Below are 250428 nucleotides of genomic sequence, written 5' to 3' on the forward strand. Positions count from 1 at the left end.
GTGTCATAGTCGGTTGACTCTACCTTTTGGTCTATCAGTGGGATACCAACCTCGCCGAATTTAAGCCCTTGCACCTTAATCAGTCTATTGTCTTGGCTTAGGTTGTTCTCTCTAATCTCTAGGTTTGTGGTGGATGTGACCTCCAGTCTGATCTTGTAACTAGGATTTTGTGCCTGCTCGACGTCGCTATAGAACTCTAGTGTTTGACCGACTGATTTGATCATTGCCGTCCGGGTTGCATATCGTGTCTCTGATACTGCGTTTATCGACTTAACCCATTTGAAAGTGAAGATGACGAGATCACATTTTGTCATGTCAAAGCCTATATTGATGGCGCCACTCACACTCCAAACATCTGTATCAACCTGACCGACGACGATGGGTTTGTTACTTCCTGAGCTCCCGTCCCTACCAAGCGCACCTGGCGGCCCTTGCTCGCCCCGAGGGCCTTGGACACCAAGATTCAAATCTTGTGCATTGAATATTCCCATTATAATAATACGTAATACTAAACTCGGCCGTAGAAGTTTCTGGCTATCTTCTTGTCTGGTTTACTCACATGCAAGAATGAGTATGGTTTACTCACTGATTTACTGTATTGTTCCTTGCTAACGTCAAGCTCACGAGTGATCTGTCCTCTTTTTATTCGTTGATGGGAAGTCGTATACACAAAAGTGACTACAATTTAACCTGACGTCCTTTGGTGTCTCATAGTATGTCTGACTTAGGTATATTACGCTGCAGTTCTTATGCCGACCCCGAATGAAGTAATCGATAATTGGCGCCTGGTTCTTTTCACATACGAAGTCGTCGAAAATGATTATTTTTTGTGTCTCCTCGTCTAGCTCCCCCACGGGGATGACGTCGTCGCTACTACACTCGATAACGCTGTAGCCCACTTCGTGACTGATGTAGCTAAATGTATGGATGAGGTCTTGATATTTCGACTGCTCTAGGTTCTTTGCGTACAGGTAGATCTTGTCGAAGTGGATTAGGGGTGTTACTAGCATATGGATGAGGCAGTTTGTCTTTCCCGACCCTGAAGGGCCTGATATCAAAAGTCGGAAGTTGTCACTAGGCATGAATTTGTACAGCTGCTTGTACTTTTTGTTCGCTCCAGTGTTAGAGTCGTAATTGGGGATGCCCATTTGTATACAAGTACCGTAGATATTTTGAGATAAGTTGGGATAAGTTCAGATAAATTTGTGTAACGTATAAGTATACGGACATTGCCAATGCGAGGAAGCATATTATCCCAAAGATTGAAGCTGGGAAGATGGTTAAGGTCGTCCGTGAGGCCATTAAGGAAACAGGACGTATCAAGCAGGATGAGTATGAGGGCCAAAAAGAGGCGTTCAAGCCCTTGGTTGAGAAGTTAAATAAGGAGATAGAGGAGATAAGCGATCTTAGATAGAAGTATGTAGACTCTATGAGTAGACCAATAGTGTATCCAGAGAGGCCGGCTATCACCGATGGGAGCGAGGCCGCCCCCAAAGAGGTGTATGTAGATGTGGACAATGACTTCACCAACGATGATAGGAAGATTCTGAGTGACGCTGATCCCCCTGTACCAAGTGAAGTGTGGAGAATGCAGATGCGTGATAATACGACAGTTGGGAAGATATTGGATATAAGGGGTGAAATGAATAAGGCGCTAGGGTTGAAGAAGAGGAGTCTCTCTGGTACTAAGAAGTCTGAGGGGGAACATGCTGATGCGATAAGTGACCTCACTTGGAGAATCGAAGTGAGTAGGAGGTATAGGGATAGGTTAGGGAGTTTTGGGGAGGGGGAGAAGATGGCCAAGTCAGGGAAAGGATTATATAACCAACCAAAACGGAATGCGTATAAGATATCACAAAATGGACGATATGGGACTTCAAAGATAGACGTGCCGAAGCTTTATGGGTCACCTCAAACTGATAGACCATAAGGACGGTCAGAAGGTGTATGACAAGAGAGTCGACTTCAATACGATAGATATACTCACAAAGCGTTCCAATAGTATTAAAAAGTATAGCGACCTCTCTAGAATGGTATTCAACGAGCTGAATGAGCTAGGTTAGCTCCCAATACATAGAACCTAAAAGAAGTATTCAAACATTGATTTAGGTGTGGTGTACTATAACAGTTGACATGATATTCTCCCTGAGGCAGCTTCAGGAAAAATGCCGCGAACAGCAAAGACCCCTCTTTGTCGCCTTTATCGATCTAACCAAGGCTTTTGACTCAGTCAGCAGAGACGGTCTGTTTCACATCCTACCTTTAGTCGGCTGTCCTCCGAAGCTCCTTAACTTTATAAAGTCATTCCACGATGGGACCCGTGGCACTGTTAAGTGTGAGAGCAACTCGTCCGAGGCATTCGACATAAACATCGGCGTTAAACAAGGATGTGTATTGGCACCAACACTCTTCAACATCTTCTTCTCCGTCCTTCTGAGACATGCATTTGGCTCTGCTGATGAAGGCATCCTTCTACGTACTCGCTCAGACGGGAAACTATTCAATCCAGCGAGACTACGTGCTAAGACCAAAGTCCGCAAGTGCACGATACGCGATCTTCTCTTCGCTGACGATGCTGCTTTGGTTGCACACAGTGAGAGTGAGCTACAGTCCCTTTTGGACCGTTTCTCGAACGCTTGTGCGGACTTCAGTCTTGCAATCAGCCTTAAGAAGACGAAAGTGATGCACCTAGGCTCTGAAATTGCGCCTACTTTTACCATCAACGACTTCACCCTAGATGTTGTTCCTCAGTTTACCTACCTTGGCTCCACCACCTCCGCCAACGGATGCCTCGATGTCGAACTCGGCAAAAGAATCGGTAAAGCAGTGACAACAATGACAAAGCTTTCCTCTCGAGTGTGGGAAAACAAGAAACTTACCATTTCGACGAAGATCACCGTATATCGCGCCTGCATTTTGAGTACTCTCCTATACGGAAGCGAATCTTGGACCACCTACGCGCGGCAGGAGAAGCGATTAAATACCTTCCATATGCGATGTCTTCGCCGCATCCTCGGTATCCATTGGTCGGATAAAGTTACGAATAACGAGGTCCTCGAAAGATCAGGTTTACCGACGCTTTTTACCCTACTTCGTCAACGCAGGTTGAGGTGGCTAGGCCACGTTTGTCGAATGGAAAATGGCCGTATTCCCAAAGATCTTCTTTACGGCGAACTTGCACACGGATCAAGACCTGTAGGACGCCCGAAGCTCCGCTTCAAGGACTCATGCAAGCGTGATATGCTCGCAATCGGCCTCGACGTGGACAACTGGGAGAAGCTTGCCGAGGATCGCAGCAGATGGAGGTCTGAATGTGCTGCCGCACTCAACTCAGGGGAGTTAGAGCTGAAAAGAGAGGCCGAAGAGAGAAGGCAGAGGAGAAAGGCATCCGAAATTCGAACTGGATCAAACCCATCTCCGACGTCTGTCCTCGTTTGTCGTTCATGTGGTCGCACATGTGCTTCGCGCATTGGGCTTTTTAGTCATGGAAAGAAATGCCAACGTTCATCGCGCTGATGTCATGGACACTGACTGTCCGAAGACTGCCTACTACTATAACCACCCCAAAGACCTTCTATTTAGGTTGGAATTACTTGGTGGTTCGATTCAAGCGGGTAACGACTCAGTCAAGGGTGAGTTCTCCGAAGTCGCTCATGTGCTAAGGAGATTGGGTGTTATCTCGAACGACCAACTTGGAGAGCTTTTGTCTAACTATCTTGTATAGATGCAAAATATTGTAGAGAGAGCTGTGTACATCTCATCCCGTGATCGCGAGGCACGTGGCGTCAGCCAACCCGATGATTTCACTATCAAATTGAACCCGTCATTACGGCTTTCTTACGACGCCAGACACGAGATCGCCGTCGACAAGATATCGATGACCTACAGCTGGCATAACATCAACCCTGAGTATGGGAACGATGGTGTCAAGTACTCACCTGATAGTGGGGCGACTTGGACAACCGTCACCTTTCCAAGTGGGATGTACTCATACCATGATCTGCACGACTTTTACATCAGGACATGAAATCGAACGGTCATGTAGGGGTTGCTGATGGTAAAGACAAATTCTATATCGACATTGTATTCGTCCTCACTACCTACAAAGTCGTCGTCATAGTCAGCGATGAATATCAGCTTGACATGAGGGGGACAAAATTCGGCGAACTCATAGGATTCGACCCAAAAGTCATCTCGAAGACTGAGTATGGATCTAAATTACCCAACATCACTGTTTAACAGCCTGGCTGCCAATTTAAATAGCAGTATGAGATTCTACGTCGTGGATTCTATTGGTCGTCCTATCAATATCAACGGTATCGAATGGCACATGACTCTAATCCTGAGGTCGATATGTTAGTCTAACCTAATTGTATATGAGTTCTCAACATGAGTATAAGAGGAGATATGACCCCGATGTGGGTAGATACGTTTTGAAGCATATCTACGGCGGGGAGGTTTTGAATCGATAACTAATCTCGGCAGAAAGGTATTTGGAAAGACAGCAAAGAAGGCTGTAAAGGATGCGACTAGTAATGCAGTCTCAACCGCTATAAGCAAAACTGGTGATTACGCTGAGAATAGAGCAGGGGATCAGATCGTCAAGCTCTTACAGAAGAACAAAAAGGGTGCCCAACCCACTGTTAGCCCAACACCAACCAAAGATGCTTCGTTAACAGACTCTGAGATCAACGAACGTGTCCAGCGTATATTAAACGGATCTGGAAAGGTGCGAAGCAAAACAAAACGAGCAACAAACTTTCACAGGGTATCGTATCGTGGCCGACAACAGTGGAGAAATCGCGCCTCTCGATTGGTACAACGCCCGTTTTGAGGTTAATTTCAAAGTCCAATTGCTAGCGGATGGTGGAAAAATCGTTGTCGACGATCACAATGGTATTGTAAATGGTATTCATTCGCTGATCAAAGAGATATCCGTCAAGGTCAATGGCATTCCAGTCTACGGCAACACACAGGCGGATCACGCCGTCAATGTCAAGAACCTACTTGAGTACGACACTTCATATGCTCAAACGACTGGAACAAACGAATTTTACTTCCTAGACACTACTAGGTCTGCTGAAGAGAGAGCTGGTCAAGCGGGTTATAATATGGGTTTTGCTGCTCGAAACGCTTTTGCTCGGCCAATCTAGAACTGTTAACACTGAAATACCTCTCAATAGATACTCTTTCTTCGAAGCGTTCGAAGAAAAACTTTTAAGCCTAACACAAAAGTTGAGATACAGGTCACTCGGAACAGTGACGCGACTCTGATATGGCAAGCAGGAGCGGATAGCCGAGTCGATTTAATTACATTCAAACTGTGGGTGCCACGAATCATCTTCAACCCAGGGGGTGATATGAGTAAATATTTAGCTCCCTATAAGTGGACTTACCTAAGGGAGATGGTCGAGCGCTCGAACTCAGGAAGAGCCCAAACAGGGAGCTTTAAGATAACCAGTGGAATCAATCGCCCTAGACATGTTTTCGTGTGGATATCCAATGACGCCAATGAGGATTCTCAAACAGTAAATCCATTCCTACATAACACATTTTCGGTGGCTAACGAAAGGACGTTAACGAGTTGTCATCTAGAGGTAGGGACTGGTAACCAGTATCCAGAGAGTGAGTACCAGGTTAGTTCTGAGAAAAACGTTTTTTTTATAACGTATTAGTATAGATGTCGTATGTCAAAAATACCATGTCAGACTCCAGGTCAAAAGGGGAAGTTGCTCAAGTCATATGAGAAGAAAGCACCAATAACTCTTCGACTAAAGCATAGCCAACTGTCAGGTTCAGATACTGTGCTCTTGACAAAAAGCCAGATTAATCGAGTTGAGAAGTAGAAACGGGATAGGACAGGGACTGACATAAAAATCAGTAAGACTCAGATTAGAAATCAGGAAGGTGGATTCTTGGGCGCTCTATTGACAGCATTGCCCGCCTTGGGTCAGCAGCACTACCATACCTATCTAAGGCCGTCGCGCCATTTGCCACGGATGCTCTTAGTGGACTAGCTAGTTGGGGTGTCAATAAGGCCTTCCCTAAGACTGGCTCTGGGCTATTCAGTGTCCTGCAGGACAAAGTTGACAAACTAATAAAGTATAAGGGCTACCTTACGCAAAAACAAAAGGAGCAAATCCCACAATTTAAACTAACTAGAAAGCAACAGGAAGGGGGTTCCTCGGGGCGCTGCTTGCTTCGATCGGGGTGCCCCTGCTTATGTCAGCTCTATCGGTAAAGGTCTCCAAGTAGACAACCGGCCTCAGAACTACCTTCAAACGTACAGAATCCCCCCTCCACCTAAGCCTAAGGGCGGCCGCCTAAGCCAAAGACCACCTCCATTTTACGGTCAGTAGGATGACCCAACGATTGGTATGGAGCTAAACCAAAGAGAAGCAAAAAAAGAAGAAAAAGGCAAGAGGGCCACTGCTAGGCAAAAACAGCCCGTTCAACGGTATCCCACTACTCGGAGCTCTGCTATAAGGTTTGTTGATATACCACTTTCAAACATCGACCTTCTAAAATGGGTCACCAAGCTTGGCATAGAACACTTCAGTGGTGTACATAGTCGCGATGATCTACCCAAGCGGATCCATAAAAAGGAATGTAGGATAGTCAACTTCGACGATAGTAGAGGCGCTGGAACTCATTGGGTCTGCTACCGAAATATAGACGACACGTACTGCGAATACTTCGACAACTTTGGAATTGGAGTGCCACATGAGGTTGAGTGGTACCTCTGGAAAGGCGCTTGCTTATTCAGGGGATGAGATCCAAGAGAGGCTGTCAGTACTTTGCGGCTACTGGTGCTTGTACTATCTCCTAGAGAGACAAAAGGGGGTCTCTATGTTCGACGCTATTCATAATGACTCAATCAGTCTAAATGACCAAGGGGGAACCATAGGTTCCTCATATCATACTTTAGTGTACTCTATTGATATATGAAGTCTTACTGCATCAAGGAGAAGAGAGTCACTGATTGCATCCCAGACTCTGAACGGTACGAGAAAACTAAAAACGGACGTACGATGCTAAAGTGTACTTGTTCATCATGTGGCATAACTAAGAGCAAATTCGTCAGCGCAAAGGAAGGTGGTAAACTAGATATCCATAAAATGATCGGCTACCTGCCTAAGCCCAAGGGCGGGTTCACACCTGGGAGCTATTTATAAATATATAAGGCCATACAACCCGCTTGAGAAACAACTCGTATATGACAAAGAGACTGGCCAAGTGACTGATTGGAAGGTCACACCGCTGAATAAAGTAGACGAGATCGCGGCGTACCATAACATATGCTATGACATAGGGAAAAGCAAAGGGGAGTGCGACGGAAAAATGGTCGAGTCGCTTGATCGAATACCGTATGGTGAGATGCCTAAGTGGGGGTCAACCGCACGCTTCCTTATCAATGCAAAACGAAAACTCGGCCTCGGTGTTAAAAAGCCAAAAAACGGAAAAAGCCGTCGAGTGAAGTAAACTGGCAAGAAAAACTAGCTGATGAACTACACAAGCCAGTAAAGAAGAAACTGGAAATTGGACTTAGGAGGTTTTTATAGTTGATAAAATACAATACACTAATCCAATCACTTACAAAATTAAGGATCTAAATAATGAAGACATACAAGGTAGTTTCTACGAACCTGAACTACTAAAAGCCAAGCAGGATGTTTTCCGCATTGATAAAGTCATTCGGAGAGATGACGAATTTAACAGTTGGATACCATTCAGAGATTTAAACGCACTATGAAAACATTTTATATACTACAAGTATATGACACAGTATATCCCAACCGACCTCACTGTACTCAGGCACACGTAGACTACCTTCGACCGTGTGTAAGGTGGCGTAAAAGTATCGGTCGGCGATGGGACTCTCGACGCTGTGAATAATATCCCCCCTATTGTATGTGCACTAATCTAGACACCTTCATATATGACAACACGAGGATCGACGTCATCAAGAAGTGCGACGAGATCTGGCTACGGGCTAAGGCGGTTGCCAACGTGTTAGGGTATAAAAATACTAGAAAGGCTATAAGAAACCGTGTTGACCTAGAGGATAGGATCACTCTGGGAGAGCTCAGACCTAGGGGGAACGAATCGTTCCCCCAAGCAATTAATGAGCAGAGCAAGGGACTTCAAGAGGTTGGTCACTAGCGAAGTAGTGCCGTCTGTGAGAAGGATAGGGAGGTATGTACGAGCGTAAGACTTGCCAGATACTCTTTTTCAGCATTGAAACTTAGTATGATCTGCATAAGAAGGTAGTCAACTTCATCACGAACCGCCATCCTAGAGCCATCTAAAGTGCATCACTGGGTGAGAACCAAGTGAGTAGCGATATGAGAATAAGATCATATAGTATGGGCTATCAGAAGGGCTCACCAGACTTGATAATTCAGGATCTGCTCAGGCTTTGCGATCAAGTTCAAGAGCCCCAAGGAGAGCGGTAGGCTATCGGACGACCAACAGGTGATGCTACAAAGTAATAAGGACAACAACTACAAGGTGATGGCAAGTAACGACTACGATGAGATTATAGAAGAGCTCGTCAAGTACTTCGATAGGGTGAGAGTCCAGTGCGCGCGCTGCTCTAGGAGGTACAAGACTGTAGACACTCTGGGAAACCACCTGAGGTACATCCACAGACATTTATAGAAAAAAGGTATAGTAGTAGTATATATGGAAGTCAAGAGAGAACGAAGGCGTCCCCCTGTACATAAGACTGAGGAGGATAAAGCGAGAGCTATAAAAGAATCCAAGACCAGGTACATGCTAAATAAGGAGCTGTTCAGCGTGTGGGAACGGCAAGAACTACACGTTGGCTGGAAAGACTAACCACATGAACACGAAGAAGCACCAGAGGAACCAAATAACATGCAACATAATCGATGTGCTCACCAAGACACCCTAGGAAAACTAAAAACATATAGAAGCAAACAATCCGACGGGTCCACCACGGACCACTCGGATTTAAGGAAAGCGCATTCAACACTTAAAAATGAATTGTATAGAAAATGTATATATGAGCGACTCACAGAAAATGTCTAACCCTAATATAGAGATGAATAAAAATCCTTAATAAACTGAGTAAGTCCGAACTCATCGGCTTACTGCTAAAGCTACATGAGACGAAGCCTCTGCCAGCACCTAGGACACACAGATGTATGATGTTACATCCAACTACCGGTAGGACTACGAGATAGAGGGTTGGTCAACATGAAGAATGAGGACAACGAGTGTTTTAGATGGTGTCACATCAGACACCTAAACCCACAGGATAGAAACCCCCAGCGAGTCAAGAAATCTGATAAGGCATTTGTCAACGAATTAGACTACCTAGGTGTTGAGTTCCCAGTGACTGTCAAACACTATAATATTAATATAAATGTGTTTAGCTACGATAGCGAACAACCGTACCCAATATACGTATCAAAGGAGAGGTTCGAAGACCATATGTAGCTTTTACTAATCACTGAGGGGAGTAACAAGCATTACGTACTCATCAAAGACTTCAACAAATCCATGTTCAATCAGACGAAACACAAACATAAGAAGCACTTTTGCATGAGCTGCCTCCAGTGTTTCTGCTCTGAAAGAGTACTAACCAATCACGTCGAGAACTGCCTCGAGATTAATGGGACACAGGCGGTCAAGATGCCTGACAAGGAACACAGCACATTCACAGCACACTAGACAATAGCGACTACCCAAAGAGCTCCACATACTTCAACGAAACCAACAAGAAAGTCATCGGCAAGTTCAAAGACGAGGCTGCAGGAATCCCCATCTGCGAGTTTGTCGGACTGCGATCCAAAATGTACAGCTATGTGAAAAGCGACCAATCAAAATGAAAGACAGCAAAGGGAATCAAAAAAATGTAATTAAGAGTAATATAAAGCATGAAGACTATAAAAAGACATTAATGGACGAAAGACAGATGAACCACAAGATGAAAACGGTCAGAAGCCAAAACCATAAGTTAGGAAGCTACGAAATAAATAAAGTGTCACAAGCTGTTTTGTTGATAAAAGGTATATATCAAAAGACGGAATCAAAAGTTTAGCCTACGGGCACTATAAGATCGGACAATAACCCCGATCACCCATTTGACAGATAAATCTTTATTTGACACATACTGGCATCCACTAATTTGGAGAAGGTATACCATCTTAACGCACCAAAACTATTTAAAAATAATTTCTAGTATAGTAGTATACTTACATGGAAATTGAACGATTGGTAAGAAAGTAAACATTCGTCACTTACAACGACAGAGGAGAAGAGACCACACTGTCTGTGGAGGTATACTACGACGGTGAGGAGCATCCGTATGCGGCCTACGGTATGCAGATCTATAAAGACCCAAAGGGCGAGATGCACAACAACCTCGGCAGGTTCTTCGTAGCGACAGACCGCGAGGAGTACAGTACGGATCCGGCCGAATCGAAAACGCCACAGACTACTTCTTTTCACAAAATCGGACAAGACTACAAAAAGTCAGGCGTTGATAAGGCGAGGAACGAAGTAGTCACGACATTCAAATACGCAGACCGAAGCAGGAAAGTGGTTGAGAAGGTCAACGTCACTCGCATGGGTGAGATCGTGGAAGACGAGAGCATGGAGAGGATGACGATCTACCCCAAGTAGGAGCCGCTCGTGGATCCGGAAGCCAGGGAAGGGCAGCCCGGAGGGCGAGCCCAGGCGAATCGAGCCTGCGCTTTTTTGCACCAAGTCTGGATGACTAGGAGGCATACCCAACATGTACGAGCCAACGTCTATGACATGATTGAACCCGCACACACCGCACGGATTCCACGAAATGAAGAAAGCATATAGTTCCAGTAATTTATTCATAAGCTGACACCAAAATCTTGTATCATATAGTCTCACCACAATATTATACCATATAGTTTCACCTAAATGTTTTATAATATAGTTCCACCAAAATGTGATACCATATAGTTTCACCAAAATCTTTTATCATATAGTTTCACCAAAATGTGATACCATATAGTTTCACCAAAATGTGATACCATACGACAGTGAGTAGTATAGACTTGGCTTGGTTGGAGCACATCCCATAGGAATGTACTGAAACCACCAAGTACTATAATACTCCCTAAATATATATATATATGTTAGCACTGCCAAAAAGGGGAGCTCCATAACTGCTTATTTTTGTTCAATAATTGAAATAGAACGCTTTACGACTGCTTGCGACGCTACTGATTACGTCACACATCAGGTGACTATCTCCTTGAGCTACATGACATCTAAATTAGCAAAGACGTTGAAAGAAACCACCGGACAGCCTCTATCTGCTGGTGTGTTTCGGACCTTTTAGTCTGCGTCGACAGTTGATTAATTAATAAAACCTTTAAAAGAAAAAGTCGACAACAACGCAGATTTTTTTAACGATATTTCGGCAGGCCAATACCTGATAAATGAGTTACAATGGCATGTTACAGCTAGTATATGTACAAAGTTCATTGATGATTAACTAACAAAGGATAAAAATAGTAAATAAGTAAGGAGTAACTTAAAGAAAATAGCGGGTGATGATAAATAGGGTGGTGTGGATTACTAAACGCTTTCTTCACGTCGGTTGAGGCCACCGAGTTCAAGAGTGCCAGCGCGAGCTATTAGTGTGGCTTCTCTTGCTTTGCGGATGGAGTCGCGGTTATTTTTTGGTTTTTGAATAGGTATGAGCTCTGTGTCAGATGAGGAGTGGTGAGGTTGCAAAAAGTGTTCAGCGGCGTGGGTCGGTGTGGATCGAGATGATGAGTCTATAGTTCTGCGGTGGTCATTAAAGCGTTCTTTTGATTTGCGTTTAGTTTCCCCAATATATTGGAGGTTACAGCGGTTACATATAAATTACGTTTTTAGTATTGCAGGTTATGTGGAAGGTTATAGGTCGTGTTTCACCTGTTGAGAAAAAATGTGTAGCTTCTTAGGCTCTGGTTCTTAGGTTCTGGTATATGGGCAGATTAGGCCGTTTTTTCCGCAACGGAAGGCACCGGGAGGTTGGTTGGTGGTAGAGCGGTTGGAGGGTAGCTTGGCTTTAACGAGGATGTCGCGGAGGTTAGGTTTTCAAAATACCAAATCCGCCTTTATGTCGACTTTGTCTTTTAAAGGCTGACGATGATTCTACCATCGATGACGTCACGCAACACTTGCCCATTTTGTTTTATATTCACATGACGCCTTTACATTCACATGACGTCTTCCAATTTTATTTGGTTTACAATTTTTATATCACAAAATTTGAATATTTTTGCTTCCTTTTTTTTATGACGGCATCGCCTCGTCACACATCACACGCCTATCTCGCTCCAACCCCTTGTCACATATATATTAGCTACCAAGTTTGGTTGTCATATGAGATATTTATATTCTTGTTCTTAATTAAATCGGAATAATTTTGCACGCATCACGTGACCACATCTTTGCACTCCCTTGACAAATACATGACACCTACCAAGTTTGGTGATCATACCTGATAATATGGTCACGTGATATTTTACGCTATCAATGACGTCACATAAATAAAAAGAAATGCTAAGGTCATTAAAACTAAAAATTATAATCAAAAAGCCAAAAAAATTACCATATCTTTTAAAAGAAACATCGCATGGCAACTAAACTTGTTATGTGTCATGTAGATGTCAAAGGTGGGGGGAAGGGGGGGGGGGGTGCAAAAAGATGGTCACGTGATCTTTGAAGTCGATACGTCATCAAAAAATTCCACATATCGAACGAATGAACGAAAATATCCACATCACTCACCATTGAAACATCTTCAGACAACAAGGCTTAGGATAAGTTATGAAGGCGTCATCTTCAGACAACAAGGCTTAGGATATGTTATGAAGGCGTCATCTTCAGACAACAAGGCTTAGGATATGTTATGAAGGCGTCATCTTCAGACAACAAGGCTTAGGATATGTTATGAAGGCGTCATCTTCAGACAACAAGGCTTAGGATATGTTATGAAGGCGTCATCTTCAGACAACAAGGCTTAGGATATGTTATGAAGGCGTCAAGGGGAGCTAGCAGGATAGTCATATGGCGTGCGATGTAATACGACGTCATCAAAAACATATATTTCGTATTTCATGAAATAAAAATCTTCAACTAATATTGTGAGACTTCATGTGTCTTCAGTGTCAGAGGGGTGAAACGGAATGGTCACGTGCTGTTTGAAGTCATCTTCCTTTTGTTTTGGTTTGGAGCTTTGCTTTTAGGCAATGTTAAAACTATTATTTTCAAAATACAATGTCTTTTCCTCTAAAGTGTTTAACAGTGCATATCAGTGGTCCAGCAAGGCGTTTCTTTACACCTTGTACAACAAGAACGGGTACAGCCCGGCCAAGCTACCGCTGAGAGGAATATCTGATCAATATGCCATTTATGACCACGTATGGTACGGTCCAACGTTTGGTGTTGGCCATGACATCCATATCAGCAACGAAGCGGGAAGTAATACGAATTCTTACACACTCAACGACACGTACGCTGCTCCCCAGGGCTGTAGACCAGGCGATTATTGTGACGTTCTGGCGGGGACCTCTCGCTTCAAACCCGATAATGTGGAAGTTTTCTATGAAGTCGTAAACTAAACGTAAAATAAACACCAATAAGCAATGAAATTAGATATTAGATAATAATATTTGCAGTTAATTTTAATAAAATAGCAACATCTTAGAGAATGATCACTATAAATCATTATTGTAGATGATAAACCTATTATTAGTAATCAAAATTTACGCGATACCAAGACAAATAAACTTTACCGTTATCGGGCTATCTTTCCTGTGTATTTTTATAGAAAAAGATAAACATAGTGATAATTCAGCTACCCGCCAACCCATAGCCTGGAAAATAATAACTACAATACAATGTTAGTTCTCTAATGAGGTTCTGCACATCGATCAGAGTATAGTATTTTAGGTGTTGATATAACAGAAATATTTTTACGATAAGAATTGTGTATCATCCCAAAATCTTATACATTACCTCATAAATGATACTTCTGCTCAAACTATCAGGGGGCCGTTGTGCCGCCATTGGTAAAAAAAAAAAAAAACTCTTGGTGTGCTCTAACCCCCAGATTTCGCATATCAATCAATGGCTGTCGTTTTTCTAAATGGTCTAAAAGAGCTTGGGTCGAGCGAGCGAAAGACCTGTGAATTCTAAAACGTAAGGGACCAAGCTCCATTTCCAAGATGGCTGTCAGCAAAATCGTAGTAAACACGAATTCCTGCAAGTTTACGTGCGAGCTAGAAATAACGACAGTTAAAAAAAGGTTTTACTCATATGTGTAACGATATCCGGTTTATACAACTTCCGGTGACGTCACACACCACGTGTGTAGACACGCTTGTACGAGTTTCGTAGACTTGTAGTTGTTGTTGTTCTTTGAGATAAAGAATATAGTCGTCTCATATGTCTCGGTGTTCTTTCTTCGTTCTTCATCGTTCCTTCAGCTAAGAAACGATACATGGTGTCAGAAATAGAGGATTCACAGTCTCTGTAAAAGAATACAATGAGAAGAGAACCCAAAACGCCAGACGAAAGCGGAGAGTCGACGAGTGTGCCTGGGTTTGTACAAACCAACCTCCAACTACCTCAAAAGTTAGAGACGAGAGGCAACTTAGCTAACAATTGAAAGACCTTTAAAAGGCTCTGGATAAACTACGAAATAGCCTCGCAACTGGATAAACAGAGAATGGAGCTGAGAACGGCTACTTTGATTTCATGCATTGGTCCCGAAGCACTTGAGATCTACGACGGTTGGCCCTTTGCAAACGAAGAGGACAAAACAAATATCAATAGCATTATGGAGCTCATGGAAACGCACTGCGTTGGAGAAACGAATGAGATCTATTAAAGGTATTTGTTTAACCGAAGAAACCAGGAAAATGGTGAGTCAGTAGAAAGCTTTATCGCTGCACTTAGATCACTTGCTAAAACTTGTAATTACGGCGAATTGCAAGATGGAATGTTTAGGGACAGAATCGTAGTCGGAATAGCCGACAACAGTATTATGAAGAAATTGCTGGCGGAAGCTAAACTCACCTTAGCAAAGTGTGTTGATATATGCCGTGCAAATGAAGCTACTGCTAAAAGGCTAAAGGAAATGTCCGGGCAATCCGGCGAAATAAGCGCTATTACCACAGGCCCCCCGCGCAGAAAAACAGGGCCAAAAGGGGGTAGAAGGCAGGAACCCAGAAAACCGCCACATACGGATAGCAGCAAATCAAATCCCCACCCCAAATGTAAATTCTGCCATAGATTACACCCTAGAGCTAAAGAAAAATGCCCTGCTTGACAGAAAACATGTGATACATGTGGAGAACTTAATCACTTCTCAGTAGCATGTAAGGCTCTAAAAGCAAGCAAGAAGGGTAAGAAACCAATACACAATCTTGATTATGAAAGTTACAATGACTATGGTGCATTATTTACTGTGGAGTCTGTGGACACTCTGGACACAAATCCACTCAGCCCTAAGAAAATTTATGCACACATGCGCCTTCGTAATGAGCTAATCAAGTTCCAATTAGATTGTGGAGCCACAGTCAATATCTTGCTAGAAGATTTGTATAAGAAAGTTTTCAATGACCCAAAATTGAAACGCTTACAGAAAAGCAGCGCAACACTAGTCATGTTTAACAAGTCAGAGCTAAAACCGCTAGGGGTGGTCAACATAGAAACCCTCAACCCAAGGAATAATGATCTACTGCTGACGAAGTTTGCAATAGTCCCTAGAGGCTACACCCCACTGCTAGGTGCACAGTCCGTGCAGAATTTCAAGCTAATGACAGTAAACAGTGAGAACATTATGTCTTTGTCAGACTCAAGCCCAACCTCAGACCCAGTTAGTGAATTTCCAGATGTGTTTAAAGGGGAGGGAAAACTAGATCAAAAGCTACACCTAGAGCTCGATGCAACTGTTCCCCCTGTAATCCTCCCAGTCAGGAAGGTGCCCCTGGCAGTACGAGAACCACTCAAGAACGAAATTGATCGGTTAGTGGGGTTAGGAGTCCTTCAGTCGGTAGATGTTCCCACAGAATGGGTATCCTCAATGGTTGTTGTCAAGAAGCCTAACGGAAAGATAAGACTCTGCATAGATCCGAAGCCCTTTAACAAAGCGTTAAAGAGGAATAGATACCCTCTACCAGTGATTGATGACTTACTTCCGCAGCTTACTAATGCCAAGGTGTTCAGTGTTGTAGATGCAAAGAACTGATTCTGGCATATACAACTGGATGACAAGAGTAGTTTCCTGACTACATTTGGCACCCCATGGGGAAGGTACAGGTGGACGAGGATGTCGTTCGGTATCGCCCCAGCCCCCGAAGAGTTCCAGAGGAGATTGGAACAAGCACTAGAAGGCCTGGAGGGTGTCAAACCAATCTTCGATGACATCCTTATCTTCGAAAAAGGTGACTCCAAAGAAGAAGCCATCAGAGATCATGATGCCAAGTTGAGATCCCTCCTCGAGCGCTGTCGCCAAAAGGGTATCAAACTCAACAAGGAGAAGCTGGAGCTGCGTTGTGCTGAAGTCAAGTTCATGGGTCACGTGGTATCGACAGACGGGTTGAAGCCAGACCCCGACAAGTTACAGGGTATTGAAGAAATGCCTACACCAACAAACAAGCAAGATATCAAGAGGTTGCTTGGTATGGCAAATTACCTCCAGAAGTTTGCACCGAATCTCTCAGAAGCAGCTGCACCGATGCGCGAAGTGCTCAGAGAAGAGAACCAGTTCCACTGGGACGAGCAAGTACAAGGACAAAGCTTCAAGAATGTGAAGAAAATTGTTTCACAAGCACCAGTTCTGAAGTTCTTCGACCCACACGAAGAAGTCGGGCTGCAGTGTGATGCATCAGAGAAAGGGATGGGAGCCTGTCTAATGCAGAAGGGACAGCCCATCGCATATGCGTCACGTTCTCTAACAGAAACCGAGAAGAACTATGCTCAGATTGAGAAAGAAATGCTGTCCATTGTATTTGGAGTGGAGCGCTTCGAGCATTATCTGTATGGACGGCCAATAAAAGTTGAAACGGATCACAAACCTCTTGAAAGCATTTTCAAGAAAAGCCTCATTAGTGCCCCCAAGCGCCTACAAAGAATGATGTTGCGACTACAGAAGTTTGACCTGCAAGTCAACTATAAGAGAGGAGCTGAAATGTACCTTGCAGACACCCTAAGCAGTGCCTTCCGAGGGCAGAAGAAGATTTCTAGTCGAGATGATGTAGGAGATGTGATGCTACTAGGAGAGATGAGAGGTGCGACTGAGCGAGAAGTAGAAAGTATTGACATGATACAGTTTCTACCTGTCTCCGAAGCTACCCAAGCATCACTACGACAAGCTACAGAGCAGGACACAGCTATGAGAGAGCTGAAGTCTATAATCCGACAAGGCTGGCCAGAGGTGAAGGATGACGTTCCTGTGAGCGTCAGAGATTACTACTCTTTTAGAGATGAGTTGTCACTAAAAAAAGGCCTGGTCTTCAAAAGAGAGAGGTTAGTGATTCCCAACAGTTCCAGAGTAGAAATGTTGGCTAAGATACATGCCAGTCACATAGGGATCCAGGGATGTCTCCGTAGGGCTAGAGAAGTCCTATACTGGCCTGGAATGAATAAAGAAGTAGAAGAGTATGTTGCCAAATGTGAGATTTGCAACAGTCACTTATCAGAGCAAGGCAAAGAGCCAATCATATGCCATGAAATCCCCAACCGCCCATGGGAGAAAGTAGGCATAGACCTGTTTGAACTGAATGGGAAAGACTTTGTACTAACAGTTGATTACTATTCAGGCTTCTTTGAGGTTGACAGGTTGGAAGGCAAGACTGCAAAAGAAGTGATGAGGAAGATCAAACCACATGTGACCAGCTCCCCAGGCTATGCCCAATCCAATGGAAAAGTAGAGAATGCAATCAAGACGGCAAAGAATCTGATGAAAAAAGCCACAGAATCAAACAAAGACCCGTACTTGGCTCTACTGGATTGGCGGAATACACCAAGCGAAACAGTTGGTTATTCACCAGTTCAAAGATTGTCCAATAGGAGAACCAAGACACTCCTACCAACTCTTGAAACCATCAGTGCCCAGAAATGTACGCCAGAAGCTCACGCTACAGAAGGAAAGGCAAAGCCTGAATTACAACCGTGGAGCGAAGGAGTTAGAAGAGCTGAAACAAGGAGATGTTGTGCGTCTACAACCTACAAAGACAGTGGGAAGGGCCAAGCAATGGAAGCAAGCAAGAGTTGAAGGGAAAGTTGATATTCGATCATATCAGGTACGTACTGAAGACGGACGGGTTTACCGACGAAACAGACGACACCTGCGGAAAACCAGAGAGCAGATGCAGCCACCGGAGCAAGAAGAGATAGAAATGCACTGCCCTTCCCCAAGCAGACCTGCTAAACCGGCGATGCCTACGACACACAAGCAGCTGCAGCAGGAGAAACAACCTTCAGAGAAAGCCCCTGAGAATACTGCCCAGGATGTCCCCGATGTCCTAGCGGAGCAACGCACGCGTTCAGGAAGGGTTGTGAAATCGCCTGTACGTTTTCAATAGTTTTATTATCCAGGACAGTGACATTTTGTTAGTGTATTTTTTTAAATTTTTGGAAGGGGAGATGTAACGATATCCGGTTTATACAACTTCCGGTGACGTCACACACCACGTGCGTAGACACGCTTGTACGAGTTTCGTAGACTTGTAGTTGTTGTTGTTCTTTGAGATAAAGAATATAGTCGTCTCATATGTCTCGGTGTTCTTTCTTCGTTCTTCATCGTTCCTTCAGCTAAGAAACGATACAATATGTACTACAACCACCCCCAAACCCCACCCCCCACGTGCGTTGTTGCACCCGGTTTGAAAAAGTTTATTGTACTATAAGAATTTCGAAAACAAATACACACAGGCTACTAATCTATAGTTTAATTATCTTAGTTTTTGGATACAGAGAGCTTACACACAACTATATAGCTCTTATCATCAGCTTATAGATGAGAACTATAAACTCAATAATTTCCCTATTTCAGAATGCCTGAAAAAGAAAAAAAATCCAAGCTCCATGTGCCCGCAACGGAAGAAGCAATCAATGACAATAAAATATATCTATCAAGAGCATAGCACATTGTGACCGCAAAGTATGCCTTAATTCCAGCATACGGGGATGTATACAGAACACTAATCAACTAATAAAGCCTGCGCAGCACAGTAGCTATGTAATAAACTACCTTATTAATAAAGCTGGCTCAATGCTTTTCAACAATCGCTTAAATAATAAAATACTATGGTTTTTGAATCAAAATCTCTATAACAGACCTTCATTAAGAAAGCCCGCAATATAACGGACATTGATCAAGGAAACCCGCAATATAACGGACCTTCATTAAGGAAACCCGCAATATAACTGACCTTGATCAAGGAAACCCGTAATATAACGGACCTTGATCAAGAAAACCCGCAATATAACTGACCTTGATCAAGGAAACCCGTAATATAACGGACCTTGATCAAGGAAACCTGCAATATAACGGACCTTCATTAAGAAAGCCCGCAAGATAACGGACCTTCATTATGAAATTTCGCAATATAACGGACCTTCATTAAGAAATCCCGCAAGATAACGGACCTTCATTAAGAAAGCCCGCAATATAACTGACCTTGATCAAGGAAACCCGCAATTTAACTGACCTTCATTAAGAAAGCCCGCAATATATCGGATTTTCATTAAGGAAGCCCACAATATATCGGATTTTCATTAAAGAAACCCGCAATATATCGGATTTTCATTAAGGAAGACCGCAATATATCGGACCTTCATTAAGAAAGCCCGCAGGATAACGAAACTTCATTATAAAATTTCGCAATTTAACGGACCTTCATTAAGAAAGCCCGCAATATATCGGATTTTTATTAAGGAAGCCCGCAATATGTCGGATTTTCATTAAGGAAGCCCGCAATATATCGGATTTTCATTAAGGAAACCCGCAATATATCGGATTTTCATTAAGGAAGACCGCAATATATCGGATTTTCATTAAGGAAGCCCGCAATATATCGGATTTTCATTAAAGAAACCCGCAATATATCGGATTTACATTAAGGAAGACCGCAATATATCGGACCTTCATTAAGAAAGCCCGCAGGATAACGGAACTTCATTATGAAATTTCGCAATTTAACGGACCTTCATTAAGAAAGCCCGCAATATATCGGATTTTTATTAAGGAAGCCCGCAATATGTCGGATTTTCATTAAGGAAGCCCGCAATATATCGGATTTTCATTAAGGAAACCCGCAATATATCGGATTTTTATTAAGGAAGACCGCAATATATCGGATTTTCATTAAGGAAGACCGCAATATATCGGATTTTCAATAAAGAAGCCCGCAATGTAACGGAACTTCATTAAGGAAGCCCCCAATATAACGGATCTCTAGCTTTCAGTAAGCGAAAACATTTTTATGTATATCTAAAATTGAAAATATATGCCAGCTATCCAAGTGTACGTATGTCAAATGAAGGTTCCATTGTACTCACCTTCACTGCGGACTGGACAATATTCTACGCCAATCAGAGAGCGTCCTTCAGCCTCACCTTCACTGCGGACTGGACAATATTCAACGCCAATCAGAGAGCGTCCTTCAGCCTCACCTTCACTGCGGACTGGACAATATTCTACGCCAAACAGAGAGCGTCCTTCAGCCTCACCTTCACTGCGGACTGGAAAATATTCCACGCCAAACAGAGAGCGTCCTTCAGTCTCACCTTCACTGCGGACTGGAAAATATTCTACGCCAAACAGAGAGCGTCCTTCAGCCTCACCTTCAATGCGGACTGGAAAATATTCCACGCCAAACAGAGAGCGTCCTTCAGCCTCACCTTCAATGCGGACTGGAAAATATTCTACGCCAAACAGAGAGCGTCCTTCAGCCTCACCTTCACTGCGGACTGGAAAATATTCTACGCCAAACAGAGAGCGTCCTTCAGTCTCACCTTCACTGCGGACTGGAAAATATTCTACGCCAAACAGAGAGCGTCCTTCAGCCTCACCTTCACTGCGGACTGGACAATATTCCACGCCAAACAGAGAGCGTCCTTCAGCCTCACCTTCACTTCGGACTGGACAATATTCCACGCCAAACAAAGAGCGTCCTTCAGCTGATATAGCATCCACCATCATCGTCATTTGCATCTCTGCCTTACGAGAGGATAACTTATCCCTTTTTTCTCTTCTAATTTTCTTCCGGTCACGATCACGAAGAATAAAATAAAACAGAATTCACGTAACGATGAGACATTCTAAAAAAGCAATTTAAGCACCCTAAAAATATGTCATATAAACTTATCTTGGATTGTACTCTGGACTTTTCCCCGGACTGATCGGACTGGTGTCATATTTCCGAGACTCGAGACTTCCACTTACAGCTCGATCAGTGCGGGAACACCAGAAATATGCATGGAATATTGTTCCGACCAAACACTTGCGAGATATTCTAACAGTCAACTAGAAACATGTCTCTACAAGTGTCTGAATTCTCGCGTCTGATTCGTCAGAAGACAATAAACATTCCACTCATATTTTAGATGTTCGAGGTTTTACTGGTTGCGCTGTAAATACAGCATTCATTCTGGGTGATAGTTTCTCTCTATGCATAGATAAGAAAGATCAGGTTTACCGACGCTTTTTACCCTACTTCGTCAACGCAGGTTGAGGTGGCTAGGCCACGTTTGTCGAATGGAAAATGGACGTATTCCCAAAGATCTTCTTTACGGCGAACTTGCACACGGATCAAGACCTGTAGGACGCCCGAAGCTCCGCTTCAAGGACTCATGCAAGCGTGATATGCTCGCAATCGGCCTCGACGTGGACAACTGGGAGAAGCTTGCCGAGGATCGCAGCAGATGGAGGTCTGAATGTGCTGCCGCACTCAACTCAGGGGAGTTAGAGCTGAAAAGAGAGGCCGAAGAGAGAAGGCAGAGGAGAAAGGCATCCGAAATTCGAACTGGATCAAACCCATCTCAGACGTCTGTCCTCGTTTGTCGTTCATGTGGTCGCACATGTGCTTCGCGCATCGGGCTTTTTAGTCATGGAAAGAAATGCCAACGTTCATCGCGCTGATGTCATGGACACTGACTGTCCGAAGACTGCCTACTATGCATAGATAACAAACCTCAAAGCCTCAGTCTGCTAATCTTGAAAAATGCGTTGACTTCAAAACATTTGGCATTTCGGTAATTATTTCTCTCTGTAGATAGATAAACTGCATATAAGCGTGCGTGATCTCACCTCAACTGTATGCAATATGGGTATTCGATATGCGATTTGATGTTTTTTACTTTTATCTTGTTTCGCCGCAGTGCAAATTTAGTTGTTAAGCCAAATGGTTAGCCGCACTCACTGTATCCATTCTGTTTGGAAATTTTAGACAAATTATAACTAAAGAGCTGTTGATCATTTTTTGAATCCGGATAGAAGGCTACATGATTTGAATCTTATCGCATATCATCTCAAAGACCAAGACAATATGCACAAGTTCCGCATAGAAAATCGGAGAGCAATGATCACATTGCTCGTCATCACTTCACTCTGCTATCAAGCGAAAAGCAACAGATCATCTCCTGCAGGGTAATGTGAGTCATGTGAGACGTGATGGGTTCTCCTTGGGGGCATCGGTTTGTTAAACAATCCGCTTCATGAATTGGGATTAATGCCAGCCTGAATCTAACATACATCCCCCATGAACCATTCCCGCTCACTAAAAAGACTCGTGATTTTTGTTTACCTTGCGAGGACTAAAAGACACGTTAGAATCCTTTGTGAAAACTAAAATGTTCAATTGTTAAAATGAAGCCCCTTTAAGCCTACAGCCTGGAAAAAACACTCTTAGATCTATCATAACTTTTCCATGGTGGGCTTCTTCCATGGTATTTTCAATCTCAGACTCTGTGCACTTTGTCTGGGTTCTGAGAAATCCATGCCATGGATTGATTTTGTTGAAAAATAAAATCCATGGCAAGGATAGTGTGGTTTTTCAAGCCACTGTTGATATCGTATCTGCCTGCGCTGGTAATATCCGGGTAGTTGGATCTTTTATCGGAAAACATATGTTAGGTGGCGCTCATACGCCCTTCACGAATATCAATTGAATTATCAATTGAATGCTTTATAACGCAAACGAAATGACATTCTTTCAACGTTGCTGAGCTAGCGCAACTAGCTGATAATTCGTACTTGAAACCGTAAAATAACTAGTCTTTAGGAAGACTAGGAATTAAAGCCTTTTGTTCAATGGAATTACTTCATCAATTCTTCTTGGTAAATCGAGTTAGAAATCATTTCACATCTTTCTTTCAAAGTTTTCAAAGTCGCAACATCAGCGTCACGGAAGTCCAATAAAGGACAACAAAAATAGCAATTGAAGAACTACTCAATTATAATTTTTCCAAAAGATTATATATTTGTTTGTAGTTTCGTAGCTTGTTGGTGTAAACAAACTTACTTATGTCGCCAGCATCCGTGGTTGACATTTGTGCTGTTGGACTTTGTGCTGTTGGACTTTGTGTTGTTGGAAGTTGTGTTGTTGGACTTTGTGTTGTTGACATTTGTGCTGTTGGAAGTTGTGTTGTGTTTCCTCTAACTGTGAAAGAGTATAAGTATATTGCAATTTAGATGGATAAATGGACAGGTGTTTAACAGTATAATGTTTACTCGCTAAAATTAATAATAACATTGATTGGTTGATTTGGTATACTTTTATCGGAAAACATATGTTAGGTGGCGCTCATACGCCCTTCACGAATATCAATTGAATTATCAATTGAATGCTTTATAACGCAAACGAAATTACATTCTTTCAACGTTGCTGAGCTAGCGCAACTAGCTGATAATTCGTACTTGAAACCGCAAAATAACTAGTCTTTAGGAAGACTAGAAATTAAAGCCTTTTGTTCAATGGAATTACTTGGATTGTTTTTGAGCTTTTTTGTTTCACCAAATCTTCATCAATTCTTCTTGGTAAATCGAGTTAGAAATCATTTCACATCTTTCTTTCAAAGTTTTCAAAGTCGCAACATCAGCGTCACGGAAGTCCAATAAAGGACAACAAAAATAGCAATTGAAGAACCACCCAATTATAATTGCCCCATAAGATTATAAAAAGTAAGGATTCTTTGCTTGTAGTTTCGTAGCTTGTTGTTGTAAACAAACTTACTTATGTCGCCAGCATCCGTGGTTGACATTTGTGCTGTTGGACTTTGTGCTGTTGGACTTTGTGTTGTTGACATTTGTGCTGTTGGACTTTGTGTTGTTGGCATTTGTGTTGTTGGAAGTTGTGTTGTTGGAAGTTGTGTTGTGTTTCCTAAAACTGTGAAAGAGTATAAGTATATTGCAATTTAGATGGATAAATGGACAGGTGTTGAACAGTATAATGTTTACTCGCCAAAATTAATAATAACATTGATTGGCTGATTTGGTAAGATGGTCGCTTTAGTATCTTGGTGGTGTAGGGATTGCTAGGTCAGAAAGAGCAAAAGTAAATGGATAGACGAGAAGGAAAAGGAATAAGGGTGCTTATCATTTTGGGGTTGTCTCGTTCCCATACCTGTACAATTAGAAACATCACCACCTTGGCAGGACTCTTTTCCCACTAAGAAAAAATAATGACAATGTAACTGTTTGCAGATAGGCAAGTGGTGAGGTATGGAGGTATGTCGGTTGGTTCAATGGGTTCAATCGAACTATACATTTGATTTAAAAAGAAAGCGATGCTTGACTAGAGCCACAGAGAATAAAGGTCTCGGAAAACATTAGTAAAGTTCACATAAGCTGAACCACCTTTGATAGTGGTAATTAGATAGGTGGATAGGTAGGTGGGCTGGTAAGTCAGTATATTTATATGGGTTCATTAGCTGGTTTCATGTAGGTGGATAGGTGGTTGGGTGTGCGGGTAGCTAGTTGGGAGATGGGTGATTAGGTAGGCCGGCAGGTAGGTCGGGAGGTGGGTGGGTGGGAGGGTGGATAAGCAGGACGTTGGGGAAGTGGGGGAGGTAGGAAGAATATTTAAGTAGATGAGTACATTAGCTGGTTCTCTTACCAACACAGTAAGCCATTGAGCATCCAAGTGGAGGTCTAAGGTAGTAAACAAAAAAATCCTGCTTCGCACTTCTCCACACATATATCAATCGTCCTAGCACATCCTTCTTGCACATTCGCAAGGTTGATGCACGCGGTTACATTCATAACCATCCATGTGCTATTTGGAAGTGTCCCTCTCATCCATATTGGAGCTACAGTTCCACATGAGTTTGGCTCTGGCTTAGATGTTGGAATTTCTCCACCAGTTTCACCCGTGAAACGATACCATCCCGACTGGAGCATGTAATCGCAAAGTGCGGTTGCGCCCGGGTTTAACTTGTTTGATACACTTCTTTGGGTGTTGTTAATCTCGGTGTAGCTTAGGCAGGGGTCCGCCGGCCGCGGGCAGCCGATTCCAGAACATGACGGACTGAAGAGAGCTACAGCAGCCAATAGAGGAATAAAGGATTCCATTCTTGGATCAAAAGCATGCATTTAGTAGGAAATGGGATAGTGCATCAATCAATTAGGCCCCGTAGTTTTTTTCTGCGTTTCTTCGGTGATGCTTATGATGCAATTGCGTGATTCCAGAATAAAAAAATATCACTCATCCCAGGAGGGGGAGGGGGGGGGGGATAAATGGAGGAAAAGACCACACAAGCCCCCATTTTATTCTCTAATTTCCATCCCCTGTAACCAATGCGCACAGCTCATTAATTCTTCCCCTTCTTTTCCGTGAAGGTATGGAATTATTTTTGAGTCACGCCTATATTTACCTTATATTTTCGGATAAGATCTTGTGCTGTTTCTTTATTTTTCCCTGCTTGATTTGCAAGCGAAGGGAACTGTTAGTACGTGGCTGCCTTCCTTGCACATCCTATTTGTTCAAAAAGAAAAACATATTGACACGGACGATGACCGAAAGCGACGCAGCTTTAAAACGCTACCCAGAGTGCATTAGTTAAAGAATTCAACTAGGACGGCAACTGCAGGAAGAAAGTGTTGAAACTAGTTTTGATAAAATTCTATCGTTTTTGTAGTCCAAAAACTATAGAAAAGCCTAGAATCTTAGTTCTAACATGGCGATCAAGGTTAGTCTATTTTTCAGAGCACACGTTCCTGTCCTCACTAGCCTGTGAAGGAAAACGGTTGAAATGTATCTGACAGAATCAAATTCAGAGTACATTTCATGTCTGGCTCTTTGAATCTGCCATATAGTTCGCGTTGCTCTCGTCGTTGTTGTTTGAGGCTCGTTAGTAATTCTTTATAGCGGAGCTCCCACGCGGCATCATCAAAATAAAAAAAATATATTTCACGAAGGAAGCATCATATGGCAACCAAACTCGGTAGGTGTCATGTAGGTGCTGTGAAAACCAAAAAACATTCATATCTCTTGAAAGAAACATTGTATCACAACCAAACTCGGTTTTATGTATGTGTAAAAGTGGGTGCACCAATATAGTCAATTTATTGTGACGTCATCAATGACGTCACTAGAAGCAAAATATCCTGATGTCATCCAAATAGAAAACATTCATATCTCGTGAAAGATAGTGATTGTATAACAAGCAAACTTGGTAGGTGTCATGTATGTGTCGAGGGCGGTGCAAAAATATGATGTGTGACGTCATCGATGACGTCACTATCCCGAAAACTATCCGGATGTCATATCAAGAGACCATGATATAAGAGAATGAATCCCTGTGGCCCATGATGTCGTCCATGGAAGCTATTTTTAGATTGCGCGAGCTTGTCAATCATAGCATCCATACATGGTTCGTCGCGCCATATTTGTTTATGGGCACCACGAACCAGTACAATTTTACACCAAATTTTTCCCTCTGCACTTCTTTACTTCGTTCGCCACCTGTTTTTATCCTTTTAGCTGTTCATCAAGGCTCATGATCACAATGCTACTCATGGGGTGGTGTCCTGTTATCTGTTTAGTTATCTAACGTTCAGTTATGTAAATATTATATAAATAATTGAACGGGAAGACGCCGAGGAGACGGTGAATTTGGAGTTCATTCAAGATGCATCGTGAAGACTCCTAAAAAGTTCTTTGTCTCTGCAATTCGGTGAGATAGAATACCTAGGCATTCTCAGAGTCTATGTTAAGTATTTTAATACAAGAAGGCCTTTATATTTCTTTGATTCATAACATTTTTAGATGAATTAACCTTTTTACGGACGTCATCATTGGAACATACGGGGGGGATTCGTTCTCTTACATCGTGGTCTCTTGGTCATATCTATATTCATAATCTCCTAAACGAAACATCATATGATAACCAAACTTGGTATGCGTCATGTCTGTGTCAAGGGGGGTGCACCAATATAGTCACGTGGTTGTGACGTCATCGATGACGTCACCAGAAAAAAATTGCTGACGTCATCAAAATAAAAAATCTTTATATTTCACGAAGAAAACATCGTATGGCAACCAAACTCGGTTGGTGTCATGAAGGCGTCAAGGGTGATGCAACAATATGGTCACGTGTTGAGTGACGTCATCGATGACGTCGCATAAAGCAAAAGGCATGATTAAAAGCAAAAACATTCATATCATATGTATGTTTCAAGTGGGATGCAATGAGATGGTCACGTGACGTCATCGACGACCTATATTGGAAAGTTCATAAAATACTGGTCTGTTCATATGTTAAATAACATTAAATCAGTTACCGATCAATAAAATAAAACAGTTCACATCAAATACGGATGATTAAATATTATCCTCCGAAAACATGAATGACATCGTACGAGATTTGAGACTACTAGACGTCAATTTTATAACGAGTAAATTAAAAAAAAATGCTATAAAGAATTACTAACGAGCCTCCTTAAATTCCCTATTGTAAACGATACCCATTTGGCGCCGTGTAGACGGACAAAAACGGAACCTTTCGAAAACGACGACGTGACTCAGCATGCGCGATGTGAACAGGCAAAATAATGAACATACACATGCGCAGTAGAGAGTGCCATCTTTGTTTACCTTTTCTGCGTGTTTGTGTAGCTTAGCCAAAGACGAGCCTTTTCGAAGTAAATACCCTTCGTATTGCGTGTTAAATTCCAAACTAAAAGGCTGCGTCTTCGAACTAAAACGAATGCATGTTAACGGGGTGTTATATAGTATGCAAGTTTGTATTTTGTATCTACACCTTCCCCGGCCCTTTCTGATCTACAAAAGAAGAGGAAAAACTCAAAGTAATAGTATTTTTCATAGCCGTTATTACGATATCATTCATCGCATTAATGGTGACTTGTTATTCAATGATAGATAACGAGCTTCACGAAGTTTTACAACCATAAGTGTTGCCTACCTTATCCGAAAAGACGAGGGACTCTCAGTTCACAATGAAGAGGGCCAGATTTCTACACCTGAACCTAGACCTCGAATCCTTGGGTTTATCGTTTATTGACACGATCTTATCGCCAAATTCGTTGTTGCGCGACCTCCCAGAATCCAAAATTCCTTTCTTCGTTTGGGAATAGCGCATAATCAAACCAAACAATTAAAACCAGACAAACCGCCCCCTAAGCTTTTATCTGACTACGTGCTATGGATTCGCCGTGATCGCGCAACAACGAATTTGGCTGTGATGCTTTAGCCTCCAATGTTTTAACCGTATTAAATTCGGTGTATTCGAGACATAAATATATTTAGGCTAGTATAGACTATTACAGGCGCTTGTTTTAATTGTTTACTTTACGGTACTAGAGTTGCAAATCCATTGAAGAAATAAGCACAATAGCTTTAAAATGATGCAAACATCCGCGAAGACATAACACAAATAATACAATTCCAGAATATGGAATGATATTTGAGGTGATCTTAAACCAAAGAAAGTGTGGCTATAAAACCACAAAATATCGTTTGTAATCACGGGCGGAGGTGTCTAGCGTATTCATAATGCTAAGTCAGGGAGTTGTGAAACTCCCAGAGTTATCAATAACGTAGTAAGATGGCATTATAATTACCTGTAGCCAACGAAAAGCATTCAAGTCCTAGACACGCAGTTATAACAACCAAAAATGTTGTTGTTTCTGGCTACTTTCGTGACCTAGGTTTGATAGCGTGACTAATGTTCGTAAATACGGAAGTAAGTGTCACACGCGCTAGGTCCGATCCACATACGTCGCGCTCCTGCCGTGCCGAATCTAATAGTACTTTTTTCAACACAAGTAAAATGGGCTCAAATGTGATTCAGACGTCGAACTAAATGCAATGCGTAGCCGAGCTTGGGGCCGTGCCAAACCTGACTCTGCCGTGCCGAAACTAGGCGATTCAAAGGGCGAACTGTTCATGTGCCAAATCCATATAATTAGATTCGACAAGGCAAAGGCGCAACGCGTTAATCAGGCCATGATTATTATGCCAAATAACTAAATAACTAAAAATTTAAGTAACTAAATAAATATAAATAACTTATTATGGCAAATAACTAAATAACTAAGTAACTAAATTAAATATAAATAACTTATTATGGCAAATAACTAAATAACTAAATAACTAAGTAACTAAATAACTAAATAACTAAATAACTAAATAATTGAATAAATGAACAAATGAATAAATGAATACATCAATAAATCAATAAATCAATAAACAAACAGACAAATAAATAAATCAATAAACAAATAAATCAACCAACCAACCAATAAATAAAAAAATAAATAAATGAAAAAAATAATTAATAAATAAATAAATGAATAAATGAATACATCAATAAATCAATGAATCAATAAACAAACAAACAAACAAATAAATAAATCAATAAACAAATAAATCAACCAACCAACCAATAAATAAAAAATAAATAAATAAAAAATAATAAATAAATCAATAAAATAAAATAAAATAAAATAAAATAAATAAATAAACAAACAAATAAATAAATAAATAAACAAATTTATTATGGCAAATAACTGAATAACTAAATAACTAAGTAACTAAATAACTAAATAACAAAATAATTGAATAAATAAACAAATGAATAAATGAACAAATGAATAAATGAATAAATAAATAAATGAATACATCAATAAATCAATAAACAAACAAACCAACAAACCAACAAATAAATAAATCAAAAAATAAATAAACAAATAAATCAACCAACCAATAAATAAATAAATAAATAAATAAATAATATAAAATATAATAAATAAATAAACATACAAACAAACAAACAAATAAACAAATAAACAAACAAACTTATTATGGCAAATAACTAAATAACTAAGTAACTAAATAACTAAATAACTAAATAATTGAATAAATGAACAAATGATTAAATGAACAAATGAATAAATGAATAAATAAATAAATGAATACATCAATAAATCAATAAACAAACAAACCAACAAACCAAAAAATAAATAAATCAAAAAATAAATAAACAAATAAATCAACCAACCAATAAATAAATAAATAAATAAATAAATAAATAAATAAATAAATAAATAAATAAATAAATAAATAAATAAATAAATAAATAAATAAATAAATAAATAAATAAATAAATAAATAAATAAATAAATAAATAAATAAATAAATAAATAAATAAATAAATAAATAAATAAATAAATAAATAAATAAATAAATAAATAAATAAATAAATAATATAAAATATAATAAATAAATAAACATACAAACAAACAAACAAATAAACAAATAAATAAACAAACTTATTATGTCAATTAACTAAATAACTAAGTAACTAAATAACTAAATAACTAAATAATTGAATAAATGAACAAATTAATAAATGAATAAATAAATAAATGAATAAATGAATACATCAATAAATCAATAAACAAGCAAACAAACAAATAAATAAATCAATAAATCAATAAACAAATAAATCAAACAACCAACCAACCAAACAACCAATAAATAAATAAATAAATAAATAAATAAATAAATAAATAAAAATCAATCAATCAATCAATAAATAAAATAAAATAAAATAAATAAATAAACAAACAAACAAACAAACAAACAAACAAATAAATAAACAAACTTATTATGGCAAATAACTAAATAACTAAATAATTAAGTAACTAAATAACTAAATAACTAAATAAATGAATAAATGAATAAATGAATAAATGAACAAATAAACAAATGAACAAATGAACAAATGAAAAAATGAAGAAATGAACAAATAAACAAATGAAAAAATGAAAAAATGAAAAAATGAATAAATAAATAAATAAATGAATAAATGAATAAATGAATAAATGAATAAATGAATAAATGAATAAATGAATAAATGAATACATCAATAAATCAATAAACAAACAAACAAACAAATAAATAAAACAATAAACAAATAAATTAAAAAACCAACCAACCAATAAAAAATGAATAAATGAATAAATGAATAAATGAATAAATGAATAAATGAATAAATGAATAAATGAATAAATGAATAAATGAATAAATGAATAAATGAATAAATGAATAAATGAATAAATGAATAAATGAATAAATGAATAAATGAATAAATGAATAAATGAATAAATGAATAAATGAATAAATGAATTAATGAATAAATGAATAAATGAATAAATGAGTAAATGAATAAATGAATACATTATCAGAAAAGATTAAAAATTAAGCCTTTACCCACGACCAAAATCAGCGTATTATTTCTGAAATAAACCCTCTCTCGTCCCTCAGCAACCATGTTCTTTTTCAATAATAGAATATAATAGAAATAATAGAAAGCATAGGCTTGGCCTCTTTAGAGGCCTGTGGTTGTGGAAGGGTTAAGATAATGGTAAAGGGAAAATGTCAATAAATGCCATTTCAAATTATTTTCATTATTCTCATATTTTTTTCACCAAACCTTTCAAGTTGAGTCGATTTCCTTTATTTCTCCTCTCCCGTCGATTATTTTTTAGTCAATTGATATTCTTTGCTGTTTCCTCTCTACCCCAAACATAGATCAATGAAAGGGTTTAGTTTGAAATTAGAAGTTAGCATTTTAGCACTGTCAGTGATGTCTTAGATGTATTTTTTTAGGGTTTGCTTCCAAAATCAATCTGTTTTTTCTCCATTGCATTCATTTTGGAGTAGGCCAACAACAACAAGGCCACTATATGGTAAAGGGTGGGTGCACCAATATGTAATGCATTGAAGGAGATACATTTGTGGATTTTAATTTCCAGACATTTTTCTGAATATTTAGTCCAATAAAGGAGAGAATCACCACTAAATTGATACCTTCAAATTACAGTATGGCATTTAAACAGTCTAAATATATTATTTGGAATCTTTGAAATGCTATTACATCAATGACATATTCTGCACAAGGGAAAGCTTGTCGGAGTATTGTTTTGATTATAAGAATATTCATAATGGAACTTCTATGGTGGGGAAAAAAGAATTTACCATTAGATTTTTGACAACTTTGACAGCCATATTTACACCAGGAATTGTGTTTGTTAACTTTGATGTACTTCATAATTTAAATTATTGAATAAGGCCTGCATCCATTTGGTTGGTCCAATAAATCTCAGTAAAGAGCAGGATCTTAGATCCCCCCAAAAAACTTCGATCAGTCAATACAAAAGGTGTTCAATGCTGGCTCCGCTTTTAGGCAGTGCCTAAATCTATATATTGACCTAAGATCATTTGCATTGCACTCATAGTACCAGCCGTGAAGTAGAGAACAATCGCGCACATTCTTGTTTAGTTTGGCCTAGTTTAAACGCCGTTCTTTTTATGTGCCGTTTCTAATGCAAATGAACGTAAAACAATTGTTTCATTTACATTCATCTGCATTCGGAACGGCGGTTCCAATTCTACCTTTTTTTTATTTTTTTCCAAAGAAATTAAAATAAGCTTTCGACATTTTGTAGAAGAAAATACAATTTTTATATGTTTTAGAGAATATAAATAGATGGCGAAAAAACAAGATGGCGGCCATTTCAGCACGAGAAAAACACGTTCATTTTAAACAGTTTACACCAACTGTGAATTTTATTTCGCTCAAACCATTGATATTACCATTCTTAACAACTTAGCGCATGGGATTTTTAATTTTTGAAGAAATAAAAAAGTTATTACCAAAAATGTGGTTTTCGAAGAACAAAAATTCGCCATTTCCCGTGGTATCAAAATTTCGCAAATCGGATGCGTGAAGTTATCGAGAATAATGATGTTAGAATATTTCTGCGAAAAAAAAAAAGATGTAAGATTTGAACAGTAGCTTCTCCGACACGTTTTTCTGTCACGTGACCATGGAAGGGGTCAGATGAAGTCATCACCTGTGTTATGGTAAACCTGTTGAATTTGCTAGTTACCAGGCCATGCGCAGCAGGGCTTTGCTTTTAGTCAACGGAACACTAATGAAACATGGTGTAAGAACGGGATTTTGCACACCAAAAAGGCCCCCCAGAAAGCCAAGAGGGCAAGAATACTGAGATAAGTGTTCAATTCATATGCAACGGGCAAAGATTGCTACAGAATTCAGAGAAATTAGGTGAGGAATTCCAGTCCAAATTATATATGTGAGGTACTTGTACTTTTGCACTGTACAAGAGCCCAGTGAAAGTTTCTTGAAGAGAATCAGGGATCGCATTGCCAAATGCAAGTACACTACTTTTGAGAAAGAAATGTTAAGGGACCGGATTGTATTTGTCGTACAAGTGAAATATGGCAGTTAGACAGCTTCACAAAAATGAAGCCAACAAAGACCGTCCACTATACGAAGCAAAACAAGTCCAAATCATAGCCGAGGCAGATCACAGAATGCAAGTATTGTGGTGACAGCCATGCCGCTGGAAAATGCAAAGCATTTGGGCAGGTCTGCAGTAAATGCAGCAAGAAGAATCACTTCGCTAGAGTTTGCATGTCCACTCGTCAAGATCATAAGGCGAGTCAGCCTCAGCAGAAGCCAGAAAAGCAGACTAGAAGAGGTAAACAAGACGTACACCAACTAGAAGTAAGCTCATGCAGTGACGATGATGATGAATTCTCCAGCAATGACAGCCTGTATACGATTCAGTCAAACCAGAGGAAAAGGCAATATTTTGCACAAGTGTTAGCTGTGACAGGAGATGAGACGGCCAGGCAGTCAATCAAATTTTAGCTCGATACCCGAGCAACATGCAGCACACTATCCCTTAACGACTACAATAAGCTGACCAAGAAGCAACCCGAGCAGTCCCAAACTGGGCTGCGAGCCTACAATCAGTCAACCATCAAACTCATGGGGCAAGTCAAGCTTCACTGCACAGCAAATGGGATCACAAGAAAGGTTCACTTCCAGATAATCAAAGGCACCAACCTCATTACTCTCGGGCAGAGTCTGCGAAGCACTTAAGCTTCTTGAATTCGATGAAGAATGTGTCCACCAAATCGAGCCAGGTCCAAAAGAACCCCTGACAAAACAGCATATCTTACATGACTACAAGGATGTCTTGTGGACTTGGAAGGCTGCCGGGTACATAACACATAGAAACAGATCCAACTGTGAAACCCAAGCAGAACAATCACAGGCGCGTCCCTATTCCAGTACAGGATGAGTTGAAGAAGAAGATTGAGGATCTTGAGGAAATCAGTAAGTGATAAGTAGTGGGGGAGTAATAGTAACTACCCCAACACCATGGATAAGCAGCATGGTGGTAGTCCGACAGCCGAACAAGCTACGAGTATGCCTAGACCCATCGGAGTTGAACAAGGCCATAATCAGAAACCATTATTCAACTCCAAGTTTTGACGAAGTGTCACCCAAACTGACCAATGCCAAGGTATTCTCAGTAGTCGATGCAAAAGATGGATTTCTGCAAGATGTCTTGGACGAGCCATCAAGCTACCTCACAACATTCTGGTCTCCTTATGGCCGTTAAAGGTAGTTGCGAATGCCATTCGGGATCAAGTCCGCCCCAGGAGAGTTCCAGCGCAGAATCAATGAATGTATTGAAGGCCTTCCAAACATCGCAGCAGTCCATGATAACATCATCATCTATGGAACGGGTGAAACAGAAGAAGAAGCAATGGCATGTCATGATGCAGCTCTCAAAGACCTACTAGATAGATGCAGAGAACACAACCTGAAGCTCAACCCAAAGAAGCTCAAATTCAAGTTGGACAGGGTGACCTACTTAGGACATGTCCTTAGCGCAGACGAAATCTCTGCTGATCCAGAAAAAGTGAAAGCCATTTGTGAGATGCCGCCGCCTGTTGATATTGTAGGCGTCAAGCGCCTCATTGGTGTTGTCACGTACTTGTCCAAATTCCTTCCTCAGCTAAGCACGGTTACAGAACCTCTCCGACGTCTGACTAACAAGGAGGCAGTGTTTGACTGGCCGCCACAGCACCAGGAAGCCTTTGAGAAGATCAAGATGATGATCATCAAAGCACCGGTATTACACTATTATGATGTCAACAAAGAGGTAACCATTGAAAGTGACAGCTCCAACGTAGGCTTGGGGGCAGTCATCACACAAGAGGGACACCCCATTGCCTATGCCTCTAGAGCTCTCACTCAGACTGAGCGCAACTATGGTAGATAGATAGATAGATAGATAGATAGATAGATAGATAGATAGATAGATAGATAGATAGATGCCTTTTTTTAATGAGGGATTCACTTAATATCACAATGATAATGTATGCATGGCCCTCAACAGAAACAAAATAAATAAAAGCTATTTACAAATCTGTTTACAGCAAAATCTTTGACGAAACTATTTACAATAACAATCCTTTGCTGATTTATAAACTTATTTACAGAGTTGTGATGTATTTTCTTAGTTTTGCGGAGAAGGCGGTGATTGACTTGGCTTCTTTGATTTCTAGTGACAATGCATTCCACCTTTTAGCTGCTACAAACTTAAAGCTGTTTTTTGCTAATTTAGTCCAAGCCTTTGGAAGTACTAAGTTATGGTTTGCTGCATTTTAGTGTTCATGTTATGTACATCACTACACTTAACGAACATATCTCTGATATAGCATGGGGTCATATTGTTCATTGCCTTAAAGAGCAAAACAAGTTGTAGGTACATTATTCTTTTGTCGAAGGGGACAATATTTAGTTCTTCAAAAAGTGGTTTTGAAGGTGCATCCCATTTCTTATCGAGGATAACCCGCGCACATCGTTTCTGGAACTTGACCATATCGTCGATGTGTTGCTGTTTGGTCGAGCCCCAGACGATAGCACCATAGTCCAATATTGGCTGTATGAGCGAATGGTAGAACAGGGTTCTTGCTTTAAGTGACAGGAATTTCTTTGTCCTTTTTATCAAGCCTAGTCGCTTGGAGATCTTATTGTGAATGTACTTGAGGTGGTTGTATGAGGTGGTATGCTCAAATAGAGAAAGAGTGCTTAGCAATCATGTATGCAACTGAACCACTACATTCTAGGCAAGAAGAATGTCAGTCCTTACAGATCACACGCCCCTTGTCACGATTTTCAAGAAGCCCATCCTTACCTGCCTTAAGAGTCTGCAGCAAATGCGAATACGTCTACAGAAATTCTCGCTTGCTGTAGAGTACAACCCTGGGCCCTCAGTGATACCCTATCCCGCGCATCACTACCTATCAGATTTTCCAGATAAGTGAAGAAGAGAAGATACGAGAAGAAATAGAAGATATCGGCATGCAGGAGTCGCCGTTTGTGACTGACGAACGACTTGACAACATCAGACGAGAGACAGCCGAAAACCCCTCACTCCAAACCTTGATGACAGTCACCCAGCAAGGTTGGCCAGACAACAAAGCTGAAGTTCCCACGTGTATTTTCGAATACTGGCCATACAGAGATGAACTATCAACTCAGAACGGACTTGCCTTCAGGGGAACCAGGATCGTCATTCCTGCAACAATGAGAACCGAGATGACAACACGAGCACATGCGTCACACCTAAGTATCCAGTACACTACAAATACAGCTAGAGACATCATGTATAGACCAGGCATGTCAGCTGACCTTACAGAAGCAGTACAGCGATGCTCCACCTGTCAAGAAATGCAACCAGCACAGCAGAAAGAGCCAATGATGACACATCCCATACCTCAGCTACCATGGCAAGCAGTTGCCAGTGATTGCCTGGAAGTGCAAGGCGAACACTACTTGGTCCTAGTAGATCTGTACTGTGACTACATAGAATTAGTTCAGCTTACAGACATGTCATCTAAAACTCTCATCCAGCAGATGAAACCGATATTTGCAACCAACGGGACACCAGCAGTTCTTATATCAGACAATGGAACCAACTACAGCTCACAGGAATTCCAAGAGTTCACCAAGGCATGGGAAACATATCACGTAACTATACATCCTCATCACCACAAGTCTAACGGGAAGGTGGAGTCGGCAGTGAAGATTATGAAGAGAATCATCATCAAGGCCAGGAAAGACGGCTCAGACCTGTGGAAGACACTATTGGAATGGGGAGACTCACCAACTCCAGTGGTTTCCATGGCAACAACGCCAAGCAGTTACGTTGTACAAGTCAATGGCAGGACGTATCGCAGAAATCGGGTAAATTTGTGAGACGCTCAACCTGACCTATCAGCTGCACAAGACCATTCTGCTGCAGGGCCGAGCCATGATGCAACAAAGTCCAGCACCAGAACCAAGTGGTCCAGGTTCATTAGACGCCACGGCACTTGTACTTACAGAACCAGTAGTCACACGATCAGGACGAGTTGTGAAGCCTCCACAAAGGCTGATCAATGCTCAGTCATAGTTTACAACTTAATGACTTTTAAATGCCAGTCAACTTTGTTATTTGAAACTGACTTATAGTTATAGTTGCTGTGTAGTCTACAATTGTGTTTAATGTTTGTTGTCCCTAGGGAGATGTTATGGTATAACTGTTGAATTTGCTAGTTACCACGCCATGCGCAGCAGGGCTTAGCTTTTAGTCAACGAAACACGAATAAAACACTTATGTCTAAAACACGTATGTTGAAAATTCCAAAAGATTTGACAAAAAAACAGAAGCTTTTATAAAACACAAATTTCCCTTGCAACGGACTCAAAAGATAACATACCATAGGCCCTTAAAGACCCGCGTTTTACGCTCGCGAGTTTGCATACGATTCAAAGTTGTGAAAACGACTTCCACTTAAATTGGAAGATTCAATTGAATGGTTTAACATTCACGATACGCGATCCGTGTGTTTGATTCGTAGACACGGAATCTAGACAGCCGTGTCAACGGCTTTTCAACTTTTTCTAAACGACTTTTTTACCGCTTGCCCACGTATTTTCCTTCCGTGCCAACGGAAAAAAAGTACAGTGACCACGGGAAAAAAATCCGTGTCGATGGAAAATAAGGAAAAGAAATCTGTTTAAACGGTGGTTCAACACCCGTGCACACGAGATTGAAAACCCTAAGTGTACGTTTTCCCGTGGACAGTCACATACATACTTGTCTCAAATTCACGGAAAAGCTTTGGTTTGGGCATTTTTTTCCAGAATAAATTATCTATTTCTCAGTTTTATAATATTGGGGCTTATAAACAAAAGTTTTTGGAAAGTAACTTACAACTTCTGGTTCCTGCCTCGTTTCCATGACATATTTAGATACAATATTTAGGTATGACATTTGTTTAATTAACTGAATTTTGAACAACCATTGTCATATAATTGATCGTCGCTTTCTAGTCGAACAAGACATCATGCAGGCGCGTTCTCAGGATTGGGGGGGGGGGGGGGGGAGGGGGTTGCGCAGTGTGCGCGTGTCATGGTCTCTTACTCGGATTGATCGTAGCGGTGATTTCTTTCATTGAACTCTCTACAGACAAAGTACTAGAAATTCACAAACATACTTCTCTTGAATATGGATACGTTATGCAGCTAAGCTCCTCTCGAGACAATTTGCTATCTTTTATCGCAAATAAAATTTCAGCAAAATTCTTTATTCACTCATTACGGCGGGGAATTGTCATTACACAGGGAGTTTGAAACAAAATCAAATGGAATGTAAGAAATGCCATGTTCATGTTAAGGTCGGTAATATCGGCCGTGAAAAGCAAGTCATTTTACACATCGACTGTTCCAAAAAGGGCTTCTTTTTTCACTAATGTAGACCTACTCGCCGCGAGCCGTGGGTTACCTGTGAAAAAACTTCCCGTGCACATGTATACTATCTACAGTGAAAGTCCTGCATCAAGCGAAATTACTGCCGAATCGTGATTGGTTGTAAGGTATCAATCTCACGTGATTTAAACATGTTTGATTGCAGCATGAACCCTGAATTCCATACATGCCAGTGGATGTAAGCTGTACATAAACTCATCCTGTAACATGCCGCTGGCCATGTGTCAAAATTAGTCTGCGTGCTCCCTCTTGATCTCCAGCTAAAAATCAACCCAATATTCAAGGAACTGACGGCCATTGTAATAAATCGTGGCTTCTTTAGTATTTTTCCTCAGTGCTCAGCGCGAGGTTTTTCAGTTTAGTATAGAACTATTTTTTTTAGAACAGTTTTTTAAAATAATTTTTAGGGGCAAGGCACAAACAAGGCAAGTTGACGATTGCCGCTAACGGTATATTAAAGTTGAACTGCCGGCGAAAATCACATTAAAAAAAGCGAGAAAAAGAATGTTTGTCGCCTTAAATAGTGGTGAGCTATGGCAAGAGTATCAGGGTTGCTATGACAAAGCTTGGGTTTGAGTGAAAGTTCCTTCCGGTACCTTGTTTTGTTAGTCTCTGACCCCGCTCTTGAAGAGAAGGATTTGTCGAGACAATAGTTACTTGTTGTTGTACATCAAGATATTTAATTAAAGCTAGAAATGGTACAAAATTTAGTATCCCACAGCCAGATTACTTATAATAGCATTACGAGTTTCGTTTCCAAAAGATATCCCTTCAAGCGGATTTCTCTGGAGACAGGCTGTGGAGAAATTTAGAGCAGAAAAGAAAGGGCGCGAAGCTTGTGTGATAGAGACCTCATTTTAGGGCTAAATCTTCTCGTTGGCAATTGTTTTTAAAAATTCGTTCAAATTGAATCCCGATTAGAAGCCCCTTAAAAGCGTGTGATCGATCTGATCTTTGGCGAACATAATAACCAATGCTTCTAGTCTGCAAATTATGAAATAAAAATTAGATATTAATAATCGGCCGAGGAATCGATTCGGTGGTCCACTTTTCATAAGACATCAAGTTGAACTGAAGCAACGGGTTTCATAATTTGATTTTTTTTTATAAACAACAACGAGATGCCTCGATTTGTTTTTGTCTTTTGGGATTTTTTGTTCCGCCAGTCAAATTAGTCTAAGCCAATCAGATTCTTGCCATCTCTCGCCTAGTGCAGTTGCTTGGATTTCTGTCGCGACACTGAGGTCAAATCAGACGAAGCGAGTTACTTATATCACATTACTTGTCTACAGAACGCGCACTACAGGAAGAGCTTCAAATCCACACCGAGTTTTCAAGGTAATTACCATTCGCGTTTGCAATATTCAAAGTTTCATGTGCTGCACAATTTGCATTGAACGATTGTTGGTCCAGCTCATTACAAATCGTTATCATTTTTGAACCATTGTTTAAAAAAAATGTCAGCACATTAGCAGATCAGCATTTACTTTGCTTTGGTGCATACACCAGTGGATAACATATTTAACAGTACTTCATACTTGAATTTTTTAAGCTCCTGCATAACGGTCGGTCTAATCAGTGACGAAAATAATCATAATTATGAGAGATGAAAAATCAAAAGGGCGCGAAGCGTGTGTGATAGAGACCTCATTTTAGGGCTAAATCTTCTCGTTGGCAATTGTTTTTAAAAATTCGTTCAAATTGAAACCCGTTTAGAAGCCCTTTAGAAGCCAATCAGATCTCTCGCCTAGTGCAGTTGCTTGGATTTCTGTCGCGACACTGTCTAGTTTTCGTCCATAGGGAAGCCAGGGAAGTGCACAAAGTGGACATTCGTACGGATCCGCACTCCGACTAGAAAATGTTTGCACAGACATTTCAAAAATTCTTATTTTTTAGCGTTGTCGCTGTAATTTCTCTAGTGTTCAATGTTCTAAATTGTATAGGAACATAAAGCGCTCCATAAACTTTAAATGGATTTTGGTTGTTGTTGTGTGTGTTTTTTTTGCCACCGTAGAAGATAGGGTTCCATCTGGAACATTAAGATCGCCGAATACAATCGTCGGTGATGAGAGTGCAAAGAAATTTCCGAATAACCCAGAATGAGAGCCGGCTTGCAGGCTACTGTAAAGTCATATTTCATTTTTCTTATATTGTAAGCATCAGCACCACATAGCTTAGTTCTACTAAACGCCAAATATCCGGGAAACATTTGCTGAAAAATTATATCTTGCTTACGGTTAAGTACCAACAAGGAAATTCCTTGATTGGTTTGTAATGCCATTTGAAATGAATAAGTTCTAGCTCCTCAAACAATGCCATTATCAGGATTAGACTTTTTGTTTATCGAAGTTATTCTTGATATTATAAATTAGACAATTTTCCTAACTTTTAGCAAACATCCTCCGACCGGTTAGAAATTAAATTTGTGCCAAGATAATACTTAACTTAACTTAACTTTGGACAGGGCATCGTCACGGCAGTTGACAGAGTCATTTACTAAGGTAGCAATACAATTATGTGTGAGGCAATTAATTGATTTGCCAATTACTTAATTAGATACTTAATCCAACTTAAACTTATGATTTTAGTTTTTGAACAATGTGCATTAATGGTCACATGAATAGTTTTGTTCAAGTTAAGTATGTATTTTGATCACTGAGTAACAGCACCACGTACATTTTGCATAAAAAGGTGCTCAACCAATTTAAATGAAAATAACTATGTCTTTTTTCTATCAAAGTAGAATTGATTGGTTGTATAAATGCAATTGCTTAATAAATAACTATGAATACAAAAGAATTTGTGAATTATATGGCATGGGCTAGACTGTTTTGAATTATACTATCACTCGCTCACTTACTCATTCATTTGTTCATTCTTTTTTTATTTATTATAGATGTTATCTATATTTTTTCTTTTATACAATCTAGTATATTATATTCCAATGTTTTACTCTGTCCCTTTATACTGCCCCTTATATGTAATGTACAGGTATATATATATGATCTAAGGATCCATTGTGATACTGACTTGTCTTATGCTTGTTGTAGTTTCATTTTATTTCATGTTGGTTAGGTTACAATCCCCTGCTGCTGTATAAGTGTGAATTGGTAGCAAAAAAAAAAAAGATATATTTTTTATATTGACACAAATTGTGCTTTATATGTGACTTTATAAGCATTTTAGACTAAAATAATTTGGAATACTAGGTCATTGATTTTTTCTAAAGTCGCCCAAAGTCAATAACTTATCATTGGTAAAGTCGCTCAAAGTCGCGTCTTGTAACCTTAGGTTTTGCCTATAGTCGCCTAGAGTTGCTGAGAGTCGCCCAAAGAATCGACGAGTAGGCCTTAAGTTGTCCAATAGGGATTCTGCTTGGTTCTCTATCACGATAAGGTACAGATTTGGGTTTGTTCATTGACCATTCCATGGCACACTCAAGAGCAAAAAGGTATGCAAATCCAGACCTCAGACAATGTTTAGAGATAAAAATTGCACTGCATTGTATTTACATCAACGGCAAACTTACAGCTTTTTCAAACAAATCACAATATCGTTTTCTAACGACATTAATAAATTGTCCATGGACTACTGTAGTCTAGCATATAGTATACAAGCGACACGAGCGCGATAAGACTAATGATTACAAACATGCTAAATACAATCGCCTTTCTTTTCAACAGAAAAACGAAAAAAATATCTCCAAAAGACTTAGTGACATTAAAACAAATAATAAACTAGTAGATAGCACGAAAAAGGTAATCATTATATTGTCTTCACGACTTACAAAGTATCGAAGGAACAGATTGTTTTTCAATATGACGGAATTCTTCAAGCTCACTTCTTCTTTCAGTTCGATCTATTGCGGTTCGGGTCTATCGCGGACGGTGTGTGCATTTGTGTGAGTAGTGAGCGTCCCCGTATTAAAATCAAACGATAGAGACTTTCGCGAACGAAAAGAGTCTTCCACAAAAGCCGCCTCGCTTTCAGGCAGAGCATACCGCAGACCTCTGAGCATCGCAGGCTTACACGTTTTCGACAACGTCGATAGATAGATAGAAAACCGAAACCTAGGCTCGTGCTACCACAGGTAGCCCGAGTAAAAAGCGAGATGGAGAAAAAATCACCATATTCGAGACTCGAAGCAGCTACATTCTAGCTAACAGGCTAATGATCTGACCACTACAACTACGGAGATCTTATGTAGATTTGGTCTAGAAACCACTTGTATATCGCTTTCTTCTTTGTATCGTTTATGTTATAGCCGAATTCGTTGTTGCCCGACCTCCCAGAATCCAAATTTTGTTTCTTTGTCTGCGGGAATAGCGCGTAGTCAATCAAACCAAACAATCAAAACCAGACAAACCGCCCCCAAAGCTTATGTCTGGCTACGCGCTATTCCCAAACGACAAAAAGATTTTGGATTCGCCGAAGCCGAGCCACAACGAATTTGGCTGTAAACATGCCAAATTTTAGCTCGAAATAGAGCGAGTGAAAATTATACAATCTGTTTTAAACTTTGTTATGAAGCGAATTATGTAGGAATTGCTTTGACAAAAATCTCAGAGTTTTCCTAATGGTCGCGGGTCACGGGTTCTAAGGTGCGGGTGCGGGTGCGGGTTATCTGTTAGGTATAATAGAAAAAAGGCTAGATTAAAGCATGATTACGAAACTTTGGTCTTACATAGCGTAATTTGTAATACTAGGTGTTTTATGGATTAAACTATGTGAAAGGTCTCGTAAGTCTCGAAAGAACAAATATGCGAAGAGTCCGTAAAATTATCGGTCGAAGGTCGAAGACGTGCATAGACTTTTCCATTGATAATTCCTCGGCATACATCTCAAAAAGCTGAGCCATTTTTTACATTTCGTCCGAAAACCATGCAAAAAATTGAATGTTGGATTATATCGAGAGACTGAACTAAATATTCGACTATAGTAAAATTAAATAGTACAATGTACAATGCAATAGTACAATTAAAAAAAGATAAAACTATAGTACAATGCTATACAAGTACAACTGGATTGCGTATTGGCGACAGATCGTAACCATGACTGCCTGTAAGGGGATCTGTCATCAACTTACAGAAAATTGCCCGCTTCCCCGCTCTCTGGTGTTTTCTTTTTCGGATATTTAATTTTCGCGCGCCAAAAGATATATATTTATGACAAAACATCCCCCACCCCCTAAAGAAAATCAAACGCGTAGCTTTTTCAAACCTGCACCCTGGAAACCCGCAACCGCGACTTGAAACCCGCGACCAATAGGGAAACTAAAAAATTTAAGCGCTTTGGATCCTTAGGGACGGACCATTATTATTATTGTTTTTTTGTTTTTTTTTTTTTTTGGGGGGGGGCTGGTATAATTTTTTCAGGCAAACATTTGTTTTCCGGTATCCCTTTTGCAAACAATTTTTTTTAGCTTTTAAATTGTCAATTTTTCGACTGTTGACCCTAATCGCCATTTGTGATATTCGCAGTATTTTATTAAGCGATATTGCAGAGGTTTCGCGAAAATGGTTGTTTACATTAGCGAGAAAAGTCCCCGTGACATTCGCAGCACGTATAAAATGGAAATTACATTAATCTCGGAACAAAATAAATTTACATGTTAAACTCGTGTATAAAGCGGTAAGAAACTTTACTTTGCGAGTGTATATCGACTACATCTCGTGAATGTCACATGACGCACGAATGTCTTATCATCCTACTGCAGCTCTAAACCAGCAATAGCTAAGCTCTACAGCTACAAGCCCTACAGCTCAAGCTTAAGTCGACGATTGCTCTATAGTTGAAAATAAGGAGGTTCTTAAAAATGAGCTTAGTGGGATGGTTGAGAATAAGGTTCTTAAAATGGATGAGCTTAGTGAAATGGTTGATAATAAGTTCTTAATGACGGATGAGCTTAGTGAAATGGTTGATTTAATGATGGATGAGCTTAGTGATGTGGTTAGCTTTAATTTGTCTGAATCAGAGTCAGACTCAGATTTTGACTCTGATGAATCAGAGTATCAGAGAGGGTCTTTATCAGCCTCCATTTTGACACTAAAGCAACCACTCCTACGGAATGTGCTCAAATCAAGTCTATACTACTCACCTGTCTGAATCAGAGTCAGACTCAGATTTTGACTCTGATGAATCAGAGTATCAGAGAGGGTCTTTATCAGCCTCCATTTTGACACTAAAGCAACCACTCCTACGGAATGTGCTCAAATCAAGTCTATACTACTCACCATTGTATGGTGTCATATTCTGGTATGATTGTATGGTATCACATTTTGCTGAAACTATATGATAAAAGATTTTGGTGAAACTATATGGTATCCCATTTTGGTGAAACTATATGATAAAAGTTTTGGTGAAACTATATGGTATCATATTGTGGTGAGACTATATGGTACAAGATTTTGGTGTCAGCTTATGAATAAATTACTGGAACTATATGCTTTCTTCATTTCGTGGGATCCGTGCGGTGTGTGCGGGTCTCATTTTATGTTCACGGCTGTTGCGTGACTTTCTTGGAATTTTAATTCTTAGGAGCGAGTAAGGGGAACCCCCCGCAGGCAAGTATAAATATGTCTATATTGTATTTAGGAACTTTCCCGCTGGCAAAGTGGAATGTCCTAGATTTGCTTAGAGGCATGGCAACGCAATAATATTTCATTTCCTAGGAGTGAATCGCGGGCGAGTTGTCCAGACTTGGTGCAGAAAAGCGCAGGCTCGATTCGCCTGGGCTCGCCCTCCGGGCTGCCCTTCCCTGACATCCGGATCCACTGGCGGCTCCTACTTGGGTAGATCGTCATCCTCTCCATGCTCCCGTCTACCACGATCTCACCCATGCGAGTGACGTTGACCTTTTCGACCACTTTCCTGCTTCAGTCTTCGTATTTTTATTACTTGAATACTTCGTTCCTAACCTTATTAACGCCTGACTTTTTGTAGTCTTGTCCAATTTTGTGAAAGGAGTAGTCGGTGTGTCTATCAGATCTGCCAGATCTGATCTTGTACTCCTCGCGGTCTGTCGCTACGGAGAACCTGCCGAATTTGCTGTGCATCTCGCCCTTTGGGTCTTTGTAGATATGCATACCGTAGGCCGCATACGGATGCTCCTCACCGTCGTAGTATACCTCAACAGACAGTGTGGTCTCTTCGCCTCTGTCGTTGTGAGTGACAACTGTTGACTTTCTTACCAATCGTTCAATTTCCATGAAATTATTTTTAAATAGTTTCGGTGCGTGAGGATGGTATATCTTCTCCAGATTAGTGGATGCCAGTATGTGTCAAATAAAGATTCATTAGTCAAATGGGTGATCGGGGTTATTGTCCGATCTTATAGTGCCCGTATATATACCTTTTATCGTCAAAGCAGCTAAGTGACACTTGATTGATTTCATAGCTTCCTAACTTATAGTTTTGGCTTCTGATGGTCTTCATTTTGTGGTGCATCTGTCTGTCGTCAATTAATGTCTTTCTATAGTCTTAATGCTTGATGTTACTTTTGATTACATTCTTTTTGATTCCCTTTGCTGTCTTTCCTCCTGATTGGTCGCTTTTCACATAGTTGTACATTTTAGATCGCAGTCCGACAAACTCGCAGATGGGGATTCCTGCAGCCTCATCTTTGAACTTACCGATGACTTTCTTGTTTGTTTCGTTGAAGTATGTGGAGCTCTTTGGGTAGTCGCTATTGTCAAAGTTGTCTTTGTCGTTCCAGAAATCTTGATACACGTCTTCTGCCTCTATCTCATAGGTCAGACTGTCTGTATCTGTGAATAGTAGCCTTGCCCTGTCTCCGTACTTCACTTTGATGTAGTTGTAGTGGAGGTCGTACCTAGTACCTTGCTGAGGTCTAGGATGCACATACCCACATAGGCTGGCCTGTTTAGTGTCAGCGTCTCCTTGATCTTGTGGACAGCCACTAAGTCCTCGTTGAATATCTTACTACTCACATAGGCGGGCTTGCTTGTCATTTTTAGTAGTTTCTTCTCATCAGTCACCAGTCGGACGTATACTTTTTTTCCTAGGTTCTCCATGGTCTTTCCGAACAGGCTGTTGTTCATAAATTCGAAGAAGTCTTTCTCGAATGAGTTTTTGGCGTTCTTATGTTTTTCAGTGTTGAGGTCTATGTACTGCTTTAGCCATGGTGATTGGTCGAACTCTAAAACTCGGTGGACTTTTAGGCCTAGGTCTGTGTATAGCTGGAGATTTCTATAGTGTAGTACGTATTACTCTTTGTCTATTAAGGTTGGGATCAGCTTTGAGACTTTACTTGTTTGTATGCCGTATTTTGTTGCTATCTTGTCGCAGTACTCTGATAGCATGTCCTTTGATACGTTTACTCTCTCCGCGGCTAGTGGGTAGGCTTTTAGGGTACTCTAGGTCGACTTCTAGTATCAACCCCTTTTTACTACTCTCGCTGTACTTAGCTAGGTTTAGTTTTTCGATTCTCTTCTCTGTCATCCATCTGAATCCACCATTTGGTAGATACTGACTCAAAGCCCATCTATACAAGTTATTTGCCTCCAAATACATAACATACTTCGAGGGCGCCGTCTCGTCGAATGATTCCATGTACTTATTGTTGGCCTTGCTGTATCTGTTGGCTATGTATGATATGCCACCTCGCATATCCTTCTCGATAAGTTGGAACATGTCGATTTCTGTCATTAGTTCTAGTTGGATGTCAGTCATTTTTAACATGGCGTCCCATACAAGACCAGATGTTCAAAGAGCTGAAAGTGCTCTTTGAACATTGCGTTGATGTTAATTTGCTTCTCTTCACCCTTGCTGTTCACATATGTGTGCTTCTTGACTATAGCTCCAATCTCTTGCATTGTGAAATGGCTGTCCTCCTCATAGGTTGTGGAATATGACGGGTATCTTTATTTTATCAGGGTCGACTCTAAGTTGTAGGTTTAACTCTCGGTGTGCCGAGCCTCTGTACTTACCAGTTATGTCGCAGTGGTCTCGAGCTCGAGTGTCCTCCTTAGTATATTCCTTGTCGCATATGTGGCACTCTTGGGATTTTTGGAATCGGTCCTCATCATACTTCGATATTGTTAGTGCATTATTGAAGTGCTTCCTCATGATGCTCATGCAGCATTTGACTTCCTCCAACATCTTCTCCATAAACTTGTACAAGGCTTTCTGTATAGCCGCGTTTGCTTTGAGTACTTGTCGTCGTAGGTGCAGATCACTTCATAACCGAACCAACAGTCTGTGTGTCTCTGGTAGGCTCCAGTGTACGACTGGCTGTCGTTAGGTTGGCACCCATTGATTTTCTCAGTTATAGCTTCAAAGTCGGCGTAGATGACGAATGGAACTAGCGGTTGTTTGTCGTGGTTTGTGAACTTGAGTGCGTTGTGCTCTTTGTCAGGCATCTTGATCGCCTGTGCCCCATTGATCTCGAGGCAGTTTTCAACATGGCTTGTTAGTACTCTTTCAGAGCTGAAACACTGGAGGCAGCTCATGCAAAAGTGCTTCCTATGTTTATGTTTCGTCTGTTTGAATATGAATTTGTTGAAGTCTTTGATAAGTAGGTAATGCTGGTTACTACCATCAGTGATCAGTAGCAGTACCATCAGTAGGAGCTCCATGTGGTCCTCGAACCTCTCCTTTGATACGTATATTGGGTATGGTTGTTTGTCATCATAGCTGAATACATTTATGTTAATGCTGTTCTGTTTCTCGATCCTACTATAGTGTTTGGTAGTCACTGGAAACTCAACACCTGAGTAGTCTAGTTCGTTGACGAGTGCCTTGTCGGATTTCTTGAATCGCTGAAGGTTTTTACTTTGTGGGTTCAAATGTCTGATGCGACAACATCTGAAGCACTCAATTGTCCTCGTTCTTCACTTTGACCAGCCGTCTGTCTCGTAGTCCTACCGGTAGTTGGATGTATGATAACCCTCTCATCGGCTGGTATTTTACGATATTGAGGTACTGGCCATCGACTTTATCTATAGCCCAGCCAGATCCTTTAGATACCCATTGGGATATCCTATTCAGGATTTGCTCATAAGTGTTCTTCAACTCCTCGTCAATCTCGGTGTTATTGATGATTGTTTGGGGTGTACTGTTAAAGAAGGCGGTCTTAAACTCTAAGTTGTCGCCGGCACTCTTCCTGAATGTGATCTATAATGCTGAGCCGAATTTGAGGCCTTTCATAAGTTCTAGCGTCTTTGTGATGTGGTAGTTCACGGCCTTGTCCGTGCTATGCAGTTGTGCTAGAGGGCCTCTACCATTCTTTGTCCCAACTTTGAATGACATGGTGTAGCTCCTCAAGGCGCGCTTCGTCTGCGTTATTTTAGTCTTAGGTATTGGGACTGGCCTACTGGTCTTAGGTGTGGGGACTGGCCTACGAACCCTAGCTGTAGAAGTTGGTCTTTAGGTCCTAGGTGTAGGAGCTGGCCTGTCTTGGAACTCTGGAGGTGGTAGTATTATGTGTTCTTCATACTACTGAGCCACTCTTGCATGGTGTGGGCACTGGCGGTCTTGGTTTATTGGTACGAGGTTTAGGGATTGGCCTATTACTTCCTAGCTTCAGAAGCAATTTGATGAGTTCAGACTTACTTAATTTATTAAGGTCTCTCTCATTCATATCTATATTAAGGTTTGATATTTTCTGTGAGTCGCTCAATAATATACTATACTATACAATTTATTTTAAAGTGTCCAACGAAATTTCCTTTAATCCGAGTGGACCCGTCGGATTGTTCGCTTCTATGTGTTTTTAATTTTCTAGAGTGTATTGGTAAAAACGTTGATTATGTTGCATGTGGCCTGTTTTTTCTGATGTCTTTTTATGTTCGTGTGGTTATTTTTTCCAGCTAAGGTGTAGTTCTTACCGTTCTTACACACTGGGCAGTACCACTCCTTGTTTAGCATGTGTTTGTTCTTTGATCGTCTTATAGAGTCCATTCTTTTTTCATCGGTTGCATACACTGGGGGCGTCCTCTAGCTCTTTTGACTTCCATATATACTTCAACTATATCCCTTTTCTATAAATGCCTGTGGATGTACCTCAGGTGGTTCCCCAAAGTGTCTGCAGATTTGAACCTCCTAGAGCAGCACGCACACTGAACTCTCACCCCTTCAAAGTACTTAACAAGCCCTTCTATAATCTCATCATAGTCGTTACTTACCAGCACCTTATAATTGTTTTCCTTATAATTTTGTAACATCACCTGTTGTTTGTCCGATAGTCTGCCAGTTCCTTCAGGGCTATTAAACTCGATCGCAAAGCCTGTGTAGTCCTTATGTAGATTTTGGATTATCAATTCTGGTGAGCCCTTTTGATAGCCCATACTATATGATCTTATTCTCATATCACTGCTCACTTGGTTCTCACCTAGTTATGCACTTAAGATGGCTAGTGATGCACTTAAGTTTCAATGCTGTAAGAGAGTATCTGGCGGGTCTTACGCTCGTACCTACCTATCCTTCTAACAGATAGCAGCACTTTAAAATCTTAGGTAGCATCTCTAAATATTGCGTATTACCTTGAACAGTAAACTATCTCCACATTTTAGTAATAATTGTTCTATTCCATCGTTCGCAAACACTGCTCTTTTCTTCATTCTCAGTCGAATACATTGTATATAATTTTTTTCTAGTATGTCTTTCAGGTGTCTGTTTCTTTACCTTTAGAATTCTTTACCTTTATCGACCCATACATACACTGGTTTTCTTCCTTCCTTGAATATTGTTCTGAATGCTTCAGTAACAGTTTAACCCTTTTTTGTCTTTTAACGGTATGATACAACCATACTTACTAAATACATCTAAAACCATGAGTAGGTATCGAAAAAGTATTATTCCATTTGCTAAACTGTTGCATCTCAGAACACCAGTCTGAAGTCGGAACACCATATCTCATCTGTACGATAAACTATAACGCGCCGTCGGGTGAATTTCTTTTTTACTGGCTTGTGTTATTCACCAGCTAGTTCTTCTTGCCAGTTCTCTTCACTCAACGGCTTTGTCCGTTTTTTGGCTTTTCAACACCGAGGCCGAGTTTTGGTTTTGTATTGATAAGGCAACGTGCGGTTGACCCCCACTTAGGCATCTCACCATACGGTATTCGATCAAGCGACTCGACCATTTTTCCGTCGCACTCCCCTTTGCTTTTCCCCATGTCATAGCATATGTCATGGTGCGCCGCGATCTCGTCTACTTTATTCAGCGGTTTGACCTTCCAATCAGTCATTTGGCCAGTCTCTTTGTCGTATACGAGTTGTTTCTCGAGCGGGTTGTATGGCCCCATATATTTATAGCTCCCAGGTGTGAACCCACCCTTGGGCTTAGGCAGGTAGCCGATCATCTTATGGATATCTAGTTTACCACCACATGATGAACAAGTACACTTTAGCATCGTACGTCCGTTTTTAGTTTTCTCGTACCGTTCAGAGTCTGGGATGCAATCAGTGACTCTCTTCTCCTTGACGCAGTAAGACTTCATATATCATTAGAGTACACTAAAGTATGATATGAGGAACCTATGGTTCACCTATGGTTCCAGCCGCAAAGTACTGCCAGCCTCTCATCCCCTGAATAAGTGCCTTTCCAGACGTAGCTAGGTACCGCTCAACCTCATGTGGCACTCCAATTCCAAAGCTGTCGAAGTATTCACAGTACGTCTATATTTCGGTAGCAGACCCAATGAGTTCCAGCTCCTCTACTATCGTCGAGGTTGACTATCCCACATTCCTTTTTATGGATCCGCTTGGGTAGATCATCGCGACTATATACACCTCTGAAATGTTTTATGCCTAGCTTGGTGACCCATTCTAGAAGGTCGATGTTTGGAAGTGGTTTATTAACAAACCTTATAGCAGCGCTCCGAGTAGTGGGATACCGTTGAACGGGTTGTTTTTGCCTAGGAGGAGCCCCCTTGCCTTTTGCTTCTTTTTTCTGCCTTCTCTTTGGTTTAACTCCATATCCAACCGTTGGGTCATCCCACTGACCGCTAAATGGTGGTGGTCTTAAGCTTAGGCGGCTGCCCTTATATGGGTGGATTCTGTACGTTTGAAGGTAGTTCTGAGGACGGTTGTCTACTTGGAGACCTTTACCCGATAGAGCTGACATAAGCAGGGGCACCCCGATCGAGGCAAGAAACGCCCCGAGGAACCCACCTTCCTGTTGCTTTCTAGTTAGTTAAAACTGTGGGATAAAAGACCCAGCTTGGAGGGCTTAAACGATTTGCTCCTTTTGTTTTTGCGTAAGGTAGCCCTTATACTTTATTAGTTTGTCAACTTTGTCTTGCGGGACACTTAATAGCCCAGAGCCAGTCTTTGGTAAGGCCTTATTGAGACCCCAACTAGCTAATCCACTGAGAGCGCCCGTGGCCAATGGCGCGACGGCCTTAGATAGGTATGGTAGTGCTGCTGACCCAAGGCGGGCAAGTGCTGGTAATAGAGCGCCCAAGAATCCACCTTCCTGCTTTCTAATCTGAGTCTGACTGATTTTTATGTCAGTCCCTGTCCCATTCCGTTTCGACTTCTCAACTCGATTAATCTGGCTTTTTGTTAACAGCACAGTATCGGAGCCTGAGAGTTGGCTATGCTTTAGTCGAAGAGTTATAGGTGCTTTCTTCTTATATGACTTGAGCAACTTCTCCCTTTGATCGTGATATCAACTTGGTGGTACCATCTTTAATGTCGGCCTTCTGGTTCCTCAAGTTGAAGTAAATGAATGGGAAAATGCTGCCGAAATTTATTCTAGTCAGTAGTGTTCCTCCTTTGTAGTCATTAATGGAATTGACGCATTCTAAGACGTCTCGGAACACTCTGGACATCGCAGAATTAACCTGGTACTCACTTTCTGTATACTGGCTACCAGTCCCTACCTCTAGATGACAACTCGTTAACGTCCTATTGTTAGCCACCGAAAATGTCTTACATAGGAATGGATCTACTGTTTGAGAATCCTCATTGGTGTCATTGGATATCCACACGAAAACATGTCTAGGGCGATTGATTCCACTGGTATCTTAAAGCTCCCTGTTTGGGCTCTTCCTGAGTTTGACCGCTCGACCATCTCCCTAAGGTAAGTCCACTTATGGGGAGCTGAATATTTACTCATATACATGCTCTCCCCCCTGAGTTGAAGATGATTGGCACCCACAGTTTGAATCTAGTTAAAACGACTCGGTAATCCGCCCCTGCTAGCCATATCTTTCGCAGAAAGAGTATCTATTGAGAGGTATTTCAGTGTTAACAGTTGTAGATGTCCCGAGCAAAGCCTTTCGAGAAGCGAAACCCTTATTATAACCCGCTTGGGCCGACCTCTACTCAGCATATCTACTAGTGTCTAGGAAGTAAAATTCGTTTGTTCCAGTCGTTTGAGAATATGAAGTGTCGTACTCAAGTAGGTTCTTGATATTAACGGTGTGATCCGTAGACTGAAATGCCATTGACCTTTTCGGATATCTCTTTAATCAGTGAATGACTACCATTTACAATACCATTGTGATCGTTGACAGCGAGGTTTCCAACATCCGCTAGCAATCGGACTTTGAAATCAACCTCAAAACAGGCGTTGTGCCAATCGAGAGGCGCGATCTCTTCACTGTTGTCGGCCACAATACGATACCCTGTGAGAGTTTGGTGCGCGTTGTTCGCGACGTTCAAAACTAGCGGAGTTTCTAGATCGAACGACACGTCTTCATAGCGTTGTACGTACTTCGGATTTCTATACATTTATATAATAAGGTTAGATAATACCTCACACTCTCAACCTTCGCACCCTTCCAGATCCGTTTAATATACGCTGGACACGTTCGTTGACCTCAGAGTCTGTTAACGGAGCATCTTTGGTTGGTGTTGGGCTAACAGTGGGTTGGGCACCCTTTTTGTTCTTATGTAAGAGCTTGACGATCTGATCCCCTGCTCTATTCCCAGCGTAATCGTCAGTTTTGCTTATAGCGGTTGAAACTGCTTTACTCGTCGTATCCTTTACAGCATTCTTTGCTGTCTTTTTAAATACCTTACGGCCGAGATTAGTTATCGAGTCAAAAACGCCCCCGCCGTAGATGTGCGTCACCACGTATCTACCCACATCGGGGTCATATCTCCTCTTATACTCATGTTGAGAACTCATATACAATTAGGTTAGACTAATATATCGACCTCAGGATTAGAGTCATGTGCCACTCGATACCGTTGTGATTGATAGGACGACCAATAGCATCCACGACGTAGAATCTCAGTTTGCTAATTAAATTGGCAGCCTCGTTGTTAAACAGCGTTCTGGTTGGTTGGACTGAGAACGGGTAGCTCCGACTCAAGTTTTCTGTCGGTATGACAAATAGCGTGTTACTAGCGCGACCTCCTACAATGCTGTCGTTTATTAGATCAGTGTTGATGTGGAGCGTTTCGATGCTGTTCGTGATGTTAGGTAATTTAGATCCATACTCAGTCTTCGAGATAACTTTTTGGGTCGAATCCTATGTGTTCGCTAAATTTTGTCCCCCTCATGTCCAGTTCATATCTATCTCCGACTATCACGACGACTTTGTAGGTAGTGAGGACAAATACGATGTCGATATAGAATTTGTCTTTACCGTCAGCAACCCCTACATGACTGTTCGTCTGGCGTCGTTAGAAAGCCGTAATGACGGGCTCATTTTGATAGTGAAATCATCGGGTCGGCTGACGCCACGCGCCTCGCGATGACGGCATGAGATGTACACAGCTCTCTCTACAATATTTTCCATCTATACAAGATAGTTAGAAAAAATCTCTCCATGTTGGTCGTCCGAGATAACACCCAATCTCCTTAGCACATGAGCGACTTCGGAGAACTCACCCCTAGCCGAGTCGTTACCCGCTTGAATCGGTCAGGTTGATACACTTTTGGAGTGTGAGTGGCGCCATCAATATAGGCTTCGACATGACAAAATGTTATCTCGTCATCTTCACTCTCAAATGGGTTAAGTCGATAAACTCAGTATCAGAGACACGATATGCAACCCAGACGGCAACGCTCAAATCAGTCGGTCAAACACTAGAGTTCTATAGCGATGTCGAGCAGGCACAAAACCCTAGTTACAAGATCAGACTGGAGGTCACATCCACCACAACCCTAGAGATTAGAGACAACAACCTAAGCCAAGACAATAGACTGATTAAGGTGCAAGGGCTTAAATTCGGCGAGGTTGGTATCCCACTGACAGACCAAAAGATTGAGTACTACGACTACGACACTACCATATCAAGCGGTCAATTAAACCATAAGTTTAACAGTCTAACCGAATTGGTCGTTTTGTATGTTCAACTAACACGGACAACTATGGGTCGTTCACCGTGGTACAGTTCCCAAACGTTAAAAACGCGACCTTCGCTACGGAAATCGGTAGGTTCGAACTAAATGACACCGGCTTCAACTTCACACGGACACTATTAAACGTGACAATTAAACTACGAACTTTTGAGGAGTTCACTTTTAAACTGTACCCTAAGCACCAAGGCTTCTACCTAGTAGACAATGTCCCAAATGGGGCACAAGAAACAATAGCCATCTCCATACCTATCGATAACACTACCGGACTAACAGCATCTAGAGGCTACACCATTCGAATCGAGTGCTACTGCATAGACACAAATGTGATGCTCACGATGGGTACCATCAACATCCAAACTGACGGGTGGGGCTTCCGTGGGGATAGCATTAAGAGAGGCGCTATAGATGGGAAACCAGGCTACCGATTTACTAAGGCTGTAATCGACACAGGCAACTTCATAGGTAATATCACTTTTACCGTCTCACATAACTCACCACAGCCCCCCAAAAAATCCAAGTGTATGCCTTCGGCATCGAAGGCGAAACAGCGGCAAACTATCAAGTGAGTGAGTCAGTCGCTGACTATATAGGAAACAGTTCCCGTATAGCCTCATACAGGGCGAAGCACATACACCAAGCCCAAATATTACTCGGCAACGATTGTTGGAGAGAGGTAACTGATTTTGACATCAGCCTAGGATTGAAGAACAGCCAAAACATAATCAAACTAACTGCGAATCTAGTCCTATACTGCACGGAGATCATCGGCGTGTCCACCGACCCGAGGTTCTACTTCGTCTGGAAGCGGAGCGTTTGGGGCACCTCTTATCAATTCATTGGGCGTTCTAGCGTCTAGTAACCAAGTAGGCGCCTCTTGGGTTGTGACCATGCCGAAAAACCACCTACACACGAGCACTGGTGTAGCATTCGATAACCCTCAGACACTTTCAGCTGTGAGGTACAGGCTTTTCGCATGGGGTGCTAATGGAACCGTCCTACACATTAACACCGAGACGGCTAACCCAACGCTTTTCAACAGCAACGTAATATGCGAGGAGCTATCCGGCGATGTCGAATACATGTACGATAGTCAAAAACAAGAAACGTACATCGAGATTATCTAACCATCTAATATAATGGACAACATCTACGAAGCAAGACCACATGAGAGATGTGGCCAAATTTACCCAACCATCCCAACCGAGGAAGACAATGGTAAAAGTTTCAGACTACAACAAATCTGCTCTATTAAGAACTCTATTAGCGCAAACCTCGAACACCACCAAAGAGTTAGGAAAAAAGTACGCGAAGTCCCGGTCGATTACAAATAAAATAGCTATCGGATCAGGTTCTCTCTCAGTAGTCCTACCGGCTGGTGCATTGGGGACTGGGTTGACTGGGGTTGGGATCCCTGTGGCCGTACTTTTAGGAGTTCTGTCAGGTGTTAGTTCTATTGTTTCAACAGTGACGGCATCAGTCTCTAAGAGACTATCGAAAAATGTACAGAAACACGCAGACATCGTGATGCTAGCTAAGTCTAGATTGAGTACAATCGATGACCATATTAGCAAAGCATTGACCGACAACCAAATATCCTCAGACGAATTCTTTATCAAAGAGGCTCAAAAGTATAATGAAATGAGAGAGTCGATACGGGAAAAGATATATAAACGCTCACCTCAGGCTCACTACCATGAATGTACGTCCATCCTAGATGATCACAAACCTGCTTCCACAACTTCTCATAATATCTCAGTGTCCTAGGACTGATATTTTATGCATTGTCTCATACTCTGCTTCTCATCTTTCAATTGAAACAATTTGTAGAGAACGAACTTTATCTGAATATATCGTCTCCTAGTAAATAATCTATTCATAGCCGTCTCAACTCGCTCGAATCTCCTGAGTAGGTCATGCTTATTACCTTCTAAGTCAAAATCAAACAACACATTTTCTAAATGGTACTTCCGATAGTACACTGACTTCCTACGTATCCTGTACATATTCTCGTAAAAATCAACATACTCGACGGCATGATCGTATCCATGGTGAACACCACAATTTCTACACACATTAGCTCCATTGTCATTTACCGTATCATGCCTACCACAACATGCCTCGAACCTCGCCGACTCTCCCTTAGTTATGTACTCCCTTATTTTTTTATCACAAAATGGACAATCGAAATATCCATCCTCCTCCAACGCTATATGAATTCCTGCGTTACAATCCATCCTATATGCTAATACAGGAGATTATATTTTTATGCGACGTCATGACACAGCTGTGTTGCCACTTTGCCAGCGGGAAAGTCCCTAAATACAATAGACATGTTTATACTTGCCCGCGGGGGGCTCCCCTTACTCGCTCCTAAGAATTACAATTTCAAGAATGTCACGCAACAGCCGTGACCATAAAATGAGACCCGCACGGATTCCACGAAATGAAGAAAGCATATAGTTCCAGTAATTTATTCATAAGCTGACACCAAAATCTTGTATCATATAGTCTCACCACAATATGATACCATATAGTTTCACTAAAATCTTTTATCATATAGTTTCACCGAAATTTGATACCATATAGTTTCACCAAAATCTTTTATCATATAGTTTCACCAAAATGTGATACCATATAGTTTCACCAAAATCTTTTATCATATAGTTTTACCAAAATGGGATACAATATAGTTTCACCAAAATCTTTTTTCATATAGTTTCACCGAAATGTGATACCATACGATGGTGAGTAGTATAGACTTGGTTTGATTTGAGCACATTCGGTAGGAGTGTGCTGAAACCGCCAAGTCTATACTACTTATTTTCATTGGCTGATTTTCAGTAATGAGAACATTTTTTTGTGTAAATCGAAAATGAATCTTTGTTTTATGATTATTTCAAGTAACAAATAACAAAGGAGTGGCAGATGATATGGGCACTTTAAACATATGGCTGCTATTTGTTGCAGAGTTTAATTGCAGTAGAATCTTTTTAATAGAAGTGATTGTTATTATACATAAACAAGCGAACACTAAAGATAGCAAAGAACCTTGACAATGGTATGTTGCTGAAATGTTGGTGACAAACTAATTTATAGTTTGCCTGTCTATGTATTTCTAAATCATTGTTGATTAGAATTGTTATTGTTTGTAAAAAAAAGTAGCTTCGTCTGGCATGGAGTGATGCTGCCTATCATGTAGCCTACTGTTTTCAGGTTTAGGCTTTCTGCAAACTATTTATTTCATTCCTTTTTTCCTTGCAAACAATTTGTTTCAGTGGTATAGCTTCTGCAAACAATTTGTTTCAAAAAATTTTAACCCCCCCCCCAAAAAAAAAAAAAAAAAATTGTGGTCCGTCCCTTAAGAGAGAAGTGCTATATTAGCATCATCATTATCATCATCATCATTGTTGTTGTTGTTATCATTTTTTATTTTAAAGTAGTTCTAACAGGGTTTTCGAAGTAAACATAGCCCAAAGTGTTCCCGAAAGGTAATTTTTTCATGATGGGTGTATTTTTAATTACTTTTCTTTTTTATGGAGGTGATGACATAGTAGCTACCGCACACCAAGTGCAGTAGCTACAAAAATCCATCGTGGCTACAGATATGAAATATAAATATCGTTTTGAATAAAAGCAAACGCAAGAACAGCTCATCTAATTTGCGAAGAAATGTTGACTCCATTTTTTTTCAAAGCGCCTACCCAACTTATTGCACACAAAATAAAACTAGAGCAATGCAACGTGACCCAACGAAACGCAATGCGATCAGGAATTGTTGATTAGTATAAATTGTCATCACTTCTGTTGCTTTTATTTCGTGTAGGGGAAATGGAGAAACTTCCTGCTGTCATTCTGATCCTTTGCACTTTTACCGAAATCTTGGGTAGTAGCCGTGCAAGTTGTCCTGTTCGAAATAATGGAGATCCATGTACTAATGCAGGAAAAATAGACAACCAGTATCGAAGTATACGTCACAAGTACGATCGAAGGTCACCAGCTCTATGTGACTACCTCCTTCAGCCTGGCTGGTATCGCTTCACGAGTTGGGTGGGCGGTGAGATTCCGACATCTGCACCCGCACCGAACTCTTGTGGAACAGTTGCACCGATATGGATGAGAGTGGATAGAGGGACCCACCCAGACACTATTGGGGTAAACGTGCCAGCTACAGCGTGCGTTAACCTTAATAACTTGGCAAATGGGTGTTACCAAAGCATCGACATATGTTTGAGAAAGTGCACCGGGGATTACTACGTCTACTACCTTTTGCCACCCCAAGGGTGTTCAATGGCCTACTGTGCCGGTGAGTAATAACATTAAATGTATAGTATTTTTGCTAGTGTATACCTGCCGTATACGTTGTGGTGTGCGACAGTAATCATAAAATGCGACGAGAAAGCCGCCTTTCAAGTCTGAAATTTAAAATGATATATTTAGGCCAAGCTTATTCTTCTTCACATATTCTTGGTTTGCAAATACTTGACCTAATCGTATGCAAATTAGCTAGTTTGACTGGGTTCCCTGTGGATGGAGGTCTAACAAAAGTTCAATATGGCGTTTATTATCAGGAAAAAATTAGTTCAAGTGATGAGAGCATACCTGTCAACTCTCCCGCATTAGGCGGGAGTCTCAAGATTTTGGACCCCTTCTCCCGCTCTCCCGCGTTGAGCACCAAATCTCTCGTAGCGCAATTTATCTTACACCCTCGTAAAAGCTTTGTATACGGCAAACGCCTGTAAGGTTAAACCCACTTCTCCCCCCCCCCCCCCCACAAAAAAAAAAATCTCAAGCCTTGAGATTTTTGGAGGTTGACAGGTATGGGAGAGAGCCATAAAGGAAAGAAGCATTATATGTTCCTCACCCATCTGTACTAAAGTTTCAGATTTGCATGATACGTTTTCCTTGTTTTCCTGTGAACTACGTGTTACCGGACATTATTTCTCTGTAAATAAAAATGTAGGTTTAGATTACTTCTTTATCGCTGAGACACACAGAAGATAGAGGCTACTTGAGATAAATTGTTCTTTTGGCTTTAGTAGATACATGTGGGTGGTTAAATTTTTATTTACTTTGTTTTCAAGTTTTTTTTCGCCGCTGCCTCTACTCTGGATCAATGGGTAAACAGGATAGCTTTTAGCAACTTAAATAATATACTTTCCTCCGATAAATATGGATGTAATTTATTTGCAAAATTTTGGCCTACTTTGATATTTAGATGTGTGTTTTTATTGTAATTTATCTGTGTAACTCTATTTGATATCGGAGCTAGGTAAACTAGGCTTCTCAATTTTTGTGGTCATGGCGTCATATGTCAAGGCCTGCTAGCTATCTGCCCCCATTCACGTGACTAGCCCATGCGACCGCGCCAGCTTATTGATTGAATCGCTCTAAACCAATGAGAGACTAGTTCCAACAAGAACCGGGGGGGATTTGGAAAAGACGGGGGGGGGGGGAAGTTACGCCTACTCTGACTTTCGAAGTAAAACGAAAAACGGGCAGAAACAAATTGGACAAAAAAAAAGTATTGTATTGTTAAAATTCGTCTGATTAACCAGTTTCAAATGGCCCGATTGAAAATGAGATTTTGAAGGATATATCTTTCTAAAGAAACTGCTTTATACACAGAACGGCCAACTGTTATTCTTCTTCACCTGTGCGGTGGTTGATTTTAGATAAAGGAAAAGGCTACAATACCAGCAGCATTTATAAGGGAATAGTCGAGTCTAGTCTCTCTGAGTTACTATTCTCATTAACTATTCTCTGTAAAACATAGAGCAAAATCAAAGAAGAAAAGCTGTATTTATGTTGCTTAAAAATACGGAATTGTCGTCAAAACAACAAGCGAACACAAACCAAGCGAACAACATGGACAGTCAAGGTGAGTTCCGGACGAAGAATTTCTGTCATCGTGTCGATTTGGGTTTCCTGTGGAACAAACAGTCGCCTTCTTGGAAACGAAATCTCACGTCCCCTTCCCTCATCGTCAATTAGTAGTCTATGCGTTGCCTTTCCAGCTTCGATTTGGACGGACTCTGTGGAAACCAAGATTTGGGCTACCTTTGGCAATCCGCGATTCACCAGGATTTTTCGCACTTACCTTGTGTTTCCGATAAAGTTGAAAGCTTCTTCTTCGATTTATACCGCGAATACGATGGCGATATCAAGAATTATTTGGTAAGTATGACGACTTATCATCCGATGTTTTACGGGGTTTGCTTATCATGGCTTTCGAAGTTTGTCATTTGATAATAAAAGAACTCGGATAATAAAACTAGCCCCTCACCTGGAAAAGCAAAGGGTATTCAAACAGCCCAAATCCCATTGCCTGGCGTTTGTACTATAAGGCTTTGTTTATAAATGCAACTTTATGAAGGGAAGACAAACCAACCGAATTCCTAAGATGACGGGTACATAATAAGCATTCAGTAGATCTCTGCGTTATTTGATGAGACTTTCGCATAAAGAGAAATGTAAAATCAATCCAAAAAATCTCATTTCTCTGCCCTGCTTCTCGGCCCTTCTAATATCAGACATTAAATTGCTTTATTTTACTTGATACTGGGTTTGCAGTTTTTTATGTTTTGAGTCTATTTTTCCACAGCAATGTCCAGTCCAGAACTACTATGATTGCAAATCATTGCCCAATAAAAAAAATGGATTGCTTCATTATTTTAAACCAAGGCAAACACAGCCACGGAGGAGACACAGAGATTCTTTAGAAATCAGTGGGCTCCAGTGAATACTGCAGTGTACTTACATGCAGAAGCTATTGTTAGGGATAACCAGGAGATCATAAATTCTGTATAGTTCACTATATGTTAATACATGAGCAGTAATCTTTTCAGTAGCTATTATAATGGCCACCACTTAGACCCAAATAGCTTACTGCGTATGTACAGGCATGAAGCTCGGGGTGGGCACACGGGTTGTGCCCCTCCCACTCAACCACCAAAAAGCAGTCTTTTTTTAAATATAATTATTTTCCATAATATCTATGACTGCACATCCCCTCCACAGCTAATCAGATTGTCCATTACGGTTATCAGACTTCACCTTTCCTTTTCTAGACATACAATGCAGATAGACGCTTTAGTGGTTTTTACCCATGCTTACATGCGGGCTTGTCGCGTAGTCGCGAAGCCGGTTGAGGACAACCTTTTGTCAATCGACTGTAAATAAAACCACCATTCCCGTCCTTTTCCTTTCATACGTAATGCTTTTTTGTTTAAATATCACTGAAAATAACCCTCAAATGCGACGATTTTCTTCGCTTTACAACTTCTCTATTTTGGCGCGCAATCTTAATGGCTTCCCAGTTCTATAAGAATCGTAAAAGAAGCTTTTCTTCTCAAATAAAATGCATCTACAAATTAAGGATTATCTCAATTAGGCAAGAACGACTTTGACTTACTCATGTAAACACAGTTTTGTCAGTAAAACTATGTATCATTTAGCTAATTCAATTGAGAAATTGTTTTTTATAAAAAACCTATTTCGCAATCATCCTTGCAAAGTCTTTCTCTTTTTCTTATTACCTGTTAGGTTTTCACAAATTTTATTTTCAAGATACAGAAACTTCAAAATGTCCCTTTTTTTCTCATGAAATATTGATTTGCTAAATCTGTTTTCTTTTGGTTAGGATACTATTACTACTATTTCTATTTTCATCTATCTTTTTCTCTTTCATTGATGTCTTTGAAATGACAAGGAATTCTTTTTTCTCTTATTCAGGTAAATCAATGTAAGACTGAATGAAGACATTGATGAGCAGCATTTGTAAAAATGTTCATTTTCCTTTCAATCGATCTGCATTACTCCCCTCCCCTTTTGTGTACTTAAAATCAGAATCACCAATTTCAATAAAAACTGTAATTTCTTTTTCCTTTTTAAGCCTAAGAGCCTTTTAATTATTTTTTAGGTTTCAAATTACTTATGGGAGGCAATAAATTGATTCAATATTGAAGTGTGCATTAAAAATATTATAAAAGATACCCTCATGTTAATTGAGAACCTAAAAATATTTATGGCATAGAGCAAGATCATATTTAGTTACATTTTTGTGTCTACACCATAGCTGCTAAAATTCATTTTATTTCTTTTATTAAATGCTCTGTACTCTTGTGGCATAGGCCTTTTGCATATCCAGTGGTGTAGCCAGGATGTTTAACAGGAGGAGGCCCAAAAGGCACTTTCAAGGCATTTTCTCCTGTATTTTAGATAATGTCTCATACATTTACTGTATTTTAGGCTGCTAGGAGGGAGGGCCCGGCCCCCCTAGCCACTCCCCCCAAGGCCACTGATATCTTTATTTACGAAGTATGTGAGTAGGGAAACCTTACAATATATGTGAGCAGGGAACACTTACAGTGTGTGAGCAGGGAACACTTAGTATGTGTGAGTAGGGAACACTTATATGTGAGAGCAGTGAACACTTATCTTATTAGTATGTGTGAGCAGAGAATACGTATAGTATGTGTGAGCAGGGAAAACTTTTAGTATGTGTGAGCAGGGAACACTTATAGTATATGTGAGCAGGGAACACTTACAGTATGTGTAAGCAGGAAACACTTATAGTATATGTGAGCAGGGAACACTTACAGTATATGTGAGCAGGGAACACTTATAGTATGTGTGAGCAGGAAACACATATAGTATATTTGAGCAGGGAACACTTATAGTATGTGTGAGCAGGGAACACTTATAGTATATGTGAGCAGGGAACACTTACAGTATGTGTGAGCAGGGAACACTTACAGTATATGTGAGCAGGGAACACTTATAGTATATGTGAGCAGGGAACACTTACAGTATATGTGAGCAGGGAACACTTATAATATATGTGAGCAGGGAACACTTATAGTATGTGTGAGCAGGGAACACTTACAGTATATGTGAGCAGGGAACACTTATAGTATATGTGAGCAGGGAACACTTACAGTATGTGTGAGCAGGGAACACTTATAGTATGTGTGAGCAAGGAACACTTACAGTATATGTGAGCAGGGAACACTTATAGTATGTGTGAGCAGGAAACACTTACAGTATGTGTGAGCAGGAAACACTTACAGTATGTGTGAGCAGGGAACACTTATGGTATGTGTGAGCAGCGAACACTTATAGTATGTGTGAGCAGGGAACACTTACAGTATGTGTGAGCAGGAAACACTTACAGTATGTGTGAGCAGGGAGCACTTACAGTATGTGTGAGCAGGGAACACTTATAGTATGTGTGAGCAGGAAACACTTATAGTATGTGTGAGCAGGAAACACTTATAGTATGTGTGAGCAGGAAACACTTATAGTATGTGTGAGCAGGGAACACTTATAGTATGTGTGAGCAGGGAAGGGGTTTCAGGTTGACAGGGGTTCATAAATAGGGGTGGGAAGCAGGGAACACTTACATGTATGTATGAGCAGGGTCACCGCCAGGATCAATCACCCTTGTCATAAGGCCGCCATCAGATAAACCTCGCGTCCCGGCATAAAACCCATCATCTTTTTAATAATGTGGAAGATAATGTGGAATTTATTGAATTAGCTACTACAAATCATAAAAATCAACTCTGTTTAGCATTTTTCTTTTCAATCAGTAAATGTTCTATGCTTTTCTTGGATATTAGGATTTTGAAGTTGATATTAACAAAAACACATCTGTTTTTTATCTATTTTTTGTTTGGGGGGTGGATTCTGAGACTGTAATTCACCTTCTGTAGACTAAAATATGTGTCAAATACCACTTTTATTAGTAAATAGAGGTAAATACAGTACTCCAATAAGCATTTCTTTGAGAGACTATGGGCATATATCATAACCACATAGAAATTATTAATTAGATCAGAGAGAGCTACATCACATTTCCCTACCCAGTGCATTTGTTTTTCTACTTTTACTTACAAGATCTTACAAAAAATATTCTACTCTTACTTACAAAATCTTACTTTAAAGCTCACTTTCATCAGAAAATTAATACACATCCTATAACCAGTACATTTCTTTTTTATTGTTTTTCTAAAGAATATGATGTTATTCATTCACAAATAGTTTGTACAAATGACCTCAGGGTACAAAGAGTTCTTAGCAGAGTAATAAAAGGCTAAATTCTTTGTTCTTCACCAGCTATCTCCTCAGATGAAAACAATTAGATCAAAGAATCAGTGTTGCAGGCATCCAAGACACCAGGGGCTGATTCAGGATGTCTTGAAATGGGTGTGGGAGGGGGCATTTGGAGTGTTATGCCTGGCGCACACTAGTGACATAACGAGATCTGTGCGCGCATTTTGTTAAGCCCGACATAACAACATGGACATAACAACATAAGTTTTTCCACTTATGTCTTTATGTCCATTTCGTTATGTCTGGCTTTTATTAAAATGTCGAACCATTCAAACTTGAACATACGAGGATAACAGTGCGTGAACCCATGTCGTTATGTCACTAGTGTGCATCAGGCATTACTAAAAAGCCTTATGATTAAAGTGCTTATAACTTTTATTAGCTTTTTATCTTTTTTTCTAAGAATGAACTTGGTTTAAGCTTTCCCGCCAAGACAAAGGATTGTGACCTGGTCACGCGGAAAATCCGCTACTGCGTCATCAAGCACATCATTTAGGGCGCGGTCTTGAGTGGTAGTGGAATAAATGTTTAAAATTATATAATTTATTCTGGTTTAATCGAAATGGACTCTGTTATCATGGCAACTGGCAGTCAATTACCAAAAGCAAACAATTTACCATCAATTGGGAATTATTTTCCTGGAGATTTATTGCTGTGAACTCCACAATTTTAAAATGAATTGCTCATTGATTCAAGCTCTTTAGATTGAACATTTGCCCTGCTTTACATCCTAAATTTTTTGCCACCTTTTAGATGCAAATGATACCTTCATAGGTCAGGTCTCCATTTATCGAATTAGAAATGCATTTTCTCGGCCCGTGCGAAAGGTATCGCTCTGAAACTCCCTATGCAGTTGTGAAAATTAACTGTGCAGCCGCTGCCGGTAGAATTTTTCGGAGAGCCTTTTTTTATTTTTTGCGCTGAGCTCGTTCGAAGCTGGGGTTGGTGAAATCGATTATTTAATAATTCCAAAATCCTTTGTCATCAATAGGGCATACGTATGGGTAATATTTTTGTACAACTATAACATAAGTACAACAAAACGCCTCTTTTGTCTGTTTTTGATGCGTTTGTTATCAAAGTTTCGTTTGCGCTAGCGCGCCGAAATGTGTTTGGACCTCTAACATGGCCGCCATGCTAATGAGTGTGACTTCACGTGTAAACCAAGAATAACGCGTTCTACGACGTATAATAAAAAAAGAAAAAAGGAAATCAGGTGTTTTGTCACGTACGCGGCAAAGTAACGCAAAGTAACGAAACATGCTATTTTTGATAACAAGATATTTTATACTAATTACCTGCCAACTTGTCGGACTAAAATCATTTTGCTCAGCTTACCTAGCGTGTTTGACAGGAAAACATCAAACGGTCACAAGAAATTGCTTAGGTTAAGCAGTTTCTAAATCTAGGGGTTGACCTCTAGATTGGGCGTTGTCTGCACATTTTTGAGTGGTACTTTAAATTCCGAAATCGAGCACCTATTCTTGCCCTGTATTGCAACTTACGGTAGAAAGCTGGATCTGAATTCACGAATCGGTTACTGTAAGTATCACTCAGGTCTGGAATAACTCTGGTGTAGCCAGATGGTAGTTTGAGTAGAGCGAGAGCAAAAATTGTTGGAAAAGTTCTCAATCATTGTTATCACGTGTGAAGCTTGCCATGCGCACTACCTCAGCAAGCCTTTTGTGGGGTCATCATTGAAGTCAGTAGTAATCAGTAAACATTACGTGAGTCGCGACATAGAAAAGTCACATCTCCTGAACCCATTGGCTACTTATCTTAAAAAACTATAAGCTTTTATAGATGTCATGTCTATGGTTACCAACAGAACTCTCCATTAACTAGCAGATATACAAATTTACTGGAAGCAAAACATTTATATCTAAAAAAAATTAGGCCGGAAAGCAAAAGGCAAACTTGAATCATAGAAATAAGATAATTATACATATATGTATAGTTATCACCTGAAAAATAGGCACGATGTATCCCGCCACTTGAAAAAAGCTCGGCTCTGACACGCACCTATTATTGATTTGGTTCAAGTTCGGTTCGACGTATGCCTTAAGCCTTATGCAGTATTAGTAGAATTCTGACCTGTTATAAATGCTAACATTTCTTCTTTTTTCTTACTCAAGGAAACAAAGAGCCCTGCAAAAGAGGCTTCAGTGGACCCAACTGTACAGGTGAGGACAACCCCATCCACCGAACCATTTTTTTAAAATGAGTTTTTAAGCGATCGATAGCTGAAAGTGACATGTTTGAGAAGACGTCGACTAGAGCCAATTCGTATTGATAAAGAAAGAAACGAAAAGAGAAAAAGAAGGAAAGTAAGAGTTTCCCGCGATGTTAAAAGGAGAACTGCAAGCTTAATACAACCAGGGCTTATATTTAGATGCAAAAACAAAAAAATACGCTTACTATTGGTGTTTTCGCGCGGTTATTATTATTTTTTAGAAATTCGACGTTATGAAATTACTACGTACTGTCTTAACAACCATTTGGTTTCTTGCTAAGGGCCCGGTTTACCGCTGACCCCGCTAGCAGCTTCGAATAATTTTCTTCGTATTTCTTCAATATGAATAAGAACTCCGGTTGAACCATTAAAGTTTGAGCCTGAGCTAGATGGAGATTGTTCGCAATCAAGCGAGGACGAGAGTGATGGACAGGTGAGGTTGGAGATGAGGACAGACGTGTGGAAAGCGCGTGTACTTGTGGCATTGCCAACAACTGCCGAGCCCCTGTGTTGTTGGCAATCAGTTGTTTTGAATGGCAAATTGGTAAATTCAGGTCAGATGAGCGTTATTTTTTTACCAATACGTTCATTTCAGTTATTTCTTAATTAATGTATTTACTTTTCTGGATTCAAGATGTGGAATGTATTACAAATCATTTTAAATTCGCGATCATTGCACTGGACAAAGATGATTTAGAAACTTCGATCGTGGGAATCTGGCATGCTAGGTGCACTCCTGTTACACAACCGTAGCACAACCGTAGTCGCGATCCTTTTACTATGGTTACTGTCAATTTCTATTACTCAATTGATGTCTCCTTTTTTCTTCTGATTGTCTTTAGTTCCCCCTCTTTCCCTTGCTTAGCCCCCATAATGGTTTTTGCGACGCTTAAAAATTCCTTACTCTGCAACTGGCTGAAAAATACATGGTCTTTATTCAATGTCTTATTATCCATTAAGCACTCGCGTATAAGAACCTAGAATTTTCAAGACCAGGCAAAATAGGTTCTTATAAATAGGCTACCTTGATAAATCGGGCTGTTAAGGTTCTTAAGGTAAGAATCAACACAAGGTTGAAAAGGTATGTTAAACGCCTCTGTAAAACAGAGTGGTTGCGCTGACGTTTCGAGCGTTAGCCCGTCGTCAGAGCAAAAGAAACTAGATAGAATTGGGGAGTGGTATTTATAGTATAGTGTGCGAACAATGGGCAGTCAGGCGGTGCCGCGCGCGCGGTCTGACAAAGGAACAAAGGAGGCAATTAGAGAGGGTTGCGCCAAAGAAATCGTAATTAGCTATGCAAAGGACAGTCTTTCGTTTATACCTAGGGGGACTCTACAGCCAAGAGAGAAAATAATTCTGTTCTCTTTCTGGATGCGAGAGTCATTGGGACCGTTGTGTAAAGAAACTCCACAAATAGACAAGTGGTGGACAGATTACCCTGGGAGGTTAGAATGCCTAGAAACTGGTTTGAATGTACGACGCTTGATTACATCGTTGCGGTGTTCACAAAAACGCGTGCCGGACATGCGACCGGTTTCTCCGATGTAGATCAAACCGCAAAGTTTACAAGAAAGGCAATAAAGAAATTGCTAAGTGCATGTGATATGGTCCGTGACAGAGGACGACTCTCCATTACCTTTTCTGTCTTGTTACCAACCATCAAACAGAAATTTGACAAAGCCAACATGCCCACCAGGCTGATTCGGTTCTTATAAAAGGGTTTAAAATGCTAAAATTTCAGCCTGTAGGTTCTTAATCTCTAGGTTCTTATACACGGTTGTTTATTGTATATGGGTTGCCTGTCTGATTTTACAGAAGGCACCGAGGCAAAGGAAAATTGAATTCAAATTTTTATCTGTTTTTGATTTAAAGTTCTTCAAACCTTTCCTTATATCAATCTAGCAAAAAAGCATAGATAAACTTTCAAATTCTGAAAAGGAAAGTTAATTTGATTGAAATTTGAATTTTCTACAGATCATTTTCCTGGCCGCGCGAAAGGAGATTGAATCGAGTGAATATTTCTAAGTTTTGGCGTGAAAATCAGAAGCAACTTTTTTTCCTTAAATCTGTTAAAATTCAGAGACTGCAATACCACAAAATATTGGCGAATTGTTTTCTATTGCAATCCTACCCACAATGAAGCGAAGAATAATTCGAGAATTGTATGCAAAAAAAAGAAAGTATCGTTTTGTTGTAGGTTTCAAAAACAGCGCGCGCTCGTGAGAATGTCGCCATTCTTGATTGCGAATGCAGCGCGCGCACACAATGCAAAAACAATTCAAAGACTAAAAAATATCTGCGAAATTTTTCAAATTTGTTTCCTTGAGTTAAATGATCATTTTACTACCATGATAAAATATAAAGATGACGGTAAAAGTTGTAAAAACACAACGTTCTTCAACAATAACTAAGAAGACATGAAGACGGAAACCAGTTTAGCGCGCGCATTAAGTTTTCTCATGTAATTTGATTGACATCTCGATCTACGTCACAAATGACTGGACCCGGGCCTTTCAGTTCACTTCCTTTTTTTCGAATAGAATCAAAAAGCCCAAACTGTCGCGATCTCGTACCAGAACAATGAATATAATACACCAAAAACTGGAAGTCTGCCCTGAAGAAGTCTTATTAAAGACGAAAATTTGGCAGAGTCGATTTCCAGTTTTTGGTGTATCCTTTTTTTCGAAGGTTGACCAAAATACCTCAATATTACAGATTTGAGTTATTTGCGCGATCGCGTGTTTTATAGGGTCCATACGAACCACATACCATTTGGAAGATAAAAATATAAAGAACTGACAAAGTCTATCAACTCTGAAAGGCAATATGGACTTTAAGTCTTGATGTTCAAATTTCTTCACCTTTAAGGTGCTCGTTCTAGACACTATTGCCTTGTCAGTTTGGAGTTAGGAGTAGAGAACAGGGCGGTGGTGAGGAGCTACATGACTTCAACCGTTCCCAAACCTAGTTGTCATGATGGCAATCGCAGACCTCTTGTCTGGTCGTGAGGTCCCTGCTATATTGGCAGGCATGTCGACGGAAAATCCTGGAGTTCTCTCTTCAACTGCCTGTTGCTTTCGCTGCATCACTGTATCAACTATTTTATGTAGGTGGTTTTTTGACGTGGGATCATAGATTGGCTTTGTTACCCATTGTTTACTGCGCTTTGTGAATGATAGCTTGAAGCGGAGATCTCCGGAAGAGGTTGAAGCTTGCTGGCGTCCAGCATTAGCATTGTGGTCGAGTGCTGCTAATTGTGTTCTGTCGACCATGCCACGTTGTGGTATGACTCCAGGGACCCTGTGTGGCTGCATAGGTTAAGCTGCATGATGTCATTGAGCAGACGAGCATTTAGCACCACATACTTCAAGGCCTAATGTGCTTTTGGCCCAGGATTTAAGCATCTGCTTACGCCGGCTCACGTCTGGCACACTGGTGGTACATGGTGGCTGTATCCAAAGAGTGGATGCTAGCAACATGGGGCACAACAGATAACCACATCTCTTTTAACAGCTCGCTGCTTCCCTCGCATGCAGATGCGCAGCACCACATGTGATGGATTGATTTGATTCATATGAGCAGGTCGTTGGTGTCTTCCTTTTTTGCAACCTCAGTTTGCCATGTGCCACACGTCAAATGTTTCAGTTTGCCATGTGCCATACGTCACTGGTGTTGGCATTCAGGGTGGTTCTTCTTCAGATCCTATCTGATACCCATCCGCCGATCAGTGCATGCTCTAGGATCCAGCGTACTTTGCGGGCGCTCCCAAAGGTCACTACCGCAGAAGAGCCGCTGGAAAAGTTTATAACAATTTTGTGCTGTGATTGAGCCTTTTTAGGTGTAAAAAAGGCCCAATCACAGCACAGCAGTGTTTACTTGTAAATCCATATTAAAAATTAATAACGCTTTTTTATGTTTTGTACAATAAGAGAAACTCTGTAGCCAGAACAACTGCTTGTGATACAGTCGTATTTAGTGGAAAAGAGCGATGTTTTTCCTCAGCTACCTACAGGCTTCGGTAAAAGCCTGGTATTTCAAATCTTGCCACTTCTTTTTAAAGAAGCCCGCAAAATTGGTGACTCGAATGTTCCCGAGAACACTGTCGTTGTGGTCGTTTTCCCGCTGAAGTCGATCGTCCAACTGCAAGCGAAGAAGCTCCAAGCGCTTCGAGATCAGATCTATATTAAGACGAATTCTATCTTGAGTTCAATTAAACTTACTGGAGCTTAGGGCTGCAGCATGAAAATAACGTAAACAAAGGCTGAATTTTCTACATTTTGCCAGCGTTTCTTCCCAAAAAAAATCGAATAAATATATTTTGATTTCTTCGGCTGTCATTTTTAAATTGGCTTAAGCTTCCGACGTGTCACGCCCCAAGAACTAGTCTTACTAAGAAACTTTTCCGGCGGCTATTTTGCGGCAGTGACCTTTGGGAGTGCCCGCAAAGTACGCTGGATCTTCGAGCATGCGATCAGTGGCGACTACCTTGACCACATTTCCAATTTTTTGATTTATCATCCACGCGGTGCTGAAAGCCAAGACGCTCCATCCCACTGCTGCTACCAGCCTCTGTCAACTGCAGACACAGTACAGTAGACATCACCACTGCAGATCTTGTCTCTACTTTGCATTATGTCCAGGGCTATCGCATCGTCCATCACCTGAGACCCACATGTCACTACCACACTCACCTAGAACTCTTCTCTGCTCTGACCCCCAGAACTCATTCACAACTGGAAGCAGCAGCTCATCTTGAATATGATAAAATGTCCTTGCTGAGATAAACTGAAGGTTAAGAATATATGCAAATGATGCTAACTTTGCAAATGTTGAGCCACTGAATAACAAGCAAATTGAGACAAGGAAGTTTCCTGCTGGCATGCCGCCAAGGACTTGCTAGCTATTCCAGGATGTGTCATGCCCATGAATGCAACCGGCTGCCACCCGCAATATGCTTCCCTCTGTTGAGCTCTCACTCGACATGACACTTGCCCCGCACTGTGTACACCACATCAACAGCTTTTTTTTAAATATTTTCAAATAAAATGAATTTTCTGTTGTCCTAGAGTAGCGGGCACGATTAGTGTTCAGAATCCTCACTTCCCTGTTACTGGTCGCTGATTGGATTGGATTATCCATTGACCTCCTGCCCATCCTTGTCATTCTCTTCCTCCTCCATCCTCCTCCTCATCACCATAAGTGCTGCTATTCACAATGTTTTGGCATTGTGTGGCATCATCTTTCATAACTCTGTTTAAGTAGCCGGGTAATTATCAACAGTACAGTACAGTACAGCGCAAGTATTAATCTGGCAGCCTATCGATGTAGTTGTCTTGGCTGGAATATTGCACTGCACAGATACATTCCTTACTCTTGGGGTGTATACATTGGCTGTATAGATTGGGAGAAGGGTGGGATTTAGGCAAATGCTGGAAAACAAGCCAAAACCAGGTGTCAAAACAACAACAAAACCAGCATTTTTTTATAAATAAAGAGTTAGTACCTGAAATTTGACCATGCCATCTATTCTATGGTTGGCACAGAACAGCAGGTTCAATTCAATTGATCATTTTAAATACTGGATAACTGCATTTTACTTGTTTTTGTTTGTTTATTCGACAGCTCGTAGAAGTTCTTATTGTGATAATCAGCCCATTATATTTTCCCCTGCTACCAGTTCATAGTTTTTTTAACTATTTGACAGAGTATGGCCCTGGCCGATTAACTTCTTCAATAAGTATATTCCCTGACATTGCATAAATTCCAGTTCCCAAAGGGGTATAGGGCAAAGATAGGATATTTGATAGGAGGGGTCCAAAGGACCCTTTATACGACATTTTCTCTATGTTAGATAGTGTCCCATACATTTACTGTATCTTTAGCTGCTCTAGAAAAAGTCTTTTAATAAGAAATGACCCCCCTTAGGTGATCTAGGTGGTCCCTTTTAACAGAAAATGACCCACTTTTTGAGGTCTGGAAGGGAATCCTAGTTACACACCTGCTCTTTGCTTGGGATCATCATACCCCACCCCCTGGCATGTGCTACCTTTGGTATGAAAAAGCATGAAGTATTCTTGTAAGGGTGTACTGATTGCACATTAAAAGTTCAGCAAGAAAATATAAGTTTGTGGAGACTTGTGCCGAGGTGCCCAACCCCTTCACCTTGAAATTATCTAATGGCCCATAGCTATTGCTGGATTGGAGGGGGGCAGGATAAAGTCATTAAACTATACAAAAGGAGTCATTCTATATTCAAGGGGGTGGTAAATTATAATGACAGGTCTTTTGTTTTTTACTTGAGCTTTCTTGAACCCGAAAGGTTGCTAATAAATTTCACATTCTTTGTTAATCCTTGAAATCTGAGCAAAAAGGCTAAGAATAGGTCGTACATTTAGAAAAAAAAAACTAATTCATTTCAGTAGCGGGACTTCGGAGGAGGGGGAAGGTATCCTCAGGAAATATTCAAGACTGAAGTTAAGGAGTGTATGTTTTTAAATTTGATTTTTATCGCATGGCCAAAAGAGAAATAATGGGACAAATATAGTAAATAACATGGTAGTAAACCACGTAAGAGTCGCGCGTTAATATTATTGGCAAAAAAAAAACAATGTGTAAACATACCATAATTTTCAAACCGAACGAACTATCGAACGATACAGGTATTTCTTGCTTTCGGCAGACTTTTAGATTACAGATACTATAGATATGCATGAGTCAGTGGATGGTTGTTATACAAGAAGATGGTTAAGAAAACAACACGTCTTCATGAAATCAGGCCCGAGTCTGAAAACGACTAAGCACTGATATTTCGCGTGTAGAAGATGATAGTTTTGGACGATCGGTTAGTGGCTTGCCTAGTCAAGTGCATTTGTCAATCGAATGAAACGTTCATTAATACGGATTAGTGGGCTTATATTTTGGATGCTAAAACCACTAGAATTTGGCCATTGGTTGATGTTTACGGCAGTTACCGACAGAGGTAAGAAGATTTTTTCTATCATTTTTCAATACGCAAGTTCAATGTGCTAAAAAATTGATCGGTAATTCAAATTATTTGCTTTGGACTTAAGCATTTTCACTAACTGTAATAGCTTAAGTGTAACCTGTATCTAGTGATTTTGATGAAAATTCGCACCGGAATAAAAACAAAAAGTTTAGAAAAAAGAATAATAACGAAAGTTATATAAAGCTTCAGTGACTCTAAGTTATATTATCATAAGTAAATTATTAGTTAATTTATGCACAAGGTTTTCATGATGATAACAGAATGCAGACAAAATAGGTCTTTATTATACCCTCTCAATAAGAAAGTTAACCTTCCAGCATTGTTTAATAATAATATGAGAACCGAACTGCCATAGTATTTGGCCATACTTCTATCATTCTCTTAGTTTATTTTTACTTAAAAGTAAAGTACGTCGGTTTGTAAAAAAGCAAACAACTCGTATCAGTGTTGAAGTGTTAGCTAAAGCATCAATTAACAAGCATTTTTTCGAGTATTTTTCTTTCATCACATGCTAACAATGCTAGTTTGAAAATGAATAGCTATTGTAAGTAGTGGCGCTGCACATAACTTTAAGCGTGAATTTCATCCATAAACAAATATGAAACAAATATGAAACAAATATGAAAGTTTGTAGGTTTTTCGTGGAACGTTTATAAAATAAGAGGTTGCGCTGCGCATGCCACAAAAACATGAATAAAAAGTCATGAATAAAAAAGAAATTCAAAACGCAAAGAGTAATTTTTTTGAGCGCCAGGTAAAATTAGTGTCCGAGCATTCAACCCTAAGTAAAGAGGTAACCTTTTGAGACTAAATCAATTGATAAAGTTGTGCGGTAATAAGATAAAGCGTTGCCTAAAGTACTTGTAAAAGTAGCAGAACTTTCGCAAAAAAGGTTACGGAAAAGAAGAGAAGCATAAAATCATATTTGACAAATTTTCACCTGTTGTTTATTTGACGAGGCTTTTGAACATGGCTCATGGCTTGGCCTTTCCATGTTTGGGACCGCAGTTTCTCTAAGACGTCACTGCGCTTTGCCTTCCATTAACTCTTCTCGTAAGTTGCGTTTGTACGAATTATTTTAGAAATGTTCCGAACAGGCGCAGTATTTGGGGAGATCGGCGAAGTCTTATCTTAGTGACGGTTCTTGGGGGAAGCGGTGAAAGATAATTACTTGTGTTTTTAAATTGAATTTAATTCCTTGTGTTTTTCAACCGGACAGCGCAGTTAACCATCTTTCTAAATACAAATTTCCCGCCGGGCAGAGCCCGCGATAAAAATATTATATCATATTGCGTGAAAGCCTTAGCGACAAACCGAGTGGATGTTCAGACAGTACGCAATAAAACGAACGGTGAGAGTTTTTGCGCTAACCAGCAAAAATCCAAAATGGAAGCGAAACGTCGAATTTCTTAAAAAAACGAATAATAATCGCGCGAGAACACCCACAGTAAGCGTATTTTTTGTTTCTTTTTACGACTAAATATAAGTCCTGGTTGTATTTAGCTTGCAGTTCCCCTTAATATAAAATTACAAATAAGGGCCGAGGGTGATCCTGGAAAAATTCAACGTGGTGTTGATTAGGGCTGGTAGCGCTAGGAAATTCACTATATATTTTGTTTGTTTTTTCGTTTGCAGCGCTAATAATTTTGTAAAAATACAGACGCGCTCAAACTAGATGAATTTCAAATCAACATTGAGTCCAACTACAAATTGATGTAGTTTGAGAGCTTGCAGTTTGTTTTCCTCACGCATTTTAAATACACGTGCGCTCAATCTTTCATTTGCTTTAAGACACTGATGAAGAGGTAGAAGCCTCGAAACGTCTATATTTTTACCAAATTATTAGCGCTGTCAATAAACATTTGAACAAATTTCTAAAACTGGTTACTAAAACTTCTTGATTACTAAACAGTTACAAATTAGTTTCTAATGGCAGGGGGGTAATTGTCAATAACAGTAAAGTCTAAATTAACTATTTTCTGCATAGAATTCGAGAGTACGTGTACATAATTGTTTTTACAGTAATTCTTGCGCTGAAAACGTTGAGAAAATAAACTTAGTCTTCTTACTACTTAAAACCTTCTTACAGATCACAAGCAATCCGGTGCTTGACTTGTTGTATTATAGACTGTTTCATCTCATATGTGACCATGTGATTATATGATTTCAAGGTCGAAAACATTTCATACATTATTTGCACTATTCACGGTTTTACTGGTAGAGCTGTAATACATTTGCCGTTTTGTTTACAGCCGATGTAAAAGCTGTGTTCCATAGCTACATGCTCCCCAAGCCTCTTGTAAATGCGACGACGCACAGCAATAAGGCGGTTATGGAATGTCACTTGCAATATATGGCAAGATTCGATTTCCCAAATTGGAAGAATGTCTCGTACGAAATCAAGTGGTACAAGCAAAATAAATTAGCCAAAACAGGAGAAAAGCAGTGCATAACCAAAGAGTCTGAGTGTGCTTACCAGCCGCAGAAAATTCATTTAGAAGCTGATCCAGGAAGCACGGTGAGTTGTTTGTTATAGTTTGTTATATGTGCACATTTCTTAATCAGACAATAGCACCGTCCGTAACGTTTTATTGGTTTCCTATATCCAAAACAAAAACACATAGAGTACAAGAGTACGATCACCGTAAGTACTTCAACACCTTTTAAAAAAATCAATAGCTTAATATGGTATCAAACTCATTAAATACAACCAGTTTAGCTTGGACGTCTAGCTGTGTAACACATTTCACGCGTTTGCTTTTCTTTCAACTCAGGCGAACAGATTATGCTAAATACGTCTAAAAAGTCCGGGGTCAGATTCTTGAACATAATTATACAACATAACGGCATTTTGAGGAGGGCCTCAAATTTTAAACAGGGTTAAGGGGGGGGGGGCTTATATTCTGAACAGGTATTCTGATGAATTCACGAGCCTCCTAATAGCCTGGAAATAAAATATTTTCTGGGAAGAGCCCCAGACCTCTACCAAATAGTTAAATGAATGTGATACGCCTTCTGCTTGCACTTTCATGACTTGAGTTTCGGTGGCGTTGAAAACCATTATCCCCTAAAATGTGGCTTCTAATTCATGTCAAATTCCCCCTACAAACTTTTCAGATTGGTGGTATGAAAAGATATGTAAATAAGATTTCAGTTGGGTGTAGAAGCTAAGGATGTTATTTTCCATTTAGGTTTTAAAAATAATGCATTTCACATATTTGAAAATGGCAAAATTTTCACGGGAGAGCATGCCCCTAGACCCCCTATACAAAAGCATTAACATCCCTGAAAAATGGGCTCGAAACAACCTTTGTCCTGGTTTGAGGGGTTTAAGGCCAGCTCCGCCACTCGCTCACACACAACAATTTAGCATGCGAGGGGAGGTGAAGGTGTCTGACTTTCCACAATTTGAATTTTAAACGGCGACATTCAGTTCATTGGCAAAGTGCCCAATATCCCCTTTATTTGTTTGTACTGCACAGATCGGTTGTTATTACAATTGTGGGTTTACTACAACTGTGGGCACCTTTTATTACAATTGTTGGTTTCTAACATTGTGCTTATTACATTTGTGGGCTCTACACTCATACGGTTATACAATTATTTATGAGTTTACAGAAAAATTATTCGGACTATAGACCAAATGCCCTAAGAGCATTAAGAGCACGAAACGAGACTTAATATGGAAATGTGCTTTGAATGGCGGCCATGTGACCTTCGCTCCGCGAACTTGTTTACAGCTTTTTTCTTCAGGTTCACGCCTTTTTCGCATGTGTATGTTCACATTTCTTTTCAATTCAATAGAACTATTTACAGTTGACAGATGTAGGTTGTAGTGTATTAGCACACTTTACTTAGGTATCATATAACAGAGATGACGTTATCGATAATGATTATTTGTAATACCATATAAGGTCATGGCGTATGCCATAAGTTGTAAATACTGTGATTAAAGATCAGTCTATATTTACAAACCAAAGCGTGCGGTTGTGTTAACTGACTCCAATGAATATATAGCGAAAGACACTAAATAGGTAGCAGATTTCTAATTTTTTTTTTCGGAATGGAGTGACTTTACCTTCGTTTTATGCCAAACGTCGAGGAACGCTTCACTGCTATCTGGTACTTAAAAGTTAATGGTTGCTTACCTTCGAGATGATTTGTCTTTATTCATATATCCCCATTAAGGTGGGCACGACATAGAAATGCCGAGTTTGGTTTCTTCGCTACGTAATGTTTGGTTCCCTTCGTATTTACTGATTTAGACTTTGTTCTGTCATTCTGTGAACTAAAAAGCGCACACAGGCTATTACAAACGCAAATGTGGTCTAATTATTATTCCGAGAATAATGATCTTTCCCTAAGCAGATAGATGCTAAACTACAAAAGATCTTCCTCTCGTCCAGCTTTTTATGTGCTGGCTTGTCTTGTCTAGTTTCTTCTTCTTCAGTGGGCCCACCTCCATCTATTAGAAGCTTCTGTGAGCATAGAAAATTCTTGTAATCTTAATTCCGGACATTCACTTTCAATGGCTTACAGTACAATATCATTACAATACCTCCGGACAGTATTCCACTTCAAAGAATTCTGGAACTCTCGTTGGAGTATAAAATTTAACTAGCTTTTACCTTATTAAGGGTTGGGAGGGGGGGGGGGGGGGAGGTTGACGCTCAACTTTGGATTACAACTCCCATTCAGGCGACAGGCGTCGTTATTATTTATTATAGACTTTTTCTGGTCATTGTAATATATGTAAGCCATAAAAGTATCTTCTTTATTAACAGTTTTTTTTTGTCTTTAAAGTGGCACTCGCACGCTTGTTTTAAGAATGTTTAATAAAATATGAAAAAGTGTGTAACAAAACAAGGTAAAATCTTACTTATTACTTCGCTCAATCGTATTAAATAGAAATGAACAAATTCTCCGTAAAAGCGATTTCATGCGAAGGATTTTGTTGGTTTATTGATGCAATGTCAAGGCTTGAGTAAAGGTACAGCCTGTTCCGAAACCTAAAAGTACTATTTTCAATCCATTTCCATCCGCTCGATGTGAGAAGTTCAAACCGGAATATTGAATTTATCTGAAAGATCAAAGGTCATTTAAAAAAAAAACTTGATGGTTATTTGAAGTATTCCGCATGATACTTACTGTTTTTTTAGATTGCCTAAATGACGCTATTAAATCACTCTTCAACGTGATAGTGCCCCTTTAAGGGGCCTACTGGAAATACAATCACACTTTGGAGTGGAAAGTAGTATAGTAGTTGGCGGTTCCAGCGCACTTTCGCGAAAATGCGCTCGAACCAAGCCAACTGCTGTACACTGCCGTGTGACGGAATCCACTGTGTGGAAACTGCCGATGGAATCCACTGTGTGGTGACTGCTGATCGAATTCATTTAATGGAAACTTTACATTTTTTTTATTTTATGGAGACTATATGTTAATTTTAGTTTTATGGATACTATATAAATTTCGTGCGGTGTGTGCTGGTTTCATTTTATGATACAATCCTATGGTTATGGTTGTTGCGTGACATTCTTGGGCTTTTGATTCTTAGGAGCGAATAAGGGAATTCCCCGCTGGCGAGTCTCGGCATGTCTATTGTATTCAGATATAGGGACTTTCTCGCGGACAAAGTGGAATGTTCTAGACGTTCTTAGAGTCACGGCAACGCAATAATATTTTAATTCCTAGGAGCGAATCAGGGATCCCCCGCGGGCGAGTGTAGACTGGCACAGCTGTGCCGTGACGTCATAGAGGAATGTAGTCTCTTGTGTTAGTATATAGAATGGATTGTAATATATGAATCCATATGGCGTTAGAGGAAGATGGATATTACTGTCCATTTTGTGATCTAAGGATAGCGGAGTACGTAACTAAGGGAGAGTCGGCGAGGTTCGAGGCATGTTGTGGTAGGCAGGATACGGTAAATGACAATGGAGCTAATGTGTGTAAAAATTGTGGGTTTCACCATGGATACGACAAATAGATTTGTGTAACGTATAAGTATATGGACATTGTCAATGCGAGGAAGCATACTATCCCAAAGATTGAAGCTGAAGAGGAGACAAGAGATATTAGAGAGAAGAATGTAGACTCTGTGAATAGGCCAATAGCATATCCAGAGAGGCCGGCTATCACCGATGGGATCGAGGCTGCTGGGCCAAGATGGCGGGTTTTGACAGTGGCTTCACCAACGATGATAAGAAGATTCTGAGTGACGCTTGGCTTCCTTTACCGAGTGTAGTGTGGGATAGGCAAATGCGTGATGGTACAACAGTTGGGAAGATGTTGGATAGAAGCGGTGAAGTGAATGGGGTGCTAGGGCCGAAGAAGGGGCGTGTCATTCGAACTAAGAAATCTAGGGAGAAACATGCAGAGGTGATAAGTGAATTTGCTAGAAAAATTGATACGATACAGAGGTATAGGGCGAGGTTAAAGTCTTTTAAGGAGAGGGTTAAGTCAGGGAAAGGAGTATATAACCAACCAAAACGGAATGCGTAAAAAATATAACAGAATGGACAATACCGGACTTTAAAGATAGACGTGCCGAAGCTTATGGGTCACCTCAGACTGATAGCCCATAAGGACGGTCAGAAGGTGTATGACAAGAGAGTCGACTTCGATACGATAGATATACTCACAAAGCGTTCAATAGTAGTAAAAAATACAGCGACTTCTCTAGAATGGTATTCATTTGTTGTTTAAATTAATTCATTTGTTCATTTGGAGTTGAATGAGCTAGGTGAGCTCCCAATACATAGAACCTCAAAGAAGTATTAAAAAGTTGGTTCAGGTGTGGTGTACTATAACGACCCCAAAGACCTTCTATCTAGGTTGGAATTATTTGGTGGTTCGATTCAAGCGGGTAACTATGGCGTCAGAAACCGTTCAAAATTCCCTTGGGTAAAAGCGTCGCCGGTAATTGGTTTTCACGGCACCGGGTTTTATTTTGACGGTGCCGGGTTTTCTAAAAGCCCTGACAAAATTACCCGGGGAAAAATAGTCGCCGGCAATTGGTTATCACGGCACCGGGTTTTATATGACGGTGGCGGAAATTTGCCGAGGTAAAAGCGTCGCCTGTGCCTCTTTTAGTGACGTTATCGATGACGTCATGCCCAGGTGACATGTCTTCGCACCCCCCCTTGACACCTGCATGACATCTGCCAAGAAAGACTGGCTTATGATGGTTCTATGACGAGATATGAGTATTGCCGTTTTTAGTGACGTCATCGATGACGTAATGCTCAGTTGATATATCGTTGCACCCCTTTTGACACCAACATGACATCTGCCAAGTTTGGTTAACAAATATTTTAGGCATTGTTTATCTGGTCTAATTTGGCAGCAAAAAAGAAAGAAATAGCTACGCTAAAAAAATAGGTTTCTAAGAGGCTAAAAGAACTCAAATGTTATGTGAAATCCCTACGTTTTAAGTCAAAGCAAAAACAACATTTTTTTCGATCGAGGAAACTGACAATGGACAATTAATACATGACAATTAATACATGATTTACCTGCCCTTTTTTATATTGGATAATGAATGAACAACCTAGCTGATTGACTAAGGTACATATAACATCCGCTCTTGGCTTCAAGTGTTTGGAAGTATAAAGTAAGCCTACTTGAGTGCTAGAATGTCAACACATGGAGTAGTTTTCATAGCTCCAAAGATAAGTTAACGAAAAAATAAAGTCTTACTTACCTCCTTTTTCCAAACCCATGGTTTGTCCTTCCGTCCGTCGTTTATACGTCCTTTTAACATTAAAGTGTCCCGATTTTCACATATTCGATCTTTTTCACCAAAAAAAAATAATGCTAAAAAACATTGCTAACAACATTCACTGTTTTAACCGCGAAAAGTAAAACACGCAAAAAAAATTGACACAGGTTAGGGTTCCCGCGAATGTAGATAAAAAATAAAAACTACTTAAAACCAATTTTTTTTGCCACTTTCGGGATTTAATAAGCATTCTCTGATATTGATTTATATTCTTGTATAATTATTTTAATGAGGTGACGTTTTGCAAAGTTATTATTATGGCTGGCCCTACGGGCAGGCGATTGATCAGTGGAGAACACCAATTGCTAACTGGACTCTGTATTGGACTTACAGGTTTTCTGTCAAGTTCGGATGAAGTTTACTACGCATCCAGATAACGTGTGGTCTTCTTGGAGACGAAGTAACGATTACTATGTCGGAATAAAAGCAAGTATCACTTGTTTACTTATGTTGGTGTTATAATCAATTTGACATGGTAATTAGCTTTAAAATGATTCGGGTGATTCGGGTATTACGGTCGGTACTAACACGAACAGCTGAATGATGACCGATTTGTTTGACAATCGAAGCAAAGTAAACATAGAAAAATGAGTAAGTCGATATCGGTGATGTAATGACCATGGCACATACAACAAAACTTACAAAAATCAACGAGTCGCCAAACCTGCACCAAAACGTTTTTGAAGCAAACCTTAGTTTTCAATTGAGCCAAGTCTCATCTCAATGGTTTGAGAATTTTTTAGGTTTTAGCCTTTTTACCATCGGCTGTCGAATTTGCCATTTGCGGCAGCGTTGAGCGCTCACTACTCGGCTATTCGTTGCTAATTCGACTTCGGAGAGCCTGTGGGAAGGTTGACGACAAACTTCAATATTGATTCGGCCTGGAAGGGATCCAATTTTGGTACAGTAAAGCACTCTGAAGCGAACGCTCGGCCATGTTTACGCGCCTGCGAGGGAGGCTAGTATTGGGGTTTGATTAAATATTGTTATGTGGAAGCATTGATACAATCTTTGGTTTGGCCAAAATCAAAATTGCATTAACAAAGTTCATAGCATACAGCTATAGCTTATCTTAAGCGTGTTCCTGTTAAAGTGTGCTGCCAGCGGGGAAATACCTATCAACTAACTTAAGGAACTCTCTTCCTATATTAGTGCTCACGTTTTAACGTGGGTGAATGTTTCTTTGTCTGCTGCGCCGCTGCGCAAAAGGCCTACAGTCGATTGAGAAAAGTTTTCCTCAACCGGCTTTGCTACTACGCGGTTGACGACAACATTTTGTCAATCGACTGTGTGTGTGCTGTTGTCTGGAACTTAAGCTGGTAATCCTAACCGATTTGGCGCGTTCTGGTATAGGGGTGCGGAGTTCTTGTCATTCTTGTTTCCTCGTCATACGATATTTCTGACAGTCTTCTATTTATTGTTCTGGTATTTGGAGGGTGGTTGGACTTGCCATGGAAATTTTGTGGTATGTTCCCCGGCTTGGAGTATTTCTTTGATCAGGTTTATTGTTTCATCGAGGAGGTTCACGATCTTCTTTTTTGATATTTACGTTATTTACATTAATTCGACACGATAGGTTGTTAGGGACCAGCCTGCCGCTTGTGTTTCTTTACGGTCATATAGCATATAGATACATTTTATGTATTATATATCGTTTTAATATATATTCTTTTATTTACAGGTTCGTCCGGCTCACTTCAAAATTAGCCACTGCAATACCCCCTTCAACATCGTCTTAACGACGACGGTGCCTATCCATATTGATGATGGGCTCTTTTTGCCGATAAACATACAGACTGCACATATAAATTCTAATGGACAACAATTTGAAGGTAACATGCCTATATTCGAAAAATGTCGAAATAAAGCTTTTAAAAACAGCGCTAGTGCTGGGACAACATACAACATCAAGGTTCAAAGTGTGTGTGACACCATGAACAATTTCAACAAACTTTTAATCACCATGAGATCAGGGGCTGACACTGATGCTATATGGGGAGACTACATTTTGCCATCTGTTAAGGTAAGTCACTCATAACCGTATTTGATACATTGTATTGGGCACGCACAAACAAACACACAAACACGCCAATAAACAAGCAAGTAGACCGACAAGAAATGATTATTTCTCATTCTCGATGCTCACCCTTAAAACCGTCATTTACCCGCAATATACACACAAGGTTATTTATTTGAATAGTTTTCCATGTCAAAAAACAGGCTATTTCTGTGGATACTGTACTACTGGCCTAGATATGCCTCCCCCTCCCCCCCCCCCCCCCCCCCCCCACACACACAGATACACCCAGCCCTTTTCTGGTCCAATAAAGCTATTACGTCTTCGTCGTGACGTCTGAGTTGGAAACTAATCTTCCTGAGATATCACTTTGTCCCCCCAAAGGAAAATTCCTGGTTACGCCCCTTAATCTTTATTGTACCGAGAAGAGAGACCTGTGATTTTCCTGTGAAAAAAAAACTGTGAATTGAGACAACCTGTGAAAAACAAAACTTCTTGCCAAAAACCTGTAAAAACCTCTAAAATTCTAAACCTGTGAAAATTGACCTGTGATTAAACCTGTGAAATCCTAAACCACTGAAAAAAAACTGTTAAACTTACTTAGAAAAATACCTGTGAAAAAAATCTGTTATGTCACAGGTCGAGAATTCCTTTGAAAAACCCGTTAAAATGTAGGTATAGAAATTGGTTAAAACCAGGCGAGTCAACTTTTGTCGTCAATGACGTCATGTCACACGCTGTCAGCTATCTGCCCTCATTCACGTTACCATGCAATGCGACCAGGCCTGCGTGAGGACAACTAGACGCGATTGGTCTAAAGAGTCTCGTTGATGATTGGCATGGGTAGCTGACTTGATTTTATTATTTCAAGCAACATTTTTGCAGGAGGGTTAGTACGCAAATTTCGCTTCGTTAAAAAAAAATCTAAGTACTATAAATTTTCCGCGAGGAAATTTTCCTTTTACTCAAGACATAATTTTACATCCAATAATCCATAGTTCATCTCCCCGGAAACAGGGAAACCTATTCAGAAGGCGTGAGAAAAGGTGAGATTTGTTGTTTATTCTATAAAGTAGATTTTTTGTGTTACTAAGTGTTTTATGAGTACAAGAAAATAAGTACTTTATAAGTACTTATAGTTACTGTGATATTATTGATAGCTTTGACTCGAAAATAACATAAATATCAACACACCTATCATAACAACTTATCTCTATCAATGAAACATTTTTCAGCTATTATCACATATCATATTCGCTTTTCAAATGTGGCGAGGAACCTTTCTTCCTCCATGCAAATACTAGTACTGCTAGTTAATGTTTTATTCAAATGAGAATAGGAAGTCAACTTAGTTTTGTATTATCCTTGAATTTATAGACAAGCGCGTGTTAATAGCTCTAAATAACAAACGCTTCTTGCATCGGAATCGCTTTCAAGCTTTTTATCAATACTACATAGATCAAACGGATAGATATGGTTCATAAGGCTATTTTTTATTATAAACGAAAAACATACGAGTATTTACGTTATGAATTGATTGATTGGTGTAATCAGGATGCATTAAACACTTTTAAATCACCTCCCCTATGTTTCATTAAGAAACCAAGAAATACAATTGTTGCATAGGATATGGTCTCTGATACAAAGCAAGAGCTTATTCTTTATTGAGTTCCTATTTACCATCTATACTCTCTACACTTAACTTGACTGTAAGTATTAAACATATTCAAAAGACACGGTTGCTGATATGTTTTCACTTTAGGGGAGAACAGTACTAGTGGCATCGAAGGCATTGTCATAACATTGTCAACTTAGAATTCTCCTGGTAATTATAAAACTTTACAATAATTACGCAGCCAATAGCTCTCCAAACACACTGCCAATTAAAAGTGCTGATGTCAGAAGATATTAAAATTTCTTTTATTACCTTCCATCAGTGACAACAATTATGAAGAACATATTTTAATTCATTATGCAAATTTTCTATTACTTTTTTTATGTGCTGTGGAGATATAGCAATCAATGCTGAACCATAGTGAAGCTGGCAGGCAACTCAGCAGGCAACTCGGTGAAGTTAGCAGGCAACTCAAATGTGTTGATTTGTGTAATATCTCGGCAGGTATTTGGGCGATTGTCACGAAATTTTGACACGATTGTACAAAAAGTACTACAAACATATTCATGCATGTATGATATCAAATATTATTAATCACGTGACTGTGTGACGTTGAATGTTCCAGCAGGCAAGTCGTTACATCACAATTGTCTCAATATCTACGTCCCATTTTCACCGATAGTCATCAAACTTTAACCTAAGTGTACAAATGTAATAACGAAGACAACGCCGTATTAGTTATTCTCATGACGTCATCAATCACGTGACCGTGGGAAAAAACATTTTCTCGAGTTCCTATTGAGAAAACATTACGAAACTTTCGAAATATGACAAATAGCACATGGGATTTTACAATCACGAACTTTTAAAATATGACGCCATCAATCACGTGACCGTGGGAAAAAAATCGATATCTAAAGTTCTGACTGAAATAACAGTGAAATCGAAGTACGACAAATTATGTATGTCGTTATTAAAGCCTCACTTTTTTGGAATGTTTTCGTAATTTACTTTAATAAAAACATATAGCAGGCAACTTGACAGTACAGCAGGTAACTCGTGATACACTGGGAATATCGTATTCGTCGTTATTAAAGCTTCACTTTTTTGGCATTTGTAAGTGATTAACTCGAATAGAAACATATACTGGAAATATCGTATTCGTCGTTGTTAAATGTTCACTTTTGGCACTTGCACGTGATTTACACATCTTAACCTGCACTGTAATTCCTACCGTTTCTCTGCCGTATCTACGCGTATTATTTTCGCTCGATATGGGCCATCGCTTAAGCTCATCGATTATCAGTCACTAACCTAGAGCGCGAATCCTAACAAACTCTCTCTCTACACGACACAATATAAAAACCCATACTCAAGGAGCCAACTGTCCAATACTTATATAACCACTATCTATCTTCTATTTGCCATCATTGGTTTGTCCCCTGCACGCTTTCAGATATTATTCCTCACCGGTCTTGTTATTGACTTGATTTTTCACAAGCTCACATTACACTCACAGGAAATTATCAACAGGTAATTATCACCCTCGTTCAAAGGTCAAATACACTGTTCTGCCCTAACTCCAAGCCCGTTTCTACATTTCATTTATAGCCACAACTCTTAACTAACATCCCCAATGCAATACACCATATATAATAGCCATAATTGCACACTTTAACCCACGCACTAACGTCTATCACCATACATTTTATAACCCCACACAGCCGCCTCGGTACGAATACCAGATTTAAATGTTCACTTTTTGGCATTTGTACGTAATTTACTCGAACAAAAACATATAACAGGAAACTCGACAGTACAGCAGGTAACTCGTTATACACTGGGAATATTGTATTCGTTGTTGTTACAGCTTCACTTTTTGGCATTTATACGTGATTTACTTTAATAAAAACATATAGCAGGCAACTCAATAGTACAGCAGCTAACTCGTTATGCGCTTATCGTATTCGTCGTCATTCAAGCTTCACTTTTTTGGAATTTGTACGTGATTTACTTTAATAAAAACATATAGCAGGCAACTCGACAGTACAGCAGGTAACTCGTTATGCGCTGGGAATATCGTATTCGTCGTTGTTAAATGTTCACTTTTTGGTATTTATACGTGATTTACTTTAATAAAAACATATAGCAGGCAACTCGACAGTACAGCAGGTAACTCGTTATGCGCTGGGAATATCGTATTCGTCGTCATTCAAGCTTCACTTTTTTGGAATTTGTACGTGATTTACTTTAATAAAAACATATAGCAGGCAACTCGACAGTACAGCAGGTAACTCGTTATGCACTGGGAATATCGTATTCGTCGTTATTGAAGCTTCACTTTTTCGTATTTGTACATGATTTACTTTAATAAAAACATATAGCAGGCAACTCGACAGTACAGCAGGTAACTCGTTATGCACTGGGAATATCGTATTCGTCGTCATTCAAGCTTCACTTTTTTGAAATTTGTACGTGATTTACTTTAATAAAAACATATAGCAGGCAACTCGACAGTACAGCAGGTAACTCGTTATGCGCTGGGAATATCGTATTCGTCGTCATTCAAGCTTCACTTTTTTGAAATTTGTACGTGATTTACTTTAATAAAAACATATAGCAGGCAACTCGACAGTACAGCAGGTAACTCGTTATGCGCTGGGAATATCGTATTCGTCGTTGTTAAATGTTCACTTTTTGGTATTTATACGTGATTTACTTTAATAAAAACATATAGCAGGCAACTCGACAGTACAGCAGGTAACTCGTTATGCACTGGTAATATTGTATTCTCCGTTGTTTAAGCTTCACTTTTAAGGCAGTTGTAAGTGATTTACTCTAATAAAAACATATAGCAGGCAACTCGACAGTACAGCAGGTAACTCGTTATGCGCTTTGAATATCGTATTCGTCGTTGTTAAATGTTCACTTTTTGGTATTTATACGTGATTTACTTTAATAAAAACATATAGCAGGCAACTCGACAGTACAGCAGGTAACTCGTTATGCGCTGGGAATATCGTATTCGTCGTTGTTAAATGTTCACTTTTTGGTATTTGTACATGATTTACTTTAATAAAAACATATAGCAGGCAACTCGACAGTACAGCAGGTAACTCGTTATGCACTGGGAATATCGTATTCGTCGTTGTTAAATGTTCACTTTTTAGTATTTATACGTGATTTACTTTAATAAAAACATATAGCAGGCAACTCTACAGTACAGCAGGTAACTCGTTATGCGCTGGGAATATCGTATTCGTCGTCATTCAAGCTTCACTTTTTTTGGAATTTGTACGTGATTTACTTTAATAAAAACATATAGCAGGCAACTCGACAGTACAGCAGGTAACTCGTTATGCGCTGGGAATATCGTATTCGTCGTTATTGAAGCTTCACTTTTTCGTATTTGTACATGATTTACTTTAATAAAAACATATAGCAGGCAACTCGACAGTACAGCAGGTAACTCGTTATGCACTGGGAATATCGTATTCGTCGTCATTCAAGCTTCACTTTTTTGAAATTTGTACGTGATTTACTTTAATAAAAACATATAGCAGGCAACTCGACAGTACAGCAGGTAACTCGTTATGCGCTGGGAATATCGTATTCGTCGTCATTCAAGCTTCACTTTTTTGAAATTTGTACGTGATTTACTTTAATAAAAACATATAGCAGGCAACTCGACAGTACAGCAGGTAACTCGTTATGCGCTGGGAATATCGTATTCGTCGTTGTTAAATGTTCACTTTTTGGTATTTGTACATGATTTACTTTAATAAAAACATATTGTGTCGCAGATTCGAACCACAGGCTCCAATCACTGGTCAACCTGAAGAATGAAAGTAAGTTTCCTCTAAACGTCGTTTTTTAGTGTATTACTGTTACATGCTACGGAGGATGACTTGCGTATTTATAATAATTATGAAATGAGATTTATAGCCTAATATTCTACTTCTATTACATATCCAATCGAGTAGTCTTCTGGTTTTAATTTACGGTAGTTTAGTCTAGGGATTCTGCATTAAACATAAATGTTAAAAATAGATTACCTTCTTCTTGACCCCATATTGATAATCAATTGTTGCATCGCTATAACGAACAACAGAAAGCTCCCCTGTAAATAGGAATGAATGCGTAAGTGGAAACATGAAAAAAATAATGGTTGATTTATAGAAAATTCACTTTCACGGCAACGAAATTTTAGCCACACTTGTATAAGAAATGAGAAACGAGAAAAATAGTTCCGATAAAAGCATTCAATAATTCAAAAAAGTGAAGCTTGAATGACGACGAATACGATATTCCCAGTGCATAACGAGTTACCTGCTGTACTGTCGAGTTGCCTGCTATATGTTTTTATTAAAGTAAATCATGTACAAATACGAAAAAGTGAAGCTTCAATAACGACGAATACGATATTCCCAGCGCATTACGAGTTACCTGCTGTACTGTCGAGTTGCCTGCTATATGTTTTTATTAAAGTAAATCACGTACAAATTCCAAAAAAAGTGAAGCTTGAATGACGACGAATACGATATTCCCAGCGCATAACGAGTTACCTGCTGTACTGTAGATTTGCCTGCTATATGTTTTTATTAAAGTAAATCACGTATAAATACTAAAAAGTGAACATTTAACAACGACGAATACGATATTCCCAGTGCATAACGAGTTACCTGCTGTACTGTCGAGTTGCCTGCTATATGTTTTTTATTAAAGTAAATCATGTACAAATACCAAAAAGTGAACATTTAACAACGACGAATACGATATTCCCAGCGCATAACGAGTTACCTGCTGTACTGTCGAGTTGCCTGCTATATGTTTTTATTAAAGTAAATCACGTATAAATACCAAAAAGTGAACATTTAACAACGACGAATACGATATTCAAAGCGCATAACGAGTTACCTGCTGTACTGTCGAGTTGCCTGCTATATGTTTTTATTAGAGTAAATCACTTACAACTGCCTTAAAAGTGAAGCTTAAACAACGGAGAATACAATATTACCAGTGCATAACGAGTTACCTGCTGTACTGTCAAGTTGCCTGCTATATGTTTTTATTAAAGTAAATCACGGACAAATTCCAAAAAAGTGAAGCTTGAATGACGACGAATACGATATTCCCAGCGCATAACGAGTTACCTGCTGTACTGTCGAGTTGCCTGCTATATGTTTTTATTAAAGTAAATCATGTACAAATACGAAAAAGTGAAGCTTGAATGACGACGAATACGATATTCCCAGGGCATAACGAGTTACCTGCTGTACTGTCGAGTTGCCTGCTATATGTTTTTATTAAAGTAAATCACGTATAAATACCAAAAAGTGAACATTTAACAACGACGAATACGATATTCCCAGCGCATAACGAGTTACCTGCTGTACTGTCGAGTTGCCTGCTATATGTTTTTATTAAAGTAAATCACGTACAAATTCCAAAAAAGTGAAGCTTGAATGACGACGAATACGATAAGCGCATAACGAGTTAGCTGCTGTACTATTGAGTTGCCTGCTATATGTTTTTATTAAAGTAAATCACGTATAAATGCCAAAAAGTGAAGCTGTAACAACAACGAATACAATATTCCCAGTGTATAACGAGTTACCTGCTGTACTGTCGAGTTTCCTGTTATATGTTTTTGTTCGAGTAAATTACGTACAAATGCCAAAAAGTGAACATTTAAATCTGGTATTCGTACCGAGACGGCTGTGTGGGGTTATAAAATGTATGGTGATAGACGTTAGTGCGTGGGTTAAAGTGTGCAATTATGGCTATTATATATGGTGTATTGCATTGGGGATGTTAGTTAAGAGTTGTGGCTATAAATGAAATGTAGAAAACGGGCTTGGAGTTAGGGCAGAACAGTGTATTTGACCTTTGAACGAGGGTGATAATTACCTGTTGATAATTTCCTGTGAGTGTAATGTGAGCTTGTGAAAAATCAAGTCAACAACAAGACCGGTGAGGAATAATATCTGAAAGCGTGCAGGGGACAAACCAATGATGGCAAATAGAAGATAGATAGTGGTTATATAAGTATTGGACAGTTGGCTCCTTGAGTATGGGTTTTTATATTGTGTCGTGTAGAGAGAGAGTTTGTTAGGATTCGCGCTCTAGGTTAGTGACTGATAATCGATGAGCTTAAGCGATGGCCCATATCGAGCGAAAATAATACGCGTAGATACGGCAGAGAAACGGTAGGAATTACAGTGCAGGTTAAGATGTGTAAATCACGTGCAAGTGCCAAAAGTGAACATTTAACAACGACGAATACGATATTTCCAGTATATGTTTCTATTCGAGTTAATCACTTACAAATGCCAAAAAAGTGAAGCTTTAATAACGACGAATACGATATTCCCAGTGTATCACGAGTTACCTGCTGTACTGTCAAGTTGCCTGCTATATGTTTTTATTAAAGTAAATCACGAAAACATTCCAAAAAAGTGAGGCTTTAATAACGACATACATAATTTGTCGTACTTCGATTTCACTGTTATTTCAGTCAGAACTTTAGATATCGATTTTTTTCCCACGGTCACGTGATTGATGGCGTCATATTTTAAAAGTTCGTGATTGTAAAATCCCATGTGCTATTTGTCATATTTCGAAAGTTTCGTAATGTTTTCTCAATAGGAACTCATCAAGGGTTGGCAGGACATATCTCTCTCGCTTCACAGATTCATTTAGTCGTCTCAGATCAACACAAATCCTGACCTTCTCATTACTCTTTGCGACTGGAATCATAGGCGCGCACCAATCAGTAGGCTCTGTAATTTCCTCAATTATACCTTCGCGCTTCATTCTATCCAGCTCACTCTCGACTTTAGGTAAGAGTGGGAACGGTATTTGTCTGGCGGTATTGACGTGATACGGTTGTGCACCCTCTCGTAACTCGATTTTCACTGGCGCACAATTAAGAAGACCAATATCTCCGAATACGTCAAACGAAACTTCTCCAACTCTCTGTACTAGACCCATTTTACAAGCAGTGTCCCGTGCTAGTAAATTGTTCACTTGCTCTCCTGCAATAACAAAAATCTTAACCTGGTATGTCTCCCCATTTAGCTTAGCTTCAGTCAGAAATTGTCCTTTACAGATCAGTTTTCCTCCTGGACTTGAAATATCAGCGCGCTCTGGCTCTAGCTTTGGAGGGTTTGGGAGATGATTATAAGTCGATTCCGACAAAACTGTAATATCAGCCCCCGTGTCAATCTTGAAATTAACAGGTTTCTGGTCGCTTAACAAATCAACTGTCCATGGATTCTTTGTCTCTTCCGATTTTACATCTCCTAAGAAAAATCGCTGGACTCCCTGTGGTTGTGTAACCTCATTAGCATTCATAGGTGGCGAGTGACAAGCTGCCGCAAAATGATTGTGTTTATTACACTTGTTGCACGTTTTTCCTTTAGCGGGACAAACATTATTAGCGTGTGTGCGGGCGCACCTGTCGCATTTCTTATCTCCTGTTTTTTTTTCTTGCCCCTTGTTTTGTTCTTTGAACTTCCGGTTTCTACCCTGCGTGCGGGAACCCTGTGGTTTATGGTGAACTTCTTCGAGCAATTTGTTTGGACTTTGGTCTGAAATTTGAGATTTGATCAAATCGGATTGTCGAGCCATTTGTATTGCTGAATCCAGGTTTAAATCTGATTTCATTTGTAACTTCTTAGATAGTTCTTTATCTAGAGTTCCAATGACAATTCTATCTCTAATTTGCTCGTCCTTTAGATCCCCAAATTCACAATATTCAGCTAATTCGTACAGGTTTCTTATGAATGATTCTGCCGATTCTCCCGGTATTTGAGATCTCTGATGGAATTTCGCTCGCTCATGAATAACATTTCTCCTTGGAATAAAATAATCATCATATTTCTTTAGGACTTTCTCTAAGTCTTTCTTGTCAGCTTCTGACCCAAAATCAAAGGACTTGAGAATGTTTTCCGCTTCAATTCCCATTGAATAAACGAGCGTGCTCACCTGTATTTCCCCTTCTTCTTTCGTAAGTTTCGTAGCAATCGCGTATCGCTCGAACTTCTGCTTCCATTCCGGCCACTTTAAAGGCTTGGTGAAGTCAAGAAACTCCAGTGGATTCAGGAATCTCGCCGCTGCCGCCATGTCTTGATTTTCTAGATAATATTTATTAGAAACAACAACGTAGTTTACAAGGTCCGAGCTGTGTCAGCCATGCTTTCATGAGTCCTCTCTATTCTAAGTGACGTCACGTAAAACTAAAAGAGACTGTCAATCAACTATCGTGACAACAAGTGTAAGAACCTGGCTGTCCTCATTGCTGATGAGCGACGTACGAACGTACGTTGGACGTACAATGCTAGGCTGGTTGGAGCAGCATATGAGGTACAAACCCCAAAGAATAATGTAGATGATGATAGTTCTTATCATTGACACTTTAGATCATTAGCTATTTTTGTCATTTTAAGGTATGTTATGAACGAAGGAGCATCTTCCGAGCAGATATTGAGAGGCATCCCTGTGGTAGTGATTATGGGGGATGATGTGCAGTATCCTTCTCATCTCGACACCCCAACATACATACCTGACTCTCGCAGTGCTCCCTCCAACCTGATGTGGACGATGTTCGATGCTGCCGCTGAACTGACGCGGATAATAAGGCAGACAGAGTCGGAGCGTCAGCTGAGAGATGTGCTGATGTCACTGCGAACGTACTCCACCACAAGAGGGCAGGTGCACTGGCTCCAACAGTTGCAGTGGCATAACCTTCGCCGGACACATGGTGACGAGCTTCTTCAGAGAATGGAAGATGATGGTCTGTTTGTCTTCCCACCCATCGCCTAGAATGGGTCAGGAACAATAAAAACGCATCAAACAGACCCCCAAAAACGATTCACCTATATGTGAGCCTTAAGTTGACCTACGGATCGTGGCAATCGGGAGAGCGTTCGAATAGTTATAGCCGTACGCACGCCGAAGGAGCGAATTCACTATTGTTGTTCTAGTGTCTTTGTAAAACAGCGACATGTTTATATGTCGCCGGCGACTAAAATATTCCGGTTTACGCTCGCTCATAAACAAGCGCATCAAACAGACCCCCCGAAAAAGATTCCTTTATATATGAGCTTTAATTTGACATAAAGATCGTGGCAATCGGGGGAGCACTGGAATAGTTATAGCCGTACGCACGCCGAAGGAGCGAGTTCACTATCGTTGAATAATTTTTACTATCGTATAAGCAACGACATGTTTATATACCGGTTTACGCTCGCTCACAAACAAGCGCATCAAACAAAATCAGGCAGAATACCACATAATCTGACATAATTCCACTTATGAGAGCTATATTTTATGGCGAAAAAGAATCCCACATATCTGAGTTGTTTTTGCCATAAAGATCGTTGCGATCGATAGAGTGTTCCATTAGTTTTGATTTTTCTAAAGCAGCGCGATATACGTTCGAAAAAATGTTTTCTAATGAGAGAGACCGAGAGTAACCCAGAGTATTTTTATCCGTGGGCGAAACACCTTGATGCGTGGGCGAAGCAACTCTTGATGCGTGGTCGAAACTACTCTTATAGACGTGGGCGATACAACAACGTTGGCGAAATTACCTTTTACCACCTTTTCACCTCGCTTGCTCGGTCCGTAATGAGAAATTTCAGTTCGCGGGCTTTTTGTACAGAACGAGGCCGCAGGCCGAGTGAGCAAAATAGGGTCTACAGGAATTATTTGACTTGTCACTTTCCAAAAGTTTAAATAAAACCTAAGGAAAAATCTGCAAGTAAGTGTGATCCAGCCTTGAGATGACATTCTACAACTACATTCGGTGAAGGGTCCAGCCCTAAAAGTAAACTCAATCCAAGAATATCCTTTGTTTTGAATAAGGTGTGCTGATTTAGAATGGAAAGAGTTAACAAGAACATAAAAAAATCAGTCTATTTGAGGTTTTAGCGGGTGAAGTGCAAAACACTCTCAAATAACAAAATAAGAATTTATAAATATATGAGAAAGAGTGGGCCTGAGGTTGATAAATTGCGAAAAACGGCAAAGTAAACTCAGAATTAAGAAAGCTAATAACTAAAACTAAAGTCGATGGATTTTGAAGAACATTTATTTAAGTCTATATTAAACATTTTGTTCTTTCAGGATTGATAATTCAATGAAAAAAAAAAAAGAAATTGTTACTCATTTCATTCTTGCGGATATTCGTCCTGACACACATCTTCGAGAAACAATGGACGCGCACGAGAATTCCTCCCTTCAAATCAGAAATCGCCAGTTGCCATTATGTCCTTTGGCTGAAAAATATCCGGTGATCACAGATCAATAGTACTCGATCCTCTGCCGAAATACTATCGGCTAAAATTCTCATTTAGATATCAAATCTATATTCATCCCCTCGACCCCCGTTATACGCTCGAGCCATCTCAATTACCGACTACATGCCAGCGAAAGAGCCTCACAGAAACTTTAATAACTTAAAAAGCTTTAGGGTAGACGTGCTGATTTTCAAGATACATACACACAAAAGCATAAAAAAGAAAATGTCCATGAAAGTTTTGCTTGTTTGTCTATTTTGATAGGCTATTTTCTCCTGTTTTGCTCGATAGCTTTGTCAATTTGTGAAAACAGGAAGACTTACGGGAAAAACAGGTTTTCAAAAGAAAAACAATGTAATTTTCTTTTTCAGATACAATATTTGCGCTGCTTTGGTGGTCTGATTTCAACGCACGCGCCAATAGGAGGTGCATTGCTTACAGAACGCGCCATCGGTTACCGTGGAATCGGAATGCATTCGAAAGTGGTAATTTCGAAATTTGCGAACATTTGAAAGTGCCGACTTCGTGCGCCCGCGAGCCCACCTATTTGAGTATTCGTCTGGTGCACCAGCTCAAACGTAACTCTCGGGTATATGTAGTAACAGTAAACATTATCTTCCTTGTATTTAATCTTACTTTGTTACAATACTTCAATTCTTTGTTAACACATTGACCCCTCAACCGGCCTGTACCGGCTTTGAGAAATACCCACAACCAACAAAATTCATAAATGCAAAATAAACACAACAAGATGAAGATACTCAGGCATCAGTCTAAGGGATAAATGGTCTTGAAGATATGCATACAACCAAGGTGATAGCTACTACTCTTAAGCCAAATAATAGCACAGGTACTTTGACAAATTTTAAATCGAACAAGGAAAAACAACTGAATCAACCCTCTTAACAAAACGCTCAAAATACCACACAAGGGTTAGAGATCAGCAAACACAGCCCGAGACACAAATAGATACCTTTATTCTGACCTTCCCGGTTAATTTCAATGGCCTCAAAACACAATGTCTACTCCTTGAAGGCTTGTAAAACCACTTGGATGCCATTACGGATTGCAAGGCATTCTGGAGAATCCAGGGAAAAACTCACGAGTGGAGGGACAGTCAACACTCCTCTCCGCAAAGTTAGATGTTTTTTTTTTTAAATAATTTATGGTATTTTCACCCCGAAGCCAAACAAATCAATTCCCTGTCATACAGGCTCAGAATAGCAGTGTAAACAATTTTGGAATCAATTTGGTCTCAGAAAAGACACCATTTAGGAGAGCTGGGGTGATTTATCAGAAAATTATTTTCTCATCCGGGCAAAGCCAAACAAGAAAAAATCACCATGAATCAACCTCTGCTTACAAATATCCATAAGCACAGCACTCAATTATGTCCCAATAGACTTTATGATGACCTAGGACACTCTCCTAATATGCTCATAGCTGTTTTTTGATGGAAAAAATACAAGCAACCATCAACTTGTGCTTGCCTTAGTGAAGCGATAAGGTATTAAAAGTAGGGACCGCAAAGAACTGTTGGAAAGCTAGGATACCGCTGACTAGGTGCAGCAGTGTTTGACTTTGACGGGCTGTAAAAAAACTCAAAATAGGGGGGGGAGGTATCTGTTTTCAGTCTTCAGTTTTTTTTTTGTAAATTCAGCTCAAAAATAGCCAGGAGTCAATGGGTGAAAGTTATAATTTTGTGGTGAAATATTGTTCTTAGGAGAGAAGGAAACCCGTGAAAATACTTGTGAAAATAACCTGTGATTATTTTTAGAGGTACTTTCAAAGGTTTTTCACAGGTTGTTTTCACAGGTTCTTTCACATGTTTGTCAAGATAAAACCCTTTTTAATTTTTTGGCTTTTTCTGTTGCTCATCAAGGATTTTTATTTTTTTTCAAGTATTTTTAAAGGTATCAAATCCTATGAAACCATTTCACAGGTTTTATTAAAGGAGTCTTTTCACAGATTTTTCACAGGTTGGTTAAATGCTGAAACCTGTGTTTTTACCTGTGATTTTCTGGGCATTTCTACTGCTTTTAACAGGATTTTTCACAGGTATTTTCATGGATATTTTCACAAGCATTTTTACATGCTCTAAGCATGTAAAAACAACCGTCTTCTTAGGTTTTCAAATTTATTAAAATCTTGTGTTTTATCACAAGAAAATCACAGGTCTCTCTCCAGTAGGCACATTTTGCACTGCTGTTTTCACAGGTATCAATAGAGCACACAGAACACAAGACATGCTCATGTGTAAACGACCCACATTTTTTTACATTCGACGGAAGGTAAGTAGGTCCGCCTTATTTTTACTCAAAATATAATTCAAATCTAAGCTAATGAGAGTGGGAAACTTTGGTGTTTGACATGATTGTCTGCAAAGGTGTAATGATTTGTCGTTATTTACGTCACTAGAACTAAATAGAACTGAATTTTTATTTTATTTTGAAAACTTATTGTTAATAGAAGCTAATAATTTTTAACATCGTTATTGGTTAAACGACTATATAATCACGATACAACACTAACTCTACATTAAGGACGTAAAGCGGATAAAATGGCACGCGTATAGTTACCAAGATGCATAGCAATGAGATACGTCCATGGACCCTTAACACATTACAGATTTACAAAAAAAAAAGGTCATATCGGCCAAAAGGATCAGCAGGAACAGCACAGCCATACGGGGTGCTGGCCAGTCATCAAGAACTATATAGACCAAGTTATGAAATAGTTTCACTATATAGCATTCTTTTTCTTGTGCGGCTGTGACTAAGGAGAAGAGACGACGAAGCTGCGTACATTGAGGTCAGTTTGTGCTTTAGTTCTCTGTCAAAATTAAAAAAAAAAAACAGAGTTAGGAGTTTATCTTCTCATGGCTCTAAGAGAGTTCGCCAACGCGGGTTCTTTGAAAGGCTCTTTGTTGTACTCGCTCGATCCTGGCGTTTTAGTGCTATTAGCCAGAGACCAGACTCTGGTTCCGAAGCAAGGATGGGACTTGACGAGAAAGAGGTATAATGTTCGTCACGTCACGCCCGTCAATAACGGACAAGTACGCTTCCAGCACGGGAGCTAGGATAGTCTATGTCTTTAACTATCTGTTTGAAAATTGAAAAGTAATTGAAAGTACCTTTCTCACCTCTAAAATGATCCCAATAAGCCATACAAACCTTTGTATTTTTTGCACGATATGGGGTGTGAAAACTCGCTTCAAAATGCCATTTTTTACGAAAATATCGACCAAAGTTTAATGCAATCTCAACCGATAGTAAGGCGATGAGCCCCTTTGGTTCTTTGGAGCGGCCAGCAATTATAAACAACCAAGAATTTTGGCTTATCGCGCTATTGACAAAGCGACTAGAAGACGGCATTTTGCAGTACTGTATGCGGCTTATTCCATGATTTATCGAGACTGTTTATTCGGATATCAGAGAATAAGACCCACATTTAATCACACTGAGGAGAAAAGTTTGTATCGTAAAGCATACATGAATATCTCTGAGTTTTGACTAAAGAAAGGGCATACAGTGTTGTAAACATGGCGATCGTAGAAGAGGGGTTAATCGACGGTTTCATCGTTCATCGCTCGCCGCTGAGTCAATTTTTGTATAATAAACACCAGAGAGCTATTGCTTTAATGTATCATGCCGTAACGCTGCGTGGTGAAGCTGCGTATTTTACGTTGCCAAAGGTGCAGGATCGAAAACCCAACGAACTTCGTCTTCAATGGGTATGTCAAAAGGCCAGGAAACGTATGTGTAGGCTCCTCCCGGGCCTATGGACAACTCCTTAGAGAGTTAAAGTGATATTCGCGGCAATTTTATCGATGAAAAAATAGCGAAGCAATGCGGGACGAGGTAATCAGTCCAAAATACTTCCTTTTCTGAAAAAAACTTTTTTGACATTTGAAACATCAAAACATTGAAAAAAACCAATCATATGCCTGCCCAATTGTAACAATATTTAATCCAAAAATAAAAAAGGTTTAAACAAGAGCAATTTTATATTTGATTTAAAAAATGTTGAAATAAAATATTTGAAGCTGTTTACTTTTTGATTGATGATTGAAGCAAAAGCCCGAAATAAGTGTTGAAACTTGTGATATTTTTTTGTTTGATTTAAACAAAGAAAATATGGTTTAAACATTTTAAGATTTTGATGTTTAATTTTAACAAATAAATATGGTTTAAATTTGGCCCGTCCGGTTTTGTCGGTCGATCATGAATATTTAGTATTCATATTGCCTTGTGCAGGCGCTGTTATAGCTGAATGGGGGTCTAGAATTTTTGGATCACTTCACCTATCTGGAACACGTAGGACGATATCATCGTCCTACGTTATATCGTCTTACGATTTACGTTATCGTAGTCGATGTTCGTTTATTCTACGATTTAACATCGTGGACGATTTACGTTTACAAATTGACTCGGGATTTGGATCTACAGTTTCGATATCATCTACGTTGACGATTTATCTGATGGCATCAACTTTTACCACTTAACTGGTTAGGGGGACCGTTATAGGGGAGATGTTCAGGTTCTGTGGCTTTGTATTGACCGCTTTTTGCCCCATGCGGTGAAAGAACAAAATATATGCCGTGATACGCATGGTACTCATTCATTCATTCAAGCTGCTGGAATTTCGATAAAAAATCAGATAATGAATGATGGCTCGATTCGAAAATCATTGCATGGATTAATTGTAGCTGATAATACAACTGTATTTTTCTTGATATTTAAAAAGGTATCCTTTACCTCGAAAAGAGGTAAGTTTTACACTATAAAAGACTAATTTAGATTTTATTTTCGGATCTGCGCTTGTGTAATTTGCTTGAGAAAAAAAGGAATTTTGAAGTCCATTCATTATTCATTTTTGTTGCGAAAATACTTTTTTTGCTTGTGATGGCTCCATTTGACAACAAAACCACACCTGGACCAGCCACTGCAGAAAATGCACTGGGAGAAAATGACTTGACACATAAAGTATTTCATATTTGTTTTAATGACTTGATAGTGATAAAAGCTTAAATCATCTCATTTCCCCGCAAAAAGCATGTGGTAAACAGAATACAAATTAAAAAAAAGAAGAAACATATAAATATATATATAACTCTTGAATTTAGATATTTGACAATGTCCCTTTAGAATGAATGGGCTATGACTTGATAGCCAAAGACTGAATGGGCTTAGGATTCATATGCCTTGAACGTTCGAGTGATAATTGCCCAGGGGTGGGTGGACAGGAGGAGAGTATTCAGGTATAAACATGATGGAAAGGTCCAACAGAGCTCAAAATGTCATACACCCAAAAAGAATGGAAACCTGCCACCCCAAAAATACAAAAGCCTGTTTGTAAAATGTTCCCAAAGAAATACAGTGGATAATATAATAATCGTACTCCTATAGTAGTCGTACTCCTGTAGTAGTGGTATTTCTATAATAGTCGTACTCCTATAGTAGTCGTACTCCTATAGTAGTCGTACTCCTATAGTAGTCGTACTCCTGTAGTAGTCGTACTCCTGTAGTAGTCGTATTTCTATAATAGTCGTACTCCTATAGTAGTCGTACTCCTGTAGTAGTCGTACTTCTGTAGTAGTCGTACTCCTGTAGTAGCTGTACTCCTGTAGTAGTCGTACTCCTGTAGTAGTCGTACTCCTATAGTAGTCGTACTCCTATAGTAGTCGTACTCCTATATTAGTCGTACTCCTATAGTAGTCGTACTCCTGTAGTAGTCGTACTCCTGTAGTAGTCGTACTCCTGTAGTAGTCGTACTCCTATAGTAGTCGTACTCCTATAGTAGTCGTACTCCTATATTAGTCGTACTCCTATAGTAGTCGTACTCCTGTAGTAGTCGTACTCCTGTAGTAGTCGTACTCCTGTAGTAGTCGTATTTCTATAATAGTCGTACTCCTATAGTAGTCGTACTCCTGTAGTAGTCGTACTTCTGTAGTAGTCGTACTCCTGTAGTAGCTGTACTCCTGTAGTAGTCGTACTCCTGTAGTAGTCGTACTCCTATAGTAGTCGTACTCCTATAGTAGTCGTACTCCTATAGTAGTCGTACTCCTAGTCGTACTCCTATAGTAGTCGTACTCCTGTAGTAGTCGTACTCCTGTAGTAGTCGTACTCCTGTAGTAGTCGTACTCCTGTAGTAGTCGTACTCCTATAGTAGTCGTACTCCTATATTAGTCGTACTCCTATAGTAGTCGTACTCCTGTAGTAGTCGTACTCCTGTAGTAGTCGTACTCCTGTAGTAGTCGTACTCCTGTAGTAGTCGTACTCCTATAGTAGTCGTACTCCTATAGTAGTCGTACTCCTATATTAGTCGCACTCCTATAGTAGTCGTACTCCTGTAGTAGTCGTACTCCTGTAGTAGTCGTACTCCTGTAGTAGTCGTACTCCTGTAGTAGTCGTACTCCTATAGTAGTCGTACTCCTGTAGTAGTCGTACTCCTATAGTAGTCGTACTCCTATAGTAGTCGTACTCCTATAGTAGTCGTACTCCTGTAGTAGTCGTACTCCTATAGTAGTCGTACTCCTGTAGTAGTCGTACTCCTGTAGTAGTCGTACTCCTGTAGTAGTCGTACTCCTATAGTAGTCGTACTCCTGTAGTAGTCGTATTTCTATAGTAGTCGTACTCCTGTAGTAGTCGTACTCCTATAGTAGTCGTACTCCTATAGTAGTCGTACTCCTGTAGTAGTCGTACTCCTATAGTAGTTGTACTCCTATAGTAGTCGTACTCCTGTAGTAGTCGTACTCCTGTAGTAGTCGTACTCATATAGTAGTTGTACTCCTATAGTAGTCGTACTCCTATAGTAGTCGTACTCCTATAGTAGTCGTACTCCTATAGTTGTCGTACTCCTGTAGTAGTCGTACTCCTGTAGTAGTCGTACTCCTATAGTAGTCGTACTCCTATAGTAGTCGTACTCCTGTAGTAGTCGTACTCCTGTAGTAGTCGTACTCCTATAGTAGTCGTACTCCTATAGTAGTCATATTCCTGTAGTAGTCGTACTCCTATAGTAGTCGTACTACTGTAGTAGTCGTACTCCTGTAGTAGTCGTACTCCTATAGTAGTCGTACTCCTGTAGTAGTCGTACCCCTGTAGTAGTCGTACTTCTGTAGTAGTCGTACTTCTGTAGTAGTCGTACTACTGTAGTAGTCGTACTTCTGTAGTAGTCGTACTCCTATAGTAGTCGTACTCCTGTAGTAGTCGTACTCCTGTAGTAGTCGTACTCCTATAGTAGTCGTACTCCTGTAGTAGTCGTACTCCTGTAGTAGTCGTACTCCTATAGTAGTCGTACTTCTGTAGTAGTCGTACTCCTGTAGTAGTCGTACTTCTGTAGTAGTCGTACTTCTGTAGTAGTCGTACTACTGTAGTAGTCGTACTCATATAGTAGTCGTACTCCTGTAGTAGTCGTACTCCTGTAGTAGTCGTACTCCTGTAGTAGTTGTACTCCTGTAGTAGTCGTACTCCTGTAGTAGTCGTACTCCTATAGTTGTCGTACTCCTATAGTAGTCGTACTCCTGTAGTAGTCGTACTCCTATATTAGTCGTACTCCTATAGTAGTCGTACTCCTATAGTAGTCGTACTCCTATAGTAGTCGTACTCCTATAGTAGTCGTACTCCTGTAGTAGTCGTACTCCTGTAGTAGTCGTACTCCTATAGTAGTCGTACTCCTATAGTAGTCGTACTCCTATAGTAGTCGTACTCCTATAGTAGTCGTACTCCTAGTCGTACTCCTATAGTAGTCGTACTCCTGTAGTAGTCGTACTCCTGTAGTAGTCGTACTCCTGTAGTAGTCGTACTCCTGTAGTAGTCGTACTCCTATAGTAGTCGTACTTCTATAGTAGTCGTACTCCTATAGTAGTCGTACTCCTGTAGTAGTCGTACTCCTGTAGTAGTCGTACTCCTGTAGTAGTCGCACTCCTGTAGTAGTCGTACTCCTGTAGTAGTCGTACTCCTGTAGTAGTCGTACTCCTGTAGTAGTCGTACTCCTGTAGTAGTCGTACTCCTGTAGTAGTCGTACTCCTGTAGTAGTCGTACTCCTGTAGTAGTTGTACTCCTGTAGTAGTCGTACTCCTATCCTCTGTGACGACTACTACAGGAGTACGACTACTACAGGAGTACGACTACTATAGGAGTACGACTACTACAGGAGTACTCCTATAGTAGTCGTACTCCTGTAGTATCATCAGAGAGGCCGTTGGTTATAGAAAAGAAACTTTCCTTGAGGTAACTTAAAATAAATTCCAAGCTAACCCAAGGGTCAAGCTGTCTTTTTTTGCTGTAACTCGCGTAATGCGCACGTTACAGATATCATATTCTTGGAACACATAACGAAATATCGAAATATAATATATCAAACATTTCAACATAGCTCAGCGAAACAAAGACGAAATAACACCTGAAGACCATGGTTTATTTCTCTCGGGTCTGCAGAGAGTACTTTTTTGTGTTTCGCCGTTGATTTGTTTCTCGCTTCCTCTTTTGTGACTTTTTTCTTACTTTGTTTCTCCGATTATGGCTTTTTTTAACCGCGCGCTTCGAGTCTTGCAGCGATGATTAGAATTTCAACAGAGCCAGAAATCTACAATCCTCAACAAAAGTAAGTGGGACACTTCCCATACGAACAACCGCCAACCCTCTCCCCCCGATTAATATTGGTTAGAGGCGATTTTTCAGCTCAAAACACAAGCAGTAGCAAGGTGATTATTTGCCCTCCAACATTAGGGAAGGGGGTGGGGAAGTGTCCCATTAGTTTTGTAACAGATTGTAGTTATATTCGCACACAATTGATCCGTCAGTATTGACTAATGATGTTGATCACTTAGACAATGGCCTTCGACGAAGATATTATTTTAATTGTTTTACATTTAATGATGTTGATTTGCCATTGGTATCTAGTATAAAAGCATTTAAAAATATCTCGTGGCAGTGTTAACTTTCTAAGAATGTTAGATAATGACCACTCGTGTTCTATGGAATTTAGGGCTCTCATTAAAAAAAATATCAATTTTTGGGGGTTAATTCGTGTCCTAAATCCCATAGAACACTCGCGTCTATTATCTAACCCTTACTTACAAAATTGAGAAAATGAAAGAAAATTAGCCTGATATATTAATATGATTCTTAATTCATTTCTGTAATGTAAATCTTCACCAAATGTTTTTTCTTATTCTTGTAGGGATTACACATTCTTGAAGCTTGGAGATTTCATGTTATTTAAAGATAATGAAGCCTCTACCGAAGTAAGTTTTTTAAACCTAATGAACTTACCTTACATAAGTATGAAATGATCTTGGACTGAGAAAAGGGCTTATTCTTTTTCGTCTTGACATTTGAGCCACGATGTTATCTTCTTTTCAGATACACACACGCATGTGGACATGCAATGAATCGCCAACTGCTAGCTGCACCTGTGGCGTAGCTATACGAGAAAAAAATGATGTGCTGATATTGTCTACATGCAATTCTAAATTAGAATGGAATAGTGATGCACGTGCTCCTTTGTCGATTTGTAGACCAAGGGGGTATCTGCTACAAGGCTGGCACATAACAAAGGATACCAGTTCATCATGTGAGACGATATTTACGGTAAGTAAATATATGGGTTCCGATTCATGCAAATGATTGGTTGTACACCCTCCTCCCGACCAAGGTAATTAAGAATGACTAAAGCGTTTTTGTAGAACCAACCTAATTTATTCTCATTAGAAAGTGTTATAGAGCACTCTCTAGCTTTTCCAGCTTATTGGGCGCAAATAGAATTCATACTTATACGCTACTGCATTATTTTTCGTATTTTGATTTGAAAAGCTTTATTGTGAAACGTGCTAGTTAGACTGAGATAAACTCATAGTTTTGGGGTATCTTTGGCAGGACCTAAGATAATAATAATAATAATAATGATAATAATAATAATAATAATAATAATAATAATAATAATAATAATAATAATAATAATAATAATAATAATAATAATAATGATAATGATAATGATAATGATAATGATAATGATAATGATAATGATAATGATAATGATAATGATAATGATAATGATAATGATAATGATAATGATAATGATAATGATAATGATAATGATAATGATAATGATAATGATAATGATAATGATAATGATAATGATAATGATAATGATAATGATAATGATAATGATAATGATAATGATAATGATAATGATAATGATAATGATAATGATAATGATAATGATAATGATAATGATAATGATAATGATAATGATAATGATAATGATAATGATAATGATAATGATAATGATAATGATAATGATATGATAATGATAACGATAACGATAACGATAACGATAACGATAACGATAACGGTAACGGTAACGGTAACGGTAACGGTAACGGTAACGGTAACGATAACGATAACGATAACGATAACGATAATGATAATGATAATAATAATAATCTTTATTATCTTAACTTCAGAGACTAAATATATACAGAATGCTTACATATACTTATCGAAATTAGCATGCCTTAAATGAAAGGACTCTGACGGGACGCTTCTAAACTGGTGACGAACAAAGGGTGTACAAAACATCTAGTAAAACAAAAATTCTGAGTTTCGCAAACTGCTAAGTTACATTAAATGTTTGAATGCAATTCGGTTGATAAAAGTGTTCTTAAATCGTTCAGTTTTTACATTTGGTGTTATATAGCGCGTACCACGAAGATTGTATTTGGTTTCTTTTATAGCGGGTAAGTATGAATGTAATGGGTGGTTTGGAATGGCTACAGCTTTTTCATACAGTTTACAGTCTTGCTTGGTCAGTATATCGCTTATACAAACAGGTGTAGATACGAACCGGCTTTTATAACACCTGTCTAAGAATGACTGAATGATATTTAGATCTGAGCCGCAGGCCCCGTAAACGGATAAGCCGTAAGTGATACATGGCAACACCAGGGAGAAGAATATATGGTCTAAGAGATAGCAGAATCAGAAAAAAACATTAAACACCCCCTGAAGAAGGACTGAATAAAAGTCCGAGATGTTTTTGGTCTCCATTTTAATCCTCACACCCACTAAGACATCCCCGTAACGAATAGCAGTTGGTCAAAATTGTATAAATATAGAACGATCACCCCCGTCTTCTGACTTCCCCCTACCCTCCCCCCCTGGGGGAGAAGTTCTCGAGAAAATAGTGGCGGCAGATAGGGGGACTGTGCGTTCTTGTACATTTATTGAACTAAGAGCTTTTTCAAGAATTTTGTAGTTACCAACCCATAACTAAACATTTCCTGCGGCTGCCAAGGAGTGACAATGTCAAAATGTTCTAGTAATTACAGAGATCTATACCTAGCCTTTGCATTACAAAAAAGCTTCGACAATGTCTTCTTTAGAGAACTTGCTGCAACCAACAAAGCATGAACTCTCTATTTATTCAAAACTTATACAAGACGGGTATAGATCCGACACATTTCAAAAACTTTCTTAACATTTACCTCTATACCTTATTTCGTCCCTTTCTCGCTTTTTCATTACTCTTCACAATACCTTCCATGATTTTTCCTAAAAAAATATAAAAAAATATATTTTGCTTGTTTGCCTTTAATCATTCTAAATTATCAACCAAGTTTATCGGATCGCCTTTTAACCTTTACGCTAAAATCACTATGTTATAGCCCACACCACTACGCAGCCCTCTCTCTTCTTTTTTTGTGGTTTTCAAAATACGGTGAAACAGAATGTAATTGTTTAAGTGTATAGTCATGCCAGAACAAAAGAGAACAAAGACATTACAGTATATTTGTACTAAATAAACTAGATAGTATTTCACAGGTTTTTGAGAACCACTCTACTTTACCTCTACAACTAATATCCTTCTCTGTCTCCTTTCTGTTTCCTTTCACACGTAAACGCCCTACCACAATCTCCCTATTTATCCTCCTATTTAACCACTCTACTCTACCTCTACAACTAATATCCTTCTCTGTCTCCTTTCTGTTTCCTTTCACACGTACACGCCTTACCACAATCTCCCTATTTATCCTCCTTTTATCTCAAGCATACACACACTCCCCACACACTTCACCGCATCTAATACTATAGTGTGCAAGCAATATATCCGTGAAACACTAAATAAACACCCCTCTGTAAGAGAACCGGAGAAACCCGACCCAAAGGTAATTTCCGGCCTGCCCGACGAGCTTTTAGCCTCCCCGGCACCCGGTGAAAATTCTAAATCAACCTGAACAGTTTCTTTCTTACCTGACGAGTAAGTTGAGTGACTGGAGGTAAATAAAAAAATAGCACACCCGGGGCCTGAAAGCTGCTGTAACAGATGAAGCTGGTAGAGCTGGTGTAACAGAAGCTATCGAAAATAATTAAGCTGGAGTAGCTTCAATCCCTACTTTATCTTTTTATCATCCCTCAACCGTCAATGCTTATCAACCTTTATATCACAGTTAATATCCAAACCCACTCTTTCCACCATCAACTTTACCCCCTAAATTCAGTTCAGTTTACACTATCAACATGGCTACTCCATCACCCTTCACAATTACTGACCCACACCACTGTCATCCTACCATATTTTTAAGCCCCTGCGTCATTGCGGCATTAAAGGCTAAATTGGGGCTCAAAATAAGTTTAGATGGAAGTGCAGGCGCATAGCTCATATATTCATAAATGATATTTATTATTTATAGTCTTTTTATAAGAAAAAAGCCGCCTTTTTCCCATGGACTGTTACGCATTTTTTTCTTATGAAGAAACGGTATTTTGAAAAAATATATAATTGCTACTGCTTTTTCATATCATGAAGCAGCTTTTTAGATATTGTCGAATTAGCGTTTCTGTGCTCTTTTAAGAGCACAGAAACTATTAAAATATTAAAATAGTAAAGGACGGTATTTTGCACAAATTTGACCGGTTTTTCATGAAAAAGCGGTCACGATGAACACTGAAGCAAAAAAAAGCTTTTACAGTCCCTAGAATTCTTATCATCCCCTTAAAGTCCATTACGAATGTTAGAGCGAAACTCAGAATTTTTGTTTTACTAGATGTTTTGTACACCCTTTGTTCGTCACCAGTTTAGAAGCGTCCCGTCAGAGTCCTTTCATTTAAGGCATGCTAATTTCGATAAGTATATGTAAGCATTCTGTATATATTAGTCTCTGAAGTTAAGATTTATTTAGTTCGTCCTCTCTGTCGTCTACTCGTCTGCATATTGTCATCTGGCTATGTGCATGATGTTGGTACACACTGGCGTAACAAACGTAGATTTTGCCCGGTGGCGCCAACTGTCGTCCGTCGATCGCCATATAAATGTATTTAACGCTTGCTGCAGGCTTTACAAATTTATTGAAAATACCACAAATGGCTAAACACAAAAAATTTGAAGTTGGACGATCTTGAACGCGGACTTTTAAAACCTACCTAACCTACACAGAATACGTGACACTTGAATTAATTTAGTTAGTCACCTCACGGGACTCCGTGTACCGCTGCACATTTGAGTAAACTTATCCGTTTGGTAATGTATCCGTTTTGTGTGTCCTTGATATATATTTAGTATAGTAAGAAAACAAATGTGTTCGCCAGTTAATTTAAGGGACAAACTCAACACCAGATCGTGTAACAAAGGCTTTTATAGAACCGGAACGGGGGGACGGAAGACCAAACAATATGGCGGTCCGATAACACCAGAGCGAGCCAGATCTCTGCGCGCGCATACATAACTAAGTCAGCACCGCTGGCTGGCCCACCTTTGGGGTCTTTATATGTTGTATAGCCGTACTCTAGGAAAGGTGCGTCTTTGCAGTCTTTGTAGACTTCTACTTGAGTGTTTGTGAGTTCACCATTGTCTTTGTACATTACTGTTTCTACCGTCCTCTCTACTCGTCCAGTTTCTCTCTTGTCTGTCATATGCTACTATACTAGAACTTTTTTCGAAATAGTTTCAGTGCGTTAAGATGGTATACCTTATTAATGGATGCCGGTATGTGTCAAATAAAGATTCTTCTGGCAAATGCGTGATCGGGGTTATTGTCCGATCTTATAGTGCCCGTACAGGCTAAAATTTTGATTCCGTTTTTTGATATATGCATTTTATCGTCGAAACAGCTGAGTGACACTTTATTGATTTCGTATCTTCCTAACTTATGGTTTTGGCTTCTGATGGTCTTCATTTTGTGGTGCATCTGTCTGTCGTCCATTAATGTCTTTTTATAGTCTTAATGCTTGATGTTACTCTTAACCACATTCTTTTTTATTCCCTTTGCTGTCTTTGCTCCTGATTGGTAGTCTTTTATGTAACTGTACATCTTTGATCGCCTTCCGACAAACCCGCAGATGGGGATTCCTGCAGCCTCGTCTTTGAACTTGCTGATGCCTTTTTTGTTGGTTTCGTTGAAGTATGTGGAGGTCTTTGGGTAGTCACTATTGTCGAAACTGTCTTTGTCGTTCCAGAAATCTTGGTACACGGCTTCTGTCTCTATCTCGTAGGTCAGACTGTCTGTATCTGTGAATAGTAGCATTTGCCTTGTCTCCGTACTTCTCTTTGATGTAGTTGTAGTGGAAGTCGTACATCAGTACCTTGCTGAGGTCTAGGATGCACATGCCCATATAGGCCGGCCTATTTAGGGTCAGTGTCTCTTTTTGATTTTGTGAACGGCCACTAAGTCCTTGTTGAATATCTTACTACTCATATAGGAGGGTTTGAGTAGTTTTAGTAGTTTCTTTTCTTCAGTCATCATTCGACGTCTACCCTGTTTCGTAGGTTCTCCATAGTCTCTCCGAATACGATGTTGTTCATCAGTTTGAAGAAATCTTTCTTACGTTTTTCAGTGTTGAAGTCTATATACTGCTTTAGCCATGGTGAATGGTCGATTTCTAAGACTCGGAGGACTTTAGTTACTTTTAGGCCTAGGTCTGTGTATAGCTAGAGGTTTCTGTAGTGTAGTACGTACTTCTCTTTGTCTTTAAAGGTTGGGATCGGTTTTGAGATTAAACCTGTTTGTATTCCGTATTTGGCTGCTATTTTGCTGCAGTAGTCGGACAGCATGTCTTTTTGCACGTTCACTCTTTCAGCGGCTAGTTGGTAGTCGTTGTGGAGGTCGTGGAGGCTTCTAGTATAAACCCCTTTTTACTATTCTCTTCGTACTCAGCTAGGTTTAGCTTGTTGATGTTCTTTTCTGAATCCACCAGTTGGTATGTACTGACTCATAGCCCATCCGTACAAGTTGTTTGCATCCAAGTACATAACATACTTCGAGGGCGCCGTCTCGTCGTGTGATTCCATGTACTTATTGTTGGCCTTGCTGTATCTGTTGGCTATACATGATATACCATCGCGCATACCCTTCTCGATGAATTGGAACATGTTGATGTCTGTCATGAGTTCCAGTTTAATGTCGGTCATTTTTAGCATGGCGTCCCATGAAAGACCGGGGGATGTGAAGTAGTTGCATGGATCTAGCTTATAGTATTCTAGGCACGTTTTCCTAAAGTTCTTAAACAGGTCAGCCAGCAGAAGTATGCCAGACTCGAGGTATAGGTCGTGGTAGTCGCCCATGGTTTTAAGGTTAAACTTCTTCCACACTTTTTTTAGCATGTTTGTAATCGTCCTCTGAGATGTGTTGGTCGTACATAGTGCTATAGAAGTCCTCCTTCGCTGGTAGCTTGTCGTTGAACATCTCAAAGCTGTCCATGTAGTCGTATGGGTATACACCCTTTCTAGCCATAAGGTCGAGTTTCTCACCTTTTAACCTCTTGGAGGTGTATTTCAATGACTCCCTAGGTAGGTTGCCTACCAATCTCTCAAAGCTGGAGCTCATGAACTGGAAGCTGTCGATGAATGTGAGGTGGTTGCCAAGCATAAAGGCCATTTACTTCTCCATGTTGTTCGGTATAGTGTTGATGTTCATTTGCTTCTCTTCACCCTTATCGTTCACATATGTGTGTTTCTTTACAATGGCTCCGATTTCCTGCATTATGAAATGGCTGTCGTAGCCTCTTAGGTTGTGAAATATAACGGGTACCTTTATCTCCTGAGGATTGATTCTAAGTTTCAGGGTACACTCTTGGTGCGCCGAGCCTCTGTACTTACCAGTTATGTGGCAGTGGTCTCGAACTCGAGTGTCCTTCTTAGTGTATTCTTTGTTGCATATGTGGCACTCTTGGGCTTTTTGGAATTGATCCTCGTCATGCTTTGACATTTTTGGCGCTTTATTGACACAGCTTTCTCACCCCTGTAAAGCTGCGTTTGCTTTGTATACTTGTCGTCGTAGGTGCAGACTACTTTATAGGCAAATCCACAGTCGGTATGTTTTGGTAGGCTCCAGTGTACCCATGGATCTTTTCAGTTATAGCTTCAAAATCGGTGTAGATGACGAATGGTACTGGTTGTTTCTTGTGGTGGTTTATGAACTTGAGTGTGCTGTGTTCCTTATCGGGCATCTTGACCGCCTCTGTTCCATTAATCTTGAGGCAGTTCTCAATGTGGTTGGTTAGTACTCTTTCAGAGCTGGAACACTGGAGGCAGCTAAAACAAAAGTGCTTCTTATGCTCGTGTTTCGTTTGGTTGAACATGAATTTGTTAAAGTCTTTGATTAGTACATAGTGCTTGTTACTACCTTTAGTGATTAGTAGAAGCTCCATATGGCCTTCAAACCTCTCCTTTGATATGTACATTGGGTATGGTTGTGCGTTATCGTAACTGAATACATTGATGTTGATCCGGTTTTGCTTCTCGACTTTGTTAAAGTGTTTGACAGTCACCGGGAACTCAACACCTGAGTAGTCAATTTCTTTGACAAATTTCCTATTAGGCTTCTAAATTCTCTGGGGGGCTTTACCCTTTGGGTTCAGGTGTCTGATGTGGCACCATCTTAAGCACTCTCTGTCCTCGTTCTTTATGTTAATCAACCCTTTAGCGCTATTTCGTAGTTGGATGTATGATGATCCTCTCATCGGCTGGTATTTTACGATATCGACATCGACTGATTCTATTGTCCAGCCAGACCCCTCAGATACCCATTGGGCTATCTTATTCAGGACTTGCTGCTGGGTGTTCTGTAGTGCCTCACTAATATCGGTACTATTGACTATTGTTTGAGGTGTAATGTTGAATTAGGCAGTCTTAAACTCTAAGCCCTCGTCAGACTCCTTCGTGAACGTTACCTTTAATGCTGTAGCGAATTTGAGGCCTTTCATAGATTGTAGTGTATTTGCGATATGGTAGTCGGTGGCCTTAGCCGTGCTTTGCAGTTGTGCTAGTGGGTCTCTACCATTTTTTATCCCAATTTCGAAGGACATGGTGTAACCGCTCAAGGCGCGCCTCGTCTGCGCTATATTGGTTCTAGGTGTCGGCGCTGGCCTACGAGCCTTAGTTGTAGGATTTGGCCTACGAGCCCTAGGTGTCGGCACTGGCCGACGAGCCCTAGGTGTAGGAACTACTCCGGTGGTGGTGGCATTATTTTGTCCTCGTACTCCTGAGCCATCTGCTTGACGCTCCTGCGTGGTGTGGGTACTGGTGGTCCAGTCCTAGGTGCTGGTACAGGCTTTGTCCCCTGTAGCTTCAACAGTAAACCGTTAAGTTCAGACTTACTCAGTTTATTGAGGTCTCTCTCATTCATGTCTATATTAGGGTTACATATTTTCTGTGAGTCGCTCATATATACACTTACTATATATTTTATTTTGAAATGTACGAACCAAACTGGTTCGTGACGAACCCGTCGGATTGTATGCTTCTGTATGTTTTTAATTTTTCTAGAATGTCTTGGTGGTCACATCGTTTGTGTTGCGTGCATTTTGGTTCCTCCGGTGCTTCTTAGTCTTAAGGTGGAAGTCTTCCCTGCTAGCGTGTAGTTTTTACCGTTTCCACATATTGGGTAGTACTCTTTATTCAGCATGTACCTAGTCTTGGATTCTCTTACAGTTCTTGTTCTATTCTCCTCAGTCTTATGTATGGGTGGGCGTCCTCGTCCTTTTTTGGCTTCCATATTTACTAGTACAATACTTTTTTTCTACAAGTGTTTATAGTGCGTTTAAATCCCTAAATAAAATCCAATTGCTAAATTCGTCACTGTACCCCTTCCACTATAATCGCTCCAAATGACTTAATCAATGCGGAAAACATCCTGCTTGGCTTTTAATAATTCAGGCTTTTAATAACTACCTTGTATGTCTTTATTATTTAGATCCTTAGTTTTGTAAGTGACTGGATGGATTAGTGTATTGTATTTTATCAACTATAAAAACTTCCTCAGTCCAATTCGGTGTGTAACCCTTGTAGAACACATTTCGTTTATATTTTCTTATACTAGCCTTATCAACTATTTTAGTTATGCCACATGATGAGCAAGTACATTTTAGTATCGTACGTCCGTTTTAAGTTCTCTCGTACCGTTCAGAGTCTGGGATGCAATCAGTAACTCTCTTCTCCTTGACGCAGTAAGACTCCATATAGCATTAGAGTATACAAAAGTATGATATGAGGAACCTATGGTTTCCCCCTTAATGGTCATTTAGACTGACCGAAGGAGAAGTACAAGCACCAGTAGCCGCAAAGTACTGACAGCCTCTCTTGGATATCATCCCCTGAATAAGCAAGTGCCTTTCCAGACTCTGATTCCAAAGTTGTCGAAGTATTCGTAGTACGTATCATCTATATTTCGGTAGTAGACCCAATGAGTTCCAATGTCGCTACTACCGTCGAGGTTGCCTATCCCACATTCCTTTTTATGGATCCGCCCGGGTAGATCATCGCGACTATATACACCTCTGAAGTGTTCTATGCCTAGCTTGGTGACCAATTTTAGAAGGTCGACGTTTGGAAGTGGTTTATTAACAAACCTTATAGCAGCGCTCCTAGTAGTGGGATACCGTTGAACGGGCTGTTTTTACCTAGCAGGAGTCCTCTTGCCTTTTGCTTCTTTTTTGCCTTCTCCTTGGTTAAGCTTCATATCCAATCGTTGGGTCATACCACTGACCGAAAAATGGAGGTGGTCTTAGGCTTAGGTAACCGCCCTTAGGCTTAGGCTAAGGTGGTGAAGGGATTCTGTACGTTTGAGGGTAGTTTTGAGGCCGATTGTCTACTTGGAGACCTTAACCTGATAGAGCTGACATTGGGGCACCCCAATCGAAGCAAGAAACCCCCGGAGGAACCTTTCAGTTAATCTTTCGAGTTTTACATTTCCCATCGATAAACACTCAAAAGCATATGCATGAGACATGATAGCTTCTATTTCATGTAGACACAAGAAATCAATGTTCCATTCATCGAGGGAGAGAACTCTCAATAGAGTTATTCAGTGCTATCTCCGTCTTTTACACCAAAGGGTGAGGGAATGCATAATATTTTTGATCGAAAAAAGCTTTAGATTTTTACAAGAACTTCGTTCGGCAATGCTATCAGTAGAAAAGAAAGCACTAATTGATAAAGGAAACGCCGAGAGGGCTAAATAATGACTAAAATGTTGTGGCATTTGAAAATACCAATGCAAACAACGGCCGGTCGTAGTAAAACACTTGGCACGCATACAAAAATAACATTTTGGTATTAAAATACCTGTTATCAAAGGCCATATCAGGCAACACTGAGCAACAGGGACTCAAAACCCTATATAAAAAATTAAAGCACAAGAAATTAAAGCAAAAGTTTTGATCATGTTCAGGGGTGCGCTGATGGCCCAATCGGCCCTAGGTTTTTTGCTTTTAATCGATTGATGCCGGGCTGTTTCTTTCTGTTGGGAGGAAACGGGCCAGATTATTATTAATCGAATCTAAGGAAAATGAATAAATAAAATAAACAAAAGATGGCTTTTAACTAGAATGATATTTTAGTGAAAAAGAGCAAGGAAATTGTTAAATTTTCAAAGATTCATTAGTTGGACAAAATCTGAGAATTGAGAATTCATTCACGAAGGTTATTTCATTCCAAGTAAGTGGCGACTTTCAATTTTTTTTTAATGTTTTCATTGACGAGAAGCTTCGTAGTGGAACAGCTCCGAATTATTCTCTAGACCACATCTTCCAAAACTCGGCAAAAGCTGCACTAACACAAAACATTCTGTCTCTTGATTATGTCAGGTTTTTATTGTGGCTTCCCAATAAAAGGGCACAGAAAAGCGACTGAAAAGCGAAAAAAAACCCGCCGGTAAAGCTATATGTAAGAGTTCATGAGTTATGAGAAATGCGTTCAGGAACAGTTCAGATAACTTCCTTTTCTGGAAACACAAATGTGGCGGCCTAAACGGATTATGACGTCATCATTCAAGCCCCTCGGCTTTTACCGCCAGGAAGATATATTTTTCGCTTTAAAAGCTTTTTCCCATCGATTTTTGGAATTTATAGAGCAACCAGTGTGTTCGATTCGAAGTTTTCGAAGAGCGAGTCAAAACATGGAAGATAGTGAGTATTTACTTCGAGGGGATTGGCGCTCCCCAGCGCCATTTTTGACCGATTTCGAACCCAAACACATGTAGAAGTTTGCCAAGACCACTCTACAAAATTTTTTCTGGGATAAGAAAAAGTTGTTCTCAGAATAAGGAGTTATGTAGCTTTCGAAATCGGTATGTCTCTATATGGGACGCGACGCCTGTTGCTCGGACGTTTGGTTTATTTAAACGATTTCGTGTTGACCTCTGCACATCTCCAACATAAGTATAGGAAACAAAGGAAGGTTGTCAAGTGGACTGCCTCGTTTGATAGCTAGCCTAGCCGTATTTATTGATTGCTATCATTTTTTTTCGCTTTATTGGCTTACAGCGCTGCCAAGGTTTATTACTTTATAGCTAAACTGAATAAAAATAAAATAAAATTGTGTGTGAGGCTGTAGTTTCAGTAGGCTCCTCTGCAATAAGGCCACCATTAATAATCAGCTACTGTAATCTATAAATAAAATAGAAAAGAAACCCCTTCTTCTTTTCTAAATATAGTTGTTACAATTTAATTAAGGTATTGACCATGGCAAAGAAGAAGAAGATAAGTAAATATAAGGATGGACAGATGGATCATTTAATTTTCTCCTTTGTATGCCACTCTTAGTGATAACTTATACTATTCTTTTTTTCTAATAGTTGTTTTATTTGTTCATTGTGTTATTGACTATTACACTTTAACAGTATGGTTACAGACTGACCCTCCAGTTCTGTAGCACTGTGGAGAAAAAAGGGGGGAATGGGGGACCCCCTTCATATTAACAAAGACAATGCTTGAAGAACACTGCTTGGTGGACAAATGGTTTGAGATTATTTGGTTTTCAATGTTATTTGAGATATGCGCCGATGCTTCTGCTACGGCCCTGCCCCTGGTTCATGGACCCCTTGTTGAAAATAGGTTTTCTAGTAATAACATGTTTTCTAGCGAGGGAAGGTTGTCTATTTCTAGTATGAAAATGGATGAAGGTTGGTTAAAAAGTTTCTATGTATTCAACCCCCAGAGCTAACACAGTATTATACTTCTGGGATTTTTTAATTCGCACTAAAACATAAGATGAGACACTGCATAATGTGAATTACAAAGGTGTAGTAGGCTTTTGAAATGAGAGGGTATCTATTAATTTCACATCACTTTTGTATATGGTGTTTGATTGTATAAATTGTAAAATTGTATGATTAGACAAATTGTGTAGACTATTCTCCCACTTACTCTGACTGAAAATTTTCTACCAGAAAGAATTCAAATCATTAGAACTCTGTTGGAGTTTGTTTAGGAGAAGAATAATAAGCTCATGATTTTTTTTGTTTCATTGAAATATTGCATTATACATATGCTTTAAATAACATTTTTTGTGTCCACTTGGATTGAACATTTTACCACCAGGCTTGTGTTATTTTGTGGGTGGTAAGTTCCCATCTTTTTTGAGTGTATGACATTTTGAGCTCTGTTGCCCATCATGTGTATACCTGAATACCCCCTCCCCCCCTCTCCCACCCACGCCTGGGCAATTCTCTAGCCTGTCCTCTAGCCTTCAAGGCATTTAAATTCTAAGCCCATTTAGCCTTTCGGCTATCAAGTCATAGCCCATTCATGCTCTAGGGACATTGTCAAATATCTAAATTCAAGGGTTATATTTTAAGATTTTAGATTTTCCCACCAAACATAGCCATTCGAAATATGAATTTTTACCACATCTTTGCGCCCAAAGGCTTTTCTTTCGAGTTTTAATACGTCTAAATCCCCCTAAAAAGTTACTGTTTTGTCAGTTTATGCTCTCATTCTCGTCTCTCTGTGGCCGCCATGTTTTTTACTTAGTTCCTGCGAGTGTGTTGACGTCATCTTACAATTTGATCTGTGATTGCTTGTTTCAATGTTTTGATGTCTCAAATGTCAAAGCAAAAAAAAGTGTTTCCAGTAAATGAAGAAATCTGAACTGAGGAAAGCCCAACGAGGCAGGCTGGCAAAACTCGACAAAAACTGGTACACTCCTCTCCTCCAAAAACACAAGGGCGGCTTGAGTACAGGAAGTACAAGTCGCCTGGCTTTGATCTGGGCCCTCCCCTAGATCCGCACCTGATTTTCAAGAGAATATCGATCAATCGGCCGCTAACCTTTGTAGTAGACCTCTAGGCTCCATGTACCCGCGGTCCTACAAGCAAACAAGAATAAAGCAAGAAAACTCTCCGTTGAAAATAGTACAAAATCGCCAGCTAACGCAGGCTATGCTCGGGGCAGATCTCTAAACGCTCTAACACGACGTCTAGGGCATAATAATAATAATATCAATAACTTCATGTCAATGTAGATTTGTAAAACTATTATAATTGCCTTTTCATATGATACATATTGGATATATATCTCGAAAAAAATCTGCGGTTTCATATAAAAATACCTTATTTTCATATAACAAAAGCTGCCTTTTACGTATGGACTGATAACCTCTTTTTCCTTATGAAGAAACTTTATTTTGCCAAAATATATGTTGCCACGGTTTTTCTATTCCGCCAAGCCAGAAACAGAAACGCGACCGAATTTAGAAAAGCACGTATGGAACCTTAAAGACAACAATATCGAAGACCTTATTTCAGAGCGCATCCTATCATCTCACTCCTCCTACAACAGCTATAGCAAAAGATTCTCTGCCTCAAAGAATAAGAAAAAAAAATCAGAGGATTGTTCATTTTATTTTGTCCGCAGTACCCCGGGTTCTTATTTCCACCAATTTTATTATTATTATTTTGCAGCTACTGTACTTAAAGTGTGGTAAAAAAATACATATCTTTGATATGTTCATATTCTGTATATACTTCTATGTTTAACTAGAAAAATACATTAGCATTCACAAGTTGGCTCACAGAGCAATTGATTGTTTTAGGTGATCCTTCCGTCCGGGACAAAGGTTAAAATAGTAAGAAGGTCATGGGGCTTAAAAGTCTATGTGACTGCTTTCAAAACCAACCAAAGAGCAAATAACTACAGAGGTCTGTGTGGAAACTTCAACGGTGACGGGAGTGTCGAGGACGAATTCAACGATGGTGGCGATAGCAATCATTATACAGACTCAACTAAATTCGCAGAGAGCTGGAGGTTAGTCTCAGGGGCGTAGGCAGGATTTTTATAAGGAGAACCCAAAAGGAGACATACATATAAGACATTTTCTCCAGAATTTTGAGAACGATGCATACATTTTCTGTATATTTGGCTGCAAGACGGGGGGGGGGGGGGTGCAGCCCCTTGGGTTTTTCCTGTGGCTACGCCCCTCAGTCATTTAACGTAAACGACAAAAAGCCACATCTATCTAGCGCTTTAAGACATAAGGATCTTATTTAAAAGGTATTATTTGATGCCTATTCCTAATCTCTCTAAATAATGTCCATCAACCACTTCAATGTTATTGTTTTAACTGACAATATAGCTAGTCTAGCGCCTAGGGGGGTTCCCATGCACCCCCGGGAAATATGCTTCTAACTAGCATTTTGGAAAGTTCAGGAGGAGTAGAAAATGAAATTCCGTGTTAACAGGCATGCAAAATGTCCCACGTGCCCTTTCTATGCTAATTGTATGCTAATGAGTGCCGCCATTACACCCATGTTTGGGGGGGGGGGGTCAAAGGTGACACGCTTGACCCTCGTCTTTGCTCCCCCCTGACTGATGTGTGCATTTCCAACACGCTCTCGATTTGCATACCGCTGTGTGGCGTGAAATGAACAACCCCCGCAAACAAAGCGCTTCTATGTAGTCTAATCGATCAGAGTAGTTGTCTAAAGGACCGAACTTTATCATTGACAAATATCTCTAAAATTCCACGGTTGATTGTTGAAATATTTGCGGAAAATGTGTTTTTATCAGTTTTGCGGAAAGATGTTCTAAAATGGTAGTGTTATTCAAAATGTTACAACTTTCTTTCTATTGAACCCAGCCAAACCAAATTTGACATAAACGCTATTCGAACGGACTGAACTTCGCAATTTTTCGGGTCGAAATTCTTAATATATTTCAAACTTTTTTTCTCTTTCACTGATTCTTTCTAACTTTCACAGAGGCTTTATTACCACATATTGAACTGATTCTGGTAGTGTCGTCAAAAAGCTAACGCTCAATTTTGCGTCAGTCTCAAATAAGTGCAAAACATGTTGTTTACTTTTTATGTGCTACTACATTATTGCGTGTTAATACAAATACAATTTTTAAATGTGTCCACTCTCCATACATTGAGTCGTCTTTGGTAAAAAATCTAGTGCAATCGCATAAACATTGACGGTTCTGTGCGAAGTTTGAAATTGATAACGCCCCCTGTTTCTGATCTGTTGATTAACTCGTGAGCGACTTTAAGTCCGCTGGAGAGGTAACAAGCGAACGAGCTAAGATGTCTCAATGACAGCCTGTGTCAATGACATCAAGTTTTGGATGCTAGCTAACAACCTTAAGCTAAACAACGACAAGAGAGAGCTGCTGGTAATCCATTCGAAGCATCGCCCCCACCCACCACTTCATGAGGTCTCCGTCCGTCGCAGGCACTCCAGTCACTACATCTGATCATGCACGGAACCTTGGCGTGATATTTGACAGCACTTTTGAACTATGAGACTCAAGTTTGTGAAACATGTAAATCAGCTTTTTTATCTTATAAGAAACATTTCACAAAAGAGGAGCTAGTTCATGCTCTTGTGGCATCAAGACTAGATAATAACAGTGCTCCTTTGGTCGGTCTGCCAGACTATTTCATCAAGCGCCTCCAATATGTACTCAATTCAGCTGCACGACTCATTACTTTTACGAGGAAATACAATCATATAACGCCAGTTTTAAGGCAATTACATTGGCTCCCTGTGCAGCAGCGTATTAATTTTAAGGTTTTACTTCTTACACATAAAGCTATTCATGGCATGGCTCCAGAATTCATCAGTGATCTAAGATGTCTCTACCAACCTAAGCGAGCACTTAGGTCCGCGAGTCAACTTTTATTGGAGCAGCCGGCACATAAACTCAATTTTTAAGGTGTGGGGGCCTTCTCGGTGTGCGCGCCTAGCCTATGGAACAAACTACCTTTTGATATTAAATACTGCACATGAGATAGATAGATTTGTTTATTAAATACCCCTTGCAGTTAGAAACTGAATTACAGGTAATTAGCACATACAAGCTAAGCATTACGACTTTACATTACCAAGATACTTAACAGTAACAAAATTTGACAAGCGATTAGTGTTGCATATTTTCGGTTTAATGGAAGCAGATCTTCTTAGAGTGTACTGGTTGACTCCCTTGACCGACCTACTAGTGGGTAGGCAATTTAAAGGGTTTTCCTTACACAGGGAACTCATGAATTGTTGACAAAGCATGAATCGTCTATTTTTAAGCGAGACAAGACCGGCTTTCTCCAGGGCATCATTGTAACTATTGGATGGGAAGATTATTCTAAGCGCTCGTTTCTGGATACGCTCTAGACCATCTGAAAGAAACGCAGGCAGGTCAGCGTACACCGCGGCACCGTACTTTATGACTGATCGTATTACAGAGCAATAAACATTGACTAAGTCCAGTTTTTAATCGCCGCACTTTTTAAGTAAGCGCAGGGCATATAGCCTACGATTTGACTTTTTGCAAACGTGGTCACAGTGGACATCCCATGTGAGGTCGCTAGTGATGTGGATATCGAGAAGTTTGAACGACTTGACACATTCTAGCGTGGTACCTCCGACATAGATTGGGCGCCACGTACAAGCACGGTATTGCAAAAAATCAATGTCCATGATCTAACATTTGGACGGATTTAGACACATGTTGTTCTTTATAGCAAACTGGTGTATATCGTTTACAATGTAATCTAATACAGAAGGAGAGTTTCTTTGTACAATCTCGACGACAGTCAGATCATCCACGTACTTTACTCTAGGTGCCCAGGAGGTGACGAGATCGTTTACCATCACGGCAAAGAGGATTGGGCCGAGCCGGGTACCCTGTGGTATTCCTCCATTTAGCGCAAGTGTTGATGAAGCCGCTGACTCGATTTTCACGAACTGAGATCTACCGTGAAGGAATTCCGCCACCCATCTAAGCAAAGAATGGTGAATATCGAATTTGACTAATTTACGCAAGAGGATGTGATGGTCAATTAAGTCGAACCCGTTGCGAAAATCGGCAAAAAACAATCTTGCCGCACAGGAAAATGTAACAGACGGCTTGTGATGTGGACTTTCCTCCGACCGCGAACTGCTTGGGATCCGGTTTAACTAGGATCCGCGGAAGGAGCCGCACGAAGGTAAACCGTTCCAATACTTTAGCTATTTGACAAGTCAAAGAGATTGGGCGAATATGGTTTTCAATGACTGAGGCAGGACGCTCTTTAAGAATAGGGTTGACAGCTGCGCATTCCAAGAGCCAGGGTATGCGACCTTGACGGAGGGAAGAGTTATACAACTCGGCGACAAAAGGTGCAAGTTCGAAAGCAAATAGGGACCACACCTTGTTGGGGATCCTGTCCGGGCCGAGAGCCTTCCTTAGCTTGATGGAACGTAGTGCTGCAGTAGCTTCCCGCGGGGTAACAAATAGATCTTCGGGAATCTCAGTGACAGATATCGCGTCGACGTAGTTAGTAGACAAGTGGGCGAACTCAGACGTAAGCCATGTGAAAAAGGTGTTAATATTTTTACATAACTGTTAGATGGTAACAATGTTAGTCCCGTCAATTAACTGGTTGAACCATTGATTGTCATTTCGAGACATCCCTGACAGTGACACCTCCCTCCACCACCTTCCAGGGTTGGACTGTTTAAGTGTTGCGACCTTGGCATTGTAGAATCTTTGTTTGCAGTCCTTAATATGCACTTGGACTTTGTTACGCCAGTAACGAAACTGCTGAGAATCTTTTCCGAACAGCGACAAGCATTTCTGTCTCTTAGAAATCATAGCTTTGATGGCAGAGGACAGCCACGGCTTGTTGTTTCCATGGATACGACACACCTTAGAGGGAAGGAATGTGTTAATAGCGACAGATAGTGTTTTATAGATGAAATCCCACTTTTGCTGGCAAGATTCTAGCGTGAAAAGGTAGTCCCAGCTAAAACTTGTGGTCCAACGACCAAAAGCAACCAGCGCGCTGTCTCTAGTGTCGCGCTTTGTGACCGACTTTTTTATGGCCTTGGTTGAATCTATATGCGGTCTATCAAAACACAAAAATGGTCGCTGGAACCGAGCTTAGGAAGTTGTTCGGGGGACCCCAGTTGATTGGGTAGATTTGTTAAGCACCAATCAAGAGTTCCCGTGTCACGTGTTAAAACTTTGGTTATCTGGGAAAGCCCGCACGCTCGGTTGAACACCACTAGGGAAATTTTTGTAGAGTTGGGATTAAAATCCCTGGTGACGCAAACCAAACAATCAGGATGGCTGGCCTGATAATCATCGACGACACTCTGTACATAATTATAAAAGTTGTCGTTGTCCTTGGCGGTAGCTTGTGGAGGGTGGTAGAACTCCGATCAGAAGGGGTAATTGGTCTCGGTAAACGCCGCGGGCGGAGTTGGAACCACAAGGTTTCGGTCAATCTCTTATAAGGAATAGATGAGTGAACGTACGCCGCAACTCCACCAGCGCGACTCGAACGATCGTTCCGTATAAAATTATACCCAGAAATTGCTACTGAGGCATCTGATATTTGGTCGGAAAACAAGGTTTCCGTAATGCATAGAACACAGGCAGAGTTCTGTACCGCGATCCATTCCAGTTCATCCACTTTATTTGTTAGTGAGCGAGCTTTGCAGACGATCAGCTATGGAATTGCCGGGCGAGACGAATTTACATACCGTAGCTCTGTTGCCGGTTCTGTAGGACTGTTTACATCGTCATGCAAATCGTCAATGGGCTCATGTTCGAGAGGGCGATCAAGGGTGGATGATGACCATTGTTCCTGTGCTAAAGGGCTTTGTACGCGGTCAGCCAGTCGTGGGGCGTTTCTCCCCGTTTCGGATGCGACATTTGCATATCGAGAAAAACAAGAGGATTCGGACGATAGCGAATTTTCACTACTTTTTGATCTCTTACCGGCCTTTTTGCCACGGAAGCGGAAGAGATTGTTCGATTTCAGGGTGTTGATAAGCTCGGAGGTCAGTACGTTTCTGTCTGCAAATCGACGTAGTCGCTTAAGTTGACTTCTTGAATGAGAGAGTGGTGTTGTGCTGGAATGGTTGGTTTGGCGAATATGCAAATTCCCCTCCAAAGATGTACTCCTAGGGTCCAGTTGATCGGGACCGGGGTTAGAGGAGACATCAACAAAAACGGTAATGTCGATCGGTGGATCATGCCCCGGTACTACCAAAGATGTAAAGCCATGCTTAGACTATTTTTCAATAGGGATCTTCGACTTTAATGTCCAGGTGGTGTGAGAGATCGATGTTTAGGTACTAGAGCTTGACCGCCTAAGAGAGTGAATTCTCTCTGTAAATATACATGAGAGGAGCCTCAGATAGGGTGAGATTCCATTATTAGGTTGTGTAGTAAGGTTGCTTAAAACCACTAGATATGATAATCGCAGAGCAAGCAAAAACGTGTCCGCCATATTCAGCGCCTGCGCAGTTTAGTCTGCGAGTTAAAGCGCGTCCTTTAAGCACTGCTTATATTAGTCGTAATCTCTTTATATATTTATATTTACATTTTATCGTCTTTGGATGGATCTTTATATGTTATAATATTTATTAATAAATAGTTTATTTTTGAAATGAGCTATATAAATATCAAAATTATTATATTATTAAGTGATTAGCTAAAACAAGTGCGTGATTTTAACCCGTCAAAAATTAATCATTTCACCAAACCTAAGAACAAACGAAATTGTCGTATTTCTCATTTATTAATCTTTTCAATGACATATAACATAAGCAAGGTCCATTAAATCTGACGCGCGTATCGAGATTTTTCCTCGGAACTTTGGTATTTTCTGCGTCCCGCTGGCCGAAGGCAACCCGTAACCATCTATGTTTCTTAGCGCATGCTAATTAACAGTCACTGTCATGCTGTTCCAGTAAAACGGCAAGGTGGGTTACAGGGAGAAGTTTCTCTTCTGTAATAATTAAATCATTGTTATTGTTTCAGATTAAAACGACAAGAAAGTTTTTTTCATAGTCTACCACCAGACACTCCGGAAAGTAACTCTGCAAAATACTGTGAGTGTAAAGAAAAAGATAAAGATGAAGATAAAGTCTGTGGAACCCCGCAAAACAACGCTATTCATAGACCCCCACCACCGGGCAATCCAGTTTCCTCTGAAAATCTGCCGGAATACTGTAAAGAATTTTCCGACTCTACGAATCTACGCGCTTTGCAACGCGCTGAGGATAGAATTCGTAAAAGAAGGGAGGCACAAGAATATACAACTGAAGAAAGAAAAGAAAATGCGACACGTATTTGCAAAGGTTTCATTGAAGATTCAGTAGCTGGAAAAAAATGTAGCGCCTTATCAAACATGGAAACCGCTTCGTATTTGGAGAGCTGTATCTTCGATGTAATGGTAAGTTTTATATCCATGAGCATTCTGGGACGATTTTAGGGAACACTAGCGCTTATGAATATTAAAAAATAGCGGAGTAGGCGCCATTTTGTCCTAGTCGTTATTTAGGGATAAGCTTTTAGAGCTGTTAAAATGGAAAAAAAAAACGTCAAACTAATACTTCGTGAAATACTTCGTGGAGACATTGTAAATTGTTCATGTCAAATGGGTTTGATGATCGAAGCAAACTATATTGGAGAAAAATCAGTCAGAATTAATCGATTGGTGATATCATGGCCATGGCGCCAGAACCGCCGTTCGTGGGGTTGCAGACCTGGATATGTGTGCGATTTATTTATTTATTTATTTATTTGTTTGTTTGTTCGTTTGTTTGTTTATTTATTTATTTATTTATTTATTTATTTATTTATTTATTCAGTCATTTATTTATTTATTTATTTATTTAGTCATTCATTTATTCATTCATTTAGTCATTCATTTAGTCATTTATTTATTCATTCATTTATTTATTCATTTATTTATTCATTGGATCTCCGGTCGTTTCTGGGGTCACGATTTTCGTAATCGTAAACAAACCACAAGCTCGTACTTCGTAGTTCGATTGTTCGAGTTCGTAAGATCGAACTTCGATCGTTCGTAAGATCGAAAACTCACAAGTTCAAAGGAACGTAAGTTTGAACGATCGTAAACTCGTTATTTGACAGATTCCAAGGATCCAATTCAAATAAAAAGATTGGACCGGGGGACTCGTAAAATCCAAAGACAATTCGAGAGTTGTGATGCTAGCAAAGACTCGACATATTGCACTCCCCATTAAATCCTAAATTTCTCGCTCTGTTTGAATGAAGAGCACTGGTATCCCAATTATTTTACTTTAACTTAAAAAGAAGGCGATAAGGTTTTTATTTTTAATTTCATGAGGTCCAAATAGTTATTTTTTTAGTAATCCAATAGTGATTATAATGGGAGTTATAAAGACCGGAAAGTGATCAGGTGTAAATTCAATGCGTCTTTATAGAGCGAGATTTGGTAACAAGAAAATAATTTATCCTTTTTATTGCAATGTCCTTTGTTTCGAATTGTTTTCCAGTTTAGATTTTGGGTCACTACCCTTCGCGAAATAGCGCGCAGGCTGCGAAACAACGACAATGCCGACTTGGGAAAATGGAATACGTTTTTCGGCTTCGTGCTGGTAAGAGAGTGGGAGAGAGCACGGTGTATTGCGCGCCCTGGCATTTCAGTGTGAATTAGAATGTGCCCTAGAAAAAGTGCATAATTAATTATTATTTGCAACAATTCAATTATTTTAAATAATTCTAATCGGCGATAATAAATGATAGTAGTAAAAATGACTAACAAGTTGAAGTTTAAACAAGGGAGCATAAATAAGAGATGGAGTTCTATGTATTACCCCGGTGCTATGTCGATTCCTATATTTTCTATCTTGATTTTCACTTACCACAGCTCGCGCTTTTTGATTTAGATAGCACCTAATTCAATGAAAGGACTCGAATTTGCGCTATAGCATCAACAAATTCCTTCTTACATCAAGGGCATGGGCAATACCCAACTTCGAGGCGCGCAGGTCGTCGAAGAAAGTCTGGAAATAATGCCAACAAATATAGAGCGAAAATTGACTAGCTCAAGCACCACTTCGTTTTAACTTGGTTCTTCTTTGTACCTTCACGACATTCGTTCTCTTTCCAGGTTGAAATGCAGTGTATTTTTATGAATATCTAGGAAAAAGCAGTCCTCAGGGGCGGAAGGTTTTTGCTAAAAGTGGGGGGGGGGGGGGTGGCTGAGGAACAAAGGGGGATGGGGTAATTTCTGTGTATGGCTTTCTGGCTGTCCCCCTAGATCCGCTATTTGTTCTTGTAACGAGAGGATGCATTTTTCTTCATTATTGGTTATGATGTTTAAAACCTGTGAGGAAAAAAGACGGAGATATTACCCTCTTCGGTTTTGGTTCTTGGTATTACAATAGTCCAGACCTGGGACTCTCTTTGCGCTCGACATTATGGCTCGCGTGAAAGAGTGTCCAGTATTTATTGCATGCGCATGCGCGAACATGTACCAATCAGCGATCTTCACGGTAAAAGTTGAAATACCAGCGCGCGCAATAACGGACGTGCCTAAGGAGGGCCGATTCCCGCTAGACCTTGTCGAGTGCAGGGCTCCGAAAATCGATCAACGCTAAGTTGAAAAAAATGTTTTGTACATGTGAAGGAGTATCAGCGAACTGCTTGGGATTTGTTTTCTATAAAGACGCGATAAAAATGTGATTGAAAATCAAATTCCAAAAAAGCGCGCGTTCGTTTGGAATGACGCTATTGCCTAAAGCGCGCGCGTGTTAATAACAAAAAAGGAAAAGCTCTTTGATTGATATATTTTCCAGACTCTAATTATCATCTGTCCTGTTCTCAGAAAAGATTGAAAATCAAGTATATTTACCCACGACCAAAATAGCCAATCAGGAAAGATAACAGCCATATGGTCCCACAAATGTCCCACAAAAAGTCGGCAATCGACGGCGAAAAAGATTGCTTTGACCTATTTTTCTGTGAATCTTGACAAGCTAATAAGCATTTTCCGTTCAGCATAGAAAGTGCTAGCCTTTTTTTTTGACCGGCCACATTTAGTGTAGAGTTGGGACTCAAATTGTAGAAAAACACGTAAAATGTACTACGAAGAAACGAAAACCAAAAAGCAAACAAACCACTTACAAGATCAGTTCAAGTCCTACCATTAAACTTGTTTTTGATATTACCTAAGTTACTTCATTTACAAATATGAATGAGACTGCCGTTTGTAATTTTGCTGTAAATCTTGACGTTTGCGGATAAAAGGCGTAAACAGCGAATTCGGCTTTCTTTTCTACTTTTTCCCGCACTTTAATCCCTGCAAGTTTTCAAAAAATAGCTTTGAAGACACATAGACACGATGTACCTACCGAAGAGAGCACCGCTTCATCTTATCAACTCCAAATCTTTTTATTTCGAGCTGGATTCGTTCTACTTCCATTCAACAACCGAACTCGTAGTTATATATGCTTTTCTACAAGATTTTCACCAAGTTTGGACGGCAAGACAAGTTTCCATAATCTTAGGTGACCGTGGTTCTTTTCCAAGTCGCAGAAAAAAACCTACAAACATCTGTATTTTAGATAAATTCGAGCAGGACTCACTGTCTGCATCCGACATGTTGTACAATTTGTGGGACTTTTGTGGTACATTTGGGTTGCACTTCGCTGGCTTCTATTTGCTGCTTTTTGATTTGATATTCGTGCGCGCGTCGGATCTATGAATAAATAATGGACCCTCTTTCACGAAAGCCAGAATGTCGAGCGCAAAGAGAGTCCCAGGTCTGGACTAGGTATTACAACTGTGCATTCTACATCGCTCGTGACTAATTTTCTCCGTTATTATGACATCGATTTGCTATACAATTAACCAAAAAGTCAACCATTTAAAGGAAAGCTCCGTGTAAGAACTAGGCAACCCAAAGGCAAATGCACGCTGGCATGTCAAAAATGCCTTTGTTTATTCTGGAAATTTGATTGAATTATAGCATAAGGGTATATAGCAAAGGACATGCACGGAATTTCTTCAAAATCTTACTATCTTCTATATGTCCTGCATGCATGTTTGGTATGAAAAAAGATCCAATGTGGGAAAGCTATAATAAATATTTTTTTTGCAGGACAATGGGTATTTGCCTAGTTCTTACACGGAGTCGAGAAAATGATAAATGCGATATATTGTTAAAGAAGTATGCATTTGCATTCGATATCAGACGATAACACTCTTTTGCCTTCTGTTCCCACATGGTCTTGAATCTGTGCAACTAGCATTTCGTGATCAGAACGCGGATATGTCGATTCCCGTTAGCCGTAGGTGGTCGTTTCGCTAACTCTAAAGCCCGGTACAAATATCTCCAGCAGCCGCAAGCATTGAAAATTGATCTGCTCATAACAAAGGCTTTTTAAAAGGAGAAATGAAATTGCGAGAAATAGAGTTACATACATACATACACACATACTTTATATTTGGTCCTTATACAGATATAAACAGATTGTGTACATGGGATGAGTTCCAAATAAAATTAAGATAGTTTGACATGCGATGAAGGACTACAACGTTAATGTGCTTCGTAACGCAGTGATTTTGGCAATAAATTTTGCTATTATTTTTTTAAAGTTTTGTAAGTGGATTAATGATGGGAGGAAGAGGTCATTTCCTGACATTCGATGAACATTTTTGTTAGCATTTGAATGTTTATGAAGAGTTCGACTCTTTCATCACAAAATTTGGGGCATCTTGTCAGTCTCACCGGTAGCGCAAATAGGGCATATCCTCTCATTTGCTCTTTTGTAAGGTTTTCGATAACGCGCAGCTTCGATTTCGAGCTTATGATTGCTAATTCGCAGTTTTGTCAGCGCGATTCTGTGGTTTATATTGGTGACCTGGCTGATATATGTTTCAAATTCGTATGTTGTTTTGAATATTCTATAGGTTCTAAGTTTGTTTGGGGGGGGGCTCCGAAATTTTTTAACCACCAAAATGTCCGAAAGGAAAATAAAGAAAACGTCCTTGAAAGGGGGGCCCCTGAATTTTTTAGGAGTTGTACTTTTCAGCTTTTATATTTTACTGTTATGATCTAGTTTGTAGCACAAATACACATTAAATATAAAGTCAAATTACCAATATGTATTTAATACGTTCGTCTTTATAAACCATTATGTAGATACTGTTTTCACAGTATATAACAATTGGATTTACCGACGCATTCTATTATCAGTTAAGTGGAGGACCCCATAGAAAAAAACTCCTAAACAATGCTGCAGCATGCAAATCCATAAAACGATATACATACAATATTATATACGTTGGACATTATTCCTTTTTATACAGAAATATTCTTAACGAAAACAAAGATATACAAAGGGGTGGAGCATTTGACTTTTGAAGGCCTTTTGAAAAGAATCCTGCAATTGATTGAGGAAACAAATCCCTATCGAAACCGAAAGTAGTGAAGAAGAGATGTCTGAAGACTATGAAATAATGATGAACTTGACTGAATCATCAACTCGGATAAGGGCAACTTCGTAGTGTCCATTTTCCAGATTTAAAGACGTTTTTTTTTTTTGAGGTCGTAAGGGGGGGGGGGGGGGCTCTGAAAGTGGGGGTCACCAAACAAAATGTACACAATGAAGGCGGGGCTTTGAAATTTCAAGGTGTCTTGAATAAAAATACCCCCCTCAGTGTATTTAATGAACACTCTCTTAGTATCGACATTCAGAGCCTCTAGACCTAATTTTAGCACTATGTTGCCATTCTGATATTGATTAAAGGTGTGAGTTAAGAGCCAACTCTGTAGCGGTCAAGCCCAAAACTTCCCCTTGTATCAATGCTCTCTATTCAATAATAACATGTTTCGGATAAGAACTAGACAGCTTGATGTGGATGTCCTTTTTTATTTAAAATCTTTTATAGATTTGACATCCTAAGCTAAAAAAATCAAACTAAAACAATATATCTATAAATGAAAACTAGTGCTAAGAAAACTGGGGTTTTCTTAGTGAAAAAAATACTATGCTTTCTATATAAATCATGTTAGACGCCCTTTTTTTTTTTTTGCATACCGCCTTTTTCGTCGGCGCAACCTCTTGCCAGCTCCATATGTCCTCTGTCCATCTCCATCTAAAAAGAATACGAATAAAGAATAAATTCATATAAACTGTTCATTGACGCATAAATCTTAGTAAGGCCAATTTCCACTTAACGCTTTTAGTGCCATTGGTAATTCCGATCTAACTCTTATTATTAGTATGTATCTAATGTCATTTCCAATTTTCTGTAAGCCAATCAGCGTTCAGTAATACTGCACTGAATTTACCTTTTTTCTGCACTGAAAATTGCAATGCTTTTATCCAATCAGAATCGAGTAATTTGCCATGTATATTATAATATTGATAAAATTTTCGACGAAATTCAAACACTGTTGCTTACGTTCAATTTTTTTCACATGATTTTTGCTTGAGTGTCCGTATGAATCACAGATTGTGCTTCAATGTGTTATCCATTTTTTACCTTCTTCGATTAACGTATCTTCGTCCCCTTTTTCATTTATTCCATCTCCATGGAGATAACATAATCATCGTAGCGGGCCTTACACGGAGTGTAGGAATACCAAAAAGATTTTAATTTTCTCCTAATGTACTCAAGCACCCGACCATACATCCTATAATGTGATGCTAAAATTAAAAGAAAATTTTCAAGCTGCATCACCGGCTTATACAACACGATTTTACGGTTGATCGCCATTAAATGAGAAATAACTAAACTGGTGAATGGAAATTTCCGTTGCTTATATAACAAATTTCCACTAGTTTTCCGTGACATGTACTCTTATACACCACGATATTCGTCATCTCATGATCAAAATGTTGTGGAGTCACGAGGCGCGTAGTGTGTGTGTTGCTTTCTACAACACAAACTACGAAAATAGTATTTCCGCTTCAGTGAATCTGCAAGGATTTCGTGTGATGACGAATCCCGTGGTTTTTCCTCCGATTTACCATAGCTAGTGGAGCTAGTGTTGTAGATCTTTAACCAAGTGTTGTAGATTTGCTATAACCAACAACCAAGTGAAAAAGAAAAAAAAATTAAACACTCGATTCACCTTTTATGTTTTGAAGAAAAAAAAAAGTTTTATCATGTCACATACCTCGCTATCCTCATCTTCTTTGTCGCTTTTCTCGTCGTCTACGTCGTTTTCCTCCTTTTCCCTGTTAACCTCTCCATCATCGTCCCCGTTATAGTCTTTCCATCTGTCATAATTTACATGTGATGAGACATTGATTTAACACAGCCCATTTTGCCCCCCAAAAAAATCTTAATCACTTACGCAAAAGGAGCTACTTTCACAGCATCTCTGACTGCTTCAATCGTCTTCTCATATGAATTCTCGATATTCATAGCCATTCATAGAATATCAAATTAGACTCCCAACACTAATCTGACCCGCCCCAGAGCCATGACCAATGGACTCGCGACAATGAAACTTTTTAGTAAATGTTAAATTTATATTCTTATTCTTACTATTGTCATTGCTATTATCATTATAAATATGATCATTGCTATTATCATTATAAATATGATCATTGCTATTATCATTATAAGTATGATCATTGCTATTGTCATTATAAATATGATCATTGCTATTATCATTATAAATATGATCATTGCTATTATCATTATAAATATGATCATTGCTATTATCATTATAAATATGATCATTGCTATTATCATTATAAATATGATCATTGCTATTATCATTATAAGTATGATCATTGCTATTATCATTATAAGTATGATCATTGCTATTGTCATTATAAATATGATCATTGCTATTATCATTATAAATATGATCATTGCTATTATCATTATAAATATGATCATTGCCATTATCATTATAAATATGATCATTGCTATTATCATTATAAATATGATCATTGCTATTATCATTATAAATATGATCATTGCTATTATCATTATAAATATGATCATTGCTATTATCATTATAAATATGATCATTGCTATTATCATTATAAATATGATCATTGCTATTATCATTATAAATGATATGTGGTTGGGTGGTGGCGGCTGAATGTGGTCGTGGTTGGGTGTGGGCAGCTGAATGTGGTTGTGGTTGGGTGGTGGCGGCTGAATGTGGTTGTGGTTGGGTGTGGGCAGCTGAATGTGGTCGTGGTTGGGTGTGGGTGGCTGAATGTGGTTGTGGTTGAGTGGTGGCGGCTGAATGTGGTTGTGGTTGGATGTGGGCAGCTGAATGTGGTTGTGGTTGGGTTTGGGCAGCTGAATGTGGTTGTGGTTTGGTGTGGACAGCTGAATGTGGTTGTGGTTGGGTGTGGGCAGCTAAATGTGGTCGTGGTTGGGTGTGGGTGGCTGAATGTGGTTGTGGTTGAGTGGTGGCGGCTGAATGTGGTTGTGGTTTGGTGTGGACAGCTGAATGTGGTTGTGGTTTGGTGGTGGCAGCTGAATGTGGTTGTGGTTTGGTGGTGGCGGCTGAATGTGGTTGTGGTTGGGTGGTTGCAGCTGAATGTGGTTGTGGTTGGGTGGTGGCGGCTAAATGTGGTTGTGGTTGGGTGTGGGCAGCTGAATTTGGTTGTGGTTGGGTGTGGGTGGCTTGATGTGGCTGTGGTTTAGGTGCTGTTTGTCGGGGCTGGTTGTATTTGGGTGCTGGTGATGGGACGTGCTTGTTTATGATATTGGGCTGCTGTGTGCGTGTTTTGGTTAAGATTGGGTGCTAGTGGTTGGACGTGCTAGCTATCGGGTTGTGTGTTGCTGTGTGGGTCTTGGTTGTGGGTAGTTGCTGGGAAGTGCCTTGCGATGGGCTGTTGGCGGAGTTTCGTGTTATGGTCGGGCTCTTGTCTCTTGATGCTGTCGGTCCACCTGAGAAAAGGGTGTTTTAGCAAGGCGGATAATTTATAGATTCTAATATCTTATATTCTAATGTCCGTTCGAATTGTAAGCATATTTAGCCTTTTTGGTATAAACACTTCTCTACGCTCTTCGTATACGCGACTATCCGGGAGCCCCCCCACCCCCCCAACTCCAGCAGCTACGCCCCTGCACGTGACCTCGGTTTCCATGGTTACAAAATACATAAACATATGGTTACAAAATACATAAACATCTTTAATTCACAAACCCTATCGACGATAGGTAAATTTTGTGTGGTTTCCCGGAACAATTCCTTGTACAAAGCCTTGTCTTAGATATTGCCCAAGCGCAAATGAATAAGTTAAAAACGATCTGATAAGATGCTAGAAAATTACTCCCATCTCGAAGTAGACTAATCAGCAACTGAGTACTGATTACAATGAATTATAACTGGACGTTTCATTCGGTAATAAGATAACTAGGACATTAAAATCAAACGAACTTTAAATTTGAAATTGTAAACATAGGACTTAAACTAAGTATTCGACAAAAACAGGCTATTGGACCTAACAAGGCTAAACTGTATCATAAAGTGCACGTGTTTTCCAACCTACTTGGAGTTTTTCAAGTGTAAGTTGAGATGAGTCTTCTTGAACGCGTCATATATTTCTTGGCCTGCAGGGAGGCCATTACGTCCATCGAATGCAACCTGGTGACCGCCGTTGCCGCGGACCCCACACTTCAGAAACTCAAGCCTGTAATCACAATAATCAAACACAGGATTGTGTATTCAAAAGCTGGCGAGATTTTGGTCAAATTGATACAAAACAAGGGCACGTCAAAACGCAAATGGTCAACTCTCGTTAACACAGATACCGTAACAAACCATGCCTTTTCGGTTTCTCGTCGGGTTTTTTTCTGTGTAGAAGGTGGCGGTGGTCCGTAAGGCGATAGTTGATTTCATGAAACCATAGATAGGTAAACCTGTAAAATTGATAAGAACAGTTTGTTAAGAAGTTGGTAGAGCAACAAAGAATTGTAAAAAAAAAAAAAGGAATACGCTATGTTCACAAAGCGACTAAGGTGTGCTACTAGTTTTCAATTGCGGTCAAATCTTTTAACTTTTGTGTATGGCTATTACGGCGCTATTCTATCCTTTGCTAGGGAACGAATAGCTAAAACATAGTATCGAATTATATGAGGTAGTCCTGATGCGTTCTAAAATGCAGAATTAAATTGTGCTTATAGTAACAACCTCATATATTATTGCTATTTATCATTAGTGTAATTCCCTAATAAATCATCATTGAGCATTATATACACTAAAATTTAAGAACATATTCAGCCTTAAAATGCCACAAAAAATAAAAAGGGCCCAGCCTTAACTGAAAATTAGACGTTCTTATAAAAATGTGTGTATCTTGAAACTGCGGCCTTTGACTATTGCGGATATCAGTACTGTGATTGTTTGCCCTCATAGGCGGTTATATACCCAGGGACTTGACGAAAGTATGAGCAGCTTTAGATCCTGCATGGATTCTAAAGTGAGGTCCAAAGCGATTCCAAGCCCTGCAGTTCTTCAATGCCGATGAAGTTTAACTGAATATGGATCTTCAGGCTGAATCGGAATAATCCCTCCCTATTTATTCATTCATTCATTCATTCATTCATTCATTCATTCATTCATTCATTCATTCATTCATTCATTCATTTATTTATTTATTTATTTATTTATTTATTTATTTATTTATTTATTTATTTATTTATTTATTTATTTATTTATTTATTTATTTATTTATTTATTTATTTATTTATTTATTTATTTATTTATTTATTTATATATTTATTTATTCATTTATTAATTAATTAATTAATTAATTTATTTATTTATTTATTTATTTATTCATTTATTTATTTATTTATTTATTTATTTGTTTATTTATTTATTTATTTATTTATTTATATTTATTTATTTATTTATTTATATTTATTTATATTTATTTTTATTTATTTTTATATTTATTATATTTATTTATTATATATTTTTTTTCCACCCGCCCACCTCAGCTTTGTCATTTCCGCTATCACTGGGCTCGCCAGGCTCCCCCATAACTTATCTGAGCACAATGGGACCAGTGAGAATGTATTACTGTCCCGTCATAAAATATTTGACTGCAGAAAGCAAGATAAATGATTGGCCACGTTGGTATGATTGATCACGCGCTATTCCAAGACGAGAAATTCATTTGAATTCTCGACGGTCGCGCAACAACGAATTCGGTTCTCAAACTAGATGAAGGCAGGCTGATGATTGAGATATTGAGCCATATACCACGGTTGACTGACAAAGCCACGGCTGTTTCATATGCTCGTTTGGTGGACATTAGGTTCTAGGTCCCTCCGCGCGCTCACATACGCGGTATGCTAGCATGAAAGCGAGGCGCTTGTTTTGAAGACACCATGGTCAACCAGAGAAAAAAGCTCTTGTAAACAGCTGAATTCTCAGCTGAATTTCCTCCTTCATTTCTAAAACCACATCGAACAATGTGTGAAGCACATTCACAAGGCAACATGTATGAACTGTATTTGCACTGTTTGGTGAGATTCGAGAAGAAATATGGGTAAAACCGCTCGGCAAATTTTTACATTTCGAAGATGGCATCAGCAGAAGTTGGATTTTTCGTGAACTTCACGGCGGGATATGACAGGGACTCACACTTATTCCTTCAATTCGGTAAGTCAAGTTTGTTGTATTTGACTATTTAGCTTACCAATATGATGTTTCTACAGGTGTACCATTTTTTTAAAAGTAAATTTGTCTTACCTAGGAATCCCGACATTTAGCCTAATTGATAATCGAAGGAAGCGAACTCCGCTTCGACATTCCACAGCATTTGTTTTATTGTTTCAAGGGTTTCTTTTCAAGCGGATAAATTTTGGTATGCTTCTTTTATGAAACTCTAACAACTGTTTCCACAGTGTCATCACCTGGAATTATTTACTTACTTTTGACAAGCGTGAAATATCTGTGTAAGTTATTTTCCATTTTTTGGCCAATATTTTTTTGGTTATCTATTTTCCCGCCTTTTTACGACACGCGCGTGGTACATCCGGCAATTTTTATTTCGTCGTGATACTAAAGGAAAATGGAGGACGAAACCCAATTATATGAGAGGGTTGATGAGGAGGAGGAGAAGAGGAAGTTGAGGGAGAGGAGGGAGAAGACGCTAAGGCTAAACGCACATATTTGGCGGGCAGAGGCAGAAAGAAAGTTTGATTTTGTTTGCATTCATTGTTTATTTTTGCACCTGAACTCAACCTTGTTTTGTTTTTGTATATTTTAGGAGAAGGATGACAGCAGAATTTAAGAAGAAAAAAAAGATGGAGAATGGAATTTCGTATGTGGATTTGTAAGTATTTTTGCTTAATTTTTTTTGCTTATTGAAACAATGAATACAAATTGGAATTAAGTTATACTTATAATAATAATAATTTAATATTATTCAAACAAAGCTCTAAAACTATGTGTTATAAAGTTCTAAAGCGCTAAATAAAATGAAACAGAAAACAAAAACTTACCTATAGAAATGAATTATGACTAAACTTTCTTATGGATGAAATTTTCAAAGTATCTTAAGCTTAAGCTTATGTTTTTTTTTTAAATATTGATTTTGACTATATATGTCGACTAGAGAAATGTATGTGCATGCATGCTAGTATTGCCATGGGAAGATATAATATTTTGTTAATTTCTATTATTATATTCTACCAATAACTGTCAAAGTTGTTCACTGTATTATATTTTGACATGTAAATCATTTTTGTATTAATTCCCCTCAACCAGTGTATGCTGTTTTCCAAAGACCTACTTGTAAGTTATTATTTAACTTTTGGTTTTCTGTTGTAATATCATTTCCTAATAAATATAGTTTAATTAAACTGCCTGATTCTGATTATGTGCCTTTTTTCAGGACTGAAGAGGAGGAGAGCGCAGAGAAGGAGAAAGCTCTGAGGAGGAAACAGGAATTAGAAGAAAGACTAAAAAGGGAGAAAGAGAAGAAAATGATGAAGAAGAGAAAGTTTTCACTTTAATTTATGTTTCAATGTTTACAATTTGTATTCTTTACAATATGTACATTATTTATTTATTATTTACGTTAATTATTGTGTGACTACAGAAAAAGGCTTATTTACATTAGCAATGTTTTACTTACATTTGTACAAGTATTAATATATTGTTTTTTACTTACATTTGTACAATAGTATTAATATATTGTTATGTCATATTGTGTAAACAATATTCAAAACGATTAAATTCAAATATATAATGGTTTACTCAGGAAAGAAGGTACTGGAGAGTTTTAAGAAAATCTTGATTTCTAGTTGTGACATTGTTGCATGTCCCTATTCTTCTATGCATTTGCGTTGTTTTCGGACTGGGACATATGATCTGTTTTCTGGATGGCATCGTCTGTGGTGCTCCTCCATTACCCATTTAACACGATTGCTCCTATTTCTCACACCAGCGTAATCAGCACTCAGCTTGTTGAACTGGTGGTGCACAGACTCAATCCCTTGCTCACCCAGTAACCCAAATCCTGTGTTGTACATCTTGACCCAGGTAATAACATGGTCCTCGAGGATGTGCATTTTAGGAATGATTGAGGACTGTGGAAAGGTGGCGCGATAAAAACTCATGAAATATTTGATGTCTTGGTCTAAAAACAAAATATATTAAAGAGCATAAAAATAATGACTGTGATGTATGAAATTAATTACAAATAATACTTAGGCTGTGTCCACACTTGGTGCACAGGCACCAGTGCCCGAGCACTAGACAATGACAGAGAAAAATGCAGGGCACCAGCACAAAGCCTGAATTTTGGCTCAGGCACTGGGGGGTTCAAATTGAGCACCAAGTGTGAGCAAAGCCTTATTGCAGTTTTGATAAGACCCATGGAAAAGGCTAGAAAGGGGTCTTTACAGTGTTATCCATATTAAACTGCTACTTTTCTGACAACAAACTGATATGCTATACTTTCGTACATTATTTAATAACCTCCATTTAATAGCCACCCTCTATTATTAAGTAGTCTCTTTTTTATGCCCTGAGTGTTTTGTTACTGTATATTTAAGAACTATCTATGATGTTTGTGATATAACCTAATCTCTACCTTTTCAACTCTCTTAATTTGTTCCAGGGTATCCCTATGTCTGCTTTCATGGCCAGCCCTTGCCCTTCAGGTACTTCAATCTTCAGCCCAGCTTCTTGTGCTATGGTTTCTCTCTCCTCTTGGCCCATCCTTTGCATCTCAGCCTTTTTCTGCCTTAAGATGTCATCACGTTCACCACCACATTCTAGTTGTACACCCAATTCAAGTTGATTTGGACATTGGCATTGAAAAATGGAAACTACAGAATGCAAGGCACACACCACCACCACCATGAGGGGCTTGGAGTACTCCACGCACCCCCGCATCCTCCCCCCCCCCCCCTCTGGATGAGAAAAGAACAGCGTTTAGCCCCCTTCCCCCCTCTAGAAATTCCTTGGCATTTGACCGCCAACGTCTGGATTTCCCATGGGGTAGGGGGTATGGACAATTTCTGGAACTACACAATAATATACTCACCGTGCCACCTGTAAACAAGAGAACTGGCAGAGATTGGGATACACTCAACTTCCTCTTCATTAACTGAGTACATATCCGCTCCTCGACCTGTGAGAGTGGGGTGTCTTTGCCCGCATTGAGGATTTCGCGTACAGTTGTTGTCACAGGCTGCGCTATGTACGTAGTGTAGATTGCCTCGTGTGCGGCAAGGGTATCCAGACGATGTGGTTCCTTACATGATCTACATAAAACTTGGCATGAGGCTAGGGTGTTGCCTAAAACTCGCGGAATCTTATGCAGCACGCCGGGGGAAATGCTGGCTTTGCAAACGGGGCATCCAGATTTGTTGTATGTTTGATCTAGCCATTCGCAGATGCAAAGCACACAGAAGTAATGGTCGCATGGAGTTGCTATAGGCTGCGTCAGAACCTCTTTACATATAGCACAGAAAACAAAGTCGGGAGGACACACAAAGCGTCCAGTTTCTGGCATTTCGTTAATAAGAACATCGGGAATCATTTCCTTTGGTATTGACTGAATAGTCATGGCTGTGTTGCTCTGCTCGTTTTGGGATTTACCCTTTGGTCTTCCTCTTCCTACACCTTTTTTGGGGGGCCGTCCGCCTTGCCTTTTGGCTGCAAAAATTTCGCATATTTTGCATTGTAAAGAATGCGGGCCCCAAGTAAAAAGCTTTCTAACATTGCGTTTGTCAAGGTGGGAATAGCAAGTACGGCATACTTGTTCAGGATGGATCAGTTGGCTGTCTTTTTCGATGTTGATGCCATAGATTTGATAAATTTTTGATTTTACAAATTCATCGTTGGTTTTCCAGAACCGATTGCTACTACTTCTTCCACTTTATTTTCCGCAAATCCTGCAGCTTTTGGTTAGGAACGCTGCATGCATCGCATCGGGACTCTCCATGTTAACTGCAACAACGTAATTGCAACATAAGGCGCGCGAAAACACGAAAAAACCCGCGAAAAGAAATTACTTGGATCTCATTTAAAAAAATGGTACAGCAAATATTTTAATGAATCTGACACAAGGAATAACTAAAGTAACCAAAAATGTCTTACCTCTATTCAAAATAAGTTGCGATGTGGGAAACTTTTCACGGTCTTTGAGCTAGTTTTCGCTGTACGAAATACTATGCTCCTTCGCCGGCTTTTGAACGTCAATGCCGTTCACTCTCTGTTTTTCGGACTATGACTAATGGTATTTGCATTTTTTAAAACATTTGGATGTTAGTAACACATTCTGATATTTGTTTTGGTTAATTTTGATTGTGGGAGGTGTCCTCTAGCCATCTTTTTCAATGTTTACGATTTTAAAATCGCCGCCATTTTGGTTGCGATGGACTCAAATTCACCTAGCAACCGGTTTTTGCCGCGCGAGAGACTAGAACCTAATGTCCACTGCGAAACAGCCGTGAAGCTTTCATACTTTGAAGAGTTTAAAGCACAATTCTGTCCTATGTCAAGTTATTGAAAATGTCAATAGGGTGATTTAGATCCACGACGCCGGCAAGGGGACGCCGCCTCGCGCACGTTCTATTGCACGCGCACGCTGATTTTTGCCGGCGTCCCGTCCTGAAGAGGACGTGAAAAAGCATGAAATGCCGTCCTGAACAGGACGCGACGCCGGCAAGAAAAGCGTGCGCGCGCAATCAAACGTGCGCGAGGCGGCTTCTTCTTGCCGGCGTCGTGGATCTAAATCACCCTAATGGCTGAAAATGGCGACAATCCAAAAAAAAGGAAAAAAAGCTCTAAGGAAATGAATGACCTAAACTTTTTAAAAGAAGCTCTCATATAAAAGGGAAAACCACCTCCCTTTTCGTAAATTCCATTTTTACCATTCATTGGCACAGCCAGGGTAATCTTCTGTTACACAGCTTACATTTTGTAGAAACTCGATTAAAAAGCAGTTAAACAAAACATACGTTTTGCTGAACGCACTGGGAAACAAGATCGCGGACACTTGTTGGGATCAGCCTTTTGGACTTAAGCAATTAATAAGCTTAGGTCTGATTCATACGTCGCGCTCCTGCCGTGCCGAATCTAATTGTCTATTTGTATAACAGGCTTACCAACTAATTTCTCAGTCAGTCTAGCTAGAATACTTTCAGGATTGCACCTCGCGTTACGCGAAACCCCTCAACTGCCCAAACATTAGAAATATCGCTTATTCTGAATAAATACACATCACAAATTAATGAAATTTATTTGTGAACTTTATTCTAGGATAAAAGCCAATTATAGCACAATAACAGGAGGTGATCAATCGTGAAAATATTCGAGCTAGACTGACTGAGAGGTTGGTAAGCCTGAGTTTATATCGACACAAATACTTTAACATTGCTAGGAAAAGCGTGGGCTTTTTTCTAAAACCTTGAAATCGTGTTCTATTCATTTTAAGATTTCAAGGAAAATCTAGAAATTTTCCTTTTCCGTAATGGGGTCAATCGAACGCTTCCTAAACACAGACATAACAAAAATATTGTATAAAATCGTTTGGAATGTTTAAAAAAAATATGGTTATAGAAACAAAATGGTTTTTTCCTGAAATATAATCAAATACTACATAAACATATGATGATCTTTATCAGAATTTACCGGGCAGCTACCAATCCTGAAATTTGATTGGTTAGCTTTTAGTCGAAGCAGAAAGCTGCTCTTTTACTTACCCGAACCGAGGGAAGAATATGTCCTGCCCAGAAAGGCTCAGTTTGCGCAACATAAAAGTGAACATCCACGCTGATCCCTTGGCCGTTTGTGATCATATCATCACAAGTTGGTTGTATGTCGATGGTGTAATCCTTTTTTTCTTTTATATAAAGTTGACATTGGGTCACTGCAACCGAAACTCCATTTTTTTCCTCTTTAGGAAGCAACACTTGGAGTAATAAGTCCTTGTCAATAGGTATAGTGGGTTGTAATGTAACCTGATGGAGCGGATCACACTGTTGTGTTTTAATATGCTCTGGTTTAACCTGAGAAGAAAACAAATGGTGTTCATAGTGCATTAGGCTCTTCAGTGATTTGTGTTCACACAGGTAATATGTAGGTGCTAAAAGCCGAGGACGGAGGCAGTTTGCTGTATAACAGCCTGAGGGCTCATTACATGACCTTTACCTAGTAAATAACAATTTAAAGAAAAAAATACCGGTGGAAAAGAGACAAAACTAAAATAAAAATAAAAAGAGTTTCGGGTAATTATTGACCTGCAAGAAAACCCAGGAGAGTTGTGGTTAATTGCACAAATTTGAAAAGCTCATTAGGTGAAGATGAATTGAAAAATTTTTGTAACTCGGAGTTTCAAGTGTGAGCACGCTGCGAGAATGGAGCTCACTGAAAGCGAAGAAGTCCGACTTATTTTTATTACGCCAAATATCTATTTTCAAGAACTGTTATGTCGACGACATGAACAAGCGGAACGAGTGAGTGGACGCCTCAGATAGCCGCACCACAGCCTAACTTTGCTTAGTGAAATAATTTCCAAAATTGAACATAAAATTTTGGCTGAACTTGTTTAATTTCGAGGGTCACGAAAATACAACGTTTGCTTTCATGACAATTTAATCGATGCATTGTTAATATTCAATCGTTCTTGTTATCACATTGTAATGCTATGGCGAAAAAGTGGTGTTTTTTTCTCATTTCTACTCAAGGTTTAATATGATGACCCTTCTTTAGTATTAACGGTTAATATCTAGTTTTTTTAACCTACTCCTCCTCATTAGCATTCTAGTTATTAACCTCATTCATATTTAATGAGTTCATATTAAACTCCTCTTTTTCCCTTGATACAGCAAGCCTTCCCCGTTCTTTAAGTTTGTAAATTATTCATAGGTATTTTAGTGAAATACCTATAAATACCTTTTCCCTGCTAGCAGAGGCCTCTTTTCTCGGTATTTCGCTGGGCTGGCGTTCGCGAGGAAAAGAGACCTCTGCCATGGGTCGCAAGTTCGTTTGATCAAACCGCCGTCCACGATCGTGGACGGGAGATCCAGAGCGCATGCTCCGTTCATTAATTACTGGCCACTATTTGAGCCCACAATGACTAGCGCATGTGTGAAGCGTATATCCGCTGTGGGATAATAACCCCGCATTCGAAACGGCGTCCTCCGTAGAAATATCACGCGACGAATTATAAAAGAAGCCATTAAATGCCTTGTCTTCATTCAGAATTCTTCGAGTCCAACTGTGCGATATTTACATTGAGGAAACTCGCCTGCCCAGATGTCTTGAAATTTCCGCTGTTTTATGACTTGAAACCGAAAAAAAAACCACCCTATTTGCACAAATACCATCGAAAATTTCATTCTTGCATCAAGAATACGGGCAGTTGCAGTTTATTAAGGGTGTTGTAGTACTTCGAGGATTGCAAGATTTCGAAAACGAGACTTCATTCAAAATAAAGACCGGAAAATGTCGTGCTTCAAACACCGTTTTCGCTCTAACTTGCTGCCTTTTCGTTGTTTCTCAACATTTATTATCTTCCTATTGGTCAAGCGAAATCTGTAAGTTAGACATTAGATATGATATTGATATTTGTGAATATTCAGGTGAAATGAGAAGGAATCCAAGAAAAATACATTTCATAAAACTATCCGATTAGCGAGGGAATGCATTTTTGTGATGATCAAAGCCAGCAAGCTCAAGCATCTGAGCTTTTTTAAAAGTGGGAAAATAAAGAGGGAGATATCACTGTACTTCTTTAATGTTGTTATTATTATATGTTATATTATTATGTTGTTATTATTCAATACGGTGAAAAAAAATATTTCGCGCCAATGATTTGCTGAGACCAGTGAACAAACGAAAATTTACTGAATATGTTTTCAGTGAGTATTTCTCAGTATGTATAAAATGAAAAAAGTAAAAAAAGCAATTAATACAAAGCCGAAACGATAGCAAGTGGGATAGGTTAAAACTAGTATCCTACTGCTACAGAATCGACGGAGAAGCTAACATCTGTTTCACTATAATGTCGGCACCTACCTTTATGCCCACAAAGAACGATTCGCTTTGCCTCCAGATGGACCATTTGTTTTGGGGATGACTGTTATACCTCATGCGCAGTCGGCAGTGCATCTGGAATGTGCATCGGGAATAAATATATAAATAATTTGACAAAATCATACAACGAATTTCGCACATGGAAAATAGGGGAGATAGACAAGGATGCGCTTGACTTATTTCGGGTCAGAGATGACAAAAGCGTCAAGGTTCTTCATCCTACCCAAAATTTTTGGCTCTATTTCCAGCCGTTGTTAAGTCAGTCTAGATTTTAATGCCATATATAGAAGAAAACATATATAGAAAAATAATATATGAGAATAACAATGATCAGATACTATTAACAGCACAGGCCCGCCCGTAACCAGGATTTCATGTCATTGAAATTTGAGCTTTTCGTCCCTGAACTGATACACAGGGCAATGATGATCAAGGAAAAATTATCTTAAAAAGCCAAAATCTGGTTATGTGCACTTCGGCCTCACTTTATTTGTGTTTTGAAAATCAGTCCGTAATACAAGAAACCTATAGCCATTGTAAGAAATTGTGTCTTCTCTCTCTATCTGGAATTGCGCGTTTTCCAGGTTTTTCCGTCATGTCACCCGTTCCGTGTAAAAGACAATTCAAAGCCATTGACAGGGAATGCAAAAAAAGTCTCTATCGGAGGACGAACGAACAGTACGTGCCCCATTGACCGCGTTTGGCAAAAACGACTATTTTTGGCTAGATTTTCTTGATATTATAAGCTGCCAATCACACCTATTCGTTTAAGGGCCTATGGCACTATCTTTTGAGTCCGTTGCTAGGTAAATTTGTTTGTCATATAAAAGCTTGTCAAATATCTTTAAACTTTCAACATAAGTGTTTAAGACATAAGTGACTCAAGTGATGACGTCATCTGACCCCCCCATGCTCACGCGACAGAGAACAGAAGAAAAGGTGTCGGAGAAGCTACTGTTCAAATCTAACATCATCTTTCTTGCAGAAATATTTTACCGTCACTATTTTCTAAAACTTCACGCATCCGATTTGCGAAATTTTGATACCGCGTGAAAATGGCGAGTTTTTGTTCTTCGAAAACCACATATTTGGTAATATTTTTTCCATTTCTTCAAGTTATTACTCTGCGCTAAGTTGTTAGGAATGGTAATATCAATGGTCTGAGTGAGAAAAAAAATCACAATTGTTGTAAAATGTTTAAAATTAACTTGTTTTTTCGCCATTTATTTTTATTTATTTTTCTTCTACAAAATGTCGAAATGTTATTTTAATTTCTTGAGAAAAAAGAAAAAAGAAAGTTAAAACTAGAGTTTCAAAGAAAATAAAACAAAATAAAAAAGACTCGACCGGGGATTGAACCTGGGCGTTTATAAGCCAAAGGTGCTAACCACTGGGCCAAGGAATCAAGTTGGCGATTTTATTCTATTTATCCGAATGTAGCGCTTTTCCCTTTCGTAGCAACGAGTTATACTGAATACAGCATCGATTAAGCACGCCTAAGGATTTTCAAAACAAATGAACAGTAAGCACAGGGAAGATGCACTATTATTGGTGATAATTTGATTTTGGCTGATTTGATACAAAGTTGAGTGGCTTTGGCTTGTAATTCATGCAGTAAGGTCGATGTTTCGCAAATATTCATTGAAATTGGTAAGATGCCACCTTTCGCCTTTACCTGGTCCATGCATGGTTTAAAAGCCACAATCAGAAATCAAAATAGTAAGAAATTTATTGTTGTCTACGGTTGAATATATTAACAATAACAATAACAATTTGCGAATATAGCGAAAGAGGAGCTTGAACTACACATGGATAGAAAGTCTACGTATCCACAAATGCCAGTTTGGACGTTCGAGTGCCTATGACTGCACCAGAAACTAATACTTTAACAGACCCCCAAAAAAGATAAATGACAACTAACAACAACAACAGGTGTCAGTCTATATCAAATGGCGAGGAACTAGCTGGGATATTGAATTATATTGAGTTTTATTTAACTAGATGGGATGTTGAATTATATTGAGTTGATTTGAACTAGATGGGATGTTGAATTATATTGAGTTGATTTGAACTAGATGGGATGTTGAATTATATTGAGTTGAGTTGAACTAGATAGGATATTGAATTATATTGAGTTGAATTGAGCTAGATGGGATGTGGAATTATATTGAGTTGAATTGAACTAACAGAACTATACAGGCCGTGTAAAGCGATTCCTCGAAAATCTTAAAACCATTTCTGCTGTCGAAACATTGACAATTGTCTCAATGCAAGCTCATTTTCTTACTGGAGCGATTTTCCTTAGCCAATTTGGGTAATCGATCCTTTTTTTCTATGATGGTTGTGAGACTTGAGCTCGTGCCTTGTTGGTGCACAGTGCACTTTGCTTTAAAACTAGGCAATCTTTATCTTGATTGGCTCAAATAGTGCGATAAATGGCAGACCAGCGACACAGGCGTGGATCGAGCCATGTGATGATGCCACCCCCCCCCCCCCCCCCGCCCCAGATAGAATCTGTATCAACTTACCATGGTCCCCACTTTTGGGGGCGAGTAGAGTATCCCTTCAGAGTCCTTGTAATCACAGACCTCACCCTCGTTCGGGCAGAATTTGTTATTGCTCACCAAAGAACCATTGTCGTACCATTCAACGTGAAAGGAGACATTTCCCCAAGATGGAAATAAAAAATTGCATTTCATCATTGGTCTGTTATTTTCATATTTGTTTCCATATTCAATGCTTGGAAGTGGAACCATCAAGTTGGGAAAATCTGTAAGGGGAAGATAATGATAGCATATTTTGATATTTACATATCGACTTGATTCTCGACATAACGATCACAGATGCCCAGTCTACTTAGCAGTCGCTCTGTAGTTTACCCATAAGCCTTCCCCACAAGCGGCTGTATTAAAGTGCCCGTAGCATCAAACTCTTAATTTCCAAGTTTATTCTAATATATCAGTAGTTTAGGACTTGAAAACAAACCATACCAAATTCTATTGCCATACGAAGGGTTTTCGTGGGGTTTTTCCGGCTTTTAAAAAATGTAATTAAATCCAATAAGAACTGCTTCCCTGCTTTTGTTAACTCAAAAACTGACAAAAACTAATGTTTAAGAAAATTCTATCGACAATTTTTTTCGTAAGCACATTTTCCCTAAGATTTAAGGGGAAATGCCGTAATTAAAAAACCACACAATTTGACACCTATGTCGGAAATATTTTATCTATAGCTATACAGACAATTATATTGAATAAGTAATGATATGATACTACAAGGCCCTAAAATAATAGAAAATGTGCCCTTCAGGATTCCTGAATCATCGAGGAACGCCTGGCGCTTTCGAAAAGGCCGGTCACTTTTCGCTCGAGAGTGCGATATTTATTCATTATAAGGTCATCTCTTCTTTTTCAATTGAGTTCCGTCTTTTTACGAATTTTCGACGCGATGCTTCGATTACAACAGGTACCAGAAAAATACCTGCAACTGTTTTTTCTTCTTCTCGCGATATGGACATTCTTGCGCATTACCCAAAAGCCTTTGCGTCATAGTCCATCTCATCTGCATAATGTGTCAATTGAGACAAGTTCCAACAGAATATCGAGCAGTTTCCATCAATAGGTGTAAAAAATCTTATAAATCCTGCTGATATGGTTTTGGTATCTTTTTTGAGGTGAACATGTCAGTAGTCATACGTAAAACTATTAGTATTATTTTGGTGCTTATTTTTGGTCCTTCCTTTAGAGAAGTTTTGTTTTTTCCTAAAATAGCTTATCATTGAATGTTATTTTAATTTTATGGAGCATTTTCAATGAAATCTAGAGAATTGTCTTTGTAGTGTTTTTGATATTGATCCTGAAGAATATCTAAGCTTATATACTATAATTTCACGTCTGGATACTTTATAGCCCTCTCATTTAACTTCAAAAATTTGTTTGTTTAAAACAATATGATTAAAGCATGAATAGATATTGTTGTTTACTTTGCACTTAAATGAAATAATATATTTCATCTTAATTATATACAATATGGCTTACTTTGGGTGTTAAAATAAATTTAACCCTAAGTGATAGCACATTGAGGGCAGTGAACCAAAGAAATGTTTAAGAAATAATAATTTTCAAATGGATTCTCAGTTTTCCAGAATTTTATTTCGGTGCTAACTCTGCTGTGGGGATAGTATGTGTAAGATTTTTTAAAACTGTGAAAGATAGGACAATCAGCCCCATCTACTTTTTGTGAAGCACACCTCAAGTCCACACTTTTTCCGCCTTAAAATGATCGGTCTTGCATAAAATACGAGGTGCTCGCAAAGACCAATCAGTGGCCCTAGCAGTTTTTCCCTGTAATGTTTTAGCGGTAAAAAAAAAAACGATATAAAATGGACTAGCGTTATAAACTTTACATCCTGGACCTCGTCAAAATAAAGTTAGTAATTCATAGCGGGGCCAGCGCGGCAAAAGGCCGCGCGCGGAGCTCAATAGGTATTGAAATATGGTATAGCTATGCGACTTTGTTTTTTGGTCATTGCGCAGTTACCCTGTGGTGTCACTCGCAAGCCGCGCATCTCCCAGGCCCCACTCGGCTGGTCACCGTCACACGTGACTAACTTTTGTAACCTAGCCATCTTGCTAACTGACATGCGCTAGACCCAGTTCTTTGGGAAATCGGAACGAGCAACAAGCGAAGGTTTGGCCTGTTTGAAGATTTTTTTTGTAAAACAACAACCGAAAAGAATACGGTAGAATATTAGTAGAACCCAAAAGGGTTCTACTAATATTCATCCACGCCAAGATTTATGTAAGGAGATCCTAAGAAGAAAGGGCCTTAAATCGGCGTCTGTTTTCAGCTAGAAAAATCAGTCACTTGTGTCGACGAGTTCCCTGCAGTCGACAAGATGACAGTTCGCAAGAAAAAGAGAACACAACCACACAAGCGACAAACAGAAAACGACAAAAAACCTGCCAAGGTAAGATTCGACCGGCTAATTGTATTGAGGATATGAAAGTTATTTTTCTTTTATTGTTGTACAATGTCATTTCTTTGATTTAATATATATTTCTTTTTAGAGTTTGCTTTGAGAATGCGTGGTCTAATCAACCAAATTGAGCATAACACATTCTTTTATAATTTTCTTTCTCTCTATACTTTGTCTATGTTGAGATATTTAATAAAGGCTAACAAATACCATCCTATCGTATGTGCTAAAGAAGACCTTTCTTGTCTTTATTATATATCCTGTGTATTTAGTCCTTTTTTAAGATACAGCAACTTTTTTCAACATTATTATAACAACAAAAGTATAAACTTTACCTATACTTTACCTAGTATAAACTGTAACTACAAGAGAATTTTCTCATCGAAAGTAAAAACCAAAAATGCAACCCCTTTAGTCTATATATATATATATTTTTTGAGCTTATATTGTCTGCATCTTGCATCTAATGTGTTTATTTTTATTGGAATAGTTGTGGACAATTAGCAAGATTATAAATGGCATGATGAAAGTATTGTTTTGACTGTTTTATTAGGTAAAACCAACCAAGGACTACCTGTGGGCCATGATTGATGCTAAAGGCTGGAAGGCATGAGAATAGGCAAATGTCTTAAAGATAATAGTAGAGAAGTTCTTACTTTGAAAACAGTTTTCTATCAACCTAAAGATAATGGGGAAGGGAAATGTTAGGAAAGTGCTCAGTCAAGTAATTGCATAACTGTTAAGTTTTCAAAGATATAGTCCCATTTTTTTTCTCCCTCTTTTAACTATTTTTGTATACATTTGATATTTTTCGCTGTACCCCCTCAGTACCCTAAATAATTAAAATAGGTTTGGTATGAAATTATACATGTTCATTTAGCACATTCTGTAATGTATGTTACCATCACGAATGTATTGCAATGCATCTTGGGAATAAAGCAGTTTCGAATTCCAATATGGCGAATCGTACACAACATGTGAAACCACAAAGAAAAAGAACTCATCCTCCCTGAATCCAAGCGAAATAAGCCAGATAAAGACACTGATGAGAAGAAGGAAGGGATTTCGAACTCAAATATGCCTAGAATGGATTGGACAAGTAAAGACTTGCCAAAGCATGGACGTCGTTCAAACGTCACGCACAATTTATGTTTGGTGGTTCTTTGCAGACGAAGTCTGAGAAACAGAAATGCAACTACCCAATGATCTGGGTAGGTGAGAAGGGCAGCGATATACTTCAGACGTGGACTCTGGAAGAAGGAGACGTAAAAAAGCTAAAAACGTATTACGAGAAGTACTAAGCGTATGTGAAGCCCAAGTCCAACAGAATCTTCTCCAGATATAAATTCCATACGATGCAAGACGCAAATGAGCCGTTTGAACAATTCTTGACAGATCTCAAGCTTCTAGTCAAAAATTGCGGCTACACTGAACAAGATGAGCATGTGAGAGACAGAATTGTGATCGGATGCAAGTCGTCGAAGCTGAGACAAAAACTCATCCAAGAGGGATCGGACTTGACACTAGAAAAAGCAATCGACATTGCCATCACAATGGAGCAATCTCAGATACAGCTCAAAACAATGAAAGGGGAAGACCCTAGTGTGTTCAAGATGCAGTCAGGATGAAAGGAACAATCGAAAAAATACAAAGGGCAAAACAAAACACCAGCACAAATATGTGGAAAATGTGGATACAAACATGGCAAGGATAAATGCCCCGCTATAGGAAAGCAACGTATAAGATGCTCCAAAATGAATCACTTTGCAAAGATGTGCAAGTCCAAAGCCACTTCAGTGAAATATGATGACAACACAGACGAGAGCATAGAAGAATAGGATGATGATGAATTGTTGTATATGGGCTGCATTGACATTAACTCTGTTAACTCCATAAACAGTGACTGGAAAGAAGAACTGGAAATAAATGGAAAGAAAGCAGCATTTATTGGACAGTGCAGCCAAATGCCTTATGATACCTACAAGTCACTGGACATGAAGGATGAAATCAAGAGTACACAATCACAGCTCAAGTCTTATTCTGGACATGTGATTGGCATACTTGGATGTGACTGGAAAGAAGAACTGGAAATAAATGGAAAGAAAGCAGCATTTATTGGACAGTGCAGCCAAATGCCTTATGATACCTACAAGTCACTGGACATGAAGGATGAAATCAAGAGTACACAATCACAGCTCAAGTCTTATTCTGGACATGTGATTGGCATACTTGGATGTGATCAACTTACTTGCAAACACAAGGATAAGTCCCTACAAATCAAGTGTTACATTTAAAAGAACAAGGTATTCTCAGTGCTCAGTGGACAGGCATGCAAAGACCTTAAACTCATTAATCGTATCAACCATGTCCATGCATCGAAGGAGCCGACAGCAACAGATGACCCATCAAATACAGGCAGATATTCTACAGGAGTACTCAGATCTATTTCATGGTCTTGGGTGTTTACCAGGAGAACACCAGATCAACATAGACCCAAATGCTACACCTGTAATACACTCCCCCTCGGCGTGTGCCTATCACATTAAATGAACAAGTCAAACAGGGAATGGACAGAATGGAGGCACTTGGAGTGATTGTCAAGCAAGATAAAGCAACACCCTGGGTCAGTAGTATGGTTACGTTAGTAAAGCTGCCATACGCAGATAATATTATCTCATGAAAACAATCGAGGACATAATTTCTGAAATACCTAACGCAAAGGTATTTTCAGTAATTGTTGCGTCTTCGGGGTATTGGCAGATCTAGTTGGACGAAGAGGGCTCGTAACAATGCACGTTTAACAGCCCCTTTGGCCGGTATTAGTACCTTCGGTTCCCCTTCGGTGTGAAGTCAGCGAGCGAAGTATTTCAGCGAAGCATTTGACAAGTTAAATTCACACAACAAACCAGGCAATTTAGAAAATAAGAGCCCAGACCATGTTGATTTTTTTCAACAAGAGTAGCTTCATTATTATTATTTCTCTTTGTTTCTCCATATAGTACCAAAATGGTTTCGAAAGTACCCGTTTGACTCGCAGGCATTAACAGTAGTTCCAACTTAAAATCAAGAGTTCTAGTTTCACATACCAGACGTAGCTAAAATTCGTGGATTCATTAAATACATATCTAAATTTCCCTAAATCCCATCTATGGATAGAGATTGGGACAGCGTTATATATGAACGTTGCTTGTCCTAAATCGATTCTTGGTTTATTCAGATGCGAATCTAGTAAGAGGTTTTAGCAGTCAACATGGCAAATGTGTTAACGGTTTATCCAAACACCGAAGAAGAAGCCATGACTAGGCCAGCCATAGAAATGTAGCTAATCAATATACGTACAATAGCTGTGTATTCCGTCTTGAGCGTGATTGTGCCTTACCTCTGGTACAACTCTCACTTCCATCAGAGCAAGGTATGCCATCACCTTTAACAACAAAATTGTTATTTTTAAGGGTAATATGGGGGAAGGGCTAATTTTTAGGGAGGGGATGGTTGCGATTTTGTGTAGCTCTGATTGGGAAGGTAGCGCGCAAATGTTAATACAGCGTTTATTGGAGGGCCTTATTTTTTAACAGGTACTCTGATCAATTTACAAGCCTCGTAGAAGTCTAGGATTTCAAAACTCTCTGGGGAGAACCACAGACCCTCAGAAGAAGAAGAATATAAATTTGATGCCTCTTCTGCTTACACTATCATAACTTTCGTTTGGTTGGCGCTGAAATGGTTAACCCGAGTGTCACTTCTATTTTTCTCTCGTTTATCCTTTGCAGGCTTATTTGGCTGAAGCTTATCGACTCTAAACATCTGTACAGACGTCTTATCCGCGTCATGGATTTCAAGAAAAAACAAAAACAAATAAGGGCTACTAATGCTTACCTGCACAATAAGCCATATCGCATCCAAAAGGAGGCCTCAGATAATATACAAAGTAGTTAGCCATGGTGGCCATGTCTTCGCACTTCTTTGCACAGATATCTATCGTCCTGAAGCAGCCCCATCGGATGTTGTTGAGATTGATGCACGCAGTAGCGTCCACTGTTTGTCCGACTTGGTGCGGATGGGGAGAGTTCATCCAAATCGGGGCGACTGTTCCACAAGTGTTTGGCTCAGGTTTTGTTGTCGGTATTTTTCCTCCCACTCCGCTTGTAAAGCGGTACCATCCCTCTGTCAGTCTATTGTCACATATAGCAGGCTGCGTATGACTGTAATTATGTGCTGAACTCCTAAACGGCTCTTTTATCGACTTGTGGGTAACACAAGGATCCGTTGGCTCAGGACACGTCAAAGCTTGGCCAACGCATCTTTGAAATGCCCCAAATGCCAAAAAGAAGAAAAGGGCCGCTCGGATTAATGCAGGGCGTCTCACCATTTCTTGAAAGAGACCTAACACGAACAGAAACAGACAGAAAGCAAATGATTCTTGATGATGACAATAATGCCATTGCAGTGTACGGTAACAATTTACCATATATGTACATGTAATGATTGACACGATAACGTGATGCAAGAGCGCATTGTTTGATATGGTTGAAGTCGCGTATTGAATGAGAGAATGGATGAGATCGAGATTATAGCTGCATAAAAAACACCAAAAAAATGGTCGCAAGCAGAAACATAGTTGCAGGCAGAAGCGCGTGAAAGACACAGGTTCCCTTTCCTGTTGACCTAGACTCTTACAAATAGTAAATCAAATTACATTCGGTTTTACGGTGCAGATATGCATTCGATTAAAGGTTTCTATATGAATCATACTAAGCTCCTCCCTTCCTGTGTGGCAAAAAACGGCCCTACGGCCGTATACTTTAAAGTGAGCTACGGTTCACGTTCACACTAAAAAAATGTCGAAAAATATAATCTAGGGTACTAAACATAAATAAAGTGGATTTGATTGACACGCATGATTTATTAGGTGCGAAAGTGTTGGAAATTAGGGAGTTAATATGGGACCTTATGACCTTTAGAGGCGCATTACAGCCAAACTAAAATGCACTAAAAAGCAACAAGCTTTTAAAATGTTGGTACCCTAGAATTCGCCCGATTTTCGTATAATTTGGTAGCCTTACTTCAAGAGGTTCTCATTTTGTATTTTTTTTAAATATTATTTTTTTAATTAAGTTATTCTCGCCATTACGACGCAAATAGCTAAAATTTGAAACTCGGAAACTTTGAACTAAAATAGCTTTTCGATGGAAAACGATATGGATGGAACGAGAACCACTTTTGAATATTGACATGTGCTGATGGAAATAAGAGGTATTGCGTGAACATGGGCGCGCAGTTAAGGTAAGAACATTTTCGCCGAAGACAACTACGTTAGGGACAACAGTTTGTCCTTCCCTCACTAAGAAATAAAAAAAAAAATCCCTTATAGAAAAAGCCACGTAGTGAGGTGTCGGCAGAGAAAATTCTAGGTGCTAGAACGCTATCATATAAAAGACATAAAATCAGCAAACACCTTTGTCCAAGCTGTTTTCACCACAGGCGGACAGGTAAAAAAAAATAGTCACGTGATCTATGGCGTGACGTCAACACAAGCAAGAAAATATTACGAAAATGTTGAGGCCGTCGACTTTCATCATCTCGCCAAAATGATGAACTTAAGGTGAAGTTTAAGGCGAGGAGTTAAATCTATGCTAAGAGCAAACGATCCACGCCTTGAGTATTGACTGAGGATTCGCAAGTACAAAATCTGATCACTCTAAGCCTTTTTTCTATAATAGAACGTCTTTTTTTTATAAATGATTTCACATATTTCACAATGCAGGCATTTACCCGGTGTTTTTATAGCCGCCATCTTGGATTCTGAGCAACATTTTTGCAAAGACACATTTTTCTAGAAATTGCAAATTCTCCTAAATCATAGATCACTCGAATGGTTTATCTAACCGTATTATTGGCTAATAATGTCAAAATAGGAATCCTTCAGGCTCTTCTCCGCTATTATTGCGCTTTTCGCTGTTGACTCGATTAACGAGGTGTCGCACTTTTAAAAAGACAGCGTAAGACGAGATTGCTTTCAGCATTAAAAATCAGAAATGAATCACAATAACGACTCTAAACATGATAGCTGAACTTAACCCTACTTCACGCTGAATCTCAATAAAAGCTCAATGCTAAAACACGGGAGACTCAGCATCTAAGAAAACGCCGCGATACTGTTAACGCCATGAAATGCCTCTTGTTAGTCCTCGCTAATGTTTACCGAGGTATGCTAAATCTACAAGGTAATTGGTGCCCGTTAAACCTTGAAAAAGCAGTAACCTCAGCGCCACTTAGTCATAGCTTAGCAATAACTAACATCTTCCATGTGCCAGACTGTTATGTACTGTTATGCACATTTGCATTTAGTACCTGATATCTTTACGAAATTTATCTCGTGTATGCAGTGATATCCAATAAGCTTGCCTTTAAAGTGGTAACCCAACTCTAAGCGAGTTTTGATCACTTATTTTTCTATTTGTGCGTACTAGGTAAAAAATATCTTTGCTTGTGCGAGATGCTCGGACTGGTGAGCCTCGACGTCTGGGGGTCATACTTTCCCGCACATTTCTTGACAAACAACAATTGTTCAGGTTCTACATCAAAGCACAAAAATCTGCTGATCTGCTGGTTCTAGTATTCTAAATTATTACGCAAATATTTGATCTATTGCATCAAATACTACCAAAGATTAAAAAATAAGGATGTTACGATAAAGGCACTTTCTGATAGAAAAAGAACGTTCATTTTCGTAAGCATTTTACAATATAAGATGCACATTAGGTGCCAGTTGAAAAGATCTGAAACGTGGCCTCTTTTGTAGGAGAGAGCCAAACTCGGAACAAAACAACTAGCGGAAATAACTCTTATCTATGGCGATAGGGGGAAGGGTATCTTTGGCAAAACTCAGGGGCTGTATAGGTTATTTTCGGGGGCGGAATTTCAGCATGAAAATGCTGTGTTCTTAAGTTTGAGGGGTTATAAAACAAACTTAATGCAAAATCAAATATTAGGAGAGTAGTCCTCCTTTGTTACTATAGATGAAATTTCTAGTGTTTCATAAAACGATTTTGATAATTGGAAAAAACGATACTACGGCCTATTGAGTGAGTAGTGACTGATTTGACTTTGCTACATTAGCTGTTTCTTATTAAAACTAAAGTACAAAATTTATTTAAAAAGCTTACCTTTAGAGTAAACCCAAGAATTGACACACTTCGACCATAACTTGTTTTTAAACTATACTTACTGTAAAAATAAAATGCTTCTACGACATTTAAGTGTTTTGACTGGTGAGCACTTAAAAAAGCCTCCACGTCTGGGGGTCATTTTTCCGCACCTTTCCGACAAACAACAATTGTACCCAGTTCTACATCACAGCACAAGAATGACTTCCTCTGTCTCTAGAATGCTAGATTGTTAAATACCACCCTTACTCATTTATTTATGAAACTGTTTCAAAGCATCGAACAATCTAAAATTGAAATATCTAAGGCTGCAGATGCCAAAGAACAAAAAGACAAGTTAGAATTGGATATATTTTAAAATAAACTGAAAGTTGTTATCTGTTCTACGTAACTAACAAAATAAGGTTCACAGCAGGTGTCCATTGAAAATATCTGAAAGGCTGTGTCTTTACAAAGGGAAGAGTCCCAAAATAAATCAATAACAGCTTGCGGAAGTCACTCTTATTCATGGATTACCCTGGGAACCAGAGCGTCTAGAGGGTATTAGGTGGGTTCCCTCTAGAGTAGTTTGAAGGAGGGTTAAAAGAACCTCGTTTATTGTGAATGCCAACGTAATATAAACAATTTCCAGAAAGAAAATGGTCTTCCAAATCTCAAGATATTTAAAAGGAATTGGAATAGTTTTGGCGTTTTAAGAAACGTTAACATTTTAGTTATCATCTATCGTTCTAGTGAAATATCTTACTTGGAATCTGTTAAGATTTATTTTGAATTCCTCAAACAGGCACTGTGTATTTCTAAAAGAGTTTGCATGTTATTTCAACTCTATATTTTAAAACACATGGTCGTAGCATGGGCTGGGGAATGGGGGCATGGACCACACAATATTTAAAAAAATAAGGGAATGAGCAGTAGAGGCGTGGCTGCGCCCCCGGTATTTTCGAGGCCTGCTACAGCTCTGAAAGTGCTTATCACGGCAGTACGAACGGTACAATAAGCGAACAGCACCAACAACAAAAAAATTTTGTTCGTACCTGTCAAACAAAGCAAGGTGCAGAGTAGGTGCTCATGAAAAAGACAGGCTGTATAAAAATATTTTTTGTATAAAAAAGAGTGTAATGGTCTTAGTAGCATTATGTGAGAAAAGTATGGCGTCCCATGCTTGCGACAAGCTATAACTAATTCATTTTTCACAATATTTCAACTTGGTTTCTCCCTGTTGAGTAAAAAATGGTGCGAATTGACATATGTATATGTACCATCATAATAACTGAGGTGTGATTGCGATACGCGTTAAAAATTGTGTTACATCAGCGCACTGCGTACAACTTTTGAACAGGCAAAATCCTTGCATTTTCTAATCATTCGTCGTTTCTCTCAACTGACGGTGAAACCCAACCTTAAAGACTCACAGCTGATAGCAAAACTTGACGCTTTAGCGCAACGCCTTTGTAATTTATCCATAATGTTTCATGAAGCTATACCTAATCTAACAGAGGGAACTGCGGCTCTATAAACGTTTCAGCGCAACTTAACCATAACTTTAGTTCAGCCAATGCATTTTAGTTAAGCTGATATATTTACTCATATTTAAGATAAAGTACGAAATATATTCAAAAACCTTACCTTAAAGTAAACCAAACAATAAACACACTTCCACCACTACTTGATTTTCAACTTGTGCTTATTGAGTAAAAAGATAACTTTGCTTGTGCGACACTGCTCGGACTGGTGAGCCTCCACGTCTGGGGGTCACTTTTCCGCACCTTTCTGACAAACACCAATTGTACCCAGTTCTACATCACAGCACAAGAATGACTTCCTCTGGTTCTAGAATGCTAGACAATTGAATACCATCCTTACTCTTTTAGTCAAAGTATCCAACAATCTAAAATTGCAATAATATCGAAGCCTAAGGATGCCAAAGAACAAAAAAGACAAGTTAGAAATGGATATATTTTAACAGAAACTGAAAGTTCTTATCTGTTCTACGTAACTAAAAAATGCGGTGAACAGCAGGTGCCCAATATCTGAAACGCGGTCTCTTACGTAGGGAAAAGTCCCAAAATAAATCAAAACAGCTTGCGGAAGTCTTTTTCATGGTAGGGGCTTACCCTGGGAACCAGAGACTTTACAGGGTATTATGCGGGTACATTCTAGAGTAGGTTGAAGGAGTTGAAAGGATAAAGCGAACCTCGTTTATTGTAATAGGTAAACAATATAAGCAATTTCCAGCAAAGAATGGCCTTCCAAATCTCAGGAAATTTTAAAGTAAAAGCAATAGTTTTGGTGTTTTAAGAGACGTATAGTAACATGTTATTAGTCTTGTATTGTGTTTCGATTGAAATATTTTTTTAAGATATTAAAATACTTCGAAAGGCAGCCTCTCTTTTGTTATCTGTCACTGGTTATCTGTTTGTTTATGATTAACTCTTACCACAATGTTGATTTTATTTATTCACAAAAGGGGTACATTATTTTAGCCTTATAGTAGCAGTAGTTTAAAAATTGGTTGCCTAAACCGCTAAAAAAAGAGTTAGCAGAAGTTTTTGCCCCCCACCCCCCCCACATCAAATCTCTATTACGTGCGTTTGTCTCAATACTTTTTCGGTTAATTTAACGGAACATCTGTCGAAAAAGCTCTTTTCACATCAAATATGGGGAGTTATAATAATCATAATGAATAAAAAAACTATTAAATACAGCTTTTTATTTTATTTGGATGAGTATTATAGTAAGGCCTAGTGAAAAGAACGGCGTCTAAATCTAACCCGGTCCACAGGCGTTCGGCACGGGCTGGTAAGGCGTGCAGAACGCCTAAGCCGTGATAAATGAAATAGACCGGTCTAATTTGATTTAAGCGCCGTTCTTTTCATGTTCCCAACACCTTCTATTTGGAACGGCGCATGAAAAGAACGGCGTTTAAACTAGGCCTAAATCTTTTAAAGCTTTCACCCAGCGTCCTGTGTTCAAGGGATTACAGAGAGTTGAGTTTCGTAAAGCAAAAACGAGCAAGATATTTGCCTTCACATAGAAATCCCACATGTGTTTCTTTCTGCCCACAATCCATTTTAATAGCGGAGCCAGTACGGCCGTACCCCGCGTGCGGAGCTCCAAATGTATCGAGAAATGATATGAATACCATTGGCACCTTGTTTTTTTTAGCTGAATTTACAAAAAAGAAAAGAAAAGAAAAGAAAAAAAAACAGACCAAATACAGATACCTTTCCCCTATTTTTTACAGGCCGTGAACAAGTCTACCTAGTCAGCGGTATCCAAGCTTTCCAACAGTGCTATGGGGTCCTATTTCTAATCCCTCATCGCAGTGCTACGCGAGCACAAGTCGATGTTTGCTTGTATTTTCATAAAGCCTCGGTCGATACGCCAAAGCCTCAGTTTGATATTTCCCGGCATGACCTCACTCTCGGTTAGTAAGTAGTTAATATCACGCCAGTCCGGTTGCAGCTTTAGATCCTGCATGGATTCTAAAGTGAGGTCTAAAGCGATTCCAAGCCCTGCACTTCTTCAATACCGATGAAGTTTAAAGTCCATATAACCTTTCAGAGTTGAGAGACTTTGTCAATTCTTTATATTTTCATCTTCCAAATGGTATGTGGTTCGTCTGGACCCTATAAAAAACGCGTTCGCGCGAATAACTCAAATCTGTAATATTGAGGTATTTTGGTCAACCTTCGGAAAAAAGGCCGTGAACTGAAAGGCTCGGGTCCAGTCATTTGTGACGTAGATCGAGATGTCAACAAAATTACTGAGAAAACATATGCGCGCGCTAAACCGGTTCCCGTCTTCATGTCTTCTTAGTTATTGCTGAAGAACCTTGTGTGGTTACAACTTTTACCGTCATCATTATATCTCCACTTGGTAGTCAAATGATCATTTAACTTCAGGAAACAAATCTGCAAAATTTAGCAGATATTTTTTAGTCTTTGAATTGTTTTTGCATTGTGCGCGCGCGCTGCATTCGCAATCAAGAATGGCGACATTCTCACGAGCGCGCGCTGTTTCTGAAACCTACAACAATTTCCTTTTTTCTCATACAATTCTTGACTTTAAATTATTCTTCGCTTCATTGTGGGTAGCATTGCAATAGAAAACAATTCGCCAATATTTCGTGATATTGCTGTCTCTGAATTTTAACGGATTAACGGAAAATATCGTCTTTCAGGTTTTCCCGCCAAAACTTGGAATTATTCACTCGATTCAATCTCCTTTCGGGCGGCCAGAAAAATTTTCAAAGATCTGTAAAAAATTCAAATTTCAATCAAATTCAATTCCCTTTTCAGAATTTGAAAGTTTATCTATGCTTTGTTTTGGCTAGATTGATATAAGTGAAAGGTTTTAAGAACTTGAACTGAATATGGATCTCATCTATTTATCTATTCATCTATTCATCTATTCATCTATTCATCTATTCATCTATTCATCTATTCATCTATTCATCTATTCATCTATTCATCTATTCATCTATTCATCTATTCATCTATTCATCTATTCATCTATTCATCTATTCATCTATGCATCTATGCATCTATGCATTTATACATTGATTCATTCATTCATTTATTCATTTATTCATTTAATAATTTATTCATTTATTCATTTATTCATTTATCCATTTATCCATTTATTCATTTATTCATTTATTCATTTATTCATTTATTCATTTATTCATTTATTCATTTATTCATTTATTCATTTATTCATTTATTCATTTATTCATTTATTCCTTTATTCCTTTATTCCTTTATTCCTTTATTCCTTTATTCCTTTATTCGTTATTCGTTTATTCGTTTATTCATTTATTCATTTATTCATTTGTTTATTTATTTATTTGTTTGTTTATTTATTTGTTTATTTGTTTGTTTATTTATTGATTTATCTTATTTTATTTTATATTATTTATTTATATTGTTTATTTATTTATTGGTTGGTTGATTTATTTGTTTATTTGTTTATTTGTTTATTTATTTGTTTGTTTGTTTGTTTATTGATTTATTGATGTATTCATTTATTCATTTATTCATTTATTTAGTTAATTAGTTATTTAGTTATTTGCCATAATAAGTTATTCATATTTATTTAGTCATTTAGTTATATAGTTATTTAGTTATTTATTTATTTAGTTATTTGGCATAATAATCATGGCCCGATTAACGCGTTGCGCCTTTGCCTTGTCGAATCTAATTATATGGATTTGGCACATGAACAGTTCGCCCTTTGAATCGCCTAGTTTCGGCACGGCAGAGTCAGGTTTGGCACGGCCCCAAGCTCGGCTACGCATTGCAATTAGTTCGACGTCTGAATCACATTTGAGCCCATTTTACTTGTGTTGAAAAAAGTACTATTAGATTCGGCACGGCAGGAGCGCGACGTATGTGGATCGGACCTAGCGCGTGTGACACTTACTTCCGTATTTACGAACATTAGTCACGCTATCAAACCTAGGTCACGAAAGTAGCCAGAAACAACAACATTTTTGGTTGTTATAACTGCGTGTCTAGGACTTGAATGCTTTTCGTCGACTACAGGTAATTATAATGCCATCTTACTACGTTATTGATAACTCTGGGAGTTTCACAACTCCCTGACTTAGCATTATGAATACGCTAGACACCTCCGTCCGTGATTACAAACAATATTTTGTGGTTTTATAGCCACACTTTCTTTGGTTTAAGATCACCTCAAATATCATTCCATATTCTGGAATTGTATTATTTGTGTTATGTCTTCGCGGATGTTTGCATCATTTTGAAGCTATTGTGCTTATTTCTTTAATGGATTTGCAACTCTAGTACCGTAAAGTAAACAATTAAAACAAGCGCCTGTAATAGTCTATACTAGCCTAAATATATTTATGTCTCGAATACACCGAATTTAATACGGTTAAAACATTGGAGGCTAAAGCATCACAGCCAAATTCGTTGTTGCGCGATCACGGCGAATCCATAGCACGTAGTCAGATAAAAGCTTAAGGGGCGGTTTGTCTGGTTTCAATTGTTTGGTTTGATTATGCGCTATTCCCAAACGAAGAAAGGAATTTTGGATTCTGGGAGGTCGCGCAACAAAGAATTTGGCGATAAGATCGTGTCAATAAACTATAAACCCAAGGATTCGAGGTCTAGGTTCAGGTGTAGAAATCTGGCCTCTTCATTGTGAACTGAGAGTCCCTCGTCTTTTTGGATAAGGTAGGCAACACTTATGGTTGTAAAACTTCGTGAAGCTCGTTATCTATCATTGAATAACAAGTCACCATTAATGCGATGAATGATATCGTAATAACGGCTATACGAAAAATACTATTATTTTGAGTTTTTCCTCTTCTTTTGTAGATCAGAAAGGGCCGGGGAAGGTGTAGATACAAAATACAAACTTGTATACTATATAACACCACGTTAACATGCATTCGTTTTAGTTCGAAGACGTTTGGAATTTTAGTTTGGAATTCTTCTTTTAGTTTGGAATTTAACACGCAATACGAAGGGTATTTACCTCAAAAAGGCTCGTCTTTGGCTAAGCTACACAAACACGCAGAAAAGGTAAACAAAGATGGCACTCTCTACTGCGCATGTGTATGTTCATTATTTTGCCTGTTCACATCGCGCATGCTGAGTCACGTCGTCGTTTTCGAAAGGTTCCGTTTTTGTCCGTCTACACGGCGCCAAATGGGTATCGTTTACAATAGGGAAATTAAGGAGTAATTCTTTATAGCATTTTTTAAAAATTTAGTCGTTATAAAATTGACTTCTAGTAGTCTCAAATCTTGTACGATGTCATTCATGTTATCGAAGGATAATATTAAATCATCCGTATTTGATGTGAACTGTTTTATTTTATTGATCGGTAACTGATTTAATGTTATTTAACATATGAACAGACCAGTATTTTATGAACTTTCCAATATAGGTCGTCGATGACGTCACGTGACCATCTCATTGCATCCCACTTGAAACATACATGACACCTACCTAGTTTGGTTGTCATACGTTGTTTCTTTAATTAAATATAAAAAAAATTATTGATAACGCCAGCATATTTTTTGCCTCTAGTGACGTCATTGATGACTTCACAATCACATGACTATATTGGTGTACCCTTGTCACCTTCATGACACATGACACGTATGATGTTTCGTTCATGGTTAAGGATTTTTTTTTGTTCTTAATGAAATCGAAATAGTTTTTCTTTTAATGATGTCATCGATGACGTCATAAATCACGTGACCATAAATTTGCACCCCCCTTGACAGAAAAATAACACCTGCCAAGTTGGGTTGTGAAACAATGTTTCTATCAAGAGATATGAATGTTTTTGCTTTTAATCATGTCTTTTGCTTTATGCGACGTCATCGATGACGTCACTCAACACGTGACCATATTGTTGCATCACCCTTGACGCCTTCATGACACCAACCGGGTTAGGTTGCCATACGATGTTTTCTTCGTGAAATATAAAGATTTTTTATTTTGATGACGTCAGCATATTTTTCTGGTGACGTCATCGATGACGTCACAATCACATGACTATGTTGGTGCACCCCCCTTGACACAGACATGACGCATACCAAGTTTGGTTATCATATGATGTTTCGTTTAGGAGATTATGAATATAGATATGACCAAGAGACCACGATGTAAGAGAACGAATCCCCCCGTATTAGGGTTTGTTCCAATGATGACGTCCGTAAAAAGGTTAATTCATCTAAAAATGTTATAAATCAAAGAAATATAAAGGCCTTCTTGTATTAAAATACTTAACATAGACTCTGAGAATGCCCAGGTATTCTATCTCACCGAATTGCAGAGACAAAGAACTTTTTAGGAGTCTGCACGATGCATCTTGAATGAACTCCAAATTCACCGTCTCCCCGACGTCTTTCCGTTCAATTATTTATATAATATTTACATAACTGAACATTGATAACTTAACAGATAACAGGACACCACCCCATTAGTAGCATTGTGATCATGAGCCTTGATGAGCAGCTAAAAGGATAAAAACAGGTGGCGAACGAAGTGAGGAAGTGCAGAGAGACAAATTTGAGGTGAAATTGTACTAGCTCGTGGTGCCCATAACCAAATATGGCGCGACGAACCATGTATGGATGCTATGATTGACAAGCTCGCGCAATCTAAAAATAGCTTTCATGGACGACATCATGGGCCACAGGGAATCGTTCTCTTATATCATGGTCTCTTGATATGACATCGGGATAGTTTTCGGGATAGTGACGTCATCGATGACGTCACACATCACGTGACCAAAGAGCAACGCGAACTATCTGGCATATTCAAAGAGCCAGACATGAAATGTACTCTGAATTTGATTCTGTCAGATACATTTCAACCGTTTTCCTTCACAGGCTAGCGAGGACGGGAACGTGTGCTCTCAAAAATAGACTAACCTTGATCGCCATGGTAGAACTAAGATTCTAGGCTTTTCTATAGTTTTTGGACTACAAAAACGATAGAATTTTATCAAAACTAGTTTTAACACTTTTTCCCTGCAGTTGCCGTCCTAGTTGAATTCTTTAACTAATGCACTCTGGGTAGCGTTTTAAAGCTGCGTCGCTTTCGGTCATCGTCCGTGTCACTATGGTTTTCTTTTTAAACAAATAGGATGCGCAAGGAAGGCGGCCACGTACTAACAGTTCCCTCCGCTTGAAAATCAAGCAGGGAAAAATAAACAAACAGCACAAGATCTTATCCGAAAATATAAGGTAAATATAGGCGTGACTCAAAAATAATTCCATACCCTCACGGAAAAAATTGCGTTTCAGCGTCAATTTAGGGGGAAGAATTAATGAGCTGTGGGCATTGGTTACAGGGGATGGAAATTAGAGAATAAAATGGGGGTTTGTATAAACATTCTAAAATCCGAAAAGAGGTCTTTTCCTCCATTTATCCCCCCCCCTCCTGAGATGAGTGATATTTTTTTATTCTGGAATCACGCAATTGCATCATAAAAATCATCGAAGAAACTCAGAAAAATCTACGGGGCCTAATTGATTGATGCACTATCCCATTTCCTACTAAATGCATGCTTTTGATCCAAGAATGGAATCCTTTATTCCTCTATTGGCTGCTGTAGCTCTCTTCAGTCCGTCATGTTCTGGAATCGGCTGCCCGCGGCCGGCGGACCCCTGCCTAAGCTACACAGAGATTAACAACACCCAAAGAAGTGTATCAAACAAGTTAAACTCGGGCGCGACCGCACTTTGCGATTACATGCTCCAGTCGGGATGGTATCGTTTCACGGGTGAAACTGGTGGAGAAATTCCAACATCTAAGCCTGAGCCAAACTCATGTGGAACTGTAGCTCCAATATGGATGAGGGGGGCACTTCCAAATAGCACAGGGATGGTTATGAATGTAACCGCGTGCATCGCGAATGTGCAAGAAGGATGTTCTAGGACGATTGATATATGTGTGGAGAAGTGCGAAGCAGGATTTTTTGTTTACTACCTTAGACCTCCATTTGGATGCTCAATGGCTTACTGTGTTGGTAAGAGAACCAGCTAATGTACTCATCTACTTAAATATTCTTCCTACCTCCCCCACTTCCCCAACGTCCTGCTTATCCACCCTCCCTCCCACCCACCCACTTCCCGACCTACCTGCCGGCCTACCTAATCACCCATCTCCCAACTAGCTACCCGCACACCCAACCACCTATCCACCTACATGAAACCTGCTAATGAACCCATATAAATATACTGACTTACCAGCCCACCTACCTATCCACCTATCTAATTACCACTATCAAAGGTGGTTCAGCTTATGTGAACTTTACTAATGTTTTCCGAGACCTTTATTCTCTGTGGCTCTAGTCAAGCATCGCTTTCTTTTTAAATCAAATGTATAGTTCGATTGAACCCATTGAACCAACCGACATACCTCCATACCTCACCACTTGCCTATTTGCAAACAATTACATTGTCATTATTTTTTCTTAGTGGGAAAAGAGTCCTGCCAAGGTGGTGATCTTTCTAATTGTACAGGTATGGGAACGTGACAACCCCAAAATGATAAGCACCTTATTCCTTTTCCTTCTCGTCTATCCATTTACTTTTGCTCTTTCTGACCTAGCAATCCCTACACCACCAAGATACCAAAGCGACCATCTTACCAAATCAACCAATCAATGTTATTATTAATTTTAGCGAGTAAACATTATACTGTTAAACACCTGTCCATTTATCCATCTAAATTGCAATATACTTATACTCTTCCACAGTTAGAGGAAACACAACACAACTTCCAACAACACAAAGTCCAACAGCACAAAGTCCAACAGCACAAAGTCCAACAGCACAAATGTCAACCACGGATGCTGGCGACATAAGTAAGTTTGTTTACAACATCAATCTACGAAACTACAAGCAAAGAATCCTTACTTTTTATAATCTTATGGGGCAATTATAATTGGGTGGTTCTTCAATTGCTATTTTTGTTGTCCTTTTTTGGACTTCCGTGACGCTGATGTTGCGACTTTGAAAACTTTGAAAGAAAGATGTGAAATGATTTCTAACTCGATTTACCAAGAAGAATTGATGAAGATTTGGTGAAACAAAAAAGCTCAAAAACAATCCAAGTAATTCCATTGAACAAAAAGCTTTAATTCCTAGTCTTCCTAAAGACTAGTTATTTTGCGGTTTCAAGTACGAATTATCAGCTAGTTACGCTAGCTCAGCAACGTTTAGAAAATGTAATTTCGTTTGCGTTATAAAGCATTCAATTGATAATTCAATTGATTTTCGTGAAGGACGTATGACCGCCACCTAACATATGTTTTCCGATAAAAGATCCAACTACCCGGATATTACCAGCGCAGGCAGATACGATATCAACAGTGGCTTGAAAAACCACACTATCCTTGCCATGGATTTTATTTTTCAACAAAATCAATCCATGGCATGGATTTCTCAGTACCCAGACAAAGTGCACAGAGTCTGAGATTGAAAATACCATGGAAGAAGTCCACCATGGAAAAGTTATGATAGATCTAAAAGTGTTTTTTCCAGGCTGTAGGCTTAAAGGGGCTTCATTTTAACAATTGAACATGTTAGTCTTCACAAAGGATTCTAACGTGTCTTTTAGTCCTTGCAAGGTAAACAAAAATCACGAGTCTTTTTAGTGAGCGGGAATGGTTCATGGGGGATTTATGTTAGATTCAGGCTGGCATTAATCCCAATTCATGAATCGGATTGTTCAACAAACCCTTTCCTTAATGCAAATCCGATATATTGCGGGTTTCTTTAATGAAAATCCGATATATTGCGGGCTTCCTTAATGAAAATCCGATATATTGCGGGCTTTCTTAATGAGGGTCAGTTAAATTGCGGGTTTCCTTGATCAAGGTCAGTTATATTGCGGGCTTTCTTAATGAAGGTCCGTTATCTTGCGGGCTTTCTTAATGAAGGTCCGTTATATTGCGAAATTTCATAATGAAGGTCCGTTATCTTGCGGGCTTTCTTAATGAAGGTCCGTTATATTGCGGGTTTCCTTGATCAAGGTCCGTTATATTACGGGTTTCCTTGATCAAGTTCAGTTATATTGCGGGTTTCCTTGATCAAGGTCAGTTATATTGCGGGTTTTCTTAATGAAGGTCCGTTATATGGCGGGTTTGCTTGATCAAGGTCCGTTATATTGCGGGCTTTCTTAATGAAGGTCTGTTATAGGGATTTTGATTCAAAAACCCTAGTATTTTATTATTTAAGCTATTGTTAAAAAGCATTGAGCCAGCTTTATTAATAAGGTAGTTTATTATATAGCTACTGTGCTGCGCAGGCTTTATTATTTGATTAGTGTTCTGTATACATCCCCGTATGCTGGAATTAAGGCATACTTTGCGGTCACAATGTTTTGCTCTTGATAGATATATGTTATTATCATTGATTGCTTGGTCCGTTGCGGGAACATGGAGCTTCGATGGGTTTCCCAGGCATTCTTTAATGTGGAAATTATTGGGTTCATAGTTCCCGTCTCTCGCTGATGAGAGCTATATAGTTGGATGCAAGCTCTCTATATCCGAAAACTAAACAAATCAAACTATAGATTAGTAGCCTTCGTACATTCGTTTTTAAAATTCTCATTTTACAATAAAAGTTTCCCAACCGGATTCAACAGGCTGTAGATTAGGGACGATGCAGACGAGAAGGGTAATGTAATATACAAGATCTTGGGATAATAAAAGTCAAATGGTATAAATATTTCTGTAACATGCGAACATTCCAGCAAGATAGTACGTGCTTTAGCAACGAATGCTTTTAGTGTACTATGATCGATGTGCAGAACCACATTAGAGAACCTAATGTTCAATGCCTAAAAGCGGAGCCAGCATTGAACACCTTCTGTGTTGACTGATTGAGGTATTTTTGTGGGATCTAGGATTCTGCTCTTTACTGAGATTTATTTATTGTACCAACCAAATGGATCCAGGCCTTATTCAATAATTTAAATGCAGTACATCAAAGTTAACAAACACAATTTCTGGTGTGAATATGGCAGTCAAAGTTGTCAAGCGTCTAATGGTAAATTCTTATGTCCTATCATAGAAGTTCCATTATAAATATTTTTTTAAATCAAAACAATACTCGACAAGCTTTGCCCTTGTGCAGAATAGGTCATGGATGTAACAGCATTCCAAAGATTTGAAATAATATATTTAGACTGTTTAGATGCCATACTGTAATTTTTATGTATTGATTTAGTGGCGATTCTCTCCTTCATTGGACTGAATATTAAGAAAAATATATGGAAATTAAAATCAAAAAATATATCTCCTTTCATGCATTACATATTGGTGCACCCACCATTTACCATATAGTGGCCTTGTTGTCGGTGGCCTACTCCAAAATGAATGCAATGAAGAAAAAACAGATTGACTTTGGAAGCAAATCCTAAAAAACATCTAAGGCATCACTAACAGTGCTAAAATGCTAACTTCTAATTTCAAACCAAACCCTTTCATTGGTCTATGTTTGGGGTAGAGATGAAGCAAAGAATATCAATTGACTAAAAAAGTAAATTGACTCAACTTGAAAGGTTTGTTGAAAAAAATATAACAGTTATGAAAATAATTTGATTGAGCATTTCTTGACATTTCCCCTTTCCCATTATCTTAACCCTTTCACCACCACAGGCCTCTAAAGAGGCCATGTCTATGCTATCCAAGCTATGTGAACAGAATTCTATTATTGAAAAAGAACAAGGTTGTTGCTAGTGTTATAAAGTTTAAGTATCTTGCCCTAAAAAACCCTTCCCCTTAATAAAAGTTCCATTAATGTACATTTTGTAAAGCTACATTCTGACAAGCTTTGTCCTTGCGAAGAACAAGTAATGGATGAAACAGGATTTCAAAGATAGAATATAGTGTCAGACACAATTTTAGATAAGATGCAATACTGAAGTTTTAATGTACCATTTTAAGTGGTGATTTTTCATCCCCATGGAAATTAATATCTATAAATATACATCCAGTAATGCATTATATTTTGGTGTTTTTAGAAACCCTGGATCCAACCATTCCAATGAAATAAATCTAAACCTTTAAAATAAATGTAATGGAAAAGAGACTTGGAAAGGAAATCCTAAAAAGAAGATATAAGTGAAAGTACTAAATGAAAATTTCTAATTTAAAAATTAAATCTGTTCATTAATTTATTTTTGGTGTAGAGGGGAAATAGCAAAGAGCATCAATTGCATAAAAATAGTCAACAGGGAGAAGGAAAATGAAGAAATATGACTCTTCTTTAAATGTTTGAAAAGAAAATATAATAACAATAATGTGATAATTATATTCTGTACTTCTGTTTTCGTTACAGATTTGTTATTTAAAAAGCAAAATTATGTTTTTAGTTTTATATAATATAAGTATCTTGTTCTAAAAAAAACCTATTGAGTGTGTACTGCTGAATCACATAGTAATGCCCTAGTCATTTAAACCCCCTCCCTTATGGTCCTGGGGAAGTCAGGGGTTATGTGGGGTTTTAGATTACTTTTTAACCAGAATATATCAAGAGGGGTGGTGGTATTGACTGTTTTTTGACTCTTAACTTGGAAACAGGCTTTTATTAAAGTCTAATCCCCCACCCTTTCCCGGGACCATGTGTGTGGGGGTATCAAATGACTAGTGAAAAAGAACTCCCTACTGTCTTTCAGACATGTCTTTCAAGACATGGTTTTCAATTCTCATGTCTTCCAGTCTTTAGCATTCATCTTGGCCCTCAGGTAGTCCCTGGTTCATAAAAGAGTAACATTTCTTTCAAAACAATCTTTTCATCAAACATTTATAATCTGACTAATTTCCACAAATATTTGAAAAAAAAAATATAAACACATGAGATGTAAGATGCAGACAATAACAATACATATTGGCAACAGGGGTTGAATTTTGTTTTGTTTTTATCCTCGGTAACAAAAATTTCTCTTGTAAGTTGAAAAAGTTGCTGTATCTTCTAAGGATATGTATCTTCTTAGGACTAAGAGCACAGGATATAAAGACAAGAACGGTCTTCTTTACCAGTATATGACAAATGCAACACGATATTGGTTAAGCCTTTATGAAATATTTCAACAGAATCAAGAATAAAGATAGAACAAAGAATGTCAAAACAAAAGGTGTTATGCTCATTCTCAAAGCAAACAAAAAGGATAACAAAAAGCCCAATAACTGTCATATCCTCGATAGACAAAAGAAATCGTCGTCTGAAACTCACCTTGCATTTTGTCGCTTTCTTGTGGTTTTGTTCGCTTTTAAATGTGAACTATTACTTACTTAAATTTACTAGCAAAAACCAGACATATCCTTACATAAATCTTTGCGTGAATGAATGTTAGTAGATCTCCTCTAGTTGACTTTATCCTTAAGTCACAAAATTTGAGGCAAAAAGAAATAATCAACGCATGACAAGAACTTTTCCCTTGCTCCGTGCTTGTATTTAGCCGCCATTACGGGGCCGAGTGAGGCCTGGGAGTTGCGCGGCTGACTGACTGGCTGGCGAGTGACACCACAGGGTACCCGCGCAATGACCACAAAACCAAGTCGCATAGTTATACCATATTTCTATACCTATGGAGCTCCGCGCGCGGCCTACGGCCGCGCTGGCTCCGCTATTATAGTTACTATTTCCCCGGATATGTGTTGGATATTACTATGTTTACCTTCTTCTGCAAAAATACACTGGGAAGCCAACCCAATAATGGTAACGTTTATTCATTTGGTATCGTGTAAATTATAGTTATAAACACATTGACCCCTGAACCGGCCTGTACCGGCTTTGGGAAGTACCCACAACCCAAAAAATTCATAAATTCAAAATAAACACAACAAGATGAAGATACTCAGGCATCAGTCTAAGGGATAAATGGTCTTGCAGATATGCATCCAACCAAGCTGTTGGCATCTACTCTTAAGCCAAATAATAGCACAGGTTCTTTGACAAATCTCAAATCGAACAAGGAGAGAAAAGCAGAATCACCCCTCTCAATAAAACGCTCAAAATACCACACAAGGGAGAGAGATCAGCAAACACAGCTCAAGACACAAATAGATACCTTTATTCTGATCCTCCAGGTACATTTCCTTGGCCTCAAAACACAATGCCCATTCCTTGAAGGATTGTACAACCACGAAAATATGTTTACGTATTGCAAAGCATTCTGGGAGATACAGGGGAAAATTCACGAGGGGAGGGCCAGTCAACACTCCTCTCCCCAAAGTCAGATGGTTTTTTATAAGTCTTTTCACCCCGAAGCCAAACGAATCAATTCCAGGCCATACAGACCCAGAATAGCAGTGTAAACAATTTTGGAATCAATTTGGTTTCAGAAAAGACAGCATTCAGGAGAGCTGTGGTGATTCATTAGAAAATTATTTTCTCATCCGGGCAAAGCCAAACAAGAAAAAATCATCATGAATCCACCTTTGCTTGCAAATATCCATAAGCAAAGCACTCAATTATGCCCCAAAAGACTTCATGATGTCCTGAGACACTCCCCTAATATGCTCATAGCTGTATTTTTGATGAAAAATACAAGCAACCATCAACTTGTGCTGGCTTCAGCACATCGACGAGGGATTAAAAGTGGGGACCGCAAAGCACTGCTGGAAAGCTTGGATACCGCTGACTAGGTGCAGCTGTGTTTGACTTTGACGGGCTGTATAAAACTCAGAATAGGGGGGGAGGTATCTGTTTTCAGTCTGTTTTTTGTAAATTCAGCTCCAAAAAAGCCAGGAGTCAATGGGTTAATAATAGGGTTATCTACAATCATGAGTATATAATGATCATTCTCTAATATCGTGTTGCTATTCATTAACTGCAAAAATATTATTATCTCATATCTAATTTCATTGCTTATTGGTGTTTATTTTACGTTTAGTTCACGACTTCATTGAAAACTTCCACATTATCGGGTTTGAAGCGAGAGGTCCTCGCCAGTACGTCACAATAGCCGTTTGGTGAACAGCCATGGGAAGCAGCGTACGTGTGGTGGTCTGTGTAAGAATTCGTATAACTTTCCGCGTCGTTGCTGATATAGATGTCAAAGCCACCACCAAACGTTGGACCGTAAGCTACGCTGTCATAAATGCCATATTGATCAGTTATTCCTCTCTGCGGTAGCTTGGCCAGGCTGTACCCGTTCTTGTTGTACAAGGTGCAAAGAAACGCCTTGCTGGACCACTGATATTCACTGTTGAACACTCTAGGGGAAAAGACATTGTATTTTGAAAATAATATTTCTAGCATTGCCTAAAAGCAAAGCTCCAAACCAAAACAAAAGGAAGATGACTTAAAACAGCACGTGACCATTCTGTTTCACCCCTCTGACACTGAAGGCACATGAAGTCTCCGAATATTAATTGAAGATTTTTATTTCATGAAATACGAAACTTATGTTTTTGATGACGTCGTATTACGTCGCACGCCATATGACTATCCTTCTAGCTCCCCTTGACGCCTTCATAACATATCCTAAGCCTTGTTGTCTGAAGATGACGCCTTCATAACATATCCTAAGCCTTGTTGTCTGAAGATGACGCCTTCATAACATATCCTAAGCCTTGTTGTCTGAAGATGACGCCTTCATAACATATCCTAAGCCTTGTTGTCTGAAGATGACGCCTTCATAACATATCCTAAGCCTTGTTGTCTGAAGATGACGCCTTCATAACATATCCTAAGCCTTGTTGTCTGAAGATGACGCCTTCATAACATATCCTAAGCCTTGTTGTCTGAAGATGACGCCTTCATAACATATCCTAAGCCTTGTTGTCTGAAGATGACGCCTTCATAACATATCCTAAGCCTTGTTGTCTGAAGATGACGCCTTCATAACATATCCTAAGCCTTGTTGTCTGAAGATGACGCCTTCATAACATATCCTAAGCCTTGTTGTCTGAAGATGACGCCTTCATAACATATCCTAAGCCTTGTTGTCTGTTGTTGATGTTTCGAACGTGAGTTGTGGATATTTTCGTTCATTCGTTCGATATGTGGAATTTTTTGATGACGTATCGACTTCAAAGATCACGTGACCATCTTTTTGCACCCCCTTCCCCCACCCTTGACATCTACATGACACATAACAAGTTTAGTTGTTATGCGATGTTTTTTTAAAGATAAAGGGTATTCCTTGGTGTTACGGCAAGCTTTGTTTTTGGTGCTCAAGGCATTTTTACTCTATTTTATTTTCTGGTTCTAAGGGCTTTGTTCTTGGCTTTTTGTTCCATTGTGTTTTTGGTGCGGGTGCTCCGTAACACCAAGAAACTACCAAGATATGGTCATTTTTTTTGGCTTTTCGATTATAATTTTTAGTTTTAATGACCTTAGCATTCCTTTTTATTTATGTGACGTCATCGATAGCGTAAAATATCACGTGACCATATTGTCAGGTATGATCACCAAACTTGGTAGGTGTCATGTATGTGTCAAGGGAGTGCAAAGATATGGTCTTGTGATGCGTGACGTCAACGATGACGTCACTAAAAGCAAAATTATTCCGATTTCATTAAGAACAAGAATATAAATACTCATGAACGAAACATCATATGACAACCAAACTTGGTAGGTATCATATATATGACAAGGGGTTGGAGCGAGATAAGCGCGTGATGTGTGACAAGTCGATGCCGTCATAACAAAAAGGAAGCAAAAATATTCATATTTTGTGATATAAAAATCGTAAACCAAATAATATTGGAAAACGTCATGTGAATATAAAGGAGAATAAAACAGAATTGTCAAGTGTTGCGTGACGTCATCGATGGTACAATCATCGTCTGCCAACCTAATTTAGATAAAACGTTTCAAAGAAAAAGTCGACAAAAACGCAGAATTGTTTTTTAACACTGAGCCCCTTCTTGTCGCCTTTCGCCGCTCACCTAACCTCCGCGACATCCTCGTTAAAGCCAAGCTACCCTACGACCGCTCTACCACCAACCAACCTCCCGGTGTCTTCCATTGCGGAAACAACTGCCTAACTTGCCCCTATATCAGACCCGATGGCCTAAGAAGATACACATTTTTCTCAACAGGTGAAACACGACCTATAACCTCCCACATAACCTGCAATACTAAAAACGTAATTTATATGATTCAATGTAACCGCTGTAACCTCCAATATATTGGGGAAACTAAAAACGCAAATTAAAAGAACGCACCCTATGGAATGTGCTCGAACCAAGCCAAGTCTATACTACTCACCGTCGTATGGTATCACATTTTGGTGAAACTATATGATAAAAGATTTTGGTAAAACTATATGGTATCACATTTTGGTGAAACTATATGATAAAAGATTTTGGTGAAACTATATGGTATCACATTTTGGCGAAACTATGTGATAAAGATTTAGGTGAAACTATATGGTATAATATTGTGGTGAAACTATATGATACAAGATTTTGGTGAAACTATATGGTATCATATTGTGGTGAGACTATATGACACAAGATTTTGGTGTCAGCTTATGAATAAATTACTGGAACTATATGCTTTCTTCATTTCGTGGGATCCGTACGGTGTGTGCGGGTTCAATCATGTCATAGACGTTGGCTCGTACATGTTGGGCATGCCTCCGATTCGTCCAGACTTGGTGCAAAAAAGCGCAGGCCCGCTTCGCCTGGGCTCGCCCTCCGGGCTGCCCTTCCCTGGCTTCCGGATCCACGGGCGGCTCCTACTTGGGTAGATCGTCATCCTCTCCATGCTCTCGTCTTCCACGATCTCACCCATGCGAGTGACGTTGACCTTCTCGACCACTGTCGTTGTAAGTGACGACTGTTGACTTTCTTACCAATCGTTCAATTTCCATGTTAGTATACTACTATACTAGAAAATATTTTTAAATAGTTTCGGTGCGATAAGATGTACCTTCTCCAAATTAGTGGATGCCAGTTTGTGTCAAATGAAGATTCATATGTCAAATGGGTGATCGGGGTTATTGTCCGATCTTATAGTGCCCGTAGGCTAAACTTTTGATTCATGCTTGATATTACTCCTGATTACATTCTTTTTTATTCCCTTTGCTGTCTTTCCTCCTGATTGGTCGCTTTTTACATAGCTGTACATTTTGGATCGCAGTCCGACAAACTCGCAGATGGGGATTCATGCAGCCTCATCTTTGAACTTGCCAATGTCTTTCTTGTTGGTTTCGTCTCCACGCTCTTTGGGTAGTCGCTATTGTCGAAACTGTCTTTGTCGTTCCAGAAATCTTGGTACACGTCTTCTGCCTCTATCTCATAGGTCAGACTGTCTGTATCGGAGCATAGTAGCATTTGCCTTGTCTCCGTACTTCTCTTTGGTGTAGTTGTAGTGGAAGTCGTACATCAGTACCTTGCTGAGGTCTAGGATACACATGCCCACATAGGCCGGCCTGTTTAGGGTCAGTGTCTCTTTGATTTTGTGAACGGCCACTAAGTCCTTGTTGACTATCTTACTACTCACATAGGACGGCCACTAAGTGGCTTGCTGACCAGTTTGAGTAGTTTCTTCTCGTCAGTCACCAGTCGGACGTCTACCCTTTTTCGTAGGTTCTCCATAGTCTTTCCGAATACGCTGTTGTTCATCAGTTTAGAGAAGTCTTACTCAAAGGCACGGCAAAAAAAGTCGAGTATTCTCAAATATACTCCGAGGGCGGATTTAAGTAAGATTCGAAATCTTTCTCTGTCTTCCTTGCGTCTTCCTCCTAGGGGTAAATGTGCTCCTGTTTTCCTTAAGTATTCCCTCTATATACTCAAGACTATAAATTACAACAAGTTATGCCCTAATATACACCGTGTGAAGACACGCGGAAGATGCATCTAAGTATGCATCTAATCTTCATCACATGGAAGACAATGTGTGCATACTTCGGGTCTACCTCATGTCTTCCTCTAATAATCCACGGGCGTAAACTCGTGTTTTTCGCAAGTCTTCCCCGGTGGTATTAGACATGAGGTGGACACCGCGTCTGCTCGAATATTCTACAGTGTAAGGTCTGGAATATTCCCCATGTCTTATGCGCATATTCGCATGTTTTCATAACCTTTCCTTTGGTAACTTCTCTTTGGTTCGTATTCGCATGTCTTCCCCTAAAATTCCACGGGTGTAAACTCGTGTTTTCCGCAAGTCTTCCCCGGTGGTAAGACATGAGGTCGACTCCGCGTCTACTCGAATATTCTACATTGTAAGATCTGGAATATTCCCCATGTCTTACGCGCATATTCGCATGTCTTCATTACCCCCTTTTTGTTTGTATTTGCATGTCTTCCCCTAATAATCCACGGGTGTTTACTCGTGTTTTCCGCAAGTCTTCCCCGGTGGTAAGACATGAGGTGGACACCGCGTGCTCGAATATTCTACAGTGTAAGATCTGGAATAAGTCTTCCGCGTGTATTCGCAAATATAATTACTGATAGCAAAAGCGGTACAGGGGCGAGCGGATTATTTCATTTCAAAATTTTGGCGGTCTTGTTGGTCGACGGTTAACTACCTTAGTTATGATTTATATTTCGTTCGAGGCTTCGGTAGTGCGATACCAAGCTATTTAGCAGCAGCTGACTCGCTACTGGTTCATCACTCAGTAAAGAGATTATTAGCTCTGAGGATTATTGATGTAACGCGAAATTAGCTATAGAACGTATTTATGTTTTTATCACTGGCGTAGCAACCCATCTACTACTAACTATGTTTGCATGTTATGGGATTTGTTATTCTGAAGACATTATGCACTTGTATTTTACATTTCACTGACTTACATGTAAAAAAAAAATTCTTAATAAACTATTTTTAACATAGATATTATGTCCAAAGTTTTACTGTCTCCAAACGCAAATTATCACCACTTTTGCCCGACGGACACGAGTTTGCGCCAGCAAATACTAGCGAAAGACGCGGCGAACACTCGAGTAAGCGCAAATAATTACCTATAGGAAAACCTAGCGAATACTAGCGAATGTTTTAGTAAATGCAAATAATTACCCAAACCATGGGAATATTTAGATATGCACATATAATCACCTTGTCTGCACTGCGGAAGACACGTGCTTACGCTAGCGAATAGCAAGTGGAAGACTCGGCGAATACTTGAGTAAGCGCTCGCTCCCTTCTACCCGCGTAAGACATGTGTAAGACACGGAATATTCTCTCGGGGAAGACGCGCGCTGACAAATGGAATATTCCGCGTTTTCCCCTAATATGCCACATGTCTGGGCTAGGTGCAAACTCGACTTTTTTTTGCCGTGATGAGTTTTTGGCGTTCTTAAGTTTTTCAGTGTTGAGGTCTATATACTGCTTTAGCCATGGTGACTCGGTGGACTTTAGTTACTTTTAGGCCTAGGTATGTGTATAGCTGGAGGTTTCTGTAGTGTAGTACGTATTTCTCTTTGTCTTTTAAGGTTTGGATCAGTTTTGAGATTAGACCTGTTTGTATGCCGTATTTTGTTGCTATCTTGTCGCAGTACTCTGATAGCATGTCCTTTGATACGTTTACTCTCTCCGCGGCTAGCGGGTAGTCGTTGTGGAGGTCGTGAAGGCTTTTGGGGTACTCTAGGTCGACTTCTAGTATCAACTCCTTTTTACTTCTCTCAATGTACTTAGCTAGGTTCAATTTTTCGATTCTCTTCTCTGTCATCCATCTGAATCCACCATTTGGTAGGTACTGACTCATAGCCCATCCATACATGTTGTTTGCATCCAAGTATATAACATACTTCGAGGGCGCCGTCTCGTCGTATGATTCCATGTACTTATTGTTGGCCTTGCTGTATCTGCTGGCTATGTATGATATGCCACCGCGCATACCCTTCTCGATGAATTGGAACATGTCGATGTCTGTCATGAGTTCCAGTTTAATGTCGGTCATTTTTAGCATGGCGTCCCATGATAGACCGGGGATGTGAAGTAGTTGCATGGATCTAGCTTATAGTATTCTAGGCACGTCTTCCTAAAGTTCTCAAACACGTCAGCCAGCAGTAGTATGTCAGACTCAAGGTATAGGTCGTGGGAGTCGCCCATGGTTTTGAGATTGAACTTCTTCCACACAGTTCTAGCATGTTTGTAATGCCATAAAAGTCCTCCTTTGCTGGTAGATTGTCGTTGAACCTCTCCAAACTGTCCATGTAGTCGTATGGGTATACTCCCTTTCTAGCCATAAGGTCGAGTCTTACCTTTAAACCCCTGAGAGGTGTATTTCGATGACTCCCTAGGTAGGTTGCCTACCAATTTCTCCAAGCTGGAGCTCATAAACTGTAAGCTGTCTATGAAGGTGAGGTGGTTGCCGAGCATGAAGGCCATGTACTTCTCCATGCTGTTCGGTATATAGCGTTGATGTTCATTTGCTTCTCTTCACCGTTTGTGTATGTATGCTTCTTGACTATGGCTCCATTATCTTGCATTATGAAATGGCTGTCTAGCCTCTTAGGTTGTGAAATATGACGGGTATCTCCTCAGGATTGATTGAAGTTTCAGGTTACACTCTTGGTGCGCTGAGCCTCTGTACTTACCAGTTATGTGGCAGTGGTCTCGGACTCGAGTGTCCTTCTTATTGTATTCCTTGTTGCATATGTGGCACTCTTGAGCTTTTTGGAATTGATCCTCCTCATCCTTTGACATTTTTAGCGCTTTATTGAAGTGCTTCCTCGTGATGTTTTTACAGCATTTGACTTCCTCCAGCATCTTCTCCATGAACTTGTACACAGCTTTCTCACCCCTGTAGAGCTGCGTTTGCTCGTATACTTGTCGTCGTAGGTGCAGACTACTTTTTAGGCGAATCCACAGTCGGTATGTTTTTGTTGACCATCATCAGGTTGGCACCCATGGATCTTTTAAGTTATAGCTTAAAAGTCGGCGTAGGTGACGAATGGTACCGGCTGTTGCTTCGGGTGGTTTGTGAACTTGAGTGTGCTGTGTTCCTTATCGGGCATCTTGACCGCCTGTGTCCCATTAATCTCGAGGCAGTTCTCGACGTGGTTGGTTAGTACTATTTCAGAGCTCATGCAAAAGTGCTCGTCTGCGCTATATTGGTTCTAGGTGTAGGGATGGCCTACGGGTCCTAGGTGTAGGGACTGGTCTGTCTTGGAACTCTGGTGGTGATGGTATTATGTTTTATTCAAACTCCTGGACCTGCTTTTCGATCTTGCGCGGTGTGGGTACTGGTGGTCCTGGTTTGTAAGTCCGAGGTTTAGGGGTTGGCTTAATATTCTCTTTCTTCAGTAGCAATTTGATTAGCTCGGATTTACTCAGTTTATTAAGGTCTCTCTCGTTCATATCTATATTAGGGTTAGATATTTTTTGTGAGTCGCTCATATATACTATACTATAGACAATTCTTTATATCTTTTCAGCTGGTGCGTTTGGGTGTGGCCTGGAGTTCAACGATCCAGCGCGGATTCTTTGAGCTATATTCACTGCTACATACTTATAATTATTGGGTGTGTTTAATCGTGTTCTTGTGACATATCTGGTTTGTCTTAACCATGCTGTAAAATGCGTTTTGAGTTTTTTTATTCTTTTTAGTCTTAAGGTGACATGTCTTTCCAGATAATGTGTAACGCTTGCCGTTGTCACACACTGCATAGTACCACTCCTTGTTTAGCATGTATTTAGTCTTTGATCGTCTTATAGAGTCCATTTTTCTTCATCGGTTGCATACACTGGGGGGCGTCCTCTAGCTCTTTGCACTTCCATATATACTACTACTATATCTTTTTTTCTATAAATGTCTGTGGATGTACCTCAGGTGGTTCCCTAAAGTGTCTGCAGACTTGAACCTCCTAGAGCAGCACGCACACTGAACTCTCACAACTTCAAAGTACTTGACGAGCTCTTCTATAATTTCATCGTAGTCGTTACTTGCCAGCACCTTGTAGTTGTTGTCCTTATATCTCTGTAGCATCCCCTGTTGGTCGTCCAACAGCCTGCCGCTCCAGTTGGGGCTCTTAAACTCAATCGCAAGGCCTGAGTAGTCCTTATGCAGATTCTGAATTATCAAGTCTGTTGAGCCCTTCTGATAGCCTATTCTATATGATCTTATTCTCATATCGCTACTCACTTGCTTCTCACCCAATGATGCACTTAAGATGGCTCTTGGATGGCGGATCGTGATGAAGTTGACAACCTTCTTATGCAGATCATACTTAGTTTCAATGCTGAAAGAGAGTGTCTGGTGAGTCTTACGAACGTACCTCCCTATCCTTCTCACAGACGGAAGTACTTCGCTAATGACCCACCTTTTGAAGTCTCTTGCTCTACTCATGTTGGATCTCAGTATCATGCTGTACATCCCAGACTCATAAATGTACATCGCTTGGGGGAACGAATCGTTCCCCCTAGGTCTGAGCTCTCCCAGAGTGATCCTAACATCTGGGTCAACATGGTCTCTTATAGCTTTTCTAGTATTTTTGTACCCCAATGCGTCGGCGCCGGCCTTGGCCTGTAGCTATATCTCATCGCACTTCTTGATGACGTCGATCTTCGTGTTATCATATATGAAGGTGTCTAAACTGGTACACTTCCTATATCATAGGAGAGATATTATTCACAGCTTCGAGGGTCCCCATCCCGACCGATCCTTTTACGCCACACCCCTCAATAAACATGGTGTTGTCTACGCTTACAGTGAGGTTGTTTGGGATATACAGTGTCATATACGTGTAGTATATTATGTTTTTATAGTGCGTTTAAATCCCTGAATGGTATCCAACTGTTAAATTCGTCGCTGTACCCCTTCCACTTAACCAAAGCTTGCTTCTTTTTATAATCTCTTCGAATGACTTTATCAATGCGGAAAACATCCTGCTTGGCTTTTTAGTAGTTCAGGTTCGTAGAAACTACCTTGTATGTCTTCATTATTTAGAACCTTAATTTTGTAAGTGACTGGATTACTGTATTGTATCTTATCAACTATAAAAACTTCCTCAGTCCAAATCGGTGTGTAACCCTTGTCGAACACATTTCGTTTATATTTACTTATCACAACCTCATCACCTATTTTAAAAATAGGCTTTTTTTTGGTGTCTCCATGTTACCATATAGACTGAAATATACTAAACCTTCATTCTTCTTTTTGCTTGCTTCTACGGGCGTCATCTTAATGCTTGAGTGTTTGGTGTTGTTATACTGCTTCAAAATCGTAGGTAGCATCTCTAAATATTGCGTATTACCTTAAACAGTAAACTGTCTCCACATTTTAGTCTTAATTGTTCTATTCCAAACGCTGCTCTTTTCTTCATTCTCAGTCGAATACATTTGTATACAGTTTCTCTCTAGTAGGTCTTTCAGGTGTCTGTTAAAGAATTCTTTACCTTTATTGACCCATAGATACTCTGGTTTTCTTCCTTCCTTGAATATTGTTCTGAATGCTAGTCCTTCTTGCCAATTTTCTTATATTTCGACGGCTTTTTTCGTTTTTTGACTTTTTGACACATAGACCTAGCTTCTGTTTCGAATTGATTACATGCGTACGGCAGTGGCTCCCCATGGTTTCTCTTTCCAAGGTATTTGATCGATTGATTTAACCATTCGTCTATCACAGTCACCCTTATCCTTTCCCATGTCATAGCAAATATCATGGTGGGCTGACATCTCATCCAATTTATTCAACGGTTTGACTTTCCAATCAGTTACTTGGCCAGTCTACTTGTCGTATACGAGTTGTTTCTCAAGCGGGTTGTATGGCACCATATATTTATAGCTCCCAGGTGTGAACACACCCTTGGGCTTAGGCAGGTAGCCGATCATTTTATGGATATCTAGTTTACCACCTTCCTTTGCGCTGACGAATTCGCTCTTAGTTATGCCACATGATGAACAAGTACACTTTAGCATCGTACGTCCGTTTTTAGTTTTCTCGTACCGTTCAGAGTATGGGATGCAATCAGTGACTCTCTTCTCCTTGATGCAGTAAGACTTCATATATCATTAGGGTACACTAAAGTATGATATGAGGAACCTATGGTTCCCCCCTTGGTCATTTAGACTGATCGAGTCATTAAGAATAGCGTCGAACATAGAGGCCCCCTTTTGTCTCTCTAGGAGGTAGTACAAGCACCAGAAGCCGCAAAGTACTGACAGCCTCTCTTGGATCTCATCCCCTGAATAAGCAAGTGCCTTTCCAGACATAGCTAGGTACCGCTCAACCTCATGTGGCACTGCAAAGCTGTCGAAGTATTCACAGTACGTGTTGTTACAGCTAAACTCTGAATTTTTGTGTTACAAGATGTTTTGTTAATATGTTTGTACACCCTTTGTTCGTCGCCGGTTTAGTAGTTTCTAGTTAACACATCGTTCTATTGTTATTACAGTCCTTTGTCTAAGTCATGCTAATTTTCGATAAGTACACGTAAGCATTCTATATATTAGTCACTGCAGTTAAGATTTATTTAGTTCGTCCTCTCTGTCGTCTACTCGTCTGTATATTGTCACCTTTGAGTACCGTCAATGTGGAGAATAAAATGAACTAGAAGTTCACATGGTTATTTTATTTTCACGGCGCGTCACTCTGGTGACATAGTACTCAAAGATCTAGATGATAGTTGACGATGTTTGTTCTACCATGGAAAGGTAGAAAGAAAGACTTCTTAATGATCTTGACGTCCTTATTGCTGAAAATGTTCCTTCAGACACGGTTCTAAAGAAACGAAGAACTTTGGAAAATATAATTGAAAACTTCAAAGCTTGTGTTCTGAAATGGTATCAAGAAGTTGATCCAACTAATGCAATTAAGAGAGGTCAAATTGCAAAGACATTCAATGATGAAATTATCAGATTTAAAAGATTTCAAGCTGCATACAAAGAATGGCATAATCATGTGTACGAGAGCAGACCGCTCACGTCATTTAAGTTATATTTGAATGAAATAGATGATGAAATTTTATATCCTGAGCATTCTCGCATTGAGCCCGCGATACTCGAAGTGCCTGGTACTAATCAGCGGACTGCGCATTCTCATATTGAGCCTGCGATACTAGAAGTTTATGAAAGCAGTCAGCGGTCGACACTTTCCCAAGCTGAGCCCGCGTTGTCCCAAGTTTACGGCAGTGGCCAGCGGTCTTCTCCCACTCAAGTTGAGCCCGCGTTGCATGAAGTACGTGACACTGGTCAGCGGTCAACTCCCACTCAAGTTGAGCCCGCGTTGCATGAAGTACGTGACACTGAACTAGAAGTTCACATGGTTATTTTATATTCACGGTGCGTCACTCTGGTGACACGTGTCGTCTATATTTCGGTAGCAGACCCAATGAGTTCCAGCTCCTCTACTATTGTCGAGGTTGACTATCCCACATTCCTTTTTATGGATCCGCTTGGGTAGATCATCGCGACTATATACACCTCTGAAGTGTTCTATGCCTAGCTTGGTGACCCGTTTTAGAAGGTCGATGTTTGAAAGTGGTTTATTAACAAACCATATAGAAGCGCTTCGAGTAATGGGATACCGTTGAACGGGCTTTTTTGCCTAGGAGGAGCCATCTTGCATTTTGCTTCTTTCTTTTTTTTTTTTTTGCTTTCTCTTTGGTTTAGCTCCATATCCAATCGTTGAGTCATCCCACTGACCGTAAAATGGAGGTGGCCTTAGGCTTAGGTAACCGCCCTTAGGCTTAGGCTTAGGTGGTGGGGGGATTCTGTACGTTTGAAGGTAGTTCTAAGGACTGTTGTCTACTTGGAGACCTTTACCCGATAGAGCTGACATAAGCAGGGGCACCCCGATCGAGGCAAGCAACGCCCCGAGCAACCCCCCTTCCTGTTGCTTTCTAGTTAGTTTAAACTGTGGGATAAAAGACCCAGCTTGGAGGGCTTAAACGATTTGCTCCTTTTGTTTTTGCGTAAGGTAGCCCTTATACTTTATTAGTTTGTCAACTTTGTCTTGCGGGACACTTAATAGCCCAGAGCCAGTCTTTGGTAAGGCCTTATTGAGACCCCAACTAGCTAATCCACTGAGAGCGCCCGTGGCCAATGGCGCGACGGCCTTAGATAGGTATGGTAGTGCTGCTGACCCAAGGCGGGCAAGTGCTGGTAATAGAGCGCCCAAGAATCCACCTTCCTGCTTTCTAATCTGAGTCTGACTGATTTTTATGTCAGTCCCTGTCCAATTCCGTTTCGACTTCTCAACTCGATTAATCTGGCTTTTTGTCAACAGCACAGTATCTGAGCCTGACAGTTGGCTATGCTTTAGTCGAAGAGTTATAGGTGCTTTCTTCTTATATGACTTGAGCAACTTCTCCTTTTGACCTGGAGTCAATCTTACATTGTATTTGACATACGACATCTATACTAATAGGTTATACAAAAACCTAGATTCTAGTAAGTAGGGTTCCTCCTTTGTAGTCATTAATGGAATTTACGTGTCCTACGACGTCTCGAAACACTCTGGACATCGCAGAACTAACCTGGTACTCACCCTCTGGATACTGGTTACCAGTCCCTACCTCTAGATGACAACTCGTTAGCGTCCTATCGTTAGCCAACGAAAATGTCTTATATAGGAATGGATTTATTGTTTGAGAATCCTTATTGGTGTCATTGGATATCCACACGAAAACATGTCTAGGACGATTGATTCCACTGGTTATCTTAAAGCGCTGTTTGAGCTCTTACTGTGTTTGACCGCTCGACCATCTCCCTTAGATAAGTCCACTTATGGGGAGCTAAATATTTACTCATACATGCTCTCACCCCCTGAGTTGAAGATGATTCGTGGCACCCACAGTTTGAATCTCGTTATAACGACTCGGCAATCCGCTCCTGCTTGCCATATGAGAGTCGCGTCACTATTTCGAGTGATTTGTATCTCAACCTTTGTGTTAGGCATAAGTTTGTCTTTAAACGCTTCAAACAAAGAGTCTCTACTGAAAGGTATTTCAGTGTAAACAGTTGTAGATGTCCCGAGCAAAAACTATCAAGCAGCAAAGCCCTTATTATAACCCGCATGGGCTGACCTCTTCTCAACATATCTTTTAGTGTCTAGGAAGTAAAACTCGTTTGTTCCAGTCGTTTGAGCATATGAAGTGTCGTACTCAAGAAGGTTCTTGATATTAACGGTGTGATCCGCCTGTGTGTTGTCGTAGACTGAAATGCCATTGACCTTGACGGATATCTCGTTGATCAGTGAATGACTACCATTTACAATACCATTGTCATCGTCGACAGCGATGTTTCCACCATCCGCTAACAATTGGACTTTAAAAGTAACCTCAAAACGGGCGTTGTACCAATCGAGAGGCGCGATTTCTCCACTGTTGTCGGCCACAATACGATACCCTGTGAGGGTTTGGTGCGCGTTGTTCGCGACGTTTAAGACTAGTGGAGTCTCTAGATCGAACGAAACGTCTTCATAGCGTTGTACGTACTTCGGATTTCTATACATTTATATAATATGGTTAGATAATACCTCACACTCTCAACCAGACGCACCCTTCCAGATCCGTTAAATATACGCTGGACACGTTCGATGATCTCAGAGTCTGTTAACGGAGCATCTTTGGTTGTTGTTGGGCTAACAGTGGGTTGGGTACTCTTTTTGTTCTTCTCTAGGAGCTTGACGATCTGATCCGCTGCTCTATTCCAAGGGTAATCGCCAGTTTTGGTTATAGCGTTTGAGACTGCTTTACTCGTCGCATCCTTTACAGCCTTCTTTGCTGTCTTTCCAAATACCTTACGGCCGCGATTAGTTATCGAGTCAAAAACGCTCCCGCCGTAGATGTGCTTCAATACGTATCTACCCACATCGGGGTCATATCTCCTCTTATACTCATGTTGAGAACTCATATACAATTAGGTTAGACTAATATATCGACCTCAGGATTAGAGTCATGTGCCATTCGATACCGTTGAGATTGATAGTACGACCAATAGAATCCACGACGTAGAATCTCATACTGCTAATCAAATTGGCAGCCACGTTGTTACAGCGCTCTGGTTGGTTGGACTGAGAACGGGTAGCTCCGACTCAAGTTGTCTGTCGGTATGACAAATAGCGTGTTACTAGCGCGACCTCCTACAATGTTGTCGGTTATTAGATTAGTGTTGATGTGGAGCATGTCTATGCTGTTCGTGATGTTGGGTAATTTAGATCCATACTCAGTCTTCGAGATGACGTTTGGGTCGAATCCTATAAGTTCGCCGGATTTTGTCCCCCTCACGACTTTGTAGGTGGTGAGGACAAATACGATGTTGATTTGGAATTTGTCTTTACCATCAGCAACCCCTACATGACCGTTCGATTTCATGTCCTGATGTAAAAAATCGTTCAGATCATGGTATGAGTACCCCACTTGGAAAGGTGACGGTTGTCTAAGTCGCCTCACTATCAGGTGAGTACTCTACTTTAAGCGTTTTCTGTAAATGCTGTCCTGCTTTAGTTCCATTTTAGTTTGAATACTAGAATCTAAAGTCATTACTTTTTTGTATATGTGATTTAATTCTGAATTTTTTTCCACCACCTATAAACAATAACAGAAAAAAAGGAAATAAAAAAATACAAACATGATAAGAAGAGAAAATATTACTCACTAACTAACTTGTTATGGACTCCTTTATGTGGCGAATATGACCACTTGGCTGGGGGAGGTACCGGATTTTACTTGTTCTCTGTTACAAACTGAAGACTTTACAAGGTGTTTACAAGATGTGTATAAGATGTGTTTCTCTGTGACTCTCATTCTAAGTGAAATGGGTCTTCGGTACGCACCCATATTTATATGTTCCTAAGACGCATGTCCTTTTGGATAACCGACCCTGACATCCCGAAAAGCTTTTATCTCTGTTTGAATAAGGGTTTAACCAATGGGTGTACAAGGGATGACCTTCCTACGTGGGTGTGCCAGTCGGTTATCCTTGGTGGACTTGCCGTGACTTACGTAATGTTTACAATGTTGCTACGGCTACCGATTACTTGTTACACTGCTAATGCACATGGCAAACTACACACGTGATTATTATGATTGACAGCATTCCAATCATTTTCTTGCAGTCTAAGTCTTAAACCGTACCAAAACCTAATTCTACCGACGGCGAAGTCTGAAGCCTACCAAACATACCAAACATGCATGCAGGACATATAGAAGATAGTAAGATTTTGCAGAAATTGCGTGAAACATGCCCATTGCTATATACCTTACAAGTGATTTTATGTGGTGAACCAATCGGAAGAAGCCAGAAAAATAGCTGTTAGTTGTCTTATATTTACAAGGTTCCCCACATAAAAATTTACCCGAAAAGCTGGATCTGACATAGTAATTAACCTATAACCAAAATATTAAAAAAAAAATATTATGAATCATGTTGTGTCATCTGTATCTTATGCTATAATAGGTAGTAAAAGAGTAAAATGTAGGGTAACAAAATAGGGAGATTTAGGGAATATCTAGTGAGTGTTGCTGATGAAGTAGGCGTGAAGGCATGTTGCTAGTGTATATGTGGAATGATGGCGGTGGAAGGGCGAAGAATTGTGTGTGGCTGAAGAGGAAAATAAGAAGAGGGGCTAGAAAATAGATGTTTACCATATCTCCGAGAATCTCCGTATATGAAAGATATTCCTAGTTAATAATAGCTACTTCTATTAGTCGGGCACGTTTCATTAGCGTGTCGGGAGAGCTCGCGCCATTTGGCAGTAGCTAAGATAACGCAACGTAACTTGACCAGGTTTTTTAATGAAGAGCGCGTTGCAAATAAGGCACACTTCAGGCATTTCATGGATTATTATCAGAATTTAACCTAATATCCTGCCCTTGAGCGCGTCGCACAATTCAGCCAAATCAGAATGTGTTTCGTTGTTTAGAATTTAGCCAAACAAGCTCTGTTTTTGCCCTTGTAACGACAAGGAACTATTTGGTACGTGACACTTTCTTAAATATGGCACTTTGTGCTGTATAACATTGCACTTTTTACATAGTCGCAAAAACTGGATATCAGTTTATGGCTGTACGACATCGCATTTTGTCTTATCACACCGCTCTAATTTCATACAGATTTTAGCTGATGAAACAAAGGTCCTTCGAAGAACATAGGGTAGCTTGGTCCCCCCTAGTAGTTCGCCTCTAGTACAGCCTTTTTTAAATGCGCTGCGCTGAAACAAACACCTTCCAGGGAAAAATCAAGGGAGGGAATATGCTGTCCCCCCAACCACCTTCCAAAAAAATGTGTGCGTGTGTGTGTGTGTGTGTGTGTGTGTGTGTGTGTGTGCGTGCGCCGAACCGTGTTTAGGAGGACCGGTATTTGGATAAACACCAACGTTCAGAGGACCACCGTATTTACGAGGACCGACCTCCGGTCCTCGTAACGCTTTTTGTCTAGAACACCGTAAAACGTCGTGCAATGATATCCTAGAGGCTTTTTAAAGTGGTCCTCGTAAACCACCCTGGGCATGATTTGTAAGTGTGCATGATTTTGGTCCTTCTAAACCACCTTCCGTTAGCTTTTTACTTTTTATTGCTTTTTTCAGTCATACTCTAGGAATCTTAGGTTTTGAGGCTATCTCACATATTATCAAGGAATAACAATTACAAAAAAGTTGTTTCTTCTAGTTTACACTCTTCTTTTTTTTTAGCCCCACACACACTTTTTTCAGTGGTCTTCCTAATGTTGGTGAAAAAACATGTCGTAGCAACGTCGGTGAAAAAACTTGTTATATTTTAATCAAATGCAAGTAGGGAATTAAATGACACTATATAGTTGTTTTGTTCGTTTATTAGAATTGCAACAAATAAATCAATTCTATCACACTTTTCTTACAGTGATCAATAGAGAGGTTTCCACAAACCCGTAAAATATACCTCAGCGTATTATCTTCTCATTTTCATCTTCTTTTGACAACGACAAGAAATTACAGTAAATATTGGAAAATTCGCGGGTCTTGGGTTCCAAGGTTTAAATCCGCGATTTAAACCTTCAGCGGGATTTTTGTAGTTATTTTGGTAAATTAGTAGTATTTGGGGGTCAAAAAAAAACCTTGGGGTCCAAGACCTGACCGCGAATTTTTTTAGTGTTCGCGAATTTTCCGGTCGCGAATTTTCCAACATTCACTGTATCATTTGCTTGACAGGGTTATTGTAACAATTCCAAAATCGTTATTGAATACATTATTTTAAGCTAAGCTCCTTATCCTCTGTACATTACATCCATGCTAATCAAATCTGAGCTAAGCCCCTTATCAACTTTATATTAGACAACATTAATCAAAATGAGGAAAGCCCTTCAGCACTGCACATGAGGCCAATGCTAATCAAACTGAGCTAAGCCCCTTATAAACCGTTTATTTGACTAACACCAACCAAAATATCCGCCCCATATCCACTCTACACCACATAAATGATAATCAAACTGAGCTGAGGCACCTATCTACTGTACATCAGACCAATGATCATCAAACTGAAGTAAGCACCTTATCTAGTGCATTTAGACACGCTAATGAAACAAAGCAAAGCCCCTCCTTCACAGTACAGAAGACTGATGCTAATCAAACTTAGCTATGCCCCTTATCCATTGTACATGAAACCCTTATTCAACAGAGCTGAGCCCCTTATCCAATAATAATCAAACTGATTTAAGCCCCTTGTATATTAGACTAAAACTTCTCAAAGAAAAGACCCATATCCCTTCGACACCTGACCAATTAAATACAGACTGAGCTGTGCCACTTATCCACTGTACGACAAACAAATTATAATCAAACTGTACAAAGCGACTTATTTACTTGAAAACAAGCCAATAATAATCAAACTGAACTAAGCAACTTATCCACCACACACCAAACTGATTCTAATCAAACAAAGCTCAGTCTGTTATCCACAGTACACGAGAGCTAAACTAACTCAACTGAGCTAAGGCCCTTATCCACCGTACATCAAATTGAACTAAGTTACTTAATATACATCGCATGCTAATCAAACTAAACTACAATGTTTGCCCCTTATCCAATATACACAAGACTTAGCTAGGGCTCCTTATCCACTGTACAAATTACCAACGCTAATTCAACAGAGCTAAGCCCCTTGTCTACTGTTCTTCATACAAATAATAAACAAACTGAATTAAGCCCGCCTATCCGCTGTTTATATGACCGGCTCCAACAAACCTGCTCTAAGCTCCTCAGCACTGCACAAGCAGCTTCTTAAACTGAGCATAGCCCATTACTCCCCGCACACCAAAATGACGCTAAGCAAACTGAGCCAAGCCCCTTATCCACCGCACATCAAACTGGTGCTAAGCAAACTGAGCTAAGCCCCTTATCCACCGCACACCAAAATGACACTAAGCAAACTGAACTAAGCCCCTTATCCACCACACACAAAACTGGTGCTAAGCAAACTGAGCTAAACCCCCTTAAAATCCACTGCACACCAAACTGACACTAAGCAAACTGAACTACGCCCCTTATCCACTGCACATACTGATGCTTATCAAACTGGGCCATTTCCTTTATCCAATATACACAGACCAATACTAATCAAACTGAACTAAGCCTTATATTCACTGTACACAAGACCAAATCTAATACAACTGAGCTTAGCACTTTATCCATTGCACACCAGACTGATGCAACACAAGACCAGCACTAACTCATTTAAGCTAAGCCCTCACCACAGCACACCACACCGCAGACAAATGCTAATCAAACTAATAAAGTACCTTAACCTCTGTACATCAAATTAAACTTTACCACTTATCCATCACACACCAGACTGATGCCAATCAAAGTGAGTTAAGCCCCTCAAACACTGTACACAAGACCAACACTGACTCATCTGAGCCAGGGCCCTAAACACAGCACACCAGGCAAATGATAATCAAACTGAGCTAAGCCCCGTATCCACTGTAAACCAATATGAGGTAAGCCCCATCTGCTCTACAACAAACCAATAATAATCAAACTGAGTTATCAGAACAATAATAACCAAACTGAACTTAACACCTTATCCACTGTACACCAGACCAATGATAGTCTAATTCCCTTATCAACTCTACATCAAACAAATATTAATCAAACTGAACTAAGCACCTTATCTAATGCATTTAGACAAACACGATACTGATGCTATTCAAACTGAGTTTAAGCCCCTTATTCACCACACACTATAATGATGCTATTTAAACTGAGCTTAATCCCCTTATTCACACCACACACCATACTGATGCTATTCCAACTGAGTTTAAGCCCCTTATTCATCACACACTATACTGACGCTATTCCAACTGAGCTTAAGCCCCTTATACACCACACACCATACTGATGCTATTCAAACTGAGCTTAAGCCCCTTATACACCACACACCATACTGATGCTATTCAATCTGAGCTTAAGCCCCTCATTCACTACACACCATACTGATGCTATTCAATCTGAGCTTAAGCCCCTCATTCACTACACACCATACTGATGCTATTCAATCTGAGCTTAAGCCCCTCATTCACTACACACCATACTGATGCTATTCAATCTGAGCTTAAGCCCCTCATTCACTACACACCATACTGATGTTATTCAAACTGAGCTTAAGCCCCTTATACACCACACACCATACTGATGTTATTCTAACTGAGCTTAAGCCCCTTATACACCACACACCATACTGATGCTATTCAAACTGAGCTTAAGCCCCTTATACACCACACACTATACTGATGCTATCCAAACTAAGCTTAAGCCCCTTATTCACCACACACCATACTGATGCAATTCAAACTGAGCTTAAGCCCCTCATTCACTACACACCATACTGATGTTATTCAAACTGAGCTTAAGCCCCTTATACACCACACACCATACTGATGCTATTCTAACTGAGCTTAAGCCCCTTATACACCACACACCATACTGATGCAATTCAAACTGAGTCTAAGCCCCTTATACACCACGCACCATACTGATGCTATTCAAACTGAGCTTAAGCCCCTCATTCACTACACACCATACTGATGTTATTCAAACTGAGCTTAAGCCCCTTATACACCACACACCATACTGATGCTATTCTAACTGAGCTTAAGCCCCTCATTCACTACACACCATACTGATGTTATTCAAACTGAGCTTAAGCCCCTTATACACCACACACCATACTGATGCAATTCAAACTGAGTCTAAGCCCCTTATACACCACACACCATACTGATGCTATTCAAACTGAGCTTAAGCCCCTTATACACCACGCACTAACTGATGCTATTCAATCTGAGCTTAAGCCCCTTATTCACTACACACCATACTGATGCTATTCAATCTGAGCTTAAGCCCCTCATTCACTACACACCATACTGATGCTATTCAAACTGAGCTTAAGCCCCTTATTCACTACACACTAACTGATGCTATTCAAACTGAGCTTAAGCCCCTTATACACCACACACTATACTGATGCTATTCAAACTAAGCTTAAGCCCCTTATTCACCACACACCATACTGATGCAATTCAAACTGAGCTTAAGCCCCTCATTCACTACACACCATACTGATGTTATTCAAACTGAGCTTAAGCCCCTTATACACCACACACCATACTGATGTTATTCTAACTGAGCTAAAGCCCCTTATACACCACACACCATACTGATGCAATTCAAACTGAGTCTAAGCCCCTTATACACCACACACTATACTGATGCTATTCAAACTGAGCTTAAGCCCCTAATACACCACGCACTAACTGATGCTTAATTCAAACTGAGCTTAAGCCCCTTATTCACTACACATCATACTGATGCAATTCAAACTGAGCTTAAGCCCCTCATTCACTACACATCATACTGATGCTATTCAAACTGAGCTTAAGCCCCTTATACACCACGCACTAACTGATGCTATCCAAACTGAGCTTAAGCCCCTTATTCACTACACACCATACTGATGCTATTCAATCTGAGCTTAAGCCCCTCATTCACTACACACCATACTGATGCTATTCAAACTGAGCTTAAGCCCCTTATTCACTACACACTAACTGATGCTATTCCAACTGAGCTCAAGCCCCTTATACACCACACACCATACTGATGCTATTCAAACTGAGTCTAAGCCCCTTATTCACTACACACCATACTGATGCTATTCAAACTGAGCTTAAGCCCCTTATTCACTACACACTAACTGATGCTATTCCAACTGAGCTCAAGCCCCTTATACACCACACACCATACTGATGCTATTCAAACTGAGCTTAAGCCCCTTATTCACTACACACCATACTGATGCTATTCAAACTGAGCTTAAGCCCGTTATTCACTACACACCATACTGATGCTATTCCAACTGAGCTTAAGCCCCTTATTCACTACACACCATACGGATGCTATCCAAACTGAGCTTAAGCCCCTTATTCACTACACACCATACTGATGCTATTCCAACTGAGCTTAAGCCCCTTATACACCACGCACTAACTGATGCTATTCCAACTGAGCTCAAGCCCCTTATACACCACACACCATACTGATGCAATTCAAACTGAGTCTAAGCCCCTTATACACCACACACTATACTGATGCTATTCAAACTGAGCTTAAGCCCCTTATACACCACGCACCATACTGATGCTATTCAATCTGAGCTTAAGCCCCTCATTCACTACACACCATACTGATGCTATCCAAACTGAGCTTAAGCCCCTTATTCACTACACACCATACTGATGCTATTCAATCTGAGCTTAAGCCCCTCATTCACTACACACCATACTGATGCTATTCAAACTGAGTCTAAGCCCCTTATTCACTACACACCATACTGATGCTATTCAAACTGAGCTTAAGCCCCTTATACACCACACACCATACTGATGCTATTCAAACTGAGCTCAAGCCCCTTATACACCACACACCATACTGATGCTATTCAAACTGAGTCTAAGCCCCTTATTCACTACACACCATACTGATGCTATTCAAACTGAGCTTAAGCCGCTTATTCACTACACACCATACTGATGCTATTCAAACTGAGCTTAAGCCCGTTATTCACTACACACCATACGGATGCTATCCAAACTGAGCTTAAGCCCCTTATTCACTACACACCATACTGATGCTATTCCAACTGAGCTTAAGCCCCTTATACACCACGCACTAACTGATGCTATTCCAACTGAGCTCAAGCCCCTTATACACCACACACCATACTGATGCAATTCAAACTGAGTCTAAGCCCCTTATACACCACACACTATACTGATGCTATTCAAACTGAGCTTAAGCCCCTTATACACCACGCACTAACTGATGCTATTCCAACTGAGCTCAAGCCCCTTATACACCACACTCCATACTGATGCTATTCAAACTGAGCTTAAGCCCCTTATACACCACACACTATACTGGTGCTTAATCAAACTGGGCTTACTTATTCACTACACATCATACTGATGCTATTCAAACTGAGCTCAAGCCCCTCATTCACTACACACCATACTGATGCTATTCAATCTGAGCTTAAGCCCCTCATTCACTACACACCATATTGATGCTATTCCAACTGAGCTTAAGCCCCTTTCACCACACACCATACTGATGCTATTCAAACTGAGTTTAAGCCCCTTATTCACCACACACTATACTGATGCTATTCCAACTGAGCTTAAGCCCCTTATACACTACACACCATACTGATGCTATCCAAACTGAGCTTAAGGCCCTTATTCACTACACACCATACTGATGCTATTCAAACTGAGTTTAAGCCCCTTATACACCACACACTATACTGATGCTATGCAAATGTTAATGACACTGAATTAAGCCCTTATCCACTGCAAACAAGACTAACACTAATTCATCTGAGCTATGCCCCCACCAGAACCTAGTGTTTAGAATTAAGCCCCTATCCACTGTTCATCATCAGACTAATAATAAAAAAAAAGTTAAGCTCTTATCCACTATTTATACGATCAGCTCTAATAAAAATGAGCTAAGCCTCTCGGCACTGTATAAAGGCCAATGCTAAGCAAACTGAGCTGACTCCCTTATTCACTGTACAGAATTGAAATGCACAACACACCAGATACTGATGTCCAACACACACCAGATTCTGGTGCTTATCAAACTGAACCAGCCCATATCAACTGTACATAAGACTGAGCCGAGCACCTTTTCCATCAAATTGGACTTAAGCCAGTTATCATCAGACTGATGCCTCCAGTTATATCATCAAACTGAGCTAAGCCCCTTGTACACAAGACAATCCTAATTCAACTGAGCTTAGCCCCTAGCCAACACACAAGGGGCCAATGCTAATCAAACTGAGCTACAAGTGCACTTTACGTCAAATTGAACTCAGCCAGTTATCCATCACACACCAGACAAATTAATCAAACTGAGCTAGTATATGGGAACAATAATAATCAAACTGACTAGGTCCCTTATCAACCACACACCAGACTGATGCTAAGCATACTGAACTAAACCCCCTATTGTACACAAGACTGAGCTAAGCACCTTTTCCACTGTAAACCCAACCAATCCTTATTAAACTGTGCATGGCCCCTTATCCAATAATAATCAAAATGGAATTATGCACCGCACACCAGACTAATGCTAAGCAAACTGAGCTGAGCGCCTAATCCATTGTACACAAGACCAATGCTATTCAAACTGGGCTAATTCATATATTCACTGTACATAAGACCAATGCTATTCAAACTGGGCTAATCCTTATAATCACTGTAGTTGAACCCCATATCTGCTGTACAGGTGACCAATGCTAATCAAACTGAGTTGAGCCTCTTATCCACCACACACCAGGCAGGGCAGTAGAAGTGATTATTTAACCTGAAAAGGAAAAAAATAATAAAAGTAACAGTTACTGATTAAGCGCCTTTTTGTAGAGGTTATATACAGTAAAAAAGAACATGCAAAACAACAGACAGGTGATACAACTATTGCAGGTAGACTGGGCAATTCCACATGAGATATGCAATATCAAGATTTTTTCAAATTACATTGAGCCTTCCAAACCATTGAGCCTTATGAAAATGATAAAATATTGAGAATTTGGGTTCACGCCCATTTCACAGGGCTCACTGAAAAAGGGGCTTGTGCCTTGGAGTGAAAAAAATTCCAGATTTCTCACTTGTTTCCGCATGAGGACACATTATTGTGGACATTACTTAATGTCCACAACGTTGACATATTTAAGTTTAATTTAGGAAAAAAGCTTCACATAAATGTAAAGAATCATAAAATTCATCTTTTAGATACATGCATCTTTTATGTAAAAAATATAAATTGAGAATATCTATCGTACTTATATCATATTTTTTTTCAAAAAGAAAGGTTGATTTTTATGTTATCTCTGCAATATTTCTATTTTTTCAATGAATAAAAAAAACTGGATGTCATTTTTTTGGGGAAAGCTACAGTACAACTTTTGCAGTGAATGGTATGAGAAGCAATTTAAAGTAGAATTAGAAACAAATGTCAATTTTTGTCTTTGGATGTGATGCACAACAATCATGAACAAAAAGAATGCAAACATCATGGAAATCGTCATTCTCCATACACAGAGCTTCTGGAATTACGCAAAAAAAAAAACCTCAAAATTACGCGGGATTCTTTACTAAATTATGCGCTTAATTACACGGAATATCAACTGTTACGCCCAAACTACATTTTGTACCGAAGGAAAGCACGAAATAACTTGAAAAGGTGATTTTTTTGTGTGAAAATAGGCAAGTTTTCATTGGCTCCTAGCTACCAGCCTATAAAAAAAGGTATTTTATTATTAGTCCTAGGCCTTCGCAGTTTAGCAAAGAGCACCTAGTCATTTTATTTGTTTACGAAATTCCGTTTGAAACATCGCACTCTTACGAAGAATATCTCTCTTTTTTTACGAGAAATAGAGGTAAGAACCCATCAGCTGTGCAATTAAATGTTTTGTCTTTCAAAATTTATCCAAATTATGTGGGATTACGTGGAAATTTGTGGATAACGCGGATTACGCGGAAAAAGCCAAATTACGCGCTTCCACACAAGCGCGTAATTCCAGAAGCCCTGCATACATGAGACGTAAGACCAAAACAATGAGCTTGTCACAAGTTTGAAGAACAAGAGGCTAAAAGTAAACATAAAGGAGAAACTTTTACATTTGGAAGGCCAGCTTAAAGTCACTTTGTTCCCTATAAAAATAGAAAAAAATGTGCACTCTATAAACAAATGGAGGGTTCAACTTTGAAATAAATATGAGTGTTTGCATAACTTGTATAAAATATGTGGATGTTTTGGATTGGACAAAAATCCACATTTATGCTGTTTTAAGTATGAGCAGAGCTTGATGTGCCCTAAAATTGGATTGGGATGACTTATAACTTCTGGTTTAGGGCTGGATTTCAATAGAAATTGTTGCTGATTTGCTTCAATGATAATGCTATGGAGAACATTTCTCATTTGTTATTTGAGAGAAGTAGGTACTATACCCATTATAGACCACAAAAATTGATGGCCAGGAAATTTAATAGAAAACGGTCGCAAGATAGAAATATTTTACTGACCATATTATCAAAAGCTCTTAACTAATATCAGACTTCTTTGTGAGAGTAATACAAAAAAATGCAAGTATTTTAACTGTAACTAAAATACCACAGACAATAATTGTTGACGAATTTAGTTTTTAAAAGTCATGTTTGTAAATGTGTGACGGCTCAAATTTATGTTGAATAATTCAGCAAATGTTAGACTGTCTGATAATACAGTAGGTTGCAAGGGTAAGGTACTGTCCAAACAAATCAGGAATACAGAAAGAGAGGCCAAATTGCATCCTGAGACATCAACAACAAAATGGAAGGTTTTTAAACTCGCCATGAGGTGCATGAGTAAAGATTATTTCTTGTTTTGGGAATTATAGCCAAATTCGTTGTTGTGCGACCTCCAAAAATCCAAAATCCCTTTCTTTGTTTGATAATGGTGCGTAGTCAATCAAACCAAACAATCAAAAACAGCTGCAATAAACACCAAGTCTTGTAAAAAGCTTTGGAAAACATTGTTCTCTAAATGTCAGTTCTTTAACCTGATGAGTCAGTTTTCAGCTTGTTTTCCTGTGAAGTGAGATTTTTATGATTTTTTTGTGCAACTGTCCAATAATAGGTACCATCTGAAAATAGGTATGAGTACCTTAAAGGTTCTGTAACACCCTATATCAAACAAATTTCATTATCCTCTTTAACAAATATTCTGGCATAGAATAAAAATATTGTGGTCAATTTGTTTAAAAGCCATGTAAATGTTTATTCATATTAACATTATATACAGTCATAAAAACACTAACAGCTTTCTTAACTTGAACTGTTTTAATATTAGCTTATCTATTTGATAACCCATTAAGCATTGTGGGTTATGAGACATGGGCTCCTTAGCAGTGTGGTATGCCAGTTCAGGAAGAAAGGAAGTAATATAATGGTTAATTGTCCTTGTGAAAATGCCAAAAAGTCATGAAGATGTTCAGCAGAAATCGCAAGCTGTGCACCAACTATCAGTGTAATGGTGAACGGCTAAGACGGAAAGATGCCGAGAAATGGCAATTTCTAGTGAGAATTCGCCCCAATTCAGAAGGAAATCTGTGCAGTTATGGCTTCTTTTTTAATAAAACTGTACCTGTATCTCCTTAAAAGGAAACAGTGTGAACAGGAAACCATTTAACCATTTCATAATCCCATGACAATTAAAGACTTATTAGAGATGACATTAAATTTTAACAAAGAAGCAGTAAGCTGTTCCTCTGTGCTGTTCATTGATGAGTGTCAGCAGATACGTCTTGTTGTTTTCTCTTGAATTTGTAGAGTTATCATAGATAAATACACACATTTTTTTGTCAAACAGTTCCTCTGACTTGATTTCGGAGGTTTGCAATAATGCACGGTTATTGATTAAATCGACCAAATCATGATAGCTACACAGAGGAGATCTTGCATGTGATTCACCCCGAGCTTACATAATATTCTATCTAATCCTTGCAATACTTTGAAGCTTTGAAAACTGTTTGGTAAACTGGCAAAACCGAAAGTGTACGACGTTCTGCTACCAAGCTGCCATTTTGAACTATTGGTTTACTGCGAATGAAATGCCAGAGTGGCCTGGAGTCGAATGTTTTGATGGCCAATGTTAATCCATTTTTTCCCTCCTTCCCAAACTGGCATTCTCCCCACTGCTTAGAGCTTAGCTGCTTAGTATATCCAACCGGAAGTAATATTGCAAAAGTGAAAAGGTAAACTTTTAGGCCAAAATGGACAAAAATACCACAATATTCATATTGGTTGCCAGATTTGCTAAAGATGACCCCCGAGGTGTTAACAGGAACTAATGAACTAGGTGTTCACATAGTCATGTTTGGGCTGAAAAAAACAAATGTGCCATATGACTGTCAATTAGTTTAACTAAGACAAAATAAAGATGCAGTAAACAAAGCATAAATATTGAAAATAAAACCTAAAATCGTCAGAAATGTGTAATGAAAGCCCGTTTAGATTTGAAAGGCAATTAAAAAAAAACGGTTCAAATTTTAATTTGGATTTTTCGCGCTTATTTTAAAAGGTGTCATTAAGTGCACCAGTCCCTTAGATTCAACTGAGGAGTTCCAAATAAGAAATTTCAAAATCGCTCAAAATTGGTTTAAAGTTAGCCCCTGGTTCTCTGATCATGTTTAAAAAGTTTGAGTTACATACAATAAATATTTTTCGAGAAATTCCGAATTTACGATTTTGCCTATAAAATCGCCGATTTGGGGGCATTTTTCACCTTTCGTACAAAATCGCAAAATATTCTTTAAATATACGCGGAATTAAAAATAGCGATACAGATCCTTAGAAAGGAGTTGATAAGGTATAAATCGAGTGGTTTCTTTACTTTTTCCGGCAAAAAAAAGTATATTTTATTGCTGTCTAAACATGTCAATAAAAAATGTCGACTTGAATAATAGCTTAAATTTGGGGCTTATAAAACCGATGGTACATGGATTTTCGCAGAGATTTTGCACTTTAAGCAAACATTGGTGTTATTTCTTTCGATTCAGCAAATAAAAAATTGGGGGAATCAAATTCCCGAATTATAATGAAGCCGAACGCAACCCCATGTCGGGCTCAAATAACACCCGATTTTCTTGACAGCCGTCTTTATTAGATACACATACCTGTTTGTACAGGAGACAAACCACAGATAATAAACTCTACCCTTACTGTATACTAATCTCAGATGCTGTATAATTGTCTTGGTTCATCCTTGGAAGTTACTGGAAGTCAATAAAGACATTACAATGAAAAATATTTGCTATTTTGTACAGACTTCAGTTCAGAACACCTGCCGGAATGGCAAACTTTGAAGGATTTGTTTGGGTTTTAAAGTTTCTTTACGCTCAATTGAAGTAAAAGATATTCAAACACGTCAGTTCTTACCTTCTGCCAAGAGGTTTCTGGGAGAAAAGCCGATTTGTAAGATTAATTTCAATGAAAGGTCAAGTACTTGAACACGAGTCTGTTTTCAGATGACAACTGATCAGCGGTCTACCAGATGAGAATGCATGAATTTGCAAAGGAAACCCGATATAAAGAATAGTTCAACTAGTCGGCTTGCAGTTTTTATTCTAGATTGTTTCTTATTTTATGTTCTTCATTCTATAAAAAAACATATTAATGATGCCAAAATTATTTTAAAAAGATACCGTAGGAAACACCAATCGAAGAATAAAACACAAATACCACAAGCAAACATGCTTCGTTGACATAAGGGCATAAGCTAAAAGAATTGTCACACTCCCTCAAAGCGGCATCCTGTTACAGTAACACCTCCGTTAGCCACAAAAGGCTTTAGGGCAACACAGAGAGATCACATGAGGCTGCTTCTTATAAAATCAGGCAAGCATAAAATTGTAATTCAGATGATAGCTTGATATTTTTCTTGATCATGACTACCTGTGATTACGCTGTTTGCGTGGGTGGTCCTTGTGGCCCTAGCGTCGATTGCTCGAGCAATTCAAAGTGCGTTCTTAAACTTTAAACTGAGTTTGAACTTCTTCTTGCTAGAGCTGGTAAGTGAATCATGATTTAACGACCGGAGTATTTGTTAAGCGCGCGCGTAGGTGACTCTTGAAACGCAAATGTAATCACAGGTAGCCCAGGCAATGGTTGCTTGTCCGTAGCTCGGAATTCGGCTGTTCTGAGAGGGGACGAGTAAGGCGACGACGAGTGAAATGAGTTCTCTAATAGAAATCTGACTACCCCCGAAAGAACAAAGAGGGATTTTTTTATGCCTTTGCAGTATCTTCACGGGACTTTTATTGTCGGATTTGGCTACGTACCAGGGTTATCTAGCTTATGCTTTATAGTTTTGTCTACAAATAGCACGTCAATTGGGAACCGAAAGTGGACCCTCGACCGCTGTGGGCGCACACCCTGCATCCCCCCTCTCCCCCCCCCCCCCCCCTGGGCATATTTTGGGGAGTCCCTATTTCAACTCAACTTCCCGTTTCGTAGACTCGACTTATTTATCGCGCACCTCTGCTTTCCTTATATTAGTTTATGTGTGTTCCGATGTTTGTGTGTGTGTATGTGGGGGGGGGATATGCGACGGAGATTGATTTTTCATTACGGACTTTGCGCAAAAGTACAGACTAGCTCACAGGCTAAAACATCCCTCGCATTAAAACAATGTCAATCAGCATTATATCTTTCGTTTAGCGAAAGTATTATTTTACCCCTCAAACACGGGGAGTAGATCGTCGTCTGTATCGGAATCATAGACATGTTCATTCAATCTGTCGCAAGCTCCAACTGATTTTGTAACCCTTTTCCAGGCAGTCTTGTTGGCATTGCACAGTTGTTGTTCTTGTTATATCAAGCAAAGTAGCCAATAACGAGTTAATGTTCTCACGGCAATCTACGATTGTGCTTGTGCAGAAGGGAAGTAGCGCATAGAGGGTTACTGTTCTAACGGCAATCAACAGTTTACATTGAGTTAACTGACAGCTCATCAGTGGTTGGACAGAGTGATATTTGTTTTCTCTTGCTACAAAGTAGCGAAGCAGCCCATTTAAAGTCACTATTCTCACGGTAGTCGCCGATTTTCCAGCTACCGATTTTTCAAACTACTTCAGTCACCTGGAGCAAGTCCGTAATGAAAAAGAAACTCCGTCCCACCTGCGACCAACAACAACGGCACATTTACCCTAGGGACTCCCACGCAAAAGGTAAAACCTTTAAAAGAAAAAGTCGACAACAACGCAGATTTATGTTTTTTAGAACGATATTTCGGCTGGCCAATACCTGCCTTCTTCAGCTTCAGGTTATAAATGAGTTACAATGGCATGTTACAGCTAGTATATGTACAAAGTTCATTGATGATTAACTAACAAAAGGTAAAAATAGTAATTGAGTAAGGGGTGACTTATGGAAGATGGTAAATAGGGTGGTGTGGATCACTAAGTAGCTAAACGGTTTCTTCACATATGTTTGTGTATTAAAAAAAAATAACCCGGTCCGCCGAGGTCTGGTCCGCGTAGGTCCTGTCTTCATTTTACAAAGACCCGCTCCCATTATTGATAAAAATTTCTGCAGTAATCAAGCAGTGCTCATGCGCACACAACTAATATGCAGATAAACGTAACGTATACAATTTTTACTCTTACGCCTAAGTTCTTTACCAAATCATCAGATGTTTTTAAAATAGACAAACAAGACATGATATCGCCTTTTTTAAAATATGATTTTCTAATAAAGAAAGACTAGGACTCAAAACGGTATGTTCTTATGGGGATTAGGATACCTGTGGAAAGTCACGCATTTTCATCTGGCAGACCGCTGATCAGTTGTTGTCATCTGAAACCAGACTCGTGTTGTAGTACTTGACCTTTGCATTGAAATTAATCTTACAAATCGGCTTTTTCCCTAGAAACCTCTTGGCAGAAGGTAAGAACTGACGTGCTTGAATACCTTTTACTTCAATTGAGCGTAAAGAAACTTTAAAACCCAAACAAATCCTTCAAAGTTTGCCATTCCGGCAGGCGTTCTGAACTGAAGTCTGTACAAAATAGCAAATATTTTTCATTGTAATGTCTTTATTGACTTCCAGTAACTTCCAAGGACGAACCAAGACAATTATACAGCATCTGAGATTAGTATACAGCAAGGGTAGAGTTTATTTTCTGTGATTTTTCTCCTGTACAAACAGGTATGTGTATCTAATAAAGACGGCTGTCAAGAAAATCGCGTGTTATTTGAGCTCGACATGGGGTTGCGTTCGGCTTCATTATAATTCGGGAATTTGATTCCCCCAATTTTTTATTTGCTGAATCGAAAGAAATAACACCAATGTTTGCTCAAAGTGCAAAATTTCTGCGAAAATCCATGTACCATCGGTTTTATAAGCCCCTAATTTAAGCTATTATTCAAGTCGATATTTTTTATGGACATATTTAGACAGCAATAAAATATACTTTTTTTGCCGGAAAAAGTAAAGAAACCACTCGATTTATACCTTATCAACTCCTTTCTAAGGATCTGTATCGCTATTTTTAATTCCGCGTATATTTAAAGAATATTTTGCGATTTTTTATGAAAGGTGAAAAATGCCCCCAAATCGGCGATTTTATAGGCAAAATCGTAAATTCGGAATTTCTCGAAAAATATTTATTGTATGTAACTCAAACTTTTTAACCCTGATAAGAGAACCAGGGGCTAACTTTAAACCAATTTTGAGCGATTTCGAAATTTCTTATTTGGAACTCCTCAGTTGAATCTAAGGGACTGGTGCACTTAAGTACTCATAAGTATTGCGCGCATGTACAAACAACAAACTTCAAAAATTTATAGCCTGCGTAGCGGCTATAAAAAAATTATCGCTTCAAAACCTATCCAAACATCGCTTATTTTTCGTTTTGTTTCAAGAAAGGTTGATGAGTAGGTTATGTTATATATAGAGCCACTTTATTTTATGCTTGTCTTTACGGAGCTACGCACTCACTGAAGAAATGAATAAATTTTGTTCGGCTCGAGCGAGAATACAAGGTTGAGGATTAGTTAATAAAACAAATCACGATTATCATTATCATTTAAACTTACCTTCCGGATGTGCTCCAAAATCTTTATACAACGTATTTAGAAGGTAAAAATGGATGTTTAACTTCGGATGGTGGATGATTTTCGATGATGAAGGATCGTGCAACCACGGCTCGTCTCGAAAACAGATCTCCAACTCAAACTGTCTTCAGATAAACTGTTGCCAAGGTAACACTACAAATGATATATACCACAGGAGTCCCGTCGAATGAGCGTGCGTTATTCCTTCTGTATCTCAATGATGTATTTATCGATTCTTTTATTAATACTTATTTACTTTAACGAAAATTTGAAAGACCTGTCAACTAATCTTCAGATTATATAATAAAGAGGTATCTCAGAAATTATGAAAAAATATAAAACGTAGAAATCGAGGATCAATGTTTTTACAGCCTAATAGTGACAGGGTGTTTCCGAAACTTTAAATTAAAGTCCGTATAACCACCTTTCACTAGCAGAAAGAAACATTGATAAGCTTTCAAATTATGAAAAGGAAATTGAATTTGGTTGAGATTTAAGTTTCCTACAGAACTTTGAAAATTGATGGTCATTTTCTTGGCCGCACAAAACGGGGATTGAATCTTAGGGTACTATCGTTTCCTAAGTCTAAACAACGCTTTTAAATAATATCGATCAACCACTCCTTTGTTATTGTTTAATACAGTGGTTTATTTGCAAAAAAACTTCAACATAACAATCCACGAATGAAGTCTGATACGTTATTGACGATATTTGATTGAAAATATTTTGGTTAGTCGCTTGAACTAGCTGATGGAAACGGATGTTTTGTGTGATTCGGCATTAAGTAGGAGTATAAAATGGTGGCGTGATTAGCCTTCTTTAAGCTCGTAAAAATTCTGAGACGGCAATCACAAAATAATAACTCGATTTTGCATTGCTACCTACACTAAAAAAATTGCATTGCTACCTACACACTACCCAAAGAAAAAACGGAAGACATGTGAAGGGAATCATCACAGGTAGCTCGAGCTCTTTATTTATCTCTATTGAGTAAACTTGAAAAAGAAACAAAAGACTTGTTGGAAAGTGTTGTTTAGGGCGTTAGCCCTTATTGACAGCAAAATAGACCATCCCCATTCACAGTAGGGATTGTTAAAAATAACTCCGTTTGCATAGATTACATCGTGTAAGAGTGCATCATATATGTTTTCGCAAAAGTATTTGCATTTGTATTTGTGTGTGTGGTAATCCCCGTAGCTTAGATAACGCATTTGGTGCGGACCTACGGTTGTACAAGATTATCCGTGTGCGTGTTACTCTCCATAGCTTAGATAACGTGTCTGGTGCGGTCCTCATAACTACGGTTGTACAAGATTATCCGTGTGTGTGGTACTCTCCGTAGCTTAGATAACGTATCTGGTGTGGTCCTCATAACTACGGTTGTACAAGATTATGGGTGTGTGGTACTCTCCGTAGCTTAGATAACGTGTCTGGTGCGGTCCTCGTAACTACGGTTGTACCAGATTATCCGTGTGTGTGTGTGGTACTCTCCGTAGCTTAGATAACGTATCTGGTGTGGTCCTCATAACTACGGTTGTACAAGATTATCCGTGTGCGTGTTACTCTCCATAGCTTAGATAACGTGTCTGGTGTTGTCCTCATAACTACGGTTGTACAAGATTATCCGTGTGTGTGTGTGTGGTACTCTCCGTAGCTTAGATAACGTATCTGGTGTGGTCCTCATAACTACGGTTGTACAAGATTATCCGTGTGTGGTACTCTCCATAGCTTAGATACCGTGTGTGTTGCGGTCCTCATAACTACGGTTGTACAAGATTATCCGTGTGTGTGGTACTCTCCGTAGCTTAGATAACGTGTCTGGTGCTGTCCTCGTAACTACGGTTGTACAAGATTATCCGTGTGTGGTACTCTCCGTAGCTTAGGATAACGTGTCAGTTGCGGTCCTCATAACTACAGTTGTACAAAATTATCCGTGTGTGGTAAACTCAGAAAATCACCTAGTAAGGCCGCACCGATAAGCTCTCCAATTCCTGTTATCTTCGGACCTAAAACAAAATCCTGCTAACTGACAGGAGCACAAGAGCTCCCGTAAATGTACCGGGAATCGCATCTTATGCGAAAAATGGTACCAAAAAATCGATGTTTTTTCCTAATATTTATAGCTGAATTCATAGATCAATTACTCATCTTCAGTTTGCTAAGTTTAGATAATCAATTTGTTGCTTTTTTTGCTATCAAATCTCGCCATTTTCAAGTCGTGTCGAGTTGTAGTAAATTTTCATCAGAGAGGAATAGAAACCCTTCCAATGCTTTTACAGAACAGGGTAAGAAGAGGACCAATCACGGCTAACATCATTTTATGCGATAACTTATCGGCCAATCAGGTTTCACCTCGATTTGACATGTAGCTGTCACCGTGCGCCTAAAACGATTGTAAACAACTTTGCGAAGTTATTGGAAGTTTTGCTACAACATGAGGCTTTATTACTTGTTTTTTAGTCTTTTTTTAAAAAAAAGTGCCTACGCTTAACGCGATGTTTGGTGTCTCAGCTGTCTAAAAACATCGAGAAATCTAGGATTTCTAATTGAAACTCATTCATTATTCAGCCAATCTATTCATAAACTTTGAAAATTATAAATAATTACCTTATCGGGAGCCGGTAAACAACCAGCGTTAAGAAACGCATTTCCGCACCCGAAAAAGTATCCCGAAAACTCCCCCGGTAACCTAACGGGTCCGGTAATTACCGGTCCTTTTCAGAAACGACCCCCTTTTGTGGTCCCCATAACTACGGTTGTACAGGATTATCCGTGTTGTGGTACTCTCCGTAGCTTGGATAAGGTGTCTGGTGCGTTCCTCGTAGCTACGACTGTGCAAGATTATCCGTGTGTGTGGTACTCTCCGTAGCTTAGAAAACGTGTGGTGCGGTCCTCATAGCTACGGTTGTACAAGATTATCCGTGTGTGTGGTACTCTCCGTAGCTTAGATAACATGTCTGGTGTGGTCCTCGTAACTACGGTTGTACAAGATTATCCGTGTGTGTGGTACTCTCCGTAGCTTAGAAAACGTGTCTGGTGCGGTCCTCGTAACTACGGTTGTACAAGATTATGTGTGTGTGTGGTACTCTCCGTAGCTTAGATAACGTGTCTGGTGCGTTCCTCGTAACTACGACTGTGCAAGATTATCCGTGTGTGGTACTCTCCGTAGCTTAGAAAACGTGTGGTGCGGTCCTCGTAACTACGGTTGTACAAGATTTTCCGTGTGTGGTACTCTCGATAGCTTAGATAACGTGTCTGCGGTCCTCATAAATACGGTTGTACAAGATTATCCGTGTGTACGGTACTCTCCGTAGCTGAGATAACGTGTCTGGTGCGGTCCTCGTAACTACGGTTGTACAAGATTATGTGTGTGTGTGGTACTCTCCGTAGCTTAGATAACGTGTCTGGTGCGTTCCTCGTAACTACGACTGTGCAAGATTATCCGTGTGTGGTACTCTCCGTAGCTTAGAAAACGTGTGGTGCGGTCCTCATAGCTACGGTTGTACAAGATTATCCGTGTGTGTGGTACTCTCCGTAGCTTAGATAACATGTCTGGTGTGGTCCTCGTAACTACGGTTGTACAAGATTATCCGTGTGTGTGGTACTCTCCGTAGCTTAGAAAACGTGTGGTGCGGTCCTCATAACTACGGTTGTACAAAATTATCCGTGTGTGGTAAACTCAGAAAATCACCTAGTAAGGCCGCACCGATAAGCTCTCCAATTCCTGTTATCTTCGGACCTAAAACAAAATCCTGCTAACTGACAGGAGCACAAGAGCTCCCGTAAATGTACCGGGAATCGCATCTTATGCGAAAAATGGTACCAAAAAATCGATGTTTTTTCCTAATATTTATAGCTGAATTCATAGATCAATTACTCATCTTCAGTTTGCTAAGTTTAGATAATCAATTTGTTGCTTTTTTTGCTATCAAATCTCGCCATTTTCAAGTCGTGTCGAGTTGTAGTAAATTTTCATCAGAGAGGAATAGAAACCCTTCCAATGCTTTTACAGAACAGGGTAAGAAGAGGACCAATCACGGCTAACATCATTTTATGCGATAACTTATCGGCCAATCAGGTTTCACCTCGATTTGACATGTAGCTGTCACCGTGCGCCTAAAAGATTGTAAACAACTTTGCGAAGTTATTGGAAGTTTTGCTACAACATGAGGCTTTATTACTTGTTTTTTAGTCTTTTTTTAAAAAAAGTGCCTACGCTTAACGCGATGTTTGGTGTCTCAGCTGTCTAAAAACATCGAGAAATCTAGGATTTCTAATTGAAACTCATTCATTATTCAGCCAATCTATTCATAAACTTTGAAAATTATAAATAATTACCTTATCGGGAGCCGGTAAACAACCAGCGTTAAGAAACGCATTTCCGCACCCGAAAAAGTATCCCGAAAACTCCCCCGGTAACCTAACGGGTCCGGTAATTACCGGTCCTTTTCAGAAACGACCCCCTTTTGTGGTCCCCATAACTACGGTTGTACAGGATTATCCGTGTTGTGGTACTCTCCGTAGCTTGGATAACGTGTCTGGTGCGTTCCTCGTAACTACGACTGTGCAAGATTATCCGTGTGTGGTACTCTCCGTAGCTTAGAAAACGTGTGGTGCGGTCCTCATAGCTACGGTTGTACAAGATTATCCGTGTGTGTGGTACTCTCCGTAGCTTAGATAACGTGTGTGGTGCGGTCCTCGTAACTACGGTTGTACAAGATTATCCGTGTGTGTGGTACTCTCCGTAGCTTAGATAACGTGTCTGGTGTGGTCCTCGTAACTACGGTTGTACAAGATTATCCGTGTGTGTGGTACTCTCCGTAGCTTAGAAAACGTGTGGTGCGGTCCTCATAACTACGGTTGTACAAGATTATCCGTGTGTGTGGTACTCTCCGTAGCTTAGAAAACGTGTGGTGCGGTCCTCATAACTACGGTTGTACAAGATTATCCGTGTGTGTGGTACTCTCCGTAGCTTAGAAAACGTGTGGTGCGGTCCTCATAACTACGGTTGTACAAGATTATCCGTGTGTGTGGTACTCTCCGTAGCTTAGATAACGTGTCTGGTGTGGTCCTCGTAACTACGGTTGTACAAGATTATCCGTGTGTGTGGTACTCTCCGTAGCTTAGATAACGTGTGTGGTGCGTTCCTCGTAACTACGGTTGTACAAGATTATCCGTGTGTGTGGTACTCTCCGTAGCTTAGGTAACGTGTCTAGTGCGGTCCTCATTTTACTGTTGTACAAGATTATCCGTGTGTGGTACTCTCCGTTTTTCGCATTTTCCTACATTCAGTAGAAATTTGACGAGTTTCATGGTATTTTTTAATAATAAAACATAATTTTGAAAAAGGTTGTATATACATATTTTTTTTGTTTTCTATCAGGAATGGCTTCCATTAGGTTAAAGGAGGTACTATCATGTGTTCAAGAAAATTGAAGCAAATACAGCAAAATGGGTGTTTTTTATTCTCTTCAGAATTTAAGTCTATACATTAAAACACTATACATTCTATATAAAAGCATATCAGAAGATTACGCTAGTTTAGTGTATATTGTATTTGCCAAGGTGAATAAATAATTTTTCTAGTAGAAATATTGCAAATATTAGCTGAAAAGTTTTAGAAACTTCCTCTTCTTTGCTTTTTCGGCTAATAGTCTTTGAAATGTACCCTTTTCTGAAAGGTCCGAAACACTGAACCTCCTTGTAGAGAACCATAGACACACTAGATCCCCATATTAAATTATTAGGGGGTTCACGGTACATTAAGCATGATATTTGTGTGCAAAAAAAAAAAGAAAACCTATTTTTACCAACAAAGTTTATTATATTATTCTGGTTCAGTTTTTTAGAAAATTTTCATTGGTAAAATTATTATCTATCTGTTTGTTACTCAGGTTGTGTTAATTTTTGCTGAGCTGCATTAATACAATCGCCTTACATAAATCCTGCCCTAGCATCATGCTTCTAAGCTGGTAGCTTTCTCGGAGTCTATCTTGTAAGTGAGATTCACCTGAAAAAGTTTGGAGAACAGCATTTAAGACAAAACCCCGAAGGGAGAGGGGGGTACTCTATAAAAGTAGAAGAGGATGATTGTCCTGTCTTTTAGGTTAAGATAAAATTCTACCAATTGCCATCCTATAAAGGGTGTTCAAAGAATCTTTCGATTCTGCTATTCCTTAGGGGGTCTCACTCTCATACCAATGGATCATCCTATCCAATCACAAAAGGATTTTAAGACTAGATGATAGCAATCTTAAAAGTCAGTAAAGAGGAACGCAATAAAAAAGAATACTGAAAATACGTGTGATTTTAGTGCAATGTTTAAAAAATTGATTTAACCACACCTGATTTACTATCCCTTAGGGGTAAGAATTGCTGTTGACCACACCCATAAGTGCTATCCATTGATATCCATTGATATTTTTTTAAAATGGAACCTATAATAGAAAATGATTATATGAACTCTCTGCTGTTTTATCAGATTTAGGAGCTGATGGAGGTTGGAAGAGCTATCATTAGGAAATTCTGTAACGAAAAACTATCACTATCAAGCTAAATGTTCTTCTACAAAAAAGTTCAAAATCTGTATTTTACTTTGATTTCACATTAAAAAATCATGAAAAAACGGATATGTGACACTATCATTTTTTCCGAGTTTCAGTGTTGTAAGAAAACATCAAGGTGCCCCTTGATATTTGTATTTTTTAATTCACCAACAAAGGTCTATCACAAATCCTGCATTCTGATTGGCTGAGTTACTATTGGTCTATTAGTGATAGATGGAGTAGCGAAATGCTTAGAAAAATGGGTACTGAGTACATTGAGTACTATGGCAGTCCATGGTAGACAATAGCAAGTCATTGTATTCAATGGCAAGACATGGCAGTCCATGGTAGACAATAGCAAGTCATTGTACTCAATGGCAAGACATGGCAGTCCATGGTATTCAATGGCAAGTTATGGCAATCCATGTTGATGGACTACCATGACTTGTCATTGAGTACTATGGCAGTCCATGGTAGTTAATGGCATGACATGGTTTTCTATGGTTTTCATGGTTTTCTTTACTTTGGACCATATACAGTATCATCATGGTGCTACAACTTACATTAGTAATACAGAACCGCTTATGTGACGGTAATCATGAAGTCATAACCCTAAGTTTGTCAATCTAGTTGGTGAATTTTTAAAAAAAATTAGCCCTCAAAGCTGATGAAAGTATCATTTATGCCTCAAAAAGTCATGAGAGTTTTGGCCAATGTTTCATTGGATGAATCACCACTTCTGCTTTTATGTTCAATTTATCATGGAGGCTAATTATTTTCTCATGATAAATATTGTCTCTGCAAATACTAAAAGATTATAAACAGAACTCAAATGGCTACTTATCTCCAGATGTGAAATTGTTCTTTAAATCATGACAGTCCATGGTAGTTAATGGCAAGTTATGAATACTATGACAGCTCATGGCAGACAATGGCAAATCGTGTTAGTCATGCAATGGAAAGTCATGGTAGTGGACTACCATGACTTGCCATTGAGTACTATGGCAGTCCAAGGTAGTCAATGGCAAGTCATGGTAGTGTATGGCAAGTTGTGGCAGTCCAGAACAGTCTTAGTGCCATGGGCTGCCATGACTTACCATTGGCTACCATGGATTGCCATGATTACCATGGACTCTAATAACTTGCAACTAACTACCATAACTTGACATTGACAACCATGACTACCATGGACTGGCATGACTTGTCATGCATGCTTGGTGTAGCAATTGCACTTTACTTTGTGACCATATATCATGGTGCTACAACTTACATTAGTTATAAGGAACCGCTATATGTGATGGTAATCATGAAATCATAACCATAAGTTTGTCCATCTTGTTGGTGAATTCTAAAAAAATTAGGCCTCAAGACTTCAAAAGTGTATAGTTTATACATTTTAAATTCACGAGAGTTTTGGTCAATGTTTTATTGGATGAATCACCACTTCTGCTTTTATGTTCAATTTATCATGGAGGCTAATTATTTTCTCATGATAGATGGTGAATGAGTAAGTAAAACTTATAATTATGTGTAGTACCCAACAAATGAACAGATTCAGATTATTACCAAGGTGCTAAGTTGGCGAATTCAAATCAAAGAAAGTTTAAAAAGAAAACAAAAGATTGTAGTAGTGGACAACCATGACCTGCCATTGAGTACTATGGCAGTCCATGGTAGTCAATGGCAAGTCATGGTAGTGTATGGCAAGTTGTGGCAGTCCAGAACAGTCTTAGTGCCATGGGCTGCCATGACTTACCATGCTACCATGGATTGCCATGATTACCATGGACTCTAATAACTTGCAACTAACTACCATAACTTGCCATTGACAACCATGAACTGTCATGACTTGTCATTGACTATCCATGCATGCTTGGTGTAGCAATTGCCCTTTACTTTGGACCATATACAGTATCATGGTCCTACAACTTACATTGGTAATACGGAACCGCTTATGTGACGGTAATCATGAAGTCATAACCCTAAGTTTGTCAATCTAGTTAGTGAATTCTAAAAAAAATTAGGCCTCAAAGCCGATGAAAGTATCATTTATTCCTCAAAAAGTCATGAGAGTTTTGGTCAATGTTTCATTGGATGAATCACCACTTCTGCTTTTATGTTCAATTTATCATGGAAGCTAATTATTTTCTCATGATAGATGGTGAATGAGTAAATAAAACTTATAATTATGTGTAGTACCCAAAAAATGAACAGATTCAGCTTATTACCAAGGTGCTAAGTTGGCAAATTCAAATCAAATAGAGATTAAAAAGAAAACAAATATTGTCTCTGCAAATACTAAAAGATTATAAACAGAACTCAAATGGCTACTTATCTCCAGATGTGAAATTGTTCTTTAAATCATGACAGTCCATGGTAGTTAATGGCAAGTTATGAATACTATGACAGCTCATGGCAGACAATGGCAAATCGTGTTAGTCATGCAATGGAAAGTCATGGTAGTGGACTACCATGACTTGCCATTGAGTACTATGGCAGTCCATGGTAGACAATGGCAAGTCATGGTAGTGTATGGCAAGGTGTGGCAGTCCAGAACAGTCTTTGTGCCATGGGCTGCCATGACTTACCATGCTACCATGGATTGCCATGATTACCATGGACTCTAATAACTTGCAACTAACTACCATAACTTGCCATTGACAACCATGAACTGTCATGACTTGTCATTGACTATCCATGCATGCTTGGTGTAGCAATTGCCCTTTACTTTGGACCATATACAGTATCATGGTCCTACAACTTACATTTGGTAATACGGAACCGCTTATGTGACGGTAATCATGACGTCATAACCCTAAGTTTGTCAATCTAGTTAGTGAATTCTAAAAAAAAATTAGGCCTCAAAGCCGATGAAAGTATCATTTATTCCTCAAAAAGTCATGAGAGTTTTGGTCAATGTTTCATTGGATGAATCACCACTTCTGCTTTTATGTTCAATTTATCATGGAAGCTAATTATTTTCTCATGATAGATGGTGAATGAGTAAATAAAACTTATAATTATGTGTAGAACCCAAAAAATGAACAGATTCAGCTTATTACCAAGGTGCTAAGTTGGCAAATTCAAATCAAATAGAGGTTAAAAAGAAAACAAATATTGTCTCTGCAAATACTAAAAGATTATAAACAGAACTCAAATGGCTACTTATCTCCAGATGTGAAATTGTTCTTTAAATCATGACAGTCCATGGTAGTTAATGGCAAGTTATGAATACTATGACAGCTCATGGCAGACAATGGCAAATCATGTTAGTCATGCAATGGAAAGTCATGGTAGTGGACTACCATGACTTGCCATTGAGTACTATGGCAGTCCATGATAGACAATGGCAAGTCATGGTAGTGTATGGCAAGTTATGGCAGTCCAGAACAGTCTTAGTGCCATGGGCTGCCATGACTTACCATTGGCTACCATGGATTGCCATGATTACCATGGACTCTAATAACTTGCAACTAACTACCATAACTTGACATTGACAACCATGACTACCATGGACTGGCATGACTTGTCATGCATGCTTGGTGTAGCAATTGCACTTTACTTTGTGACCATATATCATGGTGCTACAACTTACATTAGTTATAAGGAACCGCTATATGTGATGGTAATCATGAAATCATAACCATAAGTTTGTCCATCTTGTTGGTGAATTCTAAAAAAATTAGGCCTCAAGACTTCAAAAGTGTATAGTTTATAAATTTTAAATTCACGAGAGTTTTGGTCAATGTTTTATTGGATAAATCACCACTTCTGCTTTTATGTTCAATTTATCATGGAGGCTAATTATTTTCTCATGATAGATGGTGAATGAGTAAGTAAAACTTATAATTATGTGTAGTACCCAACAAATGAACAGATTCAGCTTATTACCAAGGTGCTAAGTTGGCGAATTCAAATCAAAGAAAGTTTAAAAAGAAAACAAAAGATTGTAGTAGTGGACAACCATGACCTGCCATTGAGTACTATGGCAGTCCAAGGTAGTCAATGGCAAGTCATGGTAGTGTATGGCAAGTTGTGGCAGTCCAGAACAGTCTTAGTGCCATGGGCTGCCATGACTTACCATTGGCTACCATGGATTGCCATGATTACCATGGACTCTAATAACTTGCAACTAACTACCATAACTTGCCATTGACAACCATGAACTGTCATGACTTGTCATTGACTATCCATGAAAATAATATCCGGGAAAATAATAATTTGAAGTTGTGTCTTGACTGTTTCGTCAATAAAGCTAATTTAATTACTAAATTACGGGGTTTAGTCCCTCGAAAGAAAACTTCCCTTAACAAAGGGAGAGGAAGAGAGACAAAGGCAAGAACTTAATTTCACCTAGCCCAGCTTCGAGCGAGTTCACCGCGAAAATAACAAAGCTTTCGGCAAAATTCCACCGGCAGCGGCTGCACAGACAATTCTCACAACAAGCTATTTCTTCCTTTGTTGGGGGAAGTTTTCTCTCGAAGGACTAAACCCCTTTCTGCGCCACAATTCCCCTTAAAAACAACACAAAAAGCTAATATAGTAATTAAACTAGCTTTAAGAAGAACAGTCAAGACACAACTTCAAATTATATTATTTTCCCGAAGGATCACGAGGGACTCATTTTTATCCTGGTTCGCCTGTGCTAATATTAATAAGCGAAGTCTTACGAGTCTTACTTTACTTACCTTCTTTCAAATTCCATTGTTTATCCTTCTGTCCATCGTTTGTACATCTTTATATTATAGTGTGTCACTCGATCTTTCTTGGTTTTCACGACGAAAAAAAAGGCAAAACATTTGCCAAACCATCGTGTTGGCTGATGGCCGCGAGTTGCAAGAGCGAAACGCGCGAAAAATAGACGCAGGGTTCCCGTGAGTGAAAACACAAAAATAAAAAAAGGCAAATCATTGTAGGTTTTTACTGTAGCTGCCAGGGTTTTATTTTAAAAAAATAGCAATCCCGCATGGCGCAAAAGTGTATTTATTTTTAATTACTTTACTGAAGAGACGTATTGCTAAATTAACCCAAATGATGTGCTGACAGGCAACCACGGTCAGAAATCAGAGAACTCTCGACCTCAACATGGTGATCTCTCTAACGCTAAATAAATATATCACATATGACATATCTTAAAAGATATGCGCTAGCTCAACCTGGACCATGTAAACCACTTAAGGCTTGTTTTAAACCGGTCCTCGTAAACCACGTAAGGCTTGTTTTTACCCGGTCCTCGTAAACCACGTACGGTTTGTTCTATCCGGTCCTCGTAAACCGAAGTGTGTATCATCACTGAAATTAAAACGCCTTTAAACACCATAAATCAGTCTATTTATATACTTTCAGTATATATAGTTTTGAATTACGTGGTAATAACCTATTTTACGTACATTTCTGACCGGTCCTCCTAAGTCGGTCTCAGGTCATGGTCCTTGTAAACCACCATCGGTGCGTATGTGTGCGTGTGTGCGTGTGTGCGTGTGTGCGTGTGTGCGTGTGTGCGTGTGTGTGTGTGTGTGTGGAATGACAGAGGAATGTCACAAGATGCGTGGGGACGAGGCTAGTGGCGCGTCATGTGTGTTTGTTTTGTAACGGAACCAATTGCGCTGCTGCGGCAGTGGATTATGTTTGTCAACAGGGCCTTTGTTCTTTCATACAGACCGCCCGAAGATATAGGAGATGCATAGTTTTAGGCACGAAGTGCGGACGAAAGATGCACGAAGTTCATGGCGAGCCTCGGAGAGGCGAGAAAAATAGAGGGGAGTTAAACTGTGGTGGGCGTGATGGCTCTAAGCCAATCAGAACAATTGTTCGGAGGTGTGTCTTTTCCCTATGCGTGCAGTAGTTTCTTTTGAGATATTTCGACTTAAATTAGAGATCTAAAGTTAACCGTGACGCGAGTATATAAATCCATTACAAATAACCTAGCCATGACAAGAAATCCTCCGCTAAAATGGACCCCACAAAGCAATTGAAGGATAGTTTTCTCCCTTCCTAACTTTTCTTTTCTTTGTGTCAGGGAGAGTTATACTAGCGTAGGGTATAGCGCAGCGGCAGGGCAAACAACATACAGTGCGTCATTTTCTCAGTTTTCCTTAGTTGTTTTATCTTGTTACAAATGGAGGTTCTGATTCAGGTCTTTCCATAGGCTGTATTAGTCATTCACGTTCACAATGTGTTCAGTATGCCACAATCTGAGCGATAAACTCGCCGAAACCCCGTAATTTACGGTTTGTTATAATTTACTATTTCTTTGGCCTTCTCAGGGGGAAGAGGGAGGGGGAGGTTGGGGTATGGTCAAGCGTAAAACAGCACCGGGAACAAATTTGCCTCAAGAATAACTACAATAAGTAGTATCAAATAGTTGTTTATTTCTTCAGATTGGTGCTGGAATCATTTCACAAATCAGATCACATCACATCACACTGTATCAAATCATTGCATATTAAGAGCAAGAATTAATATAGGTGACTGATGTGGATTACAAGCTCACACAAGCCGTAAGTTACACACATGCACACACAAAAAAAGAATACATGCTTAAGCAGTATAACAAGTTTAAAAAATCAAAATGTCTAGGTAAATATATCGATTGCTTCATTGTAGCCGATTCCATTTGGCCAAATCTGGATCAGATTGCTATAGATCAGCCGTAAATCGAGAATTTTTCTGAGCAACCAGTAAATTTGATTGTATTTTCAATCACACACACAAAACCTGTCATGCAAGCCGTTATGCTAGGAAATCAGCACGAGCTTGGCGTCTCTAGCACTACAAACCAAAAATATTTAATGTGATATATGCGATATATAGTTTTTTTTTGTATTTCAAAAATGCATTTTAATTGCGAGTGGCAGTTGTGCATAGAAAATTATCATGGATTAGTTTACTGCATATAATAAGCCATAATCCGTAGTTGGTCCTTAACTTCTATTTTCCATTTGCTATGCACTATTTGCACTTGTTTTTTTTTAATGGTTTATACATAAAGGCACGCGTTATAAAGAGAGTTGGTATATCAGGAAAACACACTATTATATGAAAAAAAATATATCACATTTAAAAGATCCGATCTTGCGCCCACTTTAAACACCTGCGATTTGATTCATTCTGTTTTGTTATGCTGGCCTAGTGAAGGGATATAATATTTTTTAGGATACTATATTGTCTTTTCTCGTCTATTTCCTCTATTTCCGTTTGTTTTATTACGGTTCGTGTTTTTTATTTTGTAAATGAAATAAGCTGATTAACAAAACAGAACAAAAGAGCCATCCCAAGGTATTATCAATCACGCAAGTGATCTCTACAATTCCTAACAAACGTGTAGCTCTACTTAGTTTAGCAAGGGAAGGGTAAGTAGATGGAATCGCTACTGAATGTATTAAAGGCGAATGGCGCAATCTGATTTGCTACCGCTGTTTGAAATGTTTGTTTTGTGCCTTTCATTACAAGCATCGGTACACATTTTGCCGTGAACACTATCTCTAGCAAGCCTCGATTTTCAGATCGTTCGCATCGTCCTATTTTGTTATTTGTGTGTAGAATATCGAAATTCAACGAGCAATAAACAGATTTTGATGCTCTGTAGGGCCCGGCCGCACAACAACAAAGTCTATCGAAGGGAAACTCACACTACAAGCAGCGGTACATATTCTGCCGTGAAAACTAACTCTAGCAAACCCATTTTTTAGATGTAGAAGCTTCAGGTATATTGCCATCGACCTATTTTGTTATCTGTGTAAAATAACAACCTTCAACGAGCAATGCACAAAAATCTAAAACATTTTCGAAAACTCTAATTAACGAAGCGAAACGAACATAGAATGGGTGAAATCGTTTGATTTATGCAGTTGCCATTCCATCTCCTTACACTTACCTGGTTTAGCTAGCTCTTGAAGGCTTTATCGTAAACCTTTTCAACCTATTCATAGTCATTTTCGTGGGGTTTCTCCGGGTTCTTACTTGGGATGGGCGGCAGCACAGGTTTGTGCTCGAGTGGCTGATACGTCTCCTTTAAGGCTTTGAGCTCCTGGTGCGGGTCGACGCCCTTATCCGGGACATCAAAATTTGGCACAGTGTCAAGCGCGATGTTCTCGTAGGCGGCTGTGGAGACCTTGTTGGCTCTTTCATACGTGTGCTCGGTTATTTCTTGGTAGTCCGGATTTTCATATGCGTGACGATCGGCCTGCTTTATTTCTTGGGAATCATGAACTTGCGTTCTCTTTTTCACGTGGTACACATACTTGCGCCGGCATAACAGAGAGGCAGCGGTAATGATGATAACCGCTGCGACCGACCCAGAAACAGCAATCACTATCACTTTGGTCTTAGATGTCTTTTGTGGATTGTCTTTTGCTGGCCGTGGTACTAAATTTGAATAATAAATGTCAGTACGCCTGAAGAAATTCAATAATACAATGAGAGACTGAAAGAAAAAGACCTAGGATCATGCAAATTAAAATTAAAAAAAAAAAAAAAAACAAAGCTTGCCATTTAGCCCTCACTTCTTGGTATGCATCTTTCTATAACACATTGCAACAATTTTCACGGTATATGCAGTGACATCTTAAAATTTGACTATGAAGTGGCAAATTAGAGACGTGAGACCATGGTTTCTTCGTTGCTTCTATCTATCACATCAGTTTTTCACGTCGAATGACACCCGAACCAATAACAGTTTTCCACGATAAAATGAGTAACCAGCGTCCAACTTTTTTAAGAGCTCTCTTGTTTTCTGTATTCTAACTCTTGCTTCAATGCCATGCTTCTCTACAAATATACCCGTGAAGCACGTATTTTGTAAAAAAAAAAAACATATATTCGTTTTTTGCTCGATACGTGGGCTTTCAGAGTTACAGACAAAATCCAAACATGGCCACGTAGGCGCGGGTGACGTCACACGCTCTGAGCCTATTAAGCACAGGCTTCCCACCCGAGTCAGTGAAGGGTTTCTAAGGCATACGAATTCACGCAAATAAACATCTATGAGTTATATCTCCATGCTTGTATCATTAATATACTTAGTATCGACACAGAATACGAGACAAATTTATATAGAGATTTTGAGGTTTAAAAAAACACAACAAACGAATACATTTACATCCCAATTAAGTTTATTTAATGAATTAGAGCATGGAAATATAATTCATAGATGCTTTGCGTAATTCGTATGCCTTAGAAATCCTTCACTGACGCTGGTGGGAAGCCCTGTATGAGTGGAAGGTTTTTGATCCCACTACTCCTTCACACCCTTTTCAAAAGAGTGAAATAAACGCCGTGGCAATAGCACTTATCAACAAAGACGGCTTTTTGGATCAATGCCCGAACTCAATTATGTAGTACCATACAAATATTTTCTGTCATCCCAGCTGAACCAAGTAGTGAACCAATGATTAATTTAGGGCCATGTAGGAAAACTAGGCGCCGAATTGAAACCCTTAGTTTGTGGTATTGATGGAAGTTAGCATTCAAATTTCCACTCAAGCTTCGGAATGCGGAGAAATGTTATCAATAGGCGTAAACAATTTTCAAACTCTATACTACTTGTTAAAAACGTATTCGTACCAATCGAGTTGGGCTCTGAGGTAGGAGTTGTAGTCTGATCCTTAAAGGTCGATTCTTGTTGCTTTCTCGTAGAAATCGCTTCTGAAAAATAAACTCGCCTAAGAAAATAAATATGAATAAAGCGCCTCGCCTAAACATGTTGCACATAATAGTGGGAAAGTACATAGAGGGAAGTAACGAAAACTGGCTCTACCCGTCATAACATCTTATAAATGAAAGCTTGTGGAAAAAGGTTAGCATATTTCGCAGGCCCCCCCCCTTCCCCCTAATAAGCGCCTATCCTAGGACACTGAAGAATGTCTTGGCGTTTTTTCGACCAATTACGCTATAGTAATACCCTTTATTTGAATTAGCACAAAATTAAGAGTATATCATAAATATAATAAAAGTAATAAAAATAAAAAGGTACTGTACTGGAGGTTGACTGTGATGTCGACGGTTTGGTTGTGGTTGGACGTCTGGTTGTAGTTGGAGCTGAAAATGATGCAATAATTTTCCATTAAAAGTAGTTCATACGTATTCATTTTTTTAAGCAATCATTTACTGTTTCTCCCGATCATAGCCTTATAAGGAAATTGTACGACTGGTTGTAGTTGGGACTGAAAAGAAATCACATTTTCAATAAAAAAAACGTTTTATCAATATGATAAGTATGACAGTTTGCATTACTCACTAACGCACGACTTTCCATTTCCAGTAAGCCCAACAGGACACGGACCACATGCGATACAGCCTGATATATCGGTACAGTTGACTCCAGGGTAACAAGCGTCGTCAGAACAGTTTGAGACCTTCTCATTGCACAGCTGGCCCTTGAAGCCAACGTCGCACAGGCAAGTGTAGTTAGCCACACCATCAAGACATGTGCCTGAAATACGAGGCATGATTAAGCACCAGACTATTCCTACAGCATAAAAAGCTAATTTCATTCTACCAGTGTGACCAGGGCATGCCAAGAGATAGGGCTTCGAACTTTCATATAATTGTGAGTATTAAGAGAATAATTGCATTTACTTAAAGCGGGAGTGCCAAGGTAATTTTCAAGATCAGCCCCCTTTTTTTTTTCAAAATAGCCAATCAGAGACCTCAATTATACGAGAGCGTAAGGCAAAGAACACAACAAGAAATAAAATCCCACTTGCTAAGTCGTACGGTATGTTTTTACTCAAACTCCCAAACTCCCCAGTGCTTGTAGAAGTTGTAGGGTGTCTTATCGAAGAACCAGAAGCAATTGTGACATAAGACATAAGAACAACGATAGTGAGGTAGCTAGCACGCATCAAGGTGTTTCGCCCACGGATAAAAATACGATTTACTCTCGCCCTCTCTCTTCAGAAAACATATTGTTCGAAAGTTTATTGCGCTGCTTTAGAAAAATCAAAACTAATGGAATACTCTATCGATCGCAACGATCTTTATGTTAATAAAATCTCAGATATGTGGAATTCTTTTTCGCCATGAAAAATAGCTCAAATAAGTGGAATTATGTTGGATTCTGTGGGATTCTGTTTGATGCACTCGTTTATGAGCGAGCGTAAACCGGTATATTTCAGTCGCCGCCGACATATAAACATGTCGTTGTTTACAAAGACACTAAAAAAACGTGAGGTAGCTGGGTAGGAACATTTTTTTCTTTATTTATTTTGTCTATCTTTATTTTTAAAGAGATCAGAAACTGATCCAAAAAATTATGCAGATCTCAAAATGAAAAAAAAATCACCTTTTTTCGGATGATTTGATTTTATCCCGGTCAATTTGAGTCTTCACCACTCACAGCATTCATTATGTCAGCGCCAAAAAGTACAAAAGTAGTAGTATAGTACTTGGCGGTTTTAGCACACTCCTGCGGAATGTCCTTAAACCAAGCCAAGTATATACAACTAACCATTGTATGGTGCCATATTCTGGTATGATTGTGTGGTATCACATTTTGGTGAAACTATGTTATCATATTTTGGTGAGACTATATGATGGATTCGCATAAGCGAATCGAGCCTGCGCTTTTTCACGCCGAGTCTGGACGACTCGGAGACATACCCAACATGCATAAGCCACTCGCACACACCGCACGGATTCCACGAAATTAAGAAAGCATATAGTTCCAGTAATTTATTCATAAGCTGACACCAAAATCTTGTATAATATAGTCTCACCACAATATGATACCATATAGTTTCACCAAAATCTTTTATCATATAGTTTTACCAAAATTTGATACCATATAGTTTCACCAAAATCTTTTATCATATAGTTTCACCAAAATGTGATACATATAGTTTCACCAAATTCTTTTATCATATAGTTTCACCAAAATTTGATACCATATAGTTTCACCAAAATCTTTTATCATATAGTTTCACCAAAATGTGATACATATAGTTTCACCAAAATCTTTTATCATATAGTTTCACCAAAATTTGATACCGTATAGTTTCACAAAAATCTTTTATCATATAGTTTCACCAAAATGTGATACATATAGTTTCACCAAAATCTTTTATCATATAGTTTCACCAAAATTTGATACCATATAGTTTTACCAAAATCTTTTATCATATAGTTTCACCAAAATGTGATACATATAGTTTCACCAAAATCTTTTATCATATAGTTTCACCAAAATTTGATACCATATAGTTTCACAAAAATCTTTTATCATATAGTTTAACCAAAATTTGATACCATATAGTTTCACCAAAATCTTTTATCATATAGTTTAACCAAAATTTGATACCATATAGTTTCACCAAAATCTTTTATCATATAGTTTCACCAAAATTTGATACCACACAATTATACAAGAATATGGCACCATACAAAGGTTAGTAGTATATACTTGGCTTGGTTTAAGCACATTCCGAAACCGCCAAGTACTATACTACTAAAAGTCTACGATTGCTGTTTGAAAACTTAGCAATAACTAACCGCTAAATCGGTATAGAAACGTTTTACAAATGCATTTTATTGCTATTTCCTTGCGTATTGCATGGAAATTTGCGAGCGTCTAAAACCAGAAACCAGACAAGGCATTCTAATCAGACATTAGTCTAGGATATCCACACAAATTACAGAAGTTGTTTTAGATAATTCAAAAAACCATATTTATGTAATGCCTTTGCATCGATTCTAGCTGATTTTACTCGTTAAGAAGGTATTTTTTTAAAGTACCCCTCTCCCTGACTGTTTTTTAGTATCTTTTTAGTTTCTGATTAGTTTCTGAGGGATTAGTATCATTGACCTGCTTCGCGACTGCGTGACAAGCCCTCATGGTAGCATGGGAAATAAACACTGAAGCGCCTAGCTACATGCAGACTTGTATGCTAGAAAATGCATGATACTCTAACTTTAAAGCTTGCTTGTTTAAAAATGTGCACCTACCGTTAACACAAGTGTTAGATTCGCAGTCATTAATGTTCACTTCACATCGACTTCCATTAAACCCTACAGGGCAGGCGCACTCGTACTGGCCAGATCCCCGTGGGTAGTAAGGGTGGGGATAACAGCTACCCCGGTTTCTGCACGGACACTCCATCACTCTTAAGTTGAGGGTCATCGTGTCACTGGCGTTACATTCATCTGTTGCTACAAATGTGAAGGTCTTGCTGAGGGAAGTCATGGTATAATTCAGTTGTCCGTCTAAGGTGAACGAGTATCCCTGCGCGTCGGTACTTCTAATGGAATAGGTCACTGTACGATTCTCTGGGTCCCGGGCATGTATATGTAGAACCAGCATCTCGTCCACTAAAGCAAACTGGACTGGTGGTGTGGTGAAAATGGGATTGGAGTTGACTGGAAAGAAAAAGCTTCGCTTATTATGGGATCCAGAGCCTGCTGAGGGAATAACAACTCGTCGAACAATGCAAACCGAACTGACACTGTTAAAAAAATGGAAGTAGAGTTAATTGAAGTTAGGCTAAGTTCAAACGTCGTATTATCCAATAGTCGTTTTCAATGCAAATGCATGCAAATGAAAACTCAATTCATTGGCATGCATTTGCATTGAATACGGCTCATGAATAATACGACGTTTGAACTTAGCCTTAGAGGCTGAGCGAGCCAACTCATAAATGCAAATCTATTTCCTTTTTTATAGGATACTGAGCAAAGTATCAAATAATATGAACGGAAATGGCGAGACTCGAGCCCAGACAAATGCTGAGGAAAACAAATGATTGAATCGCTCAGCCTCATGAACCGTTCTGTTTGTTTAAAAAATAAGGACTAAAATTAGTTTTGATATTATTTGTATCGTATCGCTTTTTGAGAGCATGTCAAATTTCATCAGCTATCTGGACACATAGCTTTGCATTTGTGACCCTCCATTGGAAAACGTACACTATGGTTGCTTGCCATTTTACCGGAATTTCCAATTAAATGGTACACAACCAATATTGCCTCGAGATCCCGTGACCACGGTAGGAAATTACGTGGGCACAGAAAGAAATTCCGTGAGCACGGCAAAAAAAAATCCCGTTCGGAAAGGTTTATAAGCATAAACTAGTTGTGCCAAAACAACATTTTGTTTTATACCCAGCAACATACTAAATAGAAAGTTAGTGTTAAAACGGCTTGTGTTACACCATATCGCTTACGCGAAACAGCTTGCGCACATAACTAAAAAGAGGCTGAGTACTTGTTCGCCATCAGAGAAGACATAATTGAAAAGTTATACTATCATGCAACTCCTTAGGAAGAAAATCATTAGTCATTCAGCCATCAAGAGGTGCATCTTATAAAAACAAGATTATGTCACAAGGTCAGACTTGCTGGTTCATCAGGAATATACAAGATAATGAACATTTGAAAATAATAATAATATATAGATTTAGGCACTGCCTAAAAGCGGGGCCAGCATGCGATCAATTTAAGCCATATTATAATACCTATATATGTATGTATATATGTTATGTGTGAGTGAAGCCGTTCATAGAAAAGTGCTTGATGCACAGGTGTAGAGTGGAATATGTGAGTATGTATATTTTTATTGTTGTTTAACCCGGAAAAACTTGTTGGGTGTATATGGAGGTATCATCCAATAGGGAACATTTAAGAATTGAAAATGAATTTTAGTTTTTTACAGTAAAATGGGTGCTTTTTTATTCTCTTTAACATTTAAAACCATATCAACACACAACGCGTTTCTATACATTAGCATATCGTTTTTGCCAGTAAATGTGCTCCATACTTGCCTAAACTGTCCAAATTCCCTTCCTTCCACATTTCACTACTACTAGATTTTCTTGATTTTTATAATTTTCTCTCAGCTGAAGGGTAATAAAAGTTATTTGGTAGAAATTACAAATATTGGATAAACAGTTTTATCAACCTCCTTTACTGGTTTTTTTTGGCTAATACTCTTTGAATTGACACTTCATCTTGGGTGGATCGTACAAAACACTGACACTAGACCCCCATATTAAGCATCAGATGCAGTTTGTTAAAAAAAAGGCAGCTAAATATTCATTTCACATCACTTTCATGTACAGTGCTAAATTATTGCATGAAAGGTCAAATGGTACATTGCTGTTGATTTTTGCAAATATCATCTCAGATTCCTAAGTATTGAGCTGTATTAATATCAGCTATTTGAAAAGTAGATGGCTCACAAAACCCTGTGCAGTTAATTAGTTAAAATCAAAACTATATTTTTTATAACTAGAAAACCCATTTAGTCCATTTGCAATAAGGACCAATGTTGGTCAGTGTTTTGTACCAGCCACTTTGTCAAAAGGTGAATGAAATTAACCACCCTAACTTGTTTTCAAAGTTTCTGACTACTTTTAGTATATTTTATTAGCCTGGTTCATTTTTTTTATAACAAGTTTTCATTTGTAACTATTATCTATCTTTTTGTAACTTAGCTGTAGTAATCAATACATCCTGCCCTAGCATCATGCCTTTAAAGCTGGCAGCTTTCTTGAGTTGGGATTCGCCTGACAAAAATTGAACAGTGACAAAATGCTACGGAAGAATACTAAAGATATAAATGTTATGCTGCACAAAACCTAATTGATAAACCTAAAATCTAAAAATAATTCCAAGTAACCTTTAAAATAGAACGTTGAACCAAAAAAAATAAGATGTGAAGTCTGTTTTTTAGGGGATAATAAGCCAGAGGTTGAATTGCCTTTTTGACATTTTTCTTAGGAAAAGCTGTAGAGAAAAACTATGGGTACTTATCGAACTAAATGTTTCCAACAAAAAGCTGTCTTTAGTTTTCTATGAGAATTGAAGAGATGGGAGTTTTGAGATGTTTTATGAAAACGTTGATCTGGGGTATTCAAGATCTTTTTGTGAAAAAGAATCATTGGCAGAAAGGGAACTGTGTAGGTAAAGCAAATCTTTTTAGAACCTATTACCCCTCATCAACCTTTTTTTTTTTCTAAAATTTAAACCAGAATTCATTTTCAATTTTAAATGTTCTTCGAACTCACAAAATATAAACTAAAACCGTTCCTCGCTCGATATCTTTCATAAAAGAGCTGACAGAACTTAAATGTGATGAAGAATCTCCGGATAAGAAATCGTTCTTTATTTACAGTTAAAAAGTTGTCCCATAAAAAGCTTAAGATTAGTTCACTTCTTGAATGAATTAAAAGCAAAGAAATAACAACATTTTCTAAAACAAACGCGACGTTTGTTTACGAACAATCAATTGCACAATTTCTATCCTTTTAAGGGATAATGTATGAACAAACTAGCTGAATTACTAGTTAGGAACTAGGTATAATAAAACATCGACATCCCATCATGGCTTTACTTAAGTAACTGTTTGAGTTTATAAAATTGACGTTTTACTTACCTTTTTTTTCCAAACCCATCCTTTGTCCGTCCATCGATCATTTGTACGTCTTTTTATTATAAAAGTGTTAAGATGTGTCGAATTTCTTTCTTGGCTTTAGCCACAACGAAAATAATGCAAAAACTTTATCAATTCACGGTGTCGGCCGCGAGTTAGAAGAGCAGAACGCGGGAAAAATTAGACGCAGGGTTCCCGTGAGTGTAAATACAAAAACACTAAAAACTAAATGTAAGTTTTGATGCAACTTTCGGGGTTTTATTAAGTATGTAGCATTATCGGATAGTGCTAAAATATATTCTTGTATAATTATTTCACTGAGGTGGCGTTTTGCTAAGTTATTGCAAATTGTGCTGGAAAAAGTAGAAGAGAATGCCGAATTCGCTGTTACGCCTGACTTTTAACTACAAGTTTTATCGGCAAACGTCAACATTTACAGCAATAATACAAATAGTCTCATTCTTATATGAAATTGAAGTAACTTAAGGTAATATCAAACACAAGTTTAATGTTAGGACTTACACTGTTCTTGTATCTGGTTTGTTTTCTTTTTGTTTTTCGTTTCTGAGAAATTTTATGTGTTTTTCTGCAATTTGAGTCCCAACTCTACACTAAAAGTGGCCGGTCAAAGAAAACAGGACTAGTACTTTCTACGCTGACCGAAAAATGCTTATTTGCTTGTCCAGATTCGCAGAAAAATATCTCAAACCAATCTTATTTTTTGCCGTCGATTGCCGACTTTTTGGGGGACATTTGTGGGACCACATGGCTGTTATTGCATTATCTTCTTCCTGATTGGCTATTCGTGCGCGCGTGATGGACATGTGGGATCTATGAATGTCGCCGTCAAACATGAGCCTACCGGCAGTATAGCGACTCGACTGAGCTCTTCTGTCAACCGATACAGCCTCGCACTACGTGATATGCCATTTCTCGTCTTGCTTTATTACATGCATTGGTTTCCCTCCTCGTTAGCATCCACCAGAGTCACTAATACTGATGCAGAAACATCAAGAATGGCAAGCGCGCGGCACTGCAAGTGTGAAAGTCTATGCTCAAGCATCATTTTCACCTTTGGTGCAAGCTGGAAACTATGTGGTGCAAAAGATGAGAGCTAGAAAACTTAATAATCTTGCTATTGAGAATTTTTTAGGCCTAATAATTTTGTATACTGCTAAATATTTTTAAATTTCGCGGGCGGAAGTGGTTTGTTTATGTTTTGTTGATTGTTTCAATAGAGAAGGACGCCGGCAATTTTCCCGCCGGAAATGACATGACGCGCATGCGCCGTGCGTTTTCCCGCCGTGTAGCATATAGGATTTTGAAGGGAAAAGCTGTCCGTTTGGGAGTGAGGACGAGTGGGGAGGAGGTGAACCGAGATGAGTAGGGAGGAGATGATCCGAGATGAGGGAGGAAAATCGCCTAGAAACGGTTATGAATCACGGCTAAAACGGAACCAGATCAATCTACGACAACAACTCCAATAAATTGGCTTTATAACTGATATATTCAGTACACAGATTAAAGATAGGATCCTATAGTCAAATTCTTACGCGCTCTCTCATTGTTTAAAACAGAGTGAGATTTTCTGTGGAATTCAATGGTTGAAAAGTGGTTTTCAATGAAAGCCCAGGTGTACCGTGAAATTTTTTCCAACCCAATTGACAATATCTTTTCAACGCTGAAAAAAGTTCTTATACAGTTTAATAGTCTGAATGAACAGATTTGTGTTTGAAGAATTCATTCCGAATTTCAGTTTAAATTTACAGAAGGTAGAAAGACTTTCAAAGCCTTTGACTCTGGCAAGTACGAGGCGCAGAAGAGGGTCAAAACAAACTACCAACATGGCGGCGTTTCGGGAAGAAAAACCGGAAAGCATGAATGAGAAAACAATCGTCACGTATACTGAAGACGAAATTCAAGAATTCAAAGGGAGCATGACGGCCTCTAACAAAAGAAAATGCACAGCAGTCGCTAATAGCCGACTTACCGCCTGGTACAAGGAAAGGTACAGATACAGAGAAACGCTGCAACTGGGTCAAGTTTCCAAAGAAAAAGGGCCGGAACTTTTGAAACATTTTTTTTCTGGAAATACGATAAAACCGATAAAGAAAAAGGAAAAAAATGCGAGCCTGGTACTCTGCAAACCTACCGAAATGGTCTTCGCAGGTATTTCCTAGAGCGCCAGTGTCCGTCAGACCGTCAGCCGTCGAAAATTTCGACATTGATAAGTTCACAGGTGGCGAGTTTGGAGAAGTTGCTTCCGTTTTACAGCTGAAGAAGAAAGATCTTCAAGGAAAAGGCCTCGGTAATTAGCCAAACGCTGCTCAGCCAGTAGAAACGGGAGACATAGAAAAAATGTGGGTGACTGGCGCACCAAGCCTCACAAACCCCAAATCTCTCTTACAGCTGGTTTGGTGGAATAACATCGTGCACTTGGGGACGCGCAGCTTCAAAGAACAACATAAATGCCTCTTGCAAGACTTTACCGTGACCGATAACGTCGAGTACAGAGAGAGACAAACCAAAAACAGCCAGGGCGACAAGGCCAAGGTCAAGCGAGCAAGAAAGTACAACACCAAAATTTGGAAGACTGACGGCGGTGAACGTGATCCATAAGGTGCTTTTTGCTAATACCTCAGCCACCAAACCAAGGGGAAAATGTCCCGCCGAATTTTTTCTTGTCACCCCTACTAGCAGCGTCTGGTACCAAACCAGCCTAGTTGGAGTCAACTAACTCAGTAAAATGATGAAAAGCATTGCATCGACCGCTTCATTGACCGATGGAAAGTTGACAAATACAAGTTGGCGTAAAACGGCGTTTCAGTCCCTCCGTGAAGAGTTTAACCCACTCGAGATCTCAAAAGTGACAGGCCACGCAAACCCTGAATCTATCTACAGTTACAGCCACAATCCCTTGGAAAAGCAACGACGGACGTCCAACACGCTGGCAGGGTTTAAAAGACCAGCTAGTTCGACTGTCTCAGTGGCGATTCCGGATCAGCAATGTTTAGTGAATCCACCTACAAATGTAAATCCTGTATCTAGCACAACCCGTTTTCTCCCTGGTGCAGTGAGCGGATTGCATACTGGAGCTCATTTTAACAACTCCCCGGTGAACATTGCCGTCAATCTCCACGTTCTCCATCCATCCGGAGGAAGTCATGATTCCATCTAAATTTTAACAGACATACGTGTTTTGAAGCGCAAACTCTTTCCTGATTTGATCGTGTGCCTTTTTTTCAAATTAGAACTTCCAATCTTCACAGAGTTGGTGAGGCCATTACTTATTAGAGCGTTTGTGCTCTAACGGGTAAAAATTTCGAACTAATTGTGTCATTTACCAATAAAAAATATGCCTCCTCCTTAAAATCGTCGATTCCTTTGCTTGACTGGGCGAAATGCATTCAACTTGCTGAACGTGATAAATGGCATGTTTAAATCCCTACTTGCGTCTCATTGGCTAGTAAAAATAACAAAAACGAGATGGCTTCTTCGCCAACTAAAAAAAGTGCATTAAAATTTCTTCAACCATAAAAAAGAACTTGACTATAGGATTCGTGCATACTTTCTCGTCGCTGCGCGACTCGTGCGATATCGTTTTTCGCGTGAAATTTACCGTGGAATTCCCTCATCGATGATGAATTTCCCTATAATATTTGACAAACAAACATTTCGTCTGGTTTGCCCATGGTACGTACAACAGTAAAGACAATAATCACAAACTGAAGTCAAAAGAAACGAGGGTTGTATAAACTCAAAGCGTATGAAAAAAAAGCCGCTCACCAGTCGAAAAAAGGTATTCTCAAACCCTAGTCGCCATCAACCGGTCATGAACATAAACTCGAACTCGCGATGTGAGACTTTATTTTCTGACATTCACCCCAAGTAACTATATCAAACAAAAGCTTGTTGGATTTAGATAGTTCTTGAGGTATATTGATTTGAGTTGTGTGCCAAAAGATTTTTATACAAAAGAATTTATTTTCTCATGTTATAGATCGAATGAAACGTTTCCGATGAAATTCAGTAAGCACGGAAAGAAATCCCGTGCGTTAGGCGTGTATTTCGGGCCTTTTCGCACGGAAAACCATAGTGTACGTTACCCAATGGAGAGTAACATTTTCCTTTTTTCCTTTTTGAAAACTTACAACTTTTATTAGATTGCACAGCAAAAGATCGATAGCCCTTGGTAACAAATATAATTCGCATGTTCAACCCACATGAAAGGCTTTTCTGATAAGCCTAGATATAGTCCGTCACCTAGGACCCCAAAAATTTAAGTCTAATGCTCACCTCTGTATAACAGCTGCGATTGGTACCATTTGGAAGTTAAACTATTCAGCTTTCAAAAAAAACCCACACATGACAAACAGATCGGTAGCTTTCGATTAGAAATTCTCAGAGGAAGCCCCGCGCCAAAGTAAAGTTAAAATAAAAATGCTCCCGAACGCTTAAAATATTTGTTTTTATTATTTGATAGCATTGTATTATTGAAATATGTTATTTTAACCATTTTAGAAGTTTTGGTTGGATTTTCGAAAGAATAAAAACGCTCCGAATGCCATCGAACAGGTCGTTCAAGTACTAATTTATTCCCTACAACACGATTCGATTTACATTATTTGGCTACAACATGGCTTCAATCGCTTTAAAACTCTCTTGGACTAATGCTTGGACTGTCACTTCTTTGCCAAAAAAAATTTGTTGCAGAGTCAGGATTATTTTGGCTACAACATGGCTTCAATCGCTTTAAAACATGCTTGGACTAATGATTGGACTATCACTTCTTTGCCAAAAAAATTTTTGTTGCAGAGTCAGGATTTGTAATCATCTTTTGAGCAAGGGAAATGAACACTGCCGACAAAGCATAATATTCGCTTCACTGCGCACGCAAAATTGGCAAAGGAAACGAATAACGTAAATTAAATTATTGACTAAAATGTGCTCTTTTATTTATCGCTTGAAAATTTTGCGTGAGTTTATTTCGCACGAAATTATCCACTTCTCTCTTGAATAATATTGGATAATGACGGACCTGTAAAATGACGGACCTAAGTTTGCTCTTGGCAGGGCACCTGCCAATAATATTGATGTGTAATTTGACCTGGTTACAATGCAACCAAAATGGCGACCCATGGCGGTGGAATCAATCGAAAAATGTATTATTTGTAGCGAACCTTTAGTAGAATTAACGCAATGCCGAAATGTGTCATCTTCCCAGCGAAGTGTATATTTTGTAAGAAGGATAAGTATAGTTCTGGTTCTAGAACAAGAGAGAAGCCCCATATAGTGTGCAGGAATTTCGAGCGGATGATAAAGTAAGGAAATGTGCATCACTTCATTTAGAACAGCATACCAGCCAGAGTTCCACAGCCACGGAGATAATATGGATTTGCTCAAAAGACCTGATTAGTAGCGAAGCCAAATACCATTCTACATTTTACAATACTTTCGTGAGTATTATGTACACTAGTGCTAGAGCAAATGCCGGTACTTCGGAGGGGGATAACACAGAAGGCGTCTGATAGATGTAGTAGTGATGAAGCAGTGTTTTCCTTTTGTGAGACCTTGATCTCAAAACCCAGAGTAATAGAGTTAAAGGAAATAAGTCAGATAATGACAAAGGAAGCAGAACAAGTGGGCGTGACCATGTTACAGTCACAAAACAAAAACCTCTTGCGCGTTATATACAACAAGTTTAAAGAGCTTGAATTTATTAATTATCAGCATAATAAAATTCTTGTTTACCCCTCTACAATTAAAATAGAGGACGTCGTTGTCGGCAATTTTGAGCTTACATGCGATCTGACATCAGCAAATCTCGCAAGTGATGGCAATGACAGAAGGTGATTAGTGTAGCAAAGCTACTTAATGAAAACAAATAATAATAAAAGTCACCCAGTGGCATTGTCCTGGCCGCCAGAGGGAAAAGAACTCATGCCAGAAAAGGTTGATGATTTCATCCCAGATCTCCTAGATACATTTTGCTCAGTGCTTATTTTTGGCCAATCCTTAGACAGGGAAAAGAGTAGGTCGATCATAACAATAAGAACTAACTAAGAACTAACCCAAGACATCGTATATTCCGCATTCAATGCGCCATCAAAACTCCTAAAAGTGTTCTGTTTCTGTCTGTTGTAAAGGCACTTTGCAAAAACACCGACATTGTTAAAATGATCCATAAATGCGGATATGGAATTAGCTATAACCTTGTAGAAGAAGTCGATACCGTTTTTGCTTTAAAGGTTATCAATGAACAAGCCCTGAATCGAGTACTTATCCCGGACAAGTGTAATCGTCCTGAAAACAGGCCCGATGTTGCGCTGATAGTAGCGGAAAACATCGATAACCTCGAGTGTACTGCCACCAGGGCAGGGACTTCGCATAGAGTGAACTCCATTCTAGTTCTAAAGCACAGCATAGAGGGAGGTCACGATGATGAGATCGTTGAACAGGAGGTCTTGCAGCAGCCTCCAGTAAAGCGACAATGTCAACTGTCGCTGGGCGCAGAATTAGTATGGAAGGACATACCAGAGTATTATGGAGGTAGACGGATTGGACCGGGCGTGTTGTCTCACGAGCAGTACGTGGGTGTTCGTTCCTCGTATGCAAGCTCTGAATGATGAATCTAGTGTGGATTGAGCTAAGAAAACTCATAACCCACCCTCTTCTGCTTGTACCAGGCTGGACGGGATTCAATATCAAGGTCAGGGACAACGTAGCGCTTCGGGGACGGTGGACTGCGTGACATTGCAGTACAAGTAAAGTGGTCGCCGAGGATCTATAGACAGTGTGCGAACTGGCAAACATTATAACAGGGCTGTCCGACTCCATAAGATTGTGTACGAAGCGATTAGTAGACTACTTTTGGATGACTTTAAATCCTGCCTCAACGAAGATAAATTAGAAATGCTGAATCAGCATAAGATCGAACTGGAACAGCTTTAGTTAAAACTTAGCCAAGAAGAGCTAGAGCGAGTTTTAGAGTGGAAACGATTCGAGCACTGGGAAATCGGGTTTGAAGCACATATTTCCAACACGAAGGAAAACGGCAGTGACCTCTCAAGATTCTGGTTAACGTACCTCGAACTATGCCAACTTCTGTTAAACCTAATCTATTCTACTCGAACCGGAAGCTGGGAAGTCTATCTTGCTTGCATTGAAGATGTTATTCAATTGACTTTTGCGTATGACAGACAGAACTACTTAGTTCCATACCTCAATGACATGTGTTCATTACCCGACTCTTATCCTGATGTATATGCTGCCTTCGCAGATAACCAAGAACCCTTTCGTACAAAACGAGGCCGACAAGACGATTGAAAATACCATCAACTGGGACTGCAAAACCGGGAGTGGTTATATAAGCTTCAGTTCAAATTTTGCAGCGACGCAAGGATGGGTAATGAACAATTCAAGGCGTTGCGTATTTTCCGAGAGCATTTGTCTCTAGCGCCCAGTGAAGCTAAGTCACACAAAGAGCTCGTTCCATCTCGAATCAAGATGGACAGTGAGGCAGTATGTAATGTTGTTGACGGGTTAGAGAATCTATTCTGCAGTCCTTTGACCAAAGACGTGCATTAACCAGTCTGTCCGCTGGTTTAGCAGCAACTCCCGTGATATAAGATGATCTTCTTCGGGCGAAAACCAAGGGCCAGAATGCATGCAGAGATTTTATAGTAAAGAGGTGTTCTTCTTCTGCTTCCCTCGACTTTTTTGACCCGCTCAAGAAGCTTAAACTGAAGTCATTCAAAGATCTCAAGAAAGTCACTAAGGTTTCTTCAAAGAACGCAGTGATCCCGATGCAATTAGATCGCGCTGTATTCGTCAGGATGGCACTAATAGGCCAGTTTCGAAAGATAGACTTGCGAACTGTGTTCATGTACCCTCTTGGACCACTATCGTAGGCACTGGCAGACGAGTATGGTTTTCCACGTAAGACAAAGAAGGCCGCACTTGCACAACACCTAGAGAAACAAGTAACGATCATCAGCGACTTTCCTGCCAACAGCACAAGTATCTATGACGGAATGGCGGTTCTGCAAAGGTTTAAGCCTTTTCCCAGTGCTACGTTCGCTGTTGTAGCAGAGAGAGTGTTTGACCCAATTACATCTAATTCCAGTAAGCGCATTGACATGGTGTTTGACGTCTACAGAAAGATTGAAATCAATAACGTAGAGAGAATGATGCGTGCGTCGGGGCCAGAAGGCGTAACTTTTACCAGGTTATGGCGTAAAAAACTGGAGCAAAATCTTGTGTGTTTCCTCTAACAGAACAGCTGTGATCCAATTTTTAGTGGCTGAATGGAAAGAAGAGAAATTCAGAGACAAACTTGGCGACAAGACGATGTATGCTACACTAGAAGAGAAGTGCTGGAAGATCACCAACACAGCAGCAACCCTTGTGCCTGGGTTACTATACAGTCAAGAGGAAGCTGATACCCGAATGGTATTACACGCCCAGCATGCGGGTGGGAAGTGCGTCATCCTTTCCGACGACACAGACCTGCTTGTAATGCTCCTTGGACACGCCCACAACCTGAGTAAATGCTATCTAAAGAAAGGCAGAGGGGAAAAGAGTAAAATCATTGAACTGTCCGAAGTTTCAGACAAGGTAGGAAGGCGGACCGCTCCAGGTGTCTCCAAGGAAAAAGTTCTACAAGGTCTCATCGGTCTACACGCCGTGACGGGCTGCGATACCGTCTCCACCTTCTCATCCAAGGGCAAATGGCGCCCACTACAAGAGTTACGCCAATGCTATGTGCGATATCGGAAAGGAATAGAAGGTACCCGAGGCGACGTTCAGAGTGACCCAAGAGCTAGTGTGTCAGCTCTATGGGAAGAAGTGCCAAAGTGTCGATGCTCTACAGTACGAGTTGCATTGTATTAAAGGCGGCAAGGTTGAACCAGAGTTGCTCCCACCCTGCCAATCGTCACTGCGCCTTCATGTGGCGCGTGCAAATTACCAGGCGGCCATATGGAGGAGAGCAACGGAGGCGTGTCCCGAAGTCCCTTCACCTCACGGTCATGGCTGGAAACTAACAGAGGGCACTTTGGAGTTTGAATGGCTCGGCTCTAAGCCCGCACCTGAAGAGGTTTTAGAGCTGATGATGTGCACGTGCAAACGAAAGTGCAAAACAGAAACGTGCTGCTGCGTCAAAGCAGGGCTTAAGTGCACAGAGGGCTCAAGTGCATGCGACAACATGACCAATGAAGAAGAGGATGGTGTGGTCAGATAGCGACAACGAGTTTGACGACTAGGCTTTTAAAAATATCAGTAAGTAAATGTGACATTGTTCGATCAACTACAAGTATGAGTTTAGCAAATAGATTTACCCTTTGTTATCTCATAGGTTTCTAGCGATGCCGACTCTGGTGAATGACTGGTGAATGCCTCTAGTGAACGACTCTGGTGAAGGACTCTCGTGAATGACTCTGGTGGATGAGCGGTGAATGACTCTATGAGTTGAAACTAAGGTGAGCCTTTAGAGTAGACATATGGGGACTCTAATCACATTTTGATGCTACAACAGTCAAACCGTTTTATTCCAGGAATTCCGTAGCGTTGCAGCTAGGCCTGTCAACAGACGAAATCGAGAGTGTGTCGGATAGCGACGCGGACAAACTTGACGACTAGGCTTTTCCAAATGGATTTACCAGTAAGTAAATATTACATTTTGATCGATAAACTACTAGGATGGGTTTACCAATTAAATTTCCCCCTTTATCTCATAAATTTTTAGAAATTACTCAAGGACGACTCTGTTGAATGACTGGTGAATTAATCTGGTTAATGTCTCTGGTGAATAAATCTATGAGTTGAAACTAGGGTGGGCATTTTGACAGGAATCACTATTTTAATACTACAGCAGTCCAACCGTGCAACATAATACGTTATTTTCTTCCAGGATTTCCGTAGCTTTGCAAAAGGCCTGTCAACAGATAAAATAAGGAGAAAGACGCTTTCTGTAGAGTAAGATACTGTCGAATGCCATTAGCGGCAATTGGGACAGGGTTTTACTAGTGAAGACGATATGATTCCTTTTAGCTCTACTCCGATTATGTTGGCAACGAATCTCATTACATAATTTATAAATTTACTCAAGCTGATTTGATACGACCTTTCTACTGCAATTTAAAATATTGCGGAACTTCAGCAGGGCTTACAGTATTTCGTGTTGTACTTTGCGCACACGAGTCGTGTTCCAAAGCCTTCTGCAAAGAATCAACTGCAAAAAGAACACCCAAAAGATTTATATTTTAGATAACTACCGAATTTAAAAGTAACATCAAATCACAATCTGCAACTGCCAACTCGAACTTCGGCATTTACGACCTGGACGCGATTGTATTTTTTTTCGACCTGGGCGCGGGGTTTCCTCCGAGAAACAAAATGGCGGCCGTCGTGAAGTTCACGTACCTTTTTTCAAACATGATTTTTTTTAATCGAAAGCTACCGATCTGTTTGTCCGAGGTGGTTTTTTGGAAAGCTGAATAGCACAAATGGTACCAATCGCAGCTGTTCTACAGAGGTGAGCATTAGAAACACTCTAGGTGACGGACTAATAGTGTATATATTTCCCCATGCAGGAACACTTACAATACCAGTTTTACATTTATTCTATTTTTACCCCTTCGACGATTCCATGTGAATTGACTGGTCGTAGGAAAGCACTGTTGGCACCAATCTTTAGGATTTGGTTCCTCGTTTGCAAAGCAATGACCATTTATAATGCACGAGTCAGCCTAAAAAGGGCAATAAATGTCTAAATGACGAATACCAGTGCGAGCGCCACGCTTCAGTCAGCGTATGACCAATTACGCCTCCCCCGGGGGAGAGGGGGGGGGTTCTTTCCATGTCGACCTGATAGGGATGCTCGTATTTTAGGGGGTATCTGAGAGGATATAGGCTTTTCATCTAGTTATACGTATATATACTTAAATCTGCGTCTTGTTATTTTTTTGTGACAAGCATCATTTTCCCGTGAACCCCCCTCCTCCCCCCCCCCTCCTCCCTGGATTAGCGGTAACTACGTGTGTAGATGTTGTCCATCTGCATGGGCGGCGAAAATATTAGGAGTGGGGAGGACACATCAGCCCCCCTTCCCTCCCCTGTGTCTCTCCTTAAGGGCCGTCTACACGGGCAATTTTAACTTGACAAGTTTTACTTGTTTAAAAGCTCACAGAGTTGATCGTGTAGGCGCTCAACGAGTTTTACATGACGAGTTTTCCGATGAAAGTAGTTCGTAAACCCCCTTATGTGACGGCTAGCTTTTTTTAGTATCGCCGCTATTACCGGCTCATCGCAAGGGATAAATTGTCAAGTAAAAGTTGCTTGTGTGGACAGCATGTCTACACCAACGATTAGAATTGTCAAGAAATACTGGTCAATTAAAAATTGCCCGTGTGGACGGCCCTTTAAAGGGTACTAAGGTATTTACGTCATCTATCTATCTATCATTATAAGTAACAAAAATGCGCTTCATATACAAATCAACTAGGTCCTGTTAAGTTAGGAAAATTCTTTAGAACTAAGACAACATGATACTGTTAAAACTGGACATGTTAAAACAATTCAATTTCAATCATTTCTTGTTAATCAAACTATATACAATATTACAATACACACAAGAAGCGCTCCTCTCTTTTAAATGCTGAATTATAAAGAGAATGTCTACAGCACAAAAGCTGATATCAGGTTGTGATTTATATCATGCCTTGAGATAAGACTTTTGGGCTTTATCTAAAGGGATTGTCTATAGAAAATGTATTTATCAATACGCATGCCCTTACATACCCTGAGTCCGCATGATCCAGTCTTGTTGCACTTAATGCACACGGAATCATAAGAGACAAATGTCTTCTGCTCTCGGCTCGTATCGAGCTTGTTGTTCGATATTCTGATTCTCAAGCCTCCTGCCGGAGTCCCAGGGTTATCCATGTCCCCTATCTTCGTAGGTGGGCTTGGTAAGTCACATCTTACCACATATAGATCAAACTGTTCTCCCGGGAGCTCAAACTGTTCAGCGTTTGGTGACCAATTATTGCCAAACACCTCAAAAGAGATATCATAAATTAAGATACAGCTAACCCCCTCCCTCGATAATGTAATAGTACTACCTTAAACTCAGTAGCATGACATGTGAGGTTCTCCGAGGCTATGAAGCCATCACCAATAATTCTTGTGTTGTTGCAAGACTCTTCTCGAACATCGCACAGGCCTACCTCGTTCACTCTAAAAAATGATATAAATAAATGCAAAATAGATATTAAATAAGCGGAAAAACAGTTTTAGGTAAGCAACAAAGAAATAGCCCAATAAACTGCTAATAAAATAAAAATTGCATTTAAAACATGGTGCTGTCTTTTTGAATGAACAAAAACATTATCATTTTAGCATTTTATATTAGATGTTTTAAGAATGTTAAATGCCTAGGTACTGTGTTGATTTACATGTTACCAGTCGTTAACCTACCCAAGAAGTTCTGGTACTGTGTTGATTTACATGTTACCAGTTGTTTACCTACCCAAGAAGTTCTGGTACAGTGTTGATTGATATGTTACCAGTTGTTTACCTACCCAAGAAGTTCTGGTACTGCATTTATAGGCATGGAGCAGTCTGATAAAGTAAACCCCTCTTCGCATATACAAGTGCTGTTTGAACAGTTTCCACGGTTACTGCACTCGTTAGGACACAGGTTTTCTACTATATCTGTTGATTACAATGGCATAAATATTGATCTCTATTCGTGTCTCATTTGTGCCATCATCTTTCAAACCTACCACAACTACCAGAATGCAGCATGCGCATTTTTATAAGCTTGCACCAAACGAAGCGCGCGCTGCATGCCGGTAGTTGAGGTAGGTTTCCATGGTGAGTGCGCGCGCAAACTTATAGCTGGAATGGCCTATTCATAGATCTGACGAGCGCACGAATAACCAATCAGAAAGCAGCAAATAGAAGCCAGCGAAGTGCAACCCAAATGTCCCACAAAAGGAACTCAAACAATGCTACACCTTGCGACCTCTTGCCCCTGGGACAATTAAAACGTCTCTTTGCGAATGTGTGTGCGTAAATACATTTTGTCCCCGCTGCAAGCCCCATATATAAGCGCCGGCTTTACCTTTACTTGTTTGTACGGAAAATGATTTGAGTGCGGCTTCATGTCTCCGGGACATGTATGTCCCCGCTATAGATTCTGACGCGTTTTATGTACGGAATGTGATTTTAAAACGGCTACATGTTCCGGGGTCAGGTAGCCGAAAAATGTCCCCTAGTGTGCGAGCACCTTTATATGTAATTGAAGGAACCTAGGATAATATCAAACACAAGTTTAATGGTAGGACTTACAATGTTTTTGTATATGTGGTTTGTTCGCTCATTGTTTTTCGTTTCTTTGCAGAAATTTTACGTGTTTTTCTGTAATTTGAGACCCAAGTCTACACTAAAAGTGGCCGGTCAAAGAAAACAGGACTATCACTTTCTACGCTGACCGTAAGATGCTCATTTTGTTTGTCCAGATTCGCAGAAAAATATCTCAAACAAATTTTTTTTGCCGTCGATTGCCGACTTTTTGTGGGACATTTGTGGGACCACAAGGCTGTTATTGCATCATCTCTTTCCTGATTGGCTATTCTTGCGCGCGTGATTGACATGTCAGGTCTATGTATTGAAACAATAGGGGAATCTCGATAAGAAGTCACGCGACTGCTTGGATGGTAAACTAGCGCGCGCTCACGCTTTTAGCGGGGAAAAGCAGCAACACTTTTTGGCGCTTATAAATAACGCCAGAATTTTTTTTTTTTCAGAAAGGATCTATTTTCATTTAAATGCTTATTTTTCCGTTGTTCTCTGGCGTGAAGGGCGCAGTAATTTCTGTGGTTATTTCGGCTTAAATTTGCCACCCAAAAGGTCATGTGATCTCGCAAGTCCCCTATTGTGACTGTTTGGCCAGACGCAGCGCTTTGGCGACTGAGAAAGTGAGAATCATTATGCCACCATTTTCTATAAATTTCTTGTGACCTCTTAGCGACACTGTAAACAAATCTAGAGTAAACGAAGAGTTAATTTCCTTACCCTCTTAGGGGTCTGATGTATAATTTTGTTTTACTATTACCTGAGGGAGGCTCTAATGGGTTGCCGTTAGAGTCCTTGGTGTAGAGGGTGACGTTGTTGTACGCTTCATCTAGGCATTGACCCTTCAACGATTCAAGGGCTGAGAGGGCAAAATCTGTGACACCCGTAATCTGACAATGACATAAAATACTTTTAGCTTATCGACAAAATGAAAATGAAAGCAATAATCAATTGGCCCTGCTTCGAACGAAAAAAAAAACAATGCAATACACAATCTCTTAAATCAGCTGGGTGCTTTCTCGTGATTGGAAGGCGCTGAAAGAGGTGTTTGGCTAAGTTCAAGCGTCGTATTATCCATGTGCCCTATTCACTGCAAATGTATTTAGAAGAATCAAGTCGATTGTTTCATCTTCATTTCCAAGCATTTGCTTTGAATACGGCTCATGGATAATACGACGTTTGAACTTTGCCTTGGGTTGCCTGATAATCGTTTTTATAGTTTTAAGGGTTTCTTAGCAACTCGGTTGTCAGGCGCGCGCGCTATCATTGCATCCGGGAACTTTGCAATTATCGGCTCGCACATAATATACTTTAAAATTTTCACCCTCGCGGGCAAGTAATGCAATTTCAGCTCAACTTTGTAATCTTTCATAATTACATTGTTTAATGCATAATATTTGCTAAAAAAAGCGCCATCTAAGATCCTGTACACAAAAAATATAAGGGATAGCCTTAGGCTGGAAAGGCACCAGGTACACACAGCTTCAGGGTGATAGTAATTACCCGCAATTGTAATAAACCCGCAAATGTAATAAGGCTTTACCCGCAATTGTAATATACCTGCAAATGTAGTAAGGTTTTACCCGCAATTGTAATAAACCCGCAAATGTAATAAGGCTTTACCCGCAATCAATCAAACAAATAGCTAAGTAAATAACTAAATAAAAAAGATGAATAAATAGATAAATAAATAAATAAATAAATAAATAAATGAATAAATAAATAAATGAATATATGAATATATGAATAAATGAATATATGAATAGATTCATGGGCCTTTTTGTAACCGAGTCGTGTTCCTTTTTGTAACTTTGTTCCTTTTTGTAACCAAGGTTTGGTTACGAAAGGGAACAGTGCTCCTTTTTGTAACATAGGCCAAGTTACAAAAAGGAGCATATGTTCCTTTTTGTAACCATGTGCTCCCTTTTGTAACATTTGTGATCCTTTTTGTAACCTAAGCCAAGTTACAAAAAGGAGCACATGTTCCCTTTCGTAACTTTGGGTGTTCCTTTTGGTAACCTTAGAAAATAGGGCTAAATTCAGAAACTGAATTCTACAGTAAATATCCAAACCCTATTTAAACGACAAATAAAACATTTTATTCTTATCTCCTACATTGTATAAGTACATATTAGTGTAACAATAAGTTGTAGAATAAGATTGATAATGTCGGTGCTCCATCATTGATATCATCAATAATACGCATGCGTAGTAACGCTCTTCATCAATAATACGCAGCCAGTGACATCCTTGCTTCTATTTAATTCGCTGAATTTGTTTTTATTTAATGATATACACCGATACACATTTTTGTCGATTCATGAGCGTTTTAAACACTAAAATATTAAGGTTTACATCCCACATTGAGGGGAGCATGTAATTAAACAAGCAAGATAACGTCTTCCTCTCATTTTGAAGTCCAGACGACGTTTAAAGGTAAGTACCGCGTTTGCTTTCTTTATGGTGCCCCAACACCATGCGGATGAAATGCTCTGGATATTTGTATGGGAGCCCCCCATAGCTCACTAGAATATCCAGTAACACATGTGAGGGGCAATAGGGTGATTTAGGCCCTAAAAAGGGACGCGTGTTGCGCAGGTTATGATTACTATGTTCTGTTTCTATCATAAGATGGCTAGCTGTGACCCAGTCAAAATGGAGAAATCATATAAAAGACAGAAACATCGCTGTCCAGTGCCTGCCTGTCAGAAAGAAGTGATTCACCTCCCTCGCCATTTGATAACAGTGCACAAATGGAGCCGCGAAAAGGCATTAGAGGCACTGTCTGTGTTCGACCTTAGGGCAAAAAGAACGAAGTCAGAGGCTGTCCCAGAGCAAAGAGCCAAGCGGACTTACAAACGTCGGGTTTGTTCGTTCCCAGGGTGCAACCTGATCGTGCGAAGGTTGCACAACCACCTGAATGCAAAACATAAGTTAAGTCGACACGACGAGAGATACAAACAGCTATTGAAAGAATCGCGATGGGAAGAGATAGGCGAAGATTTCCAGGAAGAGTGTGTAGTAGAGATCTCCTCTGACACCGAGTCCGAGCCCGAGCAAGAGCCCGATCCCCAAAGCCAGAGCCAAAGCAAGGGTAAGGGCCAAAGCCAAAGCAAGAGCAGTCAATCCAGTACAATGTCATCTAATGAAGAAGAAATGTGCCTCCAGGAAATCCATAGAAAATCCGAAAAAGCAAAAGCTATAATGAGAGGAGGTCAAGTAGATCAACACAAATACAGCTCAAGTGATGACGATAGTGATGAAGTTATCCCTTCGTCGCCGATTGGAAAGAAGAGGAGCATCTTTCTTAAGCGCGCGCTAGCCGATATTCACACCGACACTCCAAAGGTTATCAAGAAGAGAACAACTGGGGGATTGGCAGGAGAACAATCTTCACCGACACTATGGAAAGCAACTGCAGCAGGCAATAGCAAGGAAAAGGATGACTTATCAACGTCGAGCCCAGCAGAGGAGATAGAAGACAAAGACTACGAGCCAGATGGCGAAGATGAGGATGAAAACGAAGATAATGAAGGTTGTAGTAATGATGATGAGGATAATGATATCGATGTTACCGATGAAGAAGATGAATTGATGATGAAGGCAGAAACGCTGATGAAAGATGATGAAGGCAGAAACGATGACACAGATAAGATATTGGACGCATTTTTACAATGGCTTCAAGGTATCGATGGAGGTAGAAGAGAGTTGCGTACCGCTAAGCAATATGTTGCACAGGTTCACGCAATCATCAAGGATGTAGATCCAGATGAGCTGCGCATCGACAGCATCCTGAATAAGAAGCATCTTCGAGACAAATGGTTACAGAAATTGGAACGTAACAGGAAGCCAGGGACCTGCAAGGCATATTTAGGTTCATTATCAAGATTTCTCCGTTTCCTTGTTGTGGAAAAGTTAGAAGACCTAAAGCTAACAGAAGAGCATGTGACGAAGGTCAGAGTGCAAGTCCAAGAGTGGTCGGCTTCCTTTAAGAAGCCGTTCAAAGAAAGAAGATGGGAGAAGCATCAAGAAGACCTAGAGAAACTCATAACCCCGGAGGACGTCCAGAAGTTTTCTAAGTCGGCTCCAGTAAGAGCGGCAATCTCGACACTGGGAAGATACATGGAAAAGGAAGGGTCCCCGGGTCAGACAGACTTTTGTACTGTCAGAGACCATCTCATCACTCGCCTATGCATCGAGAATGCATGTAGAGCTGGCCCGCTCGCAAATATGACTTTGCGGGATCTAGATAGAGCCACGAAAGATGGCGATGAAATGATTGTCACCATTTTGAAGCACAAGACATCTGCCTCGGCAGGCCCAGCCCATGTAGTGCTAAGTCCCACAGTCTTCACCTGGCTAAAGGCGTATGTAAAATACATGAGAAACAAGGTCAGCAGAGCAGGAACAGATCCCGATGAGAAGGTTTTCATCAGCTTCACAGCGAGTGAGATGACATCATCCATGATATCTGCTCAACTTAATTCGTTTTGGCAAAAGGCTGTCGAGAAGATTAGAGTAAATGCAGCTTCATTCCGTAAAGCAGCTGTTTCCGTGGTCCACGAAGAGCACCAACATCTGAGGAAGGACCTAGCCGACCTCATGGGACACAATCAAAAGACCGCCGAAAAATTCTCGTTAAGCAGAAGTCTAAGTCGGCTGCAAAAACCTCTCTGGCGCTCAGAAATATCATGTATGCGGAAGGGGCATCACATGTAGAAGCAAGTGAAGCCCTGCCTGTGAAGAATGGGGAAGCAGAAAAGTCTGGTCGTCACCACTGGACAGAGAAAGAAGAGGAGGCTATCCAAATGGCATTTAAGGATGCCATTGAAGAATGCAAGCTTCGGTTAGATGCCGTGAAGCAAGAAATACCCAAGCAACCCCTTCTGGCGCGTATCGACGCCTTGAAGGTTTACGATAAAGTAAGGAGCTTGATGAGGAAAGAAAATACACAAGCGAGCCCTTGCCTCCCCACAGAGAAAATGTCCCAACAAGAGAAGATGGAAAGAATGTTGGGTCGGGAAGATGCTGAAGAATCATGCCTCAAGAGTAAGGGGTCTCAAGTATTTACAGATTTGCAGTCTAATCCCTGTCTGCGACTGTTTCATGATCTCCTACACAACAATAACAGGATCGAGAGAAAAGCCTTGATGGAACGAGTCATGAGAGATGACGAGGCCAAGAAAGAGTTGTCTGCGTTTACTCCACAACAACTTGCTGACAAGGTGCGTGCAGAGCGCAACAAAGCTAAGAAGTCAAAGTAGTAGAAACAATCTAATGACCACTCCAGGCATTTTCAGCCGTTTTCAGCCATTTTCGCGTTTGTAGTAAGTTCAGTTGTTAAAAATGTTTGCGCAAGAGGATTCGAAGGATTCACTAAAATTGTTGTTAATGACTTGTTTGTTCATACGGAACACAGAGACATTATTATATTTAAATGTATATAAAGGGGCGTTATTATACTTAAATGTATACACATATACGTTATTATACTTAAATTTATACACAGAGACGTTATTATACTTAAATGTATACACAGAGATGTTATTATACTTAAATGTATACAAAGAGGCGTTATTATACTTAAATGCATACACAGAGACGTTATCATACTTAAATGTATACACAGAGACGTTATGAGCAGCAACCGCAAGCGACATTATTAATAAAGCTGCCCTGTAAGGCTGTAATATGTTTCTATGAGTACACCCATCTCTGAGCACTTTCAATCCATGTGTAGTTTGAGGAAAGACGAATAGCAGATTATGATTCCTTTAAGGCCAGTTTGAGTTATCCGCTTTCCTAGAGGCTGCTAAAAATTGCAAAAGTCAAGGAAATAGCGAAAACCTTATTTTGATACAGCACACGAATGATGCATTTTACCCAGTCTCCAAGAATCGTCATATCTCAGTCATTTTAATTCAAAGAGCTATTAAACTCAGGAAAAGCAAATACGAATAGCATCTGATGATTCTTGTTAGGCTTGCTTGTGTTATACGTCTTTCAAGAGGCTGCAAAGAAGCTGCAAATATCGAAGCAATATAGCGGAGAATTCAAAATGTGCCTATTGTCCTTGGAGATTTGACCAAAAAACTGAAACACAGAAAATGAAAATAGTAACAACTACTCTCTGAATCGAATGGTTGTCTATCCCTGCTTCAGTTTTTAGTTGTTTTACCATGATTTTAAACATAAATAAACCTAATTTTTCTGATAATTGTTACACTAAAAGAGACATGATTTTCGCGGTCGTTCCTTTTCGTAACCTGACATATATTTCAATAAAATATTATTGTGATCTCACATATATATTTCTTTGCTATGAACAAACCTATAAAACATTATCAAACCTAGAATTGCATAGAAATAAAAATCTTTTTAAATAAAATACTTTTTATCCTGCACTGGTTATAGCACCCCAAAATGTTCCTTTTTGTAACATTTAAGCATTTTCAGCGGGTCCAGGAAAAAAATCAAAAAAGCAATTTCTTCTAAGTTCTTGCTTTACTTCTTGGATATGTTCCCCGCCAATATTTGATCTCTTTTATACATGCATAAGCAAAACGATCCACCGCTTCATTGGGTTTTTATTTCAAATCTCTCGGGCCGGATAGAAACTGCCAAAATTTGAGTATTTTTGGATTCGCCTCTGAGGACAATTTCGCTCGAGTTTTCTTTATAAATCATTTATATTTAGGTGAAATGTAACCAAATTTTGAGAGAATCTTACTTAACTATCCTTCTATGCGTACAACGAGTTGAGGGGCCTCAAGCGGAAGAATTCGATCGATTTTACGCTTTTTTGTGAGGTGACTTTAACTGCGTTAAATTTGAATCTTATGATTGGCACGGGTCCCCATAAAGTCCATTGGTCTGAGCACGGTCTTGAAGCCTCGAAAATTCTACGCAAATCAAAGCAGGTTAGGAAGCTAGGAGGGGTATGCTAAAGTCCAGATAGATGATATATCCCGACGATACAGCGTGATTTCGGTTTTTCTGTATTTTTGTTGGCTGAAACCTAAAGGGTGTTCCTTTTTGTAACATTTTGCTCTTTAACTTTAAATATCATCGCCAATTTTTAAGTTGGGTTTATTTAGTTTTCACCATCCAATATCTGCTTAAAAATCTTCCTATAGATATATTCGCTATGATTTAATGATGTTCCTGATTGAAAAGGGGTCAAGTTGAAAAAATGTTACGTAAGGGAACCACGATGAATCTGTGAATGAATAAATGAATAAATGAATAAATGAGTGAATGAGTGAATAAATAAATGAACAAATGAGTGAATAAATGAGTGAATAAATAAGTGAATAAATGAGTGAATGAGTGAATAAATGAGTGAATAAATGAGTGAATAAATGAGTAAATAAATGAGTAAATAAATGAGTAAATAAATGAGGAAATGAATGAATGAATGAATGAATGAATGAATGAATGAATGAATGAATGAATGAATGAATGAATGAATGAATGAATGAATGAATGAATGAATGAATGAATGAATGAATGAATGAATGAATGAATGAATGAATGAATGAATGAATGAATGAGGTAATACGGACCCGACCTAGCTGAAAATAACAGGAGAAAACTACAGAGAAAAAATAACAGGGGAAAGACTATAAAGAAATATAACAGGGGAAAAACCACAAGAGAAAAAAATAAAATGGGGGGGATGTCAGCCAACCGACAGGAAAAGCTCTTGAGCAGCCGAAAAGGGTACTGCGAGGGCGACTTCAAGGCAAGCAGACGTAAGGAGTGAGGAGACACGAAGACGATGAAGTTTCATGTGTGTCGCGGTGTAGAATGCTTGGAGCTAGGAAGGAGCGAGCGCCACACAGACAGGGGAGCGATTGATATGTTAAAAAGTTTTGCCTTATATTCGCACGTATGAGTCCCGTGAGAATAGAGAAAACACAATAGC

At 39.4% G+C, this 250428-nt stretch overlaps 7 protein-coding genes and 7 long non-coding RNA genes across 33 annotated transcripts in view; 7 read left to right on the forward strand and 7 right to left on the reverse strand.

Moving 5' to 3' along the window:
- Positions 1-10837: 10837 nt before the first annotated feature.
- On the reverse strand, positions 10838-29328 carry LOC5504430. 5 transcript variants are annotated; one of them, XM_048721617.1, is made up of 8 exons: positions 29096-29328; positions 28110-28212; positions 25888-25988; positions 25131-25551; positions 24639-24683; positions 24249-24401; positions 23538-23675; positions 10838-13621 (listed from the first exon to the last, which is right to left on the reverse strand). In XM_048721617.1, the coding sequence occupies exons 4-8, from the start codon at positions 25243-25245 to the stop codon at positions 13380-13382; spliced, it is 693 nt and encodes a 230-aa protein (XP_048577574.1). In that variant the 5' UTR covers positions 25246-25551; positions 25888-25988; positions 28110-28212; positions 29096-29328; the 3' UTR covers positions 10838-13379. The 5 variants fall into 5 exon arrangements, with proteins under 5 accessions (XP_048577574.1, XP_048577570.1, XP_048577573.1 ...); XM_048721613.1 differs by having other exon boundaries at positions 25131-25586; XM_048721616.1 differs by lacking the exon at positions 28110-28212.
- A 7401-nt stretch (positions 29329-36729) lies between these two features.
- Positions 36730-37626, forward strand: LOC116612125 (uncharacterized protein K02A2.6-like). Its single transcript, XM_032372739.1, has one exon. It carries the CDS (start codon positions 36730-36732, stop codon positions 37624-37626), a length of 897 nt encoding a protein of 298 aa, XP_032228630.1.
- Positions 37627-40370: 2744 nt separating this feature from the next.
- LOC5504423 (von Willebrand factor D and EGF domain-containing protein) lies at positions 40371-176360 on the forward strand. Of its 5 annotated transcripts, XM_048721669.1 has the most exons (17): positions 40377-40518; positions 42472-42576; positions 59285-59764; positions 67710-67757; positions 77066-77331; positions 82930-83022; positions 84278-84619; positions 98750-98823; positions 105716-105779; positions 105898-106125; positions 119840-120051; positions 126052-126466; positions 166336-166436; positions 166773-167221; positions 167673-167717; positions 167954-168061; positions 174100-176360. In XM_048721669.1, exons 3-17 carry the CDS (start codon positions 59290-59292, stop codon positions 174180-174182), a joined length of 3003 nt encoding a protein of 1000 aa, XP_048577626.1. In that variant the 5' UTR covers positions 40377-40518; positions 42472-42576; positions 59285-59289; the 3' UTR covers positions 174183-176360. The 5 variants fall into 5 exon arrangements, 3 of the variants coding, with proteins under 3 accessions (XP_048577625.1, XP_048577626.1, XP_048577627.1); XM_048721668.1 differs by lacking the exon at positions 42472-42576 and having other exon boundaries at positions 40371-40518; XM_048721670.1 differs by lacking the exons at positions 40377-40518; positions 42472-42576 and adding an exon at positions 53117-53226.
- Positions 42663-52938, reverse strand: LOC125559818. The gene is made up of 2 exons (XR_007306503.1): positions 45414-52938; positions 42663-45277 (listed from the first exon to the last, which is right to left on the reverse strand). It is a non-coding gene; the product is annotated as an uncharacterized LOC125559818 (long non-coding RNA).
- On the reverse strand, positions 131924-154905 carry LOC5501839 (von Willebrand factor D and EGF domain-containing protein). 8 transcript variants are annotated; one of them, XM_048721675.1, is made up of 10 exons: positions 154413-154905; positions 153916-153960; positions 148087-148328; positions 145541-145633; positions 143224-143529; positions 135543-135912; positions 133373-134937; positions 133193-133295; positions 133044-133095; positions 131924-132165 (listed from the first exon to the last, which is right to left on the reverse strand). In XM_048721675.1, the coding sequence occupies exons 1-6, from the start codon at positions 154903-154905 to the stop codon at positions 135889-135891; spliced, it is 1203 nt and encodes a 400-aa protein (XP_048577632.1). In that variant the 3' UTR covers positions 131924-132165; positions 133044-133095; positions 133193-133295; positions 133373-134937; positions 135543-135888. The 8 variants fall into 8 exon arrangements, with proteins under 8 accessions (XP_048577632.1, XP_048577635.1, XP_048577630.1 ...); XM_048721678.1 differs by lacking the exon at positions 133044-133095; XM_048721673.1 differs by having other exon boundaries at positions 133193-134937.
- On the forward strand, positions 136880-139653 carry LOC116609251 (protein MNN4). 4 transcript variants are annotated; one of them, XM_048721679.1, is made up of 4 exons: positions 136880-137662; positions 137908-138199; positions 138273-138338; positions 138900-139653. In XM_048721679.1, exons 2-4 carry the CDS (start codon positions 138075-138077, stop codon positions 139018-139020), a joined length of 312 nt encoding a protein of 103 aa, XP_048577636.1. In that variant the 5' UTR covers positions 136880-137662; positions 137908-138074; the 3' UTR covers positions 139021-139653. The 4 variants fall into 4 exon arrangements, 2 of the variants coding, with proteins under 2 accessions (XP_048577636.1, XP_032226032.1); XM_032370141.2 differs by having other exon boundaries at positions 136882-138199; XR_007306500.1 differs by having other exon boundaries at positions 136880-138799; positions 138900-138973.
- LOC125559817 lies at positions 138995-140297 on the reverse strand. The gene is made up of 2 exons (XR_007306502.1): positions 140103-140297; positions 138995-139596 (listed from the first exon to the last, which is right to left on the reverse strand). It is a non-coding gene; the product is annotated as an uncharacterized LOC125559817 (long non-coding RNA).
- Positions 176361-184189: 7829 nt separating the features above from the next.
- LOC116612133 lies at positions 184190-190912 on the forward strand. Its single transcript, XR_004293790.2, has 2 exons — positions 184190-188503; positions 189163-190912. It is a non-coding gene; the product is annotated as an uncharacterized LOC116612133 (long non-coding RNA).
- Positions 190913-197144: 6232 nt separating this feature from the next.
- LOC116618772 lies at positions 197145-206897 on the reverse strand. 2 transcript variants are annotated; one of them, XR_007306570.1, is made up of 3 exons: positions 202557-202991; positions 202295-202393; positions 197145-197946 (listed from the first exon to the last, which is right to left on the reverse strand). It is a non-coding gene; the product is annotated as an uncharacterized LOC116618772 (long non-coding RNA). The 2 variants fall into 2 exon arrangements; XR_004296332.2 differs by lacking the exons at positions 202295-202393; positions 202557-202991 and adding an exon at positions 206217-206897.
- Positions 204624-205361, forward strand: LOC125559873. Its single transcript, XR_007306571.1, has 2 exons — positions 204624-205064; positions 205228-205361. It is a non-coding gene; the product is annotated as an uncharacterized LOC125559873 (long non-coding RNA).
- A 4779-nt stretch (positions 206898-211676) lies between the features above and the next one.
- On the reverse strand, positions 211677-218232 carry LOC116611982. The gene is made up of 2 exons (XR_007306585.1): positions 217468-218232; positions 211677-212244 (listed from the first exon to the last, which is right to left on the reverse strand). It is a non-coding gene; the product is annotated as an uncharacterized LOC116611982 (long non-coding RNA).
- An 898-nt stretch (positions 218233-219130) lies between these two features.
- Positions 219131-243437, reverse strand: LOC5513284 (von Willebrand factor D and EGF domain-containing protein). Its single transcript, XM_048721908.1, has 10 exons — positions 243262-243437; positions 241724-241856; positions 241265-241379; positions 240942-241199; positions 239776-239890; positions 225722-226132; positions 223017-223211; positions 222758-222817; positions 222344-222424; positions 219131-221146 (listed from the first exon to the last, which is right to left on the reverse strand). Exons 2-10 carry the CDS (start codon positions 241753-241755, stop codon positions 220701-220703), a joined length of 1713 nt encoding a protein of 570 aa, XP_048577865.1. The 5' UTR covers positions 241756-241856; positions 243262-243437; the 3' UTR covers positions 219131-220700.
- On the forward strand, positions 234272-238804 carry LOC125559857. Its single transcript, XR_007306552.1, has 3 exons — positions 234272-238421; positions 238498-238621; positions 238697-238804. It is a non-coding gene; the product is annotated as an uncharacterized LOC125559857 (long non-coding RNA).
- A 6535-nt stretch (positions 243438-249972) lies between the features above and the next one.
- Positions 249973-250428, forward strand: part of LOC5499744 (von Willebrand factor D and EGF domain-containing protein) — a 36187-nt gene continuing 35731 nt past the window's right edge. Inside the window, exon 1 of the mRNA XM_048722122.1 lies at positions 249973-250428. This exon is cut by the window's right edge and continues 375 nt beyond it. The gene's annotated coding sequence lies outside the window, so the exon portion shown is untranslated.

The sequence above is a fragment of the Nematostella vectensis genome, chromosome 14, assembly GCF_932526225.1.
Source record: "Nematostella vectensis chromosome 14, jaNemVect1.1, whole genome shotgun sequence".
Classification (NCBI taxonomy): domain Eukaryota; kingdom Metazoa; phylum Cnidaria; class Anthozoa; order Actiniaria; family Edwardsiidae; genus Nematostella; species Nematostella vectensis.

What these genes read in the sequence shown, in the direction of transcription:
- LOC5504423 (XM_048721668.1), top strand. Translation starts at nt 59,290, where the DNA reads ATGGAGAAACTTCCTGCTGTCATTCTGATCCTTTGCACTTTTACCGAA. An exon ending in TTCAATGGCCTACTGTGCCG is followed by an intron (nt 59,765 to 67,709) that starts GTGAGTAATAAC and finishes TTCTTACTCAAG; the next exon opens with GAAACAAAGAGCCCTGCAAA. An exon ending in GCTGTATCTTCGATGTAATG is followed by an intron (nt 126,467 to 166,335) that starts GTAAGTTTTATA and finishes TTAAACAAATAG; the next exon opens with GATGCGCAAGGAAGGCGGCC.
- LOC5504430 (XM_048721616.1), bottom strand. Translation starts at nt 25,245, where the DNA reads ATGTGCAAGAAGGATGTGCTAGGACGATTGATATATGTGTGGAGAAGT. An exon ending in CTCAATGGCTTACTGTGTTG is followed by an intron (nt 24,684 to 25,130) that starts GTAAGAGAACCA and finishes ATTTTTTCTTAG; the next exon opens with TGGGAAAAGAGTCCTGCCAA. An exon ending in CACGGATGCTGGCGACATAA is followed by an intron (nt 13,622 to 23,537) that starts GTAAGTTTGTTT and finishes TTTTACGTTTAG; the next exon opens with TTTACGACTTCATAGAAAAC.
- LOC5513284 (XM_048721908.1), bottom strand. Translation starts at nt 241,755, where the DNA reads ATGCCTATAAATGCAGTACCAGAACTTCTTGG. An exon ending in CTGGATCATGCGGACTCAGG is followed by an intron (nt 239,891 to 240,941) that starts GTATGTAAGGGC and finishes TGCCCTTTTTAG; the next exon opens with GCTGACTCGTGCATTATAAA. An exon ending in CACATGGAATCGTCGAAGGG is followed by an intron (nt 226,133 to 239,775) that starts GTAAAAATAGAA and finishes TTTTCTTTCCAG; the next exon opens with TCAACTCCAATCCCATTTTC.
- LOC5501839 (XM_048721671.1), bottom strand. Translation starts at nt 154,905, where the DNA reads ATGGTGAGACGCCCTGCATTAATCCGAGCGGCCCTTTTCTTCTTTTTG. An exon ending in AAGTGAGAGTTGTACCAGAG is followed by an intron (nt 148,329 to 153,915) that starts GTAAGGCACAAT and finishes TTCCCCTTACAG; the next exon opens with ATTTTCCCAACTTGATGGTT. An exon ending in ATATTCTTCCCTCGGTTCGG is followed by an intron (nt 141,467 to 143,223) that starts GTAAGTAAAAGA and finishes ACGTTGTTGCAG; the next exon opens with TTAACATGGAGAGTCCCGAT.
- LOC116612125 (XM_032372739.1), top strand. Translation starts at nt 36,730, where the DNA reads ATGCAGGAGTCGCCGTTTGTGACTGACGAACGACTTGACAACATCAGA.
- LOC116609251 (XM_048721679.1), top strand. Translation starts at nt 138,075, where the DNA reads ATGGAGGACGAAACCCAATTATATGAGAGGGTTGATGAGGAGGAGGAG. An exon ending in CGGGCAGAGGCAGAAAGAAA is followed by an intron (nt 138,200 to 138,272) that starts GTTTGATTTTGT and finishes TGTATATTTTAG; the next exon opens with GAGAAGGATGACAGCAGAAT. An exon ending in GGAATTTCGTATGTGGATTT is followed by an intron (nt 138,339 to 138,899) that starts GTAAGTATTTTT and finishes GCCTTTTTTCAG; the next exon opens with GACTGAAGAGGAGGAGAGCG.